Raw genomic sequence first — 288,358 nt, 5'->3', positions numbered from 1 at the left:
GCAAGACAACAGTCATAAAACAATCTTGCAACTAGATGGAGTGCCAGGACAGAGCCTGGAGGCAGCAGCAACTTGTTTATGGAGTTCAGTAGTGGTTTCAACTACAGCCTCTTGATGTTCAAAAGCCTTGGCACACAGTGGAGGGGCTGCTGGGATAGAGGGGAGGGGCAGTCATGGTGGGGCTGGGAATCCCACAGAAAGACTAGCAGGAGTGAGTTTTCATGAAATGATAGCTCATTCGAATGGATGCCCTATTGAGTCTAATTAAAAGAGTATAATGACAGGTTTGCAATCAGAACTGTTTACCTGCTTATTAAGAATGGCTTATTGAGAATCCCCACTACACTGAATACCTCTTTAGGGAGGACACAGATGCATCTTTGAGTTCTCCACAGACATGCTCTGCCTGGTGCAATGCTCCAGCTGTGGTCAGACTTATTTACTGTTGTGGTTCATAAAGGAAGGACTTGCTAACTCATTAACATTTTCTAGCCTTCCATGACCATTTTTCTGACAATTATCCTTTTTTACAGATTGAATTGTGCTTCCCCCAGTGTTGTAACTCCTGGTACCTCGGAATGTAAACTCATTATGGATAAGGTCTTTATGGTTGTTACCAAGTTAACATGAGGTAATGAGGGTGGCCCCATATCTGTGGTCCTCACTTCCCCCAGGGGATCATTGGTCACTGGTCCATGAGAACAAAGAGAGCAGAAGTGACAAATGGGGTTTGGAGGGCTGCGTCTAGACTTCCAGAAGTCAGCTTCAAAGAGGCAGCTCATTGTTTCAAGGTTACGGTTGGGAAAGACTGATTGGTCATAACATAGTACCTAATTATCATTGGAGCAAGGGAAGGAGCCTGACTCTGAGTGCTGAGTCATGTAGAACTTGCAGGAGGCACTGTGCAGGGCAGGGCCATCCTCCAAGGTCAGGCATCTGTGCCTAGAGACAAGCTCCAGATAAGGTCAGGCAGAGAGGAGGAAGCCCTACTGAGAAAGGGAGTCTTTCATTTTGCTCCCAGCACAGAGAGCTGTCCAGACATTGTGGACTGTGACATTAATAGCAGGGACTTCCAACACATATGCTATAAGTGTTCCCCACATTTTTATAAGCGTTACTGAATCGCGTATAGAAAGAGGACGTTGGGACACAGAAGGAAATGGAATTGTAGAATAGGGTTCTCTGAATAAAATAGCTGTCATATTCATCTGATCACCCATCATCGTCAGGCTTGTGAACAACTGGTGTTCCCTAATTGCATGCAGCTTCCATCTCTGGGGTGGGGATGGGGGGAGCTGGAGTATAATAGGCTATGAAAGGTTAACAAAGTGAGGTTCTATCCATACAGCTCGGAAGAAGCCATCATCCATGCTGCCTGAAGCCTTTTCAGCATTGAGGTCACCCACATTTCTGCAGGTACCCCTCAACCAGTCCTTAGTAAGTAATTGCAGTAAATTCATTGCTTCTCCACATTAAGCTTTGGTGGAATCCTATTGTGCTTTGTCTTTGGGACCTCATAAGGATTGGGACACATTGTTTTTGCCTCCCTAGGGGAAGAACTTTTCTTTTACTTTAAAATGTTTTAGTAAATATGCATTTAATCAAAAACTCAATAAAATGAAAAAGTGTTTGCACAATGTCTTTAAACTTACAGATTAATTGGGATAAATTAAATAGGATAACGTGATCACATTTTTAAATTCTAAGTTCTTTACAATATTTTTTAATTTATTTTTCATCTATTACAATGTATTCACTTTGTATTCCAGCTATAGCACCATCCTTCATCCCCTCCCAATTCTCCCCTCCCTCTGTCTTGTCCTCCCCTCCCCCAGTCCACTGATAGGGGAGGTCCTCCTCCCCTTCCATCTGAGCCTAGCCTATCAGGTCCTATCAGGACTGGCTGCATTGTCTTCCTCTGTGACCTGGTAAGGCAGCTCCCCTCCAGGGAAGGTGAACAAAGAGCCAGCCACTGAGTTCATGTCAGAGACAGCCCCTGTTCCCCTTACCAGGGAACCCACTTGGAGACTGAGCTGCCATGGGCTACATCTGTGCAGATGTTCTAGGTTATATCCATGAATGGTCCTTGGTTGGAGTATCAGTCTCAAGAAGGATGCCTGGTTCCAGACTTTTTGGCTCTATTTCTCTCCTTGTAGAGCTCCTGTCCCCTCCAGGTTTTTCTATGTCCCCTTTCTTTCACAAAATTCCCTGCCCTCTGCCCAAAGTTCGGCTATGAGTCTCAGCATCTGCCTTAATACCCTACTGGGTAGAGTCTTTCAGAGGCCCTCTGTGATAGGCTCCTGTCCTGTTTCCTGTTTTCTCCCTCTTCTGATATCTCTCCCGTTTGCCTTTCTGAATAAGGATTGAGCATACCCAGGGTCCTCCTTCTTGCTCATCTTCTTTAGGTGTGCAGATTGTAGTACTTTTGTCCTATATTATATGTCTAATATTCATGTGCAAGTGATTATATACCATGTGTATCTTTGTTTCTGGGATAGTTCACTCGGGATGATCTTTTCTAGTTCCCACCATTTCCTGCAAATTTCATGATTTCATTGTTTTGAATTGCTGAGTAGTATTCTACTGTGTAAATGTACCAGGATTTCTATATCCATTCCTCAGCTGAGGGACATCTGGGTGGTTTCCAGATCCTGGCTATTATGAATAAAGCTGCTACTAACGTGGTTGAGCAAATGTTCTCATTGTATATATGAGCATATTTTGGATATATGCCTAGGAGTGGTATAGCTGAATCTTGCGGTAACACTAGTCCTAATTGTCTGAGAAAGTGCCAGACTGATTTCCAAAGTGGTTGTACAAGTTTACATTCCTACCAGCAATGGAGAGGGTTCCCCTTTCTCCACATCCTCTCCAGCATGTGTTGTCACTTTATTTGTTTTTAATGTTAGCCATTGTGATGGTTGTAGGGTCAAATCTCAGGGTCATTTTGATTTGCATTTCCCTGTTGACTAAGGATGTTGAACGTTTCTTTAAGTGTTTCTCTGCCATTTGATATTCCTCTATTGAGAATTCTCTGTTTAGCTCTGTACTCCATTTTTTAAAAATTGGATTACTTTGTTTGTTGCTGTTTAACTTCTTCATTTCTTCATGTATTCTGGCTATTAGACCTCTGTCACATATAGGGTTGGTGAAGGTCCTTTCCCAATCTCTATGCTGTTGTTTTGTTCTGATGACAGTGTCCTTTGCATTACAGAAGCTTTTCAGTTTCATGAGGTCCCATTCATTGATTGTTGATCTTAGAGCCTGTGCCGTTGGTGTTCTGTTCAGGAAGTTGTCTCCTGTGACAATGAGTTCAAGGCTCTTCCCCACTTTTTCTTCTAACAGGTTTGGTGTGTATGGTTTTATTTTAAGGTCGTAGATCCACTTGGACTTTAGTTTTGTGCAGGATGGTAGTATGGATCTATTTACATTTTTGTATGTGTAGATATCCAGCAAGACCAGCACCATTTGTTAAAGATGTTATACTTTTTTTTTTCCTTTGCATAGTTTTGGCATCTTTGTCAAAAATCAGGTGTGTCCATAAGTATGTATGTTTATTTCTGGGTCCTCGATTACAATTCAGTTGATCCACCAGTCTGTTTCTATGCCAGTAACATGTGGTTTGTATTAGTGTTCCTCTACAGTACACCTTGAGATCAGGGTGTACCTGAGGTACCTGAGGTATCATGGAGATAACTCCGGAAGAACTTTTATTGTAGAGGATTGTTTTAGCGATTCTGGGTTTCTTGTTGTTCCATATGTAGTTGAGAATTGTTCTTTCAAGGTGTGTAAATAATTCTGTTGGTAAATTGATGGGAATTGCATTGAATCTGTAGATTGTTTTTAGTAAGAGGGTCCTTTTTACTATGTAAATCCTACCAAGCCAAGAGCGTGGGAGATCTTTCCATCTTCTTATATCTTCTTCTATTTTTTTATTCAGAGACTTGAACTTTCCTGGTTAGAGTTACTTTATGTCCTTTGTGTCTATTATGATAGGTGTTGTTTCCCTAATTTCATTCTCAGCTCATTTGTCTTTTATATACAGGAGGGCTACTGACTTGTTTTTCAGTTAATTTATTATCCAGCCACTTTGCTGAAGGTGTTCCTCAGCTGTATGAGTTCCCTGGTAGAATTTTTGGGGTCACTCATGTATATTATCATATCATCTACAAACAGTGACACTTTTACTTCTTTACGATTTAAATCCCCTTGATCTCCTTTAATTGTCTTATTGCTCTAGCAAGGACTTCACATACTGTGTTGAAGAGATATGGAGAGAGTGGGCAGCCTTGCCTTGTCCCTGATTTCAGTGGGATTGATTTAAGTTTTCTGTCCGTCTAGTTTGATGTTGCCTATAGGCTTGCTGTATATTCTGTTTACTGTGTATAGGTAAATGCCTTGTATCCCTGATTGCTCCAGGAATTTAAACCTGAATGAGTGTTGGATTTTATCAAATGCCTCTTCAGCATCCAAGGATATGGTCGTGTTTTTTTTATTTTTTTTTTTCTTTCAGTTTTGATGGGTTTTCCTATTATGAACCACCCCTGCATAGCTGGGATGAAGCCTGCTTTGTCATAGAGCATGACAAAGTTTTGTGACATATAAGAGACACAGAGAGAAGGATGGCTGGAATGCCTACAAGCTGTGGAGAGATGCTAGAGTCCTTCTTTCCCTCATACCCTTAGAAAGAACTGGCCCTACTAACACTCAAGTCTTGGGTTTCTGTGAAACCAACAAAACAAATTTCTCTTGCTGAAGCCTCTACATTGGTGGTATTTTGCTACCAGACCTCTAGCAAAACACATATATACTTCTCTTATTGAAGAACTTGCCGTGCTTCTTGAACTGTTCTGCCAGAAGTATGCACAGTATCTACTGTCAAGGAAACAAAACTTAATCCTGGAACCTCTGTTAGAAAACTCTTTTTCCCTATGGATGTTGTCGCTGGCCTCTTCTGGAGAGGTCCATGTGTCTTGACTCCTTTTATTCAACTTGTAGTCTGAATTTAGACTACAACTCTGTAGGAGTGGACCATTTCTTCTTGAGATGAGATGGTTGATGTAGGAAAATACTGATCATCCCTCATGCAAATATGTCCCAAAGCCTGGACGCAATGATCACAAGTAGCCTGGGAAAGATGAAAGCCATTTTCAGGTTACCAGAGCCTTGGGGTAGCCTCAGCATTGGGCTTGTTGTTTTTAACCTGCAATGTGCAGTTTAAGAGAAATAGTTTCTGGAGGAACCTGGCTATGCTGGCTATGGTGATTCTGGAATGCCAGCCCTAGAGAGGCAGAGGCAGGAGGATCAGGAGTCCAAGGTCAGTTTTGGCTGCAGAGTACTTTGAGGCCAGGCTGAGCTACATGAAATCCTCAGTTATTAAACAAACCATCCCCAAGAAATCTCCCTGCAAGAAAGAAAGTAGACATTTGTAAAAACAGATAAACAATCTTGTGAGAGGCATTGTTAGGGCTAGCAGTGAAATGTTGGACTTTTGTGTCTGGTTCCACTGCTACTGCTTTGATCTGCAGCAAGTTACCCAAGGCCCTAGGACCTCATTCACTTCATCTGTCTGCCAGGAGTGTGTTAGTATAACCAACCTCCAGAGCAACTGTGAAAATCATAATCAAGTCAATACATCTAAAGAGCCTAGAAAGGCCCTGGACATGGCAGTCATTTAATAAATGTTGTCAAAATAATAAAACAAGAATTTGGCTGCAATCTTTCACTGCAGAATTGTGCTGAGAATTCCAGTGTTGTAATTAAGAGGTTGTCCTGGCTAGCTTTATGTTTACTTGACAGAAGCTAATGTCATCTCTGAGGAGGGAACCTCAATTAAAAAAATGCCTCCATAAGATCAGGTGGTAGGCAGCCCTGTAAGGCATTTTCTTAATTAGAGACTGATAGTGAGAGAGCGCCTAGCTCAGTGTGTCTGCAGACATTCCTGGGCTGGTAGTCCTGTGTTCTGTGAGCAAACAGGCTGAGCAAGACATGAGGAGGGAGCCAATACGCTGCCACCCTCCCTGTCCTCTGCACCAGCTCCTGCCTCCAGGTTCCTGCCCTGTGTGATTTCCCGTCATTACTTCCTTCAGCATTAAACAGTAATGTGAAAGTGTAAGCCTTATAAATAAACCTTTTCCTCCTCAAGTTGCTTTGGTCATGGTGTTTCTTCACAACAATAGTAACCATAAGACAGGGTTATACTTTTAGAGCAGGGGCTTCTAATCCGGGTTACATAGTCATCAGGCTTCCATGAATTTTTCTGAAGAAGTTCCTAGTCTTCTGACATTAATGTGTTCAGTTTGTGGCCACATGCAGGTGGGCAGTTTCTGTCAAATGTGTTCAAAGACTTCCAGGGGCCCAAAAGGATTCAGAATTGGAAATAGGCCCGAAGGGAAATGTGTAAACCCACAGCACTGTGGTGCAGTCTTAGGTGTGCATGTATGTGTGCACATGTATCAATGTGTATATAAGAATGTGCGTGTGTATATGTACTTAAGTGTATGTACATGTGTTGGGGTGTGGAGCAGACACCTGATTTTGACATTCTCTATCCACACAGGAATTCTGAGTCTCACAGGTTTTCTAACCTGCCTTTGCATTTCCCAACATGCAATGCAGTCCTGATTCCATGCCATGCTGGAGGACCCAGGACTACTTGCTACTTTCTGACTGTCCTGTACCCTGGGGACCCCCATGCCGTTTGTGTCTGCACAAGCCTAGATGCTCATGCAGTCAGTTGCTCCTTAGGACCTTTGGGACTTAATAGCCTCATCCCTTGCATGAATCTGTTTGCTATTTTACTCCCCTCTTCTCTGACATTTTTAGCTTGAAGTTTAATCTTGTTGAAGGAGAAAAAAAATACCAACAAGAAGGTTTCTTTTCCTCTAAGAAATTGCTCTTTTCTTTCTTCACACTGACTAAAATCTTCAGCATATTTTGAAAGCTTTAATTCACACTCAGCTTTAGCCTTCCCCAAATTAGTTATTGACTAGGATCTGTATCGTCATGTGCATTACTATGTATTTCCCTTCGGTGGATATCGTCTCTTATTATTCGGACTAATTCATCTTTTCTTTTACTCGGCAAAGGCTTTGTACCTACTCAGAATTCCTGTGTGGATGGGGAATCTCAAAGGCAGGTGTCTGCTGCACACCTCCACACATGTATACACATTCATACACATGTACACACATACATACAACTTTACAAACATACCCAGGCCTGCAATAAAAAAAAAAATAGAGCCTCATTGCATTTGTATTCTAGTGAAGGAGACAGAAAATCAGCTCAAGAAAAATAAAAGAGGATGCAAAGATAAAAAGGGATGGAGACAGAATGACCGGGGAAGGAAGGCTTAGCCAAGGAGATGACACTGGAGCAAAAGTGTAAAATCTTACATAGTCTTGTGGGAAACCTGCCCAGTCCAAGAGGTCAGCAAGTGCAAAGGTCCTGAGATGGAAAGACTTCTTGTCTGGCATAGTGGGGAACTATGAAGACTCTCATGTGGTTGTGGCAGAAGACAGATTGGGGATGAGCCCAGACCTGGTAGGCTCTATAAAGAGAGGTGATGTTATTTGGGTGATGGAGAATAATTATGGGGCTTCAAGCAGGATAGGAAGATACCTGCTAAGCACTGGCTGTGCAGTCTTTTTCTTTCCAGTTTAGCTTACATACTTTTTTCACATAATGTCTTTTTGTTTATTATTATTTATTATTGCTTTGTGTGTATGTGTGGTGTGTGAGTGTGTGTGTGTGTGTGTGTGTGTGTGTGTGTGTGTGTTTGTGTACGAGTGTTTGTGTAGGTTCATTTGCCAATGTGGGAATGTTTGGAGGCCGGAGTTTAACATTGTGGTGTCTTTGCCAATTGTTTTTCACCTTATATTTAGTTTTTTACTCACTGAATCTGAAGCGTGCAATGTTGGCTACCCCAGCCAGTCAGGGAGTTCCTCAGTTACAGATAGTATCATTATCATTGGACCTTTTATTTCGAGGAGACAGGGTTTCACTATGTAACCTGCAACTTGTGATATAGACCAGGCTCTCAATGAAGTCACAGAGATACTTTTGCCTCTGCCTTCTGAGTGCTGGGATTAAGGGCATAACTCGCTGTGCCTGGGGATTTGGACTTAGCTCTTCATGGATGCTCAGCAAGCACTTTGTCCAGTGAACTATCTCCCTAGTTCCTTGTTTAGTAATTTTAATTGCCTACAACAGGACCATTCAGTTTTTCTTGCCTTTGGATTTGAACTGTGACGTAGGCTGTTCTTGGGTTTTGAACCTGCTGTTGTAGAAGCTAAAACCACACATCAGCTCTCCTGGGCCTTCAGCTTGCTGATTCATCCTGCAGGATTTGAGGCTTCTCAGCCTCCATGAGGAATAACACACGTGAATATTTTATAATATAATAATGTGCATACTTATTCATGTGATATAAATATATATACTATGTAAATATATGTATAGATTATTCATCTGTATCCTGGGAGGCTATTTCTCTAGAACCTTGGCTAACACAGCCAGCAGAGGGCAATCTTTTATCAAGCTAGGCTTGTTTCCCATGTTTACATGGTTGGAGACCTTTCTCTAAAAGGGACAACAATGCTTTTTTATTTTTTTTAATTTTATTTTTTTCTTATCAGTTACATTTTATTAACTCTGTATCCCAGCCGTGTCCCGATCCCTCATTCCCTCCCAGTCCTTCCCTCCCTCCCTCATTTCCACTGTGCCCCTTTCCAAGTCCACTGATGGGGGGGGGCTCCTCCCCATTCATCTGATCCTGTTTTATCAGGTATCTTCAGGACTGGCTGCAAAGCCCTCCTCTGTGGCCTAACAGGACTGCTCCTCCCTTCGGGGGTGGGGAGACCAAAGAGCCAGTCATTGAGTTCCTGTTAGAAATAGTCCTTGTTCCCCTCACTTTGGGAAACCAATTGGTTACTAAGCTACCACAGGCTACATCTGAGCGGAGGTTCTAGTTTATAGCCATACATGATCCTTGGTTGAATGTCAGTCTCAGAAAAGACCCTGTGCCCAGATATATTTGGTCCTTGTGGAGCTCCTATCCTTTCCCCATCAGACTAACTCCCCTTCTTTCTTATGATTCCCTGTACTCTGCCAAAGGTTTGGTCATGAGTCTTTGCTTTGAAAACACTGCTTGTTAGAGTCTTTCAGATGCGCTCAGTAGACTCCTGTCATACGTTCAATGCACATCCCATCTGTCTTTCTAAACGAGGATTGATCATCTTACCCCATGTCCGCTCAATTGATTATCTTTTTTAGGTGTACAGATTTCATTATGTTTATCATATCTTATAGGTCTATATAAGTGAGTATATACTGTGTTTTTATTTTTTCTTCTGGGATATTTCACTCAGAATGATCTTTTCTAGATCCCACCATTTGCCTGCAAATTTCATGATTTCCTCCTTTTTGATTGCTGAGTAGTATTCCATTGTGTAAAAATACCACAATTTCTGTACCCATTCCTCAGTTGATGCACATCTGGGTTGTTTCCAGGTTCTGGCTATTACAAATAAAGCTGCTATAAACATGGTTGAGCAAGTATCCCTTTTGTGTACTTGAGCAAACTTTGGGTATATACCTAGCAGTGGTATAGCTGGATCTTGAGGAAGCACTATTCCTAATTGTCTTAGAAAGCGCCAGATAGATTTCCAGAGTGGTTGTACCAGTTTACATTCCCACCAGCAGTGGAGGAGGGCTCCCCTTTCTCCACAACCTCTCCAGTATGTGTTGTCACTTGAGTTTTTCATCTTGGCCATTCTGATTGGTGTAAGGTGAAATCTCAGGGTTGTTTTGATTTGCATTTCCCCGAATGGCTAATGACGTTGCGCATTTCTTTAAGTGTTTCTCTGCCATTCTATATTCCTCTGTCGAAAATTCTCTGTTTAGCTCTGTTCCCCATTTTTTAATTGGGTTACTTGGTTTGCGGCTTTTCAGCTTCTTTAGTTCTTTGTACATACTGGATATTAGCTCTCTGTCAGATAAAGGGTTAGTGAAGATTTTTTCCCAATCTGTAGGCAGTTGTTTTGTTTTGATGACGGTGTCCTTTGCTTTACAGAAGCTTTTCAGTTTCATGAGGTCCCATTTATTGATTGTTGCTCTTAGAGCCTGTGCTGTTGATGTTCTCTTCAGGAAGTTGTCTCCTGTGCCAATGAATTCTAGGCTGTTCCCCACTTTTTCTTCTAACAGATTTAGAGTGTCTGGTTTTATGCTGAGGTCTTTGATCCACTTGGACTTTAGTTTTGTGCAGGGTGATAAATATAGATCTATTTTCATTTTTCTGCATGTGGACATCCAGTTGGACCAGCACCATTTGTTGAAGATGCTATCTTTTTTCCATTGAATGGTTTTGGCTTCTTTGTCAAAAATCGAGTATTCATAGGTGTGTGGGTTTATTTCTGGGTCTTCTATGCGGTTCCATTGATCCTCCTTTCTGTTTTATGCCAATACCAGGCAGTTTTTAGTACTATTGCTCTGTAGTACAACTTGAGATCGGGGATGGAGATACCTCCAGATGATCTGTTGTTGTACAGGATTGTTTTGGAGATTCTGAGTTTTTTGTTTCTCCATATGAACCTGAGAATCTTTTTTTCGAGGTCTGTAAAGAATTGAGTTGGTATTTTGATGGGAATTGCATTGAATCTGTAGATTGCTTTTGGCAGGATGGCCATTTTCACAATGTTAATCCTACCAATCCATGAGCACGGGAGATCTTTCCATCTTCTGATATCTTCTTCAATTTATTTCTTCAGAGACTTGAAGTTTTTCTCAAACAGGTCATTCACTTGCTTGGTTAGTGTCACCCCAAGGTACTTTATGTTATTAGTGGCTATTGTGAAGGGTGTTGTTTCCCTAATTTCTTTCTCAGCCCTTTTCTCTTTGATATACAGGAGGGCTACTGATTTTTTTGAGTTGATTTTGTATCCTGCCACTTTGCTGAAGGTGTTTATCAGCTGGAGGAGTTCTCTGGTTAAACTTTTGGGGTTGCTCATATATACTATCATATCACCTGCGAATAGTGACACTTTGACCTCTTCCTTTCCGATTTGTATCCCCTTGATCTCCTTTAGTTGTCTTATTGCTCTGGCTAGGACTTCATGTACTATGTTGAAGAGGTATGGAGAGAGTGGGCCGCCTTGTCTTGTCCCTGATTTCAGTGGGATTGATTTAAGTTTCTCTGCATTGAGTTTGATGTTGGCTATAGGCTTGCTGTATATTGCCTTTACTATGTTTAGATATGTGCCTTGTATCCCTGATCTCTACAAGACTTTAAACATGAATGGGTGTTGGACTTTGTCAAATGCTTTTTCAGCATCTAAGGAGATGATCATGTGGTTTTTCTCCTTCAGTTTTTTTATGTGGTGGATTACATTGATGGATTTCCGTATGTTGAACCACCCTTGCATGCCTGGGATGAAGCCTGCTTGGTCATGGTGGATGATATCTTTGATGTGTTCTTGGATTCGGTTTGCAAGTATTTTATTGAGTATTTTTGCGTCAATGCTCATAAGAGAGATAGGTCTGAAGTTCTCTTTTTTTGTTGGGTCTTTGTGTGGTTTAGGTATCAGGGTGACTGTTGCTTCATAGAATGAGTTTGGTACTGTACCTTGTGTTTCTATTTTGTGGAATAGTTTGAGGAGAATTGGTGTTAGCACTTCTTTGAAGGTCTGGTAGAATTCCGCGCTGAAACCATCTGGCCCAGGGCTTTTTTTGGAGGGGAGACTGAATGACTGCTTCAATTTCTTTAGGGGATATAGGGCTATTCAGTCTTTCTACCTGATCTTGAGTTAATGTTGGAAGATGGAATCTATCAAGAAACTTGTCCATTTCATTTAGGTTTTCAAATTTTGTGGCATATAGGCTTTTGTAGTATGACCTAATGATTGTTTGAATTTCCTCAGTGTCTTTTCATCTCTGATTTTGTTGATTTGGTTAGATTCTCTCTGCTTTTTAGTTAGTTTGGCTAAGGGTTTGTCTATCTTGTTGATTTTCTCAAAGAACCAGCTTTTTGTTTCATTGATTCTTTGAATAGTTTTATTTGTTTCTAATTGATTGATTTCAGCCCTGAGTTTGATTATTTCCAGCCATCTGCTCCTCTTGGGTGTATCTTGTATCTGCTTCTTTTTTTTTTTTCCCTAGGGTTTTCAGTTGGGCCATTAAGGTGTTTGTATGTGATGTTACGAATTTCTTCTTGCAGGCACTCAGTGCTATAAATTTTCCCCTGAGCACTGCTTTCAATGTGTCCCATAAATTTGGGTATGTTGTGCCTTCATTTTCATTGAATTCTAGGAAGTCTTTAATTTCTTTCTTTATTTCTTCCTTAACCCAGCTGTCATTGAGTAACAAGTTATTCAGTTTCCATGTGCGTGTAGGCTGTTTGTTATTTCTGTTGTGGTTGAGGACCAGCTTTAGTCCATGGTGGTCAGATAGAATGCAAGGGAATATTTCAATCTTTTTGTATCTGTTTAGGCTTGCTTTCTGACAAACTATATGGTCTATTTTGGAGAAGGTTCCATGCGGTACTGAAAAGAAGGTATACTCTTTTGAGTTTGGATGAAAAGATCTGTAGACATCTATTACGTCCATTTGATTTAGGGTCTCTGTAAGTGTTTTTATTTCCCTATTAGTTTTCTGTCTAGTTGATCTGTCCCTTGGTGAGAGTGGAGTGTTGAAGTCTCCCACTATTAGGGTATTAGGATCAATGTGTGATTTAAGCTTTAATATTGTTTCATTTACGAATGTAGGTGCTCTTGTATTTGGGGCATAGATACTCAAAATTGTGATGTCCTCTTGGTGGATTTTTCCTTTGATGAGAATATAGTGGTCCTCATTATCTTTTTTGATTAACTTGGGTTGAAAGTCTGTTTTTATTAGATATTAGGATGCCTATTCCCACTTTTTTTCTGGAACCATTTGCTTGAAAAACATTTTTCCAGCCCTTTTACTCTGAGGTAGTGTTTATCTTTGTTGCATAGGTGTGTTTCTTGGATGCAACAGAATGTTGGATCCTGTTTCTGCAACCATTCTGTTAGTCTGTGTCTTTTTATTGGGGAGTTAAGTCCGTTGATGTTGATAGATACTAGTGACCAACAATTGTTACTTACTTTAGATGTGGGGTTGGTGGTGTCACTGAGTTTCATTGCTTGTATTCTTTTGTTTTTTTTGTTTTGTTTTGTTTTGTTTTTTTGTTGTTGTTGTGTAGTTATCTATTTCCTCTGTTTCCTTAGATGTAGTTGTTTTCTTTGGTTTGGAGTTTCCCTTCTAGTAACTTCTGTAGAGCTGGGTTACTATGTGGATATTGTTTAAATTTGGTTTTGTCTTGGAATATTTTGAATTCTCCGTCTATGTTGATTGAAAGTTTTGCTGGGTATAGTAGTCTGGGTTGGAATCTGTGATCCCTTAAGGACTGTATGATTTCTGTCCAGGCCCTTCTGGCTTTCATAGTTTCTGTTGAGAAATCTGGTGTGATTCTGATAGGTCTACCTTCATATGTTACTTGGCCTTTTTCCCTTGCTGCTTTTAGAATTTTTTCTTTGTTCTGTAGGTTCAGTGTTTTGACTATGATGTGACGTGAAGAATGTCTTTTCTGGACTCGTCTACTTGGTGTTCTGTAGGCCTCTTGTATGTTCATGGCCATCTCCTTCTTTAAGTTGGGAAAGTTTTCTTCTATAATTTTCTTGAAAATATTTTCCGGACCTTTGATCCTGATGTCTTCTTTTTCTTCTACTCCTATTATTCTTAGGTTTTGTCTTTTCATGGTGTCCTTGATTTCTTGGATGTTTTGTGTTTGGAACTTTTCTGATTTTACTTTTTCTTTGAGAGACATGTCAATTTCCACAAGTGTATCTTCGGCTCCTGAGATTCTTTCTTCCATCTCTTGCATTCTGTTGGTGATGCTTACCTTTGTAGTTCCTGATCTTTTCTCTATGTTCTCCAGCTCCTGATTTTTCTCTATTTGTGTTTTCTTTATTGATTCTAATTCTCTTTTCATGTCTTGCACTATTTCCTTCATCTGTTTGAGTGTGAAGTCCTGCTTTTCAATGACAGCTTCTATTTTTTTTTTGTCCGTTTCCTCTTTATGTATCACTAATTGTGCCTCTACTTCTTTGGGTATAATTGCCTGTATTTCTATGAGAGCTTTGTTTATTTCTTCTTTATTTGCCTTGATTTGTGTGGACATTTCTTTGAGAGCTTTGTGCATTTCTTCTTTGTTTGCCTCAATTTTCGTGGTCATTTCTCTGAGAGCTCTATTTGTTTCCTCTTGGTTCGTCTCAATTTCTTTGGTCATTTCTCTGAGGGCCTTGTTCATTTCATCTTTATGGGCCTCTAATAGCTGGAGAAGCATAGTTTTGAGGTCGTTTTCTTGTATATCTAGTGAATTGAAGTGTCCATTGTTTTGTGGGTTTGCTGGTGAGGTCATTATGTCCTGATTTTTGTTGGGAGTGTACTTACGTCTGCCTCTAGCCATCTGGTTATTTATAATCCTCACTGTTTGTTCCTCGAGATTGTAGTTCGGGCTATGATCGTCTCTTTCTGTTTTCTGGACTGTTTTTTCAGGAAGATGAGAGAGGTTCACTGGTTTGGGAGTGTGCACTGTGGTTTCAGTTTTGCCTAAGTAAGGAATGTGACGCTGGCGCTATTCGTGTGCGCTTTTAGCGGGCGCAGTGTGCATGTGCGGATTCTTTGACTATTGCAGTGGCCTGCAAGCCACTATTACGCAGTTCTGTCTGAGATCCAGGGATTGTTTGCTTGGATTACACTGGTGGACCCGCAAGGCAGAGTCTTCAATGTTGGGGTCGCTATCCCAAGAATCCCTATGATGCCCACACTAGCGGTGTGAGTGGCAGGGATCTCGTCTGGTTGCTTCTGTGGAGAGGCCCTGGGTCTGGGGCAAACTCTCCCTAGAAGGCTCACTCACTCTCTTGCAGGACCAGTTGGAATGCACAGGGGTTCCCCTTGCTCACTACTCTCTGGTTTGGTCCTGTTGCGGAGAGTGCACGGGTAGGCTAACAGTCAGCTCTGTGACACTGTGGCCGCAGGACTCAGTGTCCACCTTTCCTGTGTGTTGCCTCTCTGTCCTTTCCCTCTGCCAGGAGGGGTTATGTTGACTGGTCCTGGGGTGGCGCAGGAAAGAGTTAGGTTGAGTGTTCTCAATCCCAGATCCCGGGCCTAGATCTCTCCGCCAGAAGCAGCCTGGCGGTAGTACCTATGTTTGCGGATCCCGATAGAGTACCAGGTAGGGTTGAGTGTCCTCAGATCCAGAGCTTGAGTTTCTCTGCTAGGGGCCGCTGGGTGAGCTGGAGAGAGGGTGCTGTGTCCTTGGCAGGCTGCCTCTCTGTCTTTCCCCTCTGACCTTCCCCTCCGCTAGGGCAAGCTTATGGAGGTGTTCTCAGGGGAGTGCCAGAAGGGGTTGGGGCTTCTCACATCGATCCTGCGCCAGGGTTTCCCTGCCAGAGGTTGGGGGGGGGGTGGGCACCGGTGATAGAACTTGCTGCTAGACCTTATTGCGCTGGACCCAGGAGAATCTCAGGACGTGTAGAATGACCACAGTCCCAGATCCTGAGCTGAAGTTTATTTGCTAGGAGCAGCTGGCAGCACTGGAGTTCCGGCACTGTGAAGCCACCATGCGCCTCTCTAACCCTCCGCTCCACCTCGGCAGGGTTATGGCGGCGTTTGGGGGAGTGCCCGAAAGGATTGGGTTTTCTCAGCCCCGATCTCAGGTTGGGGTACAGACAATGTGGTCTGTTGCAGATTCTGCTGGCCGCCTCCTGCCTCCTCCCAAGAGGGAGTAGGGATTTTGAGCTGGGCGCGCAGCTCTCCGTGTGGCGGCAGCTCAGTTTTGATGGCAGCGGGTACCCACAGTCAGCGAGATCTTCCAGGGAAAGACTGGGTGACCCGTGATCAGACTTGCAACTTTGCTTCCCCGTGGGTTTTTTTTTGTGACTGGGACTCCCAGTCTCTGGCACCGTTGTGCCCACCAATCAGCCTGGGAAAGTGATCGGGACACGCAGGCTTGTGGCACCAGCTCAGAGACCCAAAGCCCGTGTTAGCTGGGTTCTCTTCCGGGTTCTGGCTGTGTGGCCCGAGAGTGGACCCGACCGATTCCCACGCCGTGGAAGCCTCCCCTCACCTGGGAAACACGAAAGCTGTTGTTTTAGGGCCCAGAGTTCAGTCTCTTGGTTCCTGCACAGAGTGTGTTGTCCAGCTTCTCAGACACAGTGTTCTCCTGGCGCTGCCATCTTGTCCCCCCAAACAATCCTTTTCTAAAATTAACTTTTTAACTGAAAATGTATTTCAATTACATTCTTTCCCCTCACCTGTAACCCCCCCGATCCTACATACCTAACCATTCAAATTCATGTTCTCTCTTTAAATAAACAAACAAATGAACAAACAAACAAAAACTGGTCAAAAGAAATAAGTAAAAAATACCCAATTATAACAAAACAAAAAAATTACACAAAAGACACGGAGTCCATTTTGTGTTTGCCGTCTACTTCTGGATAAGAAGTATGCCCTGCAGTGTGGCTCATATACTCAGTGTCACTCCATTGAAGAAGACTGACGTTTCTTCTCAGTTACAAGTAGATGTTTTCTTGGAGGTGGGAATTTGTGCCCATATCCCCTTCTTCAAGCTGGGATGCTGTCTAACCTGAATCTGTTCAGGTCTTGTGCATGCTTTCAGGTCATCGTTTCTTTGAGTTCATACTGTTTCAGTTTCCTTGTGTCTGAGAGATGTTGTTTCCGTGGAGTCATCCATCACCCCAGGCTCTCACAGTCTTTCTACCTCTGCTTCCACATACATCTCTGAGCCTTGAGGGTTGGGGTTTGCTACAGGTATCCCATTTGGGGCCGAGTACACCAAAGTCTCACACTCGGTGCACATTGTCCAGTTGTGGATCTGTTTGTTAAATAACACATACAGGAAGGTGAAATTTCTTAGATGAGGGTTGGGCAAGAAACTATCCTTTAGTATATCAACATGCCATTATCAAGTATTGCATTGCTGTGTTGCCTTAGCACAACATTAGTATTAGGTTTTCCCCCGAGCTCACAACTGATCTAGTCTTAGCAGAGCAATGTTTTTAATTCTTGTTTTTTGTTCGAGGAGGAAGGCAACACCAGAGAAAGAGAGTAACATAAAAGGTCACTGACATATGTGACATGAGGTTAATCTAGAACAGGCCTGCAGTGATGCAGGCATTGTGTGCTATCCCAGTCATAGCAATTTCAGCCTCTAAAAACAACACTTCCCAACGGGGTTTCTCTGAGACTGTAAGGCCACCTTACAACCCGTGGGATAAGTTTTAGGTCAAAACGTCAGAAGTTCAATGTGTTTAACAGAATGACCATTGAAATAGGTGAAATGCAGAGAGAAACCAACCTGACTGACAGCATACTTATGCATGTGAGTGCCCGCCGATCCGTCAACGCTCCAGTCCTAGATGGATATCATTTTAAAAAGGAAATAACTGTTGTTGAAGTGGAATAGCTAGAGCTGTAATTCATTGCTTTTGAGAATGTAAAATGGCATGGCGGTGCCTCTGATAGGTATACTTCCAATTATATAACCACAATAATCCAAAGTGGGGTTTCAAAGAGATGTGTACATGTTCCTAGCGCATGATTCACACTAAAGCTGCAAGCAATTCAAGCATCTGTTGAAGGATGAATTAATAACTTGCAACCTATATACTTGTATATAGAAGAGATAAAAATCATTTCTAAAGGTAATTTTACTAGCAAGCATATATATATATATATATGTGTGTGTATCAAGATATATCCCCCCCACATGTACGAGATATGTACATGTGGGGGATTATATATATATATATACATGTATGTATATGTATATATCTCGTACATGTGGGGGATTTCCTGAGGACATTTCCAAACAAATATATAATGCATTTTAAGCAGATTCCTCTAAGATGTGTTCCCTCTCATCCCTCACATCTCACACTTCCTGTTTGGAACATTTGCTCCTCTACATAGTTTCATTTCTGATTTCATGTCATGTGCATATAGCTGATTTTATAAATCCAAGGTCTACACATCAGAGAAAATAGTTGGTATCTGTGTAGGCACTAGTTTTTTCCTTCGACGGTAAGAAGGGTTTGGGGGGATTGTGGTGAGGCCTGTTTCCACAGCTGAGTGACTATCCTGTAGTGCATTTCCCAGAGTGACTCCTGGCTAGCTGCGCCCACCCTCGAGGGTGAGAGGGATTTTCTTTTGCGGTGTGGGGATGCTGTGAGCTATATCTCCCTAGGTGAGTGACTTAGGATCAGGACCCACTATAGTACTCTTCCGGAAGTGACGTCTCTCTAGGCATGCCTGCCCTCGAGGGTGAGAGGTGATTTCTGGGATTGCAGTGAAGTGACTGGATCTCGCGGGACCCTGGGCAGTACCGTTCTGGAAGTGAAGTCACTCAGGCTGTGACCACTCTAGAGGGTAAGCGGGGTTTGGGGGGATTTCTGTGAGGTATATCTCCCTAGAAATGTGTCATTAGTTACTGCTTTGGACGCATGGTAGTCCGGGAGGGGACTTCCGGATCCTGAATTCCGCATCACACATAGAGACCCCGGAGTTCAGTCTGGGTGAGGTTTGTGAAGGAGGGCCGCAGGGGCTTCTGAGAGGAGCAGGAAGGGCATCATGTGTGCCGGTGAAGGGGCTAGGGACCCTGTCTGTGATAGTGCAGACATTCTCCCGTGGTCCGTATTTCCACAGGTGGGACCATATAAGAGCTTTATGGGTGTGCCGTCCTTGCTGGGCTTTAGGAGCACAGTTTCCTGTTCCCGTCAGGAGGCCCTTGGTTCGCACATGCGCAAAAGTAGCACCCGCAGATTCCACTCCCCCTCATGACCGCTTCCCTGCCCTGTCCTCACCCGAGGCCCGCCACACTCAGTCAGGCATAAGGGGTTGCCCTTCTTGCTTTTCCAGATGCACAGATGCGTGTTTTCCAGGTTAACTAGGTGTGACCCAGCTTCCTGGGTAAGGAGGGACTCATGGTGGCTCCTGCCCGCCTAATTTTGTGCTGAGGTATTGGGACCCAGGATAGCCCCTGGTGTCCTGAGTCTCACTTCCCCATGCCCATTGGATATCTTTTGTTCAAGATGAGACGTCTGGGTACACTGAGGTTCAGCCTTGGACCACATCATGAGCGGGATGTCCGTCAGAATTTCTTACGTCTCTTGGGTCCTTTCATGCATGGCGGCTGCCGGGCCTGAACCATGAATCTGTGACTGTTGGAACCAATTGTTCTGAGAGCACCTCCTAGCCCTAACTCCTGAGTTTGCAGGCCACCCATTCACCTGTTCCGGGCTGCCTCAACCAAGGATGAGTGCTTGGCCCACCACAGGCAAGTGGGCCTAGGCTGGGTCAGCCTCCACTGTGTGGACTTTCTGAGGGGCCTCAAACAGGGCCAGAATGACACATGTTTGCCTGCTGAGTACTGACGCCTAGCCTCTAGCACCTTCCACACATGCCAGGCACCCCCTTCGTGTGAGTGCACCAGCTGGGGTCACTTGCTGGGCCCTTTCTCTTGTATAGGTGCTGTTCCAGCCTCTCAGGAAGCAGTCTGGTTGAGGCAGGCAGTAGCAAAGGAAATTGCCTCCCTTTCTAAAGAGAAAGAGGTTCTTGAGGGGAAGGTGTTGAAAAAAGACTGTCCTGGTGGGTGGGTGGTTACTAGAGGATGCTTTGGTGAAGTCCCGTGTTGGGGAAAGTGTGTTAGAGTGTGGGGAGATGAGATGAACCCTGTGCATGGTAGAGTCAAGCTTGTCCTGTGAGGTGAGTTCCAGGCAGAAACAGCAGGGTCCTCGGTGGGAGATTTCAGTTCCCTACAGAGAGGTGTGGACCATCAGGAGACTCCCTGCAAATGCCATGGCAGGCAGAGTAACCATCCTGGAGAGTCAAGAAGAAAATCCTTTCCAACATGCCTTACCTAGCAGGTGCTGGTTCAAGCTTCTAGAGCCTGACCCTGGGCAGTTTAGTTTAGGCAGAGTTAAGTGTGGTACAGTTTTGGGAAGAAGTCCAAGCTTGTCCTATCCTGGGAACAACAAGTCAAGAGGAAGGGCTGAGATTGAGGGCTGTTGGGTTGTGGAGAGCTCTGCATTCAGCCAGAGGGATGGGGCAGAATGTGATTGGACCTGGTGGGGTATTGATGTCACCTTCCTGCCTCCTCTTTGCTCCAGCACAAGTGCCAGGGCACATGGCCACAGGTGGTGGAGTCCCAGTCCCTGTTTCCATTACAGTCATGAAGTTCTTTCTCAGTGTCTTTATTTTCTGTGCATGCCAACATTTCAGGAGTCCTGCCTGGCCCAGGAAGGCCCCAGCCATGTCATCCAAGGATGGGAAGGCCATAGAGAGAAGTGCCAAGCGCCGAAGGACAGATGCAGTCGTCCCTGGTAACAACTGATATGGGGCATATAGGGCTGGGCCCAATGGAGGTGACACTCTACTACCTCTTGGCATGTGGAGTTCTGGGCCATTGGGGTCGGGGTGGGGGAAGGAACACGGCTGTAGTCTGACACTGGCCTCTAATACTCACACATGTTCTGTGTTTCAGTCCCCAGTAGACAGTCTTTTCTTTTTTCATTTTTTTAAATTTTTTATTAATTACAGTTTATTCACTTTGTATCCCCCCATAAGCCCCTCTCTCCTCCCCTCCCAGCCCCACCCTCCTTCTCCTTTCTACTTGCTTGCCCCTCCCAATTCCACTGATAAAGGAGGTCCTCCTCTCATTCCTTCTGATCTTAGTCTGTTGGATCCCATCAGGAATGGCTGCATTGTCATCTTCTGTGGCCTGGTAGGGCTGCTCTCCCCTCAGGGGGAGGTGATCAAAGAACAGGCCTATCAGATTATGTCAGAGGCAGTCCCTCTTCCCATTGCTATGGAACCCACTTGGATACTATGCTGTCATGGACTACATCTGTGCAGGGGTTCTAGGTTATCTCCATGCATGTTCCTTGGTTGGAATATGAGTCCCTGGGGAGACCCCTGTGTTCAAATTTTCCGGTTCTGTTGCTCTCCTTGTGGGGTTCCTGTCCTCTCAAGATCTTACTATTTCCCACTTCTTACTTAAGATTCCATGCACTTTGCCCATCAGTTGGCCTTAAGTCTCAGTGTCTGCTTTGATAGTCTGTAGGGCAGAGCCTTTCAGAGGCCCTCTGTGGCAGGTTCCTAGGTTGTTTCCTGTTTTCTTCTTCTTCTGATGTCTATCCTCTTTGCCTTTCGGGATGGGGATTGAGCGTTTTAGTCAGGGTCCACTCTCGATTAGTTTCTTTAGATGTTCAGGGTTTTAATAGGTTTATCCTATGTTATATGTCTATATGAGTGAGTACATACCGTGTGTGTCTTTCTGTTTCTGGGACAGCTCACTCAGGGTGATCCTTTCCACGTCCCACCATTTTCCTGCAAATTTCATGATTTCCCTATTTTTCATTGCAGAGTAATATTCCGTTGTGTAGATGTACCACAATTTCTGCATCCATTCTTCAGTTGAGGGGCATCTGGGCTGTTTCTAACTTCTGGCTATTACAAACAAAGCTGCTACAAACATGGTTGAGCAAATGTCTTTATTGTGTACTTGAGCCCCTTTTGGATATATGCCTAGGAGTGGTATGGCCGGATCTTGAGGAAGTGCTATTCCTAGTTGTCTGAGAAGGCGCCAGATTGATTTCCAGAGTGGTTGTACGAGTTTACATTCCAACCAGCAGTGGAGGAGGGTTCTCCTTTCTCCACAGTCTCTCCAGCATGTGGTGTCACTTGAGTTTTTCATCTTGGCCATTCTGATGGGTGTAAGGTGAAATCTCAGGGTGGTTTTGATTTGCATTTCCCAAATGGCTAATGACGTTGAGCATTTCTTTAAGTGTTTCTCTGCCATTCGATATTCCTCTACAGAGAGTTCTCTGTTTAGCTCTGTTCCCCATTTTTTAAGTAGATTACTTTGTTTGCTGTTTTTCAGCTTCTTTAGTTCTTTATTTATACTGGATATTAGCCCTCTGTCAGATAAACAGTTGGTGAAGATTCTTTCCCAGTCTGTAGGCAGTCATTTTGTTTTGATGATGGTGTCCTTTGCTTTACAGAAGCTTTTCAGTTTCATGAGGTCCCATTTATGGATTGTTGCTCTTAGAGCCTGTGCTGTTGGTATTCTGTTCAGGAAGTTGTCTCCTGTGCCAATGAGTTCAAGGGTATTCCCCACTTTTTCTTCTAACCGATTTAGTGTGTCTGGTTTTATGTTGAGGTCTTTGATCCACCTGGACTTCAGCATTGTGCATTTTGATAAGTATGGATGTATTTTCATTTTTCTACAGGTAAACATCCAGTTAGACCAGCACCATTTGTTGAAGATGCTATCTTTTTTCCATTGTATGGTTTTGGCATCTTTGTCAAAGGTCAGGTGTCCATAAGTGTGTGGGTTTATTTCTGGGTCCTCTGTTCGGTTCCATTGATCCACCATTCTGTTTCTATGCCAGTACCATGCAGTTTTTATAACTTTTGCTCTATAGGACAGCTTAAGCTCAGGGATGGAGATAACCTCCAGAAGATCTTTTATTGTAGAGAATTGTTTTAACAATTCTGGGTTTCTTGTTATTCCATATGAAGGTGAGAATTTTTCTTCCCAGGTCTGTAAAGGACTGTGTTGGTAATTTGATGGGAATTGCATTGAATCTGTAGATTGCTCTTGGTAAGATGGCCATTTTTACTATGTTAATCCTGCCCAGCCATGAGTATGGGAGATCTTTCCATCTTCTGATATCTTCTTCTATTTCTTTCTTCAGAGACTTGGAATTTTTTTCATACAAGTCTTTGCCTTCCTTGGTTAGAGTTACTCCAAGGTACTTTATGTCATTTCTGGCTATTGTGAAGGGTGTTGTTTCCCTAATTTCTTTCTCAGCCCTTTTGTCTTTTGTATACAGGGGGGGCTACTGATTTTTTGGAGTTAATTTTGTATCCGGCCACTTTGCTGAAGGTGTTTATCAGCTGTAGGAGTTCCCTGGTAGAGTTTTTGGGGTCACATATACTATCATATCATCTGCAAATAGTGATAATTTGACCACTTCCTTTCCAATTTGTATCCCGTTGATCTCCTTCAACTGTCTTATTGCTCTAGCTCTTCTTTTTCTAGGGTTTTTAAGTGAGCCATTAAGTTGCTTGAATGCGCTGTCTCGAATTTCTTCTTGAAGGCACTTAGTGCTATGAACTTTCCTCTTAGCACTGCCTTCATTGTGTCCTACAAGTTTGGGTATGTTTTGTCTTCATTTTCATCGAGTTCTAGGAAAACTTTAATTTCTTTCTTTATTTCTTCCCTGGCCCAGCTGTCATTTAGTAGCAAGTTGTTCAGTTTCCATGTGTGTGTAGGAATTTTGCTATTTCTGTTGTTATTGAGGTCCAGCTTTATTCCATGGTGATCAGACAGGATACAAGGGATTATTTCAATCTTCTTGCATCTGTTGAGGCTTGCTTTGTGACCAACTATGTGGTCTATTTTGGAGAAGGTTCCATGAGGTGCTGAGAAGACGGTAAATTCTTTTGTGTTTGGGTGTAAGGTTCTGTAAATGTCTGTTAGGTCCATTTGATTCATGACCACTGTCAGAGACATTGTTTCTTTGTTTAATTTCTGTTTTGTTGACCTGTCCTTTGTTGAGAGTGGGGTGTTGAAGTCTCCCACTATTAATGTGTGGGGATCTATATGTGGTTTAAGTTTTATCAATGTTTCTTTTACAAATGTGGGTGCCCTTGTATTTGGGGCATAGATGGGATTGTGATGTCTTCTTGGTGGAATTTTCCTTAATGAGTATGAAGTGTCCTTCCCCATCTCTTTTGATTAATTTTGGTTGAAAGTCTATTTTATCAGATATTAGAATGGCTACTCCTGCTTCCTTCTAAGGTCCATTTGCTTGGAAGGCCATCTTCCCACCCTTTATCCTCAGGTAATATCTATCTTTGTGACTTAGGTGTGTTTCTTGAATACCACAGATTGCTGGGTTTTGTTTATGTATCCATTCTGTTAGTCTGTGTCTTTATAGAGAGTTGAGTCCATTGATGTTGAGAGAGATTAATGACCAGTGGCTGTTAGGTCTTTTGGTTTTGATGTTGGGTGGGGTCATAAGGTTGTGTGCTTGGTTGCTTTTTTTTTTTTTTTTTTTTTTTTTTACTGTAGTGAGGTTAATTATTTCCTGTGTTTTCTTGAAAGTAGCTAGTTTTCTTGGGTTGTATTTTCCCTTCTAGTATCTTCTGTAACGCTGGATTTGTGTGTAGGTATTGTTGAAATTTGTTTTTGTCATTGAATATCTTGTTTTCTCCATCTGTGAGGACTGAGAGTTTTGTGAGGTATAGTAGCCTGGGCTGACATCTGTGTTCTCTTAGGGTCTGCATGATATCTGTCCAGGCCCTCCTGGCTTTCATAGTCTCTGTTGAAAAGTCAGGTGTGATTCTAATGGGTTTGCCATTATATGTTACTTGGTCTTTTTCCCTTGCAGCTTTTAGTATTTTTTCTTTGTTCTATATACTTATCGTTTTAATTATTATGTGGTGGGAGGATTTTCTTTTCTGGTCTAATTTATTGGGCGTTCTGTAGTCCTCTTGTATTCTTATTGGCCTCTCCTTTAATTTGGGGAAATTTTCTTCAATGATTTTGTTGAAAATATTTTCGGGGCCTTGGAGCAGGGAATCTTCTTTTCCTCTATTCCTTTTATTCTTAGATTTTGTCTTTTTATGTTGTCTTGAATTTCTTGGATGGTCTCTGTCAGGAATTTTTTAGATTTAACATTTTCTTTGACAGATACATCTATTTCTACCATTGTAGCTTCCACACCTGAGATTCTTTCTTCCATCTCTTGTAGTTTATGGGTTATGCTAACCTCTGTAGTTCCTGTTTTCTTCCCTAAGTTCTTTCTCTCTGCAGTTTCCTCCATTTGTGTTTTCTTTAATTTTTCCAATTCTATCTTCAGATCTTGAGCCATTTTTTTTATTTCCTTCACCTCTCTGACTGTATTTTCCTGTTTTTCCATCACTTCTTTCAGCTGTTTGTTTGAATCAACCTCTGTTTCTTTTATTTCATTCAGTTCTTTAAGCATTTCCTTTCTAAAAGCCACAAACTGTTTGCCTGCAACTTCCTCTATTTCTTTACAGATGGCAATATTCTTTTTGTGTTTATCTTCCTCTATGTCTTTACGTATCTTATATGTTTCCTCTGTTATCATCTTGCTGAGCATAGTTGTTAGGTCATCTTCTTGGATTTCAGTTATGCTGGGGTGTCCAGGACTACTTGCCCCTGGGTAACTGGGTTCTGGAGATGCCATATTGCTCTGTCTTTTGTTGCTTGAGCTTTTACGCTGGCCTCTACCCATTGGGCTATCTTAGGTGTTTGGGGTTAGTTTCTGGTGGTTCCTGTGTATCCCTTAGTGGAGAGAATCCTCTTGGCAGAAAGCTGGTTTTTCTTGAAGGAAGTCTTCTCATCTTTTTGGGTATAGTCCCTGGATGGCTGGCGTTTTTTCAAGAGTTGCTGCTGCTCACCTCAGGGATAGAGACCTGAGTGGTAACTGTAGTCTTTGTTAGTCGAGAGGGTTCTCCTCTCACCCAGGGAAGTCCTGAAGACAGCTGCCGTGTTTCTGGGTTTCTTGCTGTAAATTTAATGATCAGCTGCTGTGACACAGTTGGACAGCTGGCGTGCAGCAACTGTTTGTGCCTGTGTCTCCACACTAGACATTCTTAACCCATGGCACAGATGGGAGGCTCACAGAGCTGTTGGTCCTGGCCAACATGTGTCTCTCAAGAAGCCCATGGGTCACAGGGAATTTCCTTTTTGAGGCTTGTACAAATACATGTACCCTGATGTCAATAGGCTTGGATCGAGCTGAGTCTCACCTGTGTCTAGGGGCTAGCGGTGGGGGCATGAGTCCCTGGAAGATTGCTCTAAAACCTTTTCTGGGCGTGGGCTTACCCAACTCTAGAGTGAAGCTGTTTCTCATGTGGGGTGAAGAGAGCAGCACATTTCATTTGCAAAGGTTTTTCCTTTCTTCTCAATGCAGCAGAAAATCCGGCAGTTGACACCAGCGAGCTGGGCAGCTGTTCCTCGGGATCAAATGTGCAAGAGGCCAGGTGATGTCTTAGAGGAATGTTGGCCTGTTGAGTGAGGTAGTTTCAGTGAAGTCATATGCAGGCATACAAAGAAAATTTTGCCCTTTCCCTGGGAAATGGATCCAAGAGGAGAGTGTGCTGTTGAGCAAAGTAAGCCAGCATCAAAGAGACTCCTGTCTCCCGCCTTCTCTCACTTGAGCATCCTAGGTTACAGATAAGGCCATAAAATGTTAGAGCTGGAAATAAGAGGGGAGACTGGGCAGAGGCAGGCAATACCCAGTTGAGGGGAAGGTCTGGGGGTGCATTGGTGAGAGGCAGACTCTGGAGGTTGAACATGGTCCCACGGTATGAAATTTGAAGAGACACTGTCTGGGTGACATAGGACAGATGTCGGGAGGGTATTGAGGAAGGATGAGAGTAAGGGATGGAGGGCGGGATGTACATGGATGAGTACAGCTTTAAGATACACAATGCTGCCATACAGTGAATGGATTCCGGTAAACATTCAGTATAAAAACCCCCACCTGCCACAACACGACACAAAGCTACTGTTTGAGGAGAGGACCTACTTCCATGGAGCTGCCTGCAATGGGCAGGGAATATACCTGGAATGCAGTTTTCATGAGTCGCCCAATCCCCAGGATGGGCTGGGGCTCCTGGGCGTACAGCTGACTTTCAGTCACCCATGCTCCAGTAAGTAGCCCTCAGCCGTGTGCCCTTACACATCTGCACTGAACTCATTGGCTCACGATGACAGTGTGAACACAGGAATAAAAGCAGGGACCCAAAGAGGGGGAAATCCGAATTTGCCCCATGTGAGTTCTAGTCTCGGTACAGCAGCATGCCTCCCCTTTCCTTCAAAGCAAACTTAGGGTGTTTGTCCTCAGTTAAGAGTTCTGTGTGCAGTTTTTATTTTTATTTTATTTACTTATTTATTTATTTTACAGGAAGCCTGTTGAGATGAGCATGCAAGACATCAGAGGTATGTTTGAGCAGATCATGGTAGACCCAGGGCTTTCATTCCAACTCTACAACCTGCACATGGTGAAAATGTGGTCACTGAGGCCAACAGGACTCTGCAACAGTTCTGTCACCCACAAGATGTTTTGGAAGGGTAAAAGTGTCTCTTGGCCTCCAGGGGCTACCTTTCACATAACTTTGAAGTAGCTGCTGTGAGCAGGAGGAATGTTGTAGCTGTCACCTGGGTGGTGGGGAGAGAGCTTCCTCTTCCTGCATTGCTGAAGAGTAATTGCTACTAGGGATGATGGACCAGCAGATAAATCTCTGCTTTTTAACTTACTGCACAAGTGGTACTTCGCATTTCAACAGCTGTTTTTCAAGTTCTGAATTAAGTCATTTTTCTGACTTTCCAGAGTTGCTCTCCCCCAGGAACCCCTGCCAAAAGAGGGCAGGGAAAACAGCCTTTAGCCTGTGCACATTTCTCAGCCTGGAAGGAATGCTGAAAGCAGCACACTGTGGACCAGGAAGAAAAGCGTGATAGCACGCAAACATAATGCGTGCCACACTAGCTTGTAACCGAGTCAGCGTACCTCATGCTTCAAACTGTGGCAGTTTTCTTTCAGTTCTGAGTCACATGTTTAGGTTTGCCTAAGACAGCATTAGTAGAGAGGCATCATCGGTTCTTTGCCAGTGTGCACAGTCGTTCCATATGAGCAATGATGTCTGACAGCATTGCTCTTTCTGATGCAGAGGAACCACTTGGGTTTTGAAGTATTCGGGAAATTCATTGTTGGTGGTGGTCATCACTCAAGCAGGATGCCCCACCCCTGTATTCCTTGCTCTTAGGAAGTGGAGGCGGGAGAATCAGGGACTTTAGGTTGGTCTCACTTACTGTCAAGTTTGTGACCAGCCTAGGCTACACAAGACCCTGTCCAAATTAAAAAAATAAAAGTGTGTATGTATGTATGTATGTATGTATGCATGTATCTATCTATCTATCTATCTATCTATAGATAGAAATAATATATATCTATATAATATATATATACACAACAACAAAGAGCAAAATGGACTATAGATATATTTGTTCATATTATCATGTAGGATAATGTGTCCTGGATGAAAAAGCACTTCTTCCTCTGTATCTTGGATTTAAGCTATACCATTTCCTTTCTCTTATAGATGATATTACCCAGATCCTCATGGTAGAGAGGAAGCAGTTTGAGAAGGATATAAATGCCTCTTTCACATCCCTGTATGAAAACCTGCAGAGTATTTTCAAAACCCAGCAGGAGTCAAGGTAAAGTTGTGACCTTCTGTATAGGAGACATTTACAACCTTTACTCTTCCTTCCCAAGTACCTCCTGCCTGCCACTGTGGTCATGCACAGAGTGGAACAGCCAAGGAGATCTATGAAGCACTGCGTGTTTTTTCCTCATTGTCTGGTCCTATTCATGACCGGTGTGACCCAGCCCCCTTGTATGGAACTGAGATGTGTCAGCTGCAAGACTGGCAAGAGAACAGTTTCTCCCCTCTCAGATAACAACACATTTAACTTCCAGTAAGGCAGGCCAGTCCTCTGTGGTCTACAAAACTTTACCTATCAGGAGCTCCCTTTTGTAAGTCATGCCCACATGGGGAAAGGGTTGTGTGCAATCTTAATGTACTTCCCATACAAGGGAATTTTACCTTCAGAACCAGGACTTAGGCTGTCAGACTCTATAGGTTACTCCATAAGGGAAAGAAGAGAAGAATCTAATTTCAAGCCAGACATGCAATCTATGGAACCTTATGCATCAGAGCATCCTCTGTGTTCAAGAGAGGAGACAGAAGGAGTGTTGTCTTCTGTAGTGGCTTAAGACAAAATCCTTCTGGAGTGAGAGTCACATGTCTGCCTCTCATGAGTCAGTTTAATGCATCTTCCTCCCACCCCCATCTTGCTCCTAGCTCTTGTTTCAAAAAGATGAGGGTGTTTTGTTGCCGTATCCTCACCCTCTATGAGCATGCTCATTAATTGGTACTGTGTTTACAGGAAGGCACGTCACTCAGTCTACTCCCAGATGTTTTGGCCCCTGTACCAGCAGTGGCAGGAGGAGGTGGAGAGAGCAAAGGACCAAGAAGAAAACCTCGCTGTGAGTGTTGCTTTCCCTTGGAATGGATGCACTGCTCCAGTTTCCAAAGTGGCAGGGCTCCAGTGCTGAAAATGGGGAGGGAAGGGGACAGGACGTGAGCTTAGGGAGACCAGGAGGGTGGTGGATGTGTTGAAGAGAGACTGGCCATACTGTCTGTCTCCCTGGCTTGCTTCTTTTTCTGTGGAGAGGTGACAAGGTCAGTGATGGGTTAGGGGCCAGCATGGGGGTGGAGTCGGAGGCTGACCAAGCATTGCACGGAGAGTGCAGGAGAAGGTATGGGATTGTATCCTGAGATGGAGCCCTTCATGATCCATGATGTGAGGACACCAAGGAGCAGGAGGCCCAACCTAGCCTTCTGACACAGTGATAAGGGATGCAGCCTGGGAGAGGACAGGGTGGCTACGGAAGAGCAGGTGGAGGCTTAGCTTTCAGTGGTTGGAGTTCAGACCAGCCCAGTCCCAGAGGAGAAGAGGGAAAGGCTTCATGCCATGATGGACACTTGATGATGACTGACTGGTCTTTAACCTGGAAAGGAGAACCGGGACAGGTACTGGACTCTGAACAGTGCAGTCTTTGGGGCTTCACTCTTCCTGGTAGAGGATGGAGCTGCCCTCTTGAAGATTCTGACTTCCAGAGGTGGGGTAGCAGAGGCTGGAGTACTGGGGGAGATGGAGGCTCTGTGCAGTCCAGTGATTCCAAGCATGTCCTCTGGCATGTCACTGATTGAAAGGCAGTCACGGTCCAGTTACTTGCCAGTTATGCTAACTCAGGAAAACAGTTTACCTCTGTGCCTCGGTTTCCTAGGAGGGGAAGCAGACTTATGGAGAATCCCCTACCTTCTAGACTTGTGGGTTGGGTGGTTTCACTTGTTTACATGTTGCTATGGAATGCTTGACAGCAGGAGCCGGAATATGGTTGTGGTCTTCCCTGTCATTCTTGTTTGGTTGATAATGTAGTTGATGGAGTGTCACAGTGTAGGAATGACTGATTGATGAGGAAGGCTTGGGTCAGGAATTTTTTGGAAAGAAGGGTTTCCTTGGAAGGTAATCTATGTGCTCATTGAATCTGACAAAAAATGATAATACTTAGTGAGAACTGGGCCACAAAGGAATGTTTAATACTTAATTTTGGTGAGGTGGGGATCCACAGATTAAATGGATCCCAAGTTAATTTTGAAGTGAGTAACTGTTTCATGGGCGTGTTGCACGGGCTTAACAGAGTGTCTTGACTCTGTGACGGTCAGATGTTGTTATGTTATTTTTGGTATTGAAGGTCACGTTGTCTTCAGACTTGATCATGAGTTGGCAGAAGATGAAACAGCATGGGAAGCAATTCCTGTAAGCAGCTGGGTTGGGTGTTCAGTTTTTACTGACGCTTTGTCGTTCATTTTCTCTATTTCAGCGCATAACTCAGCAGCAAATGAAGATTCTAGAGGAAGCTGTAGTGGATCATGAAGTCAAGCTTGAGAACGCTAAAGAAATGTGTGAGAAATTTTTGAAGGTCTGGTAGACTGCCTTTTTAACAAAACACATCCTTATTTCACACCAAGTGTCTGTAAAAGCAGAAGACAGACTGGCCTTTTCTCAATTTGTGGGGAAAGTAATTAACTTTGAAATTGGTGATCACATTCTCTTGGTGAATCTTTTCCCCACACAGGAGAAATGCTAGGGTTTGTTTATGCTGGGAGGCTGATGATCTTTTGGAGAGAGTGTTCTAGCACGGGAGCTGCCTGCAGGAAATTTGCTCTGGAAGGACCACACTCTGAATCACAGAGTTATTGACCTCTGTTGATGCTTTGATATTCAAGTGGACAAAGATGTCTGAGGATCTCGTCCTGGTTTTCTTTGGCTCCTTTCAATTAGAAGGGTGTATGAAATAAGCAATAGGAGAGGGTAGCTTTTATTTTCTTTGCTGTTGAGTATTTTGTAGTCTTCCAGTATTAGATGTGGGGAATCAAAAAGCTGGTAGAGGATTAACTGTCTTTGGGTCGATTGAGAGCTGCCTGCTGGCGATTGCACCCTGGGTCTAGCTCCGGGTCCTAAGTGACCTTGGCGCCCATCTATATATCTGGGAATCGAAGCAACCCTTCAATGGCAATTCTTTTTGATGCCCCTCCTAAAATGTACTATAGAATGTCTCTCTTCAAATCTGATTCAGACACCTTGACAAAAGTGTTTGGTGTGTCCCAGCCAACTAATTTTTTTCAGCATGCTAGTGAGAAACTAGGTCTGTTTTACTGAGCAAGAATCAGTATACCCTAGTTAGTAACCTAGTGAACATCCCTAGCACCCATGTGCTTATAATCCAAGAGCCCTGAGGGCAGACACACAGGGATCCCTGGGGCTTCTGAAAAGACCATTGGAGCCAAATTGGCAAGGCCCGTGCTTAATGAGAGACGGTGCCTCAAAAAATAATGTGGTGAGGGGTCCTGGAAGGTGTGCACACACCTGAGAGCAAACATATATGCAAACACGTACACATGGAGGAAATTACTTTCACATGTTTATGGTCTCCGGCCTCCATACGCGAGTACACATACACAAACACCTTTCTGTACTCACCTGCGCACACAGAAAAGCAAAGCTTTTCAAGACCTTGAGAGCCCCCTACACACACATCCAGTCCTTTAGTAAGAGTCTAAGAAAGTGTGGCCCCAATGCAGCTGAATACTGCTTGGGAACCCACCAGAAAGGCTTGCTTCTGCCTGTGAGCGCACTGTGTGAGCAGCACCACAGAGAGAGCCTTTTGACTGGGCATCTCTGGCCTCCCAGGTGGTCCCTGCCTTTCTGCCCTGTGCTCTTCTGCCTCTCTCACTCTCTTGATCTCCCTCTGCTCCTGTACTCCTCCTTTGCTAGTCCTAGGCTGTGAGGGGTTGTTGTCCTGAAACAGGGCTTTTTCAAACTCTTCAGTATTTTCCAGTGGCCTTCCTTCTTAATTCTCCCTGCTTCCTCCGTGTCCTCTGCAAACACCCTGCCCCGCCCCCAGAAATTTACTGGCCTCTTCTGTGTGTCTTCCCTCCTCCCAGTGCACCAGCTTCTCCTGAAGTGGCTCCTGTCCCCTGTCTATGCTGCTTTCCTTCTGCTCTTTGCCGGAGAGCTCCCTGTGCCTTGTCTTCACTAAGGAAATCTTGTGTTTTCACCACTGCAAGTCACCATTTCTGTCCTCTTCAGCCAAGGGCCCAGCAAGGTCCCCTTCCATACCTGTTTTCAGCCGGCGTGCATGCCACCTGTTCCTAAGCTCCTCCAGGCCTTAGGAATAGGTCAGAGTCTGGACAGGCATGCATTTTGCAATTTCTGGACAGAAGTGACCCACTTCTTTCTCCTCTGGATCCACCACTGCAGTGTTCTTTGAGAGATCAGAGGAGATTGAGTCCTCACTCCAGCTTTTCTTAGCTTGAAAAGTCATGCAACTGCATACTGTGTCTTCTCTGTGAAAATAACATTCTAGTGGGTGGACACAGTGGATGAATGGCCCCTTCCCCCGGGAAACCTCTTGTGGGAGTCTGCGCCTGTGTTTCCATGTCTGCTCCTTATGGCCTTTAACTGCTCACCCACCCATTTTCTGAGATAAGTGCCTTAGCTGTTCTGATCACACAACAATTCTACCTTCAGTTACGGCACCTGAACTTCCTTGTGGAGTGGCCATATAGGTGCACATCAAGTCACCACTGTTCTTATTTTTGAATTCATTACAAGCATCATTTAGATATGCAAAGCCGGTGCTTTTAAAATTAAGTGAGGTGAGGAGTCAAGTTGGAGCTTCTTCTGGCTCAGGTAGAGGTTTTTGTTTCAGAAAGCCAAGGACTTGTGTGAACATCACAAAACTTTTATTGGCGGTCACCAAAGTGAAGTGGAAAAGGAAATCTCCAAGGCTCAGGACAGAGTTATCATGAAAACTGTAAGTCGTGTGTCTGTAACACTGTGTGTCTCGGGCTGGATTCCTGTTGGCAGAGATGTAATAATGATTCTCTAAATCTCCGTTTTCATACAGCAAGAACAAGATGTGTCCGTTGTTGAAACATACCTTCAGTCCCTGGTCCTTGACAGCTCTGAAGAAACCATCTGAAGCTCACTGTAGGATGCGCAGGGAGCATTAGCCTTGCTAAGAGGATGTTAGTAGTAGTCAGTGCAGCTCCCTTCTCTTTACTTTGTTTGTTACGAATAAGACAGATTCTGTCAACCATTAAGTGAACCCCCAGCAGTTCTGTGAGAGGCAACAGTTAAGTGCAGAACCTCCATGGCAGCAAGGGAGACACATTCTCCCCAGCCATGGCAGTTACATTTGGAAGCAGATGTCATTTGATTTTTATGGTTGGTTGCTTTGGTTCTCTGTCACTTCCCAAAAGTGAATGTTACCTTAAATAAAGATGGGGCCCGTATTTCTGTGCATGCTTTCATTTACTCCTTAGGTCACAGAGGCATTTCCAGTGCAAACAGACCTTTACAGGAAAACCAACCCAGCATGTTTACTCAGACTTGCTGAACACAACTCCTGTGTATGTGCTCAGATGTGTTAAACCGTGAACACGATTTCCACAGCAGAGTCAGGTCCTAACATGTTGAGTTCGAGCTTGTAGTGGGGCTATGGCATTTCCCAGAGAAATCCCCACTCATATCACTGCTGTGCTCGACAGTGGTTGAAAGACACCCGCCCTTACCTTTGATTGTAAACGTTCTATAGATGCATGTCTGCATAAGCATTTATGGTGTCAGTATTTTCTTTGGGTGTTTACAGGAGTCTTTTGTATAGTGCGTTTTATTCATATTTATTACTCAGCTTGAATGTGGAAAAGTACACATATACATCAAACTCTGAATTAAGATTTACTGTTTCAGCCAGGTGCAGAGGTGCACGCTGTAATCCCAGCACTCTGGGAGGCAGAGGCAGGCAGATCTCTGTGAGTTCAAGGGCAGCCTGGTCTACAAAGCGATTCCAAGACTGCCAAGACTACCCTGAGAAACCCTGTCTTGAAAAAGAAAAACAAACAGTGCCTTTTTACAAAGCCTTTGAAATCATTTGAAGTTGTCTCAATTTATTTGTAATAATTCCATTTTCATAGTTTTATAGCAGTGTTAAAAGAAAACCTGCCTCAGAGCAGTGATTTTCATACTCCCCATTTTCATGTTTTCCTATGAACCACCCTTCTCTTCTTTTGAAAGTTTTATTTATATTTTGAAGTTATCAGTACTTTTACAAATAAATGATATCTGTGGTATTACCACCTAATATCAGCATAGGGTATACCCAGCCACCATCTTCATCCCTTTAATTTAATTAATCCCAAATTTGCTATCTTTCCCTATTCCCTGTTCCTAAAAGTCTCCCTTCTGGTTTTAGGTTCTCTAATTTTTTTTTGTCTTTGCACATGAAAGATAGTATGTAGTGATTGTTTTTCTTTGTCTGCCTTTTCCTCTCTGTATCCTACATTAGAATCCATTTGTTTACAGAATTTCATTTTATGAGCTGTGAGAGTTTTCAACTATGTATGTCTTTTTTTTTTAACTTTCATTAGATGTTTACCTATTGTGTCTATTTATTCTTTTCTATATCTCCCCTACTTGGATGGTCCTATGAAAGCATTAATCTCCACTTTTTGGCAGGGGAGGGCATGGCAGTATGGTGAGATCATTGGGAACTGGGAAGTTGGAAGAGGTGGTGTTAGTGCTGAGACTGATGGGACAGGGCAGAGCTACTCACAGCTGTGGCCTCAAGCTGAAGTTGGGAGGGGTGGCCATGCACAACAAAGGCACATGCAGCTGCAGCTGTTTGAACTAAGAAGTAGGCAGTAGCTATGACCTTCTTACCCAGAGCACATGGAGAGATCTTCAGCTCCAGGCACTAGCAGGGTGTTGCAGGTTCTGTCTGACCATCAGCTCTCTATGCTAATGAGAACCTGTGGGGTGAAACCAGCTTCGAACCATCTATGCTGAATGTGGAGCTTAGACAGTCATAAATTGAGGGACAGGGTACGACAGGTATCAGAGAAGTGCACAAACAAACAAACAAACAAACAAAAACAAAAGGCAGTATGTCAGGTGTAGTTTAAGCCTCAGGGATATAGCCTCATAAAAAGCTCAAAGTCAGGGCAGGCAAGGCCATAGGTGGTGGGATATTTCAGGTCCTGGTAGGCTAGGTTGCCTCTTGTTCACCTGCTTTGCCAGGGGAACCTCCTGACACGTCTTGCTGACCATCCAATGAATAATCATGAGGTGTTATCCTCAGGGACCCTAGTCCTCACATGCCACTGCTCTGTTCAGGTCTGCATCCTCAACCGAAGGCTGCTTTTGCATATGGGTCCCCACTGCTCTGTGGTCTCCTGTTCAAAGGCCATCTCTCTAATGCAGCTGGGCAGGCTGGCCCAGACTGGTTCATCGACAAGAGGTGCATCATGTGCACCCTCCTCGACTTCTCCAGAGAAGGCATTCAGTATTCCTCTGCCATCCCTGCCTACCTTCCACACCTGCACACTTACACCACTGTGTTCCCACAACTAAGCCAACCTCTTCTTCTGTCCCCACTCCCACATCATTCCCAAAAGAAAAGCTAGGGAAACCAGCCCATGACCACCCAGCACCACTCCTACCCCATGTTCCTTCAACTAGGCCCACCTCACAATCCTCCTCTACTACCACCCTCACACCCACCTCCAAAAAAACGAGCCTATGGGTTTCTCGAACTAAAGCTTTAATAAGAGCACAACCTGGGGGTGGAGGGGGGTAGGTAGCAAGGGACCAGCTATGCAGAGCTGACCGTGGGAGAGGTTGGACAGGATGGAATGATAATGTGCGATGGGTAGACAGGGCAGGCAGCAGGCTGGTCAGTGACCCAGAGCCAGCTGGCAGCAGTATCTAGTAGCTAGTGAGGATGAGGACTACAAAGACTGCTATGAGCTGGGGAGATGGTGGTGAACTGGAACAGTTCAGCAAGTCGTGTATCGTGGACTGTCACGACCAGCAGCTCCAGGGTGATGAACCTGTGGGTGCCTGGGCATTGCACCTCACTGCTTGCCAGCTCCAGCAGCCTGCAGGCCAGGAACTCCAGGATGGTGGTCAGGAAGATGGGCACCATTTCACTCAGTCCTTGGCCATAGCTGCCTTCCTGAAAATGGTCCTCCACCATGCTCACAGAGAAGGTCAGCTCTGCTATGGAGGTACGGGAGCAATGAGACAAAGACTTTCGAAGGCTACTCTGCATGGTCTTGGGCATGCTGGGCTTTGCGTGACTCCTCACAGGCTGGCTTGGCTTCACTGGCTGTACTCTGCTGGCCTCTGGGCCTAGATGCCTCTGATGCCAATGCCCAATATCCATTCCCTTCTGAGCCTGGCTGCATATCCTAGTGACCCCTCATGGTTGCAGCCCAGTCTGGCTCCCATTGATGATGATGATGATGATCATGATGATGATCATGATGATGATGATGATGATGATGATGATGTGTGTGTGTGTGTGTGTGAGAGAGAGAGGGGGGGGTTCCCCTGCACAGCCCTCGCTAGGAACACTTTGCTCCCCTTGACACGTTGGGCCACTCAAGGAGTCTTGTAGGAAATAAGATGCAAGGGTAGCAGTGCAACTGAGTGGTGCTATGGAGAACCAATCCCTTCACAACTCTAGGTTTCTAAGGTGCTTCCATAGTGACCCTACCCACTAATCACATGCTCATTGTCCCTCCCCTAAAACGCTGTGCTAGCACCCAACACTTAAAACTAACCTGATCCTGTAGTGGGGCTGTGGCATTTCCCAGAGATATCTAGTGTAGGCCTCAGTTTTGCAAACCTTACTTTATTTGTGATTTCTTTAACAGTTATACCGCTCTTCCAACCCCCTATCCCCAGGTAGGGGACAAAGAAGGTTATAAAGAAAAGGGGACATGGTCCTCTTTACTTCTCCCTGATGGGTAGGTTGTAGGATTCTTTTGGGCACAATACCAATATCCATCATCAGGAAATCCAGATGTCCAGGTAACCAGCAAATCAGCAAACCAGTAAGAGCAGCAAGCAAGTCCTCCTCCCTCTCCTCCAAGCCGCCATGCCTCCTTCCTCTGGGCTGTCATAATTCCAGCTGGCAGAGACTATCATGCTCTGCCCAAGACAATTAACATGTGTGAACAAACTAAAATCCTCCATTTGGGAGTGTAACAAAAACATATTTACATATCATAAACCAAAAATGTTCACAACATATTTGCCTTTGTGAGACTGGCTTAATTTGTATAACATGCTTCTCTCCATTTGCATTTTTCCTGGTAATGACATAGCTTTGCTTTTTATGACTGAAAATTTTCTCTCTATATGTAATATAATATAATATTCTTATATGGATCATGAAGAGACTATGCTTATTGAGTAAATCCAGACACTGATGACAGATATATTATGAATACGTTTACATATGCTACATAAGACAGACAAATACATACAGAAAGTAAATGAGAGATTAACAGAAACTAGGGAAAAGAGAAATGATTTAGTCTTTAATGGGTATTGAGTTTTTGTTGGAAATGACAAAGTTTTAGGTAAATATACTAGTAATGGTTACATGGTTTTGTAAATAGATTTAGCGTCAATGAATTGCACAGTTAGAAGTAGTTAAAATGATAAATGTTCCAGATCATCACTCCAGAACAAATATGAAAACTTTTCTTAACATAAGGGATATTGTGCTATTAGTTCTTGTTTAAGCCGTTGACCATGTGGGTATGAGTGTAAGTTGTAAGCGGTAAGGAGGGGCAACACCCATTTTGTGGATGGTATGCTTAGGTAGAAAAGCAAATGCTGTGGAAGTTCTAGTAGCTAAGAATTGATACAAAGGCATGTGGATCCTCTGTTATTCAGTTATTAGCACAAAGCATTATAAATAATAGAAATAGTGGAAAATAATTTAATATAAATGATAGAAAACTATTGTGGCAAGGACTGGATTTATCCATGCTCATTACTGCAACTTTGGTGCCTAACATGGTATCTAGCGCACTGTTGAGTACTTGATACATATCTATTGGGTGATTAAATAAATAAATATCTGTAACTTCCTAATCTACTTAATAAATGATTGTATAGCCTGTCATTTGAGCCACTTTTGTCAGTTATTTGATGTATATTTAGAAGCGTTAGCCTGGATTTTAAATATTTACTTGTAACTAGATAGACAGTATAATAGTTGACCTAGACTAATTGCTGCATCAAATAATTTCTGCATCTCAGTGAGATTTTTCAATAAAGATTGTTTTGTGGCTGTGCTGTGTCTCAAAGCTGATGGAGAAGGTTAGGATGGGCGTTGAGATTTTTTTCCATGAAAGCTATTAGGGACCCAGCTTTCTCTTGTCTGAAAGCTCCAGTGGCCCATAGATACTCACAGTCCTTTCCTTTTTGTTCCTGGGGATAAGTGAGAAGAGAGAACATGTAGTGTCTTCCAACCTGTTGTCCGCCTCACATTGGATGGTACATGGCCACCTGATCACCCAAGGGAATCCTAACAATGAGATTTGAGGAAATGTGGTGTAGCTACATGTGAAGGAGGAAAAGGAAGTGGTGTCTGGTGAACACACCGTATGTGGATATGTAATGGGTGTTCAGGGCAAGTGTAGGAAGTTCTTCTAGGAAAGTTGTGTGGTGGGAATGCTAAGAGAGTTATCACAGGCCATATCATCCCAGAGCCTCAGTGTTGAAGAAATGGGAAGAGGAATGGCAAAGACGGGAGGCTAAAGGTAGGCTAAATGACTTGAGGAAGGCCGGCTGGAAGGCCACGGGATAAGAAGAAACTGCTGTAATTTTCTCCTTGGATTTAGTAGCACAGAGAATATATATCTAAACATCTCTGTCTATAACTATACCTATATCTACATATAAGAGAATATTTTTGAGAATTTGATTGTAAAATAATGAAAGGGCATAGGAGAGTACTGGTCAGGCAAGGTGATACTCAGGATGGGGGTAGAAAAAAATGGATGGGAGAAACTTGTGAATGTTTGAATATTATAGGAAAAGAAGCATAGTATATAGACTCAGGAAACAATAAACAGACTATTAGACAAATAAGAACTAGTCTTGAAACAGGCTCATGTATATGGCAATTTGCCTTATGGTGATAAGAAGAAATGCTAGGAAATGGGCTGTTTCTGACACAGACATGTGTGCATCTATGTGTGTGAACATCATTGTGTGTGTGTGTGTGTGTGTGTGTGTGTGTGTGTGTGTGTGTGTGTGCATACTTTACTTTTCCTGGAAGGGCTTTTAAGCGGGAGATAGGATGAAACAAGTTTCTAGAGACTGCTAAAATGGTTTGTTGAAACAATGAAGTTTGATATGCATTTATGTGTTATAATGTTAGATTGATGTTAGATTGTTATAAACATCAGTGCTAAACGGGTTTTGGATCCCTTGACCAATCAGTGCTGTGACGCAGTATATGGACAATTTCATATCTATGACCTGCTCAGCAGCATCATATATTAGGTGGAGATTCATTTACATTTACACTAGACATTACTCACAAAAGTCACATGACACCTTGTAGTTCCATGTATTGTGTAACAGCCATTGATCACAAGAACTGAAACATGATGCAAACATTAAACAGACACTGCCAGTTCTAGCCTCAGACACCCCCTGCAAATAAGACAGCAAGCTTCGTGCTGCTTCTCTCTGATGAGAATTTGTTTCTGACCCTGTTCAGCATTCTATGATTGTATTGTATTTTCTGATCTCGTTCTCTGGAGCTTTTGATGCCCCAAGGGCTTTGCTTATGCATCTTGAAGTCTACATCATTTCCCGCCTGCCCCCTTTCCTCTCAGCATCTTGTTCTACAAGTTGCAGATTACTTGTCACATGTTCTAACTAGGTCTTCCAGGATTCCTGCAGGCTGCAGGTTTGTTCTCTATATTTCTTCAGCTCCTGTTCTTCTATGGAGGGATTTGGGTTGGAAAGTCATCTCAGCTTGAGATAGGAGTTCAAAGCACAAAGAAGTGTAATGGAAGTTTTGGTTTCTTTAAAAACTCCGTTGTGTTATGTAACTTTGTTTTTGTTTTAATCCCAAGTGTAGGATTTTAGTTCAGGCTTTAGTTTGTCCACAGCTGATAATTTTCTCATGTGGGGTGTGGTCTTTGCCAGCTGGTAACAGTGTTCCTCATGCAGCACAGAGAGGGGCGTGTCTAGGGCTCTGAGGATGTAAATGTAAGAGCCCAGAAAGAGAAGTTGTGGCAAGTGGCAGTTTGGAGAGACCAAGCTGGTATAGTGGCTTCAAAGCAGATGGAGAGAAATGTTTCAATGCAGTGGCTTGGAGGAGACTGCTGTCTGTGTCTGCTATTAATCGACATTGGTATAACCCCCCAAAAGAACCCATCAACCCTAACAGCCATAAGAAATAAAGGGGTGGGCACCCTCTATTCCCACTAACCTTCTCTCTTCTACCTAGGGTTGGGGGTTGGAATGGGGAGGCTTTAAGGAACCCCAATATAATAGAGTTTAAAAAAGATCATAACAAAGAAGTTTTCAGAAATGGTAGCCATGTAGATAAATGTGTGAATGATAGACCCTGAAGAAGACCCCGAGCCCACAGAGAAACAGGGAGGGATGTACCTGGAAAAGGGCTGCAGATTTTCCAAATTCGGTGACCTGGGGGTACAGCTATACCAAGGCAAGGGAAGTTGTACCCACCCACATACTTGACGTCGGGTCAAACAGAATCCCAGATTGATTCGCTGTGGCTGCCACTGAGCCTGTATTACCCTTAGAAAAGTACTTTATCCTCAGAACTTCAGGTCCCTCTTAAACAGCCATAGCTTTTACTTCCTAGAAGCAAAGTGAGGGAAAGATTCTATACTGGTATTCCAAAATAAGGCAGTGAGATTAGGTGACTTAAATAGCTGTGGTTAAAGGCAAGAAATCCATTGACTCACAGTTTTAGAGGCCAGAAGTCCGATATCAAAATGTGCAGAGTTGATTTCTCCTGAGCCCTTTCTTTTTGGCATGTAGTTAGCTGAATTCATTCTACCTGTGCCTGTACCTGTGCCTGCACCTGTATCATCTGTGTCATCTGTGTTTCTATGTCCTTAGGAAACAAGTCACACTGCTTTAGGGTCTACCATGCAAACCTTACTCTGCCTTCGTTCCTTAGTAGTTCTTTCTCTAAGGACAATTACATACTGTAGTACTACTGGGTATTAGGAATTCAGGATATGAATTTAGGAGAGGGAAAATGCAGTCCTTTTAAGTTATCATCTTAAGGTCGGACATGACCTTGCTGAATGTGTGCAGTGTGTTAGATGAGGCTTTTCTGATGACCCTAGAATAAGTGATTAAGGAACAGAGATGGAAAGTAGACACTTTAGACAGAATCTAAGGCAAGAGGAAGTAGATGGAGCTTCTGGGAAGAACCCATTCTGCTTTTATCTTGATCCTGCTGCCACCTTGGCCTGCATTCCATTTGCATTTTCTTAATTCTGTCCATCTTTTCTGTGAGGTGGCATGCTCTCCAACATCTTATTTATTCCACTTCTGAGTTGAATCCCCAGGACAGTTGAGGGGACCATGCTTCCTACCACTCCCAATTGCTACACTAACTCCAGGAGTCGTCTATATAGCATAAAAATGTGCTATGTAAGCATAAAATTACGCAAACAGACAGGAGAAACGAGTCCCACGGGAATAAGAGCTCTCTGGAAGTCCCTAGCAAGAACCCTAATATGGCCATTTAAGCCAAAAGACGTATTCTGAGAGTCCCACGACTTACTTGGTTACAGGATTGGATTGATGAGCTGTTTTGCTGTTTCTCTATGGTTCTTAGAACATTTCTAATAGATCACTAAAAGCTTTAGCAGATAAGAGTAGAATGAAAGTAAACTTTTAGGAGAGGTAATAAATCATATTCAGCATCAGGAATTGCTTGTGAAAAAAAAAAAACCAAACACTGTAGGTAGTAAAGGGATAGAGTTTTAAGGCTTTCTAAAGAAAATGTTTAATCAGGATCTGTTAGGATAAATGCTCTGAATATTCCCACTGTAGTAAAACTACTACAAAACCATTACCTAACACAGATGTTTATGATAGGCAAACATAGAAGGTCAGAGAGTTTTGTATTATACTATAAGTTTTACAGACAGGCTAGCTCAAGCATCTTATCTCTAAGGAAAGAGCGTAAATCCTTAGCAAGCCAAACAGGCAGAATTCCCCTCATGCTTATCTCGGGGGGGGGGGGGGGGGAGGTTGTAATCTTTAGCCAACTTAACTCGGAGGATTATTAACAGCCTCTAATTAACTAACAATAAACTACGCAAACAGACCACAAGTTTAACAATCCCCTGGCCCTCTACTCGCTAAATTAGCAGCAATAACACTATGTAAATAGGGCACTAGTTCTATGTTTGCTCTGCTTAAGAGGCTGTTAGGCCAAGATTTTTTGTAGACACTGCTTCTACCAGGTTACTCTTTCAGTTAAAATGTAAACTTTGTATTGTTGGTAAAAAGTCTGAATGCTCCGGGAAATATGTCAACTTCAGGTGCTTCTTTATGTAATCACTATATAAGTGTTGGCTTGACATCAGTAAAGTGCAGTAGATCCAACACTCCCTGGTGTGTGGGTCTGACTGTCAATCAGCCTAACCTGTGTCTAACCTGATATCCGAATCCCTGTTCTCCTGCGGGTGAGGGACTCCCGGCTGGGTCGGTCCTCGGCACCCAATTTTCTGCTGTGGCCATCTCAGGAGGGTCTTCTCACACTGATGTCTCTTTGGATCAATCTCTGACTCCTGTTGCCTGAAGATAGTGAAGAAAATTCCATTGGCTCTGAAAGTGTGTTGACAAGTGAACTTAGGATTGTCAAACCTGCCCCCTATAGTTCAGTTTTATCCTTGTAAAATGGAAGTTCTCGGAGTTATACATAATTGGTGGGACCCACTGCAAAACAAACAAACAAAAAACCCAGGGCCTCCACTTTTAGAAAGCCCCTACTGTAGTAGGTTTCCATATGGCATTTGTCCCTTGTCTTTAAAAAAAAGTGAAGGTGTCTTTGAGATGTTTCTGTGGGTAAAGTGTTTGCTGCATAATCATGAGGTTCTGGGTTTCTGAGTTTAGATACTCAGGACCCACACAAAGTCTGGGTACGGCAGTGTGTACCTACAACTCCAGTACTGGATGGGGGAAGTAGAGACAGTTGGATCTCCAGAGCTCACTGGGCAAATTGGTGAGCACGTAGCACATGGGCTAATTTTGCTAATTAACACAGAGCTAATTGGTGAGTTCTAGGCTCAATAAGAGCTCCTGACTCAAAATATGCGGTGGGAAATGATAGAGAAAGACACTTGATATCTCCGGCCTCTACACACATTGAGTACACACAGGAGCAACTATGTTTGTCACCCAAACACACACCAAAACAAAGTTGTTAAAAGTCAGGGACAGCTGAGTCTTAAAATTAAGTGTGTAGAGTCCATGTGTGACTGCTGAGACTATACAACCATGAAACCAGCCTAGCTTCTAGCCATTTACCTTCTCTTGAATTTGAACACGTGTGTGCTGGGTGATTATCTCAGAGAGTGTGCTTGATGCACATCAAATGCTGTCCCGCAAAATCAAGTTAATTTCCAAACTTTACTGTCTTCCACTTCTAGGCATCTGTTGGGCACATTTAGATTTCTCTGATTAGTTTACACACCAATAGCACTCCTGAGCCCCTAATCAAGATTTCCTCACCCAGTGTGCATCCCCCTCCCCTCCACCTTTTACATCGCTTGGCCTTGGGTGCTTTTAAAGGATCAGAATCCAGGGTAAACATCAGTGTCCATGGGCTCAGAGTCATAGCTGAGTTCACATTTATGCTCTAGAGCTATGGCAGCTTTGTTCTTTGGTTGCCTGGGAAAACCCCCTTGTTCCCTAGCAACAAGGCCCATTTGGAGCTGTTGCTAGGGAAACCCAGGGATTTCCATAGTTACTGAGAGCTCATGCAGTATCTCTTTTCCTATAGCGAAAGATCTCTGATGTCAGGAGAAGAGGGGGAAGGGGGGTAATCTGCTTCTACCAAAGGGGGAAGGGCTGGTTTCACTGTATCTTATGACTGCACAGAGGGGCAAACAGATGAGCAGGGCCAGGGCCTGACTTCAAAGATCATGAATCAGTAGTGCTGCTCTCATCACATAGAAACCTCTAAGTGATGAATGATCAGTTTGGAGTGATGTGGTCTGCTGGGTTCCCATGGTCCCGAGTGTTCCAGCACAGAAATCACCAAATGCATCCCAGTCTGTGTTCCCTCTCACTCTGAGCAGGCACCAGATATTCTCTTTGGTTGTTTGGGGAAAGAGGAACATCATTTCTGAATGCATGAAATAAAATAAGAACATTTTGAAAGGAACTTAATTTTAATGGAACTATAACTACCAAAATAGTTTTCTTACAGTGTGATTTTGTCATAAAACATATGAGTCTCTTCATTAATGCATCAAATAATTGAGAGGTCCAAATTTTGAAATTTAATTCCTGGGGCAACATGACTGTGGTCCTGGGCACAAGTTTAGACAATTAAGCAGACAAGTAAAGACAGACCTGCCTGCCCAGCCTTAAGGGCCTCAAAAGATATCATTGCTTGGCAACCAGAGCAAGTGGCCAGCAGTCCCCCACCCAGATCGTCCTGCCTAATCGGCACATAACAAGACACTCCATGCATGCTCATGATCAGATATCCACCAGATGGCTGGGGCTGGACCACTATGGCCTTGGAGCCTAAATCAGATGTATTGTTTTAAAGATCAACTCCCCTAAAGACCCTCAAACCCAACCCTGTAATGCCAAGGCTTGGACTTTCCAGCTTGTGTTTTTTCCCTTTAAAAACCTTGCTCCCCTACGCTATGGGTCCACATTCCTCTTCTGCTTCCACAGGAAGTTTGTGACCAGGCTCGAGCTTGTAATAAAAAGATCCTCATGTGTTTTGCAGCAGAGTCGATTCCTGGTGGTCTTTGGGGGTCTCACGAAATGGGCATAACATAATAATGTGGAGTGGCAGACCTAATTACTGTAATTTCAAAGTGCTGACGAGTGTAAAGGCTATTTGGAGAGACTTGCTGCCATGACTACTGTTATCTGAGGATGCCAGGGAATTCTCCTGGTGACAAAGTTCTGATTATTATTATCTTGTGATTGACTGTTTGCACCCTTTGTCTAATAACGCTAAATTTCAGTTTGAAGTTGGCGAAAGCAAAAATACACTTTCCCAAATTTAACTCCACAGACTCTTTAAATTCTATGGTTGTTATGGACTCTTGATTGAACACAGAATCACATGTTGAGGAGTCAGTATATGCCAGGCTGTGTGAGTGAGTGAGTGAGTGAGTGAGTGAGTGAGTGACTGATTCAGCAAGAAGAAGGGAGGGCCTTGTTGTCATGTTGCTGTTACTTCAGAGCTGTTACTAAAGAGCTGAGCTATTTAAACAAATAATGCTGGGAACAAGTGAATATACATGATTCAAGGTGGGGCCTCACAATATACTATGTATATAAATTAACTCAAAAGGAATCAAATACCTGAATGATGGGGCTGAACTATAAAGCATATTTTGGAAAATAGGAGAAAAGAGCTTTATGACACTGGGTATGATAACTTTTTAAAAATGTGTCATCGAAATATACACATGACCAAAGAACAATTAGATAAACAAGGCTACTTCAGAAGTAAAACATACCTACGCACCAAAGGAAACAACAGACCAAAAAAAAAAAAAAGAAAAAAAAAAGGTAATCCATGAAATGAAAGTATTTGTAGTTAATATATCTGATAATATATCTGTTATCCAGTACATGCAAAGAACATTTGCGGCTTGACAACAACAAAGAATGTTTTATGTCAGAAAAAATAGACAGATGAGGGGCTAAAGAGATGTGGCTGAAAACACACATTACTCTTTTTAGAAGATCTGAGTTTGTTTCCCAACATCCATATGGCGGCTCACCACCATCTGTTATCACCAGCTCCAGGACATCCCATGCCCTCTGCTGACCCTGCATGCATGTAATGCACTTACATGGAGGCAAAACACTCATACTCATAAATTACAAAGAAATCAAAACAGACAGATGATTTAAGTAGTTATTTCTCTAAAGAACATGTACAGTGAAGCTTTATTCAGCCACGAAGGAGAATGGATTTATGTTATTTGCTGGAAATTGATGTGACTGGAGATAATCATACTGAGTGAACTAAGGCAAACTCAGAAAAACATATGTTCCATTCTTTTGGTCATTTGTTCATCTTTGGTCTTCTATAGCTATATGAAGCTATTTATATACATATGTGGCTTGAAAAAGCATAAGGGAGACAGGAAGAAGCAAATGGAGTAGTGGGAGAGGAGAGAAAAGGGAGAGTATGGGGAGGGAATATGGTCAAAACATAGATATATTTGAAGTAGTCTTTATGAAACCCAGAATTGTGTACAATTAGTTTATGACAATAAAAGTATGTATGGAGCTGACAGGGGTCTCAGTGAGTAAAAGCACTTACCTCCAAGCTTAACAACTAGAAAGAGCTAGAATCCTGGGATCCTCATGGTGGAAGGAGAGAACTGACTCCAGTAAGTTGTTTTCTGGTCTGTATGTGTGCTCCTACCCATATCATCCAGAAAGTAGAACATATAAAGTATTGTTGAGAATGTGAAGAAACTGGGGGCCTTGTGTACTTCTGCTGGAGTTCTGAGAAGGTGTAATCACCATGAAACACAGTATGGGGGCCCATCAACAATAAAAGTACAATTATCATAAGATTCGTCAATCCTAGTTATGTGTATGTATTCAAGGGATTTGAATTGAGATCATAGTGACATTCTTAAACCATTGTTCTGCATTTTTTCACAATAATCAAGAGGTGGAAGTGATGAACCAAATGTTCACTAGGAGATGAAGGTCTGAACAAAATATGTTGATGTATAAAAGTAAAAAATATTATTTGACCAAAAATAGAAAATGTATGGCGAAGATTACAGCATGATGAAAACATTCCATGTGAAATAAACTACTTTTAAAAAGTAATTCAGGTGATAAATTTCAAGTTATGTGTCTTTTAACATAATTGAAGGTTAAGAGACAGACAGTCTTTTGGCTTGAAAATACCTTGTTCTGGGAGATGTGGGTAGCCAGTCACTTTTAGATGTAAGGCCCACTCCATGAGATGTTGACTCATATCTGATACTGCTAACATGGCCAAGAATGAGACTAGTTAGGCCACAAGCTTAGGGGGGAAACCAAATACTATTATTTTGTTCAAGGAACAAAACAAGAAAATGGCTCCTATTGACATACTGTCGGTCTAGACCCACACAGTATCACTACATCACTCAACCTGAGAAGCTTCTTCTTGCAGTAGATGAGAATTAACAGTCTCACAACTGGATAGCATGAAGAGAGTGACAGACTTTGGAGTCCTAAATGGAATGTCTGCATCAAAACCCTCCACTCAAGTCTCAAAGATCTATGTGGAAGAGGAGAATGATGGTAAGAACCAGTGGTGATGGATGACTCCAAGAAAACACTGTTTTCCAGGCACAACAGGACTGAAACACATACGAACTTACAGAGACTGTTTAAACACACACACACACACACACACACACACACACACACACACACAAAACCTGCAGAGGTTCACTCCAGTCAGTACCTAGCACTGGGAGATGGTCCCAGCACAGAGGGCAGGGGATGGCGGGTGGGGGCAGGGGACAGGTGGGAGGAGTGGACACAAGGATCTCATACTTAACCAAGAATCTATTTGGAGTGGATACCTGCTAGGAAAGGTAAAATCCACTTTCTTTAATGCGGTGTCACTGGGTATATCAAGAGCCAAGGAAAACACAGCCAGAGGAGGAGCTATTGCTCCACAATCTACAATTGTATTTCTGGGGATGGAGCCTTAAACTCTGAGTGACTGGATTATGCAATCTTCACAGAGCAAGAGTCTCAAAAGCAGAAAGGCAATGCATTTTCCCGGGCTCGGTTGCCAGAAGCCCCACTTTCAACTGTCTTCACTACCAGTGCCAACAAAGATGTAAACCCATTTCCAGGTGAGCTGGAGAATAGGAATTTTAAAAAGTCTGTGTTTGGCAACAAAGAGATTGTAGGAAGAGGCCACATGGATTATTTTGCTCATTTTTTTTTTTCGTTCAAGTAAATTGTATTGAATATCCAGGGCACGTAAAATAGATTTTCATATTTTCTATTTTCCCAAGCCTAGGCTTGCTCTTGAACTATTCAACCTTCATAACTAGCTCCTCAAATCTATAATGACTGGCCGCCTTTATTGTCCTTTTAAACTGCATAAATATCTTGGCAAAGCTGTTATTGTTTTACAGTCACTGCATTTCATTTCTCCATGAATTGAAAATTTCTTCATTATTATGATCCTCTCCATTATCAGTCACTCTATATGGTCAATGCTTATCTAGAGTCACCTTCAGTTTGTCATCACATTCTTCATTATTGTAATTGTATGTTAGTAGTCCCAATAATAATTTTTCCGTCCGACAATTTTAACATCCATTAAACAATGGCTTCTGCTACAGAGTACCATCCCTTGAGCCAAACAGTGGCCACCTTCATCAGATCAGCTGCGCCTACTTACAAGAGACTATCCTCATTGATCCTGTTTATCACTGATGTTCCCTCACTGAGGGAGGGTATAGGAAAAGTCATTGGACCCTCATTTGAGATTTTAGAAATTCTTCCTAGCCACTTGTACACAATTCTGGTTTAATTGCACATGGTCTTGGAGTCTTGGTTGATGCTAGAATATACAGGCTGGGAAAGGTTGGTTGACAAGATTCTCTCTATGTCATTAGGGGGGATCCATCATTCAGTCTGGGTAAAACTTTCCAGTGCATCAGGTTTGGGATGTCCATGCTCCTATAAGCAATCCCTCACTCATGCTCTGTAAGACCAATTAATACCCCAGGGTGAAGCTTGGTGTAAACTGTACTTTGGTTTGTTGTTGAGGCATTATAAAGAGGGAATGGAAGTTATATAATCACTTGTGGAATCAGTTCTCTCCTACCCCTTTTATGTGGCTTCTGGGACTCTAACAAGTTGCAAGTCTTGGTGGCAAACATGTTTACATATTTACATGATCTTGTCAGCCTAATATGTTTATTTGTTTAAAAATTGCATGTGTGAAATGTGACATCCTAATAAAAAACTAAGAAAGTATAATTTAGCAGTGGCTATAGAGCTAATAAACAGGTAAACACCACACAAGACTACATAGAGTATTATGAGCAATGCATAACCTCACATGAAGTACAATCAACTTATATGATAAAGGAAGATTTTATGATAATTATTTTTCCTTTTTTACTATTCTTTAAAACAATTATTAATATTTTTATTCTGTGTGACACTGCTTAATTAATTAACTTTTATGTTTTTAGTGCTGAGCATCTTTTTAAAAATAATTTAAATATTTTCATTTTTATGTGCATTGGTGTTTTGCCTCCATGTATGTCTGTGTGAGGGCATCAGATCCCCTGGAGCTGGAGCTACAGACATTGTGAACTGCTATGTGGGTGCCGGGAATTGAACCAGGGTCCTCTGGAAGAGCAGCCAGTGCTCTTAACCCCTAAGCCACCTCTCCAGCCGTAGGATTTTTTTTTTTTTTTCATAAAGGGTTCTCTGTGTAGCTTTAGCTGTCCTGGACTCACTTTGTAGAGCAGGCTGGCTTCAAAGTCACAGAGATCCTCCTGTCTCTGCCTCCCGAGTGCTGGGAATACAGGCATGTGCCACCATGCCCTACTCAGTGCTAAGGGATCTTAACCAGTGCCTGCACATGCTAGAGATACACTCTAGCTCTGAGCAACCCTCAACCAGCCTGAGTTGAAATTTTTCAACCAGTTTTAATTTTCAAACACAATTTGGATACATGGCTTCTTGAAGTTATTTTTGTTAATGTTGTTGTTTTGGTTCAGTTTGGAGACACAGTTTCATGTAACTCACGTTGGCCTTAAACTCACTATGTAGCCTTAAACTCACTATGTAACCAACCCTCCAGATCCTGTTGCTCCAAACAACCTTCCAAGTACTGAAATCACAGCTGTATTAAGTTTTGACAAATGCCTAACCTGTATGTCTACTACTACAAACAAGGTGTCAAACTTTTCTCAGGCTTCAGAAAACTTCCCATTCCATTTGCTATTCAGTCTTTTTCTCACCCAAGGTAGCCAGTATTCTAGTCAATAATTCTCATGATTATAAATTTGTTCTTCATTTTCTAGAATGTTCTGCAATTAAAATAAAAAAGAACATGCATCGTTTTTATCAGGATTCTTATTCTCAATATTGTGATTAATTTATTTTGTTTAATGTTTCAGTACTATATTGTGTGTGTGTGTGTGTGTGTGTGTGTGTGTGTGTGTGTGTGTGTGTTGATTCCATTTTTGGTGGATAGATCACATTTTGTTTAAACACTTGCCTGTAAGGAGGAATTGGTTTTGTTTGGTTCCATTTGGAAAGCTATGACCCTTTGCTGGTTTGAACAGGAATGTCCCTATAGGCTCATATATTTGAATGCTTAGTCACCAAGGTGTGGAACTGTTTGAAAGGATTAGAAACATTAGAAAGTGTAGCCTCCCTCGTTGGAGGAATTGTGTCATTGGGGGTGGGCTTTGAGGTTTCAAACCCCTGTCAGGCCCAGTCTTCCCTCCCCACTCCACCACCCTGCCTTTGTCTCTGCTTGAAGATCAGGTTGTAGCTTTCAGCCACTTCTCCAGCACCATGTCTGCCTACATGCTGCCATACTCTCTGCCATGGTGATAATGGAGTAAGCCTCTGAAACTGTAAACAAGCCCCAAATTAAATGGTTTCTTTTATAAGTTTTGCCTTAGGAATTGTGTCTCTTCACAGCAACAGAACAGTGACAAAGACAGAATTTGTTACCAGGGCGTGGGGTATTACTGGGACTGGCCTGGCCATGCTGCCTGTTAGTGTAATCTGGACTTTAGGACTTTGGATTTGGAAAGCAGCTGAATACTTTAAATGGGGCTTAATGGGCCATACTAGTAGGAGTGTGGAAGACAGTGTTCCTGAGAGCAACCTAGAATATGATGACCTGATTCAAGAGGTCTCAGAGAAGAAGAATAGTGTGTGAAGTTTGTCTCCGTATATTCAGTTCTTGATCGGTGTACTGGCAGAGAGCTGAGTAGTGGCTGGACTTTGTGGCATTTTTAGTCTTATGGTTCATTACTGGCCTCACATTTTGTAAACATTCACCTTCCTCACCTGCTGAATGATTTAATACAGATCTGACAGCCAATAGCTAGGCAGGAAATGGATGGCAGAGCTTCCAGGCAGGGAGAAGGTCTTGGAGAGAAGAAAGAGGAGTGGCAGATTCATAAGGGAGTGAAAGGATATGAAGGAGAGAGAGAGAGAGAGAGAGAGAGAGAGATATCTAGAGAGAGATAAAATCTAGCCATGTGGTGGGTCATGGGCTAGAATAATCAGGATGAACTGAGTGTCTGCCCAGATAAGGCCTAACCTTTTAAATATTAATAAGTCTCCATGTCTTTATTTAACCCTTGGTGGGTCCAATGAAGTCCACTATAAGTAAGTTAAGTAAATGACCTAGAGATCTTTCTAATGATATTTACATGAGGAACGTGGCTTCCCTCAGCTTTTGTCCAAAAAAGTCTGCCTGAGGCTAATTAAAGAGTTTTGGATTAATGGATTAGCAAATTTCAAGACAAGCCAGTGGGTTCTATGATTATTAGTAGCCACTCTTATACAGATCTAAAATGAAAAGGAGCAAGCCGAGCAAGAAAAAAATACAAAATACAAAATGTATTTTGAGCAGCAGGAAGAGTAATGGAGCTCAAATAACTGCTCAATAAGATAAAAAGTTTAAAGAAAGCTGGGCATGGTAGTGCATGCCTGTAATCCCAGCACTCTGGGAGGCAGAGGCAGGTGGATCTCTGTGAGTTCGAGGCCAGCCTGGTCTACAAGGTGAGTCCAGGACAGCCAAGCCTAAACAGAAAATTCCTGGCTTTAAAGAAAAGCCTGTAAAGAATTGTGTAGGTAATTTGATGGGAACTGCATTGAATCTGTAGATTGCTTTTGGTAAGACTGCTACTTTTACTATGTTAATCCTCCCAAGCCATGAGCATGGGAAATCTTTCCATCTTCTGATATCTTCTTCTATTTCTTCCTTCAGAGACTTGAAGTTTTTTTTCACACAAGTCTTTGACTTGCTTGGTTAGAGTTGCACCAAGGCACTCTGTGTCCTTTGTGGCTATTGTGAATGGTGTTGTCTCCCTAATTTCTTTCTCAGCCCTTTTGTCTTTTGTATATAGGAGGGCTACTGATTTTTTTTTTTAATTGATTTTGTAGCCAGCCACTTGGCTGAAGGTGTTTATCAGCTGTAGGAGTTCCTTGGTAGAAGTTTTGGGGTCACTCGCGTATACTATCATGTCCTCTGCAAACAGTGATACTTTGACTTCTTCCTTTCCGAACTGAATCCCCTTGATCTCTTTTAATTGTCTTATTGCTCTAGCAAGGACTTCAAGTACTATGTTAGAGAGATATGGAGAGAGTGGGCAGCCTTGACTTGTCCCTGATTTCAGTGGGATTTCCTTAAGTTTCTCTCCGTTTAGTTTGATGTTGGCTATAGGCTTGCTTTTTTAAAAGGCTATATTGCCTTTTACTATGTTTATGTAAGCACCTTGTATCCCTGGCCTCACCAGGACTTTAAACATAAATGAATGTTGGATTTTATCAAATGCTTTTTCAGCATCTAAGGAGATTATCATGTGGTCTTTTTCTTTCGGTTTGTTTATATGGTGGATTACATTGATAGATTTCTATATATTGAACCACCCCTGCATACTTGGGATGAAGCCTACTTGGTCATAATGGATGAGATCTTTGAAGTGTTCTTGGATTCAGTCTGTGAGTATTTTATTGAATATTTTTTGCATCAATGTTCATAAGAGAGATTGGACTGAAATTCTCTTTCTTTGTCGGGTCTTTGTGAGGTTTAGGTATCAAGCTGACAGTGGTTTCATAGAATGAGCCTCTGAAAGACTACCCAGCAGGGTATCAAAACGTATGCTGAGATCCATAGCCAAACTTTTTGCAGAGTGCAGGGAATTTTATGTAAGAAGGGGGAGATAGAAAGACCTGGAGGGAACAGGAGATCCACAAAGAGAGCAACAGAACCAAAAAGTCTGGGCACAGGGGCCTTTTCTGAGACTGATACTCCAAACAAGGGCCATGCATGGAGGTAACTCCTGCACAGAAGTAGCCCATGGCCTCTGAGTGTCCAAGAGGATTCCCCAATAATAAGAACAGGGACCATCTCTGACATGAAATCATGGGCTGGCTCTTTGATCACCCCCACTTGAGGGGGGAGCAGCCTTACCAGTTCACAGAGGAAGACAAAGAAGCCAGTCCTGATGAGACCTGATATTGTAGGGTCAGATGGAAGGGGAGGAGGACCTCCCCTATCAGTGGACTGGGGGAGGGACATAGGAGAAGAAGAGGGAGGGAGGGTGGTATTGGAAGTGGATGGGGAGGGGACTACAGCTGGAATACAAAGTGAATAAACTGTAATTAATAAAAATAAAATTAAAAATAAATAAATTAAAGAAAAACCTGATGGTAAAGAGAATAAAGAGATTAGTGAACTCAGGGTAAAGACCCACCCAGCTAAGTTTTCAACTTGTAAAAAGGAATTTAAAAAGCTTAAGCAGTTTCTTTAGGTGTACAGATTTTAGTATGTTTATCCTATCCACTTAAAAGTGAGTATATTCCATGTGTGTCCTTCTGCTTCTTTGATACCCCACTCAGGATGATCTTTTCTAGTTCCCAACATTTGGCTGCAAATTTCATGACTTTCTTGTTTTTAATTGCTGAGTAGCATTCCATTGTGTAAACATGCCACAATTTCTGCAACCATTCCTCAACTTAGGGACGTCTGGGTTCTTTCCAGCCTCTGGCTATTGCAGATAAAGCTGCTACGAACGTGGTTGAGAAATGTCCTTGCTGTATGTTAAGCAAGAAGGAGGCCCCTGAGTAAGATGCTCAATCCTCATTCAGAAAGATAAATAGGATGGACATCAGGAGAAGGGGACAACAGGGAACCGGACAGGAGCCTACCACAGAGGGACTGATAATCCAACCAAGGACCATTCATGGAGATAACCTAGAGCCCCTGCATAGATGCAGCCCGTGGCAGTTCAGTGTCCAAGTAGGTTCCCTAGTAATGGAGACAGGGACTCTTTGATCACCTTCCCCTGAGGTGGATGCAGCCTTACCAGGCCACAGAAGAAGACAATGTAGCCATTCCTGATGAGAACTGATAGACTAGGATCTGATAGACTAGGATCAGAGGGAACGGGAGGAGGATCTCTTCTATCAGTGGACTTGGGGAGGGAAATGCGTGGAGATGAGGGAGGGAAGGTGGAACTGGGAGGGGACTAGTAAGGGGGCTACAGTTTAGATACAAAGTGAATAAATAGCAATTAATAAAACAATAAATAAATTAAAAGATAAAAGTGAAGGAAACCGTCAACAACAGAAATGTGATGCAGGTGAACCTGAATAGAGGGACCATGTTCCAGCCACAGCAAGCAGCAGAACTTGGCAGCTTTGGCCAAATAATTCTGGGTTTAGAGTCAAGGACAGAAGAAAAAGTTTATGGAATCTCCCTCTGTGACTAAGGAAAACCACTAAGACCAGGCCTGTGTCAGGGGTGTCACTGCATGTAAGCCTAGAGAGACCATTATGTGAAGCTGTGAAGGTAAAGCCTTTCATTGAAAGCCTCAAGATGTTGGAGATGCCAGAGCCTTGAGATAACCACCAAGGAAGGCTGCTAACAGGGAGTGGAACCAGCCCAGGAGAAGAAGTGTGTTGCAGTCAACAAAGCTGAAAGGTGTTGGAGATCTAAGAGTGCTTTGACATCAGACATGGAGATGCAGAGTGTGCAGTCTGCTCTGCCTTTTTTCAGCCTTACTTTGATCCAGTATTTTCTCACTATGCTCCTTTCCTCCCCTTTGGAATGGTAATATATATTCTGTGCCATTCTATGTTGGAAGTATCTTAGTTGATTTTTTATTTTGGTTTTACAGGGGATTACACTTAAGAGATTGGCATGATTCTCAAAAGAGACTTAGAACTTTGGACTTTTTTATTTTTATTAATTACAATTTATTCACTTTGTATCCCCCTGTAGCTCCTTCCCCCTTTCCCTCCCAATCTCACCCTCCCTCCCTCTTCCTCACCTGTGCCCCTCCCACAGTCCACTGATAAGGGAGGTCCTCCTCCCCTTCCCTCTGATCCTAGTCTATCAGGTCTCATCAGGAGTGGCTGCATTGTCTTCCTCTGTGGCCTGGAAAGGCTGCTCCCCACTCAGGGCGAGTTGATCAAAAAGCAGGCCAATCAGTTCCTTTCAGAGACAGTCCCTGTCCTCATTACTAGAGAACTCACTTGGACACTGAACTGCCATGGGCTACCTCTGTGCAGGGGTTCCAGGCCATCTCCCTAAGTGGTCCTTGGCTGGAGTATCAGTTTCAGATAAGACTCCTGTGCCCAAACTTTTTGGATCTGTTGCTCTCCTTGTGGAGCTCCTGTCCTCTCCAGGTCTTACTATCTCCCAATTCTTTCATAAGATTCCCTACACTCTGCAAAATGTTTGGCTATGAGTCTCAGCATCTGCCTCGATATCCTGTAAGGTAGATCCTTTCAGAGGCCCTCTGTGGTAGGCTCCTGTCCTGTCCCCTGTTTTCTCCCTCCTCCAATGTCCATCCTATTGCCTTTCTGAATGGGAATTGAACATCTTAGCCAGAGTCCTCCTTCTTGATTAGCTTCCTTAGGTGTACAGATTTTAGTATGTTTATCCTACATTATATGTCTAATATCCACTTATGAGTAAGTATGTACCCTGTGAGTCTTTCTGCTTCTGGGATATCTCACTGAGTATGATCTTTTCCAGTTCCCACCATTTACCTGCAAATTTCATGACTTCCTTGTTTTTTATTACTGAGTAATATTCCATTGTGTAGATGTACCACAATTTCTGTATCCATTCCTCAACTGAGGGGCATCTGGGCTGTTTCCAGTTTCTGGCTATTACAAATAAAACTGCTACAAACATGGTTGAGCAAATGTCTGAACTTTGGACTTCTAAACAAGTGTTAAGTCTGTAAAAGATTATGGAAACTTTCGAAGTTGGACTGAAAGCATTTTGCATTATGATTTTGCTACAAGCCTATGGGGGCCAGGGAGTAGAATGTGGTGGTTTGAATACGAATGCCCCCTCCCAAAGGCTCATCTGTTTGAATACTTAGTCGCTAAAGAGTGGAACTGTGTAAGAGGATTAGAAAGATTAGGAGATGTGGCCTTATTGGAGGAGGTGTTTCACCGGGGTGGGCTTTAGAGTTTCAAAAGCCCAAGATCAGTCCAGCATCTCTCTCTTCCTGTTGCCTGTGGATCCATACCTAGACCTCTCAGCTACTTCTCCTGCACCCTGTATGCCTGCATGCTGCCATGTTTCCTGCCATGATGATAATGGAGTAAAACCCTGAAACTGTAAGCAAGCCCCCAATTGCATTCTTTCTTTTATAAGAGTTGCCTTGGTCAATGTGTCTCTTCACAGAAACAGAACAGTTGCTAGAATAGCCCTGCTATAAAAATCTTATACAAACTTTTGTGTAAATATTTCTGTAGATTATGTCCTCTTTTATTTTGGAGTACATATCTAAAAGCAGACTTTCTGGCATGTATGACTCGTGTGTATTTATTATCTCCATTTAAAATCTGTCTGCCTTTCACAAGATTTCTGGGAGATTTGTTTTCAGAATGATCACTGGAAGAATTTTGGGAACACTGTGCATGAGGGAGTGCAATTAGTAGGAAGTACAGAAAGAGGTGAGCTATGTACGACTCAGTCACCATAGTAATACAGTTTCCCAATAATGTAGAGAGATCTGGTGCTGACATGACCTTTCAGTATTGTCTTAAATTGAGGCAAAGGGCTAGTCGATATGCCCCTATCCTAGCTCATAATTAAACATAGGTTTCTCCTATAGAGATTAGACAACTGTGGTGCTGTGAATGAAAATGGCCTCCATAGACTCATAGAGAATGGCAATATTGGAGGTGTGACCCTTTTGGAGTAGGTGTGGCCTTGTTGAAGGAAGTGTGTCACTAAAGGGTGGACTTTGACGTTTCAGAAGCTCAAGCCAGGCCTTTTGGCTCTTTTCCTGCTGCCTGTGGATTCAGATATAGAACTCTCCAGCACCATGTCTGCCTGCATGGTGCCACACTTCCCACCACGATGATGAAGGATTAAACCTCTGAACTGATAGCCAGCCCCGATTAGATGTTTCCCCTTAGAAGAGTTGCTGTGGTCATAATGTCTTTTCACAGCAAACAAAACCATTACTAAGACAAGAACCTTGGGCTACTTCAAATTTTTCAATTAAAAAAAACAACAACAATATTTTAGGCTGTATCTGTGCCTTGGCGTTAGATAATTTCCCTAGCATGCATGTAGCCTGGTGTTCAATTCTTAGTACTGTCAAAATAAAATGTACCTTATTTTGTAAAATAAAGTTTGTCATATTTGATAAAAAAGTGTTGTAGTTATAGTTTCCCTTAAAATATAGCTTTAAGAAGAAATGCCTATATGAGAAATATAAGAATACATGGCTGGAGAAAAAGCTCAATGGTTAAGAGCACTATCTGATGCCCATGGAGAGGAACCAGGTTTGTTTCCCAGCATCCATCTCTTGTTTCACAGCCTTTTGTAACTTTAGTTCCAGGGCAGCTGTTGCTCTCTTATGACTTCTGTGAGCACTAGGCGTGCAAATGGTGTGCATACATACATGATGGCAAACACTCGTATGCATAAAATGAAGTAAATACAAGGAGAAATACAAGAACACTAACTGACGTATCAGGGATTATCTGGATTATAGTAAGATACAGTAAATTCCAGACAAATGTTACAAGAGATTAAATATGGTTTATGATAAAGAAGTCAGTCTCCTTAGAAAGTGTACTAACTCTAATAATGAGAGTTTAAAATAAGTGAGGCAAATTTTATAGTAGAAATAGATAAGTATATCATTGCATTTGGAGTCTTTTTGCCTCCTTTTCAGTAATCATTAGAATGAGTGTACAAACATCAATAAACATATGAAGAGTTGAAAGACAGTATTATCTACCAACATGGTATAACATAGCTAGAGAACACTCAATTAGACAATTGAATTAGTAGTCAAAAGTCTCTCAAAAATAAAATTCCAGTATCACTCAGCTTCAGTGAAATCTCTATCAAATACTAGAGGAAGAAATGATGCAACTCTGTACATAATTTCCCAAAAAAAAAAAAAAAAACGAAGAGGAAAAAATGCTTTTCAACTCATTTCATAGGACCCTTATTACTCTGATCTGAGAGGCAGATAAAGACAGCACAAATATAAAAAGAAAAACCACAAGACCAGTATCTCTAATGAACTTTAGACACAAACCTCTCAAGAAAAAAAGTTAGTAAAGTGAACTCCAAAATATATAAAATAACTGTTCCTCATGTCTAAGTTGGATTTGTCTAGGTATACAAATTTGTTCTATATTTGAAAAAGCACTGCAATCCCTTAACATACAGAAAAACACACATGATTATATTAATTTGAGGCAAAAAATCTGTTAAAATTCAACAGCTGTTTATAATAAAAATGAAACTCTTTCCAGTTGGTAATAATTCACATTACATCATACTTCAAGGTGAAGAACAATGTTTTCTCCTTTCAGGTTGGCAAGCAAAGGATGCCAATTCTCATCTTTTTCAGTCTTCTGCTGCATAGCACTGGGAGTTCTAGCCACAGGGGAAAAAAGGCAAAAGATCCATGGACAACAAATACTTGTATGAAAAGATATTCCACACCATCATGGAAAGCAAGGTAAAACCTGCAGTAAGATGTTACTACTTGGCTGTCATAACAGCTGCAATAAAAATCAGTGATATAAATGCTGGCCAGGATGTTCAAAACTTTCTATCCTTGTGTTTTGCTTGTAGGACTATAAATTAGTTATGGTCACTGCCTCAGTCGATGATCCATTGCTGTGAAGAGACACCATGACCAAGGCAACTCATAAAGGAAAGCATTTCATTGGGAGCTGGCTTACAATTTCAGAGGATTAGTCCATTATCATCATGGCAGGCAGCACTGCAGCATGCACACAGACATGGTGCTGGAGAAGTAGCTGAGAGTTCTGCATCTGGATCCAAAGGCTGCAGGAAGAGAGTGACACTGGGCTTGGCTTGGGCCTCAAGCCCACTGCCAGTGACACATTTCCTCCAACAAGGCCACACTTCCTAATCCTTTCAAATATTGCCAATCCCTAAGCATTCAAATATATAAACTTACCGAGGCCATTCTTAGTCAAACCACCACGGTCACTCTGAAGAAGAACTTGGTACTTCCTATTAACACTAAATATATAGGGTTAACATTGTATAGTAACACTAGATGTAAGTATATAACTCTGAAACTGAGCTGTTGGATATTTATCTCCGAGAAATGGAGCCTTAAGAGGCTTTGTTTTCCATCTCTTAAAGTTTTCAATCGACTGCATGTGAGTGACCAACATTACGGGTAATCTGCTTCACCTGATTTAAATATTAATCATATCTACAAAATACTTTCACTTATACTTATAGATCAATGACTATTTGACGAGATAGCTGTGTGCCATACTCTAAGTGACACACAAAATTAAGCACCACAAACTAGAATGAAACAACGTCTGAGTTAGCTATTCTGAAACAACTTCTCTGTGTACTTTTTGGTACATATTGTCACCATCTGCACACCACACTTATCAGGTTACCCTGCACATACACACAGGAGTAGAAATGCCAAGCTCTTTTCTCTTTCATGGGTCAACATATTAAGGCAAATTTGGCCTTCCACAGCATGTTCTGACCTGGTAATTATCTTCCATATCTGGTTCACTGTGGACCTGATATTCACACCCCAAATTTTGTAGAACCCACTTCATAACCTTCCTTCACACTCAACAACCTCATTCCTTGCCATAAGAGCTTGATTTTATTTTCACCATTATTGACCACTTGCTATAAAAATCCTTTCTTTGTGGTTGTCCACCCTGCAGCAGCCGGCGCTCTGGAGAATTGTTAGATGGTTCTGAGGTCTCCTATCTTCTTCTTTCCTTACTTGCTGTCCAGGTCATCCTCCGGACAATGGAACACTCACTGGTTAGGTCAGCCATGGCTTATCTTCATTCAGCCTTTCAGCTGCTGATTGTGGGCAGATGGTACTGGCCCTCTCCCTTTCTTAAGATTAAGAGGAAGGGTCTGAGTTTTGAGAGGAGGCTTTTCCCCTCAAACTTTTCAGACAGTTTCTGATGTCTTTGGTGTTATGGGTAACTGGAAAGATAACAGGGAGAATGCAGTTTAGTTTGCAGGGAAAGGGTGGAGGAAGGATTATAAAATCAAGGGATTTATGGAGAGGTGTATGGCCTGAAGGTTGTGTTCTATGAGAGGACAGGGTAGAAGTGATGGGCCAAGGAAACCAGGAAAACAGGAGGAGAGCTTTAGATAGCTCATCACACCTTGATATTGTCCCTGGATCTGGTTGAGAGGGGAGTTTTCCTTTCCTTCCCTCCTTTGGTGTTTGGGGTCACTTTACGAATTTCTGTAATATGTGCTGTTCGTTTTCTTTTATATTCTCCATCTCTGCACTACCAAAGGGTCTGTCCCAGTCCTCCTGCCTTCATATATATATATATATATATATATATATATATATATCTACACAGGCTAAGGGAGGCCACTCCCTTAGGCTTAGTTTGATTTGCAGCCATGCACCTAGCCAAGAGGGTTGTGGAGACTTAGCCATCACTGAATCTGGGGTGGGAGAAGGAAGCCGATGTTCATAGTATATTATTTTTCCTTTCCATGGGGTAGAAGGTATGTGGTACTCCAATACACTCTAGTTGGAGAAAGGGGTCATTTTTCAGTACCACTTGGGCTTCCCAACTGGTCTTCTATTTTCTTATCTACTTATATTCCAGTGAATTACATGGGATTGAGAAAATGGTTCATACAATCATCTTCTTTAGGCATCCTATTCAGTTCATGCTACTGTCATCCACCATTCATAACTACGTATTACTCATATGTCTTATCTAAAACTCATCCAAGATTAATATGACTATATTAAGCTTCTGTGGCGATATGAATCATCCCACTTCCTTCAAGATTACTCTTTGTTTAAGTTAATTAATGTGTGTGTGTGTGTGTCTGTGTGTGTGTGTGCGCGCGCGAGCGCGCCCGTGCACGCCACCGCACGCGCATGCTTGCGTGTATGTTTGTTTGAAGATAGCTTGTCAAAGTCACCTCTTTTCTTCTACCATGTGGATCCCAGGAATTGAACTCTGGTCCTCAAGCTTGATGGCAAGCACCTTTACTCACCAAGACATCTCACCTGCCTGAATCATCTCACTTCCAGCCTACAAACTGTTTTGTGCAGCCATGTATGGCTACTAACACAGAATTTTTCTATCCATTTACTTTTCTTTTGTCTTTAGGACCCACCTCCATTTTCTGCTGTCCAAGTTGTAGTCAGTGTCTTCCAGATGTCAGCAAATAATCTTGTTCCTCTAGCCATTGTTATTTTATTTCAAATATGTGGATTATGTTGATCTCAGTTGGTGAAATGTGGAGGTTAGGATTAAGAGTGTAGCGGCTGAGGCAGATACTCTTCTGCTGTAAGTCATGCTATAGAAAGCTACTACATAAAATGAATATATATTGGATCTTGGAGAGTGCCTTAAACATTTCTTTTCTGTTGCTATGATAAAATACACTGACAAAATGAACTTGTGGGAGAGAGGATTTTAGGTCCATCCTAGTGGAGAAATCAGTGTGTATTTTGAGAACAATGATAACATTGTATCTATAATCAGGTATGAAAGCATCTCCGTGCTCAACTGGCTTTTGCTATTCTTATACAGTTCAGAATCTCCTGTCTAGGGAATGGTGTCACCTACAGTGGGTGAATCTTCCCACTTCAATTAATATAATCAAGACAATGGCCCACAGACATGGCCACAGATAATCCCTCATTGAGACTCTCCTTCCCATGTGCTTCTAAATCGTGCAGGTTGACAATTAGCACTAAGCATCAGAAAGACCTCCATATGACCAAAAGTGGAAAGTAAATCATCTTTACATACAGATCATAGTGCATGCAAGAAATTCTTTCAATCTGAAGAAATTCTTTTAGAACTAACCATGGAGTTCAGCAAGATTATATAAGATCGACAGAAAATATCAATTATATTTTTACTTTATAATGAATATTTGGAAACTGATGGTAAATTTAAAAATCTACTCATTCTCTCTCTCTCTTTCTGTGTGTGTGTGTGTGTGTGTGTGTGTGTGTGTGTGTGTTTATGCACATGAACCTCAGTGTGCATGTGGAGGTCAGAGGACAACTTGCAGAATAGAGTTCTCTTCAGCTGTGTGGGTCTTAGAGGTTGAACTTAGCTCATCAGGCTTGGAAGCAAGTGTCTTTAACACACTGAGCCATCCTTCTGGCCCAAATTTATGGTGAATTTACAACAGCTTTAGCAAAAGTCAAATACTTAGGAATTAACCTGGTGCAATGCCTTGGACCGACCCAGTCGGGTCCCACAACAGGGGGAGATTCAGGGATTTGGATAGTCAGGAAGGCACGGGTTCGGTGATGACAGACAGACACAACACCAAGAAGGCTTTGAATCTGCTGCAATTTACTGAAGTCGTGCAAATAATTTTATAGTAATTACATAAAGAAACACTTTAAAGTTGGCATACTTCCCGGAACATTTAGACTTTTACCAAGAATACAAAGTTTACATTTTAACTCGAAAGTGTAACCAGGCATAGAGCAGTGTCCACAGAAAATCTTGGCCTAATAACTTTTTGATCAAAGCAGACAAAGGACACAAAACACAAAATTCATGCAGTTTCATTATTACTAACTAGTGAAGGGAAAAGTCAGGGGCTGTTACGGTCCTCTGAGCCAAGTCGGATACCTGCCAAAATCTTTCTCTGCATTGAAGTCTAAATACACCTTTTCTAACCATCCTCCCATCTGTCTTGCTAACGATTTACGATCCCCCTTAGAGATAAGGCACAAAGGGGGATGTGCTCGAGCCAGTCTGTCCATAAAACTCTTAGCATAATATAAAACCTGCTGACCTCCTATGTTTATCCATCTTCTTCCTGCTTTATCATAAACACCTGTGTATGGTAATGGTTCTGCAATAGTTCTGTACTTTCCCATGCTATCTTTCCCTAAAGGAGGAGCCCACTATTTTCCCTTAATCCTGTAATGCTTCCTCCCATGAATGACTGGAGTGGGAGTACCCAGAGCATTTATTTTGACAGATCCTGATGAAATATTTTCCTTAGAAAGACCTAAAGCTCTTGCTCTTTCATTACCTATAATGTCTGGATTTTCCACAAGCAGTTCCTGATACTGAATCTGATCCATTACTTCTCCTAAAATTTTATTTTTCTTCCACTCTATTCTTGCTAAAGCTTTTAATAATCTATCAGAAATGTGTTTCCTTTAATAGTTAATTGTGCTGTTCCAAGAATCATAGAGAAACAACAAAAAGCTCATTAATCCAACCCGGCAACCGAGGAAGTGTAGGAATCTCAGAGTATGTCTTTTTGGCTTAGGTGGCCAGGGGCGAATACTTTGGCAGAGACCTCCAGGGAGCTTATTCCCAAGGGAAAGTACCTCCCATCTAGCAGCACGACCATTGTCATGCTACACAGGCGATACTGGAGTTGGTGTGGCAGTTCCCCCCTTTTTTGTATTTAAGACACAACTCGAACACGACTTGCTTCACAGTGCGTATGGAATGGAGCAATAATCTAAAAAGACAAGGAAACAGGAGCACAACCAGTAAGCATAATAAAATTAGGACTCCTATTATGACTAAATATTGAGTCCAATTTAAAGAATTTAAATTTGTAATTCCCGACTCTAAATCAGAAGCTAAGGAACTCAAACTTGCTTCATCCAAATGAGCCTTGCTAATTGCTGCTATATTTTTCTGCAAACTATGTAAATCATGAGTAATATCCGTATCCTTCCAGACTCCTTGTAAATGATTTTTTTTTTTTACCTTTTCCCATTGGTCAGAAGCATTATATGGTAAAGGCGTAACACAAATATATGAGGAGGCAGCATGGCATCGAGTTCCCATTCTTGTCTTAATATTAACCATATCTTGCCCTAAAGCTAAAACTACTTCTTCTAAAGCATTTATCTTAGATTCCAGCTTTTTGTCTATAATAAACTGTTCTGAAAGAGCTAAGGAAATATTCTTATTCATCTCATTAACAAAGTTTGCTGTATGTATCTCTTATACTACAGCTTTATACTAAAGCTGTAGTAGAAATAGCAAAAGCAGACAAAATCGCAATTAGTGCTGAAATTCCTAATATAAGTGTTGCAACAAATCTCTTAGGCCTAATTAATTCACTTAACTTTTCTAAAACCTTTAAAGCAGTATTTTCATACCATTCTTCTTCCTGTAAATCAACAGGAAGCATAACATAAGCAGGCCTCTTAATTAAAATCATAACAGCAATGCTCATATCCAAACTAGAGTCAATACAATTAGTGACTCTGAAAGCTACAAAATGAATTTTATAAGAATTCCCAACATGAGTTATGTTAATTTGAGGAGCATATCCCATAAGAAGAGCAAAGGGATAAGCAACACATGCCCTGGCTGCCAATGGCACAGAGTTTTTCTCCTTAGGCTTTTTTTGTAAGATCATATTGGCACTAGCTGCCAATCCAAACAAGTCATAATGAGAAACTGTAGCATTAGTCTTAGGGTCTCTAGAGACCCAGATAGGTTTCACATAACCAGGTGAGAACCATCTTTGTACTTTTTGTCCAATTCCTGGAGGATTATATCCATTAAATTTATCTGAATTATTTTTTTTAAATATCCAGTATAATCATAATTACCGGAAGCAATTGAAAAATCCCAAACTTCCATATGGGTTCCTACAGGCACATGTTTAGCCGCAGCCTGAGGGAAGCCACATTCCAACCATTTGGGAGCACCTGTAAGGCTACCTTCCCAAAATTGATTTTTATCTCTAAATTTTTCCACACAAAGAGGTAGGGGCATAAAAGGAGCCTTTTCAAAGGTTTCATTGTAGTTAACATACCCCAAAGTAGAAATCTGAAGCTCCCACATTAACCTTTTACTATCTTTCCTTTTACCTTTAGCCGCCAAATCAGGAGCGTCTGTGAGAAAAGTTCGATAATTCATAGGCAAGCAACCATATGGTGGAGATCCCTTTAGAGCAATGCAGATAGGGAGTGAATTAGCTCTGCCCTCAAAACTTAACTAGGCTGAGTTATTTATTCTTCCCTCATAATCTTGGAACCCCCCGAGAAGCTCTGTGTCATTGGTTAGTACTTTTACATAATCTGGATCCATCCAACCCACAGGATGTATGAGGGGTGGTTTTAGTACATAAGCCCAATAACGTTTACTATGCACAACAGCAGTTTGACACATAAGTAATGATAATACAGCAAGAAATATAAATTCAGGAGTCTTTGGCTTTTGCTGAGTCTTTACCAATTCTTCCGTTGCTTTCATTAGGTGTTTCAGTTGTGTCCAGTTGTATCATCTTCTTGGGAGTCAGCGAGAGTTTCCTGTTTTAATACTGGATTTGGTAGATTTACATAAGGCAACAACAGCAATTGAGCTATTCTTTGTCCTTTATGCAGTTGTATAGTTTCCTTTAATGCCTTTACCATTACTTTTATTTCTCCTTGAAAATCTGAGTCTATTACCCCAGGCAGAACCTCAGAGTTTCTTTTATAATTTGAGCTTCGGCTGATAATTAACCCAACCGTGCCTTGAGGTAAAGTCCCTAGGACGGAGGTGGAGATTAAGGTTACTCCATCCCATGATGAGAGGATTATATCTTTATTTACTGAGAGGTCCAGACCAGCACTTCCTGGAGTGGCTCTAGGCAAATCATGGATAGTAAATTCTGGAGCCTCAGGATTGAGTAAACTCTTTGGTTCACATTTTTTTTCCTCTCTTTTTGCTTTGGGGCTGAGAGGTTGCCTCTCATTTGGCTTTTTGTCTTGTCCTCTGACTTCTCCTCCTTTTCTCCTGTCAGAGAAATTCCATCCTTGTGGAACTTGGATTTGCACTCATTTTTCCAATGTTTCCCCTTTTTACATCGAGGACAGATACCAGGAGCAGGACCCCTTTTTGACCTCTCCTGTTTACCTTCCCCTGGACACATTCTTTGTATGTGCCCTATTTTTCCACACTTAAAACATGTGGGTTCGGAGGAGTCTCTTTTCCCTCCTCCATAAGTCTTCTTAATATAGGCACTGAATGTCTGACCTTTCATGGCTGCAGCATATGCCATGCCTTGCATGACTGCTGGTGAGGCATCCACACAAGCCTTTATGTAATCTTGAATAGACCCTGTCTTTCTCAGAGGCCTAATCAGATCCTGGCATAGAGAATTTGCATTCCCCCATGCTAACTGCTTTAACAATATTTCTGTTCCCTCAGATGGAGGCAACATCCTATTGATTGCCTCCTCAAGTCGAGACACAAAGTCTTGATACGATTCCTCATTTGTCTGCTTGATTCCTGATAAAGTAGTTCCCTTGGTTCCAAGGGGTGGCAACTTCCTCCATGCTTGACAGCATTATGTATAATTGCTTCCAAGACTTCTCTTGGTATTTTTATTTGAGATTGGAGAGTAGTATAGTCTCCTTCTGCCAGGAACCAAGAACTGACCTTCTTAATAAAATCAAGAAAGTCCTTCAAGACCTTTTCTGAAACTCTAAAGCCTCGACTTGCTAACATATGTTTTGAAACCGAGAGGAACATTATTTCCTGCTTTGACCTATTTTCATATGACATGTTTTCATCATGTTCCTTCCCCTTCTCCAAGTTCTATGTCCCTACCCACCTAACTCTGTTTTCTTTTTCTCACTCAAAAAAAAAAAAACCACAAAACAAAAAACAGAAATCAAAGCACACAGCAAAAAATCAATAAGACAAAAACAAACCAAACAACCCAAACAAACAAAAACAAAAATCAAAACAAAACCCAAATCCAACAAACTCAAAACAACAATAACAACTGAGAGACCAAAGAATTAAATACTAGGGTTTTGGGGGGCGGTATTTGTTTAGAGTTTAAAGTACAAGCCTGAACACGTCCAGCCACCTACCGAGAGGAACTCGCCTTACCACTTTCTTTTCCTGCCCACTAGAGATACGGTTGTTAAGAAACCAGCCCAGATCTTGGAGCCTAAAGTAAACCAATCGTTTCAAAAGGCAATTTCCCGTACCCAATCATGTAATGCCAAGGCATGTAGCCCCTACTTTCGTTTTTTCTCTTTAAAAACCTTGCATCCCTAGACCTTCCCACCACACTCCTCCTCTTCATCAAGGAGGTTGCTGTGACCCAGGCTCGAGCTTGTATTAAATAAACCCTCATGTATTTTTAGCAGAGTCAGTTCCTGGTGGTCTTTGGGGGTCTCAGGAACTGGGCATAACACAGCAACAACAACAAATCATAGCATTTGTTTTGTGTTGCCCAGCTATTGCTGGACATGGGGTTTGTCCTGGAATGTGGTTGACAGTTGTTGGAGAAAACAGATTTCCCCTTTGCCAGTTCAAACCGCTTTTTGATTAGGGATGAGACTCTTCATCCACTCCTCCTCTCAGGGCTGGGACCCCATCTGGTGTTGTGATGATAATACTGATATTGAAAATGCCAGCATCACCTAGGAAATAAGCCTCCAGGCATACCTGCTGGGGTTTATCAGGTTAGTCTCTGGCCATGCCCGTCACTGGTTTTGATGGAAAGGTGGCTGAACACAGGCATTCTAGCTCTTTTCTTGAACAGCTACCTCCAGCTCCTGCTTCCAGGACGTCCCCAAGATGATGACCTTTATCCAAAAGTAATCCCTTTCTCACATTAGTTTTGTCAGTTTCTGAATGCTCTTCCATTTAGTTCATTGGGTACCTTGTAAAGAGGGCTTTACTTGGCCCCTAATTTTAGAGATTAAAAGTCCAAGAACACAACTCTGCTCTGATAAAGGCCTCATGGCAGCCACCATTATAGTGGGATTGTGTGCAAGAGGGACAGATCAGGAATCCAGAGAGCTATTCAGGAGTCAGGCTCTTTTTAAAAAAAATGATTATTTTTATTTTATGAATGCTTTGCCTGAATATATCTTTGCACCACATTTATGCTTGGTACCTGTGAAGACCAGAAGAGGACATCAGATTCCCTGGAAGTGCAGTTTGGGAGTTTCAGAAAGCTGCTATGTGGGTCTGCGTTCCAAATCTAAGTCCTCTGCCAGAGGAACGGAGTCATATCTCCAACTCAAAGGCTAACTCTTTCAATAACCACCTCTCGCAAGAAATACTCAGGGTACTCTGGGAATTATATCAGTTATTACTTTTTTTAATGTATACAATGTTTTGCCTGCTTGTACACCTGCCGGCCAGAAGAGGGCACCAGATATCATTATAGATGGCTGTGAACCATCATGTGGTTGCTGGGAATTGTACTCAGGACTTTTGGAAGCGCGGGCAGTGCTCTTAACCTCTGAGCCACCTCTCCAGCCTCCAGTTATTACTGTTTTAAATTTATTTTTTATTTATACATTCCATTTACAATCTGATCGTAGCCCCTTCCCTCCTCTCATCCCAGTCCCAACTTCCCACCCTCTTACTCCTATACCTCTCTCCTCCTCCTCAGAAAAGGGGCCCCCACCAACCCACTCCAGCACTTCAAGTCATATCAAGGCTGAGCTCATCCCCATCCATTGATGCCAGGCAAGGCCACCTGCACAAAACTCAAGTCCAATTGGATCAAAGACCTCAATGTAAAATCAGATACACTACATCTATTAGAAGAGAGTGGAGGTCAGCCTTGAACTCATTGGCACAGGAAGAAGATAACTTCCTAAATAGAATATATCAGTTATTTCCAGGAGGATGATGCTCCCAAAGAGTTCCCATTTGACTCAACCTCTTGGAAGTCCCACCAACTCTGCATCACACTGAAGACCACATTTCCTGCACAAGATCTAGATGGGGATTCCTGTCTGTCATATCCATCTGCTATCCAAAAGGAACTGTTTATGGCACTGGAGAGATAGCTCACTGGTTAAGAGACCATACTTCTCTTCCAAAGGAGCCAGGTTCAATTTCTAGCACCTGTAGGAAGTGTATTATGCCTATAACTTCAGCTCCAGGGGCATCTGACAACTCGGGCCTCCTAGCACACTGGCACTGACATGCGCAGACCCACACACGTACACAAAATCACTAACAATAAAATAATTAAAAACCCAAACTAACATCAGAAGGAACTGTTTTAAAATTGGAAAAGGAACTGCTCAGAATTGAAAACTTTACTTCTTGGGCGTAAGAGAGAGCATGACATAATTCCTTTGGTATAAGAAGACACCCCATTTCTTCTTGATATAGCCGCTGATGATAGACTTTATCATTTATGGGTAAAGACAGCTCTAGATTTACCCAGAATTCCCCTGTGAACACAGAACCTTGCAATGGTCCTCAACGAATCAGACAGTAAGTGGAATGCCTTATTTATTTGCATTGTGATTTTATTAAAACAACTTGCAGATAAAAAACCACACACTGAACTTAACCACATCCAAACTACATATCTGTCAGTTAGCTTCTCTTCTTCTGAAGCTGTGGAGCTTCCCGCCAGAAAAATTTATTAGGATGTAATTCCTTACACATTTTCAAAACATCAGGTATATTTAAGTTTACACATGTAACTTAATTTTATGGCGAAACAGATTTTGTTGAAGGGGAAAATATGAGTTAACATTTTCTTTCATTTTTCTCAATTTCTCAACATTGGATATATTGCTAGGTTCTTCCACAATTCAAATTAAATTCATATTCCTCAGTTATCTTATTACAGACCACAACATAAGATGGGAGCTTTTGTTATATAAAATGACAAAAGATGGCCAGGTGTGGTGGCACAATATTTAATACTCAAGAAGAAGAAGCAGGCAGATATCTGCGATTTCAAGGCCAGCTTGGTCTACATAGAGAATTTCAGCCTAGATAGGGCTATATAGTGTAACCCTACTTCAGAAAGTAATCAATGTGTTATCAATGCCATTTACAGACTTAGAACACGAAGCCCATGAAATCCTCCAATTAAGAGGAACAAAATTTGAAAAAAATAATTCCAAAAAAAATAGTTATTTACTTCCAAGTTCTAGTGCCACCACATTCAGAAGCTTCCTGCATGAAGTCTCAGACTCTTCACTGTGTCTGAAGTCAGCAGTTAGTGTTGTAAGTGGTAAAGGGGTGGTGGCACTAGAACTTGTGTTGGACAGGGCACTATGCCATTTGTGGTGGCAATTCTAAACAAAATTCCCTGTTCTCTCAAAGCTTCCTGAACACAGGGATGGGAAGGAGCTGGAATCACTTAGGTCATACTGTTGACCCAAACCAAATACTCTAAGACATCTATAATTCTGGCTTCAGCCTGGGCCCTTGGGCCCCACAGGAACTCGTGGTGAGGGGGATCACTGTCAGGCACCAGACTGTATTGCAGATACCCCTCCTGCACAAAATTTTCAGTGAAAAGCTCCTTGGCATTCCCAGCTACGTAGTGATTTTCCACAGAAGTTACTCCCATCCTATTGAGTGCTCGCCAGATCACGTCCTCATGGACACGGTCGCCATGCATGCAGATGACACCTAGGGCAATTATTAGGAGGCCTGTCTTAGGCATGCCCTGGACATCAGTAAGCATGCCGTCATAGGTGATCCCCAGGGCTATGGCAATGGAATAGGTATGGACAACAGGGTCCACTTCTATCACATCAAGGCCAAAGACTATCTTCAAACCCACAGTGGCCTCATTAAAGATCCTATCGTAATGCGGCTCATCATCTTTGATAATATTTTCTACAATCTCTGCCTTGTTGGTCAGCTCCTTCATTCTGTACTTGAAGAGCAGGAACTGCACCACACCACCCACCTTTGCAATTAGTGCATGCTGCAATTGAATGGGCTCCTCCTCTCTTTGGTAGCCAGGGGCCTCATCAGATGGGGATATTGGAATGGCAGCCATGACAATGGGAGGAGACGGAGCTCTCTGAGGACTCTGGTGAATTGGTATTCCACCAGCGGGCTTCTTCCTGGGAAGGGTTGGGCTACTGAAAGAGGAGGAGTTATTGTCAGTGGACTCTCCCCACTCAGCCATCAGGCCCTTTTCTTCTCTTTGGGCCTGAGATTCTCCCTGAAACTGGAAACACTGCCTCTTCTGACCATGAGACATGCTGACGTTCCTTGCAGCTTGAAGGCAGGAGGATGGACAGGATCACAGTGATACGGACTCAGACCTGGGGCAAGAAGAGGCAGTGTGAGAATACATTGCTGACAGTTGAAACCTGTCAAAATAGTCAAAATAGTTTTTCTCTCGGGTGGTTCCGTATGGCAACAGGGGAACCCAACTGCCTGTCAGTCCTATTACTTTTGAGACTGAGGGAAGTAGTGAGAAATGTCTCCAGAGCACAGCTATGTTTACAGAGCTTGACATTTCAGTGGTGCTGGGAACTATGGAGTCCCTGTGTTCTGGGGTGGATGGGAGCCTTGGTACCTCCCTCTCACTCTTGACTGCTTGGTCTGACCCCATGTCTGACCTCAGGATCCGTCCCTAGACTAAGCCCTTCATTTCTGGCCCCTGGAGCTCCTGTAAGAGCTGCCGAGGCATCCCAGAGCTTCAGACTCTGAGAACACCATGTATCCGGCTCCCATAGGAAAGGAGAGCTGGACTCTGGGGCACACTTCTGTTGTCTCCTGTGATACCTTCTGCAGTCACGCTGAGCTCTCAACTTTGCACTGTCAGGACCTACACCCACCCCTCTGCCATCCTGCGGCCCAAGTCCTTGCAATGGAAGTCCACAGCTCTGGGCTGGAAAAAGGGAGTGAGGCAGCCTTACATCTGGCTAAACTTGCCTGGGGTGATGGGAAGAGGTAACACACTTCCCTAAAGTCCTTGTGTATTGGGAGGTGGAGCCTGTCTCATACTTACCTTGATAAATGGCAAGGACTGAACTGCTTCCCCTGAGAAACGGAACTCACCCTCCTTAATGTGGAGGCTTATTTCTGTGAGGAGGAAGAAGAGGTAAGTGAGGGGAGGGAATGTGTCCCACATCCAACAGAAGGGCTGGGTCCCGTGTGTTTACATGATGGGAGTCTCTCTGTCCTCACCTTGAGTCCTGACACAACTCCGAGGTTTTTGGTGCTTGAGTCAAGATCTGCTTGATGAAGCCTTCAGCTCTCTGAGATGAACAACCTAGAAACAGATAAAGGGCTTAGTCTGATGGCCCTGACCCAAAGTCTGCTGAGGCAGATAGAGGATGTTGGTCTTCATTTGAACAAAGCCCACCCCTATTATGGTGAAGGCCATTAAGAGCTGCGGTTAGGTTTTACTATTAGGACCGGGGCTTCCTCAGTACATCCTCAATGATCTCACCACGTCCCTTCACAGAGCTTGCCCCTCAAAAATGTTTCGTAAACTGAGTGCAGTCTAAGTATACAGGAGGCCGAGGAGAAGCTCACCTGGTCTCGACAGAGTTTCAGGACAGCTTGGACTACATAATGAGGATCATCTCAAAACAAAACCAAATAAACGAACCAAACCAAAGAGCCTGTCTCAAAAAGTCAAAACAATCAAAACGACAATATCTCTGAAATACATACACACAAACAACCATAAGTTCACTGGCACACACCTACCCATAAATAAAAACAAAAACAAACCTAACAGCAAAAAAGAGAAAAACAATAACTCTGATTCTCTACTGAGGAGGAAGTGACTTTGAGGAGGTGGAGGTTACCACTGGATTCTGTGGGGGAGGGGCTGTTCCCCTGTCAGGTCTGGGGCTTTGTCAGTCCCATAGCCTTAACATGTCTCCTCGTGTATCCCAGCCCTCAGAAAAATGTTTCTTAAATAGTGCGTGGTGGCACATGCCTGCAGTACCAACATTAAGGAGGTTGGGGCAGACTGTACTGCAAGGTCAATCTGTACAACTTTTGGGACACTCTGGGCTAGGTAGAGGGGATCCTGTTCTAAAACAAAACCAGGGACTGAAGAGATGGATCACTGGAGCACCTGCTGGTTTTATAGGGCACTGGAGCTTGGTTCCTAGCCCCCACTTTGGCTGGCTCACAACTCGGAGCTCTGGAGAATCCAGTGCCTGCTTCTGGCCTCGACCTCGAATTCACTAGCTCCATCACTGAAAACACACTCAAATACACAAATAAAAGTAAAATAAACGTAACCTTCCCTCCCTCCCCACAAAAACCCCAACCAACCAACCAACAACAAAACTAAAACAAAAAATCATAGGGACGAGAAGGTGAGGGCTCTGGAACTCTTCTGAGGAGGAAGAGACTGGAGAGAGGCTTCTTGCTTATTATGTGGGAGGCCCTCTCTCAGGGCGGCTGCGTCCCTCTTCTGAGTCTCAGCTTGTTTCCTCATAGAGCTTCAGCTCTTTCCGCTCGGCCCACCTCATAAGGTGGTTCTGAATGTCAGAGTCCACGGAGGCCAGCTTCCTAAAGTTTGCAGACTAACCAGGAATCAAGTAGCGTTATATGCTGACTAACTCTCTTGGGTAGCGCTTCCAGAGTCCACCCTCAGCTTTCCAACCAACCCCTCAGAGAATTGGAACCTTCTCCATTCAAAATGGCTCCCCAGCGGGACGTGCTCCATCACATTTACGTTCGTGGCCCCGGCGAGGCTGAAAACCTATTGCCAAGTTTGAGGCCAGCGCGGACTGCACAATAAGAGCCTGTCTCAATCAGTGAAACCAACCACCAACCAAGAGAAGCACAGCCGTCGGCCCTCACCCTGACGGCTTGGTCACGGAGGACAGGAAGACGGCTAATTCCTACCACTCACGCCAGGGTCGGCTGTGGCGGTTGGGAACACAGATTACAGCAGTAGTGGACATGACAGCGGTGCCTTCGAATTATCTGGGGGTCCTTTGTCGAGGCTGGGGCTCTCCCACTCCACCCTCAAGGTCTTACCCACTCGCTTCAAAGCTCCTCTGTCTTCTCCTGCTTCAGACAGCCGTGGATCTGGACTCAGGCTCCCAGAATGCAGCGAGGCAGAAGGCGCGAACAGAGTGCTTCCCTCTGACCTGGGGGCGTGTTAGCGTGGAGCACAAAGCATGCTGAGTGCAGATGGGCTACTTGGAGAACTTGCATGAGGACTGCCGTTTCCTCAACTTACCGTCAGGGTCTCGGGTTTTCTCACAGACCTTGGTTCCATTTCTTCTCAGTGGACCTCGGAAAAAGGCTCTAGGCAGGTGGTGGAAGCAGAAGGATAAGAATACTAATTATTATTACTATTATTATCATTATTATTTCGTGTAAAGTAGTTCCGCTTTGATTACAGGCTAACCACAGAGGAACACGTGTATTATTTTGGACTCTTCTAACCAGACTGAGGCTTTAAAAAAATGATTCTCTCAGCTCATAAAATACATCCCCGCGTGCAGTTTACCCATCTTCCAGTCCTCAGAGTTCCCACCTCCCCTGTCCCACAGATCCACCCCTTCGATTTTTCTTCAGAAATGATCAGGCCTCCCGGAGTGAGACTTTCCTGGTGTGCCTTGACTCCTAAATGCTCAGGCTCTCTCTGCTCTGCCGGTCTGAAATGGGGACGTCAGATAAGGTTCTCAACACCCGGCCCATCCCTTAACTCTCCCAGATTAAATTTAGTGGATGTTGCATTCCATAACTCACACTAAGGGCTGAGCCTGACTCTCTAGAGGCCGATGGTCCTTCCCGTGATGCTAGACAGTGCCTGAGCCTGTTTTTGTCTGGGAGTGTGCTCAGAGGTCACAACAGGGATAAAACTGGGATTCCTCTGTCCTGGGTTCCTTCAGTCTTCTCCTTCAGCCCAGACAGTACCTAAGCCACTTCTTTAAAACATTTGTTAAAGCTAAAATACTCATATAATTTTCCCCTTTCCTCTCCTCCCTCCAAAGCCCTTCTTATATAGCCTTCACATTGCTCCATGTGGAATTCAGGGATTCTTTTTCTTTAATTGTTATTACACACACACACACACACAAAAAAAAAATATGTAAATACAAACTGCTTGGTCCATTTAGTGTAACTGGTATGTATATGATTTCAGAGCTGTTCTTTGGTGTTGAATAACCAACTCAGGGGTTCATCTTTGGGTATGACTATTTCTTCTGCTCTCAGCACTCCTTAGTTACTTTGCCTCAGAAGAGGACCCCATAAAATTTCCCTCTTCTGTGTCAACATGAATACTGGTGGCATAGTTATGTACATCTTGTTTAGGGAACAATATCAGTGAGGTATCATGGGTACTGTTTCTTACACCTTTCTAGGAGATAAAACCTTCAGAGAAGATTTCCTAGTCCTCTGATTCAATCTTTCTGTCCACTCTTCCTAGATGATTCCTGGGCCTTAGTGTAGGAGTTTTCTTGTAGATGTTTCAACTAGGGTTGCACAGCCCACCATCAGCTGTTTTATGTACTTTGACCAGCCGTGTTTTTTGTTTTTGTTTTTGTTTTGTAATGGTTTCCACCTATTGCAAAAAAAGGTCATTTGATGAGGAGTATGTTTGCTAGTTTTATGCCAACCTGTCACAAGCTAGAGTTGTTTGAGAAGAGCCTCGATTTAGAAAATGTTCCCAACTGATTGGCCTGTGGGCTGTCTTCTTTATTCATAATTGATAAAGGAGGGCCCAGCTAACTGTGGGTGGTGCCATTCCTGGACTAGTGGTCTTAGGTGTTATAAGAAAGCAGGCTGAGCAAGCCATGAGGATTAAGCCCGTGAGCAGTGTTCCTCCATGATCTCTGCATCAGTTCCTGTCTCCAGGTTCCTGCCTTGAGCTCCTGCCTTGGCTTCCTTGGATGACAGACTACAAGTTGGAAGCTGAAATAATCTTTTCCTCCCCAAGTTCCTTTTGGTCATGGTCTTTTATCACAGCGATAGAAACCCCAAGACAAAGGGCGAGAGCTATGCTTCTCTGTGGGTGTAAGGATAAGCATTAAGCGTTCAGGTATGAATTATGCTGAGAAGATAAAGTGAGAGCGGTAGGTTCTCCTTCAAGTTCTATCACCTCCCTAGCCTTACACGGATGGGTTGGTTCCCGATACCAGACATGATTTTCCTCCTATTGAATGGGCCGTATGTCCTGTTAGGAAACTGTTATTGCTAAAGTATGAATGCCATAATTGTGCCCTTAGGGATATTGTGCTATGCTGGTCATTGTGCTCTATAGGCGGGAACACACACACACACACACACACACACACACACACACTCACTCACACTCATAAAAACACAAAAATGGAAACCATAATAAACCAGAAAGGAACCAATAAAGTAAAATGCCCAAAAAAAAGCAGTATGAGAAAAAAAATCTCCAGAAATGCTATTGAGTTCATTTTGTGTTGGCCATCTACTGCTGGCCATGAGACCTGCCCTTAGGTGTGGTTTATATACCCAGTGAGACTCCATTAGAGAAACCTGTTTTCCTTTTGCAAGTGGTTATCAATTGCAGATAGCTTCTTGTTTAGGGATGGGGATTTCTGTACACCTTTTCTCTCAGCCCTAGGATCCCACCTTACTAAGACCTGTACAGACCCTGTCCATGCTGCTGCAATCTCTGAGAGTGCAACTGTGCTTCCGTATTGTATTGCTGTGTCTGGAAGACATGCTTTCCTCAGTGTCATCCCTCCCATCGGGCTCTTAACAATCATTCTGCGTCATCTCTGTATAGTTCCCTATGCCCTGAGGAGAGGTGATGATGAAGACGTCCCATTCAGACTGTTTCAAGGTCTCTACTCACTCTCTGCGCCTTCTCCAGCTGTGGGTCTCTGTATTAGTTCTCTTCTGCAGGAGGAAACTTCTCTGATGATGGCTGAATGATCTATGGTGTAGCAGGATGTCATTAATAGTCACATTAATGCTGTGTTCCCTTAGTAAAACAATAGTGTTTGGTTTTCTCATTAATCCATGTTTTCTTGATTCTTATGTATGTCATTTAAGTTTTTTGCATATGTCATTTGTAAATTTCCCCCAAATAATATTTTTATTAATTATTTGGAAATTTCATACAGTGTGCCCAGATCACGCTTGCTTCCCATTCCTCCAAGGTCCACCTTCCCAACTTTGCCCAACTCCAAACCAAACCCCCAAACCCTCACCAACTCCAGATTGTGTTTACCATACACTCATTGATGTATGGTTGAACTCCCAGTGTCCAGTCTCTTAAAGAAAACTGAGCGTCCCTTTTCCACCCTCTTCTCCAACTGTGAAGAGCTACACTTTAGCATCTTTATCACAGTTTTAAAGGAATCTCTTCAATGGCTTCCTGTCTGGGCTGCTGCTTGTGTGGGAGGGGGGAGCTTGTCACAGAAGTCTTCAATGGCTTCCATTCTCAGTTGTAAATCTGTGGTTTTCAATACTACTGAAAAGGAAGCTTCCTTGCCCATAATAGCAGGCGGCAGCATGGATCACAGGCTTCTGCACAGTTTTCAGTGGCAGCCTGGATCATGTCCTTCGGAGCAGCACAGAACACAGAAGAGGAACACTAACATTGCCTACAGCAGCAGCACAGACCATGAAAGTGTTCAAGGAGACTTCATTCAGAAAATGAACCATTCATCATCTCTTCCTGTTGTTCAACATCAGGGTGATCATGTGGTTTGGCAGCATGCCTGGGGGTCAGAATCTTCCTGAAACCCAGGCTTCTGTACTCCACACTGCACACTGCCCTCAGTGCTGGCTGCCTTGCCTGCACTCCAGACTTGACCATCGTGTTTACAGCCAGCGAACAGCACCATGACCAGCCCCATGCTCTCCTCCCCAACTTGGTGAGCCTCACAAGCAATGGCCTGATCCGCAGCAGCAGCAGCAGCAGCAACAGCAGCAACAGCAGCAGCAGCAGCAGCAGCAGCAGCAGCAGCAGCAGCAGCAGCAGCAGCAGCAAGGGCTCCATACTGTGCGCCAACTCATTTAAATTTCACACTGAGGTCCCTGGCATGTGCTGATTGCCAGGAACCTTGTGTAAGTCCGTAATCTGTGCTGCCACTGACTGTAAAGGACAAGGAAACTACTTTTTCAGGGGAACTGATGACTGCAGACTCACAGAAGAAAAACCGACCACTAAAAGGTGCAGGAAACAGAGACCCCACTTGTTTGTAGGCTCAAAGATCATCCTCCCCCAAACACTAAACTGGAAGCCTTACTATATATGCAGAGGACCTAAAGGGCAAAAAGATAGAAGACTGTATGCATGTATGTATGTATGTATGTATGTATGTATGTATGTATGATACAATTAAAAATACTAAAAAGGGAACACTAGAGCAGGGGTGAAGACTTTATGTAAGCACTAGCTAGACTTCCCCATGTTCAGTGAACTGTGTAGCTGTTGTCTTCATCCATGGGGCCTGGCTATTAGTTGTGTAGAGCAACTTACAGTCTTGGCAACTTACAGTCTATGTCTCGTCCCTAACTCTCCCCCCCACAAGAATTAGTAATGAAAATGCAGAGCATCCAAACAAGGCTTCTGGGTTCAGCCAGCCCTGGGTTCAGCTTGGACAGAAGGAAGAGCTTTATTAAGTCTGGGATGGAGCAGACTTTACTATTCTATTCTGTCTTGCCTTTCCCTCACCTTTCACCCTAGAATCCCAATCTGAGAAAGACACCAGCTGTCTGTCTTTCCAATGTATCATTTGTTGTAGAAATGAGTGGTGCATTTCCTGCCCAGTTTTATTTGCACTGTGGGTTGTCTCTGCAAAGAGAACAATCTGTTGGATCTCAAGAGTTTGCCCAATATATTTTTACAATTTGTATTATCCTCATTAGTAGCAAGGCTACAAACTCTTGACATACTTAAAACCAAGTTTTGCTAAGATTGTGACCATTCCTGATGAGGCTTCCTTACTCTGTTTATACAGCAACCTTACTTTCAATCCATTAACTACTGAATGCATCCACTAAGCATTCCATCTGCATGATCCCATCCTGTGGTAGAATGAAGGAACTTTCCAGGTAATCTACAACCCAGCATCCAAGGTAACTTGTCCTACTGAAAGTGCAGTGTGTTCTTGTTTGTTGAATGCCGTCCTGAGATTAATATGAAATCTACATTATCAGTGTTGGGTTTTCAGGGGAAGGAGGGAAGGATGTTAAAGTATCTCTCCAATATACTTAAACTATGAAATAGGCAGCTGGTCGGGGTCATCCATGTGCAACTGTCTCAGAATTTGCACCCACAATCATGCTAGATTGTGTCCCTGGGATCATTATTCTTCAGCTCAGGTGAAAGTATCAGAATTTTGCACAGTAGCATAGAAGACGACTTAAGATAATATTAGAGGTTTCTTCCAGTTGCAATTAAATCAATAACGTTCTGGAAGCATTAGAACTATGAGCTGATACACCTGAGCTGAAGAATACTTTAACATCCTTCCCTCCTTCCCCTGAAAATACAACACTGATAATATAGATTTCATATTAATCTCAAGACATCATTCAACAAACAAGAACACACTGCACTTTCAGTAGGACAAGTTGCAATTGCCTTGGTTTAGGGTTGGGCAAAGTTGGGAAGGTGGACCTTGGAGGAATGGGAAGCAAGCGTGATCTGGGCACACTGTATGAAATTTCCAAATAATTAATAAAAATATTATTTGGGGGAAATTTACAAATGACATATGCAAAAAACTTAAATGACATACATAAGAATCAAGAAAACATGGATTAATGAGAAAACCAAACACTATTGTTTTACTAAGGGAACACAGCATTAATGTGACTATTAATGACATCCTGCTACACCATAGATCATTCAGCCATCATCAGAGAAGTTTCCTCCTGCAGAAGAGAACTAATACAGAGACCCACAGCTGGAGAAGGCGCAGAGAGTGAGTAGAGACCTTGAAACAGTCTGAATGGGACGTCTTCATCATCACCTCTCCTCAGGGCATAGGGAACTATACAGAGATGACGCAGAATGATTGTTAAGAGCCCGATGGGAGGGATGACACTGAGGAAAGCATGTCTTCCAGACACAGCAATACAATACGGAAGCACAGTTGCACTCTCAGAGATTGCAGCAGCATGGACAGGGTCTGTACAGGTCTTAGTAAGGTGGGATCCTAGGGCTGAGAGAAAAGGTGTACAGAAATCCCCATCCCTAAACAAGAAGCTATCTGCAATTGATAACCACTTGCAAAAGGAAAACAGGTTTCTCTAATGGAGTCTCACTGGGTATATAAACCACACCTAAGGGCAGGTCTCATGGCCAGCAGTAGATGGCCAACACAAAATGAACTCAATAGCATTTCTGGAGATTTTTTTTCTCATACTGCTTTTTTTTGGGCATTTTACTTTATTGGTTCCTTTCTGGTTTATTATGGTTTCCATTTTTGTGTTTTTATGAGTGTGAGTGAGTGTGTGTGTGTGTGTGTGTGTGTGTGTGTGTGTGTTCCCGCCTATAGAGCACAATGACCAGCATAGCACAATATCCCTAAGGGCACAATTATGGCATTCATACTTTAGCAATAACAGTTTCCTAACAGGACATACGGCCCATTCAATAGGAGGAAAATCATGTCTGGTATCGGGAACCAACCCATCCGTGTAAGGCTAGGGAGGTGATAGAACTTGAAGGAGAACCTACCGCTCTCACTTTATCTTCTCAGCATAATTCATACCTGAACGCTTAATGCTTATCCTTACACCCACAGAGAAGCATAGCTCTCGCCCTTTGTCTTGGGGTTTCTATCGCTGTGATAAAAGACCATGACCAAAAGGAACTTGGGGAGGAAAAGATTATTTCAGCTTCCAACTTGTAGTCTGTCATCCAAGGAAGCCAAGGCAGGAGCTCAAGGCAGGAACCTGGAGACAGGAACTGATGCAGAGATCATGGAGGAACACTGCTCACGGGCTTAATCCTCATGGCTTGCTCAGCCTGCTTTCTTATAACACCTAAGACCACTAGTCCAGGAATGGCACCACCCACAGTTAGCTGGGCCCTCCTTTATCAATTATGAATAAAGAAGACAGCCCACAGGCCAATCAGTTGGGAACATTTTCTAAATCGAGGCTCTTCTCAAACAACTCTAGCTTGTGACAGGTTGGCATAAAACTAGCAAACATACTCCTCATCAAATGACCTTTTTTTGCAATAGGTGGAAACCATTACAAAACAAAAACAAAAACAAAAAACACGGCTGGTCAAAGTACATAAAACAGCTGATGGTGGGCTGTGCAACCCTAGTTGAAACATCTACAAGAAAACTCCTACACTAAGGCCCAGGAATCATCTAGGAAGAGTGGACAGAAAGATTGAATCAGAGGACTAGGAAATCTTCTCTGAAGGTTTTATCTCCTAGAAAGGTGTAAGAAACAGTACCCATGATACCTCACTGATATTGTTCCCTAAACAAGATGTACATAACTATGCCACCAGTATTCATGTTGACACAGAAGAGGGAAATTTTATGGGGTCCTCTTCTGAGGCAAAGTAACTAAGGAGTGCTGAGAGCAGAAGAAATAGTCATACCCAAAGATGAACCCCTGAGTTGGTTATTCAACACCAAAGAACAGCTCTGAAATCATATACATACCAGTTACACTAAATGGACCAAGCAGTTTGTATTTACATATTTTTTTTTTTTGTGTGTGTGTGTGTGTGTAATAACAATTAAAGAAAAAGAATCCCTGAATTCCACATGGAGCAATGTGAAGGCTATATAAGAAGGGCTTTGGAGGGAGGAGAGGAAAGGGGAAAATTATATGAGTATTTTAGCTTTAACAAATGTTTTAAAGAAGTGGCTTAGGTACTGTCTGGGCTGAAGGAGAAGACTGAAGGAACCCAGGACAGAGGAATCCCAGTTTTATCCCTGTTGTGACCTCTGAGCACACTCCCAGACAAAAACAGGCTCAGGCACTGTCTAGCATCACGGGAAGGACCATCGGCCTCTAGAGAGTCAGGCTCAGCCCTTAGTGTGAGTTATGGAATGCAACATCCACTAAATTTAATCTGGGAGAGTTAAGGGATGGGCCGGGTGTTGAGAACCTTATCTGACGTCCCCATTTCAGACCGGCAGAGCAGAGAGAGCCTGAGCATTTAGGAGTCAAGGCACACCAGGAAAGTCTCACTCCGGGAGGCCTGATCATTTCTGAAGAAAAATCGAAGGGGTGGATCTGTGGGACAGGGGAGGTGGGAACTCTGAGGACTGGAAGATGGGTAAACTGCACGCGGGGATGTATTTTATGAGCTGAGAGAATCATTTTTTTAAAGCCTCAGTCTGGTTAGAAGAGTCCAAAATAATACACGTGTTCCTCTGTGGTTAGCCTGTAATCAAAGCGGAACTACTTTACACGAAATAATAATGATAATAATAGTAATAATAATTAGTATTCTTATCCTTCTGCTTCCACCACCTGCCTAGAGCCTTTTTCCGAGGTCCACTGAGAAGAAATGGAACCAAGGTCTGTGAGAAAACCCGAGACCCTGACGGTAAGTTGAGGAAACGGCAGTCCTCATGCAAGTTCTCCAAGTAGCCCATCTGCACTCAGCATGCTTTGTGCTCCACGCTAACACGCCCCCAGGTCAGAGGGAAGCACTCTGTTCGCGCCTTCTGCCTCGCTGCATTCTGGGAGCCTGAGTCCAGATCCACGGCTGTCTGAAGCAGGAGAAGACAGAGGAGCTTTGAAGCGAGTGGGTAAGACCTTGAGGGTGGAGTGGGAGAGCCCCAGCCTCGACAAAGGACCCCCAGATAATTCGAAGGCACCGCTGTCATGTCCACTACTGCTGTAATCTGTGTTCCCAACCGCCACAGCCGACCCTGGCGTGAGTGGTAGGAATTAGCCGTCTTCCTGTCCTCCGTGACCAAGCCGTCAGGGTGAGGGCCGACGGCTGTGCTTCTCTTGGTTGGTGGTTGGTTTCACTGATTGAGACAGGCTCTTATTGTGCAGTCCGCGCTGGCCTCAAACTTGGCAATAGGTTTTCAGCCTCGCCGGGGCCACGAACGTAAATGTGATGGAGCACGTCCCGCTGGGGAGCCATTTTGAATGGAGAAGGTTCCAATTCTCTGAGGGGTTGGTTGGAAAGCTGAGGGTGGACTCTGGAAGCGCTACCCAAGAGAGTTAGTCAGCATATAACGCTACTTGATTCCTGGTTAGTCTGCAAACTTTAGGAAGCTGGCCTCCGTGGACTCTGACATTCAGAACCACCTTATGAGGTGGGCCGAGCGGAAAGAGCTGAAGCTCTATGAGGAAACAAGCTGAGACTCAGAAGAGGGACGCAGCCGCCCTGAGAGAGGGCCTCCCACATAATAAGCAAGAAGCCTCTCTCCAGTCTCTTCCTCCTCAGAAGAGTTCCAGAGCCCTCACCTTCTCGTCCCTATGATTTTTTGTTTTAGTTTTGTTGTTGGTTGGTTGGTTGGGGTTTTTGTGGGGAGGGAGGGAAGGTTACGTTTATTTTACTTTTATTTGTGTATTTGAGTGTGTTTTCAGTGATGGAGCTAGTGAATTCGAGGTCGAGGCCAGAAGCAGGCACTGGATTCTCCAGAGCTCCGAGTTGTGAGCCAGCCAAAGTGGGGGCTAGGAACCAAGCTCCAGTGCCCTATAAAACCAGCAGGTGCTCCAGTGATCCATCTCTTCAGTCCCTGGTTTTGTTTTAGAACAGGATCCCCTCTACCTAGCCCAGAGTGTCCCAAAAGTTGTACAGATTGACCTTGCAGTACAGTCTGCCCCAACCTCCTTAATGTTGGTACTGCAGGCATGTGCCACCACGCACTATTTAAGAAACATTTTTCTGAGGGCTGGGATACACGAGGAGACATGTTAAGGCTATGGGACTGACAAAGCCCCAGACCTGACAGGGGAACAGCCCCTCCCCCACAGAATCCAGTGGTAACCTCCACCTCCTCAAAGTCACTTCCTCCTCAGTAGAGAATCAGAGTTATTGTTTTTCTCTTTTTTGCTGTTAGGTTTGTTTTTGTTTTTATTTATGGGTAGGTGTGTGCCAGTGAACTTATGGTTGTTTGTGTGTATGTATTTCAGAGATATTGTCGTTTTGATTGTTTTGACTTTTTGAGACAGGCTCTTTGGTTTGGTTCGTTTATTTGGTTTTGTTTTGAGATGATCCTCATTATGTAGTCCAAGCTGTCCTGAAACTCTGTCGAGACCAGGTGAGCTTCTCCTCGGCCTCCTGTATACTTAGACTGCACTCAGTTTACGAAACATTTTTGAGGGGCAAGCTCTGTGAAGGGACGTGGTGAGATCATTGAGGATGTACTGAGGAAGCCCCGGTCCTAATAGTAAAACCTAACCGCAGCTCTTAATGGCCTTCACCATAATAGGGGTGGGCTTTGTTCAAATGAAGACCAACATCCTCTATCTGCCTCAGCAGACTTTGGGTCAGGGCCATCAGACTAAGCCCTTTATCTGTTTCTAGGTTGTTCATCTCAGAGAGCTGAAGGCTTCATCAAGCAGATCTTGACTCAAGCACCAAAAACCTCGGAGTTGTGTCAGGACTCAAGGTGAGGACAGAGAGACTCCCATCATGTAAACACACGGGACCCAGCCCTTCTGTTGGATGTGGGACACATTCCCTCCCCTCACTTACCTCTTCTTCCTCCTCACAGAAATAAGCCTCCACATTAAGGAGGGTGAGTTCCGTTTCTCAGGGGAAGCAGTTCAGTCCTTGCCATTTATCAAGGTAAGTATGAGACAGGCTCCACCTCCCAATACACAAGGACTTTAGGGAAGTGTGTTACCTCTTCCCATCACCCCAGGCAAGTTTAGCCAGATGTAAGGCTGCCTCACTCCCTTTTTCCAGCCCAGAGCTGTGGACTTCCATTGCAAGGACTTGGGCCGCAGGATGGCAGAGGGGTGGGTGTAGGTCCTGACAGTGCAAAGTTGAGAGCTCAGCGTGACTGCAGAAGGTATCACAGGAGACAACAGAAGTGTGCCCCAGAGTCCAGCTCTCCTTTCCTATGGGAGCCGGATACATGGTGTTCTCAGAGTCTGAAGCTCTGGGATGCCTCGGCAGCTCTTACAGGAGCTCCAGGGGCCAGAAATGAAGGGCTTAGTCTAGGGACGGATCCTGAGGTCAGACATGGGGTCAGACCAAGCAGTCAAGAGTGAGAGGGAGGTACCAAGGCTCCCATCCACCCCAGAACACAGGGACTCCATAGTTCCCAGCACCACTGAAATGTCAAGCTCTGTAAACATAGCTGTGCTCTGGAGACATTTCTCACTACTTCCCTCAGTCTCAAAAGTAATAGGACTGACAGGCAGTTGGGTTCCCCTGTTGCCATACGGAACCACCCGAGAGAAAAACTATTTTGACTATTTTGACAGGTTTCAACTGTCAGCAATGTATTCTCACACTGCCTCTTCTTGCCCCAGGTCTGAGTCCGTATCACTGTGATCCTGTCCATCCTCCTGCCTTCAAGCTGCAAGGAACGTCAGCATGTCTCATGGTCAGAAGAGGCAGTGTTTCCAGTTTCAGGGAGAATCTCAGGCCCAAAGAGAAGAAAAGGGCCTGATGGCTGAGTGGGGAGAGTCCACTGACAATAACTCCTCCTCTTTCAGTAGCCCAACCCTTCCCAGGAAGAAGCCCGCTGGTGGAATACCAATTCACCAGAGTCCTCAGAGAGCTCCGTCTCCTCCCAATGTCATGGCTGCCATTCCAATATCCCCATCTGATGAGGCCCCTGGCTACCAAAGAGAGGAGGAGCCCATTCAATTGCAGCATGCACTAATTGCAAAGGTGGGTGGTGTGGTGCAGTTCCTGCTCTTCAAGTACAGAATGAAGGAGCTGACCAACAAGGCAGAGATTGTAGAAAATATTATCAAAGATGATGAGCCGCATTACGATAGGATCTTTAATGAGGCCACTGTGGGTTTGAAGATAGTCTTTGGCCTTGATGTGATAGAAGTGGACCCTGTTGTCCATACCTATTCCATTGCCATAGCCCTGGGGATCACCTATGACGGCATGCTTACTGATGTCCAGGGCATGCCTAAGACAGGCCTCCTAATAATTGCCCTAGGTGTCATCTGCATGCATGGCGACCGTGTCCATGAGGACGTGATCTGGCGAGCACTCAATAGGATGGGAGTAACTTCTGTGGAAAATCACTACGTAGCTGGGAATGCCAAGGAGCTTTTCACTGAAAATTTTGTGCAGGAGGGGTATCTGCAATACAGTCTGGTGCCTGACAGTGATCCCCCTCACCACGAGTTCCTGTGGGGCCCAAGGGCCCAGGCTGAAGCCAGAATTATAGATGTCTTAGAGTATTTGGTTTGGGTCAACAGTATGACCTAAGTGATTCCAGCTCCTTCCCATCCCTGTGTTCAGGAAGCTTTGAGAGAACAGGGAATTTTGTTTAGAATTGCCACCACAAATGGCATAGTGCCCTGTCCAACACAAGTTCTAGTGCCACCACCCCTTTACCACTTACAACACTAACTGCTGACTTCAGACACAGTGAAGAGTCTGAGACTTCATGCAGGAAGCTTCTGAATGTGGTGGCACTAGAACTTGGAAGTAAATAACTATTTTTTTTGGAATTATTTTTTTCAAATTTTGTTCCTCTTAATTGGAGGATTTCATGGGCTTCGTGTTCTAAGTCTGTAAATGGCATTGATAACACATTGATTACTTTCTGAAGTAGGGTTACACTATATAGCCCTATCTAGGCTGAAATTCTCTATGTAGACCAAGCTGGCCTTGAAATCGCAGATATCTGCCTGCTTCTTCTTCTTGAGTATTAAATATTGTGCCACCACACCTGGCCATCTTTTGTCATTTTATATAACAAAAGCTCCCATCTTATGTTGTGGTCTGTAATAAGATAACTGAGGAATATGAATTTAATTTGAATTGTGGAAGAACCTAGCAATATATCCAATGTTGAGAAATTGAGAAAAATGAAAGAAAATGTTAACTCATATTTTCCCCTTCAACAAAATCTGTTTCGCCATAAAATTAAGTTACATGTGTAAACTTAAATATACCTGATGTTTTGAAAATGTGTAAGGAATTACATCCTAATAAATTTTTCTGGCGGGAAGCTCCACAGCTTCAGAAGAAGAGAAGCTAACTGACAGATATGTAGTTTGGATGTGGTTAAGTTCAGTGTGTGGTTTTTTATCTGCAAGTTGTTTTAATAAAATCACAATGCAAATAAATAAGGCATTCCACTTACTGTCTGATTCGTTGAGGACCATTGCAAGGTTCTGTGTTCACAGGGGAATTCTGGGTAAATCTAGAGCTGTCTTTACCCATAAATGATAAAGTCTATCATCAGCGGCTATATCAAGAAGAAATGGGGTGTCTTCTTATACCAAAGGAATTATGTCATGCTCTCTCTTACGCCCAAGAAGTAAAGTTTTCAATTCTGAGCAGTTCCTTTTCCAATTTTAAAACAGTTCCTTCTGATGTTAGTTTGGGTTTTTAATTATTTTATTGTTAGTGATTTTGTGTACGTGTGTGGGTCTGCGCATGTCAGTGCCAGTGTGCTAGGAGGCCCGAGTTGTCAGATGCCCCTGGAGCTGAAGTTATAGGCATAATACACTTCCTACAGGTGCTAGAAATTGAACCTGGCTCCTTTGGAAGAGAAGTATGGTCTCTTAACCAGTGAGCTATCTCTCCAGTGCCATAAACAGTTCCTTTTGGATAGCAGATGGATATGACAGACAGGAATCCCCATCTAGATCTTGTGCAGGAAATGTGGTCTTCAGTGTGATGCAGAGTTGGTGGGACTTCCAAGAGGTTGAGTCAAATGGGAACTCTTTGGGAGCATCATCCTCCTGGAAATAACTGATATATTCTATTTAGGAAGTTATCTTCTTCCTGTGCCAATGAGTTCAAGGCTGACCTCCACTCTCTTCTAATAGATGTAGTGTATCTGATTTTACATTGAGGTCTTTGATCCAATTGGACTTGAGTTTTGTGCAGGTGGCCTTGCCTGGCATCAATGGATGGGGATGAGCTCAGCCTTGATATGACTTGAAGTGCTGGAGTGGGTTGGTGGGGGCCCCTTTTCTGAGGAGGAGGAGAGAGGTATAGGAGTAAGAGGGTGGGAAGTTGGGACTGGGATGAGAGGAGGGAAGGGGCTACGATCAGATTGTAAATGGAATGTATAAATAAAAAATAAATTTAAAACAGTAATAACTGGAGGCTGGAGAGGTGGCTCAGAGGTTAAGAGCACTGCCCGCGCTTCCAAAAGTCCTGAGTACAATTCCCAGCAACCACATGATGGTTCACAGCCATCTATAATGATATCTGGTGCCCTCTTCTGGCCGGCAGGTGTACAAGCAGGCAAAACATTGTATACATTAAAAAAAGTAATAACTGATATAATTCCCAGAGTACCCTGAGTATTTCTTGCGAGAGGTGGTTATTGAAAGAGTTAGCCTTTGAGTTGGAGATATGACTCCGTTCCTCTGGCAGAGGACTTAGATTTGGAACGCAGACCCACATAGCAGCTTTCTGAAACTCCCAAACTGCACTTCCAGGGAATCTGATGTCCTCTTCTGGTCTTCACAGGTACCAAGCATAAATGTGGTGCAAAGATATATTCAGGCAAAGCATTCATAAAATAAAAATAATCATTTTTTTTAAAAAGAGCCTGACTCCTGAATAGCTCTCTGGATTCCTGATCTGTCCCTCTTGCACACAATCCCACTATAATGGTGGCTGCCATGAGGCCTTTATCAGAGCAGAGTTGTGTTCTTGGACTTTTAATCTCTAAAATTAGGGGCCAAGTAAAGCCCTCTTTACAAGGTACCCAATGAACTAAATGGAAGAGCATTCAGAAACTGACAAAACTAATGTGAGAAAGGGATTACTTTTGGATAAAGGTCATCATCTTGGGGACGTCCTGGAAGCAGGAGCTGGAGGTAGCTGTTCAAGAAAAGAGCTAGAATGCCTGTGTTCAGCCACCTTTCCATCAAAACCAGTGACGGGCATGGCCAGAGACTAACCTGATAAACCCCAGCAGGTATGCCTGGAGGCTTATTTCCTAGGTGATGCTGGCATTTTCAATATCAGTATTATCATCACAACACCAGATGGGGTCCCAGCCCTGAGAGGAGGAGTGGATGAAGAGTCTCATCCCTAATCAAAAAGCGGTTTGAACTGGCAAAGGGGAAATCTGTTTTCTCCAACAACTGTCAACCACATTCCAGGACAAACCCCATGTCCAGCAATAGCTGGGCAACACAAAACAAATGCTATGATTTGTTGTTGTTGCTGTGTTATGCCCAGTTCCTGAGACCCCCAAAGACCACCAGGAACTGACTCTGCTAAAAATACATGAGGGTTTATTTAATACAAGCTCGAGCCTGGGTCACAGCAACCTCCTTGATGAAGAGGAGGAGTGTGGTGGGAAGGTCTAGGGATGCAAGGTTTTTAAAGAGAAAAAACGAAAGTAGGGGCTACATGCCTTGGCATTACATGATTGGGTACGGGAAATTGCCTTTTGAAACGATTGGTTTACTTTAGGCTCCAAGATCTGGGCTGGTTTCTTAACAACCGTATCTCTAGTGGGCAGGAAAAGAAAGTGGTAAGGCGAGTTCCTCTCGGTAGGTGGCTGGACGTGTTCAGGCTTGTACTTTAAACTCTAAACAAATACCGCCCCCCAAAACCCTAGTATTTAATTCTTTGGTCTCTCAGTTGTTATTGTTGTTTTGAGTTTGTTGGATTTGGGTTTTGTTTTGATTTTTGTTTTTGTTTGTTTGGGTTGTTTGGTTTGTTTTTGTCTTATTGATTTTTTGCTGTGTGCTTTGATTTCTGTTTTTTGTTTTGTGGTTTTTTTTTTTTTGAGTGAGAAAAAGAAAACAGAGTTAGGTGGGTAGGGACATAGAACTTGGAGAAGGGGAAGGAACATGATGAAAACATGTCATATGAAAATAGGTCAAAGCAGGAAATAATGTTCCTCTCGGTTTCAAAACATATGTTAGCAAGTCGAGGCTTTAGAGTTTCAGAAAAGGTCTTGAAGGACTTTCTTGATTTTATTAAGAAGGTCAGTTCTTGGTTCCTGGCAGAAGGAGACTATACTACTCTCCAATCTCAAATAAAAATACCAAGAGAAGTCTTGGAAGCAATTATACATAATGCTGTCAAGCATGGAGGAAGTTGCCACCCCTTGGAACCAAGGGAACTACTTTATCAGGAATCAAGCAGACAAATGAGGAATCGTATCAAGACTTTGTGTCTCGACTTGAGGAGGCAATCAATAGGATGTTGCCTCCATCTGAGGGAACAGAAATATTGTTAAAGCAGTTAGCATGGGGGAATGCAAATTCTCTATGCCAGGATCTGATTAGGCCTCTGAGAAAGACAGGGTCTATTCAAGATTACATAAAGGCTTGTGTGGATGCCTCACCAGCAGTCATGCAAGGCATGGCATATGCTGCAGCCATGAAAGGTCAGACATTCAGTGCCTATATTAAGAAGACTTATGGAGGAGGGAAAAGAGACTCCTCCGAACCCACATGTTTTAAGTGTGGAAAAATAGGGCACATACAAAGAATGTGTCCAGGGGAAGGTAAACAGGAGAGGTCAAAAAGGGGTCCTGCTCCTGGTATCTGTCCTCGATGTAAAAAGGGGAAACATTGGAAAAATGAGTGCAAATCCAAGTTCCACAAGGATGGAATTTCTCTGACAGGAGAAAAGGAGGAGAAGTCAGAGGACAAGACAAAAAGCCAAATGAGAGGCAACCTCTCAGCCCCAAAGCAAAAAGAGAGGAAAAAAAATGTGAACCAAAGAGTTTACTCAATCCTGAGGCTCCAGAATTTACTATCCATGATTTGCCTAGAGCCACTCCAGGAAGTGCTGGTCTGGACCTCTCAGTAAATAAAGATATAATCCTCTCATCATGGGATGGAGTAACCTTAATCTCCACCTCCGTCCTAGGGACTTTACCTCAAGGCACGGTTGGGTTAATTATCAGCCGAAGCTCAAATTATAAAAGAAACTCTGAGGTTCTGCCTGGGGTAATAGACTCAGATTTTCAAGGAGAAATAAAAGTAATGGTAAAGGCATTAAAGGAAACTATACAACTGCATAAAGGACAAAGAATAGCTCAATTGCTGTTGTTGCCTTATGTAAATCTACCAAATCCAGTATTAAAACAGGAAACTCTCGCTGACTCCCAAGAAGATGATACAACTGGACACAACTGAAACACCTAATGAAAGCAACGGAAGAATTGGTAAAGACTCAGCAAAAGCCAAAGACTCCTGAATTTATATTTCTTGCTGTATTATCATTACTTATGTGTCAAACTGCTGTTGTGCATAGTAAACGTTATTGGGCTTATGTACTAAAACCACCCCTCATACATCCTGTGGGTTGGATGGATCCAGATTATGTAAAAGTACTAACCAATGACACAGAGCTTCTCGGGGGGTTCCAAGATTATGAGGGAAGAATAAATAACTCAGCCTAGTTAAGTTTTGAGGGCAGAGCTAATTCACTCCCTATCTGCATTGCTCTAAAGGGATCTCCACCATATGGTTGCTTGCCTATGAATTATCGAACTTTTCTCACAGACGCTCCTGATTTGGCGGCTAAAGGTAAAAGGAAAGATAGTAAAAGGTTAATGTGGGAGCTTCAGATTTCTACTTTGGGGTATGTTAACTACAATGAAACCTTTGAAAAGGCTCCTTTTATGCCCCTACCTCTTTGTGTGGAAAAATTTAGAGATAAAAATCAATTTTGGGAAGGTAGCCTTACAGGTGCTCCCAAATGGTTGGAATGTGGCTTCCCTCAGGCTGCGGCTAAACATGTGCCTGTAGGAACCCATATGGAAGTTTGGGATTTTTCAATTGCTTCCGGTAATTATGATTATACTGGATATTTAAAAAAAATAATTCAGATAAATTTAATGGATATAATCCTCCAGGAATTGGACAAAAAGTACAAAGATGGTTCTCACCTGGTTATGTGAAACCTATCTGGGTCTCTAGAGACCCTAAGACTAATGCTACAGTTTCTCATTATGACTTGTTTGGATTGGCAGCTAGTGCCAATATGATCTTACAAAAAAAGCCTAAGGAGAAAAACTCTGTGCCATTGGCAGCCAGGGCATGTGTTGCTTATCCCTTTGCTCTTCTTATGGGATATGCTCCTCAAATTAACATAACTCATGTTGGGAATTCTTATAAAATTCATTTTGTAGCTTTCAGAGTCACTAATTGTATTGACTCTAGTTTGGATATGAGCATTGCTGTTATGATTTTAATTAAGAGGCCTGCTTATGTTATGCTTCCTGTTGATTTACAGGAAGAAGAATGGTATGAAAATACTGCTTTAAAGGTTTTAGAAAAGTTAAGTGAATTAATTAGGCCTAAGAGATTTGTTGCAACACTTATATTAGGAATTTCAGCACTAATTGCGATTTTGTCTGCTTTTGCTATTTCTACTACAGCTTTAGTATAAAGCTGTAGTATAAGAGATACATACAGCAAACTTTGTTAATGAGATGAATAAGAATATTTCCTTAGCTCTTTCAGAACAGTTTATTATAGACAAAAAGCTGGAATCTAAGATAAATGCTTTAGAAGAAGTAGTTTTAGCTTTAGGGCAAGATATGGTTAATATTAAGACAAGAATGGGAACTCGATGCCATGCTGCCTCCTCATATATTTGTGTTACGCCTTTACCATATAATGCTTCTGACCAATGGGAAAAGGTAAAAAAAAAAAATCATTTACAAGGAGTCTGGAAGGATACGGATATTACTCATGATTTACATAGTTTGCAGAAAAATATAGCAGCAATTAGCAAGGCTCATTTGGATGAAGCAAGTTTGAGTTCCTTAGCTTCTGATTTAGAGTCGGGAATTACAAATTTAAATTCTTTAAATTGGACTCAATATTTAGTCATAATAGGAGTCCTAATTTTATTATGCTTACTGGTTGTGCTCCTGTTTCCTTGTCTTTTTAGATTATTGCTCCATTCCATACGCACTGTGAAGCAAGTCGTGTTCGAGTTGTGTCTTAAATACAAAAAAGGGGGGAACTGCCACACCAACTCCAGTATCGCCTGTGTAGCATGACAATGGTCGTGCTGCTAGATGGGAGGTACTTTCCCTTGGGAATAAGCTCCCTGGAGGTCTCTGCCAAAGTATTCGCCCCTGGCCACCTAAGCCAAAAAGACATACTCTGAGATTCCTACACTTCCTCGGTTGCCGGGTTGGATTAATGAGCTTTTTGTTGTTTCTCTATGATTCTTGGAACAGCACAATTAACTATTAAAGGAAACACATTTCTGATAGATTATTAAAAGCTTTAGCAAGAATAGAGTGGAAGAAAAATAAAATTTTAGGAGAAGTAATGGATCAGATTCAGTATCAGGAACTGCTTGTGGAAAATCCAGACATTATAGGTAATGAAAGAGCAAGAGCTTTAGGTCTTTCTAAGGAAAATATTTCATCAGGATCTGTCAAAATAAATGCTCTGGGTACTCCCACTCCAGTCATTCATGGGAGGAAGCATTACAGGATTAAGGGAAAATAGTGGGCTCCTCCTTTAGGGAAAGATAGCATGGGAAAGTACAGAACTATTGCAGAACCATTACCATACACAGGTGTTTATGATAAAGCAGGAAGAAGATGGATAAACATAGGAGGTCAGCAGGTTTTATATTATGCTAAGAGTTTTATGGACAGACTGGCTCGAGCACATCCCCCTTTGTGCCTTATCTCTAAGGGGGATCGTAAATCGTTAGCAAGACAGATGGGAGGATGGTTAGAAAAGGTGTATTTAGACTTCAATGCAGAGAAAGATTTTGGCAGGTATCCGACTTGGCTCAGAGGACCGTAACAGCCCCTGACTTTTCCCTTCACTAGTTAGTAATAATGAAACTGCATGAATTTTGTGTTTTGTGTCCTTTGTCTGCTTTGATCAAAAAGTTATTAGGCCAAGATTTTCTGTGGACACTGCTCTATGCCTGGTTACACTTTCGAGTTAAAATGTAAACTTTGTATTCTTGGTAAAAGTCTAAATGTTCCGGGAAGTATGCCAACTTTAAAGTGTTTCTTTATGTAATTACTATAAAATTATTTGCACGACTTCAGTAAATTGCAGCAGATTCAAAGCCTTCTTGGTGTTGTGTCTGTCTGTCATCACCGAACCCGTGCCTTCCTGACTATCCAAATCCCTGAATCTCCCCCTGTTGTGGGACCCGACTGGGTCGGTCCAAGGCATTGCACCAGGTTAATTCCTAAGTATTTGACTTTTGCTAAAGCTGTTGTAAATTCACCATAAATTTGGGCCAGAAGGATGGCTCAGTGTGTTAAAGACACTTGCTTCCAAGCCTGATGAGCTAAGTTCAACCTCTAAGACCCACACAGCTGAAGAGAACTCTATTCTGCAAGTTGTCCTCTGACCTCCACATGCACACTGAGGTTCATGTGCATAAACACACACACACACACACACACACACACACACACACACACAGAAAGAGAGAGAGAGAATGAGTAGATTTTTAAATTTACCATCAGTTTCCAAATATTCATTATAAAGTAAAAATATAATTGATATTTTCTGTCGATCTTATATAATCTTGCTGAACTCCATGGTTAGTTCTAAAAGAATTTCTTCAGATTGAAAGAATTTCTTGCATGCACTATGATCTGTATGTAAAGATGATTTACTTTCCACTTTTGGTCATATGGAGGTCTTTCTGATGCTTAGTGCTAATTGTCAACCTGCACGATTTAGAAGCACATGGGAAGGAGAGTCTCAATGAGGGATTATCTGTGGCCATGTCTGTGGGCCATTGTCTTGATTATATTAATTGAAGTGGGAAGATTCACCCACTGTAGGTGACACCATTCCCTAGACAGGAGATTCTGAACTGTATAAGAATAGCAAAAGCCAGTTGAGCACGGAGATGCTTTCATACCTGATTATAGATACAATGTTATCATTGTTCTCAAAATACACACTGATTTCTCCACTAGGATGGACCTAAAATCCTCTCTCCCACAAGTTCATTTTGTCAGTGTATTTTATCATAGCAACAGAAAAGAAATGTTTAAGGCACTCTCCAAGATCCAATATATATTCATTTTATGTAGTAGCTTTCTATAGCATGACTTACAGCAGAAGAGTATCTGCCTCAGCCGCTACACTCTTAATCCTAACCTCCACATTTCACCAACTGAGATCAACATAATCCACATATTTGAAATAAAATAACAATGGCTAGAGGAACAAGATTATTTGCTGACATCTGGAAGACACTGACTACAACTTGGACAGCAGAAAATGGAGGTGGGTCCTAAAGACAAAAGAAAAGTAAATGGATAGAAAAATTCTGTGTTAGTAGCCATACATGGCTGCACAAAACAGTTTGTAGGCTGGAAGTGAGATGATTCAGGCAGGTGAGATGTCTTGGTGAGTAAAGGTGCTTGCCATCAAGCTTGAGGACCAGAGTTCAATTCCTGGGATCCACATGGTAGAAGAAAAGAGGTGACTTTGACAAGCTATCTTCAAACAAACATACACGCAAGCATGCGCGTGCGGTGGCGTGCACGGGCGCGCTCGCGCGCGCACACACACACACAGACACACACACACACACATTAATTAACTTAAACAAAGAGTAATCTTGAAGGAAGTGGGATGATTCATATCGCCACAGAAGCTTAATATAGTCATATTAATCTTGGATGAGTTTTAGATAAGACATATGAGTAATACGTAGTTATGAATGGTGGATGACAGTAGCATGAACTGAATAGGATGCCTAAAGAAGATGATTGTATGAACCATTTTCTCAATCCCATGTAATTCACTGGAATATAAGTAGATAAGAAAATAGAAGACCAGTTGGGAAGCCCAAGTGGTACTGAAAAATGACCCCTTTCTCCAACTAGAGTGTATTGGAGTACCACATACCTTCTACCCCATGGAAAGGAAAAATAATATACTATGAACATCGGCTTCCTTCTCCCACCCCAGATTCAGTGATGGCTAAGTCTCCACAACCCTCTTGGCTAGGTGCATGGCTGCAAATCAAACTAAGCCTAAGGGAGTGGCCTCCCTTAGCCTGTGTAGATATATATATATATATATATATATATATATATATATATGAAGGCAGGAGGACTGGGACAGACCCTTTGGTAGTGCAGAGATGGAGAATATAAAAGAAAACGAACAGCACATATTACAGAAATTCGTAAAGTGACCCCAAACACCAAAGGAGGGAAGGAAAGGAAAACTCCCCTCTCAACCAGATCCAGGGACAATATCAAGGTGTGATGAGCTATCTAAAGCTCTCCTCCTGTTTTCCTGGTTTCCTTGGCCCATCACTTCTACCCTGTCCTCTCATAGAACACAACCTTCAGGCCATACACCTCTCCATAAATCCCTTGATTTTATAATCCTTCCTCCACCCTTTCCCTGCAAACTAAACTGCATTCTCCCTGTTATCTTTCCAGTTACCCATAACACCAAAGACATCAGAAACTGTCTGAAAAGTTTGAGGGGAAAAGCCTCCTCTCAAAACTCAGACCCTTCCTCTTAATCTTAAGAAAGGGAGAGGGCCAGTACCATCTGCCCACAATCAGCAGCTGAAAGGCTGAATGAAGATAAGCCATGGCTGACCTAACCAGTGAGTGTTCCATTGTCCGGAGGATGACCTGGACAGCAAGTAAGGAAAGAAGAAGATAGGAGACCTCAGAACCATCTAACAATTCTCCAGAGCGCCGGCTGCTGCAGGGTGGACAACCACAAAGAAAGGATTTTTATAGCAAGTGGTCAATAATGGTGAAAATAAAATCAAGCTCTTATGGCAAGGAATGAGGTTGTTGAGTGTGAAGGAAGGTTATGAAGTGGGTTCTACAAAATTTGGGGTGTGAATATCAGGTCCACAGTGAACCAGATATGGAAGATAATTACCAGGTCAGAACATGCTGTGGAAGGCCAAATTTGCCTTAATATGTTGACCCATGAAAGAGAAAAGAGCTTGGCATTTCTACTCCTGTGTGTATGTGCAGGGTAACCTGATAAGTGTGGTGTGCAGATGGTGACAATATGTACCAAAAAGTACACAGAGAAGTTGTTTCAGAATAGCTAACTCAGACGTTGTTTCATTCTAGTTTGTGGTGCTTAATTTTGTGTGTCACTTAGAGTATGGCACACAGCTATCTCGTCAAATAGTCATTGATCTATAAGTATAAGTGAAAGTATTTTGTAGATATGATTAATATTTAAATCAGGTGAAGCAGATTACCCGTAATGTTGGTCACTCACATGCAGTCGATTGAAAACTTTAAGAGATGGAAAACAAAGCCTCTTAAGGCTCCATTTCTCGGAGATAAATATCCAACAGCTCAGTTTCAGAGTTATATACTTACATCTAGTGTTACTATACAATGTTAACCCTATATATTTAGTGTTAATAGGAAGTACCAAGTTCTTCTTCAGAGTGACCGTGGTGGTTTGACTAAGAATGGCCTCGGTAAGTTTATATATTTGAATGCTTAGGGATTGGCAATATTTGAAAGGATTAGGAAGTGTGGCCTTGTTGGAGGAAATGTGTCACTGGCAGTGGGCTTGAGGCCCAAGCCAAGCCCAGTGTCACTCTCTTCCTGCAGCCTTTGGATCCAGATGCAGAACTCTCAGCTACTTCTCCAGCACCATGTCTGTGTGCATGCTGCAGTGCTGCCTGCCATGATGATAATGGACTAATCCTCTGAAATTGTAAGCCAGCTCCCAATGAAATGCTTTCCTTTATGAGTTGCCTTGGTCATGGTGTCTCTTCACAGCAATGGATCATCGACTGAGGCAGTGACCATAACTAATTTATAGTCCTACAAGCAAAACACAAGGATAGAAAGTTTTGAACATCCTGGCCAGCATTTATATCACTGATTTTTATTGCAGCTGTTATGACAGCCAAGTAGTAACATCTTACTGCAGGTTTTACCTTGCTTTCCATGATGGTGTGGAATATCTTTTCATACAAGTATTTGTTGTCCATGGATCTTTTGCCTTTTTTCCCCTGTGGCTAGAACTCCCAGTGCTATGCGGCAGAAGACTGAAAAAGATGAGAATTGGCATCCTTTGCTTGCCAACCTGAAAGGAGAAAACATTGTTCTTCACCTTGAAGTATGATGTAATGTGAATTATTACCAACTGGAAAGAGTTTCATTTTTATTATAAACAGCTGTTGAATTTTAACAGATTTTTTGCCTCAAATTAATATAATCATGTGTGTTTTTCTGTATGTTAAGGGATTGCAGTGCTTTTTCAAATATAGAACAAATTTGTATACCTAGACAAATCCAACTTAGACATGAGGAACAGTTATTTTATATATTTTGGAGTTCACTTTACTAACTTTTTTTCTTGAGAGGTTTGTGTCTAAAGTTCATTAGAGATACTGGTCTTGTGGTTTTTCTTTTTATATTTGTGCTGTCTTTATCTGCCTCTCAGATCAGAGTAATAAGGGTCCTATGAAATGAGTTGAAAAGCATTTTTTCCTCTTCGTTTTTTTTTTTTTTTTGGGAAATTATGTACAGAGTTGCATCATTTCTTCCTCTAGTATTTGATAGAGATTTCACTGAAGCTGAGTGATACTGGAATTTTATTTTTGAGAGACTTTTGACTACTAATTCAATTGTCTAATTGAGTGTTCTCTAGCTATGTTATACCATGTTGGTAGATAATACTGTCTTTCAACTCTTCATATGTTTATTGATGTTTGTACACTCATTCTAATGATTACTGAAAAGGAGGCAAAAAGACTCCAAATGCAATGATATACTTATCTATTTCTACTATAAAATTTGCCTCACTTATTTTAAACTCTCATTATTAGAGTTAGTACACTTTCTAAGGAGACTGACTTCTTTATCATAAACCATATTTAATCTCTTGTAACATTTGTCTGGAATTTACTGTATCTTACTATAATCCAGATAATCCCTGATACGTCAGTTAGTGTTCTTGTATTTCTCCTTGTATTTACTTCATTTTATGCATACGAGTGTTTGCCATCATGTATGTATGCACACCATTTGCACGCCTAGTGCTCACAGAAGTCATAAGAGAGCAACAGCTGCCCTGGAACTAAAGTTACAAAAGGCTGTGAAACAAGAGATGGATGCTGGGAAACAAACCTGGTTCCTCTCCATGGGCATCAGATAGTGCTCTTAACCATTGAGCTTTTTCTCCAGCCATGTATTCTTATATTTCTCATATAGGCATTTCTTCTTAAAGCTATATTTTAAGGGAAACTATAACTACAACACTTTTTTATCAAATATGACAAACTTTATTTTACAAAATAAGGTACATTTTATTTTGACAGTACTAAGAATTGAACACCAGGCTACATGCATGCTAGGGAAATTATCTAACGCCAAGGCACAGATACAGCCTAAAATATTGTTGTTGTTTTTTTTAATTGAAAAATTTGAAGTAGCCCAAGGTTCTTGTCTTAGTAATGGTTTTGTTTGCTGTGAAAAGACATTATGACCACAGCAACTCTTCTAAGGGGAAACATCTAATCGGGGCTGGCTATCAGTTCAGAGGTTTAATCCTTCATCATCGTGGTGGGAAGTGTGGCACCATGCAGGCAGACATGGTGCTGGAGAGTTCTATATCTGAATCCACAGGCAGCAGGAAAAGAGCCAAAAGGCCTGGCTTGAGCTTCTGAAACGTCAAAGTCCACCCTTTAGTGACACACTTCCTTCAACAAGGCCACACCTACTCCAAAAGGGTCACACCTCCAATATTGCCATTCTCTATGAGTCTATGGAGGCCATTTTCATTCACAGCACCACAGTTGTCTAATCTCTATAGGAGAAACCTATGTTTAATTATGAGCTAGGATAGGGGCATATCGACTAGCCCTTTGCCTCAATTTAAGACAATACTGAAAGGTCATGTCAGCACCAGATCTCTCTACATTATTGGGAAACTGTATTACTATGGTGACTGAGTCGTACATAGCTCACCTCTTTCTGTACTTCCTACTAATTGCACTCCCTCATGCACAGTGTTCCCAAAATTCTTCCAGTGATCATTCTGAAAACAAATCTCCCAGAAATCTTGTGAAAGGCAGACAGATTTTAAATGGAGATAATAAATACACACGAGTCATACATGCCAGAAAGTCTGCTTTTAGATATGTACTCCAAAATAAAAGAGGACATAATCTACAGAAATATTTACACAAAAGTTTGTATAAGATTTTTATAGCAGGGCTATTCTAGCAACTGTTCTGTTTCTGTGAAGAGACACATTGACCAAGGCAACTCTTATAAAAGAAAGAATGCAATTGGGGGCTTGCTTACAGTTTCAGGGTTTTACTCCATTATCATCATGGCAGGAAACATGGCAGCATGCAGGCATACAGGGTGCAGGAGAAGTAGCTGAGAGGTCTAGGTATGGATCCACAGGCAACAGGAAGAGAGAGATGCTGGACTGATCTTGGGCTTTTGAAACTCTAAAGCCCACCCCGGTGAAACACCTCCTCCAATAAGGCCACATCTCCTAATCTTTCTAATCCTCTTACACAGTTCCACTCTTTAGCGACTAAGTATTCAAACAGATGAGCCTTTGGGAGGGGGCATTCGTATTCAAACCACCACATTCTACTCCCTGGCCCCCATAGGCTTGTAGCAAAATCATAATGCAAAATGCTTTCAGTCCAACTTCGAAAGTTTCCATAATCTTTTACAGACTTAACACTTGTTTAGAAGTCCAAAGTTCAGACATTTGCTCAACCATGTTTGTAGCAGTTTTATTTGTAATAGCCAGAAACTGGAAACAGCCCAGATGCCCCTCAGTTGAGGAATGGATACAGAAATTGTGGTACATCTACACAATGGAATATTACTCAGTAATAAAAAACAAGGAAGTCATGAAATTTGCAGGTAAATGGTGGGAACTGGAAAAGATCATACTCAGTGAGATATCCCAGAAGCAGAAAGACTCACAGGGTACATACTTACTCATAAGTGGATATTAGACATATAATGTAGGATAAACATACTAAAATCTGTACACCTAAGGAAGCTAATCAAGAAGGAGGACTCTGGCTAAGATGTTCAATTCCCATTCAGAAAGGCAATAGGATGGACATTGGAGGAGGGAGAAAACAGGGGACAGGACAGGAGCCTACCACAGAGGGCCTCTGAAAGGATCTACCTTACAGGATATCGAGGCAGATGCTGAGACTCATAGCCAAACATTTTGCAGAGTGTAGGGAATCTTATGAAAGAATTGGGAGATAGTAAGACCTGGAGAGGACAGGAGCTCCACAAGGAGAGCAACAGATCCAAAAAGTTTGGGCACAGGAGTCTTATCTGAAACTGATACTCCAGCCAAGGACCACTTAGGGAGATGGCCTGGAACCCCTGCACAGAGGTAGCCCATGGCAGTTCAGTGTCCAAGTGAGTTCTCTAGTAATGAGGACAGGGACTGTCTCTGAAAGGAACTGATTGGCCTGCTTTTTGATCAACTCGCCCTGAGTGGGGAGCAGCCTTTCCAGGCCACAGAGGAAGACAATGCAGCCACTCCTGATGAGACCTGATAGACTAGGATCAGAGGGAAGGGGAGGAGGACCTCCCTTATCAGTGGACTGTGGGAGGGGCACAGGTGAGGAAGAGGGAGGGAGGGTGAGATTGGGAGGGAAAGGGGGAAGGAGCTACAGGGGGATACAAAGTGAATAAATTGTAATTAATAAAAATAAAAAAGTCCAAAGTTCTAAGTCTCTTTTGAGAATCATGCCAATCTCTTAAGTGTAATCCCCTGTAAAACCAAAATAAAAAATCAACTAAGATACTTCCAACATAGAATGGCACAGAATATATATTACCATTCCAAAGGGGAGGAAAGGAGCATAGTGAGAAAATACTGGATCAAAGTAAGGCTGAAAAAAGGCAGAGCAGACTGCACACTCTGCATCTCCATGTCTGATGTCAAAGCACTCTTAGATCTCCAACACCTTTCAGCTTTGTTGACTGCAACACACTTCTTCTCCTGGGCTGGTTCCACTCCCTGTTAGCAGCCTTCCTTGGTGGTTATCTCAAGGCTCTGGCATCTCCAACATCTTGAGGCTTTCAATGAAAGGCTTTACCTTCACAGCTTCACATAATGGTCTCTCTAGGCTTACATGCAGTGACACCCCTGACACAGGCCTGGTCTTAGTGGTTTTCCTTAGTCACAGAGGGAGATTCCATAAACTTTTTCTTCTGTCCTTGACTCTAAACCCAGAATTATTTGGCCAAAGCTGCCAAGTTCTGCTGCTTGCTGTGGCTGGAACATGGTCCCTCTATTCAGGTTCACCTGCATCACATTTCTGTTGTTGACGGTTTCCTTCACTTTTATCTTTTAATTTATTTATTGTTTTATTAATTGCTATTTATTCACTTTGTATCTAAACTGTAGCCCCCTTACTAGTCCCCTCCCAGTTTCACCTTCCCTCCCTCATCTCCACGCATGTCCCTCCCCAAGTCCACTGATAGAAGAGATCCTCCTCCCGTTCCCTCTGATCCTAGTCTATCAGATCCTAGTCTATCAGTTCTCATCAGGAATGGCTACATTGTCTTCTTCTGTGGCCTGGTAAGGCTGCATCCACCTCAGGGGAAGGTGATCAAAGAGTCCCTGTCTCCATTACTAGGGAACCTACTTGGACACTGAACTGCCACGGGCTGCATCTATGCAGGGGCTCTAGGTTATCTCCATGAATGGTCCTTGGTTGGATTATCAGTCCCTCTGTGGTAGGCTCCTGTCCGGTTCCCTGTTGTCCCCTTCTCCTGATGTCCATCCTATTTATCTTTCTGAATGAGGATTGAGCATCTTACTCAGGGGCCTCCTTCTTGCTTAACATACAGCAAGGACATTTCTCAACCACGTTCGTAGCAGCTTTATCTGCAATAGCCAGAGGCTGGAAAGAACCCAGACGTCCCTAAGTTGAGGAATGGTTGCAGAAATTGTGGCATGTTTACACAATGGAATGCTACTCAGCAATTAAAAACAAGAAAGTCATGAAATTTGCAGCCAAATGTTGGGAACTAGAAAAGATCATCCTGAGTGGGGTATCAAAGAAGCAGAAGGACACACATGGAATATACTCACTTTTAAGTGGATAGGATAAACATACTAAAATCTGTACACCTAAAGAAACTGCTTAAGCTTTTTAAATTCCTTTTTACAAGTTGAAAACTTAGCTGGGTGGGTCTTTACCCTGAGTTCACTAATCTCTTTATTCTCTTTACCATCAGGTTTTTCTTTAATTTATTTATTTTTAATTTTATTTTTATTAATTACAGTTTATTCACTTTGTATTCCAGCTGTAGTCCCCTCCCCATCCACTTCCAATACCACCCTCCCTCCCTCTTCTTCTCCTATGTCCCTCCCCCAGTCCACTGATAGGGGAGGTCCTCCTCCCCTTCCATCTGACCCTACAATATCAGGTCTCATCAGGACTGGCTTCTTTGTCTTCCTCTGTGAACTGGTAAGGCTGCTCCCCCCTCAAGTGGGGGTGATCAAAGAGCCAGCCCACGATTTCATGTCAGAGATGGTCCCTGTTCTTATTATTGGGGAATCCTCTTGGACACTCAGAGGCCATGGGCTACTTCTGTGCAGGAGTTACCTCCATGCATGGCCCTTGTTTGGAGTATCAGTCTCAGAAAAGGCCCCTGTGCCCAGACTTTTTGGTTCTGTTGCTCTCTTTGTGGATCTCCTGTTCCCTCCAGGTCTTTCTATCTCCCCCTTCTTACATAAAATTCCCTGCACTCTGCAAAAAGTTTGGCTATGGATCTCAGCATACGTTTTGATACCCTGCTGGGTAGTCTTTCAGAGGCTCATTCTATGAAACCACTGTCAGCTTGATACCTAAACCTCACAAAGACCCGACAAAGAAAGAGAATTTCAGTCCAATCTCTCTTATGAACATTGATGCAAAAAATATTCAATAAAATACTCACAGACTGAATCCAAGAACACTTCAAAGATCTCATCCATTATGACCAAGTAGGCTTCATCCCAAGTATGCAGGGGTGGTTCAATATATAGAAATCTATCAATGTAATCCACCATATAAACAAACCGAAAGAAAAAGACCACATGATAATCTCCTTAGATGCTGAAAAAGCATTTGATAAAATCCAACATTCATTTATGTTTAAAGTCCTGGTGAGGCCAGGGATACAAGGTGCTTACATAAACATAGTAAAAGGCAATATAGCCTTTTAAAAAAGCAAGCCTATAGCCAACATCAAACTAAACGGAGAGAAACTTAAGGAAATCCCACTGAAATCAGGGACAAGTCAAGGCTGCCCACTCTCTCCATATCTCTCTAACATAGTACTTGAAGTCCTTGCTAGAGCAATAAGACAATTAAAAGAGATCAAGGGGATTCAGTTCGGAAAGGAAGAAGTCAAAGTATCACTGTTTGCAGAGGACATGATAGTATACGCGAGTGACCCCAAAACTTCTACCAAGGAACTCCTACAGCTGATAAACACCTTCAGCCAAGTGGCTGGCTACAAAATCAATTAAAAAAAAAAATCAGTAGCCCTCCTATATACAAAAGACAAAAGGGCTGAGAAAGAAATTAGGGAGACAACACCATTCACAATAGCCACAAAGGACACAGAGTGCCTTGGTGCAACTCTAACCAAGCAAGTCAAAGACTTGTGTGAAAAAAAACTTCAAGTCTCTGAAGGAAGAAATAGAAGAAGATATCAGAAGATGGAAAGATTTCCCATGCTCATGGCTTGGGAGGATTAACATAGTAAAAGTAGCAGTCTTACCAAAAGCAATCTACAGATTCAATGCAGTTCCCATCAAATTACCTACACAATTCTTTACAGGCTTTTCTTTAAAGCCAGGAATTTTCTGTTTAGGCTTGGCTGTCCTGGACTCACCTTGTAGACCAGGCTGGCCTCGAACTCACAGAGATCCACCTGCCTCTGCCTCCCAGAGTGCTGGGATTACAGGCATGCACTACCATGCCCAGCTTTCTTTAAACTTTTTATCTTATTGAGCAGTTATTTGAGCTCCATTACTCTTCCTGCTGCTCAAAATACATTTTGTATTTTGTATTTTTTTCTTGCTCGGCTTGCTCCTTTTCATTTTAGATCTGTATAAGAGTGGCTACTAATAATCATAGAACCCACTGGCTTGTCTTGAAATTTGCTAATCCATTAATCCAAAACTCTTTAATTAGCCTCAGGCAGACTTTTTTGGACAAAAGCTGAGGGAAGCCACGTTCCTCATGTAAATATCATTAGAAAGATCTCTAGGTCATTTACTTAACTTACTTATAGTGGACTTCATTGGACCCACCAAGGGTTAAATAAAGACATGGAGACTTATTAATATTTAAAAGGTTAGGCCTTATCTGGGCAGACACTCAGTTCATCCTGATTATTCTAGCCCATGACCCACCACATGGCTAGATTTTATCTCTCTCTAGATATCTCTCTCTCTCTCTCTCTCTCTCTCTCCTTCATATCCTTTCACTCCCTTATGAATCTGCCACTCCTCTTTCTTCTCTCCAAGACCTTCTCCCTGCCTGGAAGCTCTGCCATCCATTTCCTGCCTAGCTATTGGCTGTCAGATCTGTATTAAATCATTCAGCAGGTGAGGAAGGTGAATGTTTACAAAATGTGAGGCCAGTAATGAACCATAAGACTAAAAATGCCACAAAGTCCAGCCACTACTCAGCTCTCTGCCAGTACACCGATCAAGAACTGAATATACGGAGACAAACTTCACACACTATTCTTCTTCTCTGAGACCTCTTGAATCAGGTCATCATATTCTAGGTTGCTCTCAGGAACACTGTCTTCCACACTCCTACTAGTATGGCCCATTAAGCCCCATTTAAAGTATTCAGCTGCTTTCCAAATCCAAAGTCCTAAAGTCCAGATTACACTAACAGGCAGCATGGCCAGGCCAGTCCCAGTAATACCCCACGCCCTGGTAACAAATTCTGTCTTTGTCACTGTTCTGTTGCTGTGAAGAGACACAATTCCTAAGGCAAAACTTATAAAAGAAACCATTTAATTTGGGGCTTGTTTACAGTTTCAGAGGCTTACTCCATTATCACCATGGCAGAGAGTATGGCAGCATGTAGGCAGACATGGTGCTGGAGAAGTGGCTGAAAGCTACAACCTGATCTTCAAGCAGAGACAAAGGCAGGGTGGTGGAGTGGGGAGGGAAGACTGGGCCTGACAGGGGTTTGAAACCTCAAAGCCCACCCCCAATGACACAATTCCTCCAACGAGGGAGGCTACACTTTCTAATGTTTCTAATCCTTTCAAACAGTTCCACACCTTGGTGACTAAGCATTCAAATATATGAGCCTATAGGGACATTCCTGTTCAAACCAGCAAAGGGTCATAGCTTTCCAAATGGAACCAAACAAAACCAATTCCTCCTTACAGGCAAGTGTTTAAACAAAATGTGATCTATCCACCAAAAATGGAATCAACACACACACACACACACACACACACACACACACACACACAATATAGTACTGAAACATTAAACAAAATAAATTAATCACAATATTGAGAATAAGAATCCTGATAAAAACGATGCATGTTCTTTTTTATTTTAATTGCAGAACATTCTAGAAAATGAAGAACAAATTTATAATCATGAGAATTATTGACTAGAATACTGGCTACCTTGGGTGAGAAAAAGACTGAATAGCAAATGGAATGGGAAGTTTTCTGAAGCCTGAGAAAAGTTTGACACCTTGTTTGTAGTAGTAGACATACAGGTTAGGCATTTGTCAAAACTTAATACAGCTGTGATTTCAGTACTTGGAAGGTTGTTTGGAGCAACAGGATCTGGAGGGTTGGTTACATAGTGAGTTTAAGGCTACATAGTGAGTTTAAGGCCAACGTGAGTTACATGAAACTGTGTCTCCAAACTGAACCAAAACAACAACATTAACAAAAATAACTTCAAGAAGCCATGTATCCAAATTGTGTTTGAAAATTAAAACTGGTTGAAAAATTTCAACTCAGGCTGGTTGAGGGTTGCTCAGAGCTAGAGTGTATCTCTAGCATGTGCAGGCACTGGTTAAGATCCCTTAGCACTGAGTAGGGCATGGTGGCACATGCCTGTATTCCCAGCACTCGGGAGGCAGAGACAGGAGGATCTCTGTGACTTTGAAGCCAGCCTGCTCTACAAAGTGAGTCCAGGACAGCTAAAGCTACACAGAGAACCCTTTATGAAAAAAAAAAAAAAAATCCTACGGCTGGAGAGGTGGCTTAGGGGTTAAGAGCACTGGCTGCTCTTCCAGAGGACCCTGGTTCAATTCCCGGCACCCACATAGCAGTTCACAATGTCTGTAGCTCCAGCTCCAGGGGATCTGATGCCCTCACACAGACATACATGGAGGCAAAACACCAATGCACATAAAAATGAAAATATTTAAATTATTTTTAAAAAGATGCTCAGCACTAAAAACATAAAAGTTAATTAATTAAGCAGTGTCACACAGAATAAAAATATTAATAATTGTTTTAAAGAATAGTAAAAAAGGAAAAATAATTATCATAAAATCTTCCTTTATCATATAAGTTGATTGTACTTCATGTGAGGTTATGCATTGCTCATAATACTCTATGTAGTCTTGTGTGGTGTTTACCTGTTTATTAGCTCTATAGCCACTGCTAAATTATACTTTCTTAGTTTTTTATTAGGATGTCACATTTCACACATGCAATTTTTAAACAAATAAACATATTAGGCTGACAAGATCATGTAAATATGTAAACATGTTTGCCACCAAGACTTGCAACTTGTTAGAGTCCCAGAAGCCACATAAAAGGGGTAGGAGAGAACTGATTCCACAAGTGATTATATAACTTCCATTCCCTCTTTATAATGCCTCAACAACAAACCAAAGTACAGTTTACACCAAGCTTCACCCTGGGGTATTAATTGGTCTTACAGAGCATGAGTGAGGGATTGCTTATAGGAGCATGGACATCCCAAACCTGATGCACTGGAAAGTTTTACCCAGACTGAATGATGGATCCCCCCTAATGACATAGAGAGAATCTTGTCAACCAACCTTTCCCAGCCTGTATATTCTAGCATCAACCAAGACTCCAAGACCATGTGCAATTAAACCAGAATTGTGTACAAGTGGCTAGGAAGAATTTCTAAAATCTCAAATGAGGGTCCAATGACTTTTCCTATACCCTCCCTCAGTGAGGGAACATCAGTGATAAACAGGATCAATGAGGATAGTCTCTTGTAAGTAGGCGCAGCTGATCTGATGAAGGTGGCCACTGTTTGGCTCAAGGGATGGTACTCTGTAGCAGAAGCCATTGTTTAATGGATGTTAAAATTGTCGGACGGAAAAATTATTATTGGGACTACTAACATACAATTACAATAATGAAGAATGTGATGACAAACTGAAGGTGACTCTAGATAAGCATTGACCATATAGAGTGACTGATAATGGAGAGGATCATAATAATGAAGAAATTTTCAATTCATGGAGAAATGAAATGCAGTGACTGTAAAACAATAACAGCTTTGCCAAGATATTTATGCAGTTTAAAAGGACAATAAAGGCGGCCAGTCATTATAGATTTGAGGAGCTAGTTATGAAGGTTGAATAGTTCAAGAGCAAGCCTAGGCTTGGGAAAATAGAAAATATGAAAATCTATTTTACGTGCCCTGGATATTCAATACAATTTACTTGAACGAAAAAAAAAATGAGCAAAATAATCCATGTGGCCTCTTCCTACAATCTCTTTGTTGCCAAACACAGACTTTTTAAAATTCCTATTCTCCAGCTCACCTGGAAATGGGTTTACATCTTTGTTGGCACTGGTAGTGAAGACAGTTGAAAGTGGGGCTTCTGGCAACCGAGCCCGGGAAAATGCATTGCCTTTCTGCTTTTGAGACTCTTGCTCTGTGAAGATTGCATAATCCAGTCACTCAGAGTTTAAGGCTCCATCCCCAGAAATACAATTGTAGATTGTGGAGCAATAGCTCCTCCTCTGGCTGTGTTTTCCTTGGCTCTTGATATACCCAGTGACACCGCATTAAAGAAAGTGGATTTTACCTTTCCTAGCAGGTATCCACTCCAAATAGATTCTTGGTTAAGTATGAGATCCTTGTGTCCACTCCTCCCACCTGTCCCCTGCCCCCACCCGCCATCCCCTGCCCTCTGTGCTGGGACCATCTCCCAGTGCTAGGTACTGACTGGAGTGAACCTCTGCAGGTTTTGTGTGTGTGTGTGTGTGTGTGTGTGTGTGTGTGTGTGTGTGTGTGTGTGTGTTTAAACAGTCTCTGTAAGTTCGTATGTGTTTCAGTCCTGTTGTGCCTGGAAAACAGTGTTTTCTTGGAGTCATCCATCACCACTGGTTCTTACCATCATTCTCCTCTTCCACATAGATCTTTGAGACTTGAGTGGAGGGTTTTGATGCAGACATTCCATTTAGGACTCCAAAGTCTGTCACTCTCTTCATGCTATCCAGTTGTGAGACTGTTAATTCTCATCTACTGCAAGAAGAAGCTTCTCAGGTTGAGTGATGTAGTGATACTGTGTGGGTCTAGACCGACAGTATGTCAATAGGAGCCATTTTCTTGTTTTGTTCCTTGAACAAAATAATAGTATTTGGTTTCCCCCCTAAGCTTGTGGCCTAACTAGTCTCATTCTTGGCCATGTTAGCAGTATCAGATATGAGTCAACATCTCATGGAGTGGGCCTTACATCTAAAAGTGACTGGCTACCCACATCTCCCAGAACAAGGTATTTTCAAGCCAAAAGACTGTCTGTCTCTTAACCTTCAATTATGTTAAAAGACACATAACTTGAAATTTATCACCTGAATTACTTTTTAAAAGTAGTTTATTTCACATGGAATGTTTTCATCATGCTGTAATCTTCGCCATACATTTTCTATTTTTGGTCAAATAATATTTTTTACTTTTATACATCAACATATTTTGTTCAGACCTTCATCTCCTAGTGAACATTTGGTTCATCACTTCCACCTCTTGATTATTGTGAAAAAATGCAGAACAATGGTTTAAGAATGTCACTATGATCTCAATTCAAATCCCTTGAATACATACACATAACTAGGATTGACGAATCTTATGATAATTGTACTTTTATTGTTGATGGGCCCCCATACTGTGTTTCATGGTGATTACACCTTCTCAGAACTCCAGCAGAAGTACACAAGGCCCCCAGTTTCTTCACATTCTCAACAATACTTTATATGTTCTACTTTCTGGATGATATGGGTAGGAGCACACATACAGACCAGAAAACAACTTACTGGAGTCAGTTCTCTCCTTCCACCATGAGGATCCCAGGATTCTAGCTCTTTCTAGTTGTTAAGCTTGGAGGTAAGTGCTTTTACTCACTGAGACCCCTGTCAGCTCCATACATACTTTTATTGTCATAAACTAATTGTACACAATTCTGGGTTTCATAAAGACTACTTCAAATATATCTATGTTTTGACCATATTCCCTCCCCATACTCTCCCTTTTCTCTCCTCTCCCACTACTCCATTTGCTTCTTCCTGTCTCCCTTATGCTTTTTCAAGCCACATATGTATATAAATAGCTTCATATAGCTATAGAAGACCAAAGATGAACAAATGACCAAAAGAATGGAACATATGTTTTTCTGAGTTTGCCTTAGTTCACTCAGTATGATTATCTCCAGTCACATCAATTTCCAGCAAATAACATAAATCCATTCTCCTTCGTGGCTGAATAAAGCTTCACTGTACATGTTCTTTAGAGAAATAACTACTTAAATCATCTGTCTGTTTTGATTTCTTTGTAATTTATGAGTATGAGTGTTTTGCCTCCATGTAAGTGCATTACATGCATGCAGGGTCAGCAGAGGGCATGGGATGTCCTGGAGCTGGTGATAACAGATGGTGGTGAGCCGCCATATGGATGTTGGGAAACAAACTCAGATCTTCTAAAAAGAGTAATGTGTGTTTTCAGCCACATCTCTTTAGCCCCTCATCTGTCTATTTTTTCTGACATAAAACATTCTTTGTTGTTGTCAAGCCGCAAATGTTCTTTGCATGTACTGGATAACAGATATATTATCAGATATATTAACTACAAATACTTTCATTTCATGGATTACCTTTTTTTTTTCTTTTTTTTTTTTTTTTGGTCTGTTGTTTCCTTTGGTGCGTAGGTATGTTTTACTTCTGAAGTAGCCTTGTTTATCTAATTGTTCTTTGGTCATGTGTATATTTCGATGACACATTTTTAAAAAGTTATCATACCCAGTGTCATAAAGCTCTTTTCTCCTATTTTCCAAAATATGCTTTATAGTTCAGCCCCATCATTCAGGTATTTGATTCCTTTTGAGTTAATTTATATACATAGTATATTGTGAGGCCCCACCTTGAATCATGTATATTCACTTGTTCCCAGCATTATTTGTTTAAATAGCTCAGCTCTTTAGTAACAGCTCTGAAGTAACAGCAACATGACAACAAGGCCCTCCCTTCTTCTTGCTGAATCAGTCACTCACTCACTCACTCACTCACTCACTCACTCACACAGCCTGGCATATACTGACTCCTCAACATGTGATTCTGTGTTCAATCAAGAGTCCATAACAACCATAGAATTTAAAGAGTCTGTGGAGTTAAATTTGGGAAAGTGTATTTTTGCTTTCGCCAACTTCAAACTGAAATTTAGCGTTATTAGACAAAGGGTGCAAACAGTCAATCACAAGATAATAATAATCAGAACTTTGTCACCAGGAGAATTCCCTGGCATCCTCAGATAACAGTAGTCATGGCAGCAAGTCTCTCCAAATAGCCTTTACACTCGTCAGCACTTTGAAATTACAGTAATTAGGTCTGCCACTCCACATTATTATGTTATGCCCATTTCGTGAGACCCCCAAAGACCACCAGGAATCGACTCTGCTGCAAAACACATGAGGATCTTTTTATTACAAGCTCGAGCCTGGTCACAAACTTCCTGTGGAAGCAGAAGAGGAATGTGGACCCATAGCGTAGGGGAGCAAGGTTTTTAAAGGGAAAAAACACAAGCTGGAAAGTCCAAGCCTTGGCATTACAGGGTTGGGTTTGAGGGTCTTTAGGGGAGTTGATCTTTAAAACAATACATCTGATTTAGGCTCCAAGGCCATAGTGGTCCAGCCCCAGCCATCTGGTGGATATCTGATCATGAGCATGCATGGAGTGTCTTGTTATGTGCCGATTAGGCAGGACGATCTGGGTGGGGGACTGCTGGCCACTTGCTCTGGTTGCCAAGCAATGATATCTTTTGAGGCCCTTAAGGCTGGGCAGGCAGGTCTGTCTTTACTTGTCTGCTTAATTGTCTAAACTTGTGCCCAGGACCACAGTCATGTTGCCCCAGGAATTAAATTTCAAAATTTGGACCTCTCAATTATTTGATGCATTAATGAAGAGACTCATATGTTTTATGACAAAATCACACTGTAAGAAAACTATTTTGGTAGTTATAGTTCCATTAAAATTAAGTTCCTTTCAAAATGTTCTTATTTTATTTCATGCATTCAGAAATGATGTTCCTCTTTCCCCAAACAACCAAAGAGAATATCTGGTGCCTGCTCAGAGTGAGAGGGAACACAGACTGGGATGCATTTGGTGATTTCTGTGCTGGAACACTCGGGACCATGGGAACCCAGCAGACCACATCACTCCAAACTGATCATTCATCACTTAGAGGTTTCTATGTGATGAGAGCAGCACTACTGATTCATGATCTTTGAAGTCAGGCCCTGGCCCTGCTCATCTGTTTGCCCCTCTGTGCAGTCATAAGATACAGTGAAACCAGCCCTTCCCCCTTTGGTAGAAGCAGATTACCCCCCTTCCCCCTCTTCTCCTGACATCAGAGATCTTTCGCTATAGGAAAAGAGATACTGCATGAGCTCTCAGTAACTATGGAAATCCCTGGGTTTCCCTAGCAACAGCTCCAAATGGGCCTTGTTGCTAGGGAACAAGGGGGTTTTCCCAGGCAACCAAAGAACAAAGCTGCCATAGCTCTAGAGCATAAATGTGAACTCAGCTATGACTCTGAGCCCATGGACACTGATGTTTACCCTGGATTCTGATCCTTTAAAAGCACCCAAGGCCAAGCGATGTAAAAGGTGGAGGGGAGGGGGATGCACACTGGGTGAGGAAATCTTGATTAGGGGCTCAGGAGTGCTATTGGTGTGTAAACTAATCAGAGAAATCTAAATGTGCCCAACAGATGCCTAGAAGTGGAAGACAGTAAAGTTTGGAAATTAACTTGATTTTGCGGGACAGCATTTGATGTGCATCAAGCACACTCTCTGAGATAATCACCCAGCACACACGTGTTCAAATTCAAGAGAAGGTAAATGGCTAGAAGCTAGGCTGGTTTCATGGTTGTATAGTCTCAGCAGTCACACATGGACTCTACACACTTAATTTTAAGACTCAGCTGTCCCTGACTTTTAACAACTTTGTTTTGGTGTGTGTTTGGGTGACAAACATAGTTGCTCCTGTGTGTACTCAATGTGTGTAGAGGCCGGAGATATCAAGTGTCTTTCTCTATCATTTCCCACCGCATATTTTGAGTCAGGAGCTCTTATTGAGCCTAGAACTCACCAATTAGCTCTGTGTTAATTAGCAAAATTAGCCCATGTGCTACGTGCTCACCAATTTGCCCAGTGAGCTCTGGAGATCCAACTGTCTCTACTTCCCCCATCCAGTACTGGAGTTGTAGGTACACACTGCCGTACCCAGACTTTGTGTGGGTCCTGAGTATCTAAACTCAGAAACCCAGAACCTCATGATTATGCAGCAAACACTTTACCCACAGAAACATCTCAAAGACACCTTCACTTTTTTTTAAAGACAAGGGACAAATGCCATATGGAAACCTACTACAGTAGGGGCTTTCTAAAAGTGGAGGCCCTGGGTTTTTTGTTTGTTTGTTTTGCAGTGGGTCCCACCAATTATGTATAACTCCGAGAACTTCCATTTTACAAGGATAAAACTGAACTATAGGGGGCAGGTTTGACAATCCTAAGTTCACTTGTCAACACACTTTCAGAGCCAATGGAATTTTCTTCACTATCTTCAGGCAACAGGAGTCAGAGATTGATCCAAAGAGACATCAGTGTGAGAAGACCCTCCTGAGATGGCCACAGCAGAAAATTGGGTGCCGAGGACCGACCCAGCCGGGAGTCCCTCACCCGCAGGAGAACAGGGATTCGGATATCAGGTTAGACACAGGTTAGGCTGATTGACAGTCAGACCCACACACCAGGGAGTGTTGGATCTACTGCACTTTACTGATGTCAAGCCAACACTTATATAGTGATTACATAAAGAAGCACCTGAAGTTGACATATTTCCCGGAGCATTCAGACTTTTTACCAACAATACAAAGTTTACATTTTAACTGAAAGAGTAACCTGGTAGAAGCAGTGTCTACAAAAAATCTTGGCCTAACAGCCTCTTAAGCAGAGCAAACATAGAACTAGTGCCCTATTTACATAGTGTTATTGCTGCTAATTTAGCGAGTAGAGGGCCAGGGGATTGTTAAACTTGTGGTCTGTTTGCGTAGTTTATTGTTAGTTAATTAGAGGCTGTTAATAATCCTCCGAGTTAAGTTGGCTAAAGATTACAACCTCCCCCCCCCCCCCCCGAGATAAGCATGAGGGGAATTCTGCCTGTTTGGCTTGCTAAGGATTTACGCTCTTTCCTTAGAGATAAGATGCTTGAGCTAGCCTGTCTGTAAAACTTATAGTATAATACAAAACTCTCTGACCTTCTATGTTTGCCTATCATAAACATCTGTGTTAGGTAATGGTTTTGTAGTAGTTTTACTACAGTGGGAATATTCAGAGCATTTATCCTAACAGATCCTGATTAAACATTTTCTTTAGAAAGCCTTAAAACTCTATCCCTTTACTACCTACAGTGTTTGGTTTTTTTTTTTTCACAAGCAATTCCTGATGCTGAATATGATTTATTACCTCTCCTAAAAGTTTACTTTCATTCTACTCTTATCTGCTAAAGCTTTTAGTGATCTATTAGAAATGTTCTAAGAACCATAGAGAAACAGCAAAACAGCTCATCAATCCAATCCTGTAACCAAGTAAGTCGTGGGACTCTCAGAATACGTCTTTTGGCTTAAATGGCCATATTAGGGTTCTTGCTAGGGACTTCCAGAGAGCTCTTATTCCCGTGGGACTCGTTTCTCCTGTCTGTTTGCGTAATTTTATGCTTACATAGCACATTTTTATGCTATATAGACGACTCCTGGAGTTAGTGTAGCAATTGGGAGTGGTAGGAAGCATGGTCCCCTCAACTGTCCTGGGGATTCAACTCAGAAGTGGAATAAATAAGATGTTGGAGAGCATGCCACCTCACAGAAAAGATGGACAGAATTAAGAAAATGCAAATGGAATGCAGGCCAAGGTGGCAGCAGGATCAAGATAAAAGCAGAATGGGTTCTTCCCAGAAGCTCCATCTACTTCCTCTTGCCTTAGATTCTGTCTAAAGTGTCTACTTTCCATCTCTGTTCCTTAATCACTTATTCTAGGGTCATCAGAAAAGCCTCATCTAACACACTGCACACATTCAGCAAGGTCATGTCCGACCTTAAGATGATAACTTAAAAGGACTGCATTTTCCCTCTCCTAAATTCATATCCTGAATTCCTAATACCCAGTAGTACTACAGTATGTAATTGTCCTTAGAGAAAGAACTACTAAGGAACGAAGGCAGAGTAAGGTTTGCATGGTAGACCCTAAAGCAGTGTGACTTGTTTCCTAAGGACATAGAAACACAGATGACACAGATGATACAGGTGCAGGCACAGGTACAGGCACAGGTAGAATGAATTCAGCTAACTACATGCCAAAAAGAAAGGGCTCAGGAGAAATCAACTCTGCACATTTTGATATCGGACTTCTGGCCTCTAAAACTGTGAGTCAATGGATTTCTTGCCTTTAACCACAGCTATTTAAGTCACCTAATCTCACTGCCTTATTTTGGAATACCAGTATAGAATCTTTCCCTCACTTTGCTTCTAGGAAGTAAAAGCTATGGCTGTTTAAGAGGGACCTGAAGTTCTGAGGATAAAGTACTTTTCTAAGGGTAATACAGGCTCAGTGGCAGCCACAGCGAATCAATCTGGGATTCTGTTTGACCCGACGTCAAGTATGTGGGTGGGTACAACTTCCCTTGCCTTGGTATAGCTGTACCCCCAGGTCACCGAATTTGGAAAATCTGCAGCCCTTTTCCAGGTACATCCCTCCCTGTTTCTCTGTGGGCTCGGGGTCTTCTTCAGGGTCTATCATTCACACATTTATCTACATGGCTACCATTTCTGAAAACTTCTTTGTTATGATCTTTTTTAAACTCTATTATATTGGGGTTCCTTAAAGCCTCCCCATTCCAACCCCCAACCCTAGGTAGAAGAGAGAAGGTTAGTGGGAATAGAGGGTGCCCACCCCTTTATTTCTTATGGCTGTTAGGGTTGATGGGTTCTTTTGGGGGGTTATACCAATGTCGATTAATAGCAGACACAGACAGCAGTCTCCTCCAAGCCACTGCATTGAAACATTTCTCTCCATCTGCTTTGAAGCCACTATACCAGCTTGGTCTCTCCAAACTGCCACTTGCCACAACTTCTCTTTCTGGGCTCTTACATTTACATCCTCAGAGCCCTAGACACGCCCCTCTCTGTGCTGCATGAGGAACACTGTTACCAGCTGGCAAAGACCACACCCCACATGAGAAAATTATCAGCTGTGGACAAACTAAAGCCTGAACTAAAATCCTACACTTGGGATTAAAACAAAAACAAAGTTACATAACACAACGGAGTTTTTAAAGAAACCAAAACTTCCATTACACTTCTTTGTGCTTTGAACTCCTATCTCAAGCTGAGATGACTTTCCAACCCAAATCCCTCCATAGAAGAACAGGAGCTGAAGAAATATAGAGAACAAACCTGCAGCCTGCAGGAATCCTGGAAGACCTAGTTAGAACATGTGACAAGTAATCTGCAACTTGTAGAACAAGATGCTGAGAGGAAAGGGGGCAGGCGGGAAATGATGTAGACTTCAAGATGCATAAGCAAAGCCCTTGGGGCATCAAAAGCTCCAGAGAACGAGATCAGAAAATACAATACAATCATAGAATGCTGAACAGGGTCAGAAACAAATTCTCATCAGAGAGAAGCAGCACGAAGCTTGCTGTCTTATTTGCAGGGGGTGTCTGAGGCTAGAACTGGCAGTGTCTGTTTAATGTTTGCATCATGTTTCAGTTCTTGTGATCAATGGCTGTTACACAATACATGGAACTACAAGGTGTCATGTGACTTTTGTGAGTAATGTCTAGTGTAAATGTAAATGAATCTCCACCTAATATATGATGCTGCTGAGCAGGTCATAGATATGAAATTGTCCATATACTGCGTCACAGCACTGATTGGTCAAGGGATCCAAAACCCGTTTAGCACTGATGTTTATAACAATCTAACATCAATCTAACATTATAACACATAAATGCATATCAAACTTCATTGTTTCAACAAACCATTTTAGCAGTCTCTAGAAACTTGTTTCATCCTATCTCCCGCTTAAAAGCCCTTCCAGGAAAAGTAAAGTATGCACACACACACACACACACACACACACACACACACACACACACACACAATGATGTTCACACACATAGATGCACACATGTCTGTGTCAGAAACAGCCCATTTCCTAGCATTTCTTCTTATCACCATAAGGCAAATTGCCATATACATGAGCCTGTTTCAAGACTAGTTCTTATTTGTCTAATAGTCTGTTTATTGTTTCCTGAGTCTATATACTATGCTTCTTTTCCTATAATATTCAAACATTCACAAGTTTCTCCCATCCATTTTTTTCTACCCCCATCCTGAGTATCACCTTGCCTGACCAGTACTCTCCTATGCCCTTTCATTATTTTACAATCAAATTCTCAAAAATATTCTCTTATATGTAGATATAGGTATAGTTATAGACAGAGATGTTTAGATATATATTCTCTGTGCTACTAAATCCAAGGAGAAAATTACAGCAGTTTCTTCTTATCCCGTGGCCTTCCAGCCGGCCTTCCTCAAGTCATTTAGCCTACCTTTAGCCTCCCGTCTTTGCCATTCCTCTTCCCATTTCTTCAACACTGAGGCTCTGGGATGATATGGCCTGTGATAACTCTCTTAGCATTCCCACCACACAACTTTCCTAGAAGAACTTCCTACACTTGCCCTGAACACCCATTACATATCCACATACGGTGTGTTCACCAGACACCACTTCCTTTTCCTCCTTCACATGTAGCTACACCACATTTCCTCAAATCTCATTGTTAGGATTCCCTTGGGTGATCAGGTGGCCATGTACCATCCAATGTGAGGCGGACAACAGGTTGGAAGACACTACATGTTCTCTCTTCTCACTTATCCCCAGGAACAAAAAGGAAAGGACTGTGAGTATCTATGGGCCACTGGAGCTTTCAGACAAGAGAAAGCTGGGTCCCTAATAGCTTTCATGGAAAAAAATCTCAACGCCCATCCTAACCTTCTCCATCAGCTTTGAGACACAGCACAGCCACAAAACAATCTTTATTGAAAAATCTCACTGAGATGCAGAAATTATTTGATGCAGCAATTAGTCTAGGTCAACTATTATACTGTCTATCTAGTTACAAGTAAATATTTAAAATCCAGGCTAACGCTTCTAAATATACATCAAATAACTGACAAAAGTGGCTCAAATGACAGGCTATACAATCATTTATTAAGTAGATTAGGAAGTTACAGATATTTATTTATTTAATCACCCAATAGATATGTATCAAGTACTCAACAGTGCGCTAGATACCATGTTAGGCACCAAAGTTGCAGTAATGAGCATGGATAAATCCAGTCCTTGCCACAATAGTTTTCTATCATTTATATTAAATTATTTTCCACTATTTCTATTATTTATAATGCTTTGTGCTAATAACTGAATAACAGAGGATCCACATGCCTTTGTATCAATTCTTAGCTACTAGAACTTCCACAGCATTTGCTTTTCTACCTAAGCATACCATCCACAAAATGGGTGTTGCCCCTCCTTACCGCTTACAACTTACACTCATACCCACATGGTCAACGGCTTAAACAAGAACTAATAGCACAATATCCCTTATGTTAAGAAAAGTTTTCATATTTGTTCTGGAGTGATGATCTGGAACATTTATCATTTTAACTACTTCTAACTGTGCAATTCATTGACGCTAAATCTATTTACAAAACCATGTAACCATTACTAGTATATTTACCTAAAACTTTGTCATTTCCAACAAAAACTCAATACCCATTAAAGACTAAATCATTTCTCTTTTCCCTAGTTTCTGTTAATCTCTCATTTACTTTCTGTATGTATTTGTCTGTCTTATGTAGCATATGTAAACGTATTCATAATATATCTGTCATCAGTGTCTGGATTTACTCAATAAGCATAGTCTCTTCATGATCCATATAAGAATATTATATTATATTACATATAGAGAGAAAATTTTCAGTCATAAAAAGCAAAGCTATGTCATTACCAGGAAAAATGCAAATGGAGAGAAGCATGTTATACAAATTAAGCCAGTCTCACAAAGGCAAATATGTTGTGAACATTTTTGGTTTATGATATGTAAATATGTTTTTGTTACACTCCCAAATGGAGGATTTTAGTTTGTTCACACATGTTAATTGTCTTGGGCAGAGCATGATAGTCTCTGCCAGCTGGAATTATGACAGCCCAGAGGAAGGAGGCATGGCGGCTTGGAGGAGAGGGAGGAGGACTTGCTTGCTGCTCTTACTGGTTTGCTGATTTGCTGGTTACCTGGACATCTGGATTTCCTGATGATGGATATTGGTATTGTGCCCAAAAGAATCCTACAACCTACCCATCAGGGAGAAGTAAAGAGGACCATGTCCCCTTTTCTTTATAACCTTCTTTGTCCCCTACCTGGGGATAGGGGGTTGGAAGAGCGGTATAACTGTTAAAGAAATCACAAATAAAGTAAGGTTTGCAAAACTGAGGCCTACACTAGATATCTCTGGGAAATGCCACAGCCCCACTACAGGATCAGGTTAGTTTTAAGTGTTGGGTGCTAGCACAGCGTTTTAGGGGAGGGACAATGAGCATGTGATTAGTGGGTAGGGTCACGATGGAAGCACCTTAGAAACCTAGAGTTGTGAAGGGATTGGTTCTCCATAGCACCACTCAGTTGCACTGCTACCCTTGCATCTTATTTCCTACAAGACTCCTTGAGTGGCCCAACGTGTCAAGGGGAGCAAAGTGTTCCTAGCGAGGGCTGTGCAGGGGAACCCCCCCCCTCTCTCTCTCACACACACACACACACACATCATCATCATCATCATCATCATCATCATGATCATCATCATGATCATCATCATCATCATCAATGGGAGCCAGACTGGGCTGCAACCATGAGGGGTCACTAGGATATGCAGCCAGGCTCAGAAGGGAATGGATATTGGGCATTGGCATCAGAGGCATCTAGGCCCAGAGGCCAGCAGAGTACAGCCAGTGAAGCCAAGCCAGCCTGTGAGGAGTCACGCAAAGCCCAGCATGCCCAAGACCATGCAGAGTAGCCTTCGAAAGTCTTTGTCTCATTGCTCCCGTACCTCCATAGCAGAGCTGACCTTCTCTGTGAGCATGGTGGAGGACCATTTTCAGGAAGGCAGCTATGGCCAAGGACTGAGTGAAATGGTGCCCATCTTCCTGACCACCATCCTGGAGTTCCTGGCCTGCAGGCTGCTGGAGCTGGCAAGCAGTGAGGTGCAATGCCCAGGCACCCACAGGTTCATCACCCTGGAGCTGCTGGTCGTGACAGTCCACGATACACGACTTGCTGAACTGTTCCAGTTCACCACCATCTCCCCAGCTCATAGCAGTCTTTGTAGTCCTCATCCTCACTAGCTACTAGATACTGCTGCCAGCTGGCTCTGGGTCACTGACCAGCCTGCTGCCTGCCCTGTCTACCCATCGCACATTATCATTCCATCCTGTCCAACCTCTCCCACGGTCAGCTCTGCATAGCTGGTCCCTTGCTACCTACCCCCCTCCACCCCCAGGTTGTGCTCTTATTAAAGCTTTAGTTCGAGAAACCCATAGGCTCGTTTTTTTGGAGGTGGGTGTGAGGGTGGTAGTAGAGGAGGATTGTGAGGTGGGCCTAGTTGAAGGAACATGGGGTAGGAGTGGTGCTGGGTGGTCATGGGCTGGTTTCCCTAGCTTTTCTTTTGGGAATGATGTGGGAGTGGGGACAGAAGAAGAGGTTGGCTTAGTTGTGGGAACACAGTGGTGTAAGTGTGCAGGTGTGGAAGGTAGGCAGGGATGGCAGAGGAATACTGAATGCCTTCTCTGGAGAAGTCGAGGAGGGTGCACATGATGCACCTCTTGTCGATGAACCAGTCTGGGCCAGCCTGCCCAGCTGCATTAGAGAGATGGCCTTTGAACAGGAGACCACAGAGCAGTGGGGACCCATATGCAAAAGCAGCCTTCGGTTGAGGATGCAGACCTGAACAGAGCAGTGGCATGTGAGGACTAGGGTCCCTGAGGATAACACCTCATGATTATTCATTGGATGGTCAGCAAGACGTGTCAGGAGGTTCCCCTGGCAAAGCAGGTGAACAAGAGGCAACCTAGCCTACCAGGACCTGAAATATCCCACCACCTATGGCCTTGCCTGCCCTGACTTTGAGCTTTTTATGAGGCTATATCCCTGAGGCTTAAACTACACCTGACATACTGCCTTTTGTTTTTGTTTGTTTGTTTGTTTGTTTGTGCACTTCTCTGATACCTGTCGTACCCTGTCCCTCAATTTATGACTGTCTAAGCTCCACATTCAGCATAGATGGTTCGAAGCTGGTTTCACCCCACAGGTTCTCATTAGCATAGAGAGCTGATGGTCAGACAGAACCTGCAACACCCTGCTAGTGCCTGGAGCTGAAGATCTCTCCATGTGCTCTGGGTAAGAAGGTCATAGCTACTGCCTACTTCTTAGTTCAAACAGCTGCAGCTGCATGTGCCTTTGTTGTGCATGGCCACCCCTCCCAACTTCAGCTTGAGGCCACAGCTGTGAGTAGCTCTGCCCTGTCCCATCAGTCTCAGCACTAACACCACCTCTTCCAACTTCCCAGTTCCCAATGATCTCACCATACTGCTATGCCCTCCCCTGCCAAAAAGTGGAGATTAATGCTTTCATAGGACCATCCAAGTAGGGGAGATATAGAAAAGAATAAATAGACACAATAGGTAAACATCTAATGAAAGTTAAAAAAAAAAGACATACATAGTTGAAAACTCTCACAGCTCATAAAATGAAATTCTGTAAACAAATGGATTCTAATGTAGGATACAGAGAGGAAAAGGCAGACAAAGAAAAACAATCACTACATACTATCTTTCATGTGCAAAGACAAAAAAAAATTAGAGAACCTAAAACCAGAAGGGAGACTTTTAGGAACAGGGAATAGGGAAAGATAGCAAATTTGGGATTAATTAAATTAAAGGGATGAAGATGGTGGCTGGGTATACCCTATGCTGATATTAGGTGGTAATACCACAGATATCATTTATTTGTAAAAGTACTGATAACTTCAAAATATAAATAAAACTTTCAAAAGAAGAGAAGGGTGGTTCATAGGAAAACATGAAAATGGGGAGTATGAAAATCACTGCTCTGAGGCAGGTTTTCTTTTAACACTGCTATAAAACTATGAAAATGGAATTATTACAAATAAATTGAGACAACTTCAAATGATTTCAAAGGCTTTGTAAAAAGGCACTGTTTGTTTTTCTTTTTCAAGACAGGGTTTCTCAGGGTAGTCTTGGCAGTCTTGGAATCGCTTTGTAGACCAGGCTGCCCTTGAACTCACAGAGATCTGCCTGCCTCTGCCTCCCAGAGTGCTGGGATTACAGCGTGCACCTCTGCACCTGGCTGAAACAGTAAATCTTAATTCAGAGTTTGATGTATATGTGTACTTTTCCACATTCAAGCTGAGTCATAAATATGAATAAAACGCACTATACAAAAGACTCCTGTAAACACCCAAAGAAAATACTGACACCATAAATGCTTATGCAGACATGCATCTATAGAACGTTTACAATCAAAGGTAAGGGCGGGTGTCTTTCAACCACTGTCGAGCACAGCAGTGATATGAGTGGGGATTTCTCTGGGAAATGCCATAGCCCCACTACAAGCTCGAACTCAACATGTTAGGACCTGACTCTGCTGTGGAAATCGTGTTCACGGTTTAACACATCTGAGCACATACACAGGAGTTGTGTTCAGCAAGTCTGAGTAAACATGCTGGGTTGGTTTTCCTGTAAAGGTCTGTTTGCACTGGAAATGCCTCTGTGACCTAAGGAGTAAATGAAAGCATGCACAGAAATACGGGCCCCATCTTTATTTAAGGTAACATTCACTTTTGGGAAGTGACAGAGAACCAAAGCAACCAACCATAAAAATCAAATGACATCTGCTTCCAAATGTAACTGCCATGGCTGGGGAGAATGTGTCTCCCTTGCTGCCATGGAGGTTCTGCACTTAACTGTTGCCTCTCACAGAACTGCTGGGGGTTCACTTAATGGTTGACAGAATCTGTCTTATTCGTAACAAACAAAGTAAAGAGAAGGGAGCTGCACTGACTACTACTAACATCCTCTTAGCAAGGCTAATGCTCCCTGCGCATCCTACAGTGAGCTTCAGATGGTTTCTTCAGAGCTGTCAAGGACCAGGGACTGAAGGTATGTTTCAACAACGGACACATCTTGTTCTTGCTGTATGAAAACGGAGATTTAGAGAATCATTATTACATCTCTGCCAACAGGAATCCAGCCCGAGACACACAGTGTTACAGACACACGACTTACAGTTTTCATGATAACTCTGTCCTGAGCCTTGGAGATTTCCTTTTCCACTTCACTTTGGTGACCGCCAATAAAAGTTTTGTGATGTTCACACAAGTCCTTGGCTTTCTGAAACAAAAACCTCTACCTGAGCCAGAAGAAGCTCCAACTTGACTCCTCACCTCACTTAATTTTAAAAGCACCGGCTTTGCATATCTAAATGATGCTTGTAATGAATTCAAAAATAAGAACAGTGGTGACTTGATGTGCACCTATATGGCCACTCCACAAGGAAGTTCAGGTGCCGTAACTGAAGGTAGAATTGTTGTGTGATCAGAACAGCTAAGGCACTTATCTCAGAAAATGGGTGGGTGAGCAGTTAAAGGCCATAAGGAGCAGACATGGAAACACAGGCGCAGACTCCCACAAGAGGTTTCCCGGGGGAAGGGGCCATTCATCCACTGTGTCCACCCACTAGAATGTTATTTTCACAGAGAAGACACAGTATGCAGTTGCATGACTTTTCAAGCTAAGAAAAGCTGGAGTGAGGACTCAATCTCCTCTGATCTCTCAAAGAACACTGCAGTGGTGGATCCAGAGGAGAAAGAAGTGGGTCACTTCTGTCCAGAAATTGCAAAATGCATGCCTGTCCAGACTCTGACCTATTCCTAAGGCCTGGAGGAGCTTAGGAACAGGTGGCATGCACGCCGGCTGAAAACAGGTATGGAAGGGGACCTTGCTGGGCCCTTGGCTGAAGAGGACAGAAATGGTGACTTGCAGTGGTGAAAACACAAGATTTCCTTAGTGAAGACAAGGCACAGGGAGCTCTCCGGCAAAGAGCAGAAGGAAAGCAGCATAGACAGGGGACAGGAGCCACTTCAGGAGAAGCTGGTGCACTGGGAGGAGGGAAGACACACAGAAGAGGCCAGTAAATTTCTGGGGGCGGGGCAGGGTGTTTGCAGAGGACACGGAGGAAGCAGGGAGAATTAAGAAGGAAGGCCACTGGAAAATACTGAAGAGTTTGAAAAAGCCCTGTTTCAGGACAACAACCCCTCACAGCCTAGGACTAGCAAAGGAGGAGTACAGGAGCAGAGGGAGATCAAGAGAGTGAGAGAGGCAGAAGAGCACAGGGCAGAAAGGCAGGGACCACCTGGGAGGCCAGAGATGCCCAGTCAAAAGGCTCTCTCTGTGGTGCTGCTCACACAGTGCGCTCACAGGCAGAAGCAAGCCTTTCTGGTGGGTTCCCAAGCAGTATTCAGCTGCATTGGGGCCACACTTTCTTAGACTCTTACTAAAGGACTGGATGTGTGTGTAGGGGGCTCTCAAGGTCTTGAAAAGCTTTGCTTTTCTGTGTGCGCAGGTGAGTACAGAAAGGTGTTTGTGTATGTGTACTCGCGTATGGAGGCCGGAGACCATAAACATGTGAAAGTAATTTCCTCCATGTGTACGTGTTTGCATATATGTTTGCTCTCAGGTGTGTGCACACCTTCCAGGACCCCTCACCACATTATTTTTTGAGGCACCGTCTCTCATTAAGCACGGGCCTTGCCAATTTGGCTCCAATGGTCTTTTCAGAAGCCCCAGGGATCCCTGTGTGTCTGCCCTCAGGGCTCTTGGATTATAAGCACATGGGTGCTAGGGATGTTCACTAGGTTACTAACTAGGGTATACTGATTCTTGCTCAGTAAAACAGACCTAGTTTCTCACTAGCATGCTGAAAAAAATTAGTTGGCTGGGACACACCAAACACTTTTGTCAAGGTGTCTGAATCAGATTTGAAGAGAGACATTCTATAGTACATTTTAGGAGGGGCATCAAAAAGAATTGCCATTGAAGGGTTGCTTCGATTCCCAGATATATAGATGGGCGCCAAGGTCACTTAGGACCCGGAGCTAGACCCAGGGTGCAATCGCCAGCAGGCAGCTCTCAATCGACCCAAAGACAGTTAATCCTCTACCAGCTTTTTGATTCCCCACATCTAATACTGGAAGACTACAAAATACTCAACAGCAAAGAAAATAAAAGCTACCCTCTCCTATTGCTTATTTCATACACCCTTCTAATTGAAAGGAGCCAAAGAAAACCAGGACGAGATCCTCAGACATCTTTGTCCACTTGAATATCAAAGCATCAACAGAGGTCAATAACTCTGTGATTCAGAGTGTGGTCCTTCCAGAGCAAATTTCCTGCAGGCAGCTCCCGTGCTAGAACACTCTCTCCAAAAGATCATCAGCCTCCCAGCATAAACAAACCCTAGCATTTCTCCTGTGTGGGGAAAAGATTCACCAAGAGAATGTGATCACCAATTTCAAAGTTAATTACTTTCCCCACAAATTGAGAAAAGGCCAGTCTGTCTTCTGCTTTTACAGACACTTGGTGTGAAATAAGGATGTGTTTTGTTAAAAAGGCAGTCTACCAGACCTTCAAAAATTTCTCACACATTTCTTTAGCGTTCTCAAGCTTGACTTCATGATCCACTACAGCTTCCTCTAGAATCTTCATTTGCTGCTGAGTTATGCGCTGAAATAGAGAAAATGAACGACAAAGCGTCAGTAAAAACTGAACACCCAACCCAGCTGCTTACAGGAATTGCTTCCCATGCTGTTTCATCTTCTGCCAACTCATGATCAAGTCTGAAGACAACGTGACCTTCAATACCAAAAATAACATAACAACATCTGACCGTCACAGAGTCAAGACACTCTGTTAAGCCCGTGCAACACGCCCATGAAACAGTTACTCACTTCAAAATTAACTTGGGATCCATTTAATCTGTGGATCCCCACCTCACCAAAATTAAGTATTAAACATTCCTTTGTGGCCCAGTTCTCACTAAGTATTATCATTTTTTGTCAGATTCAATGAGCACATAGATTACCTTCCAAGGAAACCCTTCTTTCCAAAAAATTCCTGACCCAAGCCTTCCTCATCAATCAGTCATTCCTACACTGTGACACTCCATCAACTACATTATCAACCAAACAAGAATGACAGGGAAGACCACAACCATATTCCGGCTCCTGCTGTCAAGCATTCCATAGCAACATGTAAACAAGTGAAACCACCCAACCCACAAGTCTAGAAGGTAGGGGATTCTCCATAAGTCTGCTTCCCCTCCTAGGAAACCGAGGCACAGAGGTAAACTGTTTTCCTGAGTTAGCATAACTGGCAAGTAACTGGACCGTGACTGCCTTTCAATCAGTGACATGCCAGAGGACATGCTTGGAATCACTGGACTGCACAGAGCCTCCATCTCCCCCAGTACTCCAGCCTCTGCTACCCCACCTCTGGAAGTCAGAATCTTCAAGAGGGCAGCTCCATCCTCTACCAGGAAGAGTGAAGCCCCAAAGACTGCACTGTTCAGAGTCCAGTACCTGTCCCGGTTCTCCTTTCCAGGTTAAAGACCAGTCAGTCATCATCAAGTGTCCATCATGGCATGAAGCCTTTCCCTCTTCTCCTCTGGGACTGGGCTGGTCTGAACTCCAACCACTGAAAGCTAAGCCTCCACCTGCTCTTCCGTAGCCACCCTGTCCTCTCCCAGGCTGCATCCCTTATCACTGTGTCAGAAGGCTAGGTTGGGCCTCCTGCTCCTTGGTGTCCTCACATCATGGATCATGAAGGGCTCCATCTCAGGATACAATCCCATACCTTCTCCTGCACTCTCCGTGCAATGCTTGGTCAGCCTCCGACTCCACCCCCATGCTGGCCCCTAACCCATCACTGACCTTGTCACCTCTCCACAGAAAAAGAAGCAAGCCAGGGAGACAGACAGTATGGCCAGTCTCTCTTCAACACATCCACCACCCTCCTGGTCTCCCTAAGCTCACGTCCTGTCCCCTTCCCTCCCCATTTTCAGCACTGGAGCCCTGCCACTTTGGAAACTGGAGCAGTGCATCCATTCCAAGGGAAAGCAACACTCACAGCGAGGTTTTCTTCTTGGTCCTTTGCTCTCTCCACCTCCTCCTGCCACTGCTGGTACAGGGGCCAAAACATCTGGGAGTAGACTGAGTGACGTGCCTTCCTGTAAACACAGTACCAATTAATGAGCATGCTCATAGAGGGTGAGGATACGGCAACAAAACACCCTCATCTTTTTGAAACAAGAGCTAGGAGCAAGATGGGGGTGGGAGGAAGATGCATTAAACTGACTCATGAGAGGCAGACATGTGACTCTCACTCCAGAAGGATTTTGTCTTAAGCCACTACAGAAGACAACACTCCTTCTGTCTCCTCTCTTGAACACAGAGGATGCTCTGATGCATAAGGTTCCATAGATTGCATGTCTGGCTTGAAATTAGATTCTTCTCTTCTTTCCCTTATGGAGTAACCTATAGAGTCTGACAGCCTAAGTCCTGGTTCTGAAGGTAAAATTCCCTTGTATGGGAAGTACATTAAGATTGCACACAACCCTTTCCCCATGTGGGCATGACTTACAAAAGGGAGCTCCTGATAGGTAAAGTTTTGTAGACCACAGAGGACTGGCCTGCCTTACTGGAAGTTAAATGTGTTGTTATCTGAGAGGGGAGAAACTGTTCTCTTGCCAGTCTTGCAGCTGACACATCTCAGTTCCATACAAGGGGGCTGGGTCACACCGGTCATGAATAGGACCAGACAATGAGGAAAAAACACGCAGTGCTTCATAGATCTCCTTGGCTGTTCCACTCTGTGCATGACCACAGTGGCAGGCAGGAGGTACTTGGGAAGGAAGAGTAAAGGTTGTAAATGTCTCCTATACAGAAGGTCACAACTTTACCTTGACTCCTGCTGGGTTTTGAAAATACTCTGCAGGTTTTCATACAGGGATGTGAAAGAGGCATTTATATCCTTCTCAAACTGCTTCCTCTCTACCATGAGGATCTGGGTAATATCATCTATAAGAGAAAGGAAATGGTATAGCTTAAATCCAAGATACAGAGGAAGAAGTGCTTTTTCATCCAGGACACATTATCCTACATGATAATATGAACAAATATATCTATAGTCCATTTTGCTCTTTGTTGTTGTGTATATATATATTATATAGATATATATTATTTCTATCTATAGATAGATAGATAGATAGATAGATAGATACATGCATACATACATACATACATACATACACACTTTTATTTTTTTAATTTGGACAGGGTCTTGTGTAGCCTAGGCTGGTCACAAACTTGACAGTAAGTGAGACCAACCTAAAGTCCCTGATTCTCCCGCCTCCACTTCCTAAGAGCAAGGAATACAGGGGTGGGGCATCCTGCTTGAGTGATGACCACCACCAACAATGAATTTCCCGAATACTTCAAAACCCAAGTGGTTCCTCTGCATCAGAAAGAGCAATGCTGTCAGACATCATTGCTCATATGGAACGACTGTGCACACTGGCAAAGAACCGATGATGCCTCTCTACTAATGCTGTCTTAGGCAAACCTAAACATGTGACTCAGAACTGAAAGAAAACTGCCACAGTTTGAAGCATGAGGTACGCTGACTCGGTTACAAGCTAGTGTGGCACGCATTATGTTTGCGTGCTATCACGCTTTTCTTCCTGGTCCACAGTGTGCTGCTTTCAGCATTCCTTCCAGGCTGAGAAATGTGCACAGGCTAAAGGCTGTTTTCCCTGCCCTCTTTTGGCAGGGGTTCCTGGGGGAGAGCAACTCTGGAAAGTCAGAAAAATGACTTAATTCAGAACTTGAAAAACAGCTGTTGAAATGCGAAGTACCACTTGTGCAGTAAGTTAAAAAGCAGAGATTTATCTGCTGGTCCATCATCCCTAGTAGCAATTACTCTTCAGCAATGCAGGAAGAGGAAGCTCTCTCCCCACCACCCAGGTGACAGCTACAACATTCCTCCTGCTCACAGCAGCTACTTCAAAGTTATGTGAAAGGTAGCCCCTGGAGGCCAAGAGACACTTTTACCCTTCCAAAACATCTTGTGGGTGACAGAACTGTTGCAGAGTCCTGTTGGCCTCAGTGACCACATTTTCACCATGTGCAGGTTGTAGAGTTGGAATGAAAGCCCTGGGTCTACCATGATCTGCTCAAACATACCTCTGATGTCTTGCATGCTCATCTCAACAGGCTTCCTGTAAAATAAATAAATAAGTAAATAAAATAAAAATAAAAACTGCACACAGAACTCTTAACTGAGGACAAACACCCTAAGTTTGCTTTGAAGGAAAGGGGAGGCATGCTGCTGTACCGAGACTAGAACTCACATGGGGCAAATTCGGATTTCCCCCTCTTTGGGTCCCTGCTTTTATTCCTGTGTTCACACTGTCATCGTGAGCCAATGAGTTCAGTGCAGATGTGTAAGGGCACACGGCTGAGGGCTACTTACTGGAGCATGGGTGACTGAAAGTCAGCTGTACGCCCAGGAGCCCCAGCCCATCCTGGGGATTGGGCGACTCATGAAAACTGCATTCCAGGTATATTCCCTGCCCATTGCAGGCAGCTCCATGGAAGTAGGTCCTCTCCTCAAACAGTAGCTTTGTGTCGTGTTGTGGCAGGTGGGGGTTTTTATACTGAATGTTTACCGGAATCCATTCACTGTATGGCAGCATTGTGTATCTTAAAGCTGTACTCATCCATGTACATCCCGCCCTCCATCCCTTACTCTCATCCTTCCTCAATACCCTCCCGACATCTGTCCTATGTCACCCAGACAGTGTCTCTTCAAATTTCATACCGTGGGACCATGTTCAACCTCCAGAGTCTGCCTCTCACCAATGCACCCCCAGACCTTCCCCTCAACTGGGTATTGCCTGCCTCTGCCCAGTCTCCCCTCTTATTTCCAGCTCTAACATTTTATGGCCTTATCTGTAACCTAGGATGCTCAAGTGAGAGAAGGCGGGAGACAGGAGTCTCTTTGATGCTGGCTTACTTTGCTCAACAGCACACTCTCCTCTTGGATCCATTTCCCAGGGAAAGGGCAAAATTTTCTTTGTATGCCTGCATATGACTTCACTGAAACTACCTCACTCAACAGGCCAACATTCCTCTAAGACATCACCTGGCCTCTTGCACATTTGATCCCGAGGAACAGCTGCCCAGCTCGCTGGTGTCAACTGCCGGATTTTCTGCTGCATTGAGAAGAAAGGAAAAACCTTTGCAAATGAAATGTGCTGCTCTCTTCACCCCACATGAGAAACAGCTTCACTCTAGAGTTGGGTAAGCCCACGCCCAGAAAAGGTTTTAGAGCAATCTTCCAGGGACTCATGCCCCCACCGCTAGCCCCTAGACACAGGTGAGACTCAGCTCGATCCAAGCCTATTGACATCAGGGTACATGTATTTGTACAAGCCTCAAAAAGGAAATTCCCTGTGACCCATGGGCTTCTTGAGAGACACATGTTGGCCAGGACCAACAGCTCTGTGAGCCTCCCATCTGTGCCATGGGTTAAGAATGTCTAGTGTGGAGACACAGGCACAAACAGTTGCTGCACGCCAGCTGTCCAACTGTGTCACAGCAGCTGATCATTAAATTTACAGCAAGAAACCCAGAAACACGGCAGCTGTCTTCAGGACTTCCCTGGGTGAGAGGAGAACCCTCTCGACTAACAAAGACTACAGTTACCACTCAGGTCTCTATCCCTGAGGTGAGCAGCAGCAACTCTTGAAAAAACGCCAGCCATCCAGGGACTATACCCAAAAAGATGAGAAGACTTCCTTCAAGAAAAACCAGCTTTCTGCCAAGAGGATTCTCTCCACTAAGGGATACACAGGAACCACCAGAAACTAACCCCAAACACCTAAGATAGCCCAATGGGTAGAGGCCAGCGTAAAAGCTCAAGCAACAAAAGACAGAGCAATATGGCATCTCCAGAACCCAGTTACCCAGGGGCAAGTAGTCCTGGACACCCCAGCATAACTGAAATCCAAGAAGATGACCTAACAACTATGCTCAGCAAGATGATAACAGAGGAAACATATAAGATACGTAAAGACATAGAGGAAGATAAACACAAAAAGAATATTGCCATCTGTAAAGAAATAGAGGAAGTTGCAGGCAAACAGTTTGTGGCTTTTAGAAAGGAAATGCTTAAAGAACTGAATGAAATAAAAGAAACAGAGGTTGATTCAAACAAACAGCTGAAAGAAGTGATGGAAAAACAGGAAAATACAGTCAGAGAGGTGAAGGAAATAAAAAAAATGGCTCAAGATCTGAAGATAGAATTGGAAAAATTAAAGAAAACACAAATGGAGGAAACTGCAGAGAGAAAGAACTTAGGGAAGAAAACAGGAACTACAGAGGTTAGCATAACCCATAAACTACAAGAGATGGAAGAAAGAATCTCAGGTGTGGAAGCTACAATGGTAGAAATAGATGTATCTGTCAAAGAAAATGTTAAATCTAAAAAATTCCTGACAGAGACCATCCAAGAAATTCAAGACAACATAAAAAGACAAAATCTAAGAATAAAAGGAATAGAGGAAAAGAAGATTCCCTGCTCCAAGGCCCCGAAAATATTTTCAACAAAATCATTGAAGAAAATTTCCCCAAATTAAAGGAGAGGCCAATAAGAATACAAGAGGACTACAGAACGCCCAATAAATTAGACCAGAAAAGAAAATCCTCCCACCACATAATAATTAAAACGATAAGTATATAGAACAAAGAAAAAATACTAAAAGCTGCAAGGGAAAAAGACCAAGTAACATATAATGGCAAACCCATTAGAATCACACCTGACTTTTCAACAGAGACTATGAAAGCCAGGAGGGCCTGGACAGATATCATGCAGACCCTAAGAGAACACAGATGTCAGCCCAGGCTACTATACCTCACAAAACTCTCAGTCCTCACAGATGGAGAAAACAAGATATTCAATGACAAAAACAAATTTCAACAATACCTACACACAAATCCAGCGTTACAGAAGATACTAGAAGGGAAAATACAACCCAAGAAAACTAGCTACTTTCAAGAAAACACAGGAAATAATTAACCTCACTACAGTAAAAAAAAAAAAAAAAAAAAAAAAAAGCAACCAAGCACACAACCTTATGACCCCACCCAACATCAAAACCAAAAGACCTAACAGCCACTGGTCATTAATCTCTCTCAACATCAATGGACTCAACTCTCTATAAAGACACAGACTAACAGAATGGATACATAAACAAAACCCAGCAATCTGTGGTATTCAAGAAACACACCTAAGTCACAAAGATAGATATTACCTGAGGATAAAGGGTGGGAAGATGGCCTTCCAAGCAAATGGACCTTAGAAGGAAGCAGGAGTAGCCATTCTAATATCTGATAAAATAGACTTTCAACCAAAATTAATCAAAAGAGATGGGGAAGGACACTTCATACTCATTAAGGAAAATTCCACCAAGAAGACATCACAATCCCATCTATGCCCCAAATACAAGGGCACCCACATTTGTAAAAGAAACATTGATAAAACTTAAACCACATATAGATCCCCACACATTAATAGTGGGAGACTTCAACACCCCACTCTCAACAAAGGACAGGTCAACAAAACAGAAATTAAACAAAGAAACAATGTCTCTGACAATGGTCATGAATCAAATGGACCTAACAGACATTTACAGAACCTTACACCCAAACACAAAAGAATTTACCGTCTTCTCAGCACCTCATGGAACCTTCTCCAAAATAGACCACATAGTTGGTCACAAAGCAAGCCTCAACAGATGCAAGAAGATTGAAATAATCCCTTGTATCCTGTCTGATCACCATGGAATAAAGCTGGACCTCAATAACAACAGAAATAGCAAAATTCCTACACACACATGGAAACTGAACAACTTGCTACTAAATGACAGCTGGGCCAGGGAAGAAATAAAGAAAGAAATTAAAGTTTTCCTAGAACTCGATGAAAATGAAGACAAAACATACCCAAACTTGTAGGACACAATGAAGGCAGTGCTAAGAGGAAAGTTCATAGCACTAAGTGCCTTCAAGAAGAAATTCGAGACAGCGCATTCAAGCAACTTAATGGCTCACTTAAAAACCCTAGAAAAAGAAGAGCTAGAGCAATAAGACAGTTGAAGGAGATCAACGGGATACAAATTGGAAAGGAAGTGGTCAAATTATCACTATTTGCAGATGATATGATAGTATATGTGACCCCAAAAACTCTACCAGGGAACTCCTACAGCTGATAAACACCTTCAGCAAAGTGGCCGGATACAAAATTAACTCCAAAAAATCAGTAGCCCCCCCTGTATACAAAAGACAAAAGGGCTGAGAAAGAAATTAGGGAAACAACACCCTTCACAATAGCCAGAAATGACATAAAGTACCTTGGAGTAACTCTAACCAAGGAAGGCAAAGACTTGTATGAAAAAAATTCCAAGTCTCTGAAGAAAGAAATAGAAGAAGATATCAGAAGATGGAAAGATCTCCCATACTCATGGCTGGGCAGGATTAACATAGTAAAAATGGCCATCTTACCAAGAGCAATCTACAGATTCAATGCAATTCCCATCAAATTACCAACACAGTCCTTTACAGACCTGGGAAGAAAAATTCTCACCTTCATATGGAATAACAAGAAACCCAGAATTGTTAAAACAATTCTCTACAATAAAAGATCTTCTGGAGGTATCTCCATCCCTGAGCTTAAGCTGTCCTATAGAGCAAAAGTTATAAAAACTGCATGGTACTGGCATAGAAACAGAATGGTGGATCAATGGAACCGAACAGAGGACCCAGAAATAAACCCACACACTTATGGACACCTGACCTTTGACAAAGATGCCAAAACCATACAATGGAAAAAAGATAGCATCTTCAACAAATGGTGCTGGTCTAACTGGATGTTTACCTGTAGAAAAATGAAAATACATCCATACTTATCAAAATGCACAATGCTGAAGTCCAGGTGGATCAAAGACCTCAACATAAAACCAGACACACTAAATCGTTTAGAAGAAAAAGTGGGGAATACCCTTGAACTCATTGGCACAGGAGACAACTTCCTGAACAGAATACCAACAGCACAGGCTCTAAGAGCAATAATCCATAAATGGGACCTCATGAAACTGAAAAGCTTCTGTAAAGCAAAGGACACCATCATCAAAACAAAACGACTGCCTACAGACTGGGAAAGAATCTTCACCAACTGTTTATCTGACAGAGGGCTAATATCCAGTATAAATAAAGAACTAAAGAAGCTGAAAAACAGCAAACAAAGTAATCTACTTAAAAAATGGGGAACAGAGCTAAACAGAGAACTCTCTGTAGAGGAATATCGAATGGCAGAGAAACACTTAAAGAAATGCTCAACGTCATTAGCCATTTGGGAAATGCAAATCAAAACCACCCTGAGATTTCACCTTACACCCATCAGAATGGCCAAGATGAAAAACTCAAGTGACACCACATGCTGGAGAGACTGTGGAGAAAGGAGAACCCTCCTCCACTGCTGGTTGGAATGTAAACTCGTACAACCACTCTGGAAATCAATCTGGCGCCTTCTCAGACAACTAGGAATAGCACTTCCTCAAGATCCGGCCATACCACTCCTAGGCATATATCCAAAAGGGGCTCAAGTACACAATAAAGACATTTGCTCAACCATGTTTGTAGCAGCTTTGTTTGTAATAGCCAGAAGTTAGAAACAGCCCAGATGCCCCTCAACTGAAGAATGGATGCAGAAATTGTGGTACATCTACACAACGGAATATTACTCTGCAATGAAAAATAGGGAAATCATGAAATTTGCAGGAAAATGGTGGGACGTGGAAAGGATCACCCTGAGTGAGCTGTCCCAGAAACAGAAAGACACACACGGTATGTACTCACTCATATAGACATATAACATAGGATAAACCTATTAAAACCCTGAACATCTAAAGAAACTAATCGAGAGTGGACCCTGACTAAAACGCTCAATCCCCATCCCGAAAGGCAAAGAGGATAGACATCAGAAGAAGAAGAAAACAGGAAACAACCTAGGAACCTGCCACAGAGGGCCTCTGAAAGGCTCTGCCCTACAGACTATCAAAGCAGACACTGAGACTTAAGGCCAACTGATGGGCAAAGTGCATGGAATCTTAAGTAAGAAGTGGGAAATAGTAAGATCTTGAGAGGACAGGAACCCCACAAGGAGAGCAACAGAACCGGAAAATTTGAACACAGGGGTCTCCCCAGGGACTCATATTCCAACCAAGGAACATGCATGGAGATAACCTAGAACCCCTGCACAGATGTAGTCCATGACAGCATAGTATCCAAGTGGGTTCCATAGCAATGGGAAGAGGGACTGCCTCTGACATAATCTGATAGGCCTGTTCTTTGATCACCTCCCCCTGAGGGGAGAGCAGCCCTACCAGGCCACAGAAGATGACAATGCAGCCATTCCTGATGGGATCCAACAGACTAAGATCAGAAGGAATGAGAGGAGGACCTCCTTTATCAGTGGAATTGGGAGGGGCAAGCAAGTAGAAAGGAGAAGGAGGGTGGGGCTGGGAGGGGAGGAGAGAGGGGCTTATGGGGGGATACAAAGTGAATAAACTGTAATTAATAAAAAATTTAAAAAAATGAAAAAAGAAAAGACTGTCTACTGGGGACTGAAACACAGAACATGTGTGAGTATTAGAGGCCAGTGTCAGACTACAGCCGTGTTCCTTCCCCCACCCCGACCCCAATGGCCCAGAACTCCACATGCCAAGAGGTAGTAGAGTGTCACCTCCATTGGGCCCAGCCCTATATGCCCCATATCAGTTGTTACCAGGGACGACTGCATCTGTCCTTCGGCGCTTGGCACTTCTCTCTATGGCCTTCCCATCCTTGGATGACATGGCTGGGGCCTTCCTGGGCCAGGCAGGACTCCTGAAATGTTGGCATGCACAGAAAATAAAGACACTGAGAAAGAACTTCATGACTGTAATGGAAACAGGGACTGGGACTCCACCACCTGTGGCCATGTGCCCTGGCACTTGTGCTGGAGCAAAGAGGAGGCAGGAAGGTGACATCAATACCCCACCAGGTCCAATCACATTCTGCCCCATCCCTCTGGCTGAATGCAGAGCTCTCCACAACCCAACAGCCCTCAATCTCAGCCCTTCCTCTTGACTTGTTGTTCCCAGGATAGGACAAGCTTGGACTTCTTCCCAAAACTGTACCACACTTAACTCTGCCTAAACTAAACTGCCCAGGGTCAGGCTCTAGAAGCTTGAACCAGCACCTGCTAGGTAAGGCATGTTGGAAAGGATTTTCTTCTTGACTCTCCAGGATGGTTACTCTGCCTGCCATGGCATTTGCAGGGAGTCTCCTGATGGTCCACACCTCTCTGTAGGGAACTGAAATCTCCCACCGAGGACCCTGCTGTTTCTGCCTGGAACTCACCTCACAGGACAAGCTTGACTCTACCATGCACAGGGTTCATCTCATCTCCCCACACTCTAACACACTTTCCCCAACACGGGACTTCACCAAAGCATCCTCTAGTAACCACCCACCCACCAGGACAGTCTTTTTTCAACACCTTCCCCTCAAGAACCTCTTTCTCTTTAGAAAGGGAGGCAATTTCCTTTGCTACTGCCTGCCTCAACCAGACTGCTTCCTGAGAGGCTGGAACAGCACCTATACAAGAGAAAGGGCCCAGCAAGTGACCCCAGCTGGTGCACTCACACGAAGGGGGTGCCTGGCATGTGTGGAAGGTGCTAGAGGCTAGGCGTCAGTACTCAGCAGGCAAACATGTGTCATTCTGGCCCTGTTTGAGGCCCCTCAGAAAGTCCACACAGTGGAGGCTGACCCAGCCTAGGCCCACTTGCCTGTGGTGGGCCAAGCACTCATCCTTGGTTGAGGCAGCCCGGAACAGGTGAATGGGTGGCCTGCAAACTCAGGAGTTAGGGCTAGGAGGTGCTCTCAGAACAATTGGTTCCAACAGTCACAGATTCATGGTTCAGGCCCGGCAGCCGCCATGCATGAAAGGACCCAAGAGACGTAAGAAATTCTGACGGACATCCCGCTCATGATGTGGTCCAAGGCTGAACCTCAGTGTACCCAGACGTCTCATCTTGAACAAAAGATATCCAATGGGCATGGGGAAGTGAGACTCAGGACACCAGGGGCTATCCTGGGTCCCAATACCTCAGCACAAAATTAGGCGGGCAGGAGCCACCATGAGTCCCTCCTTACCCAGGAAGCTGGGTCACACCTAGTTAACCTGGAAAACACGCATCTGTGCATCTGGAAAAGCAAGAAGGGCAACCCCTTATGCCTGACTGAGTGTGGCGGGCCTCGGGTGAGGACAGGGCAGGGAAGCGGTCATGAGGGGGAGTGGAATCTGCGGGTGCTACTTTTGCGCATGTGCGAACCAAGGGCCTCCTGACGGGAACAGGAAACTGTGCTCCTAAAGCCCAGCAAGGACGGCACACCCATAAAGCTCTTATATGGTCCCACCTGTGGAAATACGGACCACGGGAGAATGTCTGCACTATCACAGACAGGGTCCCTAGCCCCTTCACCGGCACACATGATGCCCTTCCTGCTCCTCTCAGAAGCCCCTGCGGCCCTCCTTCACAAACCTCACCCAGACTGAACTCCGGGGTCTCTATGTGTGATGCGGAATTCAGGATCCGGAAGTCCCCTCCCGGACTACCATGCGTCCAAAGCAGTAACTAATGACACATTTCTAGGGAGATATACCTCACAGAAATCCCCCCAAACCCCGCTTACCCTCTAGAGTGGTCACAGCCTGAGTGACTTCACTTCCAGAACGGTACTGCCCAGGGTCCCGCGAGATCCAGTCACTTCACTGCAATCCCAGAAATCACCTCTCACCCTCGAGGGCAGGCATGCCTAGAGAGACGTCACTTCCGGAAGAGTACTATAGTGGGTCCTGATCCTAAGTCACTCACCTAGGGAGATATAGCTCACAGCATCCCCACACCGCAAAAGAAAATCCCTCTCACCCTCAAGGGTGGGCGCAGCTAGCCAGGAGTCACTCCGGGAAGTGCACTACAGGATAGTCACTCAGCTGTGGAAACAGGCCTCACCACAATCCCCCCAAACCCTTCTTACCGTCGAAGGAAAAAACTAGTGCCTACACAGATACCAACTATTTTCTCTGATGTGTAGACCTTGGATTTATAAAATCAGCTATATGCACATGACATGAAATCAGAAATGAAACTATGTAGAGGAGCAAATGTTCCAAACAGGAAGTGTGAGATGTGAGGGATGAGAGGGAACACATCTTAGAGGAATCTGCTTAAAATGCATTATATATTTGTTTGGAAATGTCCTCAGGAAATCCCCCACATGTACGAGATATATACATATACATACATGTATATATATATATATAATCCCCCACATGTACATATCTCGTACATGTGGGGGGGATATATCTTGATACACACACATATATATATATATATATGCTTGCTAGTAAAATTACCTTTAGAAATGATTTTTATCTCTTCTATATACAAGTATATAGGTTGCAAGTTATTAATTCATCCTTCAACAGATGCTTGAATTGCTTGCAGCTTTAGTGTGAATCATGCGCTAGGAACATGTACACATCTCTTTGAAACCCCACTTTGGATTATTGTGGTTATATAATTGGAAGTATACCTATCAGAGGCACCGCCATGCCATTTTACATTCTCACAAGCAATGAATTACAGCTCTAGCTATTCCACTTCAACAACAGTTATTTCCTTTTTAAAATGATATCCATCTAGGACTGGAGCGTTGACGGATCGGCGGGCACTCACATGTATAAGTATGCTGTCAGTCAGGTTGGTTTCTCTCTGCATTTCACCTATTTCAATGGTCATTCTGTTAAACACATTGAACTTCTGACGTTTTGACCTAAAACTTATCCCACGGGTTGTAAGGTGGCCTTACAGTCTCAGAGAAACCCCGTTGGGAAGTGTTGTTTTTAGAGGCTGAAATTGCTATTACTGGGATAGCACACAATGCCTGCATCACTGCAGGCCTGTTCTAGATTAACCTCATGTCACATATGTCAGTGACCTTTTATGTTACTCTCTTTCTCTGGTGTTGCCTTCCTCCTCGAACAAAAAACAAGAATTTAAAACATTGCTCTGCTAAGACTAGATCAGTTGTGAGCTCGGGGGAAAACCTAATACTAATGTTGTGCTAAGGCAACACAGCAATGCAATACTTGATAATGGCATGTTGATATACTAAAGGATAGTTTCTTGCCCAACCCTCATCTGAGAAATTTCACCTTCCTGTATGTGTTATTTAACAAACAGATCCACAACTGGACAATGTGCACCGAGTGTGAGACTTTGGTGTACTCGACCCCAAATGGGATACCTGTAGCAAACCCCAACCCTCAAGGCTCAGAGATGTATGTGGAAGCAGAGGTAGAAAGACTGTGAGAGCCTGGGGTGATGGATGACTCCACGGAAACAACATCTCTCAGACACAAGGAAACTGAAACAGTATGAACTCAAAGAAACGATGACCTGAAAGCATGCACAAGACCTGAACAGATTCAGGTTAGACAGCATCCCAGCTTGAAGAAGGGGATATGGGCACAAATTCCCACCTCCAAGAAAACATCTACTTGTAACTGAGAAGAAACGTCAGTCTTCTTCAATGGAGTGACACTGAGTATATGAGCCACACTGCAGGGCATACTTCTTATCCAGAAGTAGACGGCAAACACAAAATGGACTTCGTGTCTTTTGTGTAATTTTTTTGTTTTGTTATAATTGGGTATTTTTTACTTATTTCTTTTGACCAGTTTTTGTTTGTTTGTTCATTTGTTTGTTTATTTAAAGAGCATGAATTTGAATGGGTAGATATGTAGGATCTGGGAGGTTATGGGTGAGGGGAAAGAATATAATTGAAATACATTTTCGGTTAAAAAGTTAATTTTAAAAAAGGATTGTTGTTCCTTTTAGAGAAAGGTCTCCAACCATGGAAACATGGGAAACAAGCCTAGCTTGATAAAAGATCGCCCTCTGCTGGCTGTGTTAGCCAAGGTTCTAGAGAAATAGCCTCCCAGGATACATATGAATAATCTATACATATATTTACATAGTATATATATTTATATCACATGAATAAGTATGCACATTATTATATTATAAAATATTCACGTGTGTTATTCCTCATGGAGGCTGGGAAGTCTCAAATCCTGCAGGATGAATCAGCAAGCTGAAGGCCCAGGAGAGCTGATGTGTGGTTTTAGCCTCTACAACAGCAGGTTCAAAACCCAAGAAAAGCCTACGTCACAGTTCAAATCCAAAGGCAAGAAAAACTGAATGGTCCTGTTGTAGGCAATTAAAATTACTAAACAAGGAACTAGGGAGATAGTTCACTGGACAAAGTGCTTGCTGAGCATCCATGAAGAGCTAAGTCCAAATCCCCAGGCACAGCGAGTTATGCCCTTAATCCTAGCACTCAGAAGGCAGAGGCAAAAGTATCTCTGTGACTTCATTGAGAGCCTGGTCTATATCACAAGTTGCAGGTTACATAGTGAAACCCTGTCTCCTCGAAATAAAAGGTCCAAAGATAATGATACTATCTGTAACTGAGGAACTCCCTGACTGGCTGGGGTAGCCAACATTGCACGCTTCAGATTCAGTGAGTAAAAAACTAAAAATACGGTGAAAAGCAATTGGCAAAGACACCACAATGTTAAACTCCGGCCTCCAAACATTCCCACATTGGCAAATGAACCTACACAAACACTCGTACACAGACACACACACACACACACAGAGATACACACACTCACACACCACACATACACACAAAGCAATAATAAATAATAATAAACAAAAAGACATTATGTGAAAAAAGTATGTAAGCTAAACTGGAAAGAAAAAGACTGCACAGCCAGTGCTTAGCAGGTATCTTCCTATCCTGCTTGAAGCCCCATAATTATTCTCCATCACCCAAATAACATCACCTCTCTTTATAGAGCCTACCAGGTCTGGGCTCATCCCCAATCTGTCTTCTGCCACAACCACATGAGAGTCTTCATAGTTCCCCACTATGCCAGACAAGAAGTCTTTCCATCTCAGGACCTTTGCACTTGCTGACCTCTTGGACTGGGCAGGTTTCCCACAAGACTATGTAAGATTTTACACTTTTGCTCCAGTGTCATCTCCTTGGCTAAGCCTTCCTTCCCCGGTCATTCTGTCTCCATCCCTTTTTATTTTTGCATCCTCTTTCATTTTTCTTGAGCTGATTTTCTATCTCCTTCACTAGAATACAAATGCAATGAGGCTCTATTTTTTTTTTATTGCAGGCCTGGGTATGTTTGTAAAGTTGTATGTATGTGTGTACATGTGTATGAATGTGTATACATGTGTGGAGGTGTGCAGCAGACACCTGCCTTTGAGATTCCCCATCCACACAGGAATTCTGAGTAGGTACAAAGCCTTTGCCGAGTAAAAGAAAAGATGAATTAGTCCGAATAATAAGAGACGATATCCACCGAAGGGAAATACATAGTAATGCACATGACGATACAGATCCTAGTCAATAACTAATTTGGGGAAGGCTAAAGCTGAGTGTGAATTAAAGCTTTCAAAATATGCTGAAGATTTTAGTCAGTGTGAAGAAAGAAAAGAGCAATTTCTTAGAGGAAAAGAAACCTTCTTGTTGGTATTTTTTTTCTCCTTCAACAAGATTAAACTTCAAGCTAAAAATGTCAGAGAAGAGGGGAGTAAAATAGCAAACAGATTCATGCAAGGGATGAGGCTATTAAGTCCCAAAGGTCCTAAGGAGCAACTGACTGCATGAGCATCTAGGCTTGTGCAGACACAAACGGCATGGGGGTCCCCAGGGTACAGGACAGTCAGAAAGTAGCAAGTAGTCCTGGGTCCTCCAGCATGGCATGGAATCAGGACTGCATTGCATGTTGGGAAATGCAAAGGCAGGTTAGAAAACCTGTGAGACTCAGAATTCCTGTGTGGATAGAGAATGTCAAAATCAGGTGTCTGCTCCACACCCCAACACATGTACATACACTTAAGTACATATACACACGCACATTCTTATATACACATTGATACATGTGCACACATACATGCACACCTAAGACTGCACCACAGTGCTGTGGGTTTACACATTTCCCTTCGGGCCTATTTCCAATTCTGAATCCTTTTGGGCCGCTGGAAGTCTTTGAACACATTTGACACAAACTGCCCACCTGCATGTGGCCACAAACTGAACACATTAATGTCAGAAGACTAGGAACTTCTTCAGAAAAATTCATGGAAGCCTGATGACTATGTAACCCGGATTAGAAGCCCCTGCTCTAAAAGTATAACCCTGTCTTATGGTTACTATTGTTGTGAAGAAACACCATGACCAAAGCAACTTGAGGAGGAAAAGGTTTATTTATAAGGCTTACACTTTCACATTACTGTTTAATGCTGAAGGAAGTAATGACGGGAAATCACACAGGGCAGGAACCTGGAGGCAGGAGCTGGTGCAGAGGACAGGGAGGGTGGCAGCGTATTGGCTCCCTCCTCATGTCTTGCTCAGCCTGTTTGCTCACAGAACACAGGACTACCAGCCCAGGAATGTCTGCAGACACACTGAGCTAGGCACTCTCTAACTATCAGTCTCTAATTAAGAAAATGCCTTACAGGGCTGCCTACCACCTGATCTTATGGAGGCATTTTTTTAATTGAGGTTCCCTCCTCAGAGATGACATTAGCTTCTGTCAAGTAAACATAAAGCTAGCCAGGACAACCTCTTAATTACAACACTGGAATTCTCAGCGCAATTCTGCAGTGAAAGATTGCAGCCAAATTCTTGTTTTATTATTTTGACAACATTTATTAAATGACTGCCATGTCCAGGGCCTTTCTAGGCTCTTTAGATGTATTGACTTGATTATGATTCTCACAGTTGCTCTGGAGGTTGGTTATACTAACACACTCCTGGCAGACAGATGAAGTGAATGAGGTCCTAGGGCCTTGGGTAACTTGCTGCAGATCAAAGCAGTAGCAGTGGAACCAGACACAAAAGTCCAACATTTCACTGCTAGCCCTAACAATGCCTCTCACAAGATTGTTTATCTGTTTTTACAAATGTCTACTTTCTTTCTTGCAGGGAGATTTCTTGGGGATGGTTTGTTTAATAACTGAGGATTTCATGTAGCTCAGCCTGGCCTCAAAGTACTCTGCAGCCAAAACTGACCTTGGACTCCTGATCCTCCTGCCTCTGCCTCTCTAGGGCTGGCATTCCAGAATCACCATAGCCAGCGTAGCCAGGTTCCTCCAGAAACTATTTCTCTTAAACTGCACATTGCAGGTTAAAAACAACAAGCCCAATGCTGAGTCTACCCCAAGGCTCTGGTAACCTGAAAATGGCTTTCATCTTTCCCAGGCTACTTGTGATCATTGCGTCCAGGCTTTGGGACATATTTGCATGAGGGATGATCAGTATTTTCCTACATCAACCATCTCATCTCAAGAAGAGATGGTCCACTCCTACAGAGTTGTAGTCTAAATTCAGACTACAAGTTGAATAAAAGGAGTCAAGACACATGGACCTCTCCAGAAGAGGCCAGCGACAACATCCATAGGGAAAAAGAGTTTTCTAACAGAGGTTCCAGGATTAAGTTTTGTTTCCTTGACAGTAGATACTGTGCATACTTCTGGCAGAACAGTTCAAGAAGCATGGCAAGTTCTTCAATAAGAGAAGTATATATGTGTTTTGCTAGAGGTCTGGTAGCAAAATACCACCAATGTAGAGGCTTCAGCAAGAGAAATTTGTTTTGTTGGTTTCACAGAAACCCAAGACTTGAGTGTTAGTAGGGCCAGTTCTTTCTAAGGGTATGAGGGAAAGAAGGACTCTAGCATCTCTCCACAGCTTGTAGGCATTCCAGCCATCCTTCTCTCTGTGTCTCTTATATGTCACAAAACTTTGTCATGCTCTATGACAAAGCAGGCTTCATCCCAGCTATGCAGGGGTGGTTCATAATAGGAAAACCCATCAAAACTGAAAGAAAAAAAAAATAAAAAAAACACGACCATATCCTTGGATGCTGAAGAGGCATTTGATAAAATCCAACACTCATTCAGGTTTAAATTCCTGGAGCAATCAGGGATACAAGGCATTTACCTATACACAGTAAACAGAATATACAGCAAGCCTATAGGCAACATCAAACTAGACGGACAGAAAACTTAAATCAATCCCACTGAAATCAGGGACAAGGCAAGGCTGCCCACTCTCTCCATATCTCTTCAACACAGTATGTGAAGTCCTTGCTAGAGCAATAAGACAATTAAAGGAGATCAAGGGGATTTAAATCGTAAAGAAGTAAAAGTGTCACTGTTTGTAGATGATATGATAATATACATGAGTGACCCCAAAAATTCTACCAGGGAACTCATACAGCTGAGGAACACCTTCAGCAAAGTGGCTGGATAATAAATTAACTGAAAAACAAGTCAGTAGCCCTCCTGTATATAAAAGACAAATGAGCTGAGAATGAAATTAGGGAAACAACACCTATCATAATAGACACAAAGGACATAAAGTACCTCAGTGTAACTCTAACCAGGAAAGTTCAAGTCTCTGAATAAAAAAATAGAAGAAGATATAAGAAGATGGAAAGATCTCCCACGCTCTTGGCTTGGTAGGATTTACATAGTAAAAAGGACCCTCTTACTAAAAACAATCTACAGATTCAATGCAATTCCCATCAATTTACCAACAGAATTATTTACACACCTTGAAAGAACAATTCTCAACTACATATGGAACAACAAGAAACCCAGAATCGCTAAAACAATCCTCTACAATAAAAGTTCTTCCGGAGTTATCTCCATGATACCTCAGGTACCTCAGGTACACCCTGATCTCAAGGTGTACTGTAGAGGAACACTAATACAAACCACATGTTACTGGCATAGAAACAGACTGGTGGATCAACTGAATTGTAATCGAGGACCCAGAAATAAACATACATACTTATGGACACACCTGATTTTTGACAAAGATGCCAAAACTATGCAATGGAAAAAGATAACATCTTTAACAAATGGTGCTGGTCTTGCTGGATATCTACACATACAAAAATGTAAATAGATCCATACTTACCATCCTGCACAAAACTAAAGTCCAAGTGGATCTACGACCTTAAAATAAAACCATACACACCAAACCTGTTAGAAGAAAAAGTGGGGAAGAGCCTTGAATTCATTGTCACAGGAGACAACTTCCTGAACAGAACACCAACGGCACAGGCTCTAAGATCAACAATCAATGAATGGGACCTCATGAAACTGAAAAGCTTCTGTAATGCAAAGGACACTGTCATCAGAACAAAACAACAGCATAGAGATTGGGAAAGGACCTTCACCAACCCTATATGTGACAGAGGTCTAATACCAGAATACATAAAGAAATGAAGAAGTTAAACAGCAACAAACAAAGTAATCCAATTTTTAAAAAATGGAGTACAGAGCTAAACAGAGAATTCTCAATAGAGGAATATCAAATGGCAGAGAAACACTTAAAGAAACGTTCAACATCCTTAGTCAACAGGGAAATGCAAATCAAAATGACCCTGAGATTTGACCCTACAACCATCACAATGGCTAACATTAAAAACAAATAAAGTGACAACACATGCTGGAGAGGATGTATAGAAAGGGGAACCCTCTCCATTGCTGGTAGGAATGTAAACTTGTACAACCACTTTGGAAATCAGTCTGGCACTTTCTCAGACAATTAGGACTAGTGCTACCGCAAGATTCAGCTATACCACTCCTAGGCATATATCCAAAATATGCTCATATATACAATGAGAACATTTGCTCAACCACGTTAGTAGCAGCTTTATTCATAATAGCCAGGATCTGGAAACCACCCAGATGTCCCTCAGCTGAGGAATGGATATAGAAATCCTGGTACATTTACACAGTAGAATACTACTCAGCAATTCAAAACAATGAAATCATGAAATTTGCAGGAAATGGTGGGAACTAGAAAAGATCATCCCGAGTGAACTATCCCAGAAACAAAGATACACATGGTATATAATCACTTGCACATGAATATTAGACATATAATATAGGACAAAAGTACTACAATCTGCACACCTAAAGAAGATGAGCAAGAAGGAGGACCCTGGGTATGCTCAATCCTTATTCAGAAAGGCAAACGGGATAGATATCAGAAGAGGGAGAAAACAGGAAACAGGACAGGAGCCTATCACAGAAGGCCTCTGAAAGACTCTACCCAGTAGGGTATTAAGGCAGATGCTGAGACTCATAGCCAAACTTTGGGCAGAGGGCAGGGAATTTTGTGAAAGAAAGGGGACATAGAAAAACCTGGAGGGGACAGGAGCTCTACAAGGAGAGAAATAGAGCCAAAAAGTCTGGAACCAGGCATCCTTCTTGAGACTGATACTCCAACCAAGGACCATTCATGGATATAACCTAGAACATCTGCACAGATGTAGCCCATGGCAGCTCAGTCTCCAAGTGGGTTCCCTGGTAAGGGGAACAGGGGCTGTCTCTGACATGAACTCAGTGGCTGGCTCTTTGTTCACCTTCCCTGGAGGGGAGCTGCCTTACCAGGTCACAGAGGAAGACAATGCAGCCAGTCCTGATAGGACCTGATAGGCTAGGCTCAGATGGAAGGGGAGGAGGACCTCCCCTATCAGTGGACTGGGGGAGGGGAGGACAAGACAGAGGGAGGGGAGAATTGGGAGGGGATGAAGGATGGTGCTATAGCTGGAATACAAAGTGAATACATTGTAATAGATGAAAAATAAATTAAAAAATATTGTAAAGAACTTAGAATTTAAAAATGTGATCACGTTATCCTATTTAATTTATCCCAATTAATCTGTAAGTTTAAAGACATTGTGCAAACACTTTTTCATTTTATTGAGTTTTTGATTAAATGCATATTTACTAAAACATTTTAAAGTAAAAGAAAAGTTCTTCCCCTAGGGAGGCAAAAACAATGTGTCCCAATCCTTATGAGGTCCCAAAGACAAAGCACAATAGGATTCCACCAAAGCTTAATGTGGAGAAGCAATGAATTTACTGCAATTACTTACTAAGGACTGGTTGAGGGGTACCTGCAGAAATGTGGGTGACCTCAATGCTGAAAAGGCTTCAGGCAGCATGGATGATGGCTTCTTCCGAGCTGTATGGATAGAACCTCACTTTGTTAACCTTTCATAGCCTATTATACTCCAGCTCCCCCCATCCCCACCCCAGAGATGGAAGCTGCATGCAATTAGGGAACACCAGTTGTTCACAAGCCTGACGATGATGGGTGATCAGATGAATATGACAGCTATTTTATTCAGAGAACCCTATTCTACAATTCCATTTCCTTCTGTGTCCCAACGTCCTCTTTCTATACGCGATTCAGTAACGCTTATAAAAATGTGGGGAACACTTATAGCATATGTGTTGGAAGTCCCTGCTATTAATGTCACAGTCCACAATGTCTGGACAGCTCTCTGTGCTGGGAGCAAAATGAAAGACTCCCTTTCTCAGTAGGGCTTCCTCCTCTCTGCCTGACCTTATCTGGAGCTTGTCTCTAGGCACAGATGCCTGACCTTGGAGGATGGCCCTGCCCTGCACAGTGCCTCCTGCAAGTTCTACATGACTCAGCACTCAGAGTCAGGCTCCTTCCCTTGCTCCAATGATAATTAGGTACTATGTTATGACCAATCAGTCTTTCCCAACCGTAACCTTGAAACAATGAGCTGCCTCTTTGAAGCTGACTTCTGGAAGTCTAGACGCAGCCCTCCAAACCCCATTTGTCACTTCTGCTCTCTTTGTTCTCATGGACCAGTGACCAATGATCCCCTGGGGGAAGTGAGGACCACAGATATGGGGCCACCCTCATTACCTCATGTTAACTTGGTAACAACCATAAAGACCTTATCCATAATGAGTTTACATTCCGAGGTACCAGGAGTTACAACACTGGGGGAAGCACAATTCAATCTGTAAAAAAGGATAATTGTCAGAAAAATGGTCATGGAAGGCTAGAAAATGTTAATGAGTTAGCAAGTCCTTCCTTTATGAACCACAACAGTAAATAAGTCTGACCACAGCTGGAGCATTGCACCAGGCAGAGCATGTCTGTGGAGAACTCAAAGATGCATCTGTGTCCTCCCTAAAGAGGTATTCAGTGTAGTGGGGATTCTCAATAAGCCATTCTTAATAAGCAGGTAAACAGTTCTGATTGCAAACCTGTCATTATACTCTTTTAATTAGACTCAATAGGGCATCCATTCGAATGAGCTATCATTTCATGAAAACTCACTCCTGCTAGTCTTTCTGTGGAATTCCCAGCCCCACCATGACTGCCCCTCCCCTCTATCCCAGCAGCCCCTCCACTGTGTGCCAAGGCTTTTGAACATCAAGAGGCTGTAGTTGAAACCACTACTGAACTCCATAAACAAGTTGCTGCTGCCTCCAGGCTCTGTCCTGGCACTCCATCTAGTTGCAAGATTGTTTTATGACTGTTGTCTTGCATTAATTCCAGCTTGAAAATCCCCCTTGCTCTCCCCTACCACCTAAAAAAGTTTTTTTGGAAGGAAAGCACTATGGAGAGCTTCCTATACACACACAATCTATATCTATCTATCTATCTATAGATTGTGTGTGTGTGTGCGCGTGTGTATGTGTATGTATATGTAGGTTAGTGACAAAGACAGGGATGATATTTCAGTTGCGGAAAGGGTAAAGACATTGAGCATGTATAGAGAAATGATCCCACACAGGCTCTTACAAAAGACAGAGACTCTGAATTCAGGGAAAGTGGAAAGCAGGCATGGAGTGTGATCCTCAGTGCCACAAACGACTGCATAAACTCCTGAAGGCTGCAGGTAAGACCTACAGATCCACTGTGCCCACCAGTTGTTTTTGGTTGTTGTTTTGTGGTATTTATAGGCTCTCTTTGTTCTCACAGCACACCTATTTTGTAGACATGCAAAGCAAGGCTGAAACCATCGAAGGCCACAGCTGCTGAGTACAAATGTTGCTATTTGAAGCACATAGGGCCAAAACTGAAGGTCACACTCTTTTGCAGAGCAAGATAACATGAGAAGGAGGTCTTGGGAAAAGACAAGATAGAGAGAGCCCATGGGAAAGAGTGTAACAATCTACATTTGGACTGAGGTGGTTTCAGAAATTAAAAGGGGAGGAAACTGATGAGGTGGCTCTGTGGTATAGATGCTTGTCACCAAGTCTGATGAGCTGAAATCAACCCCTGGGATTCACACGGTAGAAGGAGATAACTCATTCATGCTGGTTGTCATCTGAACACTCATGTGCTGTGTCATAGACATTCACATAAACAAAATAATTGTAAATTTTAAAAAGAAAATTAAAGATGGAGGCTGACGAGATGGCTCAGCAGTTAAAAGCACTTGCTGTTTTTGCAGAGGACCCAGGTCTGGTCCCCAGGATTCACATGTCAACACACAAGTGTCCGTAACTCCAGTTCCAGGAGCTTCCACAATTTCTGAGGGTGCCAAACATGCACATAGTGCACATATGTACATGGTGACAAAACATATACACAAGATCAAAGTAAATATTTTTAAAGAAATTAATAGGTAGGGGCAGATCTAATTGACTTCTATAGGGTAAGTCGTGGTGGCACCCTAGACGGGTCAGAGCAAAGAACAGAAAGAAAGGGTAAATGACATGCAAAAAGCAGTAGTTAACAGGAGGGCAGATATTCTCAGTGGCAAAAAGAGGGAGGTTTCCCTCCACATCCCTCTAAGGCTGAGAGTGATAGTCTTAGCCATTGAGGCCAGAGCTGTCCTAAGAGTTTAAGTCAGAGATGGAGAGATGGTCAGTGGTTAAGAGCATTTGCTGCTCTTGAGGAGGCACCTGAGTATGAATGCTTGTGGAGAACACAAGTTCAGATCCCTGCATCCATGCTGGGTGGCTCACAATGGCTTTATAACGTCAGTTCCAGGAGATCTGAAGCCCTTTATTGGCCTCTGCTGTCAGAAACACCTGAATGTATGAACACACATACATGAAGAAAACTGTATGTTGCAGAACTGCACACTAGATTGGTGACATGGCCTTATAACTACCATCAGTGCATACTGATCACTTCAGCTACAAAGGAAGGTGTAGGATACACTAGCAAATTCCTGGATATGGAACACTGATCAAAACAGATTGGAAGAGTCATTGTGGAGAAGGCAGAAACTTACTGTAAAATGTCAATCACAGCCTGGCAAAATGGCACACATCTGTAATCCCAGTTCTCAAGGAGGCTGAGTGAAGCAGATCTCTGTGAGTCCAGGCCAGCCTGGTCTACAAAAAGCGTCCAGGACAGCCAAGGCTACACAGTGAAACCCTGTCTCAAAACAAATAAATAAACAACAACAATAAAATCAGTCTCAGTGAAGAGCTCAGAAAGGGCATTTCCTGGATTAGGTGAGGGGGGTGGTGGTCTTGGCTTCAAAAGCAAACGCCATCAGGGCAGCAAGCAATTCTAGCCAAAACTGTATAGTAGGCTGAATACTGTATGTTTTCTGCAACTGATGACTATGTCACAACTGCTATTAAACTGGGTTTAATTGGTGCATCAGTCTTTGCAGGCCCCCATGGGCCCAGATCTGTTGGCTCTGATCATCTCCGTGTGGATCTCTTGTCCCCTCTGAGTCCTTCTATCCCCCTACTCTTTCCCACGACCCCCTGCATTCCCTTCAAAGTTTTTCTGTGGGTCTAAGCATCTGTTTCCATGCCCTGTTGGGTGGAGTATTTCAGAGGACGTCTATTCTGTTTGCCCGTCTAAATGAGAATTAAGCATCCTCCCTAGGGTCCTCCTTGTTATTAGCTTCTTTATGTCTATGGACTATGCATGGAGAGAACCTAGCCCCCTGCTCGGACGTAGCTGATAGGCAGCTCGGTCTCCATGTAGCTTCCCAAGTAAAGGCAGCAGCGGCTGTCTCTGACATTAACTCTGTTGCCTGCTCTTTTTGATTGCTTTGCCCTGGCATGGTGGCTCTGCTAGGACACAGAGGAATAGGATGCTGGCAGTCCTGATAAGACTTGATAGCCTTGGGTCAGATGGCAGGGGAAGAGGGCTCCACTTTCCTGAGGACTATGGGAGGGGGATAGGGAAAAAGGGGGAGGGAGGGTGAGATGGGGAGGAGATGAGGGAACGGGCTATAGTTGTGAAGTAAATTTAATAAATTATAAAAACAATAAATAAATAAATAAAAACAACTGTGGGTTTGATCCTATTGCTTCTTTGACCCTGCAGCCAAACTCTTAGTATTTGAGAGAGTAACAAAAATAAATCCGAGCTGAGCAGCCCTGACACACAGTGAAAAGCAGAAATTGAGGGAAGCCAAAGGTCTTTACACTTGACACTGTTTGCAAGGTCAGCACTCTGAGAAGCCCAGGAGATTGTAGACAGGTGACCTCGTTCTAAACACACAGTGTAACTACTAGGCCATCTTGAGATCCTTTTACCCTCTAACAGGTTTTACAGTCTTTGTGGGGGCACTATTTTGCTTCAGTCTCATGTGAAGAGCTTCTGCTCTTCTTTCCTCATCTTGCTGAGAGAAGCCAGGCTCCATTCAGCCCTCCTCCTCCAATGTCCTGCCTGTATTCTATGCCTATGTCTTGCAAGGCCTGCAACTCAACTACCTCCTGTCTTTAAACAGCTTTGTCAGATAGATTCTGAACTCAACACCAGCGGTTTCAGAATCCAGCTTTTATAACATCTTAGAAAGAAACTTAAAGAAAAACAAAAGACTCATCTACTCAAAACTTCTTTTATGAACACTTCCTATGTCTTCTAAAAAATCTTGGGTCCATTCTTCCCTTCTTTTCCCTTATCCAGTTCTTCCACTGCTGCTATGCCCATATATCCACTGACATGAATGGCTGAGGCTTTCCTTCTCCTTCTGAGTGCCCACATCTCTCTAATGCAGCTATGCTGGAACCAGCCTCAATTGGTTCTACTGCCCATCCCATCTATCTTTTTGCCTTAGTTATTTTTCTTTTTTTTTTAATTTTTATTTTTTTTATATTAATCACAGGTTATTTACTTTGTATCCCGGCTGTAGTCCTCTCCTTCATTCCCTCCCAACCCCACCTTCCCTGGCTGCCATATCCTCCTCTGTATACTAGCAAGACTGTTACTCCCTTTGGGGGGGAGAGTTAAAGAGACATTCATTGAATTCATGTCAGAAATACTTACTGTTCCCCTCACTAGGGAACCTAAGTGGGATGGATAGGGGAAGTAGGAGAAAACAAGTAACAGGACAAAAGCCTACCTCAGAGGGCCTCTGAAAGACTCTACCTAGCAGTGTATCAAAGCAGATGCGGAGATTCATAACCAAACCTTGGTCAGAGTGCAGAGAATCATATGAAAGAAGGGGGAGTTAGGATGACCTAGAAAGGACAGGAGCGACACAAGGATAAACTATATTAGGGCACAGGGGCCCTCTATGAGACTGTTTCTCCAACCAAGGACCATATACACATATAATGTAGAACCCTTGTTCAGCAAAACGACCCTGAGATATCACCTTACACCCATCAGAATGGCCAAGATGAAAAACTCAAGCAATAACACATGCTGGAGAGGTTGTGGAGAAAGGGGAACCCTCCTCCACTGCTGGTGGGAATGTAAACTGGTACAACCACTCTGGAAAGCTATCTGGCGCTTTCTAAGACAAATAGGAATAGTGCTTCCTCCAGACCCAGCTATACCACTGCTAGGTATATACCCAAAGTTTGTTCAAGTACACAAAAAGGACACTTGCTCAACCATGTTTATAGCAGCTCTATTTGTAATAGCCAGAACCTGGAAACAACCCAGATGTCCATCAACGGTGGAATGGGTACAGAAATTGTGGTATTTTTATACAATGGAATACTACTCAGCAATCAAAAAGGAGGAAATCATGAAATTTGCAGGCAAATGGTGGGATCTAGAAAAGATCATTCTGAGTGAAATATCCCAGAAGGAGCAAGACAAACATGGGATATACTCACTTATATAGACCTATAAGATATGATAAACATAATGAAATCTATACACCTAAAAAAGATAATCAATTGAGCGGACATGGGGTAAGATGATCAATCCTCGTTTAGAAAGACAGATGGGATGTGCATTGAACGTATGACAGGAGTCTACTGAGCGCATCTGAAAGACTCTAACTAGCAGTGTTTTCAAAGCAAAGACTCATGACCAAACCTTTGGCAGAGTACAGGGAATCATAAGAAAAAAGGGGAGTTAGTCTGATGGGGAAAGGATAGGAGCTCCACAAGGACCAAATATATCTGGGCACAGGGTCTTTTCTGAGACTGACATTCAACCAAGGACCGTGAATGGATATAACCTAGAACCTCCACTCAGATGTAGCCTGTGGTAGCTCAGTAACCAATTGGTTTCCCAAAGTGAGGGGAACAGGGACTATTTCTAACAGGAACTCAATGACTGGCTCTTTGGTCTCCCCACCTCCGAAGGGTGGAACAGTCCTGTTAGGCCACAGAGGAGGGCTTTGCAGCCAGTCCTGAAGATACCTGATAAAACAGGATCAGATGAATGGGGAGGAGGTCCCCCCTATCAGTGGACTTGAAAAGGGGCACGGTGGAGATGAGGGAGGGAGGGAGGGACTGGGAGGGAATGAGGGATCGGGACACGGCTGGGATACAGAGTTAATAAAATGTAACTGATAAAAAAAAAAAAAAGAACCCTTGTTCAGATGTAGCCCATGATAGCTCAATAACCAAGTGGGTTCCTTAGTTATTTTTCTGTCCTGCATACCCAATGCCTACAGTGTCCCTTGCCTGGCTCCACATGAGCTGAACTCCACAGCTCCTGTGGTTCGGCGCCACCTACTTCTTCGGATGACTCACCATGCCTGTTTCCTGCACTGAGAATCACTAAATGGCTGTACTGCAGGACATAGCACTTCCTTATATTTGCTTTCACCACTCGGGATATTACACAAATTGCCGTCCCCTCACCTCCCTCAAGAGAATGTAAAAAGATTCGAAGTCATACTAAGGAACATTAAGCAGGAGGAGAATGTTTTCAGGGTAATTACCTTGATTCCACTATTTTATAAGGTAGACGTATTTCACAATGTAAGTGTGCATACAATAAATATATAGAACTTTTACTTGCCCATTAAACATAATTGATTTTGTAGGGTTATACTTCATAGAGAAATGGGAAGAGGGCCAGTCTTTCCAACCCTTTATCATGTATCAGATCATAGGCCTCTTACTAGAAAACAGAAATGTGACAAAAACTTAAAAAATGCTGTCAAATAAGGGTGGGATTGGGAGGGGAGGAGAGAGGGGCTTATGGGGGAATACAAAATGATTAAGTGTAATTAATAGTAAAAAAATAAATGAAAAGAAAAAAAGGAAAAAATGCTGTCAACTGACTTTGGGGACAATGATCATAAGCTTCATGAGGCTGCACCAAACTACAAACCAACAAAAAGGAATGAGATCATTCTGAAACAAGTCATTCTTGAACATCATAAAGCAAGGTCCTGTTGGGAAAATTTCATCTGACCACAGAAATTCTCAGTTAAACAGTCCCCCGCAACCACTGTACAGGCAAGGAATCTGAGGCACCAACAGAAGCAACTTACTCCAAATTGTTCATCAGGGAACTAAGTGAACTCGTGATATAACCTAAGTCTGAGGTTCCACTTGGCTTTTTGTCTCCCTCTCTGTGTTTTCCAAGGAGTAATCCATCACTCATTTCAGTGGCCCTGGATTCTCAAGATTGCCAGATATAAGGGTGTGCCGAGGAGCACAACTTTTTAACAGGTTCCCAGCTGAAAATACAAAATATCTAGGTAAGTTGAATATTGAATCAAGAGGAGTTAGAGGCATTTATTATTAAACACACACACACAAAGAGCAAGAGCACACGAGAAAGTGACAGACAGAAAGATGAGGCAATTGTCTTCCCTCATCCACTTATGTACTGGAATTATAAGCTTGATCACCTGCCTTGCTCTTGTAGGTTTTTTGTTTGTTTGTTTTGCTTTGTTTTGTTTGGGGGTTTATATATATATATATATATATATATGTGTGTGTGTGTGTGTGTGTGTGTGTGTGTGTGTGTGTGCGTAATGTAATAATATACATTACACACATATATATGTACATCTATGTGTACATATAAATTGAGCCAATCATTGTTCACTTTCCATTTCCCTTCAGCCCTTCTTGTTCTTCACCCTCACCCTGGAGCAGACTTTAATGCCACATAATTGGGCTTCTCTCATAGGTGATTCTGTGTAGTGCCCAGAGGGCACCTGGACAATACCCATGTCCTTCTCAACCCAACCCCAAAATACTATGAGATGCTATAAGCAATAAACTCACAAGATTGCCTGAATTTTACCTACTGCCTATCCCTCTTCATTTTTTTAAAGCACAAATCACCCACAAGAGTCTATAACCTTTACATTTGGCTGGAACTACTTTTAGGGCATCATTTAGACCTAGGTGATATGGAAATTCTACCACTTGTAAAACCCCACAAGTTCTGAATGCAAGAAACCACTTACGACAGAAAAGTAAAAAAAAAGTTAATTCCTTTTTTTCATAGGCTGATGGCGAATTTTATGTATCTACCAAGCCACCCTCAACACAATTGTTACAAGATGAACTCAGTTTTAAATCTAAAAATACTCATCCTTCAAATAATGAAAGGTTAAATTAAGAAAGGTTTTATTTTTTTAAGACAAAACAAAGGCATTAACTAACTGTCATTCAAAGGCAACAACAAGCATTCATTGATTTTATAAGAAACAAACAAACAAACAAAACCTGTACTCTGGTGCTGACTAAAAACCAAAACCACTTTAGGACCACTGCTTATGGTGACATGGATTCCTGGACATCTAGGAAGCCATTGTGTGTTTGTAGCTATATGGAAATGCATGAGCAATATGAAGTAATGGCAGATGGAGGGTCACACTTTCAGACTCTTTTCCCCACTCTTTGTGCTCTTGTTCTGCCCTGTTGAAATAGCCATGTTGAAATGGACAAAGAACTTAATATCAAAGAACACTTCAAAGGTCAAAACTAGATTCAAGGTCATGGCTAAAATGACCACAGAGGTTGGGGGGAGGCTATCCAAAAGCCATATTTCACAAAATGGGAGGCACTAAATCTAGTCACACGTGCTTGCAGTAGAAAAGCAACACTGATCTTAATAGAGACTGGTCTTCTTCATGACGCGCAGGAACTCTTGCTCATTGACCTCTCCATCTCCATCTCGATCTGCTTCATCAATCATTTCCTGCATGGCAGTAAGGGTTTATCTTAGATTAAGTCACAAACTAAACTGAAAAGTGATTCAATAAGAAACTTCAAATAATGCTATGAGGAAAGATGACTATGGTCCATTTAATGTGAGGGTGCCCCTTTTAATGATAGTTACTTGAAAACCAAGTCATAGGTATTGTCACATCCATCAATTGAAAAGAAGCTGGAAAGTCATTCTGACGTAAAAGCCAGAGGAGTAAGTTCAACTTCACATGTGTATTCTGGAAGCAGGGTCCAGGGGCATTGTCACCAGAGACACAAAGGGATACTAGCATTTCTTTTAGTAAGTTGCCCTACTGGAGAAATGAGAACCTGGGAAAGCCAGAGGCTCCAAAGTGGGGATTCAAGTTTCTGACTGAGGCTTTTCTCACCTGCAGCTCCTCATCAGTCAAGTTCTCGCCTAGCTCCTTGGCCACACGCTTCAGATTTTTAAGGGATATTTTTCCAGTTTCATCATCATCAAAGAGCTTGAAAGCTTTCAGGATTTCTTCTTTGGTGTCTTTCTCAGACTTTAGTACAACATCAAACAGACTGTTATTCACAGCAGCCCTGCCACATCCTACTCATCCTATTGTCTCCAAATACCTAACTGGAGCAACGGCAGGAAGGCAGGCCAGCCAGTTTCTCTTATCCACGTACTCCCTGTCCATTTCCTACCCCATCATCTATCTCACAGGCAGCTCAGGATTCAGGTCACGAGGACTTGTTTGGGAGCCAAAGAATCATGTGCCAAGGACGGGCTCCTGGTGGAGCTGACTGTCCCTCTTGTGCTTTGTCTGTCCAAAACTTTCTGCCATTCTAAAGATAAGGAGGGAGCTGTAGGAAAACTATCTTCTTATATTAATTCCCCAGCTCCATCCTAATCATCACAAGGTCCTAGTGGTAGCTGTCGTGATAATATGTCTTCGGCTACAGTAAAACACGTATAATCCATTGTAGAAAAAGAAGAAAAACTTTGTAAACTTAACATATAATACTCAGGGGTTTTACAGGAAATGTCATTGTACCTAAAGTATTGTAAAAACCAGGGGGACACTAGATTCATATTTAAAATAGAGAAGCAGTGAGTAGGGTTATATATAAAAAAAATATACTCTTAAGCTAATTAGATGACAGGGACCTATTGACAAGGGCAGAGGAGGAGACAGGTATTTTGCACAATGCCCTTCAAAGAATTACTGGGCCCTGAGTACTCCAACAGTATGGAGCAAAATTTCCGGAAGCATTCAAACCTCAAATGTTTTAGGCAGGTTCTTTTAGTAGCTACAACTGGAGAGCCCACAAGGAAGAGTAATCTCGGAACCAATCTCCCATGTGAAGACCTTGTCTGAAAACTTCATAATGATACCTGAATTATTGTATGCTAATTTAACTTTTAATACTAATATTAAAATTCAAAAATAAAAAAGCAAGACACATGTCTGTAATGCTCTGACCTTAAACAAAGCCAAATGAAACGTAGGGTTCCTCTCAATTAAAAATACAATCTTCTCCCACGAGAATGGGCTAGTTTTGTTGAATGAAGTTCTTTTTATGTCTAGATTCTCATGTATCTCACCATAATGGATGGAAAGTATGCTAATTATGTCAGCTAACTTACCATTTTCTGAGTCATTACTGTCAAAAAGTCACTGAAGCTCATTTTTCCTGTTCCTTCCTTATCAGCTTCACTTATCATTTTCTTGATTTCTTCTTTCTTGGGTTCAAAGCCCAGGGCCCTCATTGCCACCTACAATGTAAACAAGATCATTTAAATAGACACATGTAAGTGATGTAGGAGCAAAAACGACTGTTGAGGGTATTAACCTAATACCGGATAAAATGATGAAAATGATTAGGGAATACAGTAATGATGATTTAATTAATATTTGCCATCAAATTTATCAATAAGATCATTGTTCCAGGTAAAATATACACAAGGTACCTTTTTCTGTTACTTTTACAGGAAGAAGAGAGAAGAAAGTGACAGGTCAAAGACAGGCAACAGGGAAACACCAGGTGGCAAAGCAGGAATGTGTGGAACTTGCTTTTAGTTCCTTGATGTCTATAGTTCCAGTTCCATCAGCATCAAAGAGATCAAAAGCTTCCCGGATTTCCTGTTTCTGTTCTTCAGTAAATTCAGGCTTAGGGCTCATCCTTTTTCTCTGGCCCCTGGATGTCGCGTTTGTCTTCTTAAAATTAGAGGCCTTCAGACATCATACAAACACAGAAGCATGGTATTACAAGCTATAGTCCAGATTTTATTTATGACAGTTCTAGACATCCACATCTTTTTCATTTAGGCTCGATTCTGTGTAATGTACTTATGTCACTACATAAACTTTTGTGGGCTGGGGACATGTCTTCCTGCCAAGCTTGACCTAAGTGGGAACCCAGGACCCACATGGTACAAAAAGAGAACCAACTCTTCCAAGTTGTTCTCTGACCAACACATTCAGACTTCATCATGCTCCCCTTTTCTACCCACAAATGATAAGGGTAAACAGTAAAATAAAATTAACCCTAACTCTAAATAAAGAAATCTGTGAAGAAAAAGGGAAAATCTCTCTCAACTTAAAACTATTTTATTTGATATATTTTAGTTTTTAAAACACCACATTGTAAAAGATGGAAAATCAGCAATATGCTAGTAAAATGTGGTTAATTTCCTAACATAACTGTAAATTCAATCATCACTTCTGTTAATAAGGCGATGTCTCACATGACTAAATCCAACTATGTATTACTGAGGAGCCAGCAAATTGAAGAAGCTTTTTGTTTTAAAATTTTATATTACCATTTCCTCCTCATTCCTAGATAGATCAACATAGAGCAAATGAATGAATAAATATGAATTTCTGGTGTTTACATGACCCATTCTTTGTAAGAGATATAACTCTTCTCTCCACTGCCTTAAAGTTTATACTACAGAAAGTTTATGCAATTGTGCCATTAATCAACATATCACTTTAGGAAATTAGAATTCTTAAATCATTTTTTTCAAGTATAAAGGAGCACCAACAGCTATGTAAATGACAGTATCATTTGTGTCTGGAGGTTCAACGTGCTTGAATTCTTTTTTTCCAAAGTTAGTAAACACAAATGTGAGACGGTATCTGTTTGTAAGGCACACGCTCATTTTATTATGAATAGATTTGTTGTGGCTTCAGTTTTCATTCTCAAAGATGAAAAGGAAAATGATGTCTGTTCTAATGCCACTGCTAACTTAGACAGCTGGGTAATTAATGTGAAAAACTTTATTCCAACGGAATCTAAAGATTTGCTCAATAAACAGAGAGATAACAAGGTTTGCGGGAAAGAACAATTAATTCTTCCACGAACCTCGGTCTCTCTCTCCTTTTTTTGTAACTATTGATTTTAGAAGCCAGGAAATTCCTTATTCTTCATTCTGAAAGAGAGCTAGTTGTGCATATATAGAGGATCAACTGTCCATGAACTCGGGAATCTCAGTTCTAGAAATGTACTTAAAACATCTACTTGTGGTGCTAGTTCCCATGAACTCTGCTCCTCCAAATAATAATGCCTAAATTCGGCCAAATGTAAAGTTACTATGATAAACAGTATGCCAGCGTGGAATGATAAAAACCAATCCATTTGGCACGTGTGTGCCTCCTTTAGAAGCTCCAAGCATCTCCTGAAAGTATCAGCGCATTTGCAGCCATCAGAACCCAGTAAACCTCTTAGCGCCATGCATAAACTTTAGCTGAGTGGAAGCAGCCAGGAGGCCTGAGTTTGACTGAGGTCCGGGTCTAGGGGAAGCAAGAGAATTGTGATCCGAGATTCCCGGGAAAACCAGCCAAGGTCGAGTGGCAAGTGTCTGTGTGGAGGGGGGTGGTGGTGAAGGTGACTGGGGACAGGGAGGGATCAGTGGCTAAGCGCTGGCCAGGCAACCAGCGTGAGGGTGTACTTTCTCTCTTACTCTTCCAGGACATAGCTCCACGGTAGAACTAGTGCATCATCTCCAAGAACCGTGCAGGAAACACAGTAGGGCTGCACTGAGGCTTAGGAAAGACCTAGGGGGCCCAAGTGGGGTCCATGAGACACTTATCACTTACCATCACCAAAGGGGCTCTGCAACCGGTTGTTAAGGCAACAGGGTTTGCGTGGAATCAGAGCCCTTCCCACTGATGGGTGTGCGCGCCCGTGCACTCGCGGGCGAGCACCACTTCCCATTGGTTAGAAGACGAAGCAGGTGGGACTAACCTGACAAAGCCCGCCCCAGGGTAATAGGGCGGTGCGTCGGCGGCCAAAGACTGGCCTCATTGGGCAAAATCGCGCTGCAAGGGCCAATTGGCTGCACGGGACCGAACTAGACCAATCAACGTTATGAAGGAAGCTGGGCTGACTGTGGGCTTATACCCCACTCTTGAAAAGAGACGCTGGACTTTGCCTGGAGTTCTGCTGTTTCCAGTTGCATGCAGGTTGAGTGCATCCATTTGAGCGTCTAAACAGGGTAAGATTTGCTGGCTTAGCCTTGGAGCCTGCTGCGTGTAGGGGACAGAGCTGGGAGGAAGTGCTGAGGGATGGGTGGGACGTTCAAAAACCGAGTTGAGGGACACAGAACATCTGAGGGGCCTGGAAAGATGTGACCTAACGGTGTGGAGGGGTGATTGTAAGGGGCAGCTGAGGCCTCGAAAGGGGAGTGGGCGTGCCAGGCGTTGTGTCCATGCCCATCGCTGGCAATATATTTTGACCATATTCACTCTCTACTGCTCCCTATCACTATTTTCCAGGTCCACACACCTCCCACCCTTCACTGAAGTTCTGCTTCACCTGGCCCTTCTGTATAGGAGACCTCCATCTTTCCCCACTCCAGGTCTTCAGCCATTGTCACTTTCTCATAACGTTACTCTGAGCACTCTGTTCACTTTGTTCTGTTTTTATAGTAGCACTGGTCACCTCCTAAGCCACTGTCAATTTGACCCTTTTGTTCTTTGTTCCCTCCACTGGAAGGTGGGGACATGAGAGCAGGTATCTTACTTTTGTTCACTGTTGCTACTCCAGTATCTGCAGCTGGAAAGAGTCCCTGTTAGGAGTTCAGTGAACCTTAGTCTATCAGCTAGCCGGTAAGTACTTCCTTCATTTCCCACGACTCATCTGTATACCCCTATACCAACGTATGCACTTGCTCTGCCAGATTAATGTTGCAATGAACAGCCCTGGTCAGGTCAGCGCCCTGCTTCTAATCTTCAGTTGAGAAAGTAAAGTGCACTCAAGTCTCCTGTCCAGTTTCATCCCACTAATCTTGACTTCATGTCCTTCTATACTCTTTGCTAAAGTGAGTATTAAATATTCCTCTAAAGTCCCTGTATTAAAGGCTTGATCCCCATCCAAGGTATTATTGGAAGGTAGTGAAACCTATGCAGAATGGGGTACACTAGGAGGCTACCTTGAAAGGGGACTGTAGGGTTCTTGTTTCTCTTTCTCTTCTTTCCTGGCTGCTGAGGGGTGAACAGTCTGTAGCTCCCTCTACCGGCAGAGGAAGAGCAGAGAGACAAATTTCTTCTGGCTTGGATGCCAATTCTGTGACCCTGGCCAAATTCTTTGCTCTCTTGGAGCATACGTTTGCTTTGTTCTTGTGTAGATACAACTTATCGCAGTCTCTAGAACACGTTCCTCCCGCCCTTGAATGTGCTCTGTCTTCTAAGACTCCCATGTCCTCCCTTTGACTCACTCTTCCTGGGGCCCTGCAACTCAAGTTTTCAGATTTTTTCTTATGACCATGTAGCCTGCAGTAGTTCTGTGGGCTTGGCCTCCCTAGGATCCAAACCCAGCTCTGTAATTCTTTGAAGCCTTCTGTTTTCCACACAGGTTGATGCTTCTCTGGAGGTCTGAACTGACCTCATAAAACAAATGCCCTCCTAAGCACTCAAACTGTGCTGTGTCTTTGAATTCTGCAGGAAGAGGCCTTACTCTGTTTCTTACAGGACCCTTGCTTTGCAATATTTACTCAAGGTAATGTATCCATTGTATAAGTAGGTGCCAGCTTTGTGGGAGCCATTCTCTTTCCACTGGATCATCAGACCTGGTCTTGTACAGGGTGCTAAGCCTGAGGTGAGTGGTAATGAGACATAGCTGTCTCCGAGGCTCAGGTTCCCTATCAGGATTCTTAACTCCAGTGATTGACTTGTCTGGGAGTGTATTTTGTCTTTGGAGTTTATATTTCTTACACAGATCAGCACAGTCTACCCTCAGATGGAGGTAAGGGGCTCAAGGTGGGCATCGTCTAGCTTCACACCTATGTTCATTTCCAAAGAGCTCGCAGTCCCAGTCAGAAGATGAGGGGCACTTTCATCTTTGTGGGTTTTGAAACACACTATCCTCTCCTTTTGTCTTCAGCAATCAGTGGTCTCAAACAGTCCCTAGCTTCTTGTATTTTTCCCAGTGTGTGATGTGGGGGTACATCATGGCTTTTAATAGGTTCAAAGTCCCACCATTCTAAATGAAAGGCTTCTGGCATTGCAACCATCAGCCCACAAACCCATAGGTCTTTGGTGTTTCACTTTTCAGTAGTTCAAAGCAATTCTGTGTTTCTCTGTGTGTGTTCAAATATATGTACCGGAAAATGCAACACTGTGACCATTTTTGCACTCTTTTTTGCATACTGTAGGATAACCTAACACCAACTCCGCTCTGATATTTTCCTACTGAGAAGTGAAACTGCTTTATCAACCCTTCCTAATCCCACCGCTGCCAACTACTACCAGAAATCATCTACTCTCTGTTTCTGTGAGTTTGAGTACCTTGTGGTAATGGCATCAGAAAGTGTTATTCTTTGGTGCCTGGTTCATTTCAGTTACCACTACATCCTCAGAGTACATTCAGGTTGTTGCATATATCAGAATCTTGTTCCTCTTCATGTCTACACACTATCCTGTGGTATGGTCTAAGTAGACCACATTTTATCAGCTCATCCATCAGTGGAAATTTAGGGTATTTTCACCTTTTGGCTACAGTGAACAATGCTGCTGTGGAAATGGACATAGTCCAAGTCCCTGCATGTGATTTACAATCACTGGATCACAAGGTAATTCTGTTTAACTCTGTAGAGAACCCCCAAATTTCCACAGTGGATAAACCATTTCGTGTTGCCGTTAGCCTCACATAAGTATTCCTTTTTCCACATGACCTCAGTAACATTTATTTTCTGTTTCTGACTTCTGATAACAGCCCTCCTAATGGCTATGAGATGGTCTTCTTGTGATTTTGATTGACATTTCTCTAGTGATTTTTAATGTTGAGTCAATTTCACGCTTGCGAACTGTTAAGTGTGTCTTCTCTGGAGAAATGCCTCTTCATTTAGAGCCTTTCCTGATATGCATTGAACCTGAATGTAGAACACCCAGTGCATTTCAGACAACAGACAGGGTTAAAGAAATACCAGTGGGATTTGACTCATTTTTGGAATAGTTCTGATACCCCAAGGCCTACAGACAACAGATAGACAAGGCCTACAGACAACAGATAGATGGTATATAATTTGAGACAGTGTAGGTTTAGTGTTGACAAGAGGTTGGTGTGCTAAGACCTGTGGGATCATCCTCTGAGCAGTGCTAGGGTGGGGCATGTTGCTTTCACTTCCCATGTCCTCTAGTGGCAAATGGGAGAGGGTATATACTTCTTGCTTTGATTAGTGGTGGGGGAGGGGCTGGCAGCTGGGCTCTGTGTTTCTAGACTGCACAGAGTTCATCTGCAAAGGTGTTGCAACCTGACCACATACAGCATGGTTTAAAGCATGTTAGGAAGCTTTCCCTCCCTGGAACTCTCACAGATTTTCAGTGGAAAGGTCACTTATTCTCCCCATCACTGGAGGACAACAGTAGAATTTTGTCATCCTTAGATGCACCCCCTATCCAGCTATCCCAGTTTGGGCCCATATTTCTTCCTAGGTCTGGTACCAAGATTTGAGTAGTAGAACGATTGTATTTTCTGTATTTTAATTAAGAACTGATTGAAACATGTTACAGTTCTGTAGCTGTGTCTTGATGTAGGACTTCTAACAGCAAGGGCAAGGGTGGCCTCTGACTCTGTTGCCTGCATTTAGGACCCTTTCCTCCTGCTGTGCTGCCTAGTCTAGCCTCAATAGGAGAAGATGAGCCAAGTCTTACTGCAACTTGATATGCTATGGCTGATTGATATCCATGGGAGGCCTGCCCTTTTCTGAAGAGAAATTGAAGTGGAGTAGATGGTAGGGGGTGGGGAAGAAGGGAGAAGGGGGACAGGGAAGGGACTTGGAGGAAAGGAGGGAGGGAAAACTACAGACAGATGTAATCAAACAGTGAAAAAGAAAGCAAAAAAGAACTGAGTGGAGTACTTTGGGGTGAATTGTACTCTACATTGAATAAAGTGTGAAGCGAAAGTTTATTGTATCAATGTTTGCCTGAGAGTCTCCAGCTGTGTAACTCATTGATTCCTTCTTTCTGTGCTGGGAACCAAAGCCAAGGCCTTGTACATGTTAAGCAGCCTGTACTGAGTGGACACAGCATGGCCTCAGGTAAGCTGGAGAGGTATGAAGTGGTTTAGTAGTTCAGAAGAGGACCTTTGGGAGGTGAGGTAGGTAGACTGCTGCAGGGAAATAATATTTATAATGACAGTAGATGCTTTTAACAGGGTGTTTAATGAGCATTTGGCATTGTGCTAAGACCTTTGTCTTTGTTTTCCATTTGATTTTCTTTAATTCTCAACATGATCTTACAAAGAAGCAGATGCAATACTTTTTAAATTAAAATTTTTATTTTTATATTAATTACAGTTTATTCACTTTGTATCCCAGCTGTAGCCCCCTCCATCATTCCCTCCCAATCCCACCCTCTCTCCCTCATCTCCTCCCATGCCCCTCTCCAAGTCCCCTGATAGGGGAGGTCCTCCTCCCCTTCCATCTGACTCTAGATTATCAGGTCTTATAAGAACTGGCTGCATTGTCCTATTTTGTGGCATGGCAAGGCTGCTCCCCCCTCAGGGAGGCAGTCAAAGAGCTAGCCACTGATGTCAGAGACAGTGCCTGTTCCCCTTACTAGGGTACCCACTTGGATACTGAGCTGCCATGGTCTACTTCTGAGCAGGGGTTTTAGGTTATATCCACGAATGGTCCTTGGTTGGAGTATCAGTCTCAAAAAAGACCCCTTTGCCCAGATATTTTTGTTTTGTTGCGCTCCTTGTGGCACTCCTGTCCTCTCCAGATCTTATTATCTCTCCCTTCTTTCCTAAGATTCCCTACCCAAATTTTGGTTAGTAGTCTCAGCATCTGCTTTGATACCCTACTTGGTAGAGTCTTTCAGAAGCCCTCTGTGGTAGGTTCCTGTCATTTTTCCTGCTTTCTTCTTCTTCCAATGTCCATCCCGTTTGTCTGTCTTTCTGAGTGAGGATTGATCATCTTACCCAAGGTCCTCCTTCTTGCCTTCTTTAGGTGTACAGATTTTTGAAAGTTTATCCTCTACTATATGTCTAATATCGACTTATAAATGAGTATATACCGTATGTGTCTTTCTGTTTCTGGGATACCTCACTCAGGATAATCCTTTCAAGTTCCCACCATTTACCTGCAAATTTCATGATTCCCTTGTTTTGAATTGATGAGTAGTGTTCCGTTGTGTAAATGTACCACAATTTCTGTATGCATTCCTCAACTGAGGGACATCTGGGTTGTTTCCAGGTTCTGGCTATTATGAATAAACCTGCTGAGAACATGGTTGAACAAGTGTCCGTGTCTTGTACTTGAGCATATTTTGGATATATGCCTAGGAGTGGTATAGCTGGATCTTGAGGAAGCGCTGTTCCTAATAGACTGAGAAAGCACCAGATTGACCTCCAAAATGGTTGTACAAGTTTACATTCCCGCCAGCAATGCAGGAGGGTTTCCCTTCTCTACATCCTCTCCAGCATGTGTTGTCACTTGAGTTTTTGATCTTAGACATTCAGATGGGTGTAAGGTAAAATCTCAGGGTTGTTTTGATTTGCATTTCCCTAATAACTAAGGACTTTGAACATTTCTTTTAAGTGTTTCTCTGCCATTCTGTATTCCCCTACAGAGAATTCTCTGTTTAGACCTGTACCCTGTTTTTAAATTGGATTAATGGTTTCATTGTGTTTTAACTTCTTGAGTTCCTTTTATATTCTGGATATTAGCCTGCTGTCAGATAGAGGGTTGGTGAAGATCCTTTCCCAATCTCTATGCTGTCTGTAGTTTTGTTCTGATGACAGTGTCCTTTGCTTTACAGAAGCTTTTCAGTTTCATGAGGTTTCATTAATTGATTGTTGATCTTAGAGCCTGTGTTATTAAGGTTCTGTTCAGGAAGGTGTCTCCTGTACCAATGAGTTCTAGGCTCTTTCCCACTTTTTCTTCTAACTGATTTAGTGTGTCTGGTTTTATGTTGAGGTCTTTGATCCACTTGGACTTTAGTTTTGTACCGGGTGATAAATATGGGTCTATTGGTGCAGTACTTTTTAATGACTCCCAAGAGAGCTTCCCAGTCAGAGGTAGAACTGAGATTTGTGGCCAGGCAGAAGTTCTGTGTTCATTAGTTTACAGCTTTCAAGAGTGGAGGGTTGTGTGCTTTGGCAGTGTAGGTGAGCAGAGTATCCTCCCGGGATGGGTTTGATTAGTAAGCTTGCATTCATCTCCTAGGTCTGTGTAACACCTGACCACACACAGCATGTCTTAAAATATCAGAGTGCCTAACCTGTAGGAAGCATTCCCTCCATGCAACTATGATAGGATCCCACAGGCAGGCAGGGGGAAGACCATCATGGCCCCAGATACACAACACAGACCCCAGCTAGTGAGATCAATAATGACATTTTCAGGGGTTGCAAGCTAGACATGAGAATCCCTTTGCCTACATTGATGCCATCTGCCTTCTCCCAGAGGCATCTGTTTATGCTCCCCAGAGGATCTGAAGAATCCGAGAGCAAAGTGAGGAGTAGGCATTTGTGATTTTTATCACACTAGCTTAAGAACAAAGCGAATCTTCTAGATAGGTGTCACAGGGTACAAGAGGAAGAGCAGTAAGGGCTCTGCATATATAAACACTTGATGCAGCCCTGAGGCTGGCAGGCAAGTGAGTGCCTGCTCTGTGCTAGGCCCTGTCTTGGATGCCTATGATTCAGCAGTGACCAAGCCAGTGCAGACTGTTAGGGAGACTGGTACAATGTGTCCTGATCCTTGTTCTCCAGCAGCTTCTGTCCTGCTACATGTAGAGCCATGAGTCCAGTCACTGCCACCTAGGTTTGAGGTGAGTAGATGTCAGGCCCTGCAACTGTTTGGAGGAGTGAGTAATAAAGAGAGGGATGGAGTTGGCACAGAGCTACAGATTAAATGTCTATATTCATTACATGTATAGACAGAGACCCAGAAAAAGGCAAGTTCTCAGATATCCTGAACGGGTTGTTAGGCTTTTTTCTTATTGCTATAAGAAAATACCTGGAGAAAAGCAACCTATGAAAGGTGGGGAGTTAAGTGTATCGTGAGAGTATGCTTAATGATGATGCAGGCATGGCAGCAGGAGTGGAAGGGCCAGGTCACACTGCATCTGCAGTCGGGAAGCAGAGAGAGGTGAGTACTAGTGCTGAGAGGTCACAGAGGTCAGAGGAGGTACTGGAATTAAGGACCGCTGTGAGACACCATGTGGGTGCTGGGAACCAAACACAGTGCCTCTGCAAGAGCAAGTGCTCTTAGCCACTGGGCCACATCTCCATTGCTTTCTCATTGTATTCAGTACAGGATCCCAGCCCACTGAATAATGCCATCCACATTCAGTGTAGGTCTTTACACCTCAGTTAAACTTCTCTGGAAATGCCTCCACAGACATGCTTACAAGTCTCCTAGAGATGGTCCTGAGTGCCGTTAGTTGGACAACATGAAATAATAACTGATAACTTCCATTATGAGTTCAGAAAACATGTGCATAAATGACCCATCAAACATTGAGTGTGGTAATATCCATTTCAAGGACATGTGGGGCTTTGATTCTACCACAGAGATCTATACACTCATAAAACCAAGGTCCATAGAGACATATGGTGGCACCCATTGTTTGAAAATGTCAAGCTTTGGAAATTGAATTGAAGCTGTCACAAGATTCAGTCAGTGCTGGCTGCCTGACTCTTCTTTCCCCAGTGACATTTTCCGCATCTTCTTTCATGGGTAGGCTTTTATTTCTGGTACATTTTTCCATTTTCCATTGCTGCATCACTAAATACATTCTTTGTATTTGCAACTTGCTTTGGTGAGTAAAGGGAGAGGAGAATGCATGACGAGGCCTTCACCTGAGCTGCATATTTTTCCTGTTTGGTAGCATCATTGTACTTGGTTACTCCTGTCTTCATCATTGTCCAACCACTACCCGGAGGTTTTCGGTATGACCAGTGACAGAGGTTAATTACCTGTGTTCCTGTCCTGCCTCTTAACCAAGAGCACTTTTAGTTAAAGGGCCCGAAATACAGCCTCTAGCACAGGAATATGAACAGGGCAGTTTGACCAGTAGGTATAATGCCTATGGCTTAGCAATTTATGAACACTCACAATGGCTAAAGATCCTTTGCTTCACACACAATTAATGTCTTTCTCTAATTATGGCTCTAGGAAGAAGAGTTGACTGCACCAATCCCATAATGGAAAAAGCTGTTGATGATGTGTCAAAGAAACACCAGGTCACAGGACCATGTTTGACAGTGAGCATTTCCAATGTAAGTACTAACATTCAAGAAGTAGGGGAGAGAGCTAAACCATTGATATTTACCTGTGTGTTTTTAAAATGTATTTATTCTTTTCTCATATTTTACATCCCAACCACAGTTTCCCCTCCCTCCACTCCTCCCAAACCCCACCCCCCTCCCCTCTACCCCAGATCCACTCTCCCTCTGTTTCACTTGACAAAACAGCAGGTCTCCCAGGGATTTCAACCAAACATGACATAACACAGTTGAATTAGACTAGGTAAAAACCTTCATATCAAGGCCTTACCTGTGCATGTTAAAGTCTTCTTAATCCATTTGTTCAATCAGAGATGGTGGGTTATGATTGAGTGTGTTGTATACCTTGGCTTACGATATGCCAGTTACTTATTTCTGTGTAACAACAACAACAGAAAGTAACGGCTTTAAAAGAGCAATAATAGGAGCTGGAGCTGGCTTAGTGACTAAGAGCACCAGCTGTTCTTGCAGAAGACCTGGATGCAGTCCCCAGCACCCACATGTTGACTCACCACCATCTGGAGCTCCAGTCCCACGGGATCCCCCTCTTCTGCCTCCCAAGGGCAGTGCATGCAGATGGTGCAGAGACATACATGCAGACAAAACACATTCACATACAAATAATGTAATAAATTGTTAAAACAATAGTATATTTGCTCGTGACTCTGGTTCCAGTTGGGAGATTTTACACTGGTCTTCCCTGGGCTTCTTTATGTAGCTGCAGCCATGCAGGCACCTCTGGCATTCTTGTTCCTGGATGGACTAATGCATGTGATGGTAGTAAATGTTGTCTGCCAGCTAGGCATGTTGGGTTGTCCTCAGTGGCCTGTAGTGTGTTAGCTTAGACTTCCAAGTAGACTGCTGGAAGTTTTCCCAGATGGTGGCAAGTAGCCCCTAAGGTCTAGTATGATGCTCAGAAGAGACATTGAAGGAATTATTGTCCCATCATTCATTGTCCAGCCTTCTGGAAGTTCTTCACAGAGGTCTTCAAGTTTACTGTGAAGTGGTTCACTCTTGATGAAAGTGCCATTTTCCAAAGTGGGTCTATCAAATATTGGTAAAGTAGACATTCTCATCATTTCTAGTTTTGGTACAGAGTTCACATAAGGCTTCATTTGGCCACCTTTGGTTGAAGCTGTATACCACTTCTATATCTCTTTTTGTATAAACCCAGATTTTTATTATTAATGGCAACCTAAAAATCATAATAACAAACTGCTAGTGTCATCAGATTTCAACCTTCTTTAATGCTTTGGAATCAGCTCTGTTTTCCACTGGGTGATGTTGTAAGACATAAATGTCTAAATTTAAGCTACTAAGAAAGAGTACTTTTTGTCTTATATACGTACTCCACATATGACTGCTCTGAAAAAAATAAAATAAAGAAGTCATCCTACTGAAGAAAAAGTAAAGCCAGAAAGATTGGAGAAAATGCAGAGGCTCTAGCCATGCCCTCGATATTGTATTACAGTTGTATTCAGTAATTTTCAGGTGCTGGGAGTCAAACATATGGCCTAACAGATATGCTCTATTGCTGAACTATACACCCTACTCCAAGCCCATTCCTTTCCTCCTCTTAACACTATAGTCTCTGAGATGCTCATTTCATCCATTTAATCCATTCTGGAGTCACACTTGCTTCCTATCTAGGACTTCGTTTTTATCAGTACTTATTCTGTTTTTTTCTCTGCTCTGACCACAAACCGTTAGTGATTATGTCACATGGTTTCCTCTAGCCACATAGTCTTAGACATATGATTACAGACATTAGCCTTCACATGTTTGACATCTCTGAACTAGTTTGATTCCCGACACTAAAAAACTCTACCAACTAGCTGTTGGCCCAGTTGTCGCAAGCAGTATCACTACAATATGTCAGTATAAGGAGAGAATCATCCTATCCAAGGGTAGATTAATGATCAGTCACATTTAAAATCAGGAAACGAGAGCCAGGCGTGGTAAAACATGCCTTTAATCCCAGGACTTGTAAGGCAGAGGCAGAGAGATCTCTGTAGGTTCAAGGCCAGCCTGGTCTACATAAGGACTTCCAGGACAGCCAGGGGCATATAGAGAGAACTTTCTTTGATAATTATGTAAGTAAATAAATAAGTGCACAGACAAGTAATTATAAAATCAGGAAATGAAATTTCACTGGAGAATACAATAGCAAAATTATAAGGTGTTTTACTTATTTTTTGAGGTCTTTGTGTGTGTGTGTTTGTGTATATATAGATATATATAGTTGTATATGTATACATATATATGTCTATATATACACATGCCTGTACTTGTGTGGTTCATGCATGTGAGTGTACAGATACTCACACCCATGTTTACACAAAGGATAGGGGATGACGTTGAGCATCTTTGTTGGTCTCTGCTTTATTTCTTTAAGACACGGTCTCGCCATATGATTTTTCTATTGCTGTGATAAAATATCATGGCTAGGCAACTCATAGAAGAAAGGGTTGATTTGGGCGTATGATTCCACGGGGATAAGGGTACATCAACCTCACTGCAGGGGCGCTTGGCAGTAGGCACACATGTTGACTGGGGCAGCAAACTGGGAGTTCATATCTTGAACCATAGGTGTAAAGCCGAGAGAGAGCACTAGGAATGACAGGAGACTTTGAAAGTTCAAAGCCCATCCCTAGTAACACACTTCTAGGAATGCCATATCTTCTAAACCTCTCCAAACAGCATCACTACTGGGAATAAGGTATTCAGATGCTCAAGATTACCACAGACATTCTTCTTAAATCCACTATACTCTGTAAATTAGAAGACTGTAGTTTTGGCCAAGATGGCTGGTCAGCAAGCTCTCAGAATCTACCTGTGTCTCTGCTCCTTAAATCTGGGTTGCGAGCATGGGTAGCCATGAGTGCCTTTTCACACTGATGCTGGGGATTTGAACTCATGTTATATATTTGCACAGCAAGCACTCTTAACCTCTAAGTCATTTCAGCAACCCCTAAGTTGTTTTCTTTAAAGATAATTAGAATGTGATCCATATAGAATTCCTGAAGCTATAGATGCGAGAGAGGATCGGGCGAAAGCTCTGAGGAATGGCCAGACTTTTACTAAGCCGAGGAAAACCAGAGTACTTCTAAGTGCATGCATTGTGCCTGTGTAGATGAGGTAGAAAGGGATGGAAGGAAGAGGTTTCCAGAGAGGTGGTTGATGGGCAGTGGTGAGGCTGATCGTGTGTACAGGTTATGCAGAGCTATTTCAGAATGGACTCCCACATTAAGACAGAGGTAAATCTGCAGGAGGGACCTGATTCTGACAAGCCCTGAGTGTGTCACATAGCAGCTTAATTATGCCAGTGTTTAAGGTACAAGAAGGGAGGCTGGGCTAGTTCAGAGCAACCGATGCTCTTCCAGATCTAGATTCAGTTCCCAGTATGGACACAGTGGCTCACAACCATCTATAACACCAGTTCCAGGGTATTTGACTCATTCTTCTGGCCTTTGCAGCCACTGCATGCATAAAATGCACAGGCACACATGCAGGCAAATATCCATACACACAGTTTAAAAAGACCCCAGGCCCTCCTTTAGGGTCAGCGCTAGTGTGGTGTGTTAATCTTCATTGACAACAGAACTAGATTTGTAGTCACCTGGGAGATGCGTCTGGGAAAGTCTCCAGATATATTGAACTGATGAGGGAAGGCCTGCCCTAGATGTGGGTGGCAGCATCCCATTAGATAGAATCCCAGACTGAATAAAAAGATGAAAGGGAAAAGCCAGCTGGTGCCAGTGATTGAGTGTGTTCCTGTCTTCTGACCATGAATGCAGTGTAGCCACCTGCCTCTCCTACCATCATGCCACCCCACCCTGATGGGTTAGATCCCTTAAACCGTGAGCCAAGCTAAATCCTGCTCTCCTTAAGTTGTGTCTGACAAATATTTTCTCACTGTGATGGGAAAAGTTAACTATAGCCAGATTACTGAGCAGATGTCAGTTGACATTTTCATTGACATCCTGGAGGCCTAATACCAGGTGCCACCTGCAGGTGCCATGCTATACTTCTATCACCCCACTTTCCATAGTTGGAGTTTAGCCAAGAAATTGGGTGTGCTGAGGAGGCTGGAATCTAAATAACGCGTCCTGCTGCTGATTCTTCAGCCCCTTCAGGTTCAGAGAAGGCACAGCAAATCCCTAGGTGCGAGTGTTGAATGAATGGCTTTCTGATTCTGCCTGGAAATCCCATCAGTGTGGCCCTTAGTTCATGGACTAGGACACAGAGGGGTTAAGTGGTCAGCTCAGAGCCTCAAGATCCACCTTCCTTGTGGGAATGGTGGCAAAGAAAAAAAATCACCATCCTGTGACTCTGGGAACAGATGCTTTACTTGCAGAATCTCAAATGGCTAGATTTTTTTTCTTCTGGCCATGGATAGCCAATCAGGAGCAAGAAGGCATTGCCTTCAGCTTTTTTTTTTTGCTTGTTTAGATTGTCCTGGTGTGGTCATGGGCACTTTAATTCCCTTCTACTAAATACAAAGTGTGTGTGGATGATTGCATCAAATCTACCAGCCTAGCCTAGTTTCATTTGTTTTCTCTTCCTTCCTTGTTGAACCCAGGAGAAGAAGTGACACTGGAGATGAAACACAATTATTTCAAGTTTCTGCTTGAGCTCAGGCAGTTTCAAAGAGACAGAAGATGTGTGTGTCATTGCAGTGGCTCATGACAGTTAAGCCTGACCTTTATCACATTAGTCCTCACACCTCTGGTCCTCTTGCCATTCCTTTCTTTGTCCAGGCTAAGAAGTGCACGGTGATTGGAGGCTCTGGGTTTCTGGGGCAGCACATGGTGGAGCAGTTGCTGGAGCGAGGCTATGCTGTCAATGTTTTTGATATCCGCCAAGGATTTGATAACCCGAAGGTGCAGTTCTTTATAGGCGATCTCTGCAGTCAACAGGTAAGGAGTAATTATAGTTTGAAAAAAATGATTTTGAAAGATTGAAAAGTTTTAGGAAATAATTTTACATACCGTGTTGTCCATATTCAGAAGGAAAAACTGTTACCTGTGTCACATGGGGCTTTAGTGTGTCCTAGGAACATGAAAGCAGCCATGGGGCCATAGTCCGGAGAGCAGACAAGGCCGGATACCAAACAAACTTCATGAAAACATTTCATCCACATATTATGGGTTGCAACATGGCAGCTGCTGCCCTAGACTATGTAGATTGCTCGGCCATATGATATTCATTACTTTTAACTGAGATATAGTTTGCATGCCATAAAATTCATATTTTTCAAATGTATTTTATCATTTTTAGTTATGTATGTATTTCTGTGTTGGTATGTGCATGGAAATTCAGATGTCTGCAGAGGCAAGAGGTGTTGTCTTCCACCCCTAATCAGAACCAGAGTTACAGGCAGTTGTGAGCCATCTGATGTAGGTGTTGGCCCTCAACTCAGGTCCTCTGGAAGAGCAGTGCATGCTCTTAAAACTGCTGAGCCACCTCTCCAGCCCCCAGATTCATGGTTTTGAAATGTGCACTGAAATAAATTTCAGCAGCTCTCTTCAAAACTGTGCAGTCATTCCCACTGTCTACTTCCAGAACGTCTTCTTCGCCTCAAAAGGAAATCCTGTACCTGTTTACTTCCCGCTCTCACCCCAGCCCCTAAGCACTCCTCGTCCACTTTCAGTTATTCCATCTGTCAGCTCTGCAAATTTCATAGGTGGCCAACTTCTTTCTTTAGCGTAATGCTTCCAAGTTCCATCCATGTTCTGTGGGGTATTCATATTTTGAATCTTTGAAGGTATTGCAAGTTGCTCAGCACAGCTGTTGGGTCTGTTTATGGCAGCCATCCATGGCCACTCATTTCCCCTCCCAAGTGACCTGTTTCATTCCACAATGGTTTCAGCTCCTTGCTGATGGTGGCCCCATCAACATTTCTGGTAACATTGTCGATTTGGAGGGTTAAGAAGATGGCTTTACTGGTCTTGCGTCTTTTCTTTGCAATGAATGTTCTACTCTACTACTCCCATTGTCATTCCTTGGCCTGGACCTGTCACCCCCAATAAGTACGTTGTCTCAGTGGCATACCCTGCACTCTGAGCACTGTTTCGTCTCTTTCTAGTCCTGCCCTCTGATACTACAGCAGCACCAACCCTGGGCATTTGTACTGTCACTCTCTGTACTGCATCTTCACCATCCCCGTCTGTTGTACTGTATATCTGTCAACCCTCTTCCCCAGTCTCTTCTTGTCATTTGTCCCCATGGTTATCCAGAGAAACAATCCACAGTGGGAAGGAGAGGGGCAGTGCACAGGGCAGGAGAGAGACTGAGACTGAAGTCACAGAATAACTTGATGTGGTTGTGGGGGCAATTGTGAAGTTGGTAGGAGAGACAGGAAACTTGGGCAATGCCCCAATTAGAACCACTACCTCTTATAGAAACCTGCTCTGTTCTTTTTTTAAATTTTTTATTAATTTCAGTTTATGTAGATTGTTTCTCAGCTATAGTCTCCTCCCCCATCCCCTTCCAATCCCACCTTCCCTCTTCTTCTCCTATACCCCTCCCCTAGTCCAATGATAGGGGAGGTCCTCCTCCCCTTCCATCTGACCTTAGCTTATCAGGTCTCATCAGGACTGTCTTCTTTTTCTTCCTCTGTGGGCTGGTAAGGCCGCTCTCCCCTCAGGTGGAGGTGATTAAAGAGCCAGCCCATGAGTTCATGTCAGAGACAGTCCCTGTTCCTGTTATTGGGGAACCATCTTGGACACTTGGTTGCCAGGAACTACTTCTGTGCAGGGGTTCTAAGTTATCTCCATGCATGGTCCTTGCTTGGAGTAGCAGTCTCAGAAAAGACCCATATACCCAGATTTTTTGATTCTGTTGCTCTCCTTTTGGAGCTCCTGTTCCCTCCAGCTCTTTCTATCTTCCCCTTCTTTCATAAGATTCCCTGCACTCTGCCCAAAGTTTGGCTATGAGTTTTAGCATCTGCTTCAATACCCTGCAGGTTAGAGCCTTTCATAGGCTCCTGTCCTTTTCCTTCTTTTCTCCCTCCTCCGATGTCCATCCTCTTTGCCTTTCTGAATGGGAATTGAGCATCTCTGCCAGAGTCCTCCTTCTTGATTAGCTCCCTTAGGTGTACAGATTTTAGTATGTTTATCCTATATTATATGTCTAATATCTACGTATGAGTGGATATATACCCTATCTGTCGTTCTGCTTCTGGGTTACTTCACTCAGGATGATGTGTAAATGTTCCACAATTTCTGTATCTATTCCTCAACTGAGGGACATCTGGGTTTTTTTCCAGCTTCTGGCTGTTACAAATAAAGCTGCTTCAAACATGGTTGAGCAAATGTCAGAACTTTGGACATTCAAAGCAGTTGCTAGAACAACGGCTCCCAACAGCTCTCACTTTTTTATTTTTTTAAAATTGACCATAACTTAAGAGTTATGCAGCAGAAGATTTTTCCTGTCCTAGGTTGTTTCTTTTGTAAGATATATTCTTACTGGTACATGAATTCCATCATTTATGGCCTGTCTTGGCATGAATACATCCTAGAGAAACATTACGTGTCTCTGACTACCAACCTCTGGTAGGGTAGACACTGGGGTTTGATCTCATGCAGATCAGATCAGCTTTAACATTCTAAAAGGCCTTCAGGCAGGTTTTCATTGTCGCTGATAGGAGTGCATCTCCTATCACAAGCCAAGTCCAAAATAACACGCCATAAAAGTGACTTAACAAATGACTACTTGTGTAAATTACCACGTCTGAGAAACATTTTCAGGGACTACAGTAAAAGGCTGTCAAGCAATCAGAACCATTTGAAAGCTTACAAATACAGTTTGGTAGTTTACATAGAAGGCAAAAACATTAAGGTTTGAATCTTGTTAACATTTTCAAACAACAAAGCAAAAGGAGAATTTACATAGGCAGTTACAGGGCTTCCCAAGAGTTTCTGAAGCAAGCTTGTTTTGGTCTGCTGAAAACCAGAGTCATACCAAAGTTTCACAGTCAGTCCTCTTTTTCATTCTTGATTTTGTTGAGAATTGTCCTTATTAACAGAACAATCAAGTCCAGTCCATTGTATAAGAGGTTTCTCTGCATGACATCTTCTCCCAGGAGCAGAATGAAACAAAAGGTGGTTCAGGAGCTTAAGTCCAATGCAGCTTTTCAGTCTCAGTCAGGACAGAATTTACGATTGTCTGCAGCAGGAACATCCTCTTCCTGGGGAACAACTCTTGCAGGTCTCACCAGCCTTTCTGGGATCCACCTGGCTCCTTCTGTGTCCTGTGGAAAAACACAAATATGCCTTCTTTCCCATATTAATACGGGGTTGGGGCCCTGCCATATTCCAGTAATCAGATCTTTCCTTTTTACTTGGGCATAATTATCTTTGGTATTAGGATGCCACAATCGATCAGCTGCAGAACAGCCTTGTACATCCACGTTCAAAAAATTTAAAATAAAGAGAGCATGATTAATATAATTCTGTGGTGTTTGGGGATATAGCTCCCCCCTTTTTATTTTTTGCAATTGGTTCTCAAGAGATCTATGGGCTCGGGTCATAATTCCTTGGCCTTGAGGATTATATGGAATGTCTGTTTTATGACTTATACTCATTTGTGCATAAAAAAGCTGAAAAGGTATACTCGTATATCTCGAGCCATTATCAGTTTTTATAATGGAAGGAATATCAATTGTAGTAAAACATTTTAAGCAATGACTTATAACATGTTTGGTGGCTTCTCCTGTTAAGGGAGTTGCCATGATAAATCCTGAAAAAGTGTCAATTGTTACATGAACATATTTTAGTTTCCCAAATTTCAGGACACGAGTTACATCCATTTGCCACAAATGATTGGGAGTCAAGCCTCTAGGATTGACACCATAATGAGGTACAATAAAATGTTCAGGACAAGAGGAACATGGTCTTTCGATTTGTCTAGTGGCTTCTCTGGTAATATTAAATTGTTTTTTTAAGCTCTTGTTATTTTGCTGATGTAATGCATGAGAATTTTGAGCCAAGTTTTGTTGAATTAATCTAACCAAATGTGTGGCTTGATCTGCTAAATCATTTTCTAAAGTTAAAGGTCCAGGAAGCCTTGAATGAGCTCTAATATGCCCTACATAACAAGGCTACACATGGCTCCAAATACTTTGTTGAATCTCTCTAAATAGATCTTGTATTTATTTACTAGTTGTATTAACATATGTTACAGTTTTTAGGACTTGCAGAGCTTTATAATGGCTATATAATGGGTATCAATGTACAAGTTGAAAGAGGTAGAAGCCATATTTTTAAAGACTGCAGCAACTCGTAATACTACAACTTGAGCTGAGGCTGGCAATGTTTTCAAAACAAAAGTTTGTCCCTGTAGTACATATATAGCTTTTTCATTTGAAGATCCATCTGTGAATACTGTTGGAACTTGAGGTAATGGCTTTTGTGTAATTATTTTAGGAATTACAAAAGCATGCTCATTGGCAAATTGAAGTAATTTATTTTTTGGATAATGATTGTCAATACGTCCTAAATAATGAGCAAAAGATATGGCCCAACAATCTCCATTATGAAATAACGAATCTACTTGCTGTTTGGTAAAAAAGGACTCCTATTAAGGAGGGCTCTCTATCAAAATATTGTGCGAGCCATTTGAACTAAACTAGCCATTGTTTTTTAATATGGTGTCAGAACTCGAACAGGAGATACAGGCAAGTGCAACCATAATAATGGTCCTTCTTGCCACAATATAGCAGTTGGAGTATGAACAGTAGCCAAAATATATGCACCCCATTTTTTGAATAATCAATATATTGAACATGCTGCTTTTCAATAGCTAATTCTATCTTTTGCAAAGCATCACGAGCTTCTTTGGTAAGTTCCCTTTTTGACAAAGGATCAGCCTCTCCTTTTAAAATGTCAAAAAGTGGTTTTAGCTGTCCTGTAGTTAATTTTAAATGGGGTCTTAGCCAACTAATATTACCTAACAACTTTTGAAAATCATTTAAAGTTTTTAGGTTGTCTTTCCTTAATTGAATTTTTTGAGGCATAATGGCCTGAGGATATAATTTATGGCCCAAATACAAATAGGGTGGCTCTGTCTGCCCCTTTTCTGGTGCATCCATTAAACCTAGATCCTTTAAAGCTTGTTGTAAGTATGTAAAAGCACTTAATAAAATCCCTTCATTTTATGAGCCAGTAAAATATCATCCATCTAATGAATAATATACATAGAAGAATATGCCTTTCTAGTTTTAAAAACAGCTTGAGCCATAAATTTTTGACATAAGGTCGGACTTTTTGCCATACCTTGAGGTAATACAAGCCAATGATACCTCTTTATAGGTTCTTTAAAATTTACTGATGGCATGCTAAAAGCAAATCTTTTACAATCTTGAGGAGCAAGAGGAATAGTATAAAAACAATCTTTTAAATCTAGTATAATTTTAAAAGTATCTAGGTACAGCAGAAGGGGTAGGCAATTCAAGTTGTAAGGCTCCCATTAATTTCATGGTATCATTTACTTTTTTGAGATCTTGTAAAAGTCTCCATTTTTCTGACTTTTTTTTTTTTTTACAACAAAAATAGGGGAGTTCCAAGTTGAGTTTGATGGAGCAATACTGCCATTATTAAGCTCTTCCTGTATTAACTTTGTCAAGGGAAAGAGGCCATTGATTCATCCACTGAGGATCATCTGCTTTCCATGTTATTGGATTTGCATGGGGTACAGGTTGTTCAGTGACCTCCCCTAAAAATGACCCAACCCCTTTTTAAAATTTCTTGGGGTAGGTATTAATTGCTGAGCTATGCCTTGTCCAGATTTTTCCAATCCTGAATTAAGCATCTGATTGGTAACTGCATTGCTAGGACTATAAAGTTACATTCTCATGTTACTCATTACATCTTTACCCCACAGATTAACAGGAAGGCCAGGAATAATGTATGGCTTAAAAGTTCCCTCTTGTCCTTTCTCATCCTTCCAAGTTAACTCATCATTACTTTGTTCAGGACATTGGCTTTGTCCTCTTGCTCGTAACTGTGTAATAGAGGATTGTTTAGGCCAATGCATAGACCACTGATCAGCAGTTAACACAGAGACATCAGCTCCTGTATCCAATAACCCTGTAAATTTTTTTCCAATAATTTGTGACACTAGCTCAGGCCGATTGGGACCAATAGTTTGTACCCAATAAGTATCAGAGGATCCCAAACCTCCATCTCCTTTACTATCCTTTTTACTTGCATTTTTTGTCTGAACTTGGGGGAGCAATATTAATTGAGCTAATCATTGATCTTGATTTATTACAGAAATTCCATTTGGAGAGTTTTTCATGATTTTTTTTTATCTTCCCTTCAAAATCAGCATCAATTACTCCAGGAGCTACTGAAATTTCCTACATTTTAGTACTACTTCTTTCTAATAATAATCCTACAGTCCCCCTAGGTAATGGACCATAAACTCCCATAGGTAGGGCCTGCACCCCCCATTTCAGGAGTTAATACTGTGTAGGCAGAGGAACTGAGGTCTAGTCCTGCACTACCTGTGGTTGCTCTACAGAGGTCCTGAATGGATTTCCTTGTTGAGGGACCATGTTCTGTAGTGCCCCATAATATTGTTGCAGGGCCTGGGGCTGGCCCCTTTTCCAGTTTCCCTGTATTAAAGGGTTTCCTGCAGCATCTCTTTTAGACTTACAGTCATTAGCCCAATGCTTTCCTCTTTTACATCTTGGACATAGACCGGTTCCTTTGGTTTCCCTTCTTTTTTACTAGCATCAGGACAATTTTTGTTTGATGTCCCATTTGCCCACAACCATAACAACTTCCAGATATTCTATTCTTTGGCCCTTTCTTTTGCTGAAATAATGCTTCTTTAATAGACTTCCCTTATAGGGCTACAGCCATAGCTACTCCTTGAGTATAAGACGGCCTGATGTCTGAACATAACCTAATATATTAAGAAATATCTCCTTTTTTTCTAAAGGGTCTCAAAGCTGCTTGGCAAGCACTGTTAGCATTCTCATAAGCCAATTGTTTTACTAATAATAATCCAGACTTTTCATCACTTATAAGTCTGTTGGCTGCTTGCATTAATCTTGCCACAAAATCTTGAAATAACTCATCAGATCCTGACAGATCTGGGGTACAGGTTGTTGGGTACAGATCTGGGACAGATTTTAGGCAAATCCTCCACCTGTCTACCTGCTTGTGGAAGTTTATTCCAGGCCCTCCGGGCAGCAGTATTTACCTGAGCATAAACGGCCACATCAAAATCCAATTGTTGTCCTATTTCCCTGTAGATTCCTTCTCCAGCAAGCATGTCATAAGTTATAGACATTCCAGATTAAGTTCAGCTGTAACTTGACAATGCTCTGCAAATTCTGACTTCCATAATAAATGATCTCCTCCTGATAAGCATGCTCTTATTAACTGTTTCCAGCCCTCTGGGCAGAAGGCCTCAGTAGACATGGACTCCAGCAGAACCTGAGTGAAAGGCGCTGTAGGACCATATTGAGAGCATGCAGATTTTAATTCTTTTAATTGTTTAAAAGGTATAGGAGCATGGACTCTTGCCATATTGCCCTGTCCATTAGGTTGCTCTAGAACTGGAAAACCATAAAACTGGGTTATATCCTCTCCATTCTGCCTAGCTTCTTGTAAAGGGGATACAGTGCCTGTACACTGGACAAATGAAAAAAATCCCTTTGTCCTTTGGGCCATTGCAACTGTAGCAGTCCCAGGAGTAGGGTCCAAACTTGCAACCAATGATGGAGTTGGAGTGGGAGATTGAGCCTCATTTTCCTTAGTAGTTAATTCTCAATTTTTCTGTTTATTTCCTCCAAGCCCTCTTTTTTTTTTCCCCAAGGCTTATGCTTTTTAACATGCATAGCCTGAATTGGAGGGTATCTCTGAGAATAATACTGATCTGGTTCTTCTCGAACTCCGCAACCTAATCAGGATGTAAGTCTTCCTCAAAGTCTCCTTCTGGCAAGAAATTACTGTCATCAGGAGGGAAATACAACTCCTTTGGAGGTGCTGATGGTCCAATATCATTTTTTCTTGAAGCCTGCCATCTTTCTAATCTCCTTCTCTCTGAGCCTAAAAGTTTAACTTTCTCAGTTTCCTGGAGCTTATACAGAATACCTTTAATTAAGTTCCATACAAAAAAACACTAGGCTAATGCCTTGTCCCATTTTTATTCTTGGATTTACTCAACGCGCCCTTTCTACTTAATGATGCGAGCTCGCCAACAACTGTGGTGTCCATCACTGATTCCCTGTATCTCAAGCCCTGAGTTGGGCGCCAATCTGCCGGAGCCTGCCAGCAGAGTCGAAGGGTTCTTGAGTGGGGAGTGAGGATTAAAATTAATAAACTAACACACAACACATGGGACCTGTCCGAGAGGCTCTAGTGGAGAGTAGACTTGACCAGCCCCTGGCTTTATTGCAGAGTGCTTTTAAGCCAGAGTAAAAACAGCTCAGAACAATGGGTTAAATTTACAAGGAGGTGAAACAAGAGGTGTGATCTATCCCACCTGCTGTCACAAACAAAAGGAGATGGACTTTGAAATTCTTCCCTGGATTCAGTGAAGGCCTGGTAAAAGCCTTCTTTCCATTGAGATTTAAATATCAAAGCAGCTGCTAAAACAACTACTCCCAAAAGCAACCAGTGCTCTTAAACACTGAGCCATCTCTCTAGCCCCTCCAACCCCACCCACAACTTCTGGTGTCTTTTGTAATGACAGGAGTCTTTAGTTCAGATTGTTGTTCTTAGTAAGCCATCTGGCTTTTCCACTCATGGCTTTAGCATTTTCTTAAAAATATCCAGGCCTCAGTTTTAGTCTTTCATTATATTCTCCCTGCATCTTATGTGTTCTTTCTTTATACTGTTAGACAGATTCTCTCCTTTACATAACTTCTCATGGTGTGTAATCTTCACCCTCTCACATTATTTTCTTTGTACATGAGGGTGTGGACATGTGGACATGCTTGTGGAGGCCAGAGGTTGATATCAGGTGTCTTTCTAATTGTTTCCCGCCTCATTATTTGCAGCAGGATCACTGAACTTAGAGTTCATTGACTCAGCTAAGATGGCTGACCAGGAAACGGCAGGGACCCACATGTTTCTCCCTCCCCATCTATGGGATTACAAATATACCTCTGTGCACCAGTGGTTCGTTTCTTTGTTTGTTATAACATGGGTCCTGGGGAATCCAACCCAGGTCCTTATACTTACTTGCACATCAAGCACTTTGCTGACTCAGCCATCTTCTCAGCATGCCCATCCTCCAGGCCCTAATTATTTTGAAACCAGTCTCTCTATAAACATTTCAGCATTTATCTCTAAAACATAAAAATAATTTTTAATAAAAACATTCTACAATCATATCTCAGAGGCACCATTAATAACTCCTTAATATCAGTCATTCATTGAACACTTCATAAGACTTCTGTAAAATTAATTGCTCTGCAAGAGAAGAATTAAACACAGTCATCAAGACTGTGCATTTGATAAATGTGTCAGGCTCTTATTTCCTAAGATGCCTTAGTATGTGTGTTGTCTTAGTGGTGTTTAGCTTGTTCATTGTCAGGTAGCATATCCCAGGGTCTGGATTTTGCTAGTTGCATCTCCAGATCATCAACATGTCCGTTTGGCACCTGCTGTTTCCTGTAAACTAGTAGTTCTAGGGCTGCATTTTCCAGAAAGGTATCCACTGGCCACATATGGCTACCAAGCACTTCAACTGAGACAAGTCTTCAGTGAGAGACACTTTGAAATCCACGTTAAATTGCAAAGATTGAGTACAAAACCAATAAGTAGCTCAATAATTTTATATTGATTATTTCTAGGTGCTATAAAATCCAGAATTGGATTGATTTACACACACACACGTACACACACACATTCACACATTCTTTGAGATGGGGTCTTGCTTTGTAGCCTAGGCTAGCTTGGAACTCTGTATGTCAACGATACTGAACTGAAATTCATAGCAATCCTTTTGCTTGCGTCTCCCAAGTGAGTATGAGGCAAAGATTTGATGTGGTTCAGGTCCCCCCATCCTGGTACATCATGACTACAAACATTTATGCATATGTATGTGCATACATGTGCACACCTGCATGAGAGAGAGATTGAGAGAGAGAGTTGATATTAAATATATTAAGAGAGGAGAGTGAGTATTGTTTTCATCCACATTTCCTAGTTCACAGCTGCTTGTCTAGGGCAGGCTACAGAAACTGCAGTTCATCTCTCTAAAGAGGAGTCATGTTCTTCTCTCTACTCAGTGTCAGAAGGGATCCATCCCCATACCTACGAGGAAGGAGGATCTGGTCAGACAGGCCTTGCTGGGCTTTCTCATTTGCTGTGCTCATGCCTATGCTTTAGTGGTGCTTATGTCATGAGACCAGAGGCTGGTGCACCCAGGGTGGGCATGGAAGTCCCACACCATTTTGTCAACACATCACCCTGTACACCTCTTCACCCATGTCCTTTGTAATTCCTTTATAGTGAGTAAGCAAGTGAATTCTGTTACCTGAATTCTGTTTACCACTTGTACAAGGTAAACAAAGCCATGAAGATAATCTGTCAGTATAGTAACTATGAATACAAAGATTTTTTTTTAACCAAACACATTATTAAAGAAATCTATGTGTCCCTAGTTACTGAAAAGAAAATTCAGGTGGACAGAGGTCTACATGGCAGAGGAAAGTCAAGTCAGTAAATGTATAGAGCACCCTCAAGTGAGAGTGTCACCATTTGCAGAAAAAAAAAATGGGCAGAACAGAACCATCAGTGGGTGCTGTAACCAGTCCATGGAATTACCATCCCACAAATTTGGTAAGACTCTGGCAGCTGTCCCCTTCATTGAATGATCCAATTTGACATTACCAGCAGTGTCCTGATAAGCACACACCAGTACTCATGTGGATTGCTTGCCAAAACTATTAAGCGCAAATGTAACTGTGAATGAACAGACAAATGCAAAATGAGAAGTTCATAAACTCTCTGATCTTATGAAATATTACTGTTACAGAAGACAGAAAGCAAAACTCAGGGAATTGCTTCAGATTAAAGGAAATTAAAGGTATGGGTTACATATGCATGGTTCACGTTTGGCTCCCAATTAGAAACAGGTATAAAGGATATCGTGAGAATCGTTAAGGAAGCTTAAATATGGAGCAACTGTTACTTAAGACTCGCTAAGGGCTAAGAAGATGGTTCAGTGAGTTAAAATTCCCAGAACACACAAATAATAAAAAGTCATGCATGGTCATGCAGGCCTGCGAAACAAGCATGAGAGAACTAGAGATGGGTGACTTTTTGGTATTTGTTGACCAGCCAACATCCAGCTGAGGATACATATTGAGACCCTGTTTCAAAAAAATGAAGAGGAGGAAAATATCCCCCATCCTCTTCTGATCTTCAGGTGTGTGTGTGTGTGTGTGTGTGTGTGCGTGCATTGTACATGTATGTGTGCACACACACAAATACAACAATAAAATTTTATTTTTTAAAAATAATGTCCTATCTGTTGCAGTGTGCCTACTGTTCATCATTTGGTAGTTATTTGGGCAAAAGTCTGCATGCCTAGAAGATTACACCTTACTTCCAAGTGGTTTCCCAGCATTGTCATGTTTGTGTATAATTACAAAGGATTTTATGGCATCTAGTGATTTTTCTTCTGATGACAACCATGAATTATATCTAAAGCCTACTCCTTTGTGGAGGCTTGCTGTTGTGACATGCTGTCGTTCTGCTCATTTAGTCCCTCAGATCTTTTTTCTCAAGAGTTAACCACTTTATCCCTCTCTGTTCTCTACTTTAACAACTGTTACTGTTATTGTTATTGATGACCAACCTGCCCATGGGAATCTTCTTTGGCCCATAGGAGTCTCTGTATGTTGGTTCTTGAATCTATTTATTCCCCAATATTCTTGGAGAGCCTCCCTATTTGCCTGTGTGGTAAAACAAGGTCTTCCTAGTTTATTTAATATGTTTAATGTCTCAGATCTGCAGCCACCTGTTTGTCTTAAGAGGTTCATTCTGGAAGTAAGTGAAACTGACATGCTTTATGAATCTCCTTCCAGTCACTGCATTGTCTGGCTTCTCCTGCTCCCTTTTTATTCAAGACAAGGTAATAAGAAGGGGTCAATGGAAAAAAAAACTTGGTTTTATCCCACATGGTTTTGTGTAGTTTGAATCTTTTACAAAGAGTGTATTTTTGTGTTGCTTATATACTTATAAAAGGACAAAAGTCCAATAGGCCACAGATGACAGAGAACGTGAGAAGGCTGTTGACCTTCCCTGAGCTGGAATTTGTCTTTGTGTGCTTTTTCAGGACCTGTACCCGGCTCTGAAAGGTGTGAGCACAGTTTTCCACTGTGCATCACCCCCACCGTCCAGTAACAACAAGGAACTCTTTTATAGAGTGAATGTGATTGGCACCAAGAATGTCATTGAAACCTGCAAAGAGGCTGGGGTTCAGGTAAGGGGAATGCAGCAGTGACAAATCCCAGGAGAGTGTGCTGGCTTTTTTAGGGGGAAGGGAGAGGGAGTAGCTCCTGTTACTGTCTTCCTAGGCCCATCCAGGTTTACCTCTTCCATGTTGAGAAGGTAAAAACAGGTAAGCGCTGGGCACCAGCTGATTTCACAGAGGGCCAGTTGGGGTTATACTGCTACAGACAGACCCTCTGAATGTTCAGCTATGCTAAGGCCTATTGGTCTCTGCTGTAAAAAACTATGAAATTTAGACATTGCTTATTTTCTCTGCCTGGAACAACACATACTTAATCTTTTCCAGCACTGTAACCCTTTCGTGTATTGGTTTGTTGATATTAACTCAGTTCACCTTTTTGTCCAACCATTGCCACTGTCCTTCTCTGTAAGTAAGTAAGTGGCACTTCTACATTATTCTGCCACTCCCTAGCTCCTAGCAACCACCATTCCCCAGTCTGTCTCTCTGATTACTTTCAGGAGGTCATATGAGTGCATCCCAACAGTTTGTATCCTTTTGTGGTGTGCTCATTTTACTTATAACAATGTCTGTACAGTTTGTCCACCTTGGAGCAGGTCAGAATTTTCTTTATTTGTCAAAGCTAATGTTCCCATTTAATGGATGGACTGTAACTTATTTATTCATTCATCCATCAATAGACATTTGTGTTGGTTTCGCCTTTGGGCTCTTATGAATTATGCTTCTGTGATTGGGGGATGCAAATACCTGCCTCAGTCCTTGCTTTTGATTTTTTGGGTTTCTACCCAAAGGTGGAATTCCTGCACCATAAGATAAGTTTCGCTGAACTTTAAAAAAAATAATCCCATTGTTTACTAACCTTGCTTGCATTTTATATCTGATAGGAACCTGTTATGAGTTCGGCCAGAGGGCGAACAAATTTTGGTTTTGTATCAGGTTCAACACTATTAGAAATCTGAGTCCTAGAAAGACCTTGATGGAACCCCAGCCTCTAGGTGCAACAGCTCACCTGCCCACAGAGCTGCATGCTACAAATACTCTGAAAGTGAGAAAGGGGGCACAGAGAGCAGAGGCTCTTCTTCTAATAATTTTCCTAGGTACATCTGTCTAGTTCCCAGTAATCAGCTGGCTTCGCAGGAATAGGTGGGAGAGGAGCTCTTCTGGATTCTCATTGTTAAAATTCCCACTGGCTAATCGTAGCACTCTGTAAGCAGAAAGTAGAGAGATGGATGCCAGTGTTTAGCTGGCTTCCTCTGTTCTTGTTGTTCAGGACCCCAGCCCATGAACACATTCAGGGTGCCTTTCCTTCCATGAACTAAACCTCTCTGGAAATGTACTCACAGGTGTATCTCCTAGATGGTTCCAAACCCCATCAAGTTGACAGTCTGAACTGTCGTTCTCGGCTATGCTTTACACTTGACAAGACAGTTTACCCTGCTGAAGTTGTCACCCACTTTGTTTCCTCTTCTTAGGTAGCCACTGGCTATCAATTCCATGCACCTCCAGTATAAGGTATTTGCTTGCTTGCATGTCAGAGGACTTTATAACAGTGGGATCACACTGAACATGTCTTTCTGAAACTTTTTTCCACTATTAGTAAGTTTTAGGCTTGTTCATTCTCTGAGGGGGTAGATAGCTTGCTAGGTAAGGGCAAAGAAAGTGATTTAAGGAACATTTTCTCCAACACCGAAACCAAAAAGTCTTTAATGGCATTTTATCTCAAAGTTTTAACGTGTTACTTCCCATATTTTAGGCTAACTGACCAGGTATGTATGACTATATGCAACAGGGTCTTTATTTTGTTTTGCTTTCTTTTTTTCCATTAGCATGGTTTTGGCATCTTCGTCAAAATTCAGGTGTCCATAGGTGTGTGGGTCATTTCTGGGTCTTCAATTACGATTCCATTGATCCACCAGTCTGTTTCTATGCCAGTACCATGCCATGTTCATTACTGCTGCTCTATAGTACAGTTTGAGATCAGGGGTGGAGATACCTCCAGAAGATCTTTTATTATTGAGCATTGTTTTAGTGATTCTGGGTTTCTTGTTATTCCATATGAAGCTGAGAATTTTTATTTCAAGGTCTGTAAAGAATTGTATTGGTAATTTCATGGGAATTGCATTGAATCTTTAGATTGTTTTTTTGTAAGATTGCCCATTTTATTACGTTCATCTTACAGAGCCAATTGCATGAGATATTTTTCCACCTTCTGATATCTTTTTCTAAATTTTTAAGATTTATTTATTTATTTGTTTGTATATTTAATTTTTTTAATTTATTTATGTATTATGTATGCGGTTTTCTGCCTGCATGTACACCTGCACTATAGTAGAGGGCACCAGATCTCATCTCAACCATGCTGTTGCTGAGAATTGAACTAAGGACCTCTGGGAGAGCAGCCAGGTCTCTTAACCTCTGAGCCATCTCTGCAGTTCTTTCTTCTGTATCTTTCTTCAGAGACTTGAAATATTTTTTGATACAAATCTTTGACTTACTTGGTTAGAGTTACACCTACATACTTTATGTTTTTTTGTGGCTCTTGTGAAGGGTGTTGTTTCCCTCATTTCACTCTCAGCCCATCATTTATCTTTTGTATATAGGAGGGTTACTGATTTTTTTTTTTTGAGTAATTTTGTATCCTGCCACTTTGCTGAAGGTTTTTATCAGCTGTAGGAGTTCCCTGGTAGAGTTTTTGGGGTCACTCACGTATACTATCATATCTTCTGCAAATAACTTTGACTTCTTCATTTCCAATTTGAATCCCTTGATCTCCTTTAATTGTCTTATTGCTCTAACAGGGACTTCACATACTATGTTGAAGAGATATGGAGAGAGTGGGAAGCCTTCCCTTGTCCCCGATTTCAGTGGGATTGATTTAAGTTTCTCTTTGTTTACTTTGATGTTGGCTATAGGCTTGCTGTATATTGCCTTTACTATGTTTAGGTATGTGCCTTGTATCCCTGATCTCTCCAGGACTTTAAACCTGAAAAAGTGTTGGATTTTATCAAATGCTTTTTCAACATCTAAGGAGATGATCATGTGGTTTTTTTTTTTTTCTTTTACTCTGTTTATATGGTCGTTTACATTGATGGATTTCTGTATATTGAACCACCCATGCATGTCTGGAATGAAGCCTACTTGGTCAGAATGGATGGTATCTTTGATGTGTTCTTGGACTAGGTTTTGCAAGTATTTTATTAGGTATTTTGCATCAATGTTAATAGGAGAGATAGGTCTGAAGTTCTCTTTTTTTATTGGGTCTTTGTGTAATTTAGTTATCAAGGTGATTGTGGCCTCATAGAATGAGTTTGGTAATGTTTCCTCTGTTTCTATTTTGTGGAATAGTTTGAAGAGTATTGGTGTTGGCTCTTCTTTGAAAGTGTGGTAGAATTCTGCACTGAAACCATCTGGCCTTGAGTTTTTTTTAGAAGGGAGACTCTTTCCTTAGGGGATAAAGGACTATTAAATTTATTTATTTGATCTTGATTCAGCTCAAGAGAATTATCCATTTAGATTTTCAAATTTTGTGGAGTATAGGCTTTTGAAGTAAGACCTAGTGATTGTTTGGATTTCCTCGGTGTTATGTTATGTTATCCTATTCTCCTTTTCATTTCTGATTTTGCTGATTTGTATAGTGTCTCACTGCCTTTTAGTTTGGCTAATTGTTTGTCTCTTGTCTTTTCTTGATTTTCTCAAAGAACCAGCTGTTTCTTCATTCTTTGAATTGTTCTCTTTGTTTCTAATGTATTGATTTCAGCCCTGAGTTTGATTATTTCCAGGCATCTACTCCTCCTGGGTGTGTCTGCTTCCTTTTTCTCTAGGACTTTCAGGTGAGCCGTTCAGTTGCTTATGTGAGATGATTCAAATTTCTTTATGAATCACTTAATGCTATGAACTTTCCACTTAGCACTGCTTTCATTGTGTCCCATAAGTATGTTGTGCCTTCATTTTCACTGAATTCTAGGTAGTCTTTCATTTCTTCCTTTATTTCTTCCCTGACCCAGCTGTTACTGAGTAGAGAGTTGTTGAGTTTCCATGTGTGTGTAGGCTTTTTGCTCTTTCTATTGTTGTTGAGGTCCAGTTCTAGCCCATGGTGGTCACATAGGATGTAAGAGACTATTTCAATCTTCTTGTATATGTGGAGGCTTGCTTCGTCACCAAGTATATGGTCTATTTTGGAGAAGGTTCCATGAGGTGCTGAGAAGAAGGGAAATTTTTTTGTGATTGGGTGAATAGTTCTCTAGATATCTGTTAGGTCCATTTGATTTATGACATCCGTCAGTGTCATTGTTTCTTTGTTTAGTTTCTGTTTTGTTGACTGTCCTTTGTGGAGAATGGGGTGTTGAAGTCTCCCACTACTAATGTGTCAGCATTGATGTGTGGTTTAAGTTTTATTGATGATTTCTTTTACGAATATGGTTGTCTCTGTATTTGGGGCATAGATGTTCAGAACTGTGATGTCTTCTTGGTGGAATTTTCCCTTGATAGTATGAAGTGATCTTCCCCATCTCTTTTGATTAATTTTGTTGAAAGTCTATCTTATTAGATATTAGAATGGCTAATCCTGCTTACTTCGTGGGTCCATTTATTGGGACAACTATCTTCCAGCTCTTTACTATCAGGTAATGTCTATCTTTGTGACTTAGGTGTGTTTCTGGTATGCAATAGATTGTTGGGTCTTGTTTACACATCCATTCTGTTAGTCTGTGTCTTTTTATTGGAGAGCTGAGTCCATTGGTGTTGAGAGAGATGAATGAGCAGTGATTGTTAGATCCTTTTATTTTGATGTTGGTTGTGGTAGTGTGTTTGTGTGCTTGGCTACTTTAAGTTTTGCTGTAGTGAGATTATTTATTTCCTGTGTTTTCCTGTATGTAGTTAGCTCTCTTGGGTTGTAGTTTTCCTTCTAGTATCTTCTGTAAGGCTGGATGTGTGGTTAGGAACTGTTTAAATATGCTTTTTTCATTAAATATCTTGTTTTCTCCATGTATGATGCTTGAGAGTTTTGCTGGGTATAGTGGTCTGATCTGACATCTGTGTTCTCTTAGGATCCGCATGATATCTGTCCAGGTCCTTTGGGCTTTCGTAGTCTCTGTTGAGAAGTCAGGTGTTATTCTGATCGGTTTGCCATTATATGTTACTTGGCCTTTTTTCCCTTGCAGCTTTTAGAAATTTTTGTTTATTCTGTATACTTACTGTTTTGATTATTATGTGGCAGGAGGATTTTCTTTTCTGGTCTAATCTATTAGGTGTTCTGTAGGCCTCTTGTATGCTTATTGGACTCTCCTTTAAATTGTGGAAATTTTCTTCAGCGATTCTTTTTCTTTTTTCTTTTATTTTCTTTTTTTATTACTTTCAGTTTATTCACTTTATTCTTCTATGATTATGTTGAAAATATTTTCTGGCCCGTGGAGAAGGGAATGTTCTTTTTCCACTATTCCTAATATTAATAGATTTTGTCTTTTCATGTTGTCTTGGATTTCATGGATGGTTTGTATGAGGAATTTTTTTAGATTTTAACATTTTCTTTGACGGAAACATCGATTTCTTCCATTTTATCTTCAACACCTGAGATTCTTTCTTCCATCTCTTGTAGTCTGTTGGTTATGCTTACCTCTGTAGTTCCTGTTTTCGTCCCTATGTTCTCCCTCTACATGATTTCTTCTCTCTGTGTTTTCTTTAATTTTTCCATTTTTATCTTCAGATCTTGAACTCTTTTGTTGTTTTCCTTCGCCTGTTCTTTGTGTTTTCCTGCTTTTCCTTCAATTCCTTCACCTGTTTGTTTGAACTTTCCTCTATTTCTTTTATTTCTTTCCCTGATTTAATTATTTACTCTTTAAAGGCCAAAAACCCTTTGGCTGCATCTTCCTGTATTTATTTATGAATGGCCATAATCTCTTTGACTTTATCTTCCTCTATTTCTTTACCCATTTAGTTTGTTTCCTCCACTCTAGTCTTCATAAGCATAGATTTAAGGTCATCTTCTTGAATTTCACTTACGTTAGCATATCTATGGCTACTTTCCCCTGGATAACTGTATTCTGCAGATGCCAAATTGCTTTGGCTTTTGTTGGTTGTACTTTTGTGTGGGCCTCTATCCATGTGGCAGTCTCAGGTGTTGGCTGTTAGTTTCTTGTGCCTGCCGGAATCCTGGGATTGGGGGGGGGGAGGAATCCCCTTGCCAGGAAGATGGTCATTCCTGAAGGAGGCCTCTTCAGCTTTTTCGGTATGGTCATCTAATGGCCGGTAATTCTCAGGAATTGCCACAGCTCTCCTCAGTTGTGTGGTCCTGTGTGGTAACTGAGGTTGTTAGTAGTCAGTGTGGGCTATCCTCCCACCAGAAGTAGTCCTGGAGACAGGTGCCCTGCCAACGGGTTTCTTGCTCTGAATTCAGTGTGATGCTGCTGCTGCTCTTACATTGTGTTTGCTGGGTGCAAGCCTCTTGAAAAATCAGGGAGCCACGAGGTTTGCTCTGTCTAGCTAGGGAGAGAAGCTTCACCATGGAGGTGTATCTGGGGGCTGATCCTGTGGATCTCAGGCTTCTGTAGGTCTGAGGTTGGAGAGGTTGGAGCTCTGTGCCACAGTACCCAAGTGGTAATCAGTGGCAGATGAGCGCAGCACACAGGTGTGTGGCTGGAGGCTAGAACCCGGAGCCTGTGGAAACCCAGAAAATTTTCCTGGTATTAGCTAGGTGCCCTTGAGGTCTCACCTGATGTTTCCTCCACTGTGGGGTTACTCCCGACAGGGAAACGCGGTTTCTGGTGCTTGGGGGCCCACAGTTTTTCTGTGACAGTGAGTCACAAGCACAAGAGTGTGTCTCTGGGCTGGCAACTGGGCGCCTGCCAGAGCCTGGGACCTTTTCCCCGGGGGTTGTCTGGGTGACCTGAGATCGGTCTGTGGTGATTGCTTCCTTCACCGTGGGGTATTCTCTCCACTGGAAAACCCAGTCTCTGGTGTTGCAAGGCCCACAGTTCAGTCTGAGATGGTGATCAGAGCATGCAGGCGTGTAGCTCTAGGCTGGCAACAGAGTGCCTGCCACAACCCTGGAACTCTTGGACCCAGGAACTCTTCCAAGGTTTAGCTGGGTGAGCTGAGATTGGATCTGGATGCTTCCCACACCTTGGGGTTTCCTGTCACCTGGGAAACATAATCGCTGGTGTTTTAGGGCCCAGAGTTTGGTCTGTTGGTGGCTGTGCACTCTCTGCTGTCCTGCTCGTCAGACACCTTGTGCTCTGGACACCAACATCTTGGATTCCCCTGGTTTGTTTTTTCCAGACAGGGTTTCTCTGTGTAACCCTGGCTGTACTGTACTCTCTGTAGACCTTGCTGGCCTCAAACTCAGAGATCCACCTGCCTCTGCCTCCTGAGTGCTGAGATTAAAGGCATGCACCAGCACCACCCAGCAAGTCTTCTTTCATAAGGATGAAATATGTTCTGTCTGTAATGCCCACTCAGTGATAGTATACTGTACTTCACAAAGATTTTATACATCTCTTGTTGGAAATAGCAATAACTCCTGACTTGTGTTTTCCTTTCAATGTTTTTCTACCAGAAACTCATTTTAACCAGCAGTGCCAGTGTCGTCTTTGAGGGTGTTGACATAAAAAATGGAACTGAAGACCTCCCTTATGCTGTGAAGCCCATTGACTACTACACAGAGACCAAGATCTTACAGGAGAAAGTATGTGCTTTAAAGTCAGTTAAACGAGCAGTTACTTCAAGTGTCTCCGTTTATAAGAAAAATATCTGTGAACATGGGGAAGTTAGTATTTTGAGGCCTGAGTTCCCAGCATGAGATGTAACTTACTGTGGCCAGATAATGTTCTCAGTATTTTCTGGAGACTACTTCCTTTACACTCCAAAATGATCTTACCATCTCTCTATTATGGGAAAATGCACTGATTCACAGACGGATCCAGAGTCTTCATCAGGGAGCCCATAGTTTCCATGTGATTATGTTACAGGGACACTGGGAATCCCATACTGTAGACTGGGGTTCCACCAAGCACCCAAAGTCATTTGGGCAGCTGTGGAGTTAAATTTCTTAGGCCTTTGCAGCAAATCACATACTGTGCTTTGATCTGCAAGCTGGTACTCATAAACTGAAGCTCTATGCTGAGCTGGCATGGGTCTTACTGCTCTGACTATTCTCACTTCCAGCTCAGCACAGAACACAGTCACATGGAAATCACAGTAGAGCGTGTCCTCAGCTAGCCTCAAGATGCCCTGTGCACTGTTGTCTGAGCTCTGGCTGTCAATATGTCACTGGCATGAAGTTTTGGGTACTGAACGAGAAGTCAGGAGAACTGGAGGTGACTCCAACAGTAACTTGCCTTGTTTTGTGGATGAACACCATTTTAAACCCTCTTAATAATAACGAGTTATCTTTGGGATTAGTCTAAAAACATCCTCAAACTCCCTTCTCTTTAGTAATAGAGCTAGCCATGATAGAGGCCAATTGAAGGCATGGTCATTCCCTTCAGCACCACAGACACTTAGCAGCATTTTAAGTGCCATGGGTTCAGGAAGCTGTGATTGCCATACACTCAGTTTATAGCTAGCTTAAAGTGACTCGGATTATAATCTGTAGACTAATTTTGCCTCCCTGTTTTTACTAACATTATAACAAATCATTTGGGAAATTACTTATGAAGCAAAATATGTTTCTTCATATAGTCATGCTTCATAAGGATAGAGATAGATTCAGAGAAATGCATTATTGACTGACTTGTTATTGTGGGAACATAGAGTATACCTCAACAAACTCAGACAGCTACGTGTCTTTGTGTATATGTGCAAGTCTACACAGTAACGGACGTGTCTGGACGTGTGTATGCTTGTATTGAGACAGGTGTCATCTTCTAAAATGTTGTCCACCTCCTTTGAGACAGGGTCCTTCATTGGCCTAGAAGTTGCCAATTAGACTGAACTGGTTGTCCAGCAAGCTTCAGGTATCCTCAGGTGTCAGTCTCCACAGCCATGAGATTATAAGCATCTCCACACATTATGACATGGCTTCTGGGGATTGTGTCCTTGTGCTTGCAAGAAAGAGATTTGCTGACTGAGGCACCTCCCCAACTATGTGTCTGTTGTCGACTGAACCATTTGTTACATTTGGTGCATGATTATTCTTGAAACCTGTACATGGCACCGAATTCAGGAACTCTTGGTGGTAGCAGCCTTTCTGGAGGCTCAAGGCTACCTCATTAACTGGAAATTTCAGACTGTTTCCATAAATTGAATCCAGGATGTACCCACTGGCCGCACTTCACATAGCCATTGAACCCAACCTTAGCTTTCAGATTTCACCCTAGCAGGTGTTGGCCAGTTTCCTCCTGCATTGGTGGTTTGTCATTGACAGATGGGATCAAGAGTTGCAGTGTGAGATGTTCCAAGGTAGACAGCTGTCCAGTGGTTTGCACAGTCATCAGTCTGTCTCCTAATGGGAATACTGCACACACAATTAGGTATGATCTCAGCTCAGGAAAAGTCTTACAGTGGCCTCTTTCTCTCCTGCTCTTTTTCAGGCAGTACTGGATGCCAACAACCCCAAGAAGAAGTTTTTAACCATAGCCATCCGTCCTCATGGCATTTTTGGCCCAAGGGACCCTCAGTTGGTCCCCATCCTAATTGATGCCGCTAGAAAGGGCAAAATGAAGTTCATGATTGGGTAAGGCAGCTCCCATTGCTCTCTGTCCCCTTCTGACCGTGTGAACACACACACAGAAAATAATTAGACAGTGCCAAGCTGCACTGTATAACTGTCTGTGTCTGTTCAGGCTTAACAATAACACAATAGTATAGTCTAGTAACTACGAAGTCCAAGATTAGCCATCAGCAAAACTGCTGTTTGCTAAGAGTCTAGTCTTTTACCTGCTGTTTATCTTTATGTGGCCCAAGGGACAAACAGGTTCCCTCAAAGCCTCTTTAATAAGATCCCATTCATGGGGGCAGTGCTTGCATGTTCTAATTACCCTGTAAAGTTTCCACATCTGAACACCAGCACATGGGGGATTAGGTTTTAACAAGAATATTGAGTGAACACAAACATGCAGAACGTACATGTGTCCTTCTCTGTTGTCCTCTATGTCCTCCTGGAACTGCTGTATCAAATTCCCACAGTTTTTAATACAACACAAATTGATTTTCAGTTATGGAAATAGGAGTCTGAAATGCAGCTGTTGACAGGACTGGTTCCTTCTGGCTGCTGTGAGGAGAATATGTCCAAGGCCTCTGTGGGCTTCTCTTTCTAGCTCCTTGCATGCCACTGCATCACTCCTGCTTCTACATAAGACTATCTATGCTATCTGTGGGAAACTTTCCCTTTCTTATAAAGATATCAGCATTGAACTAAGATGTCTGTCCATTACTGACTTCATCTGTAAAGTCTCCCTTTCAGCATGAGGTCACCTCCACAATTTCCAGAGTGGCATAAGTTTTGGAAGGATATTATTCAGTGCTGTATACTCTTTCACGTACACTGGGAAAAGTTGTGCAATCCTGTTTAGAAATTAAAGAAGTTGAGGATCTGGAGGGAAGCAATGACCCTTGACTCCTTGAATATAGAAGGGAGTTAGTGCATTAAAAAATGGAAAGGATGACAACAGGTGTGGCTGGCTGCTGAACATTTTTTTTTTGAGACAGTGTTTCTCTGTGTAGCCTTGGCTGCCCTGGAACTCTCTCTGTAGAGCAAGCTGGCCCAGAACTCACAGAGATCTGCCTGCCTCTGCCTCCCTGAGTGCTGGGATTAAAGGCATGTGCAACTACACCCAGTGCCTTTTCTTTTATATTTTTTTTCTTTATCCCTGTGTCTTGTCTTCCTGTGCTTACTAAATCTCACTGATACCCTGAGTTAAGACTGATGGATTACAGAGGCAGTGCTAGAAAACTTGAAGACCATTGGCATGGTGTATCCTGGGCATGTTTTCAAGATCTATACCCCAGATCAGAGCCAAAGAAGACACACTGTTGCAGGTCCTGCTGGGCCATGCAGGACACCATGCTCTCACATTCAGTATTTCACTGCACCCACAGGTCCCAGTAGTTCTTCATGGCCACATTTCATTACCTGTTGCAATCATTCAGGTATAGGAGAGGCAGGCACTGCTGAGGTTAAGTGGGTTAGTGACCCGGGCTTAGTGGTGTATGCCTGTAATCCCAGCACTCTGAGAGGCAGAGGGAGGCAGATTTGCTGTGAGTTCGAGGCCAACCTGGTCTAAACAGCAAGTCCAGGACAGCTAGGGCTGCACAGAGAAACCCTGTTTCGAAGAAAAAAAAGAAAGGAAAAGAAAAAGTGGGTTAATCTGTTGAGTCTCAGTGCTGGGGCTTTGTGGGACTCAGCACAACTAAAATACTTCCTTTGTACCTACAGAAATGGGGAGAACCTGGTGGACTTCACTTTTGTGGAGAATGTGGTTCACGGACATATCCTGTCTGCTGAGCACCTCGGTGAAGATGCAGGTCTAGGTGGGAAGGTAAGACACTTGCTTCTCTCAGCACTTCAGGTCCTGCTGGGAAGTTCTGCATCATTGCAGCATCTTATTACTTTGGACAGCCCAAATCCAGGAGCCAATAGCCAGGATAGACCCAACCCTCGGGCTTTTATTCTCTAGACCTCAGTGCTCACTCCAAGCATGGTCACCTGTTCCTTAGGGTAGATGTTTGCTCCTCACTTTTGTCCTCCTTATATTTCAGACCCATCCTCCCTTCCCAAGCACGTGTGGCTCATATTACTCAGGCTTGCACTCCTGTAACAAGTGATGTATATGAGTCTCCTAACATTTGACCTCCAAAAGGCAACTGAGTTGAGAAAACCTACTGGGTTACTGGCACCTGGCCTCCCATTTCTCAGGCTCACTATTGTCCTTGTGATGCACCCTGAGCACTCAGTACTCTTTTCTCGCCCTGGACCTTTTCCATTTTCTCACTTACTACTTTGGGGGTGGTTGGAAATGGGATGCATATACTTTGTGGGTTGAAAGATCTAATATGGAACATTTGTTCCATGCAAAGATAAAACCAAATGTAACTGCCTAAGAGCAAGCTGAAGTTCACTTAAAGACATGGCCTTTTTGCAGACTTTGTAGCACTGCCCCTCTCTGCCCTTAATTAAACACTGCCCATTCTGCGAGTCTAAGACAGACTGTTATACACTCCACCACTAGGCTTGTGAGGCCTAATAACACAACCACACCCCACACCGTTTAGTGCCCCTGCAAAAGAGATGGGGCAGGTAGGAAGCCAGTGTGCCCTTGCTTTTCCACAGAAAGAGTTGTAGGTGGAGCCAGCAGCTAGCTGAGCTTGGGGACCCATGTTGGCCTGTTTGTTCCAGCAGCTGTGCAGGGCTCTCTAACTCTGTGTTCCTTTACCAGGCATTTCACATTACCAATGATGAGCCAATTCCTTTCTGGACGTTCCTGTCCCGCATTCTGACAGGCCTCAATTATGAGCCCCCCAAGTACCACATCCCCTACTGGGTGGCCTACTACCTTGCTTTCCTGCTGTCTCTGCTGGTGATGGTGGTCAGTCCTCTCGTCCAAATCCAGCCAACTTTTACACCAATGCGCGTGGCACTGGCTGGCACATTTCATTACTACAGTTGTGAGAAAGCCAAAAAACACATTGGGTACCAGCCACTGGTCACCATGGATGACGCCGTGGAAAGGACTGTGCAAAGTTTTCACTACCTGCGGAAGGACAAGTGAGGTTCCCCAGTGACCTCACTAATAACTTTCCCTTCTTTGTTCTGATGAGCCAATATCCTTAAGGGAGTTTCTTCTGAGCTGTGAGTCCCTTGCTGGTTAGATGGTAGCGTACCTGAGTCCCCCACATGACACTGCAGTGACGAAAGGAGACATGTCTTCCAAAAAAGCATTGGACTTCTCAAAGCAAGCAGACACCTGTCCTACTGCTTTGGTCTTTCTCTCTCCTCCCCCTACTAATCTCTCCTGGGATCATTAAGACAACACTAAGTAGACCAACACCAAAGTGAAAGCCACAAGACTTCATTCAAGGTCTTAAGAATTGAAGTAAAACCAGAGATTGTAATCACAGAATAAGACTTCAGACATATATTTCGTAGGTTCACAATAAAATAGAAATATTGATGACTGTAATCGCTAATCCCCAATCCCTAAGGATAAATCTATAAATGGTTCCTTGTTCCCTTGCCTGCTGTCAGGGTCTCTTTCAAAGGTGGTTGCACTGTCTGCCTGCATTGTTTTTCCATGAAACATTTCCTTTTATCCACTGTATCTGGTGGAGGTCTTTATTGGTCAGTGGTGATGCAGTGTGTGCTAATATGGTACAGTGTGTGCTGTGTCAGCTGGTCAGCTCCTAATTAACATGGGATGCTTGGCTGGTTGGAAATAAGCCGAGGACGGTGGCCTCCTTTACCTCCATGATGTTTGAGAGAAAGTCTTCCATGAGTCGATGCAGAATGCAGACATCCTTGCAGCTCACTTCACAAAACATATCTGGCCACCTTCCAAAGAGTACAGCCGATCCAAACATCCAGCTTTTTCTGTTCTCTGAACTCACTGAAATGTATTTCTGAAGAATTCTAAGATCTTCTTTTTCTTCTTTTTTTTTTTTTTAAATCACTGTGTAATGCCATGAAGGCAATTCGAGAAAAATACAAATAAAGATCTAAAAGCCATACAGTTTGCATTGCTGGCTTATTAGCTCTGCCTGGGGAAAGACCATGCTAAGCTGCCGAGTCATTTGAATATGAATGTAATTAAGATGCTGCTTTTGCCCACAAAGCTTACAATAATGGAGTTACATTCATAAACTCCTGAAGTATGATTTTAAAATGATGCATTAATGCACTTATGTAAGACAAAGTGAAGTGACAGGACTTCTTCAGAACAGGAGATGCCCTGAGGTTAAACCTGGAAGGAATGGAGAAATGGTCGGTGAGTACAGAGCCACCAACTGGCATTTCAGACTGAAGAGGCCAGCCTCATAGTCAACAGCTTTCAGCAGCATGTGTTCCTAGACCGTATATGAAATAATAGTGTATCTTGCACTTTCTGGTATAACTTCAGTAAAGCATACAAGTGGGAAGGCTAGCTTGGGACGCAGTGGAACATTAGTCAGGCTAAAGCGGGAGGCAGGGAATGACCTTTATTCTGTAGGTATAGACAACCTGTGATGGTTTTGACAATTAAGGATTTACTCAGTGGAGGGCAGGGATCAAGAAAATCCTCAGTACTCTCATGGGAGACCAGACAGTAGTAACATAACAATGAGTTATAAATGAACACTTGGTGGAAGTACTTAGAAAGGAATCATAATTCAGCTCAGAACAGAAAGATGCACCTTGGGAGGTGCTCAGAACTGCTGGATGAGAAGGCAGTACACTTAGCCAGCAAACACCAAGAATGATATGCCTTAAAATGGTAACTGCTCTTGGACCAAAGACCTCCCTCGACAAGCTCAATTGTCCACTCTATTCTTCTCTCTGTTTTGTAAGCCTTCTGGCACTGACAAAATACCTGACATAAACAACTTGAGAGGAGGAAATGTTTGTTTGGGCACATAGTTTTAAAGAATTTACTCTGTGGTCAGTTGGCGCTGTTGCTTTTGAGACTGTGTTGCCCTGTCTCGATCAAGGGCATAACCTCAAAGACCTCATTTCCTCCCACTAGGACACATCTGTTAAAGGGCCCACCACTTCCATGGGATGGAGTCCAAGCCTTCAACATACAGACCTGTAGGGAATATTCAAGACTCAAACTATGACTTTTGTTTGCTTGTGTAGTCCACACATTTCCACTGGATTCTGCTCTGAGCTTCTGTAGTGAGCATAACAGACAGTGATCCTGCCTGCCTGGCATGGACATTGTTACAGGGTCACACAACTGAGTATAACAGAGATGTGTTCTAAATTCAAAAGGGGATGATTGGGTCTAAGACTATGGCTCAGTGTTAAACAGCACTGGTTGGTCTTGCATAGGACCCAGTTCAGTTCTCAGTACCCATAGGGTGGCTCACAAGGATCTGTAGCTCCAGTTCATTGGGATCTGATGCCCATTCTGGCTTCCATGGGTACCAGGCATACATGTAATGCACGTACATACATGCGTGCCAGCAAAACACTCCGATGTAAAAATAAATGAATAAATAAAATAAAAAGTTCTTTTCTTAAAGAGAAACGTAGGAGCTGGAGAGATGGCTAAGCAGTTGAGAGCATTGGCTGTTCTTCCAGAGGACATGGGTTCAATTCCCAGTGTCCACGTGGCACCTCACAACTGTCTCTAACTCTAGTTCCAGGGGATCTGCCATCCTCACACAGACATACTTGCAAGTAAAACACCAATGTACATAAAATACAAGTAAATAAATTATAAAAGAGAGAAGAGTATAGAGTGTCACGGGCAGGAGATGGGCCTGTGAGTGAACCTGGTATAGGTTAAAACGGGAAATAGTGTCCTCTCAGACCTAAAAGATGAGGTGAGGTAATTAGAAAGATACTGGGAAGTCCTCCAGATAGACCCTTAGTTCCCAGCTGGCCACTCTTTCCTGCATTCCCCACTCAGGCCCACTGCTCCCTGTAGTCATTTGGAGGAAGTGCAACCTGCCAGGAAACTTCAGGCTCAGGCCACACCCAAACAGGCCGAACTGAGACTTAGGGTGGGCCTGGCCCCATGTCCGCAAGCCCTGCAGATAGTTCCAACCACGAAAGTCTCCTCCCCAGGTCACTGGGTCCAGCTAGAGCCTCACCTCAGCCAGTACAAGACACAGCTTGCTCTCATCACAGGCCGAGTGGGGTTACACCACCTGTTTCATTCCTGATGACTAATGGCCTACAGTAGATGCCTAGAGCATGCCTCTCCCATGCAGTCCTTTCTCTGGAGAATCAGGGCTAGAGGGGAGCAGTTAACTCCCTGTGTGTCTCCCATTTCAGTCCCTTTCCTCATCTCTATAGCTCTGACCTAGTTCTTCCTGGCCCATCTAACACCTGAGTCAGGTGTGCTGTGACAGCAAGCTGATCTGTCCCGTCTTCCAGTCCAATCTCTACACTGGGTAGGTCAAAGCTGAAACAGTTCTGGATTCTGCTTCATTACTAATAGTGGTTTAGCAGGTGGCAATATTCTCCAGCCTACCTTTCCACTTCTACCATTAGACTAAGATGTGCTGGATGCCAACGAAACTGTGCCATGACTCTGTCAAACACGTACTTGCTCATATTATCCTGATTGCAGATTGCACTTTTGTGGCTGTGTCTCCAGGTCTGGAGTAGCCAGTCCTTTCCTTCCCAGAAGCCCAGCCTGTGTCTCTTGACCTTCACCTCATTTCATGTGTTCCCTGCCTTTGCATTCTCCCACTTCCACCAGGCCAGAAATTCTTTCAGGCGCAAAGCCAGCCAGTGTTCCTGCCAGCACAGAGTGGGTGTTCATTAAGCAGAGGTGATGCTCCTTCCTGACTTGGTGTCCTAGAGGAACAGCAGTGACCACAAAGGGAACAGCCAGCCGGGTTGGATAGAGCAGAGCCACAGTCCCAGCATGCATGTATAAGGTCTACAGCCTTTGAGTAACATAAGTTAACCTTTCAGCATGTATCTTACACCAGTGTGCCAGACAAGACCGTGACCTATAGAAATTAAAAGCCAGGGAATTGGGGCTCAGCAGCTGGGGGCAAACTGCAAAACCAAGGGTTAGTAGGCATCCCTGTGTGCAAGTCTCTGCACTAGCCGTTCTGCTGTGGGGTCCACGACTCCAAAATGGTAGTGATGGAACCCCTGCTAAAGACTGAAATGGCCTTTGCCCTTCAAAGGTTCCAGGTTTGCTGTGAGGAAACACATGCTAGTCTTCCCTCCATACCCTCTCCCTCTCCCAGCTCCTTCCATCTCCAGGAGTGCAGCTTGTGCCACCCTCCACTGACTTCCTCGGCAGCATTCTTTCATACCTGACATACAGCTCACTCTGGGGGAGGCAGCAGCTAATTTTCTTTCAGACTCTGTCTCCACCATATTTTCTTCCTTATAGCTCCCCTCACTTCCTGCATGTCCATCTAATTGTGCTCTCAATCACATAATAAGCATTCTTCCAACTGCCCAACAAGCATTATAGAAGTCCTCGCTACTCAGAGGCCAAGGACTTTTTACTCCTTCCCTATTCTGGGGTAAGGTACCCACTAAGTATGCCAAGACTTGAGGAGTTGTTTTTTTTTAGGGGGAAAAAAAGCTAACAGTTCACACATTAGCCACCTGAGGGAGCTCAGAACCAGGATGGGGACCACTTGTTTTATCTCTCTTGAGGCCAAAAAAACCTCACCTTTCACATTCCTATTCAGCCAGCCTGATAAAACTAAGAGTACCTAAGCCTACCGGACAGCAGGCTGTAATCTGATGTTTCTTATCTGAAGGGTTGCAAAAGTACAAATAGAGCTGGGGAAATGACTCAGTGAATAAGAGCAATTGTACAAGCATCCGGACCTGTGTTCAAATCTCCAGCACCCACATAAAAAGCTGGGCATGGTTGTACATGCTTGTAATGCTAGTGCTGGGAGTGGGGAAGAGAGGCAGGAGGAATGCTGGGACTTGCTGGCCCCCTAGCCAAAAGCAATGAGCTTCAGGGAACTGAGAAACCTTGCCTCAACAAAATAAGGTGGAAAGCTATTGAGGAAGATACCTGCTGTCCTCTTCCAGCCTGCACACGTGCACTCACAGGAGGGTGCACCTGACCATGTGTGTACATGCACACATAAGCACAAATAGAAACGGTGAAAAAGAAAAGAAGCACCGTGGAAGACACTAGAGTCTCCCATTCTGGTATGCTCCGTTCTTCAGCCTGGCTTAGCCATTGACCGTGGAAGGTTCCACACAGTGATGGCCAAAGTAGAGATCTCCCTTTGCCAGCTATATCTCCTCCATGCTCATCCCCAGGGGGATTGTTCACATCAGCTCAGTGGGGACTGAGAGTTCCTGTAGAGAAAATTTTCAGCATGCCCTAAGCAGACCTAGAAGGGAGGGAAGGAGGTGAAGGCAATCTGTCTCCCAGTGACTCCTTTGAGATTCTGTAGCAGGGAACACATAAGCCACCTGCTTTCTTCTTCATGGGAGGAGAGAAAGTCTTAGCTCTATCAAAGGAAACTGGAGGTAGCAAGACAGCCCTTGCCCTCCAACAGTTCACATACCCACCAAAGAAATGCCAAAGTTAGCCTAAGTATTCCTGTGCTAACTATGAACCTGGCCTCAAATATTGCTTGATACATGCTTTTATAGCATTCTATTGGTATGCAGCCACAGCTACAATGGCAGAATTCATTCTGGGACAACATACTTAAAATATTTTTGGTTTCCCTTTCACGGTAAAGGTTTATAAACTGCTGCTTAATTAAGACTGATAGGACAAAAGACACTGGAATGATATTCAGTGTTGGGGGAAGCATTGGAAGGATCTTGTTAGGAATTAAGGTAGGGGGAAAACATGATCAAAATATATGACACTTTTAGCTAAAAGATAAAAAAAGATACTCAACTCCATTCTATAAATCAACATCAGCTCACATATATTAGGGCTGATGGTAGTTTTTTGGTTTTTTTTTTAAACTGGGAAAGAGTGATAGTTCAGTATTTGTGTTACAAGCATGAAGATGTAAGTTGAAGTCTTAAAATAGACACTGAAAGAAAAATAGAAAACCACATGATAATCTCTCTAGATGCTGAAAAAGCATTTAACAAAATCCAACATCCATTCATGTTTAAAGTCTTGGAGAGATCAGGGATACAAGGCACATACCTAAACATAGTAAAGGCGATATACAGCAATCCTATAGCCAACATCAAACTGAACGGAGAGAAACTTAAAGCAATCCCACTGAAATCAGGGACAAGACAAGGCTGCCCACTCTCTCCATATCTCTTCAACATAGTGCTGGAAGTCCTTGCTAGAGCAATAAGACAGTTGAAGGAGATCAAGGGGATACAGATTGGAAAGGAAGAAGTCAAATTATCACTCTTTGCAGATGACATGATAGTATACGTGAGTGACCCCAAAAACTCTACCAGGGAACTCCTACAGCTGATAAACACCTTCAGCAAAGTGGCTAGATACAAAATTAACTCAAAAAAAAAAAAAATGAGTAGCCCTCCTGTACACAAAAGACAAAAAGGGCTGAGAAAGGAATTAGGGAAACAACACCCTTCACAATAGCCACAAATGACATAAAGTACCTTGGTGTAAACTAACCAAGCAAGTCAAAGACTTGTATGAAAAATATTTCAAGTCTCTGAAGAAAGAATTAGAATAAGATATCAGAAGATGGAAAGATCTCGCATACTCATGGCTTGGCAGGATTAACATAGTAAAAATGGCCATCTTACCAAAAGCAATCTACAGATTTAATTCAATCCCCATCCAATTGCCAACACAATTCTTTACAGACTTGGAAAGAAAAATTGTCAACTTCGTATGGAATAACAAGAAACCCAGAATTGCTAAAACAATCCTCTACAATAAAAGATCTTCTGGAGGTATCTCCATCCCTGATCTCAAGATGTACTATAGAACAACAGTTATAAAAACTGCATGGTACTGGCATAGAAACAGAATGGTGGATCAATGGAAGCGAACAGAAGACCCAGAAATAAACCCACACACCTATGGACACCTGATTTTTGACAAAGATGCCAAAACCATACAATGAAAAAAAGATAGCATCTTCAATAAATGGTGCTGGTCCAACTGGATGTCTACATGTAGAAAAATGAAATTAGATCCATACTTATCACCCTGCACAAAACTGAAGTCCAAGTGGATCAAAGACCTCAACATAAAACCAGACACATTAAATCGGCTAGAAAAAAAAAAAAGTGGAGAATACCCTAGAACTCATTGGCACAGGGGACAACTTCCTGAACAGAACAACAACAGCACAGGCTCTAAGATCAACAATCAATAAATGGGACCTCATGAAACTGAAAAGCTTCTGTAAAGCAAACTACACCATCATCAAAACAAAACGACTGCCTACAGATTGGGAAAGAATCTACATTAACCCTTTATCTGACAGAGGGCTAATATCCAGCATATATAAAGAATTAAAGAAGCTGAAAAGCAGCAAACCAAGTAATCCAGTTCAAAAATGGGGAACAGAGCTAAACAGAGAATTCTCTGTAGAGGAATTTTGAATGGCAGAGAAACACTTAAGGAAATGTTCAGCCTCATTAGCCATCAGGGAAATGCAAATCAAAACAACCCTGAGATTTCACCTTATATACATCAGAATGGCCAAGATGAAAAACTCAACTGACAATCCATGTTGGAGGGGTTGTGGAGAAAGGGAAACCCTCCTCCACTGCTGGTGGGAATGTAAACTTGTACAACCACTATGGAAATCAATCTGGTGCTTTCTCAGACAACTAGGAATAGCACTTCCTCAAGACCCAGCCATACCACTCCTAGGCATATATCCAAAAGGGGCTCAAGTACAAAATAAGGACATTTGCTTAACCATGTTTGTAGCAGCCTTATTTGTAATAGCCAGAAGCTGGAAACAGCACAGTTGTCCCTCAACTCAAGAATGGATGCAGAAATTGTGGTACATCTACACAATGGAGTATTCCTCTGCCATGAAAAATAAGGAAATCATGAAATTTGCAGGTAAATGGTGGGACCTGGAAAGGATCATCCTGAGTGAGCTGTCCCAGCAGCAGAAAGACACACAGGGTATATATTCACTCATATAGACTTATAGGATATAGGATAAACCTACTAAAATCTGTACATCTAAAGAAACTACTATGATGGAGCAGCTGAGAATGGCCATTGTTACGGCAAATTCTACCAGAGTGGATGCAGGACTAGCCACAGGATTATCATCATGGATTGCTGCAGCCATGAATCATCTGAAAGAATGGGCAGGCATGGGAGAGTTAGCAGGCCTTCTGGTGTTGGTCTCCTTGGTTTGCCTGTGGTGTATATGCAAGATTAGAGTCTCACAACAGCGTAATGCAGCCATGATCATTCAGGCCTTTACAGCCATTGAAGCAGGACAGTCTCCCCAAGCATGGTTGGCTACCATAAAAAGCTGAAATGTTATGCTCAGGATGCGAGGCTAAGCACTGCACTCAGGGTCAGCCGCTTTCGACCCAGAGAAGAGCATGTCTGATTGCATGCAGGTTGATGCCCCAGGTCCCGCCTCTGAGAAAAAGGTATGGGACGGGTCTGATGCTCTTTGGGTGGATGACACCTAAATGAACATCGGTACAAAGTCCCAATTTATTTCTAATATCAGAGATCAGACCTCTACTCTTGCCTGATGCATCTAAAACAAAAAGGGGAAACTGTAGAGAGCTACATAATGCCACGCCTTATAGATGGAGCTAGTTTCCGCCTTCCACCTTCCCGATGGTGAGTGCTCTCTGTCACAAACAACTCCATATTTGGCTAAGGCTGAGGATCTGGCTTGCTTCCGTGTATGTGGACCTATCTGCATTGCCCACGAGGCACGCTGGAGTTGGCTACCCAGAGGCTATTTTAAGCTGTGGGCTGGCTTTCCCCAGGGTCAGAAGATTGTTCAAGGTTCCTGAATAAACTGCATTAAGAAGAACAACAACAACAACAAAAAAAAAGATCAGAAAGAAGGAGAGGAGGACCTCCCCTATCAGTGGACTTGGGGAGAGGCATGCATGCAGAAAGGGGGGGAAAGGGTGGGACCGGGAGGGGAGGAGGGAGGGGCTTATGGGGGGATACAAAAGCAATAAAGTGTAATTAATAAAAGTTAAATAAAAAATTCAAAAAAAAAACTAATCAAGAGATAGGACCCTGACTAAAACACTCAATCCCAATCCCAATAGGCAAAGAGGATGGACATCAGAAGAAGGAGAAAGCAGGAAACAACCTAGGAACCTGCCACAGAGGGCCTCTGAAAGACTCTGCCTTGCAGACTATCAAAGCAGATGCTGAGACTTTAAGGCCAACTGTTGGGCAGAGTGCATGGAATCTTATGTAAGAAGTGGGAAATAGTAGGTTATGGAGAGGACAGGAACCCCACAAGGAGAGCAACAGAACCAGAAAATTTGAACACAGTGGCCTTCCCAGAGACCCATACTCCAAACAAGTACCAGGCATGGAGATAACCTAGAACCCCTGCGCAGATGTAATCCATGGCAGTTTAGTGTCTAAGTGGGTTACATAGTAATGGGAAGAGGGACGGTCCCGACACAATCTGATTGGCCTGCTCTTTGATAACCTCCCCTTGAGGGGAGAGCAGCCTTACCAGGCCACAGAAGATGACAATGCAGTCATTCCTGATGTGATCTGATAGACTAAGATCAGAAGGAAGGAGAGGAGGACCTCCCCTATCAGTGGACTTGGGGAGGGGCATGTGTGAAGAAGAGGGAGGGAGGGTGGGATCGGGAGGGGAGGGAGGAGGGGCTTATGGTGGGATACAAAGTGAATAATGTGTAAAAAAAATTAAAAAATTAAAAAATTAAAAAACAAAAAAACTGGGATAGAGTAATAGTTCAGTATTTGTGTTACAAGCATGAAGATGTAAGTTGAAGTCTTACAATACACACTTTAAAAAATTACCCACATATGCTGACACTCTCTCGTTATCCTAGATCTGGTGAGGTAAAGACAGGTAGATTCCTGGAGGTCACTAGCCAGCTAGTGTATGCCAATTGATGAGCTGCAAGCCAATGACAGACTCCTTCTCAAAAAACAAAGTGGACAGCAATAGAGTAATTAAACCATGTATGTACATTTTTATGCAGTCCAGAAGACATACCTGTATATTTCCACATACATGTATACCTGCACACACACAAACATGTACATATGCAGAAGCACAAGGTGTTACTGAGCTTGTAGAATCTGTGTACTCTGATGAATTATGATTCAGTCTGACAGTTACACCTCTGGATGCATACCCAAGAAAATTGGAAGCAAAGTCTTGAGCTAATTGTAGACCCAGGTTCCTAGGAGCATTAATTAAGAATATTCATAAAGTGGAAACAGCCCAAGTATTTATCAACATAAGAATGAATAAACAATATGTGATATATATGCAATACAATGATAGGAATTCTTTAAAATGCAGAGAATTTGAGGCGTGTTGTAACATAGATGAACTGTGGGATGTTATGTTGAGTGAAATAAGCTAGTCATGAAAGGACAAATCCACAATGATTCCACTTAGAGATACTAAATAAAACAGCAGTGATACTGAGTAGAACAGTGTTTGGGCTGAGGAAAAGGGAGAGAGACAATGCATTTGTGTTTGGATGGTTGAGCAAGTGCACGGAGAGAGAGGGACGAGAGGCTGGGAAATAAATGAAGAAGGGTGTCTGAACTAGAGCGCTGGTGATAATGTGAAAAGGTGAGAGTATCATTTGAGGAATGCCCTGACAGTAGAGTGCACACTCCTTAGCTGGCTATTAATTGGATGTAGGACTAAGGAAGAGGGACAAGGCTAAGATACCTAGGACCCCCAGAGAATTGGTGGCTAGTGGTGCCATTAACTAAACTAGGTACCCAGAATGGGTCAAGATTTGGGCATCAGCAAGGGAGAGGTCAAATTCCTAGACTTGCCAAGTTTGCTGAGCCTGGGAGTTTCTGGATATAAGAGTCTAAAATACAAGAAAGACATCTGTAGCATCTTGGCTAGTTATTGCAACTTGAAGCCATAGGAGCATAAGCAGATGAAAGTAGGACCTTGAAAATTCAGAGATGAGCCAAAAGCCAAGGGATCCTAGGGAGAAGAAGGTCGAGGATACAAGGGTGGCTATCCATGTGAATGAGGAGTCAAGTTTATGGGGAGGAGGGCATCTCCTCTCATCAGCCAACAGGCCCACCCATTCCCAAATACTCAGAAAGACAAATGGCCATTTGCTCTCTCCTTTGATTTTCCCAATAAGGTTTACTATTATCCCTTCTTTGTGCAAGGAAATTCTGAATCATCGAGGAGGAAAAGCAGACTTTCTCAGACATACAGCTTGTTAAAGTAGAAGTGAACTTTGACCCCGGGCTGGCAGCCCCCCAACTCAGTAATCTTTTGCTAATGACATTCTGTTCTCTTCAGGTGAAACTAAGACTGTCTTTGTATCACTAAAATGATGTTTAGATCTGAAGTTCCACATCGGGTGGGAGCCTGGGCTTTGACAGGTACTCTTCCAGATAGCTCAGGACCGTCAAGCATAAAATTGAAGTGCATGATTGGGAAGAAAGGGGTGAAGATTCTGGGTCAAAGGAACTGGATCCAGGTTACCTGACTTGGGCAGGTCGGTGGCTGCTTCTTGAGCAGCTGTAAGGAACAGACGCTTGCTCGGAGATCTAAAACCGAGAGAGAGAGATGTGGGGGCCAGTTTTGTGCAGGAGGACAAAGACAGCAGCTTTGGGAACAACCAGCTGCTTGCTCTCACAGAGGACCACTGCAGTGGGCAGAGCAGTGCTAGAAAGATGCTGCCACCTGTCCACACTGACACACCGACAGCACATGGCTGGCTGACCAGCAGCCAAGCCTTAGGGGTTCAGTGAAGCATTCTTCAGATAGTAGGGGAGCCCTTATTTCCCCAGAATAAATGATGAGTCTCTACTGTGGTGAAATAGGTGATGGGAGCCCCCCCGTTGATTTCATGTGAAACAGGGACTTTTAAACCTTGGGCAGTGAGAGAGGTTTTAAGTGTAAACTGTTTGATTCACAGGTCAGGAGTGACAGGGATACTTGATCTTCATGGACAAAAACAGTCCTACCATAAGAGGGGGAAAGCAGTACTCAATTATCCTATGAGTGGGAGAAGAACTCCAGGTACAGTTAAAAGTCATTGGTTGAAAGCCAAGTCACCAAGACATCTCATTAGCATAGGATAGGTGTTTCCAGGAATCCCCAGGTGCTTGCTGAACAGGTTTCTTATCAGGAAAGGATTGGACTCCTCCCTGAGGGCTGTGTGATACTCCTTAGAAAATCTGGGGTTCTCCAGATCAGGCGGAAAGGGAACCTGCCTGAGAAAGAGAGTCCATAGTATTATACCGATGATCATACACTTATGATCATCCTTAAGCCCACCTACATGATCCAGGATCTCATCTGTTCATTTTAAGGTCCTTGATCACACCTACAAACTCTCTTTCACCCATATAACAAAACAGGAGGCACTGGGGCTTAGGAGACAGACAGTATTGAGGGGACTATTATCCGGAAATGCCAGACATAAACCTTAATAGCAGGGTACCACAACACATATAGATGTTGGGACACATAAGTGATGTGTATACCCCTGCCTTGGCATGGGATGAGGGCCCGGAATGGATTTCTTTACTGTGGTTGCTGTACCAAATCACCACCATTTCAGTGGCTTAAAACAATATTTCAAGAAAATATCTTTTCTTGTTTTGAGGACAGAGGTAAGATGCTCAAAATGTATTTCACAAGATTAAGGTGAAGTTACTGTCAGGGCTGGTTGCTTCTGGAGCCTCAGATAACAATCCAGTTGCCTTTTTGTTCTCAGATCAAACGGTCATGTTTGATAAACTTGTGCCCCTTTCTCTGTTTGCACAGGATAGTATTTCAGGGGCAGGAGTGATGGCTCAGAGGTTAAGAGCACTGGCAACTGAGAGGTTCTGAGTTGCCAGCAACCACATGATGGCTCACAGCCATCTATAATGAGATCTGGTGCCCTCTTCTGGCCTGCAGGCATACATGCAGGCAGAACACTATATACAGAATAAATAAACAAATCTTTAAAAACAAGATTTTGTAACAAAGCATATTACTTCATTCTCTGCTTATTCTATCCTATTTCTCTCTCACTTACTCTTAATGAAGACACTTATGATCATCCTTAAGCCCACCTACATGATCCAGGATTCTCATCTGTTCATTTTAAGGTCCTTGATCACACCTACAAGCTCTCTTTCACCCATATAACAAAACAGGAGGCTCTGGGGCTTAGGAGACAGACAGTATTGAGGGGACTATTATTCAACCTACCGTAATGAGTGAGACACAGAAAGGGCTCCTCTGGCTGGTGGGACTGCAAGGCAGGAGCATCCTGGTCCAGTCAGACATGAAGTTCTACAAAGGTAGAGACAGAAGCAGCTCAAGCAGGTCGGAGCAGGCAGCCTTGAATCTAAAGTTCCAAAACCTTGGAGAAGCACAGACAAAAGAGGGAAGCAAGCCTCCTGCTAAGGCATGGAGTATACTTGTGCCTCAGTTTTAAAGCTAAATTCTACCTGGAAGAGAGGTCAAAGGGCAGGCAAGTTCTAGCAGGTTCACTTGCCACAAATCTGAGGCAGGGTAGCCAGGCAAGTTGGTGCAGAGAACAAAGTGCTAAATGACTGCCTACCTTATTCTCCTTCTTGCCACACAAGGGCACTTGATAAGCTTCCACTAGGCCCAGGGCCTTGAGAAAACTTAGTTACCTTCAATTCTGAACCAGAACTATTCAGATCATCCACTGGGCTGGTTTGAATAGTACAAAACCTATATAGAGATCACCAAGAGTATGGTGCTGAGAAATGTGGGTGGATCCTCCTAAGAAATCAGTGGCCTAGAGTGAGCAAGTGCTTGCTCCACACTGCTCCAGATTCCAGACTGAGATATCTGCTACTAGGTGTGGGCCTGTAGCACCAGCAAGGATGGGACTCAGAGGCTTAGGCCTACCCCTTCCTACCTCATGTGGGTCTGTGATTAGCATGTATGGGGAGGAAGTTGAGAGACTGAGCTAAAGGCTTCCAGCCAATGGCTACCTATTCTTATTCTAACTGAAGGGGCTTCCAGCTTGGCACTATGTGACCTTGATGCAAGACTGTAAAAGCTGGACCCTGCACCAAATGACAGCAAAGAGTCCCAAGGTGTAAAAGTCACTGTAGGCTTTTCAAAAGAAGGAAGGAGGGGCAAGTCAGGAAAATATGCAGATAGTCAGGTAGACACTGTCAAGCCTGATTTCATGACTGTGGTGCTATGTCCAAGTCCTAACCGCTGTGAGATGGCCTTGTTTGTAAATAGTCTTTGCAGAAATGAAGATCATATAAGCCTAAATTCAAATATGATGGTCTTCTGAGAAGAAAAGAATAGAGCCACATACACAAATGAAGAAAGACACAAATGGGAGCCATATGTTTACAAGCCAAGTCACACTTAGGGCTACTGAGGCTGAAAGACACAAAGATGAACCATCCTTAGAGGTTTTCTGAGGAGGATAACACTGCCAACACTTCGATTTAAGTCTTCTGGCCTTTAGAACTGAGCAAGGATCCACTTCCGTTGTATTAAGCACCCTGGTTTGTGGTTCTTTGTTCTAGCAGCCCTGGCACACTAACCTTTCCCATGAGTGTGCAGAGATATGTGTTACATGTCTTCCAAGTGAGTGATCCTCCTGCTGACACTCCAACAGTGAAATAAACAGCACTCCTCTCCTTCAAAGCACCTTGCAAATACTAATTAACTCTCACTTAATTGGGTGAAATAATGTGAAGCTCTAGTGACATCATCTCCATCCTGTTCCCAGATCTATCCACAAGCACAGTCAGGTGACTGTTTGGCTCTGAGACTTGTCTTGTGGTAACATGTTGAGTCTTTCCCAGCTGTCCAACAGAAATGGCTGGGGAGGGCCCTCCACTCATCTCAGTAACTAGGACTTAAAGATGGCTAGCTGTGTGAACCCTTAGTCAGTGAGCACAGGCCCACAAGTCGATTCTGGGACTGAGGATGACAAGGACTGCAGGGATGTTAAGCACATGCACAACATGTGGCCACACACCAGCAAGATGGTCTTACTAGTGCTTCACCTACAAAAGCTCATGTCCTTCAATTTATTCTACACTGTGAGCCCAAGCCCTGTGGCCCTGAGGACCCCTGTGGCTCCTGCCTAATAGAACCAAAGGAGAAAAATCCCTCTGGAGTTTCTGTTAAGATCCCAGCAGGCAAGAAGTACTCGAAGTGGGTAAGTAGCTGTTTGCAAGGCCGGGAGGCAGAGGTAGTCTGGGCTAAATTTAGTGAGAGGAGACGCAGATCAAATCCCATGGGCCCTGATGAGGAGTGCCAGGGCTGGAGCTGTCCCTATCATGTCAGAATCATTGAGGGTCAGGAAACTGAGGTGAGAGTACTGCCCTTAACTCTGCCACTAGTTAAAATGACAACGACCCAAAACTACGCTACCCAAACTCCAAGCCATAACCCCTTGCCTGGATCATTTTGTACCAGGCAAATCCACTCTTGGCTCAGTCTGCTGAAAACTTCACCTGTGTGTCCCGACAGATAGACCTGAAAATCATTGGTAATACAAAGACTGTCTTTGTTGATAAGTAAAGAAAGGAAGGCCTCCTTGCTGGATTCTCTTCCAGTCCTTCATATTATGAAAGGAAAGAAAAGCTTTAAACAACTCAAGCCTCAAAACCATGTACTCTTACTTTCACTCTGTATTAAAGCATAACACAGAAAAGCAGAGTTCAGCCATACATGAGTTTTCATGTTGATGACTGCTCACAAGCAAGTCCATGTAAAAGCACCCAGACATGGAAATGCTTTGCTTTTATATTGCATTTTCAGGGACTTCAGACCATGAAAGTTTGGCTCCACCCTGATTATCTGGGAGAAGTGAAGAGGTCTGGGTCCTTGTTACACACTAAGCTTTTCTCTCTCTTACTTAAGATTGGGGTCGGGGGTGGGGGGTTGGTGGAAGGGAGGTAGAGGCCTAAATACTCCAAATAAAAGAGAATTTTTTAAAAAGAACACCACTCTCCACATCAACACAGTCATGAATAATGAAGGGATAGATGCATAGTCTTGTATCATAAGCAAGTTGCTTAGGTCCCTCACATTAATATATGGGAGGATAGAATTCAGTCAAAAATTGGCACATTAACCATCAAACTTTTGGAAATGTAATTGACAATGATGGCCATGTGCTTTGATTATGCCATACCCTTATTTTGCCTCTTGATGTCTTTCATGCCTCAGGGCCCAAAGCTAAGACACAAGGTGGAAGAAGCTCCCTGGTTCAACTGTAGGCCTGCATCACTCTTGTGCTACCCAAATCTATGGTGAAGCCTGAGTGTACAGGAGCAGTTGCTACAAAGGTGCATTGTGTCCCTGGGGCAAGTCATTTAACCTGGCACAGTCACTCTTCTGAAGGGTTCTGGGTGCTTTGGATTACTATGTGGTCACAGCCACTTCAAAGCTATATGTATATGTTCCCTCAATACCCTAAGCCTCAGTATCCTCCAATGGACCATACCCCAAAGGGAAAATATGATCCTTTTCCAGATGTGCAGGATACCGCCTTTCCCAGTGGCAGCATCTGGTAGAAAGCACAGGAATATATCCTGGATCATGTCTGGTCTGCATGGACTCTCAGTAGGGGCCTCAATAACAGGTCACAGCCCACTGAAAGAAAGCCAATGGACTGTGCCCAGCTGAGGTCTGTGACGCCTTCACTCCCATTGCAAGCAGTTGAACATTTAGGGTGAAGCTTCTGACTATCAGTTACCTCCTGATCTTTCTAGAAATATCCTACTAAAAAGCCATGTGCTTTCTGTCATATGTGGCATTAGCACACATTTTGACTTTAGCATAAACACACTTACATCTGATTCTTAAGTTCATTTTTGAAAAAGGCTCTTGGCATGTAGCCCTAGGTAGCCTCAAGCTCAGTATGTACTGCCCAGAGTGGTCTCAAAGCACTTCTGCCTCAGCCTCACAAGTGTTAGGACTACAAAGAACCACCATCCCCAACCAATGATGTAATTTTTACCAAAAAAAAAAAAAAAAAAAATCCTCCTCACGGAGTGGCTGAAAGAAGAGGGCCAAAATATCAAGGATGGATTCCTCAGGACACATAACAGAGGCACTTAACATCATTCTTAACACATAGTAAGGCCTCAGTAAAAATTACCTTCTTTGTGGATATCAGGGGCAGCACTGCTTGCCAGCTGTCCAATCTTAGCACCCTATGTAATATGTAAATATGATCAGTATCCACCATAGAGTGGTGTAAGGCTGGAAGGAAACGATTCCTCACATAAAAAGTGATAAGTAAACATCAACTAACTATCCACAAGAGAATCACGTGCCTTGATCCAGCTTTATCAAGTTGGCCTTGTCTATCCAGTAATGTCATGCCAGGCAGGATTCAGAAGTCTCTGGTCTTTACAGAAATTCAGATCAGATTGAAATGTCAGTTGCAGACTTCACTCACTGTTCCCCGGGGAGGATAGCTTCCTCAAGGGGAAGTCTGCCCTTGGCATGCAGGTCAATCTCAGGCTAGGTGACTTCCCAGTCATTCTGGGATTCCTCTCATGAAAGTGTAGTTCTCTCTTGCCTTCTCTGATCATTTTGACAGACTCACTCTTATGCTACCTACATGATGCCCTGTCCACAAGGAGCTGCCTCCACCCCTACATAATTAGGCCTCTCTGAGCCCCGGCCATGTCACTGCATGTCAACTTAATCTACTCTGGGTTGGCACATAAGCCCCTCAGCCCCACTGTGAGTACCCACCCGGTTAGCCATTCAGTCCTGAAGAGCAGACAGTTTTCCTAAATTGACTTTCATGGCAGTTCTGATTCCTAAGTAAAAGATGATTGGTGGAAACAGCTGATGCAAGCAAGCTGTCTTCTCACTGGACTCCATCTGGGTTTAATCCACTCTGCCATGTGAGGCACGAAACACCAGTCCTTCTGTGTGGGCTTTGTCCCCACTGTTGAACCCGAAGCCCTCCTGGTCGAAGCTGGGAAGTGGAATGAGGGAAAGAGGTGATGAAAGTGTGTGCCAGCCACAGTGGATCATTCTGCTGCTGCAAGAAACCTACCTCAAACTAGTCATAGGGTGAGCTAATAAAAGATGGCTCCACATTCATCGCCCTTTATGAGGAATCCAGACTTTATAGGCAGGGAGGGGCTGAGATTATAGGTGTGCACTGCTAGGTCTAGTAGATATAATGCTGGACACTGAATCCAGGGATTTGTGCATGCTAGGAGCTTTCTTCTACCTGAGGCAGACACTAGAAGCAGAAGCAGTAGGATCAGAAGTTCAAGGTCATTGAGCGCTATTTAGCAAAGAAAGTTGGAGCCAGCCTGTGCTACAAGAGACTCTGTCTCAAAAATAAATAAAAAGTAAACCAAAGACAGGCTAGCTTGTTATTGGAGCTTTTAGCGACTGAAAACCTATTGGCTCCATGACTGTGTTAATATTTCCTTTCTGGGTCTCTAGGGGTTGACCTCTCCCTCCAGCAAAGAGAATGAAGCAGCCCACAACCACCTATTTTATGGGGGTGACACAGTTTCTAGCTTAAGGCGCTTCCCAGAAGCAGAAACTGCCACTGGCTCTGGACCTCACAGGTTCCTTGGAAAGAGCAGTTTGGCATGGCTTGAGTTGGCTCTCTGTAAAGTATTTGGGGGCATCAGAGTCACTTCTCTAGCTGGATCTAACGTTTCTGAGACTGTTAAAGCTTGCCTGGATGCTAAGAGCAGCTTTCCCTTTTGCTTTTTTTTATTAGTTGACTTTACTTACTATGAAAGTAGCATACTGTCACAAAATAATCAAAGAACATAGAAAGGAATAAAGAAAAATTTAAATACCCTCTTACTCTGCCCTCAAAAACCTACTTCCCAGAGGCAGCCACTATGATCATTTTTGTTTGAAACCTTCTAGATACTTTGTACTTGGAAATATGAGATACAGTAAAACGATTTTTGAAAATTGCTTTTTCTAAAGAAGACTCAGTTAGCATCATTTTTGGCAATTGCATAGGAATGTGCACTTGCATATGCAAACACACACAGGATGTATTGCGATCATACTCATCCCATTAACCCCTCATCCCCTCCTGCTCCTGATGACCCCTTCTTCCCAACTATTCCCTCCGACCTTTGTGTCTTCTTTTTGAAATCACTGAGACTCATTAGGATCACTTTGGTTGTGGAACATATAGAAATCATGCTCTAACACATGACTGTTCAGGGTCATAAGCCCACGCAGATGTATGGGGACGATAGAGGAACACCTTGAGTGACTTCTTTTGCTCTCTCTGCCTTTTTCCCTTTTGATGAGGTCTCTCTCTGAACCAGAAGTTCACTGTTTCAGCTAGGCTAGCTGGAGCTTCCTGAATCTGCCTTTCTGTACTTCCCAATGCTGAAGTTACAGGCACAACCATGCCCTGCTTTTTCAAGGGTTCTAGGAATTCAAACCCAGGTCCTCGCTCTTGTAAGTACCAGGCATTCAGAAGAAAGCATTGCACCACACTTCTCTGTGTTTCTAGTCTTTTGTATTCTCTCTGTCCCTGTTTCCACAGAGTTACCTGGCATGCACAAAACCCTGGAAGGGGTGATACAGATATACTCTTAAGGGCTGAGCACTCAAATGTCACTTATTCTCAGCACTTTGACCAGTCTTAATCTCTGCAAAAACCACCAACCACTACAAACAGATACTTCTCTGCCCAGCATTAGTCTATGGGTAAACCATGAACACTTAGAATGCAATTTGGCTACATGTCCAATTAGCAAAGCATCAATAGTACATTGCTTCCTAGGGCATATGACTTCCCCGGCTATAGTCTTTTGATGAGTTTTATATGTATTACCTACTATATATAAGGCCTCAGATGTAATCAGAAAGTGATTACCCTCCAACCAGTCATGCCACCATTGAACGAGCAGTCATGTATTGCCTGGCAGGTGAGCATGCAGGATCCACAGCTGAGTGAAATCACTGATAAGTATTCTTCCCAAGAAGCCTGCACAGAACATCTTGGCACCATGAAAGCTAGCTAGGAAAGAAGGTTCCAAATCAGTTTCAACTTGATTTCTACATGTCCTACAACCAAAGTGGGTGGTTCCTTAAGCAATAGGTTCTTACCATCTAGTTCCCACTGGGAAGCCAAGAGCAATTGCTCTATCCTGTATGATTTCGGGATACAGGCATCTTTGGCCAGTAATACATATGGAGGTGTCTCTGTTTGTGTTTGGTTTGCTATGGTTTGTTTTTTGAGTCAAGATTTCATATACTTCAGGCCAGGCTGTTGTTGAACTGTATCAGTAGCTGAGGATGACCTTCAGCTCCAATTGTCCTGCCTTTACCTCCGACTGGCATTACAGGAATGATTTTTTTTAATGGAAGGGGATGGACAGATGGCTCAGCAGTTAAGAGCAGTGGTTGTTCTTCCAGAGGACCCAGGTTTTTATTTCTAGAACCCACATAACCATATATTCCCATATAACCCCAGTTGTTGGGAATCTGGTGCCCTCTTCGGTATTCCATGTGCACTTCACACATGTGATACACAAACGTGTGCAGGTCAAAATCCCATACATATAAAATAAAAACAAATAAATCCTTTAAGTAATGAAACATAGAAAATGGAACATGGGACTAAATAAAGTGACTCAAGTTCCAGCTTATAGACCATAGCAAGGTTTTAGGTATCTTTTCTGTGTTATAGAAAGCAAATCACACTGTGCAATCAAGTATCTTTTCTTTGATCTTGTTTTGTTTTTTGTTTGTTTGTTTGTTTTGAGACAGTCTCACTATATATCATAAGGCTATGCATACCAGTCTGGCTTTGAACCCATAGAGTTTCATTTGCCTCTGCCTCTTGAGGATTAAAAGCATGCATCATCATGCCTTATTATGCAGCAATGTGCCTTATTTTCATGCAAGCCACAATTTTCCTCTTCCATTTAGCAATATAATGTATGATTTCCTGGGTCTTGCATGAAATCTAAAATCATCACCTTGATCAACCAGAGTACCCTGTTGTAAATTTGGGAAATTGTTGTGATTTTGAATGTGAAATGTTGCCGATGAGCTCATGTCCTCGAACTCTTGGTCCCCACCTGGTGGTTTTGTTTGGGGGAGGTTGTGGTATCTTTGGAACATGGGGCCTACTTGAAAGAAGTATATCGTTAAGTACGGGTTTTGAAGAGTACACTCACATTGGCTCCAGCCCTGTGCTCTCTACTTTCCTGGTCTACAACATGTGAAGAGCCACTGGCACAGTTCCCAGCACCGTGGGCTCAGCACCTCTGTTTTACATTCCTGCTATGATGGATTGTTATCCTTTCAAACCATAAGTCAAATAAACCCTTATGTTATTGCTGTGAGGTATTTTGTGCCTATTGATTAAAACTTGGTGGGTTTTGCTACTACTGACTGTTTTGTTTGTTTGTTTTGAAACACAGTCTCCTGTGACCCAACATCCTGATGGCCTTGAGCTCCTCCTGATCCTTCTGCCTTTGCCTCCTGAATGCTGGGATTACAGGCTTCTACTACAATGCCCAGCACAAACAAGACTTTAAAAATACCAGTGAACAGTATTGTAGTGAGCATACTTGTACTTCATTTTCCTTACTATGATAATGATGCAAACTAAGAATAAACATCTGAATTTCTAAATTTGGGAACCTTTAAAATAATATTGAACACAGCAAGTTAGCATCTTGTATCCACTGTACTGACAAACATAACACATCTGGCAGCATCAAGTGTTAGCAAGGATTTAAAACACTAGAGCTACTGAGGAAGGAAAATTAGTGTTCTATTGTCAGGTCAAACAGGTTTGGTACGACATCATATTTAACAAGAATGTCTGAGCATTCTGGTTGATGTGGGTGGAGTTGTCTTTTTTCATTGACACCTAAGAAATATGCAGATGGAGATACTGAGATCACAGAATGGGATTGAGTAAGGGACTAGAATTCAAAATTTAGAATCCATCATGATCTAAGTAGTCTTTAAAGGTACAAGGTGAATTGAAGTCACCATAGAAATTAGTATAGTAGATAAGAGTTCCAAGGACTGAGCCCTGGGTCCCTCCAAAATTAAGAGGGTGTGGCCTACAGAGACAGGAAGAGCTGAGAAGGGACTACAGGGAATACTGGTGGCTGGTCTCAAATGACAGTGGTGCCCAGTGAAATATGAACTTTAAAAATAACCGTTGGATTTAGCAACACAACAGATTTCTGGCCTTGACAAGAGACATTTTCATGTAGTAACAGAAATGAGAAAAAGAAGGAAAAGAGAAGAGCCAGAAGCAGGAAATGTAGATGCTCTCTGAAGAGACGGGGATCAACTGAAAGCTGGCTTCCTATAGAGAGAATTCGAGAACACTGTCAGAATGGCCCGGTTCGGAGGGACTAATTGCTAACCCCGGAGGAAGGATGTATGTGGCAGGAGATGGGATACACATCCTATAAGGTGGCCTTTCATCTTACCTAGGACAGGTCATGTCTGAGCACCAGGACAGGGGCACTGACATGGATACATGTTTATATACCTTATGTTTTATGTAACATGCAAATGGGCCTATCAGATATCACACAGTAAAGGGAATCTGTACCTGTTAGTACTCCTGGATGAAAGGGAGTCACCATTTGTTACCCAGAACACTTTGAAGGCAGAAGTCAGCACTGATCTATATTCCCAATCCTAGGCCTCCTGGAACACACGTGAACCCACTTTCTCTTACCACAGATAGCCTATGTTTTACAGGTTTCTTTTTTAATTCTTTGTACCTCAGGCAGAAGTAGAAATAGCCATATTCCATTGCATTCCAACATGTATTAATTGACAACTGATGAGTTCTCTATTGTTGTTGTTGTTGTTGTTTTTGTCTGATTTCTTTACTGACCCATTTTCCTGTTGTGTTAATTTTAAGAAGATGAGAGTGCAAGCTGTCACATAGACCAAAGAAATGTCGTTATTTCTGTAATGACTGTTATGGTGGGTTTTGCTGTACAGAGGTTTTTTATTTCTCCATGTTTTCTTTTATGGTTTCTGATTTACATAGAAAGGCTGTTCCCACCCCAGGATTTCTTCTGGTGCTTTTATGGTTTCACTTTTACATTAAATTTTTGAGCTATCTGGAGTTTATGTTCATATGCAGCGTGAAGTGGGAAACACAACTTGTAGTTCCATTTTGCTTTCTTAGATAATAGTGATTTTAATACAATGATTTGAAATATTACCTTCGTCATACACTGCATTTGAAATGGATTTTTATTCCTTCCTGCCTTCCTTCAAGTATTTGCCGGATATTTCCTGCATACTGACTCAGGCACAGTGGCAAGGGCTCACTCGGGACAGGGAAGATGTGAAGGATCTACCCTGCATTCAGGAAGAATGGAGGCGAGAGACAATGACCATGACAGGTAGTAAGTACTGTGACAAAGCAGATGGAAGAGACCTTGTCCTGGGTCTTAGTGGTTAAGAACGACTTCCTGTTAGAAGCAATCACCTTGCCTTGAAAATCGAGAGTGGTAGTAAGGTAGGTGAGGGAGACCAGTCAAAGCTTGGTCAAAGCCTGGAGACAGGGTGAGTCTTGGATGGGAGCAAGCAGAAATCAGTATGAACTCAAGGTGGATCTGAAGAGGCTGGGCTTGTAGCTTGCATCAGATGCCCTGTTGCCAGCTTGAATAGAGAGCACAGGGATAAACCCCTTTGGCTGCTTTGAGATGTGTGGACACAGGATTGACAGCAGCAGCCAAGAGAGCAGAGACCAGGTGAGTGAGGGCACCACTATAGACTGGGACGGAGATGGCACTGGCTGTGGGTAGGAAGTGCTCAGGAATGTAGAGCTTCAGTTAGGACTTGCTGACTGTTTGGATGTGGCAGAGCCATTCTGATGATGAAGTCAGGAGGAGAAGTTTGCTTTGAAGGGCCGTTTAGATAAGTTTATTCTGAGACTAAAATATTCCATCTCTCAGAGAAGCTCAAAGCTCCTTAAGACAGAAGGTAAGCAACTCAAAATAGCTCCATCAGGTCCCTAAAACTGAAGAGATTCACTAGGCTCCCTTCTTTCCTCCTGAGAGTAAATAATAAAGACTGCTGAGACCTACTCTCAGCCACACCACGCTACAAAGAAGACTGAGACCAGACCAGCTGCCCAAAGAAGCTGAAACCAGCTGAGCTGCCTGGAAGAGGTTTAGACCAACTAAGTCACTTGAAAAGGACACTCTCCAACCTGTTGAGCTCCCTGCAGACTCTGCAGAGTGCTCCAGGTTGCTAGTTTTTCTTGTCATCCATGCTGGGGTGTGTTTGGTGATGCAGCTATTTTTGAAGAATTTCTGCTCCTGTAAGTAATCTCTCACCCACACTCCTGTAAGCAACCCCAACAAAACTCATTGGTTTACTAAGTTGAACTTGGGTAATACCCATGTTTTGATCTGTGGTAGGTTCCCTATCTGGGATGAGTAAGAGTGCGTGGTTGCTTCTCTTTCTGTCTGTCTCTCTGTGGTTGCATGTGTATCTCTAGCTGTCTGTCTGGCTGTCTAGCTGTCTGTGTGTGTGTGCCTCTGTGTCTTTGTGTGGTGTGAAAGTCTGTTACAAAACAAGGGCTTAGAATGCAGGGACTAGAATTTTTTTGAAAATGTTTAATTTTAGTTGACCCTTAAACATCCACATGGTGAATTCAATTAGCAAAATTTATACCTGGAAACATTCATTGAGCACTGCCAAGTAACAAGCTGTATTCAAAATGGAATGCATGTGCTGTACTTTATAAAACTTCTACACTTTCCCATGAAGGCAGGTGATGGTATTCTTGCTTTAGGTGTCCAGAAAGGAAACTGAAACACAGACAGGGCAAATCACTTGGCTAATTTGCACATGCAGGAATTGTACCAAGATAATCTGGTTCCAGAGATTGTGCACCTAACTTTCATATCTCTTGATAAGTGGGGTGTCACAGATGCCACACAAAGCAAGTATTTCTAGAAGGAAGGAACAGTCAATTTTACCTGTGAAGTAAGGGAAGGGTGTGAACTGTGAGTTTGACAATATAAATTAATGACAAGATTGATTTTAGCAAATGGTAGGATTGAAAAATTGTGAGAGAATGGGAGAAGTAGAGACAATGGCTCTAGAAAACACCTTCAGGAATAGAAATGGAGCAGTAATTAGAGGTGGCAATGGGGAATAATAATAACAATAATGATAATACTAATAATAATCACAATAATGTTGATGGGGAATGTTCCAGAGAAGATGGCCACTTCTTTTGAAGTGCTAGTGATTGAGCTCAAGGCCTTGCACATGCTAAGTGGGCATTCTACCAGTGAACTGCATTGCTTGTGACACGACATTGCTTGACACAAAAGGAAAGAAGATAGTTATGAACATAAAGAGGAGGCTGTGTCAGTAAACTGTTTGCCATATAAGCATGAGTACCTGAGCTCAACTCCATGACCTCTCTTAAGAAAAAAAAATCCAGGTGCCTCAGGCTACACCTGTAATCCCAGCAACAGGGTGGTGGAGACAGGAGTGTTGTGGGACTCAGTGGCCAGCTACTATAACTGAACCAGCATGCCCTGAGTTTAGTTATAAATCTTGTTTCAAAAAGATAAAATGGCCAAGCATAGTGACTTATATCTTTATTTCTAATACTCTGGAAGCTAAGGTGGGTCTATGAAGCAAGTACCAGACCAGCCACAGCTACATAGTGAGACCCTGTCTCAATAGGTAGATAGATAGACAGACAGGGACAGACAGACAGATAGATGGATGGATAGATAGATAGATAGATAGATAGATAGATAGATAAAGTTAAGAAAGTCTTTGTGAAAGATTGTATGACTTTTACCAGCTCTGTTCATTGACTTGGAACAAATGTCTCAAAATCATTTCAGTTTGTGCAGATTTGAGGCTGTTATAAACGTCGAGGTGACAGGGAAAGTTTAGGGTGTTACAGGACAGTGCTGCTGAAGGGATGAACTGTGGACATAGTTGAATTGGAAGACAAACAATGAAAGGAAAGGGCTAACGAATGGAAAGCAAAATCAGGCTTGGAGTTCTGCAAAGCTTGATGGATATTTGTCTCAGTAGCAACTAAACAAACCCCTAGAAAGATAAGGGTCTGGTAAAAATGGAGGCCTGTATTAAGGATTCTTGAATTCCAGACACTATGCCAGGTATCTGAAGTGGACTTCACTGAGTCTTTGGAGACATAAAGGTGGGGAAAATGGGAGCCTGCAGGTTGGGGATGGCTAGTCCCCAAATAGGAGTGACTGATGTCATATATTTACTAGCCTACTCTACTGCTGTTGCTCTGTAGTCATTTCCCCCACCTGCTTCAAAGGACAGTAGACCTAAGTTTTCACTCAAGAACAGACTAACCCATCTTAAGAAAGGTGAATGAAGGAGGCTTCTGGAAAGAGCTTCAGGGGACCATTGCTAACAAGCTTCAGTGAGGAATGAAGTAGAGAGAAATCCCTCAAAGGGAAGTGAGCTACCGTGGACCTTTGTGTAATGATGGGTGCAGCATCCACACAGTAGCCACCAATCCCATGGGGTGGCTGAGCATTTGAAATGTGGCCAAGATGACAGAGAAACAAAATGTCCAACAATATCTCACTGTGACACACTTAAATTTTAATAGCAGGGTCCCTGAGTCCAAGCTACAGTTCCTTGCAGGACAGATGCAGCTATTTAGAAAGGACCATTCATATGTACTTGTGCTCTTCTAGTCCTCCCAACCCAGGACTCCTGTCTGGCCAAGGATCCCCTGGACACCCTCCCCACTCCAATGGTCGTTCATGTCTATCTTAGCCAGTACAGCTCTAGAGATATATCCTGGTTTTAGGTTACATAGTTGCAGACCCCTAGGGATGGAATGGGACAAGAGAAAGAGAGAAGAATGGGCGACATAATATCATCGTAGAGCTATATGGTCAGTTCATGATCCACAGATACAGGTTACTAAAGCTACATGCCATGAACAGAGGCAAGAGCATCCCCCAGCCAGGTCTGTCTGATACTTTATAATGAGAGCCATGACTTTGACTTTGACCTGAGCCTGATTTTCTATGTAGGAACTAGAAATCTAGCTCCAGAAACTTGGGAAAGAAGAAGAAAGATGCTCATCTCCAATAGAAAGTGGGGGCAGGGGGAGTAATGATCCTGCTCAGATGGACAAGGCGCAAAATCCTGCATGTCTCCCTTCTATTTTCCTAAAGGTTGCTTCCCTCGAGGAAAGCAAGGCAGCTAGGCATCCAGGGAGGTTTCTGAGAAAGATCAGTATGCAGTCTGTAAGAAGTGAGCCACAGTGACCTGCCCTCTCCTGGGTGAAAAGGGTGCACTGTGGCTTCAGGGTGTGCTGCACATCCCCTACCCAGGTTGTGCTCTACAAGTCTAAGGACAGAGCTCAACAAAACTGCAGATCCACTTGAAAGCGCCTCGAATAGCTCTGTCAGCCAGTGGCTTACCAGGCAAGGCTTAGCAGGACCAGAGTCCAAGGTACCCCTTTCTGTGCTTCCTTCAACAGATGGAGCTGTTCAAAAGTTCAAGTCCAGGCTGTCAGGCCTCCAGATACAGAGCCCATTAGAGACATGAACCCCACAGACTCCAGAGTTGACTATGCTTTCCCATTTCTAACCACAATGCAGCTTCTACACCTTTCCTCTTCCAGGCCCTGGTTTACAGTGACAGATGGACATCAGTCCCATGAGAGGGTCCCAAGAGCCTGGAATACTTCTGGGGCAACAGCAGGGCCCCTGGGAGCTGGTTTGGGATGCACCCCAGGAAGAAGCTTCAGGCTAAAGCCAGACAGCCTCTGGACTCCCAGGGCTGACAAGCCCAAGCCCTCAACAGGGGCTACATGCTGACCAGCAATGGCTGAGCTAGCTCAGGAGATGAGGGGGCACTGGGCAAGGAGCCCACTGTCTCCTCCTCATGGCTTTTCTTTCTCCTCATCCCAGGAGCCTCCTTGCCGGCCAACTGTACTAAAACTCCGGAAAACCCTGGCGGGGAGGTTTTCCAATTAGAACATTCTTTTTTTCCAAACTGTGGATGATTCTTAAAGCAGCAAAAAGCCATTCTTCAGAGCATATGGGGATTATCTGCCAGCAAGGCCTTGGCTCAGCTTGTGCACTCGTGCTCTGGAGGCCTGGCCTAGGGCTGCTTCAGAGCCAGAGAGAAAAGGCAGTCTGTTCTGGGGTATCACGTGATGCAGACAGAGACTGCTGGTAGAGTGTGTCCTGGGTATTCAAGACAGCACAGCTCCAAGGACAGGGCTGGAAGACCTTTGAAAGTGGCCCTTCTCAGGAGGTGCATGACCTCTTAGCCCTCTAACTGGAAGATAAGTTCAAGATGTCCAGGAAGGTTGCAGCCTGTGGAGCAAACAATTTCTGGGCATAGAAGCTGCTCTTCAGAAAGAGACTACTTTGCTTCTGACGCAAGATGGGAGCTTGCATTCTGGTGGAGATGGCAGTGTAGTGGGAGCTCTTGATAAGTAAGTGTGTGTGTGTGCAAGTGGAGTCAAGGCACAACCTCATAGTGGAGAGTGTAAACTACTGGAATTGTAGGGAAGACAAAATATTGTAGGTGAGAAATTCACCCCAATGCTGAGATTTTGGGCTAACTCCTAGCAGGTGAGGTGATTACAAACACAGAGGTTCCATAGGCTCAGGGCTCCACAGGTCCATTCCTGGGCGTGGTTCTGCCTAGCTTAGGGACCCCTAGCCCCAGGGGACACACCCTGCTGAGAGTCAGCAGAGTCACTCAGCAAGTATAAACTGGTTGAAGAGCTTAGCAGGATGAGACAGCAGGGCAGGACCAGAGAAGGAGGGGAAGCAGGGACTAGGGTACAAGCAGGAACCTGACACTCCCTATTCACAAATTTGAGCTCCCCAGATTCTACCAGTTGTACATACATGCAATCCAGAGCCTCCGGAGATCTGTACTAGACTAACTGTGTGATCCTTAGGTCCAGTCCCTCTACCTGTTTCCCTTTCTCCATGTGTGCAACTGCAGGCTTCAGGGCATTTGTCTCTGGTGTTCTCTGGTGTAGGAATTCTGCCTGGGCCACCTCTGAGTCCTGACAGCGTTCTGGATGCCACCTGATATTCCCTTCCAAGCCTGGGAATGCTTCAGCTAATTAGGAGCTCTGCTTCCAGCCTTGCAGATAGCAAGGAGCCACCCTGGAGAGTTTAGTAATCCTGCTTCACCATCTCTCACATAGCCACTTGTCCTCTGGCCCATCTCTTGACTCCAGTCTGACCTGTCAGAGAAACTGTTTTGGTTACCTGCCTCTGAGCTCTGGCCCCCAGTGAATAGGAACACTACCTACCTTTCCTGGTAGTCCAGCCTGCTCCTGGAGCCTTCCACACTTAGAACTTGCTCTGTGCTTTCAGAGCAATGCCTTGTTGATGACATTCCTGGGGGCTGCTGCCTAGTCCCCTAGGGCACTGCCACCCAAGCTGGAAGAATGCCTGAGCCAGAAGGAAAAGATGGAGGGGAAAATTGTGACTCTGAAAAGGGGAAGCTTCTTGGCCATTCTCAGGGCTCAGCCAGGGGCTGAGGCACAGTAATAGAAAAGAAGGACAGGGCCAGCCGCAGGCCAGACACAGGTACAGCAGAGTCTGAGAGGCAGCTAGTAACCACCAGAACCTTGGGCTTGAACGTGAGCAAAATCCAAAGAAAGGCTCATGGAGATAACAACTTGACAGCTGAAAATGGGTAAGACTTTACCCAAGGTCCCCAGAGAGAGAGATGTCATCCCAAGCATAGGGGTTTGGTCATATGACAGCACTTGGTTTATCTAAATGAATCCTAGCACTTGGGAGGCTGAGGCATGAGGATTATTGTGAATCTGAGTCCATCGTGGGCTGCATAGCTCCTCTTCCCCCAAATGGTGCCTGGATAAGGTGACCAGAGGTGGCCCTGGAAGAGGGTGGGGGTGGAAAACATCATTGGAAGATTCTGTTGGGGCACTGAGCAGGTGGGCAGGACAGGGCAGGGCACAGCACCTACCATTCAAGTCAAACCCGTTTGCAGGCAAGATCCTCTCCAGGGCCTGGCAGCCTGGCTAGGAGGGAGGAGTTGAAGGCTGGTCTCTTTGGCTAGAGCTGCCATGAGGGATCTGTCACTGGGCAGGGCCTGAGTCACTTTGGACAAGGAAAGAACTGGAGGTCCTGAGCAGCCCTCAGTGGCCTGCTATGCTATCGGACACCACTCTTACTCATGCTCCTCAGCTGCCCCATCCTGATTCAAGGCTCAGGGGCAGAGCTTTCTATTTTTCTAGAGGGCGACAAGTGCTGCTGCCTTACTCACTGCTACCCATGAGATGTCACGTTGGGCTTTACATTCTGCCTCCTTTCAGGCTAAGTCCAAAAAGGATGTGTGATCCATCCTAGGTTAATATGTTTGGGAGCTAAAATGCCAAGCCAAATGCAAGGTGGGGGAAAGGGAAGAAGCATGCTGGCCACTGGCCTGGAACCAACTCAGTTGGAAGGAGGAAAACACCTGTTGGCAGGATACAAAGATTGACCACTCTCCCAGAACACACAGCACTTCCTTTCTGTGTGATAAACCATACAAAGAAAAGAAACTTCTTTTCAGAGTTGCAGTCTTCCTTCCATCCCTTCCTTCTACAAACTCCCCAGATACTCCGGGCTGATCTCTGTGACCCAGAGATAATCAGAAAGGGAGTGCCAGCCTCCCAGAGCTCACCATTGAGAACAGAGTCACTCACTGGCTTCTGAGGGAACTAGAAGAGTGAATGCAAAGAAGGAATGGCCAAAGTGACTAGGTAGCTGGCTGGAGAGGATTGAGGAATGGTTGGATGAAGTCTGAAGGAGGACTGAGTTCACTAGCAGGAAGGGCGTTGAAGAGGATACAGGAAAAACGTTCTGAGTGTGAAGGCCTGTGATGTACTCAGAAGACTGGGGAAGTCGGGGTGAGCACAATGCAGTGGTGGGGCAGCTGGTCTTTGCACAGAGAGGTTGACCATAATGAACCATTAGGCTTTCTGAAGACATCTGCTTCCATCCCAGCAAGAGGATGCTGGAGGAAGGAGCTCTAAGCAGGTAGCATGTGCTCATATTCACCCAGTGAAGCTGCTTACTGTATGATGACTGAGTGGGAAGGATGAGTGACAGGCAGGTATAGCAGTGGGCAGATCTAATATAAAACTGGTGACACTCAAGCAAATGGGACTTATTGCCACCACCCTCCCCCCTTTTATTTCTTTATTGAGCCTATCATACTGACCAGCTATTGCTTGAACTTAACTGTCTCCTCTTCTGGAAGGCCTTCCCTGACCTCACAGATAGGGTTAGGAGCCTTTTCTGGATATTCTGTTAAGTTCCACAACCCCTATATCCTCCTACCCAGTTCCTTGTACGCACTAAGTATTCAAAAAGTGTGACTGTATGTCACTTACCAAACTGAATGTGGGTCTGGCCTGACAGGCAGTCCTGATTTCTATGCTTTGCACTGCCCTCTCCAAAAATGGGCTTCCAAGGAGCAACTTTTCCCAGGCGCCAGACAGAAGCTTCTTGATCACTTTTTTTCCTCTTCTCCCTGACTTCTGGCATGATCTCAGCCACCACCACCACCACCACCCCAACCCACCCTACCCCCGGTCCTTTCCCCGCCCCTGTCTGGGATCTCCATCTGTAAAATGGATCTAGGCACAGTAGTTCTAGCCAGAACTGACCCACCCGCCAGCATCTGTGGAAGTCTTTGGCTCTCTCGCCAGGCCAGGCGCAGGCAGGACGCAACTAGGATGCGGGGGCCCTTCACGTGGTGGAGGCCTCACGGCTCCAGGGCTGGGAGCCCAGAGGAATTAGCCTGGAAGTTTTCCATGGCTGCAAAACTTTGTGGAGTGAGCTCTGAGCCAGGCAAGGGGAGCCCCAGCCTTGATTTCTCCAGCAACTCCTTGGGGATGAGCAGGGAAGCAGTGGGAGGACCCAGGACACTGGCGGGAGAATGTGTGGAATGTGCCAGGCACATCTACCTACCCCAAGAGAGGGCAGAGGAAAGGGGCCGGCCAAGGGGAGGGGCGAGGCTCCCTGCAGGCAGAGAAAACCTGTTTGTTCTCAGGCGGAGCCCAGTCTGTACCTCCTGGCTTCCCTGTGCTGTTGCTGCTGCGCCCTGCTCCTACCAACAGCTCTAGTAGGGCTACCCACCAGAGGGAACCTGCACACCAAGTCCTCCTGTCCCACAGACCAAGCGCCTGTACCAGGTAGGGATGTCTAGTCACCGTTGGAAGGACACGGCCCACTGGGAGACAGCAAGGGGCACCCAGTTTAGCCAGGGCCTTGGTTTTCCTACCAAAACTCGCTCCGCAGGGAGACAGTTCCCACAGTTTTCTGCTTTGCACCGCCAGGGAAGAAACAGAGAGGCAGGCGTGGTTAGAGTGACCAACAAAGACAAGTGGCTCCCTGGCTGACCAAGTCCCTCTGTCCTAATCATTTGTGGATGAGTCCGATTGTTGGTAGACTGCCAGCTGGGAGGGGGCAGGGTGAGCCTCGAGTTGGCGTGTTGCAAGAATCACAGAATCCCACATCCTCAGTAAAATGTGCCCATTTTGTAGATGAAGAAACTGAGATACAGAGGCATGCTTACTCCAAGAATCTCCTCACTGTCCTGGAGCTCAGGGCAAAGGGACTTGATGGTGTTTTGTGATAGACATGTGCTGGGCAAGGGGCGACCTCAGGGCTCAGAAGGGAACTGCTCATACTTAGACAGAAAGCGCCGAATCAAGTGTCACTGCTGTGTTATCAGCCGGATCTGCTGTGAGCATGCTCTGTGACTGGATTGTTTGTGCAGGGACAGGAGGAGCCAAGAGCTTTGTCCTCTTTGGAACTGCATAGTGATACTTGGCCTCTGAGAAAGGCTGAAAACTCAGTCCCTCCTCTCTGCTCTGCTACATCCTTCAAGCTGTGGCACTTAGCAGCTCCACTCATCACAGGGAGAAGCCTACCAGGCCCATCTTCCCCTCCAAGGCTGTGAAGCCCGGGACATTTGTTGGGAGTTGTGTTCTCCACAAGCCATTTGTATTGAGTCTTGACGTTAAGGCAGGTAGGTGGGGACAGCTGCTCTTGGTCTTGTCTTGCTCTCATGGCTCTTTGGATTTCTGGTCATGGTGCTTAGACTGGGGCAGGAAGCAGGTTTCCACATGCTGATAAGCCTGAATAGTGGTGAGGGGCTCTGAATCTCTGAACTGGAGAGTTGCAGCAGGAGGCTTAGGAAGTGCTTATCTTACCATGGCCTTAACTGGCTCATCTGAACAAACAGTGCCAGCTTGGGTGCCAACAAGTCTCCAGGGCACAGGCGCACACACCAGGTACAGTTTGCAGGAGGACTTTGGAATATGTGCTGTTCACCTCAGCCCACTCACTATAAGGTTGGGAGGAATAGCACCTTCACACTGTCCTGATCCCATCTATTCCCAGCTGGGGCCCTGCACTCAGTGGGGTGGAACGGATAGAGGGTACCTAGGTCAAGGCCAGGCATACAGCAGGTGCTCAAAATCTGTTTATTCGCATGCTTGGACACTCATGAGTCAGTGACAAAATGTGGTTCATGACCACAGAGGGTGCTGCAGCTTTGAGAGTCATAAAAGCATCGTGGGCTCCCTAAACCTGCATCAGGGATGCAACCCTAGCTGGAAAGATTAGGAAGGCTCCTTGGAGGTGGAAGACTTTGGATGAAAGTTCAGCAGCCTCCAGGTCAAGAGGGATAGGAGAGAAATCAGCCCCACATCATGCAAAGAAGTCTCTTGGGGGACTGGAAGGAGCTGGCATCTGAATCATAACAGGAGTGATAGTGTACTTTCACGACAAAACCCTTCCAACGTGAGGGTAGAGGTCCTAGGAGTGACTAGAACCTAGCATAGCTCTTCCTCAAAGTGCTTTGAGTTCCCAGAGGCCTTTAAACCCTTATAAGACTTGGTAGGGCAGAGACTCTGGTTTCCCAGCGCTCAGGAACTGGCTGAGGTAGGTACTGGCACCTGATCCTTGAACTGTCTTCAGTTGCATACCAAGAAAACACCCCCAATTCTGGCTTGATGCATTCTGGAAGCCAGAAGCCTGCCCTTCTCTTTTCTCACTGCAGCCTCCTTTCTCACATGTGACTGATCAAGAGTGGTAGAGATGATGCTCCAAACCGTGGCCTATATCATTCCTGGTCATACATAACACAAAATTTGCCCTCTGTTTGCTGAGCCCTGAGTCAAGCTTCATTGGTGACACGGGACAAGATTATTTCTGGGAGGAGGGAGGAAGGAGAGGCTGCTTTCTAGGGCTCTGGTGATTGGAGAAACTTCTCATGTTGCACTCCAGACTTTGGGCACCCATGGTTGGGAGTGGACTTGGGTTCCCACTTGTCTGGCTTCTTGCTCCCAAACTAGGCCCTACCTCACCTCTTGCACCCATGACCTTAGAGGAAGAAAGACTCATCCTCAGTTAAACACTCTCCTTGTACCTAGATGCTTGAATAAAAGGGAGGAAATCAAGGAAGTAAGACGTTGGGTGACATGCTCAGTTTTGTCCAAGAGGATGGTTGCTGATCTGGGTTCTGAACACAATGTGATCTCTGGGCCTATCCCCTACCCATGGTACTGTAAAGACACTGCCCTCACTGAGCATACACCCTGCTCCGGGCAATATTTTGGAGAGTTCCTCTCCCTGATCTGCTGTCAGTCCCCTAGAACACTGCCCTGGTACTGGTATTAGCTGGTGTCAGTTCTTCCCAAAGGGAAACTGAGACACCGACCGGATCCCCTTCACCTTCTCCTGGGTCCACGTGAAAACATTTGGCAGGTCTTTTCAGATCATATTCCCTGCTAGAATGACCAAAGTAAGAGGGTGTGGACAGGAAAGAGGGAGGGGGGTCTGGGCAGGTAAGAGGCTGAAAAAAACGTAAGGCCAAGAGGCCCTGTCCATGTCGTTCCCCAGGGCTGATGTGCAGACTTAAAGTCAGGGCTGAGGAGACTGGAAGAGATCTGCAGCGTAAGCAGATGTCCTTGGAGAATTTGTCTGCTGCAGAAGCCGAGAGGCTGCTTTCAGAAACACAGCCTGCTCTTTTCCTATGAGCAGTGCTCACTTCCTGTCTTGAGAGAGAGCTGGGAATTTTGAGAGTAGGTAGAAGAGAAGAAGGGCAGTTCTCTACCTACTTGTTAATGCCTGATTTGTAGCCCCTCTTCTTGCACAGCTGCCTTAAGGTTACTGCTAGTGGACTCAGGGTGGGGGCTTCAGATTTGTGGAGACACACCTTGCATTCAGAGAAGACTTGGCCTCTGGGGCCCATGGTCAGCAAGCCCACACTGCATAGTGGCTGTTGGTGGTCCCTGTCTTTGGATCCAACTGTGGGCACGCCTCAAGCATGAGGTTCAGTCCCCTCAGGCTGAGGCCTGTGATAGTTGACTCAGAATACCACTTTCTGATGACTAAGTTGCTTCCCCAGAGAGCTTGATGTGGCAGAGGGTTTGCTATGGAGAAAGGAGGCATCAGGATTCCTGTCACACAAATAGAGATCCCTGTTGAAAATGCTGACATCAGGCACTGCCTGGTTTAGCCTACAAAGAAGGGGGAAAAACATCACAAAAAACAAAAAGCAGAACTTGCTTCACCATTTCTGCCCATGCGCAATCAGCTCCTACTCATTCTTTCATAACATAGGACCTGATCCAACGGCACCTCCTTGGGAAATCCAGCACTCCGGCAGGGCCCACAGGGCCTTTCTCTCTTCCTCTGACTTCTGTCTCTCTCAGCACCCACCCTCTGCTGGTAGGTGCTTGTTGCAGAAAGGAAAGTTTGACCTTTGGCAAATGCATTCTTCTCTCTTGGCTTCCATATTCTTATCCCAAAATGGGGGTTGCTATAGAAGCAAGGGTTGAATGAAGGGGTGTTTGGATTTGAGCTGGACAGGAAAATACAAGAGAGAGCATAGAGGACCTGGAGGGGAGAAGGCTGAAGAGAGAAACATCTTGGGGTCCGAGAAGGGCTGCTGAGCAGTTCTTTTCATCCTCAGTAGAGGATCACTTACAAGAAGGACAAAAGCAGTTTTGACCAAAGTTAGGAGCAAGTGTGGATGAGTTCCAGTCACCCCTTGTGCTCTGACAAATGCTGAACAGGTGGCAGCTGTGAGGGCTTGGGATATTCATGAAGGATTGGGCAGGAGATCATGTTGGAGTGGTGGGTTCCAGGATCTCCAGCCCCTTTTGACCTCATGACATACTAACCATCTGCAGATGTAGACAGCATCTCTAAGTGACTAGGGATGGCTTGAGACCTTAGATCTTAGGTCGCAGAAATAACTGTCATGATGTGGATGTGTGAGAGGGTAGATGTGGCTAGGACTGTGGAGGAAGTTCTGTGAGTTCCTCTGGGTCTTTTCTTGGGGTGTAGCTGTAGAGATAACAATAGTAATGATGCAAATATGAGGAATTGAAACCAAAGTCTTGTTGCGAGCAAGATGTTTTCCACTATCCTCAGCAGGCTGGCCTCACCAAGATAGCCTCTGCATATCCCAGAGGCATCTGTAAGAGCTCTTTCCAGAAGCTCTCAGGGGTCCTGTAGCCAAGGCACTCCAGAAATGGCCTAGTTTCTTCAACAGTTGTTTGAATCCATTCCTCTGAGAGCCAGAGAATGGGTACAGGAGAGCCAGGGGATTCTAGGGTCTTGGGAATGGTAGAAAGCTAAGAGTACCCCTTCCACCTTTGGGTTTCAACTCCCTACCCCAATTGAGAAGGACCTGGTCTGCCTCAGACATCTTCCTCCCAGGATTCCTCTAGCAGAGAAGCCAAGAATCTGGGGTTTGGGGATGGGATGGCTGGAGGTGAAATTCCAGACTTTCATGCAGAAGTCATTTACCTGTAAAGCACATTTGCAAGTACCCCCCCCCATGCTTGCTTTGTCCATATTACATTTTTTCCTCTGCAATCCAAATCTCTTCCAACTCCTTTTCTGCCCCAGGAGTATGACTCCTTCCTGCTGCCTTGTTGGCCTGCAGGCGGGAGCCCCAGGGATTAGAGCATTGCAGACAGGTCACAGACTCCTGCCAGAGGGGCCCAGCCTTCAATTCCTGGGATCTGTACACTGAAGAGCAGACCCAGGAACTCAGATGGGAGCCAGCTGCTGCTGCTCAATCTTTGCTCTGGCAGAGCCAACTCTGTCCAAGGTCTCTAAATCACTTGAAATTCCGCTCCCACTGCCATCTCTAGATCTCAACACCTCCTGGACCAGCGACAGTAGTGTCTCTTCTAGCTCCTTACAGGTGGAAAGCAGCCCATCTGCTGAGACTCTAGAATGTCCAGGGTTACAAAATCTGGCCTCGGGAGTCTGCTTCCCAATGATGGAACATGTCATCATTCCAGTGCTTCTGGCCTAAAGAATTGAGTTGGCAGCTTGACTACTAGCTTAGGTCAGCCCGGGTCCAAACTTTGTGGGCCAAGTGCATTCTTTGAAAAAGGATTGGACTAGCACAGTTAAGTATTCTGAATGTGGGTGGGGGTAGAAGTCGTGTTTCTTGACTTTTAGCATTTCTCAGCCTTTGTACTCCTGGCAGTGACCTAGGCTTAGAGCCTTTTCCAACCTGGCAAACCCAGTGTACCTGGTCATCATTGCACTTCCACGTGTAGCTTCTAGAGGGAGACCACCACAGCCGAGATTTTCACAACCATGCTGGCTCTCCACCACCCATCCAAAGCAGCAAGTACTTTTTGGGCTCCCAGGGTTATAAGGCTCTGAAGCCTCTACTTTCCCCACAGGAAAACCAGATACAAGGACTCAGGTGCATTTTGAGAACAGGGCTTCCCTAAGGCCATCCTTGCATCTGTTGACACAAGTTGGATTGGGCAAGAAGGGAGGGTTGGAAGGACTCTGGCCAAGGAGCTACCTAGGGACTACATAGAGCAAGTGTAGTGGTGCACAATCATATTCCCAGCACTTGGGAAATAGGGGCACATGGACAGAAGCTAATCATCATCCTTTGCTACATAGTGAGTTCAAGGCCAGCCAAATAAATAAACAAACCAAGAAACAGACAAAAAGAAAATAACACTAAATAACGCTAGAGGCTTTGCTTTTTTCTCATTCTCAGTTAATCTCTACTTGGCATCTAGCACCAACCTTGGGACAATTTCAGAGCCCATATATCTCCCTTCTACCCAGATGTGGAAAAGGCAACCATTCTGCTCTTTTCTCTCATCCAAGCCTTTGCCTGAGCAAAGTACCAGGGTCCAGCCCCTAACTGGGTAAGTTCATCCTATCTCTTCCCAGTATCCTTTCCAGGTCTCTGCAAGCTGCCCAGGAAGAAAGGGGCTCTTCCTCATGGGGTAGGTACATATGAGAACAGCAGCAGGACTAGAGTGAGGGTCCCAGGATGGGGTGGCTCCCAAGGGATACCACAGCCACAAGCCCATTTCCCCTGGGATTCCCAACTCTAGAGCAGAGCATCGAGGAGCCTAGGCTTGGTCAGAAGGAGGCTAGCTCCTCGGATGGACCACCTGAACATCTTTCTTTTTCTCCCCTGGTTTCCTCTTCCACTGCGTTTAGTACAATATGACCAAGAGGGACTGGGCTGTTTCCCTGAGCCAGAGAGGAGGGGGAAGTGAGATCTTTTGTGTGAGGTGCCTCCCACAGGTAATCATGTGTGTGGAGAGGAGTGTATGTGAGTGCTCTGTGTATGTATGTCTGTGGTACGTGTGTGTGTGTGTGTGTGTGTGTGTATGTGTGTGTGTGTGTGGTGTATAATTGGGGGGTTTATGTGAATGGTATTGGAGGTGTAAACTTTCTCTTTGTTTTAGAGGCAGAACAAGGCCTTGTGGAGCAAAAGGTTGCTCCTGCCGTTGCTCCTGTTTTCATACTTTCTCACATTGTGTCACTGTCTGCTGACTGCATCAGGCATGTGGTAATCTAGGGAATCTCTGTGTGCAGCAGCTCTCATGCTCTCCTTTCACTCCAGTGTAATGGCCTTGGACGAAACCAGGCCTATAGTAGTTATGGAAGCAGACTCTTTACAGCCCCCTCATTGGCTTCTCGTTTCTCTCTGTCCAATCAGGCCAGGGGTTTCTTTCCCAGAGGTTGATTGGCAGCCTTGAGAAGCCACAGCAGTAAGGAGACCACCTGAAGGACTGTCTCGATCTCCCTCCCCCAGGCAGGCCAGTATTCTTCCTTCTAGTTTCTCTTTGCCCTTCTCAGCCTAACCTGCCCCAAGAGACACATCCAAGTAAGAACTTTACATGCAGTTAGCAAGAGGTATTGTGATGTAGGGCTCCATGTAGTGGGGCTTCATGGAGACATCATAAAGACACTCCCATGGAAGATCTCAGTTAAGCTACCTGTTCCCTGCTGGCACAGGCCAAGCCCCAAGAAGAATTATTTGGCAGTTTCCAAAGAGCCATAAAGCATTCCTCCATTAAAGTAGGGTAGAAAAGGCCCTCTGACTAGAAATGTACCTTTGTGGGCCATTTGGGAGGTGAAAACATCCACCAGCAAGCCCACGGAGTGGAAAATTCCAGATGGGGCACATGGTGTAACTTGAGGGTGCCCTGGGAGAAGCCTCACTTTCTCTGCTCTACTTCACAGATAGGGAGACCTGAGCTCAGTGAGTTAGCAGTCACAGTCATGTGAGAAGTTGCTTAGGGAAAAGGAATAGAGGTGTAAAACTGTCTGCTCTTGGACTGGGCCAGTCTGGATGTCTGGTGTGATGGGACCAAGTGACCCAAGTACCCAGAAAAAGAGAAGGTCATACATGGGGAAGGAGCTAGACGTGGGTGAATAGAAATGTGCAGGGACTTCTGTATGTCTGTACTTTCTTGAAGTCTTTCTGAATTTGTGTGTGTGTGTGTGTGTGTACTTTTGTGTGTTGGTCACTGGTGTATGTTTGCCCTTGGAAGCCAAAAGAGGGCAACAGATCCCCTGAAGCTGTAGTTACTGGCAATTATGAGCCTCCCTTCCACGTGGGTAATGGGAAACAAACGAAGGTCCAAGACCAGTGCTCTTAACCCGTGACCCAGCTCAGCAGTTTGCATCAGATGGGCTTCAGGAGAAACACACTGGTAATTTCAGCAGCGAGGCTAGGCTAGGCTGAGGGGTTGTGCAGCTGGCCCCAGTCTAAAGTCTCCTCCCTTCAGCAAGGGGAATTGTCACTTCAGACCCCCCTTCCCTTTCGGTACCTCATCCAGCAGCACTCACAGGCCTGTAATCCCACTAGGCCAGTGTTAGTACTCGAGTCTCACACATCTACCTGTGCTTCCCTGTTGTTTCTAAGACTGGGAGAAAATTGTTCATCTCTTGACTTGGCTCTTCCAGTGAGCTGCCCTAGTCTTCAGTCTGATTCAGCAGTGATCTTTTTCTTTATTGTTTCTCCATAGAAGAACTCAAATGACCCAGGCTGAACTTGAACTTGCTGTGTAGCCAAGGATGATCATGCACTTCTTATACTCTTGCCTCCACCTCACCTATTCTATACAGGGGAGTATGGAAATTTACTACATACCGAGTTATGTGGTGGTGGTGAGGATGGAACCCCGGGACAGTGGGGATGCTCAAGTCCAGATCCAACTGAGCTACATTCCCAGGCCCTTTCAGGTTTACTGCCTTATTGAGAAGGGAATTGGGTTTAGAGGGAAAGCAGCTGACGCAGAAGTCCCAGCCCCGTCCTTTTCTGGCACACATCCTGCTCCTTTGCCTGGGGGAGTTGCCAGTGTCCTCCTGCATCTGGCATTTTGCACATGGCTGAGTCTGTCTTAATGTGAGAAGTGACTTATTTGGTTCTGAAATGTTAGGAAACTTCTAGACAACATGGCCATTGGATCTATCAAGGGGACGCTGCCCAACTCTAGGTTTAGTACAGGGCCTAGCATGAATGTGGCTGCTATGAGTGGGGATAATCTTCACCTGCTTACCAAGTTCCTATGTGGAAACCAGTGGCTACAGTCCACTAGTTTTAAGGTGGACTTAAAAGGTCTTAAGGTCTTAAGGTGCCTTACAGAAAATACATTAAGATGGGAAAAATAGCGTAGTAAGATTTGACCAGTAAGTGGACATTTGCTTTCAGCAAAGAGGTGAGGGACTATCCAAGGTTTTCACATACGGTAGCATCAAAAATTCCAGGGACTGGGGAGGCTCAGGCTTTGGTGGTCTGGTCTGCCTACAGGCACTGAGGGTACATGTGCATTCTGGTTCATGGGGTCACTCTGCATGCTGCTAGGATGTAGACAATTGAGTTAATGAAATCAGAAGATCAACTGAACTCTGATGTGTCAGCTTCGATGCCACGATGAGGTGCCGTTCTTGGCACGTAGAAGGTTCAGCCTGCCTGGACTGATCATGTGGTACAGTTTATGGGAAAGCAGGCTCTTGCTGACATGGCTAATTTAGTTTGGTCCTGGCCTTCTCCCTTTCCCTTTTAGTGTGCCCCTAACTTCCATGGAAACACATTCAGGTCCTTCCAGCTGGCACCATTACTGAGCTAGTCAGAGCCTAGCCCTGGAAGGACCCACAGGGTGGCAGACGCCAGGGAGGAAGACGTTTCTGTCATGTCCACACCTCTGAACCTCCCAGGCTCTCCTTAGGTCCAAAGGATCAACTGTGGTTATTAAGAGCAACATCCAATCCCACAGGCCAGGCCTTTCTTCTTCCTCAACATCGAGTCTCTCAGCCTGTAGAGCAGATGAATAGCCCTCATGGTGCCGTGAAGGCCCTATGCCCAACCCTCTTTGGCCTCTCTGCAAGCCAGAGAAGGGGTAAAGAAGGAGAACAGAGTACAAGGAACCCACTGGCCTTGACCAGATTCTCATCTGATGCTGAGTCCACTCCTTAGCACTGGGTCCCTCTGAGGAAACAGGATGCAGAGCCAACCTCTCACATAGGGCTGCCGAATACCCACTTTTTCCTGTACTGATTAGAGAACACTGTCTTTCCTCCAGCAAACAGATTGAAAATCACCACAACTTGGCTTATGTCCTGCTGCCCAATGATGTTTCCCGATGTTACAGCAGTCCAGAAAGGTAGATAATTTCACTCTCATCTTACTGAGGCAGCAGGAGAGATAAACTGGTTTGCCCAAGGTTTGACGGTGACTAAGGTGTAAGAAAGATGGTCCAGTCCTAAAGCAGCTGGCTCCCTGAGTCCTTGTCCTGCCTCCAAGCCATCTGCTTGCCATGGGAGGTGTTTTGCCCAAGTTGTGCTTCAATCCTACGCTTTCAACTACACAGTGTTGGCTCAGCTCCATACTAGACTCCATGACACTGCTGGAGCTTCCTTTCCACCACATCTCTTCCCCAGAGTCTTTTTGTTTGCACTCTGTGCTCTGCCCTTAATAACTGGCTAGAACACACACTTCTTGACTGCCCACAAGTTTCATATTCCACAAGTGCGCAGCCATGGTATTCAGGTAGGTGTGGCACTCAGCAGTGGAATGTGTGCTCATTCGCTGCCCTCTCTCATACATTCTGAACTCCACTGACTCTTATCACCTCTGCCACCTGAAGGGTAATCTGCATGATCACACCTCTATGAGCTCACTTTTTCTGTTATTATGATGTAGTACCTGAGGCTAGGTGCTTTATAGAGGAAAGATATTCAGTTCTGGAGACTCAAGGGTGTGTTTGTAGCATCGACTTGATTCAGGTGAGGATCTCATGGCTGGTGGTATCTCTGTGGCAGGCAGGAGAATCTGTGCTTGTAGGAGAGAACTTATATGGTGAAATGGGAAGCCAGGGAGAAACCAGAGCTGGGCCAGGCTTGTTTTTTTTTTGTTGTTGTTGTTTTGTTTTTTTTTTGTGTGTGTGTGTGTGACAAACACTCAGGAGAACGAACCAGTTTTGCTCAAGACATTAATTCCATCATACAAGATTTCTCCCAATGATACACTTACCTTCCATCCAGCCTTACTTTGTGTGAGGGGATGGAGGTGAATATGAGTACGGATGTGTGAGTGAAGAGGGTGAGTATGGATTACATGTGTGTACATGTTCATATGCATATGTGGAAATCAGAGGTCAATATCAGCTGTCTTTATTTTATGAGATAGGGTCGCTTAGTAAACCTAGCATTCACCAATCTGGCCAGATGGGCTGGCCAGCAACCCTCAGGCATCCTCTCCTATCTTTGCCTTCCCAGTGCTAGGAGTATAAGGTGGTGTTACCATGCTCAGCACTAACTGAGCCATTTCCTGTCCCCCAAACATTGCTTTTTAAACCTCCCACTACCTCTTGGTATTGCCATATGGGGACCAAGCTTCCAAACAAGAACCTTTAGGGGAAAAACTACATTCAAACTCTAGTGGTGACCCAAAATGCATCTCACGCATCTGCAAATCTGTGTTTGTCTTTGTCGCCAGGAGCCCACTGAATTCACCAGTAACTGAACTGAAAGATACTCATCATGAGTATTGCAGCATTAGGAAGTAATGGAAAAGGTGAGCCTGGTACTGTGTCTGCCTGAATTATCCCCAGCAAACCCCTAGAGGACCATGAACACTGCCCAGCTAAAGGATGACCTCAGAATGGGAGGGCTGGCAAGGACCCTGGGACTAGGGCCTAGAGTTCCCCATTTAAGGCTCTTAGCCTTGCCCCTGCCAGGGAAGCCCTTACCACCCGGCGAAGAGGAGCGCAATAATGTCCTAAAACAGATGAAAGTGCGAGCTATACTGAAGGGTGACAAGAGCTGGATCACCAAGCACGAAGATTCAGAGGACCATACCATGTAAGTCCAGAAGGCAAGGCCAGGAGGGAAGGCAGCAACAGTGTGGGCATGGGACTCAACCCTTCCTGGGGATGCTGCGGACATCCCACCATTTAAAGCTAGGTCAGGCTGTGTGGCCACTGGCCAGGCAGGGGATGTGGAAGCTGAACACAGCCACAAATGTCACAATCCTAGGTGTTGAGAGGCATGTATAGTCACATAACTGTAAAGTGGGTTGGGAAAAGGGAAGGTGAGGTACAGCACTGGTGCACAGCAGGACAGCTTTGGAGCCACAGGGTAACAGGTGGGGAGGAACATGGGAACCACTGTCTTCAGGGCCTGTCTTTCTGCAGAGAGCAGCCTTCAGGTCAAAACCGTGCCATGTCCTGCTCATCGGTTGGAGAGGTATCCGATGGCAGGTAAGAGATGGTACCTACATGACTCTTTCTTTTTTTGGCAGATTTTTTTTTATTAATTACACTTTATTCACTTTGTATCCCCCCATAAGCCCCTCCCTCATCCACTCTCGTTCCCTCCCTCCCTCCCTCTTCTTCACACATGCCCCTCCCCAAGTCCACTGATAGAGGAGGTCCTCCTCTCCTTCCTTCTGATCCTAGTCTATCAGATTTCATCAGAAGTGGCTGCATTATCTTCCTCTGTGGCCTGGTAAGGCTGCTCTCCCCTTCAGGGGGAGGTGTTCAAAGAGCAGGCCAATCAGATTATGTCAGAGGCAGTCCTTCTTCCCATTACTATGTAATCCACTTGGACACTAAACTGCCATGGGCTACATCTGTGCAGGGATTCTAAGTTATCTCCATGCATGGTACTTGGTTGGAGTTTGAGGCTCTGGGAAGACCCCTGTGTTCAAATTTCTGGTTCTTTTGCTCTCCTTGTGGAGTTCCTGCCCTCTCCAGATCTTACAATTCCCCACTTCTTACATAAGATTCCATGCACTCTGCCCAACAGTTGGTCATAAGTCTCAGCGTCTGCTTTGATAGTCTGTAGGGAAGAGCCTTTCAGAAGCCCTCCGTGGCACTTTTCTAGCTTGTTTCCTGTTTTCTTCTTCTGATGGTGTCCTTCCTCTTTGCCTCTCAGGATGGGGATTGAGCATTTTAGTCAGGGTCCTCTCTCTTGATTAGTTTCTTTAGATGTCCTGCGTAACTCTTAAGTGGACCCCAAGGAGTCTCTCTACTGCAAGAAAGGGTGGACATCACATAGGGGACCCATAGCCTGAACTGAGAAGGCCATGAAAGACCCTTAGGAAGTGGTTTAGAAGGAATGAAAAAGACAGGCTCTTTGAGCTTCCTGTTCAGTGTTTCTGCATCTTGGCCATTTCCAAGAATCTGTTCCCTACTAAAAACAGGGTGGAGGAATAATATGATCCTAGAGCACTCATATTGCTGAGTAAGACTATCCACTGAGTCCTTGTCCTCTCTCCAGCTCCTTGAAGGGGCCCTCATTGCCTACCTTGACCCTGAGACTGCCTCCTCTCTAACTACCTCTAACATGCTCTCCCTAGTGCCCCCCAAGTCTTCTGAACCCCATCTGTTGTTGACAAACAGCAGTCTCCAGCACTCAAAAACCCATGTTTCCCAGCTGTTGGCCAAGCCTGGGCACACTTCTACTGCCACTTGGGATGTGAATGCCCCAAGGGCCAGAGGGAGAAACATTCTAGAGGAATGGGAATGGAAAGCCATACAGCTTGACTGACCTTCATCACTTCAGCCCCAGGTTGAGGTCAGTCTGGGTGTTGAGCGAAGGACTTTCAGTCTGATCCAGCAAAGAACAAATAGAGTTATTCAAGTGCCCTGGTACCTGGCAGGTCAGAAACTTCAGGAACCCTGCAGTAAATGTCCAACCATAGTGCAAGCTTGCCTGGCACCTGTTGTAAGTCAGCCTATGCTGGGCATGGCTGTGGAGCAATCAGCCATGGCAGTGTTGTTGGGAGATACTGAAGGAGAGATAGGTGGAGCAGAGTGGGTACCTGACCACTATATTGGGACAGCTATCAGCTGTTCTAGTTGGGAACTGGATGAAATAAGGTGGCCTGAGGCTGTAGTAAGGCCATGATTCCCTTTATGTCTCTTTCTTTTGGCAGATCTCCAAACACAAAGGCTCCCACTGGTTACATCATCCGGTAAGTGACTTCAAGACTCTAACTGCATCCTTGTTCCGCTAGGGCCATAACCAAACTTCTCAGTATTTTCTGATGTCTTTTGTAGGGGGGTGTTTACTAGAACAATCGACAGTTCTTCTCACTCCCAACTCTCTAAGACCAATGGAGCTCCAAGAAGGTACATCCTTGGTGTGATGGCCAGATGGTCCATAAGATGATTGGGAGAGCCTTGTCCAGAGCCAAGTTCAAGGGAGAGCTAGCAAATGAGTCAAGTAATGTCCTGCTTGGCTTTGTCCACTGATCATGGACAGAGGCTGTGAGGATAGTCCCTACCCAGGGAGAGGGACTCTGGACAGATATGGGGATTGTGCCTAAATTTCCTAGTGCCCACACATCTTTATATTACTTACCCCTTGTTCCCCTCATCTCACAGCTGGCTCCTCACACTTGCTGAAGGTATTGGGTGATGTGCTTAGTTCACCTCTCCAATACGCCAAGATGGCATGTTACCTAAATACCTTGGTATTAGCCAAAACTGGCACTCTATCAGAGAAGACATGAGAGCCCAGTGGGCTGTTTCCTTGTCACTCATCTGGGTCTGCCCTGCTTACAATGTCTGGCCTTGCTGACAGCAAGGAAGAAAGTCTCCCAGTATTCCCTGTCCTGTCTCTCCTGTGCTCTGTGGGTAAACTTAGAAGCAAAAGGGTACCTGTGGTTGGGTAGATGGAAATGTCTTACTCTTCTAGTGCTTCTGGGCTGCTCCGAGCAGCTAATTCTGGTCCTTCTCGTCAGTCTTCTGCCTATAAGTTGACTACAGAAGATTATAAGAAGCTGTGAGTATACTATGATTCCAGACACTGAACCTGCTGAGGGTAGGTGGACACTTATCTCTGAGAACAACCTCAAAAGAGCTAGTCCTATTGGCTTGACAACCCCTACCAATTATAGATGTGCCCTGGAGCAGATGATGATAAAACTCTAGAAAACGGAATGCATGCCCAATACACTTATTATAGGAAGCAAAGCAGAGGCTGTTGGGAGCTACTAGAAGGAACACATGGGTCTAGAGAATGAACCATGAGCCATGGCCATGGAGGTTGCTGCTTACTCTATTTCCTTGATGAACCCCTCTCCCCATTCAGGTCTCAGGTTCTCAGGCTGGGCTGGGCTTGGCTAAGCTGTACTTTGGGGGCATGATATTTTTTTAGGTTGCCACTGCCTTCATAGACTATTGATGTGGGCATTTTGTGTCTAAAGCTGAGCCTGAGCTTCCCTTGAGGTTCTTTCCAAGGGCCCCTAGCCTGAGAGGGGAGCTCTGGACAGATGGATTGTGCCAGCACTTCCCATGAGTCCAGATCTTTATACAGTTTATTCCTTGGCCACATCATACTGTTTCATGGAATAGCTGCCAGCTATTTCTAAAGAAATAGTGAGATTGCAATTGGCTGTTGAAGGAGAGAAAACAGTAGAAGGGAGTGCTGGTGTTTAAGGAGGAGCAGTGGCATGAGCTAAGGCTCAGTGTTGCAACAGCGTGTTTGTTAGTGATACTGGCAGTCAAGAAGTCAAGATGCTAAGGGTGGTAGCCAGTATCAAGGAAAAAGAAGGATATGGAGGAAGAAGAGCCATAGGTGTTCCTTTCCACCACAGGGCACCGTACAACATCAGGCGCAGCTTCATATCAGGGACTGAGGAAGAGGAGGTACCATTCACCTCAGATGAGCAGAAACGGAGGTAATGGTGTTCCTTACGAGCATGCCTATGGGCAGGGCAATGTCCAGAGTCTTGACAGACAGCTCACAGGAATTATACCACCCAGAGTACAAAGTGCATAACACATAAGTTGTGAGGACATCCCATGGTGTGGGCATACCGGTGTCATTACAGAAGTCTAGAAACTAACTCTCAGTGCTGATGCAGCTCAGGAGATACTTCTGAGTACCTTCTAGGAGTAGAATGTAGGAAACACAGGTCCACAGAAAAGGCTCATGTATAGATTAAAAAGGCCCCAAAGAACTTGAATAATATGTAGGGTAAAGTACCCTGGGTCATCTGCATCTTGCCCTCTCTGGGTGTGTCGTGTTTTTACTGTTCTTTAGGTGCAGGAATGGGCTCATAGTTTTAAATGCCCCTTGCTTACAAAGAAGGACCCCAGATAAAGGCCAATATCTGCCAACCTATATGTGGTGTAAAAAGCATAGTGACAACCCCTTACTGAATGCACTGAGAGGCTGGCAGTTCTGTGCAAAAAGACCACAGTTGCATGAGGCTTGAAATCTGGATAGTACAGGGGCAGGGGAATGAATAAGAAGCTCTTGAAGTGCCTCATATTGAATGCCATTCTGCCACCTGCTTAGGTATGTGCCCTTAGGCATATCACCAGAGCAGTGGCCAGGTTCAGTCAGTCATGGATTATAGCAGTACCTACTTGCCTGGGTTGGGAGAGTCAGTGAACTGGTGTGAGAATGCCAACATCTTGAGAAGGACTGGGCACATGTTACATGTTCCCTAAGTAAGAACCATTATTCCTTACTTAGTAGCCATCATTCCTCTAAATACTTCTTAGAGCAGTGCTGCCCTGGCTTACCCTTCTCAACTCCCTGGGGGTACTCCTGAGGCAGCCAGTGAACATCCCAAGCTAGACTGACAGACGTGTGACACCCATCAAATGCCCCCACCTCATACTATCCCAGGTCACAGGCTGCAAGCAGTGTTCTGAGGAAGACAGCCCCATGGGAGCACTCTTATGTCCTCTCGGCAGCTAAGAAGAACACTGGGTGAGTTGTCCAGGAAGGAGGCCCAATGTGCTTGAGTCTGCCTTGGCCACTTCTGACTCCATGGTCTGAGGTCCTTCTCCTCTGCTTGGGGCTTCAGCTTTCTTTTGACTGGTAAAGGAATGAGTTGAGTACTTCCAAGGGCATTCCAGCTTGACCTTCACAGAGGTATCAGATGCACTTCTTAGGTCATGAGAAGAGGAGAGGCTCAGGACCCTCTTGGGAGAGGGACTAAGATGGCACTTGCCCTTGAGCTTTTTCCAACATGTCTCCATTCTGTTTCTTTTCTAGCAGTCCAACCCAGGAGCTTCAGACCCCATTTATTGCAAAAAGGTAAATATCAGCAAGGGGAGCCTCAGGAGCCAGGTGCTATCCAGGCAGCATGCCTTCTGTCGGCAGGGGTGTAGGGAAAAGGAGGGCTACTCTCTTTGAGCAAAGAGTTGTGTAATGCCACTCAGGTATCTTTTTAGAGGGCAGGTGAACATCTGGGTGAATGGTGGCACATGTGTCCCTTTAAGCCAGTTCTGTGCAGTTAGGAACCTGGCTGAAAGAATGCAGCTTGTGGAAAAACTGCTTATATTTTCATAGGGCTGATTGGGCCTTGGGGGATGTCCTCAGTCCACCCACAAGCTGGTAGATACCAGGAAACATCTTCCCCAACCATAGTGAGAGTCCTCTTGCTCTTGCCCTGCACTGTGCTCTTCTGTCACCCAGAACCAGGACCAGAATGAGTCTATGTTCAGATTTCTTTGGCTGTAGAAGGACATTGTCATTGGATTCTAGACCTATCCTAATTTAGCATGGCCTCATTTTATCCTGTTTACATTTCTTTTATTTATTTATTTTTTATTTTTAGTTACATTTTGTTAACTCTGTGTCCCAGCTGTATCCCGCTCCCTCATTCCCTCCCCAACCCCACACTCCCTCCCTGGTCTCCTCCCTGCCCCTTTCCAAGTCCACTGATAGGGGAAGACCTCCTCCCCTTTCATTTGACCCTGTTTTATCAGGTATCTTCAGGGCTGGCTGCAAAGTCCTCCTCTGTGGCCTAACAGGACTGCTCCTCTCTTGGGGGTGGGGTGGGGAGGTCAAAGAGCCTGCCCTTGAGATCCTGTTAGAAATAGTCCTTGTTCCCCTTACTTTGGAAAACTACTTGGTTACTGAGCTACCACAGGCCACATCTGAGCCTGTTTGTAAATGAAGTCAGACTCTTGGGTTCTTGGAAATATTCCAATGGCAGTGTCCTTCTTCTCCCCCTGAGCTGAAGTGGCCAAGGCTTTAGTCACCCACCTCATCTGGACACTGGTGATAGCATATCCTTCAAAGGCCAGGAAGCACCAAAGTAGCTGAGAAGACCACTTTTCTCACCCACAGGGTTGATGTGGATGAAGACGTGCCTCCTGAGATAAAACAAGAGCCATCTGCTCTGGCAAGATCTGCTCCCAGCTTAAGCAGGTAATCAGTCACTTCCTTAGGCTGTGAAAGACTGGCCACTGCAGCAGTGGCATTCATTTGTTAAGTTTGTACTTGGTACTTCTCTAACTTGGAAAAATTTACCCTACTTAGAAGACAGTCCTGTTGTCTACAGCACTTCTCACATCTGCCTTCTTTGCTCTCTACGGATGGAGGTAGAAATGAGGTGTCTCGGGTGATCTGAGTTGAGTGTATGCCAAATATGCCTACCCCCTCTGGAATCCAGGAGCCCAGGTGGGCGGTAAGAACCAGATCTGGACTGTGAACTGGTAACATGTTTTCTCTTTGACCTGGCTGGCTGGGTTTGGAAACCAGAAAAGGTCTAACAATGGAGTGACAGTGCAAGGCCATCTAATTTCTGCCCCTCTTACTATAGTTGTGGATGTGCTTTGCCCTGATTTCTAAGCCTTGTGCATCCAGGCAGCCTTTGACAGTTCTTCTCTCCAGATGACAAGCCCTCAGTACCTCCTTTTACTTTGCATGGAATGATGCTTCGAGTACAGCTTTCCTGTTTCTGTTGCTTTCAGCCTCTTTGGTTAAGGGCTGTGCCTCTATGACAGTCTGGAAAAACTTCTGAAGCCAGAAGGGAGAAAGGGTCCAGGGCTCCTGCTGTCTGTTTGGGGTAGAAACTAAGGGATAGAGTTAAGTAACTGTATTTAGCCTTCCATGGACTCTAATCTACAGGGATTACCTACCTCCCTGCTTTCATCTTGCACCACCCAGTTTAGGTTGGGTCTGTCTGCCTCCCATGTCCTAGTGGCCTTTCTGAAATGTCAGAATGACATTGTCAAACCCCTTACCTCCACTTCAAGACTATCACACAGCTTCCCCTTACCAGGCATATCTGCTAGAATGCCCATCTAGAAGCCCTTTTGTTGTCTGAGAGTGGCCTAAGGTCAGCTCTGGGTAGGAGACTGATGATACCTTTTCACAGGCCTTATCTCTGGGGCCTCCAGGTCAGTGGCTTGAGCTTAGCTAGAGTATCAAGAAGGATTAAGGACAAAGAACAGATGATGGCAAGGAGGGGGAGACCACACAGTGTGTCTGGGTACCACACTGCAGGGATGCACCACAGGGAAGGAGAATACTTGGATACTGAAACAGGGGAGAAAGAAATTTTCTCTCTCAGAAATTCTTCAGTCTTTCCTCTGGCCTACAGTTTGAAAACTGAGGAGGTCATCTGTTTGTAGATCATTGACCCCCAGAGCAGGACTTCATCTGATGGCCCCAGATCTAGAAGCCCTGAGGTACTAGCATCCCATTGCTATCCTGTCTCCATTTATATCTTTCTCGAGATGAGAGAAAAACAGGAGGCTGGCTCTAAGCCACAATGGGGATGAGTGGGTTGGTAGGAGGTATGGTCAACCTGGGTTATCATCACTGCCTTGATATTCACTCAACAATACTTATGTAATAAGTATTTGGTTTTTTTGAGGCCAGAGTCCTGTCCTAGGACATAATGTTGACTGGGGCTCCCTAAGGAGAGCTATTGATTCTGTGTGATGAAGGAGACAGATAGATGCTAATATGAAGGAGATCAGCCTACAATGCTGACCATACCATGTAACTCACTTTCAGAAAGTGACAGGAACGGCCACTGTGTCTATGTAACCCTTTATTAAAACCAGGGTTTAAATGATCTTGCTTATTGGAGAAGGTACTGGGAACTGAGTGGGGTTCTTGGGTCTGCCTTCACAGATCACAATGCTACAGTGTCCTGAGCTTGGGATGAGGAGGGATAAAGGGGCCACATCCACCAGGGAGCACAAAGACCCAAGCTCCTTTTCCTTGGGGTGAGCAGTCAAGAGACTGGCTATCAGGATAAGGGACTAGGGCTGAGCCCCTTCGTCCAGTGCTCTGTCATCAATCATCTAACTCTCTGCTACTACCTTTCTTACTGTCCTAGTCCCCATGCTGTCTTCCATACATCTACCTGGGGACATTTGGAGGTCATTAGCTGAAGGGTGACAGTTGATGTCATGAAAGGACAGCCTAGCAGGTGGTAGAATATGAGGACTGGAGAGAACACCAGAACATGAATGTTTAAAGGACAGATGAGATGGAAAAGATAAAAGGAGACCAGAAAGACATGGTCAGGGAGACATTGGGTATCACAGGGTTGAGGGAAGTGAGGCGCTAAGTCTAAGAGAGAGTCCCACTGGTCTCAAAATAATGCTGAGATTGACTTAGGGCTCTCTGATGACCTCAGGGTTGACTGAAGAATTATGAAGACTGCTGCCTCAGCTCCAGCTCTTGTTGCATGTGGAACTTGGAGCACACCACTCAGGCCTTCTGAGCATCAGGTGTCTCGTCTGGAAAATGGGAATAGATAGCAATATTACCCAGGTCTTGAAACTGATGTGAAGAATTAATGGGTGGAAAGTTGGAAGAATAGAATCTGGCCTCTAGTCAACAACAGTGACTAATAATGAGGATTTTTGAGTTGGTCAGGCCATTATTAGCAAATTTTCAGTTCCTTAGAGGCAGCTGGCATTTAAGGATAAGGTAACTCCTTCCATCAGAGAATGGGTGGAAGAGTAAGTCATTTTTTTCCTCTGCACATCTTCCCACAAAAACAATAATGAGGTATCATGTTCTGAAGAATTCAAAAGACATTAGCTTGTGAGGATAGTTTTAAGAATGATAACACAGACTCTGAAAGGTAACTTACTGCAGAATACAAAGCCCATGTGCACTCAACCTAAGGGCTTGCATGAGCCTGGGTCCAAAGTCAGTAGTTGAAATACAGACCAGCACTATACTCTTGCTGAATATCTACAGAAGGAGAAATAGAGGGTGGGGGTGGGCCTATAGAGAGCAGAACTATAATGTTTCCCCAGATATCTGACTGCAGAGGAAAAACAACTATAGACCAGGACATCCCTCTGACAGTCCTTGAGAAGATCGTTCCCACTATCTTCTCATTTGGGATTCCTAGACCCCTAGTGTAGACTAATCCCTGGGAATGAGGGAAGGGGCCGTTGGATGAATGGGAAAGTTTTCTGTCTTCCCTCTCCAGCTTACTAGTAGCCCCAAATTTCTTGTCTCTTGCTCTATTGACCATGGATCACCAATGTGACTCCCTTCCCCTCAGTTTCTACCTTTTGTTTCCATTCTTGTTTCTAACCCATTAAAATTTGAATAGAAACACTTGCTGATAGGCTCCACTTAGGCCTGGATTGACTCTAGAGGATCAGAGAAATTTAGGGAGGCAACCAAAATCCATGAGACATACTCTCAAGACATCCAAATTATACAAGGTTGCAGCCTGATAAAAAGCAAGAAATGCTTCTCTTCCATTATCAGATCAACTGCACAGTTGAATGATGGCAATGTGGAACCTAAAGCCACAGAATTCCCACCACAAGTTTTCACTGAAGCAGACACTGGCACAGAGAAAAGAGGGTGATATGCTAGTGGGAGAAAGTTTTCTCAGATACCTGATGAGAGGCCAGTTTAAAGCCAAACTACTTGGGCTGCTGGGATCAGGACTTCACTCTATTTCCTGCCATCACCACCACCACCACCACATTCTTTGCTCTTGGATGTTCTACTGGTTGGATTTATTTCCTTCCATTCCAGTCCATCCACTCCCACACCTCCATCATTGACTTTCAAATTTCTGCAGAGCAAATGTAAGACTCTTAAAGTCCCATCTCTCTGCACAGAATGACCTCATGAAGAATGAATATGTGGGGAAGGCAGAAGAATCAAACTAATGAATGGCCTACATGTAGAAGAATCATTGTCTTCTTACTTCATGGCTCAGCTCTGAAGACAAATTCAGAAACCCTTTGTCTCTTATTTCTCCCTTTCCAGAAGTGGAAGAAGCCTTTAAATCTCTTTTGCTTGCCCCACCGTCTCCAGATCAATTGCTTTGAGAGTCAGTGAAAGAAGAAGTAGATCAGTGGCACTAGCTAGGAGACAAGCATGTCCTGGCTGAGTCATAAGCCACTTTATCAGGTGATTTGAAGAGTGACACAGTCCTACTTATCCCCATCCCCACATGGTTCCAAACCAAACCTTGTATTTTTTTTTAAGACAGAGTCTCATATCAGGACCTAGGATTTACCAATTCTATTAGCAAGCCCCAGGGATCTGACTGTTTCTACTTCCTATGCTGAGATCAAAAGTGTACATTACCACATCTGGCTTTTGTTTTGCATATCAGTCCTTGGAACTGAAGCCTGGTTCTCAGACTTGTAAAACTGTTTATCATCTAAGCCACCCCTACTACCCAATTGTTTGTTTGTTTGTTGTTCTAAGAAACTGGTTTACTATTTTTCCAGAGCCTAGGTTGCCCCTCCTTGGGAGCACCACCTTCCTTTTCCAGTCATTTGCATGAGATTACTCAATAGTTGGATTTAGTTCTTACACAGCCGGTACCACAGACTTAGGATCATGCATGAAGAGAGTATGTTATCTATGTGGAAGACAGGATCTTGTGTAAGTGGTGGGTACCCTATAGGCATCAGTCTGCCAGGAAAGAGTATGAGGCTTAACTCTGAGGAGCCTAAGAAAGAGCTTTCTATACCAGTATCAACTAGGCAGATACAGATGGATTCTATTAATGACCATAGGGCTCAGAAAAAGTGGAGAACATATTAGCAGATGCTATCATCCAAGTGCTATTTGAAGTAGCCCAAGGATCTCCTCATCTTCACACTTTCACCCCATCAGATGATTGTAGTGGGACCAAAAGCCTGCAAGGGGCGCTAAAAGAGGGACATGTGATGGGTCTGTTGGCCCAGAAATTCCAGCATCAACCTACATGGACCCACTGTGGGTAGTGGTGGAAATTTCAGAAAACGAGCATCAGGAGTCTGAGCAGCCAGTCTCAATGAACCTTTCCTGTATAGATTGTAGTCTGCACCAGCAAGCAGGATTCAAGAAGACAATCCTCAGGGATGGAGAGCCAGCACTAGAAGGATAAGTCTTATAAAATACTTCGCTTCTATTCAGAAGCCTCAGCAGACCATTGTGCTTCCTTTTCTCAGGTCTGGTGCCATGGTAAGTTCTGTCCTGGATCATAGTAAGAATGACAGTGCAGCAGACCTGGAAGATGAAAAGGCAGACGCCAAGGGGATAAGGCATTAGCAGACAGTGCTAGAAACCCATGAAGCTTGGGTACCTTATCAGTCAAGCTTTGGCTAGGAAGATGAAACTAGCCTGAAGTACATGGAGAGACAGAAGACCCAGCTGGAACCTTTTGGCCCTTGTTTGTGTTTCCAGAACGCTTTCCATTCAATGCCATTGCTTCCAATGGCAAAGCAATCTTTAATCAAAAATGGTCACTTTCCTTCAGTCAGAGCCCGTCTCAAAGGAGATGGATGGTGTAACTGAGGATAACACCTGAGATGGTCTGCTAGACTCCCAACATTAAGGTATACACACACACACACACACACACACACACACACACACACACAGAGAGAGAGGGGGGGGGAGAATGGAAGTGGATCAAATTTGGAAACATTCTGAAGCTCAAAAACCTTATGCACGGAGAAAATCAGTTCTTTGTGGGTCATTTAAATAGGACCACATACTCCCACATTTGAAATCATAAGATTTTTCTCATCCATGCTGTTATTTTACATGTATCCGGCGATGTATGTGTGGAGAGGTCCAGTCGTCTTATGTTGGTTTCTTTGCTATGTTAATCTTGATGTCCCGTTCACCATGACCTGCTCTGATGCCACAGCCTTCTGTTCTGTTTCCACAGTACCTTTCAGGTTTATACTTAGTTTGTAAAAAGAACCAAAGACTTGGAACCCTGGTTCCCATGCTCTCTTAGAAGGACGGTGCTATGAAGATAACAATCATGGTTCTAAGCCAGATATGGTGGGCAGGAGGATACTTGTTAAAGGGATTGCAGGGGTGATGGTGGCAGCTTGAGAGAGCAACGAGAAAGAGCCAACTCTAGAAGGAAGGAATACAGCTGAAGCTACAGAATTGTAAATCCAATAACCTTGTGGAGGAAATGTGCTTAGCATGTTCCAAAGCAGAGACTTAATGAGTGATGGGACCATGAATCAGGGCTTTGTTCCATATAATAATGAGACATTACCAATCAGGTTTTAATCCAAAAAAGAGACTTCTGTGGTTTATGGACTTAAAAGCTGTTTGAATTTTTACATTACACTTTTTACTTTAAAATCATATGCTAGGAGGTGGTATGGAAAATGTATCTCTAAGCTATAGGCCTTATTATATAGCGTTTTTTTTTCTTTTACATTGCACTAAAAATTAGCATTCAGTGAAAATATTGTCTGATGGTAGTTACAGTATATTGTCTTTATGTACTTTACAGTTGCCCCAGACACCCTGAAAGATGAGTAAATGGAGAAAACAAACAGAAAGGTTAAGTGAATTATCCAAAAACATACCTGTGGCAAAGCTGAGTCCTAATGAACAGCCTTAAAGATAAACCTTCAAAGAAACTTCAGCAAGCTAGTTGATAAAATTTGTTTAGAGCCTAATGTCAGGACCAGATTGATTACCTTCCAGCTGGCATATTTATCAGGTATTATCATTCCCCAGGCCAAAAAAGTAAATTCTGATTGTGCAATTTAACAGGGGAGAAGATTTGGGTCCACACGTATGATGAGCAACTAGTAATAAAGTCTAAGTCTGGCCAACTGTAGAGACCAGGTACAGAGAGGTACATCCCTCTGATGTTTACCACTTTGAAAAATCAATGCAAACATTTCTGATCAGTATTTCATAACTGGCTGTGCTCGAGTTCTAAAGTTTTTTTTCCCAGCTAAATTTTTAAGATTTTATGTGTATGAGTGTTTTGCCTGTATGTATGTTTGCACATCACCTGTGTACAGTGTCAATGGGGGCCATAAAAGGAAATGGATCCCTGGAGACTAGAGTTACAGGTAGTTTTGAGCCGCATGTGGGTGCTAGGAATCAAACCCAAGGTTTCTGGAAGCATAGACAGTGCTCTTAACTGCTAAGCATCTCCCCAGACCCTCGCCTTGGGAAGTATTAATAATAAAAGACTTCTTGAGATTTTTGTTTAATTTCCTGATGGTATGTCTCCACCGTTTTGCTTAAGCACCCCAATTTCCTCTCTTCTCCAGTATAAAATGGAAACCAATTTAAGGATAGCAGTTCTTTTCCAGCATACAGTAGAAACCAATTTAAGGATGGGAGGGTTTTTTTTTTTTTTTTTTTTTTTTGAGACAGTGTTTCTTTGTGTAGCCTTGGTTGTCCTGGACTGCTTTGTAGACCAGGCTGGCCTTGAACTCACAGAGATCCGCCTGCTTCTGTCTCCCCGAGTGCTGAGATTACAGATCTGTGCCACCACACCCACGTACAAGATGGCAGTTCTTAGGGTTTTGTCCTGTGCACTCCCTACCCTCCTGAGTCATCCTGCAATAACCAGAGATATTTTCGGTTACCGTAACCGAGGGTGGCTTCTCAAGGATAAGAATTATGGATGCTGCTAAACGACTTATAGTGCACGTGATAATGGTGCCTGATTTTTCTCAACACACACGGTAGTATTATCCAGCCCCAAATATTAATATTATTAAGGTTTACAAGCCCTTTTCTACCACTTGTGTTCTCTTCGGGAACACACACTAAGAATATGAAAGAGTGAGCCATAAGTCCAATCAGACTGCAGCAGACATGCACTGCGAATACAGAACACATTCGCCTGTGCCCAAGCCAACCTGACTGCAGCATACTTCAGTTGTGCAAGTCCCTGTGAAAGTTAGTGCAGTCCCTGTGCGCATGCGCGTGAGTAAGCTGGGCGTCACTGTCAGGTGTCAGGGCGCTTGGGGAAGAATACACCTATTCTCGCGACCATTTCATGCAGCTGAGAGTTCAGACTGCGGTGCCCATTGGGAAATGAGACAATGCAAAAGGAGAAATGAGGCTTCTCCTGAGGCAGTGTCCACGACAGCCGCGAGATGGCGTTGGACGATCATAAATGGTCCCTGTTGTGTTAGTGTGCTCCCTTTACCCATTTTCCCCGCCCCCCCTTCCCAGCTCACTGGGCAGTCTGCAGTGACTGCTGAAGTACCCACCTGGACCTCCACCCAAGGCTGACCTCCCCCTGGCTGTGAATTCTTAGTTCTCTGTTCTTTTGAACAAAACTGAGGGGCATTAGGTCAGGCCCAGCCATGATCCAGAGTAGGGGGCTGCTTTGCTCAGGTCACAAAGTTAATTTGTCAGAAGCTGTAGAGAATTTGCCAGATGTTGATTTGATTGTGCATACTGGGCTAAAAGCATGGATTCTGGAGTTTGGATTTAAGCCCAAGGTAACTCTATGGGAATTTTGGCATATTATTCAGCTCTGACATGAACAATAATGGAAATAGCTCATACCATATAATGTTTAAAAACAGCTAAATGGGTTTACCTATGCAAAGCACGCAGGACATTTGTGGGAGGGTCCACAAATATTAGCAAATGCTAGTTTTATAAAAACCTTCAAGATAAATAAAATAGTTCCAGAGAAATAGTTCTTTGACTTGAAACTATTCAGGGGTGGGAGGGTTGTGCAAGAAGTGGGACACTATCTAATAGCATCGACCATCTTTCCTGTGGCCCCACCTTTGATGAAAATTGAGGAAGATGCTGTCTTCTTGCTGGCTGTGGGTGTTGCTTAAGCTATGTGTTTAACACCTGGGGGCATCCGTTTTAGATGAGAGTGTCTGTTTTATGCCCACGGCAGATGACAATCAGAGTGCAGTGGGACAACAAGGGCCAGTCCCTTGGCCCTTTCTTATATGTTGGCCTCTTTCTGTATGTTCCTTGTTCTTCCTCTTTCTATGTGTTACTTGTTTCCGTATGTACCTTGACATCTTTATGTTACTTGTTCTTCCTTAGCCTTTCAGCTGATTGTGAGAAGAATGTGGTTCCCCAAACCACAGAGCCCTGGCAGGAGACAGACATAGCTACAAGAGGTGGCCAGGGGGACCCAGCTGTGGCCACTCAAAACTCTGGAGGTCCCAGTGCACCCAATCAGCTCATTGACTTTGACTCCTGTGCCAGCAGGTAAGGTCTTACAAATGGCCACCTGCTGCCTATGGCCAAAGTTTCTGTCTGGGCCACAGTATGGGTGGGAACTGCTTTTCTCACTCCAGGCCATTGTATGGCACATTGGCACAGTCACTGCCTGGGTTTTCCTCTGAATGTGCTCAGGATGCTGACACCCTAGTCCCAAGTCAGTGTTGACAGCTTTCTGGGATTCGAGAAGCTGGGATGGGGCTGTGATCAAGGTAAGAAGTCTAGCATGAGGCAGGAGGGAAGCCTGTCTCCAAGATTCTACGTGTGTGGGATCCTAGAGTGGTCAAAGTATGACAGAGAGCATGAGTGTAACAGACTATGAGAAAGGCAGAAATAGAATGAGAAAGAGTAATACAGCAAAACCTAGACAGCCACAGAACAAGGAGGGAGCATGCTTAAGAAAGCCAAAGAAAGTGAAGAAGAATGTTGGTTTGGGTATGTCTCTTTACATGAATGATGGATGTTTTGACAGTGACTAAAGGTGACTGTGAAGTATGAGCAGATTTTCAAGCCCTGACTCAGGCTCTTCAGAAGAGTTTTAGCCTTACTGCCCACATCATGTTATTCCACAAAGCTCTGGGCATGTACACAGATCATTGCATGCAAATGAGTTCTAGGGAACAAACAAATGCGTTAGCCACTCATGCAGGAGCAAAGCAAAGAATTCCTTACAGAAAACAGAAATGCTGAAGAGAACCAACGCCTTTGTGACCAGGAATTTAGGAGAAGGTACAATTAAGCAGGAACATTAATTTGTAGTTACGACCACATCATGTGATTTTTCTTTCGGTGCTTCATGTCTGTACAGTTATGGGCTATAAGCGTGCAGCCCACCATTCATAACACCAAAGGTATTGAACCAACCTAGGTATCTAACAACAGAGAAGTGAATAAAGAAAATGTGACTTCGGTGCATAATGGAATTCTTTTCATAAAAATCGAAGTTATGTTACTTGAAGGAAAATGAGACCATCATATTAAGCCAGTCCCAAGAAGACATGACAAATAGTCATGTATTCTCTCATTTGTGGTTCTTAAGTTTTTCTAATGGTACATAAAATCAATGACATAAAAATACCTCCCCTAGCAGTGGACTGGGGGAGGAGCATAGGAAAAGAAGAGAGAGGGAGGGTGGGATTCGGAGGGGATGGGAGAGAGGCTAAAGCTGGGATACAAAGTGAATAAATTATAATTAGTAAAAATAAAATTCAAATTAAAAATACAAATAAAATTGTAAAGGGGAACAAAGGGAATTAGTTAGAGGGATGTGTGAAATGAGAGTCAAGCTGTATGGGGAAAATGTTTAAAATTGTTTTAAAATTGTTTTAAATTGTCCTTATGTATATAACAGTAAAAGGTACAAATGAAGACACACAAAATACCTTAAAATAAAAATTTTAAAGTGAAGCCTACAGATGCAGGAGAAGGTGATTCCTCCTGTTTTCCTTTTCATTTTGTTTGTTTGTTTGTTTGTTTTTTGTTTTTTGTGTGTATGTGATGGATGGGTACTAGTGGTGTCTGGAAAGATTTTTCTTTACAGGAAGAGTGAGGTTGAAGCTGGGTTAAAAGGCTAAGAAGGATTTTTCCTATTAGACATAGAATTCACATACTAGTGAAGTCATTCCAGATTGAGGAAACTAGAGGCATGTCAAATGGTAGGTATGTGGTGAATGTTGATTCAGTGACTACAGGGAAGAAAACAGAACAAGGCAGGCACTTGTTCCTGAGATGATGACTGAAAACTATACCCTGAGGATCCAAAGGGCCAAAGGCAGTTTTCAACTAGGACAAGATGAGCTGCAGGAGTGTCAGGCCAGGGAGCTGCACAACAGCACAAGCACAAGGCAGGGGAGTTGTATAGGATCTGTGGTTCAGGCTATAAGTGTTGCTGACTTTAAAGATAATGGTGATAGAAAGGTAGCACCCAAGGATGCTCCCTGCTTTCATACTTTTTTAACTCTATTTTATTTGTGTTCCTTAATGCTTCTCTATCCCTACTCCACCCCAATCCTTTCCAACACCCCAACACTTGGTAGGAAAGAAGGTTAGTGGGGAGAGGAGGTGTAGTTTTTCTTAGGTACATCCTACTGGTTAGGGTCGTTGGGTTCCTTGTGGTTAGTTCAATCTTCGAATCTTCGAATCTTCATTTCAGGACATCTCCAACTTCTCATCAATCTGCATCAACAGCAACTAGGAGCTGCAGGGGGGAGCAAAAACAGTCTTCTTTCTTGGAGACTCCTCAACACTCTCTGGGTTCTGGCATTTATTTCCCATCAGAGTCCTCAGATTTAAACTATGTGCAGCTGGCAAAGAGCTCCTGTTAGAGCCTACACCAGGCAAATAGTTTGCTGCGGTGGACAGTCTGAATCATTCCCACATCCCACACCTGGGATTAAAACAAAAACATGTTTATATAACATAACTGAGTTTTTAAAGACATCCAAACTTCCACAACAGCTCCCAGATTTCTGTTTGGGGTAACAGGGTGGATGCTGAAATGAACTACCTGAGAATGAGGAAGTTAAAGGAGTTGCTGTGCAGATGTGACAATGTCAAGGTCATTGGGTCATGTTGACTTTGAAGTGCCTGTAAGGGTATCCAAGTGACAAGTCAGCCCAGTAGGCTGACTAGAGAGCTGAAAGTTGTCAGCTTATAGGTAAGAAATGAAGGGGAAAGAAAACAGTTTTACTACCAAGAAGGAAATGTTTGGATAAACAGAAAATTAGTAAAGGGTGAAATCATGGAAACCAAGCCAAGGTAACCTAAGTTTCCATGTGGAATAAATCCTGAATATGGCTCATCTAATTTGGCTGCTTTGGGAGAAGTAGTAAGATGTCTAGGAAGTGGTATCATTTGTGTATAGTAGATTGACAAGAGCAGGAGCTGAGGAGGTGCAGGTAGATGTCTAAAATGTCAGATGTGAATTGTAAGGGTGTAAAGAGGATTAATTGGATGATTGTGACTATAATAGCTACAGGATAATGTGGGCAGTTTGCATAAGTGTACCCATGCCTTTTTTGGCAACTTTGTTTGGGTTCCTATATCACCTTTCTCCACCCCAGTCTTTTCTAACCCAACCCAAAACTAGGTAGGCAAGAAAGAAGGTTAGAGGGGAAAGGTGCCATAAACCTCTTGACTACTTCCTGTTGATTAATTAGAGTTCCTTGGGGGCAAGTCCAGTCTTCGTCATCAGACATCAGAATACCAGCAACCAGCAAAAACAAAAGCAACATCAGGAACCAGCAACAGGGGGAGCAACAGCTGCCATAAGCCCTCCCAAGGTTCTCACATTTATACCCTTTCAAGAGTCCTCAGATTTCCAAATGTAAGCTATCTGCAGCTGGCAAAAATCATGCTCATGTCAGAGCACGAGACACATTATAGTTAGCTGCTGTGGACAATCCGAAGCAGCCCCATATCCCACACCTAGGATTAAAAAAAAAAAAAAAAAAGAACACATTCACATAACATAACTTTTTTTTTTAAATGAAACCAGAACTATTGCTACACATAAGAATATAAGTATGTAGAGAAAAGTTCACTTCTTGAAGAGGTCATGGTGTGGTCTTCTAATTGTTAGAAAGAAAAGGCTCTGTGTCTGAGACAGTTACAGCTGTGGAAGAAGGGAAGTCAGTGATTAGAACTATGTGGAGACCTGGATGTTTTTCTCAATAAATTAATAAGATACAAGTCACATAATTAAGTCAGGTTATATTTAATGACTACCTTGTACCAAACCAAATGCCCAGTGTTAGGGATATGGGCAAATATAACTTTGTTTCTGCAAGCTGACACAATGGAAGGTAATGAAAACAGTTAGCTATTATGGCTAGTCCTCTGGAATCAAGAATGTCTAAAGAGAAATGATTAAAAGGTCTTGAGGATGCTGCTTACTGGGGAATTTGGCAATTAACATTTATTCATTTATTTATTTTTTATCTTAATCACAGGTCATTCACTTATATCCCAGCTGTAGCCCCCTCACTCTTTCCCTCCCAATCCTCCCCTCCTTCCCTCATCTCCTCCCTGCCCCCTTCCGAGTCCACTGATAGGGGAGATCCTCCTCTCCTTCCACCTGACCCTAGCTTATCAGGTATCTTCAGGACTGGATGCAATGATCTTAGCAAGGCTGTTCCTCCCTTGTGGGGGAGGGGGCAGCTCAATGATCCAGTCATTGAGTTTGTGTCAGAAATAATTCCTGCCCCCTTACTAGGGAACCCACTTGGATACTGAGCTACCTTGGGTTATGTCTGAGAAGGGGTTAAAGGTAATATCCATGCATGGTCCTTGGTTGGAAAAACAGTCTCATAGAAGACCCCTGTGTCCTGATATATTTGGTCCTTGTGGCGCTCCTGTCCCCTCTATCTAGGTCATACTAACTCCCCCTTCTTTCATATGATTCCCTGCACTCTTTGGCAATTATCTTTTGCAACGTTTTAACAGATGTGGCATGCTTAGGGAACACTCCACACTTTTTGATATGACTGCAGTTTATGGTAAGAAGGTGTGGTGGAATTGATGTTGGACAAATGATATGTAGAAAACTTATTGCAGTAGGCCTGAGATGGCTATGCTTGGGAGGACAGGATGGCCTTGTGTGGCTTCTGTGAACGTGAAAGAAAAAGGGTTCTCTGTGCTAATAATATAGGAAGGGATATAATGAAATCTGTTTGAAATGTTTCCCATGGCAGCAATTAGAAGAGTGGACTAAAAGTGGGCAGAGGGGCAGGGAAAGTCCACCATGAAAAAGATTTTGGGCCTAGACCAGGGTAGTAACCATGGAAACACAGGAAAAGAGATAGAACAAACCCCAGACTGGGCAATGGATAAGACGGATAAGACTCAGAACCACACTTCTAGGTTGAGGAACTGGGTAGATTGTTTGCCTCCTTCTGGCTCAGATGATGTCTCCAGTCTTCCAGTTAGCTGCCTCACTAAGCAAGTGTGCAATCCTGACCTAGATCAGAGGTTGTTTTTCAGTGAAAGGGTCCTAAGTTGAACCACTAAGATATGAGAAGATAAAGAAAATAGGAAAGCTTGGGTCAGGAGGTCTTGCACAAGCTGATGTTTCCAGTTTAGAGAAGGAGCTATGTTCCTTCTCCATCTATATGGGACTCAGGGAAAGCCTCATATCTATCTATCCCTCAAAAGTTCCCCCTTCTTATTTTATAAGAAAAGATGGATTACTCATCTGAGTGTTCAAGATATCCCAACATCCCATGAACCAACAAATGCCTCCCACTATTGTCAAAAGAATTACTAACATAAGTATTATGGACATAATGTTAAATGAATGTTAAAGGATATTAAATGGGTTGAATCTCTGTAACTCACTGGATGAGAGCCACCATGGAAGAAGTTTCAGATGCTATAGCAGTGACTGCTGCCAAACTGTAAGTTAAAATGGAGAATATACACAGTTAGAGAAGGAACAATTGATACAGGTCATTTTGAACTGTCCTTGCTTTCTTTAATTGAGGAACTCCCAGTTAGCAGCATATATGGAGGGTTGACACATAAAAGGGTTTATACTTGTTTATTTCCCATATACTCTCACATATATTCTCATATAATACTCCCACATACCATCACATTGTCAGGCCTTTGCTCTTCTCTGCAGAAGATATACAACATTCTTTCTTTCTCAGCACTCCAGGTGCTTGTGAGGAGAAGAATGTGGCCCCCAAGATCAGTAAGACCTGGCAGGAGATATCTGTGGCCCCACAAGATGGACAAGGAGACCCAGCTGTGGCTATTCAACAACTTGCAGATTCCAATGGACCTGAGCAGCAAGTCAAAGTGGAGGAATGTACCAACAAGTAAGGGCCTGCATGGCCTCTTGCTGGCCCTAGCTCAGGTGTCAGGGGCCACAACCCAGGAAAAGCATATGCACCTGTGACACAGGCCCATTTCCCTTTGCAGGCATGAGTGTCTAGAAAGCAACAGGGAGCAGACCTGTCTTCCTGCAAGGTCTTAAAGTGCAAGTCTCCTCTTGGAGTCATAACATCAGATCAGTTAGAAAAAGACTGGCATAGAGTGCCATGTTGTCTAGCAACCTGTTTGAGCCTGAAAATGTGGGGTTGGATTTAGGGATATAGGGTGTTTTGCCATTAATGGGGCTGTAAGATCTCAAAAAGGTACAGCCTGGTGTGGATGAAACTTACTGCCATAATTAAACTGGCCAGTTGGATGAGTTCTTTCACTGCTAAAACCACCAGGATGATATATGACCTGCTCCTCATTAATACCCAAGTCCTTTGACTCTCTTCTGATGGTCGGCAGTTTTCCAAAGAGTTTGATATACGGAGAGGGAGCTAATCCTACAAAGGGATTGTCTAGTTTTCTAACTAGGAAACTAGACTTTTTTTTTCCCTGCTGCTTCCTCCGGGTTCCTGAATTCCCAGTAGCCTAAATTCAGCATAGAAATTGGAAGATGAAAGTCTCACTTGAGTCATTATGAAGTGGGCCCTGTCTCCTCCCATCCAGCCTGAATTTTCTTATCTGTATAGTGAGAAGTTCCACTCATCGATCTATGAGAAACCTTCCACAGTAATAATAAGGGATTTGCAGCCACTCTTCCCCAAACACTGGCATGGTTTTAAAGGTCTTAAAGTGGCAAATTTGGGGTTAGGCTCAGGAAGTAGAGACATGCTCACTCTTCTTTTTTTTTTTTTTTTTTTTTTTTTTTTTTTTTTTTTTTTTTCAGATTGAAAAGCCCTTCAAGCTGCACAGTCGCTGTTACTGTCGGTGCCACCTCCGAACATACTCAGTTGTGTATTCCAGCTGCCTCAAGTGAGCTGGACTCCAGGTCAACTGTGTAAGAAGGGTTCCCTATAACCTACTTTCAAGTAAAGAATGTTGCTTTTGTTCTATGTTGCTTTCTCTATCATGTCTCATCCAACTCTTAGCATCCAAGTAGCAAATGGGCAGATACAGTGTATTCCTTAGTCCCTCAAGTATAAATTTTACACTCCCAAAGCCTATTGGCAGGACTTGGCATGACCCTGTAGCATTCTTTCCCTGTCATCTCAACAAGAAACTAAAGTGGAACATATAGGACACCAGCAGCTGCAACCAGAGGCAGGACTTTGCCATCTGTAGAGCTTTGTTAGCATCCCTAGGGAGCCTGCCTGGGAAGACCCATGAAAGCCAGGGAGGCCAGGCCAATGTTTGTCTCTCCTTTGTGTCCACTGCTTCCCCTGTACTATTGAATACCTTTAGCCTACAAGAAGGGATGCCATTCTAGGGAGCCTGCTGAGAGAAAGGTATGGTGGTGAGGTACCAAAAAATTTTCTGCTGATATCCGGCCAGGGGACTGGAGCATGGAAATGAGGGTCAAGTATGGTGCTACAGTGAGAGAGCAGGAAGCAGACCTTGTTTACAAAGCTTGTAGAGGCTTTCCACACATATATTAAGGTTACTTGCAGGCTTCTGGATCCCAATTGATAATGGAGTGTAAATAGCAGGTGAGTGCTGCAGGGAAAGTGCTGAGTGGAAGGAACCAGCTGTCCTTCATTCAACCACTGATGACATTCTGATTGTGGATAGAATAGTGGAAAAGACTCAGCTACAGAGGAGGGAAAGGAAAGCTGAGGGGAACTGAGGCTTCCTTGAGAGATGGCATGCTACTGTTAGTTTCAGGGAGCCACCTTCTTCAGCTCTCACTCTAAATACAAAACCCAGGAACTAAGATTTGAGCCCATGTGTACAGTGGCATCACCAGCCTGGCAACTCTGTCTGCAACTACCCTTTCAGCCTGGCTTGTGGAGCCCCACTAGCCCCTCTACCATAGGCCTTCACATGAGCTTCTGCATTTCCTTCAAACTGAGGTGAAGCCCTGCCCTCCTCTGTGAGCCAGGTCCAGTCCATGGAATCTTCTAGTACATGCCCTATACATGCCCTATTCTGCTGTGCTCCTTCTACAGCAAAGGAATTCTCTTCGTGAAAGAGTACATGAATGCTAGTGAAGTGTCTTCTGGGAAGCCAGTATTTTCACACTATGACAGGTAAGAACAAGTTTCAGCTGCTTTGTTGTCATAACTTGTACCAGGCCTGGTACTGCCTTCATTCCTGCATCCTGTTATCTCACTGAGGACTCAGTGGAGAGTAGCTACTGGATAATCATCCATTGGATGACAGCATAGTGGAATTGCCTACTAATGCATGATTTATGGATTTCCAGGTTTTCTATCTAGTTAGATGGATAGAAAAATCATCTTTAGTCCCCATGTTCTTTCATGCTAGATGGCCTCATATACAGACACCTTTTCACCGATCATCTTGTCAGCTTGCTTTTTGATACCATGCAGGAAGGTTCTTCCATGTCTTTTCACTGCTGTGCCACCTGTCTACACTCTAGCTTGTATGAAGTTGATATAAAATAGCCAGCACAATTGACTCTGGTCGGCTTGACACAGAAACATTGCTGTTAAGCTGTAAGTTTTACTTCCTTATTCATTCCCAAGATCACATCAATATTACATTATGAACATCCTAAAAGTCAAAAGTTCCACAGTCTTTAAAGAGTCAAAAACATAAAATTTCAATCTCTTGAGAACACCCAGTCTCTTAAAATTGAAACCCTTTTAAAATCCAATGTCTCTCAATTGTGGGCACCTGCTATGTGCATATGGTAGATAGATAGATAGATAGATAGATAGATAGATAGATAGATAGATAGATAGATAGATAGATAGATATTGATATATTGATATCAATAGATATATTGATATTGATATATTGATATTGATATGTAGATATAGATATAGATATCAAACCACAGTCACAATAAAATCAAAGCAAAACCAAACTCCAACTCTAAGTGACTCAGTATCCAGTCCACTTGGGATCCACTCATGTTCTGGGCTCCTCTAAAGGGCTTGAGTCATTTCTCCAGTCATTTCTGCCTGCTGCAGTACATACAGTTTGTCTTCTAGGCTCTGGCTGGTTCCAATCCACTGTTGCTGCTGTTCTTGGTGGTCATCCTACCCCAAGGTATTAACATCTCCCAGTGGCTTGCAATTCCTCCAGCAGTAGCCTCTCCTGGGCTCTCTTTAGGGACTCCAGACCTTCCACACAGTGCCAAGCCTCAGATGATCTCCCCTTCATGCCTATAAATCAGAAGCCACCTGGATGCCTCTTACATTACCAAGTTTAGCTGCCAGCACAAGGTTCAGCCTTGGCTGCATCTGGAACACAGCTTCTGTGTGCTAAAGGAGATATTTCCCAGAAGGTTTCACCTCAATAATGCTGGTCTTTTCTTGATTACCACTAATTTCTCAGTTTTAGGTGGCCAGTATTGTCCCAGAATAGCAAAGGTTTCATTTCAATGCTTCTTGTCTCTTGTTAATCACAGCTGATTCTTCTGCCCCAGATGACCAGAACCACACATTCTTTTTTTTTTTTTTTTTTTTTTTTTGAGACAATGTTTCTCTGTGTGGCATTGGGTGTCTTGAACTTGCTCTGTAGACCAGTATGGTCTCAAACTCTGCCTCTGCCTCCCCGAGTGCTGCGATTATAGGCATGCACCCCTGTGCCCAGCAGAACCACAGACTCTTAACTCAAAATACACAAAGCCCACCCCCATAGTCATTAAGTGACTCTCAGACTTCTCTCTGGAACTTCACAAGCCAGGCCTCCCTCATCTGCATTGCTCTCAGCATTCTTATCTTCCAAACTCCTATGGCACAGCTCTCAAGCTTTGAACATGCAGTAGCTTTTCTAGCTCAAAGTTCCAAAGTCCTTCCACAATCCTCCTCAAAACATGGCCAGGTCTGTCACAGCTGTACCCCACTATCCTGGTACCAGTCTCTGCCCTAGTTAGGGTTGCTATCACTATGATGAAACACAATGGCCAAAAGCTAGTTGGAGAGGGGAGAGATTTGTTTCACTCATACTTTTATATTACAGATCATTATTAAAAAAACATGAGGACAAGAAATCCAATATGGAAGGAACCTGGAGGCAGTGGCTGATGCAGAGCCCATTCAGGGGTGCTGCTCACTGGCTTGCTCAGCCTGCTTTCTTATAGAACTTAGGACTACCAGTCTAAGAGTGGCCCCACTCACAATACGCTGGGCCCTCCTATGTCCTACAGCTTTTTCTACAGCCCAGTCTTATGAAGTCATCTCTCAAATGACTCTAGCTTGTGTCAAGTTGACAAACTTGTCACAAGTTTTATATAGCCAGCACACTTAGAGTCTGATTTCTTCAGTGTCGCTCCTGGAAGTTCCCATAATAACCCATATATATTCATAAGTAGTGGGACTCTTTTTTTTTCTTTCCTGGTCAAAGGAACTGAGGGTTCCCCTGGTATGTATGTATATATATATATATATATATATATATATATATATATATGTCTCAAGACTGTTATCCACTACCTTTACCATAGGGTGTCTTCTTCATTAACCATAAAAGAACTCCTCACCAAGAAAACTGTCCCTCCTTAGATAAGGCCCTATTGTACCAAGGGCCATGTATGATCACAGTGGTGATGACTGTCAGTGTAGTCATGTCTCTAATTGTGACCACAAGGCTAACGAGAAAAACGTCCTCTACGTATGACTATCATAATAATGTGGCTCATGTGCTGCCTTCTCCATTATACTTCCTTTAGTGCCAGCAGCTTTGAGGACTCATTGGACCTAGAGAAGAAACCCCCACATGAAGGCATTGAACCCACTGAGAGGTATGTCTGATTTCTTAACAAGTCTTCAGTTATGTAGGTGAGAGATCACTAAAGAAGATATATCTCTACATGGGTCTTTCTCTGCTGCTTTGAAGCTTTTAATTTGTTTGCATATCTGTCACATGGTGGGACACTGCATAAAGTAGTACTACTGTAATCAGGATGTCACATTTGCAGCTACTGAAGCCTATAAACTGAGATGAAGTATAGATCTAAAAGGTTTCTGAGAAAGGAAATTTCAGTCTAAAAGAAAATATAAGGATAGACTCTTCAGAATGGAAGCTGAAGATTCACTTGACTAACTTGCACATCTGACTACATGATAAAAGAAAAAAACTACACAAAACATTGGTTTGAAGGAAAAATGTTTTTTTTTTTTTTTGTTTTTTTTTTTTTTTTATCACCAAGAAGACAGAACTAAGCATGCATAGCAGCCTAGAGCTGTGGAACTTAGTAAAGGAGCATAGGACACCTCATTTAGCAGTCCTGAAAACAATCATAATTTGGTCTTAAGGACAAAGAAGGACATTGTTGAATTCTTGAAATAGGAAAGAAAAGAATCTCCATTAAACATTGAATCTACCCAGATTACACCGAGGAAGAAAAAAAAAAAAAAAGAGGAGGAATAAGTCACAGGGAGTTACTCGCAGGGCCAGAAAGTAATCCCTGGGCTTGACTACTAACAGGTTATGGATATTTCTCCTCTGCTGTATGTCTTCTCATTTATTATGAGATCTAACTTAGTGTTGTTTTCGTTCAGAAGCAAAGAAAGTTAAGATGAAGAAAATCTTATCAGTGTGCTCCTTTTCCCCACACAAAAAAAAGTACAGGGACTTATAAGTAGACAGGGCTACAGATACCCCCTCCATCGTGCCTGAATAAACATCCACATTATTGAATACTGGACAATCACAGATCATTTTGTAAGGCATGTTATTAGATGATTTCATAGTCTATTATATGATACTTTAACAAAACACCCAGAGTTTAGGCATGGTGCACATGCCATTACTCCTAGGACTCAAGAGGCAAAGACAGGAAGATCTCTGTGAATCTGAGTCCCGCTCGGTCTACCTTGCAAGTTTCAGGCCATGTAGGGCTACACAGTGAGACCCTGTCTTAAAAAATAAACATACAAACAAACAAAATCCCAAGAGTGAACACTTCATAAAGACAAGAGGTTTATTTTAGTTCATAGTCTCTAAATTTCAAGAGCATGGACCTAGTATTTATTTGTCAATGGTTAGGGATCATATAGCAGATGATAGCACATAGATTAAAAGTCATATACGGTTGGCATATTTGGAAAAGGAGAATGTCAGTCTCCTTTTGTTACAGTGTATCCTCACCGGAACTAATCTAATACTATAAGAACTAGATTATTCTCTTCCAAGAAAGCATCTACAATGACCTATTCACCTCCTGCTAGGCCCCAACCCTTAAAATCTTACATTTGTAATATTTCAACACTAAGGACAAAGCTTCTACCACGTGAATCCTTAAAGGACACACTCAAGCTATGTATAAACCATAGAAGGTAGATTGGTGAGATGCCTGAGAAGTTTCAGTTATATAGTAGCAAGTGAAATACATCAGTTTCCAGTAGCATAACAGATCAAATACCCTGTAGCTCTTGTTCTTCATTGTTCCAATATTAGATCCAGAGTCATTACTGATTAATCACTGGACTTGGTTACAGGAATGAGATTCTTTCCAGGGACAACAGCAGTCACTTGTGCATAAGTGTAGACACACACACACACACACACACACACACACACACACACACACAAAAGGGAAGACCAGAAATACACTGAAGAGAGGATTCTCAAGCAAATCTTATGTCCAGAGAGGGAACTCTAGTCCACCAGCAGAATGGCAGGGTGTCTTAGTTAGGGTTTCTATTGCTGTGAAGAGATACCATGACCATGGTAACTTTTATAAAGGAAAACATTTAATTAGGGCTGGTTTATAATTCAGAGGTTTAGTCTATTATCATGGTGGGAAGAATGGTGACAGGCAGGCAGACATGATGCTGGAGATGTAGCCGAGGGTTCTACATCTGGATCTGCAGGCTACAGAAAGAGGAAGACACAGCCTGACTTGAGTATCTGAAATCTCAAAGCCCACCCTCAGCAACACACTTCCTCCAACAAGGACACATCCACCTTAACAAGGCACACCTCTTAGTAATGCTGCTCCCTATTGGCCTATGGGGCCTATTTTCATTCAAACCACTACACAGGGCTAAAATATTAATGCCTATGGCAATTCTGGGTCCTGGTTGCTAGTGACACCCTGGCTTTTATTGGAATCAGTCCACATCTCTAGAAGATCCTAATTTTAGCATGTAGGATCAGAGAAAAAAGCCTGTTTCAGCAGTTCCTTTTAGGGGAAGAATACAAAAGAGGGAAAAAGCAGAGATACTTCTCAAAAATAAAAGAAATCTTGGAAGAGAAGAAACAATTGACCCAGAAGTAAGTATCTTCTAGGACTTTAGCATGAGTTCTGAGGAAGCTATACAACCAGACTAAAGATAGGGTGGCCTTGATAGTAACCAGTGAAAAGGGTAAAATCCATGGTTCCATGCATGCAGAAGAGAGCTGTGAAGACTGGTTTTGGAGAACAGTGCCATGTTTGAGAACCAGTTTGGCATAAGTGATGCTCCCAGTTATACAACACAGAATATGGTAGGAATCTGATAATAGTGGCAAATCTAGGTCTGCCTGCACCAAACCATAAGATCTGCTGCATCATAATCAGAAGCATGGGTATCAGCCTGACTACCTGGTTCTTGTTTCCATCTCCTAGACCAATTGAAGGGGTCTGTACTTACTGCAGCCGTGAGATCCAAGACTGTCCAAAGATTACCCTTGAACATCTTGGCATTTGCTGCCATGAGTATTGTTTTAAGGTAAGAAAGAGGTGTATTCCGAAGATCTGATGAAGTTAGAGAACTTGGAAGTGTATAGAGGAGATTGGATTTCTATGCAAGCAATCTCAGAGGTGAGAACAATCTCAGAGGCCCAGCAGGACATTCAGCTGAATAAAGGAGTGTTGACAGTTCTCATTGTCTAATAACAGAATGGAGGCAAAAAAAAAAAAAAAAAAAAAAGAAAGGTGTTCTGGGGAAAGACTATTCTTCACAGAGTGACAGTAGTGTGAATGCCGCAATGCAGAATCACAGCTCATTCTTACTGGTGTGAATAGGATAGCAAGAATGAGGAGGTTATTGGATTAAATCTTCCTAGGGGACATGTGAACAAATGTCTGTGCACCCCATACAAAGCATCAAAACAAATAAAAGAAATGATTTTACTCAAGTCTTGTTTCGTGAAACAATGAGTTTAATCAGGATTAATTACAGGATGGGTACTTATGACATAGCTGCACCACCAAAGAAAAGTTTCCTCCCCATAACAACCATTAACTGCTTATATATTCTTGGAGTGGAGTGGGGCCTCCTGCAACTAGTCTAAAATGCCTCATGTACCACTTCTGAAGTGCCAGTGACCCTTTCATGAGCTGCCCTGTGAATACCATGAGGGAATGTTATTGGGCCCAATCTTTCTCACACAGGTAATCACAGATGCTTGGATTTTAAGATGCAATAGAGTTCCACCACAATTTGCTTGTGCCTCTGATTTCTATATTCTTTCTACTCCCTCTTCTGTGATGTTCCCTAGGTTTTGGAAAGGGGTGATACAGATACATGATGATTTTCTCCCACTTATGACTAAACCCTGAGCTTAATCCTGCCTCAGCAACAGCCACATCACTCAGCACTGTGACCAGTTAGAAGCCTATAGTAACCACCTCTCACTGGAAAAAGAAGCTTCCATGAAAAAGTTAACATCATCAATAATCTGTAGCCATGAACACAACAGCAGTATTTTCCATAATAAGACTTCCTCTGCAACATTGGTTTTAAGTTCATTGTACCAGATGTGAATCCTCCCCCCTTGCCCCTGGGAGGCAGTCCTTAAGTCTAATCAAAGTCAGCTTAGTGAAAATGGCCCTTAAAATGGTGTACCCATTTGAAAAAAAAATGGCAGACTATTTATATCTCTATTTCTTTAAAACGCGAGAAAGGCTTAATAATACAAAAAAATAAAAAGATAAAGTTTGTAATGTAGACATGAAGTAATACCTTTTTCTCTTTTAAATAACTAAATAGCTGAGGGAAAAAGACACATTTACTGATAATTTTTTTTTCTCAATGGTACTTTAAATTTGTCTATTTTATGATCTTAAAATTTGCAGATGTCAGCCCCTTCTTCAGACCATCATAGGGGATAAAAGCTATCTAAGCTATTAACAAAAGTGGATGAGACAAGCGGGAAAGAGAATACTTTTAAGACTTAAGATTAAAAGAGCATATACAAGTAGTTTTTCTAATGTGTTGCTTCGGAAAAGTAGTTTTCTTTTTTCTTGGGCTATTCTCTTGGAAGCAGAAAACTGATCCAGAAGCAGATGTTCATGTCAAGGAATTTTTTTTTCCTTCCTTCCTTCCTTCCTTCCTTCCTTCCTTCCTTCCTTCTTTTCTTGGTGTCAGTGGCAGTTATCAAACATGAAGTGTGTCTCTGGCAGAAAAACAGAACCAAAGGAACCTAAGGTAACATGCAAGCCCTGCTTAACAAAGTAGGTCAGCAAACAATAGACAATACGGCAAGATGGATCTCTCAGCATGAGTTCCCAAAACATTAACAGAGACATGGCTCCACGTGGTCATTCACAACATTTTTGGAGACCATAAGGTTGCCTTTAGAAACTGACATTTCTGTTTATTACAAGAAGCTTTTTGCATTAGAGACTTTAAATGCTATCTTCAGCATTTAAGGACCATTTGAGGACCATTATCTATTTACTACACTTGATTTTAAACAAACTTTACTTGTTTTAGTTACTTACTTTAAGCTTACCCTTGAAAAGACATACAAGGTGCTAAATAAAGCTTGTTCTTGGAAATTAATCATATTTGTACTTAGCATGACTAAGAGCATAGTTCTGAGCATTAACTTACATGTATTAATGAACTTTAGCAGTCAGCAACAAGCCAGCAGTTTTTATAAGATTAGGATTTTATATAGCTTTATCCCTGTTAAGTTTGAGCCTTAAAAAACTGAGTTGAAGATTTAATTGAAGATCTTTCACCATCAAAATAAAACTTTAAGCCAAAAATGCAATAAACTTTAAACAAATATACAGTCCATAGAGAGAATGAGAACTTTCCTGATCTTTTTTACAGTGTACCATTATAGAATATCAGTTTTTGTATGACTCAGTTTATCCAAATAGCTAAAGATTAACAACATTAGTAAAAAAGAAGAGGTTATACATGCATCTTCAAGTCAGATACTGTTAATAAACCTTGTTTATTAAATGTGCTTTATTATCTAGAAGTCTGGTATTGAACATAGTGGTAAAAGACATAAGTAGTTAAGTATATATCTCTAAGTCACTTTCTTTATAACTTTGCTGTTATAACCTTAGGAAGTTATCATCATACAAAAATTGATCCTAATCCAAGATATTTTGGAGACCTGCTGTTGCCTTAATCTGAAAGGAGATACAATGATAAACATATGACTTAGTCCTCCAAGTAGTTTTACAATTGTTGCTTTAGATCTATTTTCTAGTAGATATATTTTTAATAAGTGTTGAACAGAGTAAATTATAGCAAATTAAGATACCAATGTACAGATTTTTCATTATAAGCCTTTTGTTATAACTTAAAAAAAATTTATTTATTATTTATATGACAGTCTGCTTGCATACCAGATCTCACTATAGATGGTTGTAAGCCACAATCTGGTTGCTGGGAACTGAACTCAGCACCTTTGGAAGAAGAGTGAGTGTTCTTAAACTCTGAGCCATCTCTCCAGCCCTTGTTATAACTTTTTAGCTAAATCTTGTTACAGATTTTTAACCATACCACATGAACTTACAAACTCTAACATAGTTTACAACATAGTCTTAAAAGATTTCTTTTGAGAGTAGAGAGCAAAGAAATCATAGAGATAGAAAAATTTTTACAGTAAGCAGTAGAAAAACCCCTTAGAGATGAGAGCTTCCAGAAGTATAGAGTAGAACAAGTTTAGATATAAGATTTTGGGATCATTTGTTTGTGTACTGGAAAATGTTGTTACCATTTGAGAGAATTTGAAAAGCTATGTGCCAGTGTTTGGCCATTGATTGATCTATAGTAAGGCCAAGCTGTTTGCAGTAAGACAGTGAGTCTTGAATAAAAATCTCTGAGTCCAAGAAGGAAGAGAGAAAGGGTAATTTAAAGTCCGAGAGAGTGTAAGGAAGCTAGAGGCTGAGGAAGACATAAGGAAAAATGGAGCAGGTACTTCTGAAGGCGAAGAGGCAAGGAAAAAATCGCAGGCCCAGGAGGGGATAGAGAAGCTATGGGAAGCTGTGGGACTGTGACTCCTAGGGGGAGATGGGAGATATGAAAGATCAAGGAAGGAGCTGAGACCAAACAGGGGGTTCAGTGTAGTGGTGACAATAATTTCAATCTAGGGTGTCCCCAAGCAGAATGAGAGAGTTTTCAGAGAGACATGTCCCAAATCACAGAAAAAAGGTGTCCCTTTCCACATGATAGGAATCCAGTAAGGAGAGAAGAGCACCTTACACAGCAGTGTGGTTTTTGTAGTAATAGCAGACAAAGCAGGCAGCTCCATGGTGACCCGTACCAGTAGAGAAAGAGAGTAGGTATAGGAAAAAACTGCTGAAGAGATGGACTGGGAAAGACTTTTGAGAAAAGAGGGGGCTAAGTGTCTTTAGGAAAGAGATGCCCCCACATGGACATAGTAGGCCAGAGAAACACAGAGATTCCCAGATGATAGGCATCCCCGGGATGTATAGGAAGCTCAAGGAGCCAGAGAGACCAAGAGATACATGACCAGTGCACAGGAGATGTAGCAAACTGCAGGAGCCAGAGAGATACTTATGGAGTAGACAAGGAGAGACGAATGGTTGGAGCAGGTGGAAGGAAGATGTGGCTGAAGAAGTGAAGTCTAGAATTTGGAGTATAATATGGTGGGTGGCAGAAGCCAACAGAAACAAATGATCCATACATACCTTAGAAGAGTCACATCAGAGAGACGGAGTCCCTTGGAAAGGAATTCGTATATGCCACTCCCATGGGTTTGGCATCAGATGAGTGAAAAATGAGGACATGGCTGCTCCTAGGTATAGTTGAGGAGAAGATTTTCTTGTAGATATGAGGGAGAAAACAGTCAGAGACATCTGGAAGGGTCCAAACTGAACCAGGCTATGAGAAGAGAAGGGCAAGCTGGGCAGAGGGGCAAGAGGGAGAGAGAAGAGAGAGGAACCAGGAATGAAGAGAACCAAGAAGGTGTGTAGCCACTGTGACTAGGTTTTATAAGGAGGAAAAAGAAAGGCTGGGGCATGGGGGTGGGGGGAGCATGCGACTTGGGGGAGTGGGAGCAAAGCTTGCTCCTGGGCTGTGGAAGTTTTGCATAGGGGATGGAGGTGAGAGGAACCAGGACTCTGTAATAGGTACTAGGAGAGTCTGGATGTCAGTGTCTGCTTTGTTATGTTAGTGGGTACCTCAGTGATTTATCCTTGGTTTCTTAGAAACCTAAGGCTTTTTCCTTAGGTATTCTCCTAAACTTTAGGGATTTCAGCTTAAACCTAACAGGTATTTGTGGCTTTAGCATATTTTGAAAGGAATTTTAGGACTAGCTTGTATAATAAAGATATTTTAGTACAGTCTTAATCGTGACAGGTAAATATGAGTCTAGCTTCCCAAGTAAAAGTGGCCTTTATACATGGCAATTTCTAATGTCTTAACACAAGCCTCTGTCCTTCCCTTGATATAGAATGTCACTGTTAAGAGATAAAGAAATGAAGAGGCAAAGTCAGAGAAAGAAATTAACATGGACAGTTATCTCAGAATGTATGTGTAATTTTTATATAACCTTTAAATTTTTAAATTCATCTAAATTCACTTTTAGTTTCACTTTTGATCTTACATATAGGTTTTATAATTCTTACTATTATGAATTAACAATTTTAACATTTTGTTATAGACCATTTTACATTGTAATTAAAGCACAGACTGCCTATTTCTTATTTAAAAAAATATATATATATATAACCTAGGGCTTCTAATTAAGTGTTCAAAATAAGCCAATTTAAGATGATAAATGTTTGTCTGTCTCCAAATCTGGGAAACTGACCACTTTGCTCCACTGTATTTCACCTTCTTAAGCTCCTCCTCTGGCATTATACTTTACCATTTACCAAGTATGATTTCATTTGACCTTATTGAATCCAAGCCTAAGATCAGAAAGGGAGTTCTCCATCATGGATAGATAGATAAATAGATAGATAGATAGATAGATAGATAGATAGATAGATAGATAGATAGATAGATACTATAAAACTTAAAATGCCCTGTTCTATTGCCATCACCTAAAACAAAATTTATGTACCTTTAAGCAATTCCCCTGGGGCTTTGTGGCTCTAAAAAGGGTATTTTACCTAATCATATCAACCAACTATCTCAATGTCATTCCCAGTAGAATACCCAACACAAAGGAAGGCAAGCTTATTTTTAGCTCAGGGTTTAATAGTCATGGCTGTATTTATCTCAGGACTGTGGAAAGATGGAACATTACAGGGCAGAAGCATGCAGGAAAGAAGACTGCTTACCCACTGGCTGACAGGAAGCTAAGGGCAAGAAAAGAAGCATGAGGTAGAGGAAATGTAATCCTGAAACAGTGGGACACTCTTCTTTTACAGGTGTGAACAAACTTCTGTTCTCCTCAGATAGGGAACTGATGACCGACCAAAGTACAGATACCACCAAAGACCAACTCGGTGAATCAGTGGGCTTTACTGGGGTTGGTGTAGGGAACAGAAGGGATTCAAAGATAGCTGCATCACCAAAGTCCATTCTAGTAAGCATACAGCTGAAGGAAGCTGGAAACAAGGAACTCAGTCCACAGCCTGCAGGCAGCGCAAAGGGTTGATGAGCATCATTTCTCAGTAGCTATGTTGGCTGATCCTTTTCCAGGCAATTTAACTGGTCTCTGCTTCTTCCAGGTAACTTGACTTGTGTCTGATTTTGGTTTTCAAGTCAGTTTGGCTGGCTTTAGCCTCTTCTTGGTAGCTCAGCTACTCTGAGAGTGTCTCTTAAGCAGTCCTTAAAGCTTATATTTGTTTGAAGAGGAAGAGACCTAATGAGTCTGGTCAGTTTCAGGGACTTCACACGCCATTGAGCTATTCACTTCCTGAGATTAAAGAGCTCCTTTACTAGGTGAAAGGTTCTGCCTCTCTTTAGACACCTGATGTTTCACCTCCCTTTTAATAGCCAGTGTCTTGACAAACTCCTCTTCGCAATGGATGGTTTTATCTCACAGGAAGGTGCTACATAACAGTGCCCTATTTCTTCCAATTAGGCTTTACCTTTCAGGTTTCCACAACTTCCTGAAAAGGAACATCTTGCTGGTCTAAGCCAGTAGTTGATATTTCCAATCTAAAATATAACATCCACTAACCTGCGGTAACTGAAGACTACTCAACTGCTGCTGCCATTTTTTTTCTATTACTAAGTTTGGTACAATAGGAAGGATAGATCTACACTTAGAGAAATATATAAGACTGGCTCTTATCTATATTGGGTATACCATCCCTGCTGCAAATGTAGTGAAAAATTACACTCAATTAGTGACTGTCAAGTGACTGTAGTTCACCACAATGTACTTTATAAACTAGGAGGAAATTATTTAAAGTTTATAAACTCAAAAGAATAAGATCCAAATAAGAGGGATATGGAAATGATTCCCTTGATTTGATTAGCATAAAGTCTATATATTTACCAAATTATTATATTATGCTTATGAATGTGATCCATTATTAGGTACCATTTTTTTTTAAAGAATGAGTATTCTAGCTAATTCTGAAGACTTATGTAAATTCTGAGGACCCATATGTAAATCTCAATGTCAGCCATCTCCTAACAGCTTTCTTTTTAACATGCAGTCTGATAAATGGAAAAAAAATGAAGATAGGTCTCAGTGTATTTGCTGATCAGTCAACATTTAGGGCTACCACTTAGGTTAGCTGCCAGCAATGGTTCTCAGTAGGCAGCTCTCCTCTGATGTCTTTAACGCCAGGCTTTGTTTGTCCAGGTGATTTGCTCTATTAGTGAATTTTGACCCCTGTTTTGTTTTTTTTTTTTTTTTTTTTGTATTTGTAAATTGAGAGTGGAAAATGCAAGATCTGATACTTTCAGTGAAAGCAAAGATATAATAAGCTTAATATAGTCAGGAAAAGATGAAAATCACTTCATAACATGTCAGTAATCATATGGATTATGAATAGAGGCTTATCTTTGGATTTATATGCCATTGTTTTGAAGCTTGATAATTCTAGACAAAACATGTTTCCCTCTTCTATAAAATGGCAATTATAATAATCCCTTTCTTGTGTGTTTCATGTGGGTTAAACTGCATAATTGTGAATGGTGTTAGAGACATTTAGCAGCACTATCAGTGTATTCTGGGAAATTGTCTAAAATGTAAATTTCTCAACCTCCATTCCAGAACTCCCAAGTCAGACACTTTGAGGATAGCCACCTGTGACCTAGACTCCCAGATGACTTCAGGGCTTCCCAGTTAAAAACAGTGCTCTACAAAGGAAGAGTACAGGTGGTCTAGGTGGAATTCTGCCTTTTCCTAAATCTAGAATCAACATGAGGCACTTTTTTGTGCCTCAGTATTCTCATTTGCCAAATACAAATACACGATTCTCTAAGCTGTAATAAGGAAAGGAAGGTGAAAGAGAGATGAAGAGAGGGAGAAAGAGTTAATCTGGAATAGTCAGAGTCCAAGAAATCCTCCTGTGTCTGCCATCCCAGAACTGGGATTTCAGATTTGTGCCTCTGTACCCAGCTTTTATATGAATTCTGGAGATCAAATCCTCAGTAAGTGCTTTACTGACTGAGCCACCCCCCTCAAGACCCTACCAGCTTACTTTTGGTGTTTTACTGTGTGTTTATCTTGTGTTATAGAGGTTTTATATCTATGTTTACAATGTCTTGTTATCTTGTTGGAAGCCAGGATGTGCCATCACCTCACAGCATCTGCTGTGAGTGCTGACCTCCACTTTGTTTTGTCTGTTAGTGTGGGATTTGCAATAAACCAATGGGTGATCTCCTAGATCAGATCTTCATTCACCGTGACACCATCCACTGTGGGAAATGCTATGAGAAGCTCTTCTAGGTGAGTGCTGGAAGCCCATAGGATAAGCCCCATTAAACTAAAGGAACAAGACAAAAATTTCCCCTGGTTTGGACCTGGATTTTATTACAGGACCCTGCTACATTTCTCAGCCATGTAATCAAAGAATCCCAGTCTTTGTCCTGTGCCTTATGCTACTTTGAGATCTTAAGTGATATACACAAATCCCTCCCTAGGGACCCCTTCCAAGTTGCTAGAGTTATAGTATTTTCCTTTAAAGAAATACATCTCCTATCCAGAAACTCAGCTGAATCTTCTAACCCTGGGACACCTGGGCCTATTTTTGTGGCAAAGAAATAACGATGTAGAAAAGGAATGGTTCTGGACATAAATCTAGTTGGTATATGGTAGAATCTGGACGTCATCTCAGATCTCAAACTCTACTACCAGGCTCTCTGCCATATTCCTTTGGACTACTTCCAGCATTGTTTGCATCGCTTTAGATTGAGATTTAATAACAAAGATGTTGACTAAAGCAGCCTCTGGGCCAGTAGCCGGTGGAATGTCCTAAGTGTCTGAGCACAGCATATTTATATTTTTCCCTCTCTGGCTACACAAAGGTTGCCTTCTCTCCAGTAAATGCATCTGTGTTAGACTTAGGCTCACAATCACTGCAACAGTTACTTGCCCCAAGAGACCCTGACTGTCAGGTATTGGATGCTTATTCTAAATCTCATTATTACCTCTTATTTCTTTTTGGCTTCTCTAGGCTGAACAGAAGCTGACAAGCCTCAGACATATTTGGCTCTCCAGTTGCCCCAAATTGTTGGTTCCTTTTTCCTTACATCCTTCTTGGTCTCACTGTACTTGTGCCCCCCTTGTTCTGAAGTAACGTACATTTAAGATTGTATCTCACTGATGTTATAATTACTTTTGTGTAGCCTTTTATACTTTAGAAAATATTTCAAATCAATTATCTATTGAAAGTTTGCTCCCAGGTTAAACAACTCCACTTTGACTTCCCTAAGACGTGTTCACTTTCTAATGAGTGTGGATGACCTACCTAGTATGTTAGACATGGGCACAAGTATAGCTACCAGTATATGAGACTTTCTGAAGCTTCTGAGGGCCGAGCCCAAAACTGTCGACGATCCCTGGTAGGGAAAATAAAGGCATTGATAGGCTAATAGGCATTGATAGGCTAATGTTTAGTTTGTCTATTCATGATGTGTATGTTTGTGTATTTTTTAATTTCTCACACAACTTTTAAAATAGCTCATTATTTTTGATTGAATATTATAGCAGATTCAAATTATCTCCCCCCATTCTCCTCTGAGTTTTTCCTGTCAAGTATGTCAATAGATATTGAAAATTTTACCCAGCTTTAAATTTGATAAGATACCATGTTAGGAGGCTTCTAACCAAAGGGATATCTGTGACCTGTTTTCTAGTCCTACTCTGTCTCAAACCAACATCAATTTTTAGGTTCCCAGGTACTCAAAACACTGAAAGAAAGCTGGTGTCTGGCACAACAGGGGCAGGTTCATCCCTGCGCTTTGCTAATATGCTGCTCTGCTTCTAGTCTACTCTGTGCCTTTGGGCCCACCATTAAACTGAAAGCTCCTTAAATAGAAAAACAGTCCCCAAGATCTAGGGATGCAAAATGGAGGCCTGTTTGTTATATTTACTTATAAGATAGCTCTTCTCTTTCTTCAGACTCTGAGCCCTAGACTCATTTGAATATGGACTTGTTCTTCCTATCTGGTAATCAGAGAAGAATATTCTATTTATTTGAATATTTATCTGTTACATGTACTCTGAAGGGGAGAAGGAGTACAGAATGCCACATCCACATACTAATTATGAACTAGTCTTTCTCAAGTCCATCTCTAGTGTGGGACTTGGCAGATGGTAGGCAATAACATATGGGTGCCAAATGAATCTGTAAACAAAAACTGTCAGTTCCTTGATTAGAGGTATTACTTGGGAGTTTCAATGCAGACTCCATAGATGGGATGCAAAGTAAAAAGGCACAAGATATGATAGTTTCCCCACCTTGAAGTTGTACCCTGCCACTTAAGGAGATTTAGAAATATGGGCGATATTAAAAAACAGCTTGCAATTTTAGTATTGATTTGAATCAAAACAGCCTTTTCGTGTCTTAGACTCAAAATTCTGCACTTAATAAAGAGGGATAGTTTTGCATTATTTTACTTGTTTATAATTGCTTAGTGTTTCTAATTATACTTGTTTAATCCACACTAATGTATACAAATTATAATAAAGTTAAGATATTACAAACCAGTATCATGATTTCCTTTTTAAAAAGGGTTTTTTTGTGTGTATATGTTTGCATTTAAGTATTAGTTGGTGATTTTAGGTATGTGACTTACCAGAAGCCATTCTTGCTACAAAACAAAGCTGGACATGGTGGTTCATGCCTGTAATCCTAGCACTCATGAGACCAAGAAACAAAGATTGCCAAAAGTTTGGGAGACAAGTTACTTTGAGATGATAGGCTGTGACCTGATCTCTGATGTAATCCTGGCACACCAAAGAAGGAGTGAATTGGCATTTCCTTATTTTGTTTTGCTTACTTAGTGTAAGCTCTGTTTCAAATAAAACAAGAAGATGACATGTGGCTTTAGTATGAATTTACTATACACAGGTTATCTCCTTGCCTCTCTAATGGAATCAGAGAGCCTTCCTACCCCAATAAGAAAATGAAGATGAACAACCTTGTGCCAATAGTAACCATAATTGGATCTTAAGAGGTGTGTAATTTGGATTGTAAGTTAAGGATAATTTCTTGGGGGAAGTAACCTTGGAGTTGTAAAACTAAAGGAAGGGGTAGAATTGCTTACTCATTAATAAATATTTCCTGAACACCCACTATAGATGATATTGGGCCATGAGAGAATGATGCATGAATCTGTAAAGGTGAAGCCAGGGATAAAGGGGAAGCAAGCTCTGTCTTCTGATACCTCCTTCCAACTTTGTTTAATCAGATCAGAACCGCCCATTATAACAAACTGGCTCATAAGCTCTGTGGTGATACATATGACAGTCACTCTCATTTAGTAACACACTCTAACATTCATTGGCATACAAATGCCTCACACTGAAGACACTGGACCCTCACGGGTGCACATAAACACATATCTGCTTAGAGGTTACAACATACACAACCCCACCAAGGGAAAGGAAGAAAGAATGCTATGGCAGGCTGTCTGGAATTAGTTCTTCATTCCCCCTTTAGCCTGTGACACTCAAGGCTGCCAACCAGTTCTCAAACATCTTTCAGTGGACACAGAAGCTGTCCCCTACTCACATGAGGTATATTGAACAGGGTGGGTTGAAAAACACCATGCTCTGAGTTAGGTACAGCATCTATAGGGGCATCAAACCCTGGAGCCTGCCTTCTATACTGAATCTTCCCTTTAGTACATAGTCTCTATTCCTGCTCCTGCCAAGTGCCCTAGGAAGACAGCCATTGCACCCCAAACCCATTGGCTATCAGTAGCCTGGTTCCTACCCATCCAGGAGACCACTGTAGTGTCTCATGGTCTCTGTCATGAACATATATGCCAATGTCAACCCAACAACCACTGTTGCCCTCCAAATCATTCCCAGCAGAAGAAGGACATAGATGGAACATTCATAAAATTTATTCAAGAAAAACTCAGACTACAACCATTAAAAAGAAGTAACAGAAACTTTCAGTGGTCATTAGAAGCCATAGACCCTGCCCTCACAGGGACCTTCTGCTACAATATACTGTCCTTTGTGTCCTAGATCTGCCTTTTTGTCAAGGCAGTGAGCTCTGGTAATGCCCACTTGCTTTAAGGAATGCTCACAAGGGGTCACCCACTACAGGGTAGTTCTGCCTTATAGCATGCACAGACCATTCACAGAGAATTGAGGAGTATAGCATGCAACACCCAACTATTCCTGGAAAATATTCAAAATAACAGGAGTGTAATATAGCACAGTCCCATGTTGAAGTCATCAGCCAGTCCCTTGTCAACCTCCATGATCCCACTGGCTGCCAGGACTGGGTTTGGAAACATTGGGGAGCACCTGATCAGGTTAGAACACTCACACAGACACCTACAGGATAACAAGCAGCAGGCAGCTGGTCTAGATGTACACCAGGAAAGCAGAACAGGAGTTCACAACACCAGGTGGGAGATGAGTTAGCATCACCTCGGGTGACACAGAAGCTCACATTCCCTGTAGAAGTGGCTGACCAGGTAGTCAGGGCCTCTGAATGCCTAAGTTAATACACACCCCACTCACAGCTTTGCACAGGAGCAAAGGGTGGGGGCAAGCATACCAGGGGGAAAAGGGACTCCCTGGACAGCTGAGTCACTATGAGGTTAACAGCGTGGGTGGGGGTCCCACAGCAGGTAGTAGCCTGCCTCAGGATGGCAATGGGAAGAGGGAAGGCAAGGAAGGGGCATCCATTTTGGGAGAGTCAGGCAGTTGGCAGAACCCTTGAGATGGCCTCTTCTGAGTCCACTTGTTTGGTATGGGTGGCAGATGGAGGGTGGTAATAATGCCCAGGCCACCCTCTGAAATCTGCAGAATTTGGGGCCAACCTTGGCAGCTGCCTGTGCAGTTGTCTTCACCAGGCTCTCCCAGCTTGCTCTCTGGAATTCTCCAGCAGCTCTGGAGAAGAGAGGGCACATCAAACTACCACTCCTCACCAAGTCCTCCTGCTGCTCTTCCACCTCCTGTTCCCACAAAATCAGCCCTGCACAATCATAGGCTCTCAGTCCAGCTGATGGCACTAACCCTATGGTGCTGGGTTCCCCAGCCTAGGGCTCTTCTTGGGCACTGTAGTCTTTCCCTCTCACAGTCGTATGAGAGTGCCAAGTAGGAAACTGCCTCCAGTGGGCACTGACATCCCAGATCCTTTGGGTCCAGGGATGGGGGGAGGCAGTCAATTAAGGTAAGGGTCACTCAAGAACTCAAGGATGCTTCCCTCTTGGGGCTCCCCTAGAACAGTATAGATGATCTTGAACACAGGCTGAATCCTGCGATGTCCTCTCTAGGGCAATTGCTCCTAGGCACTGGTTCCCAATGGCCAAGACAACCCTGTGGCAGGTTACTCCATACCAGATATGGCCAGGAAGTTGTTAGGTTTCTCAGATCCATAGCCTCCCTATTTTCTGCCTCTGCTTTACTGATGGGGACATCAGTAACATCCTTGCCCCACAAAGCTGCAGCAGTTCCCAGAGGCTTCTTTTTCTGGTACATTCTAGAGGCCTTACATGTGGTCATTAACTGAGTTAAATGCACTGTGCTTCTGCTTGTTAGTTTTCTCCAGCTGGCCCTGGCTTAGGGGACTTGACCTCTGTCTGGTTACATTGCCCTTGTGTTCCACTAAAATCCCCTGTCATTTCTCTGAGCTACTCTTTCCCCTCCTTCAAATATCTCTTTTTTCTTCTTGGCTTAAGGGAATAACTGTTAACTTATTCTGTAGAGCCTACTTGGTCTTGGGCCTGGGATGGCTCATCTCCCAAGCCCATGCTCCATTTCCTATCTCCATTGCAGCTTGTCCCCTCTGCTTCACTAAAAACCAGTTGGAGGGGTTAAAACAGCATACTCTGATGTGGCCATCTTCCCCACAGCTATAGCAAAATGTGTCATCATTCTGCTTTCTTGTGCTTTGAGAACTATCCCTTGGCATACCTCCCCTTCAGTGCTGGCCTCTGCCCCTCCGGCTGCAGGGGCCCTGGTGAGGCTTTGTCTCAAGAACGCTGCCAATGGCAGGAACAAATGGTGCCTTCTCCCTGCTGCATATGTTATATGGTCTTAGACTAACTCCAACCCTTCTAGGCACCTCTTCTCTGGACCCCTAGTGGCCTCCCACTCTTCCTCCTCCTCACGAAAAAGCTTCACCAGGACCAGGAAACCAGGTGGATTTCTACACTGTTTCATAATTTTATGTTTCTCTTGAAGTTTCCCCTTAAGGGTGACCCCACCAACAATGATTCACATTTCTTCATGACCTTTTGCATTTTTCTTTAGGGCTATTTGGAGCAAGTTCTCCAAATGCACCACAAAGCTAGAAACTTTCTCTCCTGCCTCCTAATAAGCCTTACAAAATATCAGCTGGATAATTTTTTAGTTTTCCACTGACCCAAATACCTGCTGCAGGGCCTCCAGGTACTCCTTTGCTATAACGGCAGCACTGTTGGCCCAGAGCGCATTGACTGCTTGTAGAGCAGGACCTCTCGGGCATTCCATTAGCCTCTGCCTCTTTTTCACCTCAGGCACCTGCCACATCTGTAGCGTGTTAGTGGCCAGGAATCAAAGGCCAATAAGCCTGGGATTAACATGATGTTCCCAGAAAAGACTCTTAGTTCTTGGTATAACATTTGTTCTAGCAAAGGCTGCATCACTACCCCAAGAGTCTGAGCCCAGGCCCAGAAATCTGCTGGTGTCACCATTTTGGTAGGTAAATAATTAGAATGTTTCCCATGGACCCTGTTCATGTCTGACACTGTGTGCATCTCATCCTCTAAGAAGTGGTTCAGTCTATTAAGAAATTCATCATCAGAATTAGGGGGTTTCACAACCATTTCCCAGGGCCCAGCCTTTCCTTGTATTTCCCTGGGCACCAATGCATAGTCAAAATCACATAAAAGTTCCACCAGAAATGCCTGGGTATTCTCTCTCCTAAACATCCTGCCGATGATCCTTTATCTTCCCAGATGCCTAAGAGCTTCATCCAGTCTCTTCAAACTAATCCTCATTACAGTCCTCCGGAAACCCCAGGATCAGCATAGACCTCTGAGTGTTCAGATACCCCCCCCACACACACACCAGTCCTGCAACAGGTTCAAAGGCATGGCCCCAACTTTAAGAGATTCTAATGTGGCAGGGTAAGCAGATATGATGCCATAAATCTGGAACAGATTTCAGAAGATCTGTAGCCCTCCAAGGTCTTCCAGAGTCTGTAAATAGGTTGAAAGGAGATTAATGCACCCTTCCCCCAAGTGGGTATTCTGGCTCCTATCTCAGCCAGCCTCCACCTACCTCCTGCAAAAACA

General features: G+C 43.2%; 9 protein-coding genes across 20 annotated transcripts; 5 read left to right on the top strand and 4 right to left on the bottom strand.

Moving 5' to 3' along the window:
* Positions 1-19,509: 19,509 nt before the first annotated feature.
* On the top strand, positions 19,510-33,570 carry LOC132651467 (X-linked lymphocyte-regulated protein 5C-like). 2 transcript variants are annotated; one of them, XM_060376680.1, is made up of 8 exons: positions 19,510-20,423; positions 26,052-26,121; positions 27,048-27,082; positions 28,243-28,360; positions 29,093-29,192; positions 30,594-30,692; positions 32,985-33,089; positions 33,183-33,570. In XM_060376680.1, exons 1-8 carry the CDS (start codon positions 20,144-20,146, stop codon positions 33,255-33,257), a joined length of 882 nt encoding a protein of 293 aa, XP_060232663.1. In that variant the 5' UTR covers positions 19,510-20,143; the 3' UTR covers positions 33,258-33,570. The 2 variants fall into 2 exon arrangements, with proteins under 2 accessions (XP_060232663.1, XP_060232664.1); XM_060376681.1 differs by lacking the exon at positions 30,594-30,692 and having other exon boundaries at positions 19,511-20,423.
* A 2,477-nt stretch (positions 33,571-36,047) lies between these two features.
* LOC132651521 (uncharacterized) lies at positions 36,048-36,615 on the bottom strand. The gene has a single exon (XM_060376775.1). It carries the CDS (start codon positions 36,498-36,500, stop codon positions 36,048-36,050), a length of 453 nt encoding a protein of 150 aa, XP_060232758.1. The 5' UTR covers positions 36,501-36,615.
* A 34,109-nt stretch (positions 36,616-70,724) lies between these two features.
* LOC132651520 (melanoma-associated antigen 10-like) lies at positions 70,725-71,582 on the bottom strand. Its single transcript, XM_060376774.1, has one exon. The coding sequence runs from the start codon at positions 71,580-71,582 to the stop codon at positions 70,725-70,727; it is 858 nt and encodes a 285-aa protein (XP_060232757.1).
* A 14,211-nt stretch (positions 71,583-85,793) lies between these two features.
* Positions 85,794-86,651, top strand: LOC132651519 (melanoma-associated antigen 10-like). Its single transcript, XM_060376773.1, has one exon. It carries the CDS (start codon positions 85,794-85,796, stop codon positions 86,649-86,651), a length of 858 nt encoding a protein of 285 aa, XP_060232756.1.
* Positions 86,652-120,766: 34,115 nt separating this feature from the next.
* LOC110541398 (uncharacterized) lies at positions 120,767-121,334 on the top strand. The gene has a single exon (XM_021628146.2). It carries the CDS (start codon positions 120,882-120,884, stop codon positions 121,332-121,334), a length of 453 nt encoding a protein of 150 aa, XP_021483821.2. The 5' UTR covers positions 120,767-120,881.
* Positions 121,335-123,811: 2,477 nt separating this feature from the next.
* LOC110541400 (X-linked lymphocyte-regulated protein 5C-like) lies at positions 123,812-155,899 on the bottom strand. 3 transcript variants are annotated; one of them, XM_060376678.1, is made up of 9 exons: positions 155,826-155,899; positions 136,962-137,062; positions 131,265-131,334; positions 130,304-130,338; positions 129,022-129,139; positions 128,190-128,289; positions 126,690-126,788; positions 124,293-124,397; positions 123,812-124,199 (listed from the first exon to the last, which is right to left on the bottom strand). In XM_060376678.1, exons 1-9 carry the CDS (start codon positions 155,837-155,839, stop codon positions 124,125-124,127), a joined length of 717 nt encoding a protein of 238 aa, XP_060232661.1. In that variant the 5' UTR covers positions 155,840-155,899; the 3' UTR covers positions 123,812-124,124. The 3 variants fall into 3 exon arrangements, with proteins under 3 accessions (XP_060232661.1, XP_060232660.1, XP_060232662.1); XM_060376677.1 differs by lacking the exon at positions 155,826-155,899 and having other exon boundaries at positions 136,962-137,876; XM_060376679.1 differs by lacking the exons at positions 126,690-126,788; positions 155,826-155,899 and having other exon boundaries at positions 136,962-137,876.
* A 997-nt stretch (positions 155,900-156,896) lies between these two features.
* Positions 156,897-161,690, bottom strand: LOC132651473 (centrin-2-like). The gene is made up of 5 exons (XM_060376706.1): positions 161,574-161,690; positions 159,546-159,704; positions 159,119-159,247; positions 157,890-158,027; positions 156,897-157,492 (listed from the first exon to the last, which is right to left on the bottom strand). Exons 1-5 carry the CDS (start codon positions 161,574-161,576, stop codon positions 157,403-157,405), a joined length of 519 nt encoding a protein of 172 aa, XP_060232689.1. The 5' UTR covers positions 161,577-161,690; the 3' UTR covers positions 156,897-157,402.
* Positions 161,691-161,821: 131 nt separating this feature from the next.
* Nsdhl (NAD(P) dependent steroid dehydrogenase-like) lies at positions 161,822-201,304 on the top strand. Of its 5 annotated transcripts, XM_060376720.1 has the most exons (11): positions 161,879-161,971; positions 163,498-163,572; positions 164,129-164,247; positions 165,957-166,012; positions 170,099-170,202; positions 174,969-175,127; positions 187,516-187,662; positions 195,200-195,328; positions 197,175-197,317; positions 199,019-199,121; positions 200,019-201,304. In XM_060376720.1, exons 4-11 carry the CDS (start codon positions 166,003-166,005, stop codon positions 200,349-200,351), a joined length of 1,128 nt encoding a protein of 375 aa, XP_060232703.1. In that variant the 5' UTR covers positions 161,879-161,971; positions 163,498-163,572; positions 164,129-164,247; positions 165,957-166,002; the 3' UTR covers positions 200,352-201,304. The 5 variants fall into 5 exon arrangements, with proteins under 5 accessions (XP_060232705.1, XP_060232702.1, XP_060232706.1 ...); XM_060376719.1 differs by lacking the exon at positions 163,498-163,572 and having other exon boundaries at positions 161,827-161,971; XM_060376723.1 differs by lacking the exons at positions 163,498-163,572; positions 165,957-166,012 and having other exon boundaries at positions 161,827-161,971.
* A 31,122-nt stretch (positions 201,305-232,426) lies between these two features.
* Positions 232,427-283,604, top strand: Znf185 (zinc finger protein 185 with LIM domain). Of its 5 annotated transcripts, XM_021628076.2 has the most exons (20): positions 232,427-232,555; positions 242,249-242,329; positions 243,664-243,741; positions 243,905-244,028; positions 244,361-244,426; positions 246,106-246,144; positions 246,230-246,301; positions 246,870-246,956; positions 247,771-247,854; positions 248,814-248,897; positions 249,186-249,227; positions 250,266-250,346; positions 259,212-259,379; positions 265,040-265,210; positions 266,098-266,208; positions 267,317-267,397; positions 270,010-270,081; positions 272,893-272,995; positions 281,241-281,339; positions 282,067-283,603. In XM_021628076.2, exons 3-19 carry the CDS (start codon positions 243,708-243,710, stop codon positions 281,337-281,339), a joined length of 1,518 nt encoding a protein of 505 aa, XP_021483751.1. In that variant the 5' UTR covers positions 232,427-232,555; positions 242,249-242,329; positions 243,664-243,707; the 3' UTR covers positions 282,067-283,603. The 5 variants fall into 5 exon arrangements, with proteins under 5 accessions (XP_021483751.1, XP_021483753.1, XP_021483750.1 ...); XM_021628078.2 differs by lacking the exon at positions 242,249-242,329 and having other exon boundaries at positions 249,189-249,227; positions 282,067-283,604; XM_021628075.2 differs by lacking the exon at positions 242,249-242,329.
* Positions 283,605-288,358: the final 4,754 nt, after the last annotated feature.

Source organism: Meriones unguiculatus, assembly GCF_030254825.1.
Source record: "Meriones unguiculatus strain TT.TT164.6M chromosome X unlocalized genomic scaffold, Bangor_MerUng_6.1 ChrX_unordered_Scaffold_30, whole genome shotgun sequence".
NCBI lineage: Eukaryota > Metazoa > Chordata > Mammalia > Rodentia > Muridae > Meriones > Meriones unguiculatus.
Note: the sequence above shows the minus strand (reverse complement) of the source record. Positions and strands in the feature narration are given on the sequence as shown.

What these genes read in the sequence shown, in the direction of transcription:
- Znf185 (XM_021628075.2), top strand. Translation starts at nt 243,708, where the DNA reads ATGAGTATTGCAGCATTAGGAAGTAATGGAAAAG. An exon ending in GATTCAGAGGACCATACCAT is followed by an intron (nt 244,029 to 244,360) that starts GTAAGTCCAGAA and finishes GTCTTTCTGCAG; the next exon opens with AGAGCAGCCTTCAGGTCAAA. An exon ending in GGCATTGAACCCACTGAGAG is followed by an intron (nt 270,082 to 272,892) that starts GTATGTCTGATT and finishes TCCATCTCCTAG; the next exon opens with ACCAATTGAAGGGGTCTGTA.
- LOC132651519 (XM_060376773.1), top strand. Translation starts at nt 85,794, where the DNA reads ATGTCTCATGGTCAGAAGAGGCAGTGTTTCCAGTTTCAGGGAGAATCT.
- LOC110541400 (XM_060376677.1), bottom strand. Translation starts at nt 137,241, where the DNA reads ATGGGGCAGAATGTGATTGGACCTGGTGGGGTATTGATGTCACCTTCC. An exon ending in GACAGATGCAGTCGTCCCTG is followed by an intron (nt 131,335 to 136,961) that starts GTAACAACTGAT and finishes TTCTCAATGCAG; the next exon opens with CAGAAAATCCGGCAGTTGAC. An exon ending in TCAAATGTGCAAGAGGCCAG is followed by an intron (nt 130,339 to 131,264) that starts GTGATGTCTTAG and finishes TTTATTTTACAG; the next exon opens with GAAGCCTGTTGAGATGAGCA.
- LOC132651473 (XM_060376706.1), bottom strand. An exon ending in TAGACATCAAGGAACTAAAA is followed by an intron (nt 159,248 to 159,545) that starts GCAAGTTCCACA and finishes TTTACATTGTAG; the next exon opens with GTGGCAATGAGGGCCCTGGG. An exon ending in CAGTAATGACTCAGAAAATG is followed by an intron (nt 158,028 to 159,118) that starts GTAAGTTAGCTG and finishes GTTGTACTAAAG; the next exon opens with TCTGAGAAAGACACCAAAGA.
- LOC132651467 (XM_060376680.1), top strand. Translation starts at nt 20,144, where the DNA reads ATGGGGCAGAATGTGATTGGACCTGGTGGGGTATTGATGTCACCTTCC. An exon ending in TCAAATGTGCAAGAGGCCAG is followed by an intron (nt 26,122 to 27,047) that starts GTGATGTCTTAG and finishes TTTATTTTACAG; the next exon opens with GAAGCCTGTTGAGATGAGCA. An exon ending in ACCAAGAAGAAAACCTCGCT is followed by an intron (nt 29,193 to 30,593) that starts GTGAGTGTTGCT and finishes TCTCTATTTCAG; the next exon opens with CGCATAACTCAGCAGCAAAT.
- LOC132651520 (XM_060376774.1), bottom strand. Translation starts at nt 71,582, where the DNA reads ATGTCTCATGGTCAGAAGAGGCAGTGTTTCCAGTTTCAGGGAGAATCT.
- Nsdhl (XM_060376719.1), top strand. An exon ending in TGACAGTGAGCATTTCCAAT is followed by an intron (nt 170,203 to 174,968) that starts GTAAGTACTAAC and finishes TTCTTTGTCCAG; the next exon opens with GCTAAGAAGTGCACGGTGAT. An exon ending in GCAAAGAGGCTGGGGTTCAG is followed by an intron (nt 187,663 to 195,199) that starts GTAAGGGGAATG and finishes TTTTTCTACCAG; the next exon opens with AAACTCATTTTAACCAGCAG.
- LOC110541398 (XM_021628146.2), top strand. Translation starts at nt 120,882, where the DNA reads ATGGATATTGGGCATTGGCATCAGAGGCATCTAGGCCCAGAGGCCAGC.
- LOC132651521 (XM_060376775.1), bottom strand. Translation starts at nt 36,500, where the DNA reads ATGGATATTGGGCATTGGCATCAGAGGCATCTAGGCCCAGAGGCCAGC.